We start from the raw sequence: 257113 nt of genomic DNA, 5'->3' as shown, positions 1-257113 counted from the left end.
TTTGCCTCACTTGGAACACCATCTATACCTGTAATCCCGACCAAACTACAAGGACATTTCACTTATGCAGAGGTGACGTTCTCCGCTGCCCCCATGTACGAGGGCATAGTATCGACTCATGGAAGGTTATCAAGTTACAGGACAATAAAGGGCTCATGAAACAATTATATTTGTCCCGGCGATGGGAAGAGAACATTGTATGGACATTGCCTTGTTTTTGGAGTAAATGTACATTTGATTTTGGATGTGATAAGACTGGTGCCATAAAGGTAAAATCAGACCGTGTGGAGGGGGTAGGAAAAGGTTGTAGGGGAGAGAGGAGAAATAGCAAGAGGACGGAACGAGTAAGAAGGGAGGCACGACAAGAATGCAGGTTATCAGGAGGTATACTTACTTCACTTAGGACCCACAACGAGGAAACCTGGGCAGCATGAACCTCTTCTACCAAATCTACCACTGCATGTATGGCCAGGGACGGTCTCCGCTGGCTATTTTCCGTCTCACCGCTTTGGGGAACTCCCCAAAACGATGGTCTACTGTGAGAGTTCCGAGCCACCGCCCGAGCAAGTTACTCTTCCTTACGATCCGGGTTCGGCCCCACCAGCTATTTGCCTTCCCCTTCCTCGGGATAACTCCCATTCACAGTATGATCAGCTACAACGGTGGAGGGCGTATATACCTAGCCACTTCACTCCCAATAGAGATTCCCGGTCGTACGAGAATTGTTTCAACAGTGAGGAGTACGGCTGTTTGCTGGTAGAGATGGAAATGTCTGTTCTCCACTTGTACTGATCGGAAGTGTCATGTAACCCTGACATCAGGTCAATGTGTCTGTTACAACACTACCTGCGTCCCATTGACGGCAAGCCTTCAGCTCCTTTGTGGTTGGGTGAATGCCTCTCATATCACTGTGGGGACTAGGGCTTTCCGCATTGCTAGGAAGCCCGAATGGGCATTCCAAAGCTGGATAAACTGGGCCACTGGGGGATCCCTGCTCAACCGATATACTGATTGTGATGCTAGCCTGTATACGGATCAAGGATACTACTTCCTTTTAATAGCACAGCGACCAATGTTTTGTCACCTCCATTTCCCCGCCAAATCACTATCAGAAATGCCCCTCTGTGTGCGGGCAGTCTCAGCAGAATCCTGCGAGAGGGGAATCCTGAGCACAGCTAGGGATTGGACCAATAGGTTATCATGAAATGATAAAAGGAGGAAATGAGGAATTGAACAAACAAATGTGTGGGGGGCCGTTGTATTGGTTTTCTTTTTGATATTTGGTGGCATATTCTGGCAGAGGTCACCTCACTGGCAAACTGAAGGTGGCTCATGAACGGGATCGAGGTGGGGAGTGAGGCACGGTGATTGGTACTTGTAGGGACAGGTTTTGATGGGCCTGGGAGGTGTGAATGGTGAGGGGATGGGACGACACTGGGAGAAGTTGTTTTGAGAGGACGTGGCTGGGCGGCTTCTGGGAAGGGGTGAAAGGTAGATGACAAGGCTAGGGTTGCATCGGGTGGGGCCGGGAGTAGTGCTTATGACTGACAGGAGGGTCAGGGGAGGTGACAGACCCCTCGTCCATTTGGTAACGTGGAACGTGCGAAGGCTGGGGGGACTGGTGAAGCGAGCGAGAGTTTTCTCACATTTGAAGAGCATGAAAGAGAGGCGCTGCTGCAAGAGACCCATCTGTGGATGAAGGACCAGGTGAGGCTTCGGAAGGGCTGGGTGAGCCAGGATTGTGCAGACAAGTGGCAAATGAAGTTCAACGCAGAGAAGTGTGAGGTTATTCATTTTAGCAGGAAGAATGGGGAGGGACAGTACAAAGTAAAGGGAGAATTCCTAAGGAGGCGTGGAACAAAGGGACTTGGGTGCATAGGTACATGAAGATGGTAGAAAATGTTGAGAGGGCAATTAATCCAGCATATAGTATCTCAGGTTTTATTAATAGACACATTTGAGTACAAAAGTAAGGAGGTGGTGTTGAACTTGTATAATACACGAGTTAAGCCTCATCTGGAGTACTGCATCCAGTTCTGAATGCCACACTTGAGGACGCATGTGAAGGCATTAAAGAGGGTACAAAGGAGATTCACAAGGATTATCCCAGGGATAAATAACTGTAGCAATGAGAATAGATTGAAGATGGTGGGACTGTTTTCTTTGAAGAACCAAGGGTGAGAGCAAATTTGATAAAGGTGTTCAAGATCCTGAAGGGTATGGACAGGGTAAATAGGGAGCAACTGTTCTTTCGCAGTTATACAGCAGGACCTCGAGGGTACGGATTCAAAATAATGGGCAAAAGGAGTAGAAGTGATATGAGTAAATATTTTCATCCAGAGGGTGGTTGGAGTCTGGAACGATCTCCCGGAAAAGGCGATGGAGGCAGATTTTATCAAGGTTTTTGAAAGGGAGTTGGCTTGCTATATTGAAAAAAAGATATGCAAGGGTATAAGGCAGGGGAGTGGGGTTAGGTAAAACTCTCTTTATGAGAGACGATGCAGATTGAATGGGCTGAATGGCTACCCCTGCACTGTAATGATTCTGTGATTCTGTGAAAATGTATTATCAATTATAAGAATCATTCATAATATCATACAATTCCACATCAGGACAGTTAAAGATTTACCATCTAGGTCTGATATTCGTAGATTTAGGTCCCCTCCGAAACAAATTAATTGCCCAGCCCAAAGTATGTTTTCAATGACACAAATCAAACTAACCATAGGAGCAACTGTAAAATACATTCACAGCCAACATCCATAGTTTACAATGACTGGTAGGTTTGTTTGGAGCAACATTGAGCATTAATAGATGTAAGGGCGCCATGGCGGCACAATGGTTAGCACTGCTGCTGCACAGCTCCAGGGACACAGGTTCAATTCTGGCCTCGGGTGACGACCTATGTGGAGTTTGCACTTTCTCCCCGTGTCTGAGTGGGTTTCCTCCGGGTCCACAGACCCACAGTCCAAAGATGTACAGGTTAGGTGGATTGGCCATGCTAAATTGCCCCATGGTGTCCAAAAAGCTTAGGTGGGGCTACTGGGTTATAGAGATAGAGCGGAGGTGTGGGCTTAGTTAGGGTGCTCTTTCCAAGGGCCGGTGCAGACTAATTGGGCCGAATGGCCTGCTTCTGCATTGTAAATTCTATGATCTATAAATGGAAATTAATAGAAAACAAGACATTATATTCTTGTCCTTTGGGTAACCTGTTGGCTGCCTTGATGTCTTAAGTTTTTACACTGATATGATTGCCTGGTGGCACTGTAAACTTATCTTCGTCACCAACCATCAATGTAATATACAACAGTATTGTGGTAAAAATAGCCTAATCAGCCCTGCTTACTTATTTTGTACATGATCCATACGTTAATCTAATATAACCTAATCACTGAAACGTCTGTGTTTTGAGTCTGTCAGAGCTCTTTTTTTTTCTCTTATTTTAAAAATGTGTTCCCCATATTTCTGAATTCCCCTGGGGGGGAAAACATCCTCTCAGCATCCACCCTGTCAACCCCTGTCAGAATATTATGGCTGGGATTCTCCGACTCCAATTCTCCGGACCCCGATAGGCTGAGTGGCCTTCACGTTTTGCCCAGTCCCGCCAGCATGAATTATTCACCTCACACACGGCGGGACCTGGCAGGTAAGTGTGCGGGGGCCACCTTGGTGGGGGGATCCGACCCCGGGGGGAGGGGGGACCACAGTGGCCTGGCCCTCAATCGGGGCCTACTGATCTGCGGGTGGGCTGGTTCCGTTGGGGCCTTCTTTCCTCCGCACCGGGCCCCTGTAGGGCTCTGCCATATTGCCTGAGGGCCGGCAGAGAGAAGGGACCCCCCCCCCCCGCATGTGCGGAAATACACCGGCGGTCTGCGCATGAACGGAAATACACCAGTCGGTCCGCACATGTGCGAGATCATGCCGGCCGTTCCGCACATGCGGAAACTTGCGCTGGCCCTTTGGCGCCGGCTGGAGCTGCGGGAACCACTCCGGCAACAACCTAGCCCCCAAGGAAGTGGAGAATTCCTCAATTTCGGGGGCCGTTGACGCCGGAATGGTTTGCGCCGGTTTGCACGCAAGCGTGGGGACGTAGCCCCATTATTGCAGAATCCCGCCCTATATGTTCCAATCACTCTCGTTCTTCTGAACTCCAGTGAGTATAAGTCCAACCTGCTCAACCTTTCCCCACAAAATAATCCATGGACCCTGGGCGAGCGCGCGGTTAGTTCCAGCCGTCCTCGCTCCGGGGTCACAACCTAAGTGAATTAAACAATAATTCTTCTTAACATATTGAGGTTTTGGCCCTAGACTGCTGCAATGAGATGCAGACACCAGATTTATAAATAAAAACGTTAAAAACTATTTATTAATAACAAGGGGAAAAGATGAATATATGAAGTGATAACAACAATGATCTAACAATCTACCTAATCCCAAAACCCACTCTCCACCCAGACACATACAAGACAGACATGGGAATGTGGGAGAGATTTAAACTGAAAAGGGATTCATAGTTATGAGATTGTACTTTGCTGCCAATGTAGCTCTTTGTAGCCAGTGATCTCCGAATCATGTATTGAATCTGAAACTGTATGTTGTAGAAAGCTCACTAAATCAGCAGCAGAGACAGTGAGAGAGATTTAAAAGCTGCCTCGTGCTTGGATCTCTTCACAGCACACACTCCAATACTATATGGCACTCTTCACAAGACCCGCCTTCCTTCTGGAACTTTGTCTGGCCCCACCAATTACAGGCCCCAGTAGGAACTTGTACATTTCCGATTGGCTGCTTGCCAAGTCTATCAAACCATCATCACCAGCTCTACCACAGAATGTAAAGCGGATATCTTGGCTTGGTCACGATAGGAAAACAGGTCGAGAAGGCAGAATCTGCAAATAGTTGGCCTGCCTGAAGGAGTGGAGGGTATGAGTGCCACGAGGTAAGTTTCAAAGATGCTGGCGGGGCTGGTGGCGGAGGGGGTGCTGGACAAGGTCTCTGAGGTGGAGAGCGCACAGGTCTCTGAGGCAGAAGTCAAGAGCTGGGTGCCGCATGTTCATGGAGAACAAGTTCATGGAGAAAGAGAAAATTCTGCAGTGGGTCAAGGAGAAGCGGAACTGTGAATGGGAGGAGAACAAGGTTTGAATATATCAGGATATTGGAGCTGAACTGGCAAAACGGCGGGCAGGGTTCAACAGGGTCAAAGAGGTGCTGTATCGATGGCAGATCAGGTTTGGAGTGCTCTGCTCGGCAAAACTATGGGTGAGTTCTCAAGGCCGGGAATACTATTTTGCGATCCCAGAAGCAGCCAATGACTTTATCAAGGAGCAAAACTGGAAGGAGAACTGAACAATTTTGGGACTCAGAGATGCTGGCACTCTGGAGTAATGGAGAATACGGGCTGGAGTGTGGGTAGGAGGTAAGGGAGGCTTTTTTTCTTTTCCTGCAACGTGGAGGGTTTTCTTTCTTTTTCTTGTTGGGTTGACAAAGGAGGCTGGATTCTTCCACCCCACCACAAGAATGCCACAGGCAAGATGCCGACAATGGAATAATCCATTGACCTCGGGCGGGATTCTCCAGTCGCCGAACAAACGTGAAATTAAGGGGCGCGGTGCCGAGAGGCGAGGATGGTGGAGGGAAGAGGGGAATGGAGGTGTAAGTCCCCGGTAAGGCTGATAACATAGAATGTGCGAGGGCTCAATGGACACCTCAGGAGTTTAAAGATGAAGGTGGTCTTTGTGCAGGAGACGCACCTCCGCATGAAGGATGAGATTGGGCTGAGAAAGGGTTGGGATGGTCAGGTATTCCACTCGGGGTTTGATTCAAAGTCATGGGGGATGGCCATTCTGATGAATAAGAAAATGGAGTTTGTGAGCGCGAAGGAAGTGAGGGACCCGGGTGGGAGATATGTGATGGTAGGTGGGGTATTAGAGGGGACACCGGTGGTACTGGTGAATGTGTATGAACCAAATTAAGAAGATGTAGGTTTTATGAAGGGGTTGTTGGCAGCAATCCCGGACTTGGCCATGCATCAGATGATTATGGGAGGAGATTTTAACTGTGTCCTAGAGCCGAGGCTAGATCGATCAAGCCCCAGGTCAAAGAGTAGAATACGAATGGCAAAGGAACTGGGAGGGTTTATGGAAAGGATAGGTATGGTGGACCCATGGCGTTTGAAGAACCCAGGGAGAAGGGAATATTCCTTTTTCTCACATGGTTATATAATCAACTTTTTTGTGGTGAGCCGGGAGGTTTTGGTTGGGGTGGAGGGGGCAGAGTACACGGGGATACCAATCTCGGACCATGCGCCTCATTGGTTGGAGATTCGGCTTAGATCGGGACAGGAACAGAGGTCGGGGTGGAGGCTCGATTCGAGGTTGTTGGCAGATAGAGGGTTTTATGATAAAGTGCGGGCTGTGATTAAAGATTATGTGGAATTTTTTTTAATATAAATGTTTTTATTGCAATTTTGTCATACAAAACAAATATAGAACATACAGTGCAGAAGGAGGCTATTCGGCCCATCGACCCACTTTAAGCCCTCACTTCCACCCTATCCCCGTAACCCAATAACCCCTCCTAACCTTTTTGGACACTAAAGGCAATTTAGCACGGCTACTCCACCTAACCTGCACGTCTTTGGAGTGTGGGAATGATACGCTATCAATTGCACATAAAGACTCAAATCGGTACAAGAGAGGCTTTATTACCGTGAGATGTTTATCCTTCGACTGCAGCTGGTAGAATGGCAGCTCAGGAGAACTCATGAATATTTATACTGCTCCCTGTGGGCGGAGCTAGCCGGCAGGGGCTACCGACAAACCTGTAATACAGGTACTGCTGTACATCCCCTAATACAGGCACATATATATTTACACAGTGGTGGATTACCACATTCACCCCCTGTTAAAAATGAGTCCGGCGGGGGTGACGTGGAACTATATACATAATCCGTGAATTATTTACAGAGGGGAGGGGAAAAAAAATTAAGAGTCCATCTTGCAACCCGGTGCCCGTCAGAGGTTGAGTCTGACCGGTGGTCTGACGGTTCGTTGAGAGCGACGCGGCAGTTGTGGTTATGTCTGTACAGGCGGTCGGTGTCAACGGCATCGGTGCTGGTGGTGTTGGTGTTGGCCAGTGGCTGGACGACTCCGGGAGTGTGCCAAAATCTTCCATGTCCTCTAGTGTGGGCAGGGGAACAAGGGATGGACCTGGTGGGGCTGATGCTGGGAGCGCCAAGGGAGGGGAGGGTGGCGCGTGGGTGGGGAGGTGTGTTGGAGTGGGATCGGCACCCGAGGGAGCCAGGTCCCTGAGCGAGACTATGTTCTGGTGGCCGTTGGGGAAATCCACATAGGCATACTGGGGGTTTGCGTGGAGCAGGCGACCCTGTCCACCAGAGGGTCCGCCTTGTGGAGTCTGGCATGCCTACGCAATAGGACCAGCCCTGGAACTGCGAGCCAAGTCGGGAGCGACACCCCGGATGTAGACTTCCTAGAGAAGGTAAAAACACGTTCATGGGGTGTGTTGTTAGTAGCGGTGCACAGCAGTGACCGAATGGAGTGGAGTGATTCCGGGAGGACCTGCTGCCAGCGAGAGGCTGGGAGGTTCCTGGACCGTAGGGCCAGCTGGACGGCCCTCCAAACCGTCCTGTTCTCCCTCTCTACCTGCCCGTTTCCCCGGGGATTATAGCTGGTCATCCTGCCGGAGGCGATACCCCTGCTGAGCAGGAATTGACGTAGCTCATCGCTTATGAATGAGGATCCCCTGTCACTGTGGATGTAGTCGGGGAAATCGAACAGAGCGAATATGGAATCGGGGGCCTTGATGATGGTGGCAGACTTCATATCCGGGCATGGGTTGGCTAAGGGGAACCTAGAGAATTCATCGACCACACTAAGGATGTAGGTGTTGCGGTCAGTGGAGGGGAGGGGCCCTTTGAAATCCACGCTGAGGCGTTCAAAGGGGCGGGACGCTTTCACCAGGCGCGCGCAGTCTGGCCGGTAGAAGTGCGGCTTGCACTCAGCACAGACCTGGCAGTCTCTGGTGACTGTCCGTACTTCCTCGATGGAGTAGGGCAGATTGCGGGCTTTGACTAGGTGGTACAACCGAGTGGCCCCCAGATGGCAAAGGCTATCGTGCAGGGCACGGAGCTGGTTCACATGTGCGCTGGCACATGTACCTCGGGAGAGGGGGTCTGGGGGCTCGTTGAGCTTGCCGGGGCGATACAAGATCTCGTAATTATAGGTGGAGAGCTCGATTCTCCACCGCAAGATTTTATCGTTTTTGATCTTGCCCCGCTGCGTGTTGTTAAACATGAAGGCTACATTGGTCAGTGAGGAGAGTGAACCTCCTGCCGGCCAGGTAATGCCTCCAGTGCCGCACGGCCTCAACGATTGCCTGGGCCTCCTTTTCAACAGACGAATGTCAAATTTCGGAGGCATGGAGGGTGCGGGAAAAGAATGTCACGGGTTTGCCTGCCTGGTTTAGAGTGGCAGCAAGGGTGACATCTGAAGCGTCGCTCTCTACTTGAAAGGGCAGTGTCTCATCTACTGCGTGCATCCCGGCCTTGGCTATGCCTGAGCGAATACGGGCGAAGGCCTGTTGTGCCTCGGCCCTGAGGGGAAATTGCGTGGAATGGATCAGTGGGCGGGCCTTGTCCACGTATTGTGGGCCCCACTGGGCATAGTAAGAAAAGAACCCCAGGCATTGTTTGAGAGCCTTGGGGCAGTGAGGGAGGGGGAGCTCCATGAGGGGGCGCATGCGGTCAGGATCGGGACCCAGGAGTCCGTTTTGGATGTCGTAGCCGAGGATGGCTAAGCGGTCTGTGCTGAATACGCACTTCTCCTTGTTATAAGTGAGGTTGAGGAGAGATGCGGTGTGGAGAAATTTGGCAAGGTTGGCGTCATGGTCCTGCTGGTCGTGGCCGCAGATGGTGACATTGTCTAAGTACGGAAACGTGACCCGCAGTCCGTACCGGTCAACCATTCGGTCCATTTCTCTTTGAAATACCGAGACCCCGTTAGTGACGCTGAAGGGAACCCTAAGGAATTGATAGAGGCGACCGTCCGCCTCGAAGGCAGTGTAGGGACGGTCTGATTTACGGATGGGGAGCTGGTGGTAGGCGGATTTCAGGTCAATTGTTGAGAAGACCCGGTACTGTGCAATCTGATATCAGATATGCGAGGGAGGGGGTACGCGTCGAGCTGCTTGTGCCGGTTGATGGTCTGGCCGACGACCATCCTGTGTTTCTCCCCAGTTTTAACCACCACCACTTGGGCTCTCCAGGGACTGTTGCTGGCCTTGATAATACCCTCCTGAAGCAGCCGCTGGACTTCGGACCTGATGAAGGTCTTGTCCTGGGTGCTGTACCGTCTGCTCCGGGTGGCGACGGGCTTTCAATCTGCAGTCAGATTGGCAAAGAGAGAGGGAGGGTCAACCTTTAGGGTCGTGAGGCCGAATTTGAGGGTGAGGCTCTGGAGGTTACATTGGAAGTCCAGGCCCAGTAAAAGTGTCGCACAGAGATTGGGGAGAACGTACAGGCGGAAACCGCTGAATTCCACGCCTTGTACGGTGAATCTGACCAGACCGAAACCCCAGATCGGTACAGAGTGGGATCCGGAGGCCAGGGAGATCCGCTGGTTGGCGGGATGGACCGCGAGGGAGCAGCACCTTACCGTGTCTGGATGGATGAAGCTTTCAGTGCTCCAGGAGTCAAGTAGGCAGTAAATCGCGTGGCCGTTGATGAACAGCGTCGTTGAAGCGGTAGCCAGGTTGTGAGGACGGGTTTGGTCGAGCATCATGGAGGTGAGTAGCGGGCGATTGTCCGAGGAGTCCGACGAGGAGCGGCAGCGACCCGGGTCCCGTGGTCCAGTCCCAAGGGGAGGACAAAATGGTGGCGTCCGAAGTACCTGTGGGGGAGAAGATGGCGGCGCCCATGCAGCGCACGTTGCGGGGGCGGGGCAAGATGGCGGCGACCATGGAGCGCACATTGTGGGGGCAGGGCAAGATGGCGGTGCCCACTGGCCGCACGTGGACCTGGGGGGGACGGTGGCAGCGCCCATGGTGCGCACATTGCGCGGGCGGCGCAAGATGGCAGCGCCCACTGGTCGCACGTGGCCCCGAGAGCAACTGCGCGGGCGTGACACACCGCTGCAAAGTGGCCTTTCTTGCCACAGGATTTACAGGTGGCGGCGCGGGCCGGGCAGCGCTGGCGGGGGTGCTTCTGTTGGCCGCAGAAGTAGCAGTGGGGACCCCCAGAGTGCGCGGTGTGGCGAGCAGCGCAGGCATATTGCGTGGAAGCGGCCCCAGTCGGGGGGCTCACTTGCGGGGTCCACGAGGGGTAGGATGGGTGGGCCGCGCAGCAGGCGGGGTAGGACTGCACATTACGGGAGGCAACCGTCATGGAGAGTGCTAAAGTCTTTGTCGCCGCTAGATCGAGCGCGGCCCCTTCCAGCAGTCATTGCCGGATGGGGTCCCATGCAATCCCCGTCACAAATGCATCCTGCATGAGGAGATTGGAGTGTTCCGTAGCCGTGACGGCCTGGCAGCCGCAGTCCCGTACTAGAGGGATAAGGGCCCACCAGAAGTCCTCAATCGACTCACCCGGCAGTTGGACGCGAGTGGCGAGTACATGCCTCGCAAACAGAGTGTTCGTCGACTGGACGTAATTTTCTTTGAGGAGTTCCATGGCGCGTGCGTCGTTCCGCGCGTCCTGAATCAGCGGGAACACGCTGGAGCTCAATCTTGAGTAGAGGAGTTGAATTTTCTGAGCATCCGACGGTGCGGGGTCCGCTGAGGTGATGTAGGCTTCGAAGCAAGCCAGCCAGTGATTAAAGTCTTTACTGGCGTTTGGCAATTGCGAATCCAGCTGCAAGCGATCGGGTTTTATTTTGATGTCCATGATGCGGAAAATCTCACGGTATTAAATTGATACGCTATCAATTGCACATAAAGACTCGAATCGGTACAAGAGAGGCTTTATTACCGTGACATGTTTATCCTTCGACTGCAGCTGGTAGAATGGCAGCTCAGGAGAACTCATGAATATTTATACTGCTCCCTGTGGGCGGAGCTAGCCGGCAGGGGCTTGCCGACAAACCTGTAATACAGGTACTGCTGTACATCCCCTAATAAAGGCACATATATATTTACACAGTGGTGGATTACCACAGGGAGGAAACCGGAGCACCCGGAGGAAACCCACTCAGACACGGGGAGAACGTGCAAACTCCGCACAGATAGTGACCCAAGCCGAAATGGAACCTGGGACCCTGGCGCTGTGAAGCAACAGTACTAACCACTGTGTTACCGTGCCGCCCACCTATACTGATCTTTAACATTGAGACTTCAGATTGATGTATTGACTTCTACCCACTGTGCTACTATGCTGCCCCTACTAAATGAAAACACACAGTGGGAGATTAGGGAATATAAGAAGTAAAACTAGAACTATTTACACAAAGATCAGTTTTGACTATTGACAAAGATATATCTCCTTTTTCTTTTACTCCTTCCTTACAGTGTTTGCAGTGGCGATTGTGGTTCCCTGCATTTTGCTTCTCAACGGTTTTCCCTTTACTTTTCTTCCCTTTGGTTCAGATTGTTGTTGCTCCTGCACCCACCCACTCCCCTTGTGCCTCGTGGTTCTTTCAAGTTGGGCTTGGTTGAGTTCCTTGTTCCCCTGACCGCGCATCCCCCCATCTCCTTCCTTACTGTGTTATCGCTAGCCCTTCCTAATTTTTGGCTTCCTAGTCATTGGCTACAAACAGGACTGGGAACAATCGGGTGAATAGCATTTAATATGCTCCATTTGGAGAAATTCCAACAGGTCTGACAGCCAGTCTGCAGCTTTGGGTGGTGCTGCTGAGCCAGCCAAGCAGGATTCTCCAGCGGGCGATCAGGGAGGCAAAGGTAAGGGTGGCGGCCCTCCTCCCCATGAAGAGCTCTGGCTGGTCTGATACCCCAAAGATTGCCACTCTCGGGCGTGGCTCCACCCTCATCCCCACCACTTTGGACATTGCCTCAAAGAAGGCTGTCCAGAACCCAACAAGTCTGGGGCAAGAACAGATATGTGGCCGTGGTTGGCCGGGTCTCCTTGGCATCGTTCACATCTATCCTCCACCTCTGGGAAAAACCTGCTAAATCGGGTACTGGTTAAATGGGCTCTGTGTATAACTTTTAGCTGCAATAGGCCTTGTGCAAGTGGAAGTGGAGTTGACCCTGTACAGTGCTTCGCTCCAGAGTCCCCACCCTATTTCAAACCACAAGTCTTCCTCCCACTTCTCCCTCATCTCGTCCAGTTGGGTGTTGGCACCCCTTAGCAGTCGCCCATGTCACCACAGTTCCCTTTCCCTAAGATGTCCATGTCCATATGGTCCTCTAGCAGTGATTGTTGTGGTGGTCCTGCAGACGTCTTTGTTTCCCTTCGTAGGAAATGTTTGAGTTGTAGGTACCTGAGTTTGTTTCCCCGTCAGCTGGAATCTTTCTGTCAGCTCTTCGAGCGTTGTTAACCTGTCGTTGGTGTAAAGTCCCCAACTGTCAGCATCCCCCCCGTCCTGCCTCCACCTTTTGAAGGAGGCGTCCATAGTCGCCGGGGTGAACCTGTGGTTGTTGCTGATGGGTGCTTTATTGGACATCTCTGTTAGCTCCAAATATTATTGCAGTTGGTTCCACGACTAGAGTGTTGCTACCACCACTAGGCTTGTTGAATATTTATGAGGTGGGAATGGGCGTGTCATGGATAGGGCCCGGAGGGAGGTCCCTCTGCAGGAACCCTCCTCCAGAAGCATCTACTCAGCTTCTGGCTCCTTTATCCACCCTTTACCCTCTCTGCGGTCGCTGCCCAATGGTAATATTGCAGGTTTGGAAGGGCTAGGCATCCCATGGATCTCATTCTCCGCAGTACTCTCTTTGGGATCCTGGCATTCTTCCCCCCCCCCCCCCCCCCCATACAAACACCATAATCAGTTTGTCCAGTGAGTTGAAAAAGGCCTTGGAGATAGAGATCGGGTTGGATCTAAATAGGAAGAGGAACCTGGACAGTACGTTCATTTTAATCGTCTGGAGTGTGTTCCATTTCTGCAGGTCTGATGCACGATCAATAACTCTCGAAGCCAGATTGGAGTATAATTGAAGGCTTTATTGGACTAGATGTTTCTCCCAGCAGCGCAGGTACAGAATGCAGCAGCTAGGGAGACACAGACTCTTATACTCCGCCTTACTGGGCGGAACCAGCAGGCAGGCTTCACCAATGATCTTACTGTCTCAGGTACCTCCCACACCAATGATCTTACAGCATCAACCTAGGTACCGTAATACCTCTAATACCGACTACCACAAAGTCCTTTTTAACTTCCTCCATCAGACTGGTCAGGTTCCACTTGTGGATCCCTCTCCAGTGTTGAGCGGTTTGGATCCCCAGGGAGCGGAATTTGTGCAGGGCCAGTTTGAACAACAGCTCCTCCAGCTGTGCTAGTGTGGGCAGCAGGGTGCCCCTCGCCAGCGAGTCTATGAACATCTCCCGCAGGTGCTGTCGCAAATGTCCGGTCCCAGTGCCTTCCCCGCCTGCATGGAGCTAATACTCTCCCAGTTCTAATGGTGCCTCCAGACCACATTTTCTGTCCTCCCCCATGACTGGCATGTCCAGTCCATGAAGGAATTGCTTCATCCCCGAGTCCCCTGCTGAGGGCTCCGAGGTGTACAGCCCCTGGTAGAAGGTCTCAAAGGCTTTCCTGACCTTGTCTGGTTCCACTACTAATTTTCCTCTGCTATCCCTAATCAGAGCTATTTCTCTCATGGCTGCCTGCTTTCTCAGCTGGTGAGTCAGCAGGCGGCTACCGTGTACATACAGGGTCCCCCGTGCCTGGTGGTGTTGGTGCACTGCCTTCCTCATGGAGAGCAGGTCAAAGTTCCTCTGTAGCTTTTTCCTCTCCACCAGGAGCTGTACAGTCAGGGCCTTGAGGTATCGCAGGTATACTTCCAGTATGGAGTCGGCGAGCTGTTGCCTAGCTGCCCTATCTTCCCTATCCCTTTGTGCTTTAAAAGCGATAATTTCTCCCCTGATCACAACCTTCAGCTCCTCCCAGAATGTGGAGGGTGAGACCTCCCCATTCCAGTTATTAGCAATATACTCGTCTATGGCCCGTGATATTTTCTCGCAAAAAGCCTTGTTGGCGAGGAGGGCCATGCCCAACGCCCCTCATGGAGGTTAACAACCTCACATCCATATAATGTGGAGCATTGTCGGAGATTACGTCGCAGAGTATTCTGCCATAACTAGCCCTGGAAGCATCGATTTTCCCACTACAAAGAAGTCGATCTGTGAATAGACATTATGGACTTGGGAGAAGAAGCAGAATTCCTTCTCCCCTGGGTGAATGAACCGCCATGGGTCATGCGCACCCATCTGCTCCATGAACAGACTGAGTTCCTTCACCATGCTGGAGGTCTTTCCCATTTTGGGATGGTAGGTCTGTCCCACCCAGCCCTTCCTTACCTGCAGTCAGCCCTTCTCCCTCAGATACGTCTCTTGGAGGCAGACTATATCGGCTTTCATGTTTTTCAGGGGTTGAAGACTCCGGATCTTTACACTGGGCCGTTAAGTTCCCTAACGTTCCAGGTGACTATCCTGGGGGAGGGTTTTTGTCCACCCCACTCCTGCGGGATCACTGATCCTTACCTGGTGGACGCGGCCCTGCACTCCAGGGTTTTCCATTGTTAGGGGGTCGTCCAAAATGGCCACGGTCATTGTTCTCCCCTTGATATCGGGCCCCTGTGCTGCGGCGTTTCCCTTTGTGCAGGGGCATCCAACATGGCCATCAACTGTGAGTTTGCCATGTGGATGGACCCCTGCACTCCGGGATTTCCCTTTGTTCAGGGACCCTCCAAAGTGGTTGCTTGCAGCACCATTTTGTTTCATGACGCAACATGTGGCCTGTTGTAGCTAGTCTAATGTCCTTCATCTTTCTTCACCTATTTCTCCTTTACGGTGTCTTCTCTCCCCCGCCCCGTCCTCTTTCCCCCCTGTGGTGAACCACTGTGTGCACCTGTATTATGGGATGTAAGGTAGGACCTGCACTACAGGTTCGTCGGTAGCCCCTGCTGGCTAGCTCCGCCCATAAGGAGCCGTATAAATATGCGTGTCCTCCTCCTGATCAGCCATTTCACCAGCTGCAGTCAGAGGCCACGCATCTGACTGTAATAAAGCCACAGTTGTACCAATCTGAGTCTCTCATGCAATTGATCGTGCATCACACCCCATACCAAACCCCTTATTCCCCCTATTTATTCCCCTGATTAACCCTCCGTGCCCGTTAACTGCTCCACCCCCCCCCCCTCCATGCCGCCAGGAACCTTCCCCCTGGCGGGGGACATGGCGCGGCCTTGCTCTTCTGCATGAATCCCAGTGCTAGCTACCTGGCTAGTGTGGTGACCTCCCTGCTGGGAGTCGTTGCACTTCCTCCCATTGCCCGATTCTGGGCTCCCTGATCACCATTTCCCCCACCTTCCCCTGTGTTTAGCTGTATTGATCGTCCTTCCCTCTCTTATCACTCTCGTCTCCAAAACGAGGCAGTGTTCTCCCGTGTAAAGCGGTCACTGTGGCAATGGTGTACTGTTGGCTGCACAGACTGGAAAAGGGAGAGAACATTTTTGTTAAAACATTTTGTCATAAGAGTCTCATTTTGAGGGCTTGTCATCGCTGCCCCTGCTGCCGCTTCTCCAGTCTGTTCTCTGTGATGAACATGTCAGCATCCACAAGGACCATGAAAAAGTTCTCCCTGCCTTGGTACATGACCCAGAGCTTGGCTGGGTACAGCATTCCGAATCTCAAGCTGTTTCTGTACAGCGCGGCCTTCACTTTGTTAAATTCAGCCCAGTGCTTGGCTAGGTCAGCCCCAATGTCCTGGTATATCCGGCTCTTGTGACCTTCCCAGTTGCAGTTTGTGGACTGCCTGGCCCAATGCAGGATTCTTTTCCCAGTCATGGTACCGGTGCATCTTTGCAATTATTGTCCTCGGCTGCTCCCCGGTTTTGGGCTTTGATCGGAGTGACCGGTGAGCTCTGTCGATCTCTGTGGGTTGGGGAAGCTGTCCCATCCCAGCAGGTTACACTGCATTTGGGCCACATAGTCTGTGGGGTTCCTACTTTCTAACCCCTCTGGTAGGGCCGCGATTCGTAGGTTCTGCAGCCTTGACCGGTTTTCCTGTTCCTCAACCTTTCCTCTCAGGTTGCCTTGTGCCACGACCAGCCTTGCCATCTTCTTCTCCACGTGACGATCGGTCGCTCTGGTCTGTTTCAGCCCTTCCCAGATCTTTAATCGTTGTCTCCTGGGCCTCCAGTCGTTTTTCGGCTTTGTCCAGGGCCACCTGCATGGTCGCCAGAGCTTCGGCCACTGCACCCTTCGCCACAGCTCGTGTGTCCGATTTTGTTTCTCCTCAGTGCTACTTCAACTCTCCATCCATCCCCTTCTGAGGAGGGGGCTACTCGTGTGGCGGGTCGGTTCCTCTCGCTATGGCGAAGTCAGCGTTTCGCCCCCTCGTGCGCTGGTCGGCCTAGCCGATTGTTGTTTGTACCGGCTTTTTCCACTCCTGGTCTCCACTCGTTACTCTGGACTGCACCTTTCCTTCTTCCTTTGTTTTGTTAGTGGTGTTGGGATGATTTGTATCGTTTGCATGCATTTTTCGAACAAAAAGTGCCTATTTTTCAGGTTTGCGGGAGGAGACCCACCTGATGTGTGACTTTTCAGCACACCCCCGTCACTGGAAGTCAAGATTATGTAGAATTTAACCAAAATGGGGAGGTGTCAGCGGCCACGTTTTGGGAAGCACTAAAAGCAGTGGTCCGAGGGGAGATTGTCTTGTTCAAGGCACATGGAAATAGGGAAAGGAGGGAGGAGTATGAGTGATTAATGAACAAAATAGGGCTGAGGGAAGTACTGAACGGTATAAAGGGTATGAAGTCAGGGAAGGCCCTGGGGTCTGTTTTGTTCCCTGTGTGGTAGGTAACATGTGCTATTCAAACCTTGGTTAGTGATGAGGTCTTCTGAATCTCGATGAAGAAGACTCAAACTCGTCCAGTAGTAACAAAAGGTTTATTGAGTAACTTTAACAATAATTGCATGAGTTCTTTATTTTAACTTTGATACTAGTGATAAGGTTAACAAGATCTAACTATGGTAACTATACGTAACTCCACTAGCCATCTGAACTAGTCTGCTATTGCCCTGGTCCCAGTGCACCCAAGAGAGAGAGAGAGAGAGACCCAATGCGGTTGCCTTTTATACCCCTGTTGGTCCGGCTCTCTAGTGATCATGTGGTGCTACTGATTACACATTAACCCCTTGTGTACATGCACATATAGAGATCACGACAGGGTCCAATGGCTACCAGGCAGAATTTCATCAGGTGTTTCCGATGGACCTGACAACATATCTCTTGGAGGCATTTAATGAGGCGCTGGAGAAGGGGGAGCTGCCGGAGACGATGATGTAGGCAATGATCATGTTAATACCAAAGGGGAAGGACCCGTTGGAATGTGGGTGGAACAGACCCATATCGTTGTTAAATATGGATGTGAAAGTGTTGGCCAAGCTGGTGGAGGGGAGGATGGAAGGTTGGGTCCCAGGGGTGGTTGCGGAGAACCAAACATGTTTTGTAAAGGGGAGGCAGCTTTCCAATAATATAAGGAGGTTGTTAAATGCGATCATGACCTTGTCGAGAGCTCAGGTAGCCAAGGTAGTGGTGTACATGGACGTGGGGAAGGCATTTTGCTGGGTGGAGTGGAGGTATCTGTTTGAGGGCCTGGAAAGATTTGTGCCGATGTTTGTGGCATGGGTTCGCCTGTACACTTGTTGGCAAGTGTGCGGACCAACGGGATGGGCTCACAAAACTTTGAACTGCACAGGGAAACAAGGCAGGGGTGTCCATTGTTGCCACTGCTGTTGCAGCAGCTATAGAGCCTCTGGCAAAGGCTCTTAGGGGGTCGACAGAGTGGCAAGGGATTATGAGGGGTCATAGGGAACATCGGTCTATACGTGGATGGCCTACTATCATATGTTTCGGACCCGCTGGAGAGCATGGGCTTATTGGGGAAGTTTGTGCCATTCTCGGGATGTAAGTAAATGTGGGAAAAAGCAAAGTGTTCCCAGGGAATGAGTTGCGTCGGCGAGCCAATTTAGGGGGGTGGGGGATGCCAATTCAGATGGCCAGAGACAGATTTAGATACCTGGGTATTCGGGTAGCGAGGGAATGGGTGATGCTACACAAATGGAATTTAACAAAACTGGTGGAGGAGGTTAGGGAGGATCTGAAGAGGTGGGACATGTTGCAATTGACTTTGGCGGGGAGGGTCCAAGTGGTGAAGGTGAACATTCTGCCGAGGTTCTTGTCCACATTCCAGACACTTCCGATCTTTGTACCGAAGGCCTTCTTTCGAAAACTGTATATGATTATCTCAGACTTTGTATGGGCAGGGAGGGTGCCAAGAACCCTGTTACATAGAGGCAGAAGGGAGGGTTGGCGTTGCCAAACCTGCTACATTATTACTGGGCGGCTAATATGGAGAAGGTGAGGCGGTGGTGGGAAGGAGAGGAGGCAGAATGGGTTAGGATGGAGAAAGAATTCTGTATGGGGCCCAGTTTGAGGGCGATGGTGACAGAATTGCCAATAGCACAAAGGAATTACGCGGAGAGCCCAGTGGTGCAGTCCATTGTAAAGATCTGGAACCAGCTGAGGTGGCTTTTCAGGATAGAAGGGATGTCGGTGATGGCGCTTCTGTGCAAAAACCACGGTATGTATAGGAAGTGGAGAGAAGTGTGGCTGGTTAAGGTGAGGAATTTGTACCGGAAGAGGGGTTTGCCAGTATAGAGGAGCTCAAGGAGAGGGTAGAGCTCTCGAGAGGAAGTGAGTTTAGGTACCTGCAGGTAAGGGATTTTGCGCGAAAGGTTTGGAAAGTGTTCCCCAGGTTACCAAGGTACACCCTGTTGGAGCAATTGCTGCTCCCGGACGTGGAAGGGGAGGGTAGGATTTGGGATATATACGGCTGGCTGGGAGAGCAAGGAGATGAGCAGGTGGTGAAGATTAAGGAGAAGTGGGAGGGGGAGCTGGGAGGGGAGGTAAAGTAGGGAGTATGGACCCAGGCAAGAATGAGCGGCAGACAAGTGTAAGAAGTGTGGGCGGGGACCAGCAAATCACGCGCATATGTTCTAGGGCTGTGAAAAGTTGGAGAGATTCTGGGCTGGAGTGTTTGCGGCGCGAACAATGATTGTGGGGGAGGAGGTTGAGCCAGACCCTCTGGTGGCGATATTTGGGATATCGGAGAAGTTGGAGCTGATGGAGGGGAGAAAGGCTGACGTTGTGGCCTTCGCCTCTCTGATCGCCCAGCTAAGAATGTTACTAGAATGGCAGGAGAAAATTTGTACAAACTATTTGGCTGTGTGTTGGGGGGTCTGCCCCCAAATTGCTTATGTTTTGCATCTTTTTATATAAGTTTGGAATAAAATACATTGAAAAAATAAAACTTTTTTCCAGTGGCAGAAGAGTCAGAATGCAGAGGACACAGATTTCAGGAAATTGGTAAAATAATTAGAAGCAAGATGGGGAAACATTTCTTTGAGACAGTATGGTCTGAATGCAATGTTTCAAAGGGTGATAGGAGCAGATTCAAAAGTAGATTTTAAAAGTACGTTGGACAAATATATCAAATAGAATAACTGCAGGGCTATGGGGAAAGATCACGTGAGTGAGACGTTTGGGATAGCTCTGCCAAGGAGCCGGGAAAGGCAAGCTGAGCAGAAAAGTCTCCTTCTGTGCTGTATCATTCTATGACTCCACTCTAACGTTTGGCCATACGTTTACTCTCCCTCATCCTTGCCCTCCCACCTGGAAGGTTATGAGGTGGGGGAGGGGGGCAGTTAGCAAAGGGGCATGGACAGGATTCCCTATGGATCCCACCTGCCCCAATCTAGACGTGATTTTATGGTGGGCAGACAGGGCCTCACCCATACCCCTACTAAGGCCCTTAAGAGGACACATAAGGACGTTTTCCTGCCCAGCCTCAATTTTTAGGCTGACATGTGCCCGATGACCGAGGGTGGGAAACTGAAAAAGTTCCTACTCCCGATTTTGGATGGAAAGTGGGGGGGGGGGGGGGGGGGGACGCCTCAAACAGGAGACACCTTCAGACTGGGGGAACCCTCTCTTCAGGGGCCTGGGAGCTCTGGCCCTCCCTCCTCCCTTGGCCTACTCCCCAACACTTATATTGCCCCCCTCGCAATCCCTCAGGGCATCCCCTCCCATCCCCGGGACCTCTGGTACTGGTGCGGTCCTGGGACTTAGTCAATGGCACAGCACTGCAGTAACTCTTCAGGCCACTATAGCGCTGTGCCTGGAGGGGTCTGGGGAGCTGCCAGTCAATCTGTTTGGCCGACACCTCTCCAAGGCAGGGCTTCCACCCAAGTGTGGTCCGAAGTCCTGCATGCTGACAAGCAACACTCAATGCAGTGTAAAATGACAAGGGGGGTTTGTCAGAGTCAGCATTCCCCACCGACACTCGAAGGCGGGGAGCGATTGCTATCCTGAAAATCCAGGCCATTCAATTGTTGTAGGTGCAAACATTAGTATATTGCAGTTTCTCAGCATTAACCATTACTACAGTAACGTTTTTAGACTTAAGCGTCCAAGATCACCACAAGATGAGCAAGGTTATCTTTATAGTTTAATCTAATAATTCAATGTAACATTTTAAAATTGCAATTAGTCAATTTCAGTGCAATTTCCCTGTCTCGGTACACGTGACAATAAACAACAAATCCAAATCCAAGCACAAATTTCCCATATCTATCTCAACTGTTCTTGTTTTGCTAATACCTTTCAAAATGTTCATGAATGCCATCATATATTGTGAACACTAGAGGGCAGATTTTCCCATTGTGCTTGCACACAAAGGAATGTCGAGATTCAATGCAATGAGTACAATAATGGAATGGATCATGTTACAATCTGTATGGAGTTTGCACATTCTCCCCGTGTCTGCGTGGGTTTCACCCCCCACAACCCAAAGATGTGCAGGTTAGGTGGATTGAACGCACTAAATTGCCCCTTAATTGGGAAAAAAAATAATTGGGAACTCTAAATTTATTTTTAAAAATGATGGAGCCTACCTCATAGAATACCTAAATGTGCCCACGAATGCAATAAATATCTCCTCCAATTTAAGATGACACAATGTCACGTAAGATTCAGTTTTTTATTTTTGCTGAGCTAGGTTATCAGGAACATAGTAGGCTGGATTCTCTGATTCTCAGGCTATGTCCCCACTCTGGCGTGGGAACGGTGGCCTTTTACCACCGAAAACTTGTGCAAAACGGCTACCAATCCTCCGTTTGGCTGGGGGCAAGCAGGAAGGCAGCGTAGAGCACCCGGCTCTAGCTCCCGATACGGCCTGGAGAATTGCTGGGGCCGTGGCTGCGCATGCGCACGGCAGCAGCCTGCAGCAGCCTGCAGCGGCCTGCAGCAGCAGCTCTGTACAACATGGCTCTGGCCGCGCGTGGACCCGGCCTGCAAAACAGTGCCCCCCCCTCCCCTTTGGCTGGCTCGCGAGCCACGGACCACCCCCGAACAGTGCCCCCAGTCCCAGCCAAAGGCCTCCCTGCCTGCGGATCGGCTCTCCCCTGATGCACGATCAATTGCACAAAGACTTGAGTTGGATACAACTGAGGCTTTATTGCTGTAAGATGTGTGGCCTCCCACAGCAGCTGGCGAAATAGCTGCAGCATGGAGGACACACATATTTATACTCAGGGACTACCAACGTACCTGTAGTACAGGTCCTACCATACATCCTCTAATAGAGGTGCAACAGTGGTTTACCACATTCACCCCCTGTTAAAATTGAGTCCAGCGGGGGTGGTGGAGAACTATATACAACAAATGGTTTTTACATTTGCAATATTCGATAGAGAGAAAAAAGAAGTGTCATTTGACGTCCAGTGGACCGGTTAGAGGTTTAACCGGTCCGGGGCCTTGATGTGCCGCTCGGAGCGATGTAATGGTGGCGGCGATGCCGATGCTGGTCTGATGCCCGGTGACTCCGGGAGCATGCCGGAATCCTCTTCATCCTCGGGCGTGGGCAGGGGGAGGACGGATGGTCCTGGGGGTGGGGGGTTGCTGCTGGGAGCGCCGGGAGTGGGGAGGGTGGCGCTGGGCCGAGGGTGTGTGTGTGTGGAACTTGCTGGTGCCAGGTCCCTGAGGGAGACAGTATCCTGGCGGCCGTCGGGGTACACCACGTAGGCATACTGGGGGTTTGCATGGAGCAATTGCACCCTCTCCACCAACGGGTCCGCCTTGTGGAGTCGGATGTGCCTACGGAGCAGGATGGGTCCTGGAGCTGCGAGCCAAGTTGGGAGTGGCCGGTTGTGGACTTCCTGGGGAAGGCAAACAGACGTTCATGGTGTGTATTGTTAGTGGCGGTGCACAGTAGTGACCGGATGGAGTGTAGTGCATCAGGGAGGACCTCCTGCCAGCAGTAGGCCGGCAGGATCCTGGACCGTAGGGCCAGTTGGACGGCCCTCCATACCGTCCCATTCTCCCTCTCTACCTGTCCATTTCCCTGGGGGTTGTAGCTGGTCGTCCTGCTCGAGGCGATACCCCTGCTGAGCAGGAATTGACGCAGCTCATCACTCATGAAGGAGGATCCCCTGTCGCTGTGGATGTAGGCGGCAAAACCGAACAGAGCGAAGATTGTGTTGAGGGCCTTGATGACGAAGGGGAATCTGGAGTACTCATCGACCACACTGAGAAACTACGTGTTACGGTCAGTGGAGGGGAGGGCCCTTTGGAATCCACGCTGAGGCACTCAAAGGGGCGGGAGGCCTTCACCAGGTGCGCACGGTCCGTCTGGTAGAAGTGCGGCCTGCACTCCGCACAGACCTGGCACTCCCTGGTGATTGTCCATACTTCCTCGATGGAGTAGGGCAGATTGCGGGTCTTTATGAAATTGTACAACCGTGTGACTCCCGGGTGACAAAGGTTGTCGTGCAGGGTCTGGAGTTGGCCTACTTGTGCGCTGGCACATGTAACTCGGGATAGGGCGTGTCGTTGAGCTTACCGGGGCAATACAAAATCTCGTAATTGTAGTTGGAGAACTCGATCCTCCACCTCAAGATCTTAGCATTCTTGATCTTGCCCCGCTGTGTGTTATTGAACATGAAGGCTACCGACCGTTGGTCAGTGAGGAGAGTGAATCTCCTGCCGGCCAGGTAATGTCTCCAATGCCGCACAGCTTCAACGATAGCTTGGGCCTCTTTTTCGACAGATGAGTGCCAAATTTCTGAGACATGAACTGTGTGGGAAAAGAATGCCATGGGTCTACCTGCCTGATTGAGCGTGGCGGCTAGGGCGACGTCTGATGCGTCGTTCTCTACTTGAAAGGGCAGTGTCTCGTCTACTGTGTGCATCTCGGCCTTGGCGATATCGGCTCTATACGGGTGAAGGCCTGTTGTGCCTCGGCCGTCAGGGGAAAGTGGGTGGACTGAATGAGTGGGCGGGCCTTGTCCACATAGTTTGGGACCCACTGAGCGTAGTACGAAAAGAACCCCAGGCAGCATTTGAGGGCCTTGGGGCAGTGGGGCAGGGGGAGCACTATGAGGGGGCGCATGCGGTCGGGATCGGGCCCCAGAACGGAGTTCTGGACCACATAGCCGAGGATGGCTAAGCGGGTCGTGCGAAACACACAATTCTCCTTGTTGTAGGTGAAGCTTAGGAGAGTGGCGGTGTGGAGAAATTTGGCAAGGTTGGTGTCGTGGTCCTGCTGATCATGGCCGCAGATGGTGACGTTGTCTAGATACGGAAAGGTGGCCCGCAAACCGTACCGGTCGACCATTCGGTCCATCTCCCTTTGGAAGACCAAGACCCCGTTGGTGACGCCGAAGGGAACCTTGAGGAAGTGATAGAGGCGGCTATCTGCCTCGAAGGCAGTGTATGAACGGTCCGATTTACGAATGGGGAGCTGGTGGTAGGCGGATTTGAGGTCTACCGTTGAGAAGACCGGGTACTGTGCAATCTGATTGACCATATCAGATATGCGTGGGAGGGGCTACGCGTCGAGCTGCGTGTACCGATTGATGGTCTGGCTGTAGTCCACGACCATTCTGTGTTTCTCGACAGTTTTAACTACTACCACTTGGGCTCTCCAGGGGCTGTTGCTGGCCTCGATGATGCCTTCCCGAAGCAACTGCTGGACCTCGGACCTGATGAAGGTCCTGTCCTGGGTGCTGTACCGTCTGCTCCTGGTGGTGACGGGTTTGCAATCTGAGGTTAGATTTGCGAAGAGGGAAGGCAAATCGACCTTTAGGGTCGCGAGGCCGCACACAGTGAGGGGTGGGAGGGGCCCGCCGAATTTCAGGGTTAAGCTCTGGAGGTTGCACTGGAAGTCCAGGCCAAGTAATAGGGCAGCGCAGAGGTTAGGGAGGACATAGAGGCGGAAGCCGCTGAATTCTACGCCCTGGACCGAGAGTGTGACCGTACAGTAGGCCCGGATCGCCACGGAATGGGATCCGGAGGCCAGGGAGATTTTTTGGTTGGCGGGGTGTACCACGAGGGAGCAGCGCGTTACCGTATCTGGGTGGATGAAGCTTTCGATGCTCCCGGAGTCCAGCAGGCAAGAGGTCACGTGTCCGTTAATTTTAACGCTGGTCGATGCGGTGGCCAGGTTGTGCGGACGAGACTGGTCGATGGTCATTGAGGCGAGTCGTGGTTGGTCGTTGCTGGCGTCGGATGATGCGAAGCCCGGGGGGCACAGGTCCTGGAATGCTGGCGGTGCCCATGTGCTGTGGGGGAGACAAGATGGCTGCGCCTGAAGATCTTGAGGAGGACAAAATGGCGGCTCCCATGGGCTGTACGTGGCGGGGGTTGAACAAGATGGCAGCGCCCATGGGCCGCACATGTTGCTCGGAGGGGAAGATGGCGGCGCCTGCTGGCCGCGCTTGGTTTGAGGGGGAGAAGATGGCGGAGCCCACTGGCCATGCATGGTCTGGGGAGATGAAGATGGCGGCGCCCATTGTCTGTAAACGAGGGGGGTGGGGATGATAACGGTGACTGCGCGGGCCTGGCACACCATTGCAAAGTGCCCCTTTTGTATAAGTCAATATTTTTCCCGCTTCTGGACTGTGGTAGAAATATTCATCAATGCTCATTAAGAAAACATAACAAGACTTTATTTACGAACAGACTGCAGTTTATGGCTGAAACTTGAGGTCAGAGAGCAGTTAATGTCACTGCTGATTCCTTCCCAAGTTCGCGCTTTCACAGAAAATTAGCTCTGTATTTATACATTATCAGAATCAGGATTACGTGATTACAGCTTGGTCAGGAATTCGATCAGAAGTACAAACATAAGCAATATCATAAAACAGGCGTCACCTTGCTGACCTTTCAGGACTCTTTGTCTCATCACTCAGACCATTATCTTGTCCTTTGATGGAATGTTTAAAAGTCGGAGGGGACTTGTTCCTTCCTGACCATATCTTGTCGTGTTTAGACTGCTTTGGGTTATGATGAGTTAGTCTTATCAGAATTTGCGGAGCCCAGGCATTTCAGATCAGCTTGACCTTCTCTGATCTTATTCAGGCTTTAGGTCATGCGAAGTCAGCTTTTCTTACCTTGTACCCAGTAGTTGACCAGTTTTCCCATCATGCCATTATTTATTTCGTACAACATCACATTCCCTCCTTTTGTCATATCATGACAACTGGGCAAATGGGCATATCCATGACTCGATTGAAAATGCATTTACACAAGCAGCCAAGCAATCCTATCCCTAGCAGCATTAGTAGTAGTAGAATGAAGGCCTTAAAAATCCAATCAAATAATCCGTGACCCAACCATCCTAGCCAACCCGGCGGGTTATAGTCATGAAATTCACTGCCAATCTCTTGAAGTTGAGCAGCCTGTCTCTTAATATGGTCGGCCAGGTTAGTGATATTTTCAGAGCCATCTGGAATATAAGTGCAGCACTTCTGTCCTACAATAGCGCACGTTCCTCCCTGCGAGGCTAACAGATAATCCAAAGCCAGTCGATTTTGTAATGCCACAGTCCAGACAGCCACCAGCTCAGCTGAGAGCTCGGCCAGTGCCTGTCCAGTTTCCCTGGCTTCTGTCTACGTTACGTTCGCCAGTTGTTCCAATGCTGAGGCCATGTGGATCAGTTCGTCGGATGCCTTGCCCGTTCCATATAATGGAAAGGCCATCATGAAGAACTGTTCCGTTTTAGCTTTTGGCTCGTGAGAGGGAATGCTTAAGGGTGGGTAGGTGATGCATTTGAGGTACGACATATCCCAAAAAACAGGATCCTGTCCAATTAATAGGGAGCCATGGGTAGGCTTTAGTGCTGCATATGAAATGTGTTCCATTATAGGCCGTAAAATCATCAGCTAGCGTCATCCAGGGGATGGGGGATGTCTGGCCCCATGAGCGGTTAGAGGTTATATTCCATACCTTGGACCAATCACAGTTAAACATGCCCTTGTTGGATATGCCTGGTACTGGTCCTTGCCAGTCAACTGTAAGGTTGCACCTACTTCGCCCCATCCACTTCCCTTTCCCTGATTTGTTAAAACACATGGAACCTTGAACATTATTCGAGTGGACAGTGAGGGAGGGTGGAGTCAGGGCATGATTGTAAGCAGGTTGATATGAAGCCGAAAATTTAGTCATGTCATAGCCAGCAGATCTCCATATTTCCATATCTCCCCTATCTCCCCTATCCCTGTTTGATTTTGTCGTAAAATCCATTCAACTGTCTCTGCGGTATGTAAGGGGAGGGATTGGAGAGGTTTTCCTTCCCTCGAATGGACGGAACGTGGGTACAAACCCAACACTTACTGATATTCAATTTTTCAGCATAAAGATATGACATATAGGGGACGGTAGCATATGACATATGACATATAGGCAGCACGGTAGCATGGTGGTTAGCATAAATGCTTCACAGCTCCAGGGTCCCAGGTTCGATTCCTGGCTGGGTCACTGTCTGTGCAGAGTCTGCACGTCCTCCCCGTGTGTGCGTGGGTTTCCTCCGGGTGCTCCGGTTTCCTCCCACAGTCCAAAGATGTGCGGGTTAGGTGGATTGGCCATGCTAAATTGCCCGTAGTGTCCTAAAAAAAAAGTAAGGTTAAGGGGGAGCGTTGTTGGGTCACGGGTATAGGGTGGATACGTGGGTTTGAGTAGGGTGATCATGGCTCGGCACAACATCGAGGGCCGAAGGGCCTGTTCTGTGCTGTACTGTTCTATGTTCTATATATAAATAGGTATTAGAATGCGGTTCCCGGGTAATTAGTTTTTCTACTACCGAGTGGCCATTAAGGCTAAATAGTCCAGAGTCCAAAAATTATAATGAAGATCTTCATCCTGTGTTCTCGTCTGCATTGGAGACTATCTTCTTGCAATCAGATAGATGTATCCAACTGGAACGTCCTTCAAGCTTGACCGAAGTTGTTGTCGGCAGTAGTACCAGGAAAGGTCCACTCCAGCGTTGTCCTAGTTTCTTTCTGTCCCAATTTTTCACCAATACGTAATCTCCGGGTTTGATTACTGGATATCGAGGGACGGCTGTCCCTGTTGTCCCTGGGAGATGCGACTGTTTCACCTGTGAGTGGAGAAACTTCAGAGAAAGTGTCAATTGCTTTAAATAGTTCTGCATTTGTTCACCCATCACATGGAGGTCTACGCCCTCCAGGGGCTTTTCGTTGGCATCCCAGGGAGTCCTCATTGGCCGACCATAGACTATCTCTGCAGCTGACAGTCTGGTCCGCGAATGTAGAGTCACCCGCATGTGAAACAGTGCCAAGGGTAATACCTTTAGCCAATTTAACCCAGTTTCTTCAGTCAATTTAGATCATTTTTCTCTTAAAGACCCGTTGGCTCTTTCCATGATTCCTGCTGCCTGTGGGTGATACGCGCAGTGCAATTGCTGTTTGATTGCGAGTGCTTCGCACAGTTCAGTATTGATTCGAGCCACAAAATGTGGTCCGTTGTCTGAGCTCACCATTTTGGGTACCCCAAAGCGAGGAATAACTTCTATTAACAACAACTTCACCACTGTATGTGCAGTACAATTTGTGGTGGGAAAGGCTTCAATCCATTTACTAAACACATCGATTAATACTAAACAATATTTGTAGCGCTGTACTTTCGGTAATTCAATAAAATCAAGCTGTATATAAGCAAAAGGGCCATCTGGCAAGGGAGTGGATCCTGGAGGGCATTTAATACCTTTACCCTTATAATGTTTCATGCAAATGAGGCAATGGTCCAGCCGCGTTTGCGCTGCTGTATTTAAATCTGGGTGCCACCAAGTTTTCAGGAGCAGCTGTACCATTCCCTTCTTGCCAAGATGGGTACAAGAATGCAAATAATCAACAAGTACTGGCAATAAAGAATCCAGAATACAAACTTGACCAACTAGAGTAAGCCAGAGGTCTCGTGTCAAGGAGTACGAACACCTCATTGACTTCCATAGTGCTCGCTCAGAATCAGAGGCGTCCCTCTGTAAATTTTGAACTTCAGCTATCTCTGGTATGCCCTTCATCCTTAATGCGGGTACTTTATTCAGAGCCTAATTAGTCCCATTGGGAACAATTAAAGAGGTTGATGAAGCTGCAGCTTTAGCAGCTGAATCAGCACGGGCATTCCCTCACTGAACAGGAGTGTCCCCTTTCGTGTGCGCAACACGTTTAATAATTGCCAATTGACGGGGAAGCTGAGCAGCATCAAAGAGATTTTTAACCCAAATTGCATTTTGAATGGGAGCCCCCGCAGAGATGAGGAAGCCTCGTTGTTGCCAGAGGCGGCCAAAATTGTGGGTCACGCCAAAGGCATACCTGGAATCGGTGTAAATGTTTGCACTTTTGTCAGTGGCCAAAATACATGCTCGAGTAATATAGCTCGGCTTTTTGTGCAGAGACGGGGGTCTGGAAGGCTGCTGCTTCCCGAACGTCAGTGTCCGTAACAACGGCATATCCCGACTGTGGGACTCCAGTGATAGAAATGGAGGAACTGCCATCAACATAAAAAATGAGTTCTGGATGTTCCAGAGGACGATCCGTTAAATCTGGGCGTGGCGCGGTAAGGAAGTGGTTCCTAAGCAAGCAGTCATGCGGTGCGTCATTAAGGTTATCGGGGGGCAGATCGAGGAACACAGCAGGATTTAAGGTTGAACAATAATAAAAAGAAAGGTAGGGGTTCTGCAGCAGTGAAACCTCATAATGGCTCAAGCGGGCTTGAGTCAAATGTTGGGTTTGCTGAGACGTTATGAGAGCCACAATAGAGTGCGACGTGTGCCCCTATACTGGCTGGTGAAGGGTCAGGTGAGAGGCGGCCTGTGCTAACAAATGGACAGCCGTAAGAATCTGAGTGCAGGGAGGTAGACCGCAAGCTACAGGATCTAATTTAGTAGAATAGTAGGCGACCGGGCGATGCCGGTCATCGTGCTCTTGTGTCAGAACACCAGTGGCACATTCATCAAGAACAGTAACGTATAACTGAAAGGGTCTGTCATACGTAGGTCGTCCTAGCGCTGGGGCGGTAGCCAGGGCGTTTTTCAGAGTAACGAAAGATTGCTTTGCTGAATTGGGTAGTTCAAACTTAAGAGGAGCATTTTGAGAGGAGTACGGAGTTAGTTCTTTAGTATGGGCAGTAACATTCAGAATCCATTGTCTGCAAAAGTTAACCAGTACTAAAAAGGCTCTCACCTGCTTGGGAGAGTGATGTGACCATCAATTCACTCGAGACACGATTGGAAGTAAACTGTGGTTTTAATAGACTTACAACTGAGCCTGCCTGCGACCAGAAGAACTGAGGGCAGGCTCACAAGGCTGCAGCATTTTATACTTTCAGTAGTGGGAGGGGCCATGGGCGGAGCCATGGGCAGCGCCGAGGGTGGAGCCCTGTACAAGCTCCTCATCTCCCCCTGTGGGCAGAGCCGCGCAACGGCTCACAGACAGAGCCCACAAGGACTCAATACTATACAGTGTGAACGCAATACTATAGTGTGAATTACATGAAGTACATTCACCACATTCACCCCCTGTAAAAAAAATCAAGTCCGGCGGAGGTGACGGGTCTACAAGTTGAGCCGGTCCGGTGGCCGAGTCGTCCTTTGGGATCGGCGGAGCACCGGGGTTGCAGCCTCCTCGGGTTGCTGGGTGTTGATGGGCAGTGTGGACCGGTGTGGTCCAGTGTGGATTTAGGGGGTGGTGCGGTCCAAGCTTCGTTCCTGACCGGTGTGACGGGCGAAGGGGGGCGCAGGAAACCTATAGACGTGGGAGCGCAGGGCGTTGGGGATCCGGTGGGGTGTAGTGTGAGGGGTACCTCGGCGGTGGTGGTGGTGGATCCTGCAGGCGCCAGGTCCCGGAGGGAAACGGTGTCCTGGCGGCCGTCGGGGTATTCAATAAAGGCGTAGTGTGGGTTCGAGTGTAGCAGTAGTACCCTCTCTACTAGCGGGTCCGTTTTGTGTGCCCGGACGTGCTTCCGGAGGAGAACCGGGCCCGGTGTCCTCAACCAAGATGGGAGCGAAGCCCCCGTGGTAGTGCCCCTAGGGAAAACAAATAATCGCTCGTGAGGGGTCTGGTTAGTGGCAGTGCACAGGAGGGACCTAATTGCATGGAGAACGTCGGGAAGGACCTCCTGCCAGTGGGAGGTCGGGGGATTCCTGGACCGGAGGGTCAGTAGGACGGTCTTCCAGACCGTCGCGTTCTCCCTCTCCACGTGCCCGTTCCCCCTGGGGTTTAAGCTGGTAGTCCTGCTCGAGGCGATGCCCTTGTCGAGCAGGTACTGATGCAGCTCATCGCTCATGAAGGACGAACCCCTGTCGCTGTGTACGTAGCTGGGGAAACCGAACAGGATGAAGACACTGTGCAGGGCTCTGATGACTGTGTGGGAAGTAATATCGGGGCATGGGATGGCAAAGGGGAAGCGGGAGAATTTGTCTATGACGTTGAGGAAGTACACATTTCAATTGGTTGAGGGGAGGGGCCCTTTGAAATCGATGCTCAGGCGTTCAAAGGGCCGGGATGCCTTTACCAGGTGGGCCCTTGTCTGGTCTATAGAAGTACGGTTTGCACTCCACGCAGATCGGGCAATCCCTGGTGATGGCTTTTACCTCCTCGGTGGAGAAAGGCAGAGTTCGGACTTTGACGTAGTGGGCGAGCCGGGTGACCCCCGGGTGGCAGAGGTCGTTGTGGATAGCCTTCAGGCGGTCACCTTGCACGCTGGCGTATGTGCCGCGGGACAGGGCATCTGGGGGCTTGTTGAGCTTCCCCGGTCGATATATGATGTCATAATTATAGGTGGAGAGTTCGATCCTCCACAGCAAGATTTTATCGTTTTTTTATTTTGCCCCTTTGCAAGTTGTCGAACATGAAGGCAACCGATCTTTGGTCGGTGATGAGGGTAAACCTCCTACCTGCGAGGTAGTGCCTCCAATGCCGTCCGGCTTCCACAATGGCTTGAGCATCTTTTTCGACAGGAGTGTCGAAGTTCCGAAGCGGAGAGGGTTCGGGAGAAGAAGGCTACTGGTCTCCCTGCCTGATTCAGAGTGGCGGCGAGAGCGACTTCTGAGGCGTCGCTCTCCACCTGAAAGGGGACGGATTCATCCACCGCCCGCATGGCGGCTTTGGCGATGTCCTCCTTGATGCAGTTGAAGGCCTGGCGGGCCTCTGCTGACAGTGGGAAGAGTGTAGTCTTAAATAGTGGGCGGGCTTTGTCCGCATACTGGGGGACCCACTGGGCGTAATAAGAGAAGAATCCCAGGCACCTCTTGAGGGCCCTGGGACAATGAGGGAGAGGGAGTTGTAAGAGGGGGCGCATACGGTCCGGGTCGGGGCCCAGGACTCCGTTTTCCACGACATAGCCGAGGATGGCTAGTCTGGTAGTGCAGAAAACGCATTTCTCCTTATTGTAGCTGAGATTGAGTTTCTGGGCGGTTTGGAGAAATCGGTGGAGGTTGGCGTCGTGGTCCTGCTGATCATGGCCGCAGATGGTGACATTGTCCAAGTACGGAAAAGTGGCCCGCAGCCCGTACTGCTCCACCATTCGGTCCATTACTCGTTGGAACACCGAGACCCGAATTCGTGACGCCAAAGGGGACCCGGAGGAAATGGAAGAGGCGGCCATCTGCCTCGAACGCCGTGTAGTGGCGGTCCTCCGGGCGGATTGGGAGCTGGTGGTAAGCAGACTTCAGATCCACCGTGGAGAATATGCGGTACTGGGCGATCTGGTTGACCATGTCAGCAATTCTGGGGAGCGGGTACGCATTGAGGTGCAAGAACCGGTTAATGGTTTGGCTATAATCAACCACCATCCGGAACTTTTCCCCGGTCTTGACGACCACCACCTGAGCTCTCCAGGGGCTGTTACTGGCCTCTATGACTCCCTCACATAGGAGCCACTGGACTTCGGCTCCAATGAATACTCTGTCCTGCAGGCTGTACCGCCTGCTGCGGGTGGCTACTGGTTTACTGTTAGCCGTTAGGTTTGCGAAGAGTGGAGGGGGGTCGATTCTTAGAGTCGCTAAGCTGCATATAGTGAGGGGAGGTAGGGGTCCGCTGAAGCTGAGTGTGAGGCTCTTGAGGTTGCATTGAAAGTCGAGCCCAAGTAAGAGTGGGGAGCAGAGGTCGGGGAGTACGTACAGCTGGAAATTAGAGTAGCTGGCGCCCTGAATCGTTAGGGTCGCAACGGTGCGCCCTTGTATTTGGGCCAAGTGCCAACCCGAGGTGAGGGAGATAGTTTGCCGTGCAGGGAAGATAGGGAGCGAACAGCGTCTTACCAGGTCAGGATGTACGAAGCTCTTGGTGCTCCCAGAGTCGAAGAGGCACGGTGTCCTGTCCCCATTGATTTGAACAGATATCATTGAGCTCCTGAGGTGCTTCGGACGCGACTGGTCCAAAATGACTGCGTTGAGTTGCGGGTAGTCGGCGGCTCGATCAGCAGTGCTGGAGTGGCCCCGTGATGACTGTCCGCGGAGGTCGTAGTCGTCGAGGTGAACATCGGGTGATGGCCAAGATGGCGGCCCCCGTTGATCGCGCATGGCGGGCGATGAAGAAGATGGCGTCCAAGATGGCCACCACCGTGGGTCGCACGTGGCGGGCGGCGAGGAAGATGGCGCCCAAGATGGCGGCCCCCTTGACTCGCACATGGCCGGCCGCGTGGGGGAGGATTGCCAAGATAGCGGCCCCCATGAGTCGCACATGTCGGGCAGAGGCGGAGTCGGCAGACACGCTGCAACTTTGCGGGGCCTGCGGGCCTGCGAGTTGGGGGAACAATTGCTCTGGACTGCGGGGGAGTTAGAGGGTTTTGATTTCGCCAGGCATACTTTGGCATAATGTCCTTTTCGACCGCAGCTGCTGCAGGTCGCATTGCGGGCCGGGCAGTGCTGCCGTGGGTGTTGGGGCTGGCCACAAAAATGGCATGCTGGCGCTCCGTAGTTGGTGGGTGGCCGCGCAGCGCAGGCCTGAGGCAGTCGCTGGTCGGGGGTCCACGATGGGGTCGCTTGGTCTGCGGGGAATGAGTTGAGACTTTGAAACGCGACCACCATTGTGGTTGTTAGTGCTACCGTGTCCTCCAAGTTCTGGGCCCTTTTTTCGAGTAGTCGCTGGTGCACATAGTTAGACCAGACCCCCGCAACGTATACATCACGGACAGCGAGTTCCATATGCTGGGAGGCAATTATGGCCTGAAAGTTGCAGTCCCGAGCAAGGGCTTTTAAGTTGCGCAGGAAGTCCTCTAGCGACTCTGCGGGGCACTGGCGGCGGGTAGCAAAAATGTGCCGCGTGTAGACCTCATTTACCGGCCGCACGTATAATCGGTCGAGCATAGCGAGTGCCTCGGTATACAAGTCGGTACAGTTGAGTTGCATAGAGATGCGATGGCTCACCCGTGCGTGCAGTAGGCTGAGTTTCTTCTCCTCTGTAGTCTCGGAGGTGGTCGATGCAGCCAGGTAGGCCTTGAAACACCGAAGCCAGTGTAGAAAGATTTCCTTTGACTCTGCAGCCTGTGGGTCGAGTTCTAGTTGATCAGGTTTGAGGGCTGATTCCATAGTAGTTTTCTTAAGTCTATTAAATTGATGTGACCATCAATTCACTCGAGACACGATTGGAAGTAAACTGTGGTTTTAATAGACTTACAACTGAGCCTGCTTGCGACCAGAAGAACTGAGGGCAGGCTCACAAGGCTGCAGCATTTTATACTTCTGGTAGTGGGAGGGGCCATGGGCGGAGCAATGGGCGGAGCCGAGAGTGGTGCCCTGTACAAGCTCCTCATCTCCCCCTGTGGGCAGAGCCGCGCAACGGCTCACAGACAGAGCCCACAAGGACATAATACTAGACAGTGTGAATTACATGAAGTACATTCACCACAGATAGGTAGGGAACGGGGTCTGTAAAATAGGATTAATACGTTCCTGAGGAAGAGAGCGATCAGTTGCACTTATTCGGACCCCTAGAACTATGACCTGCAGTTGGCCTTGATGAACTTTAGCGGGCGGGATTGTTGCACGTTTTACTTGAGTGTATTACGCGTTTATTGGAGTGTATTAACACGCCTCCGTTTAAAGGCCGTGTGCTTAACACTGCTACAGCTCTGTGTGTGTATTTTCAGCTTGGAGTCGCCAGGTGCCGTATATAGACACCTCACAAGTATTTCAAGGTCAGGTTCAAAGTAATAAAACTATACACCGATTAGTAAGTTCAAACGATCAATATTTATTATACAAATATAATAAATACGCATGCATACGCTAAAGACTAATACCTATTCCTACTATTAAACGACTAAATACTTATCTAAGTAGGAACCAGCAAGGTCAGGGGACAAGGCCTTTGTTCCTTTCTGGGCTGCACCTTCTGTTCGCTAATAGTCGATTAATGTATAGGCAATGCCGGGTTCATGTAGCGAGCGTCGTTTTGGCACTTACTGAACGATGGCTGGTGCTCAACGGCTGGTGATGGAAGACAGGATCTGGAGGCTGGAGTCGGAGTCGAAACAGCAAGCCGGAGCAACAACAGACAGCGAGGCCGGAGCAAAACAGCAACGGAGCCGGAGCACAACAGACAGAACCATGTGCGGGGTCTATCTTTATAGGGCCCCCAATGTCCGTGCCTTTTCGGGGCGGGCCTTTACCTGCCATGTATCGATTGGGTTATTTCCCAATCGATGTCTTACAAATCCCCCAATCTGAGGGTCTCTTCTCGATAGGTGGGGCGGTCTCTAGGGTCTTTTGTGATGGATACTTCTGGTGCCGTTTCGTCTGGGCGTCCACTCAAAGTATCCATTCAAACCCAAATGTTGCTATTGTGTGTGCCCAGATCTGGATTGCCTCATTACTATGCAAAGCGTTTTGCTATTTACACCTTTGGTTGAGATCTTCCACCTGGCCATAAACTAGTTTCGTTACGTGCAGAATGCTAATTAGCCTTTGCAGACTGCTTGTCCTGGCTAAAACTGTTTTCTCCCTACAGTCTTAGCAGTTCTCCATTTTGTTAGCCCAGTGTCCATCTTAGGTGGCTACAGGATTATATATTCACATGAATGGAAACGGATTAGCAGATAAACGGAGTCACGTTGGTTAGCGACGAAGTCAGGACTGGCAAGGAGTAAGTCATCAACATATTGGATAATGGTGGATCCACCAGGGGGTGTTAATGTTGCTAACTGAGAGTGCAGTGTCTGTGATAAAAGCGTTGGAGAATGAATAAAGCCCTGTGGGAGCCTAGTCCAAGTGTACTGGTTGCCCTTAAATGTGAAGGCAAACAAGTTTTGCGATTCAGGGGCGAGGGGTACCGCAAAAAAGGCGTGTTGTAAATCCACAAGGATAAAAACAGTCGCATCAGGTGGAACATTACTAAGGATTGTAGCCGGGTTTGGGACAATAGGATGTAAGTGTTCCACGATCTGATTAATACGTCGTAGGTCTTGGACCAAACGCCATTCTGATGGTCTTCCTATCTTAGGAACTGGAAGAATCTGGTATCAAAATACCCTGCTGAAGGAACGATTGAATCATGACCGAGACTCCCTCTTCAGCCTCGGGGCGTAATGGGTACTGTGAAATAGAGGGCAAGGGCATATCAGGCTTGACTTTAATAACGACAGGAGGTACAGTAGTGAGACAAACTTCATGTTTGGAAGCGGCCCATAAGTCCGCGGGGACTTCCGAAATTGGACTTTGGGCTGATCGATGGTGGTGATACAAAATGGCTGTGAAAAGTATTCTAAAGTGCCGTTGGGGAAGGTTGGGGAAGGTTTGCTTTGCTGGAAAGAAAGGATCAGAATGTCGGCGTGGCACGGCTGCCAGAAATCCCAAGGATTTGGCACTTTAGCCTTCATTAGCAGTAAGGGTCACGTGGGGCGATACGAGTCCAGACTGATGCCACAAGCCGTGGGGTACCTCAACAAGAAAGGCAGAACCTTCCTTTCCCTCAGCCATGCCGACAAAAGAAACGGATTGTAAAGACCCTAGGGCTTCTTGGTAAATGCTCTCCAATTTAGCTGAGCATCCCGTATGATCGTAGCATAGAGTCACATGTGGATGAGGAATATTTAAGGGAGGTGAAAAGTGGGAGGGATCAAAATCAACCGACCACCACTGTGGGGCAGTGAAAAGTGGAAATTTCCGAAGCTGGGCTTGTGGGATAGGTGAAATGGTGATGCCGTTATCCAGGTAAACTGTCTCCACCTGTAATGGACACAGCAAGTTATGCCCGGCGAGGTTAACGCCGAGGACCCGGGCAACCATGAAAGGAATGCAACATTCTCGGCCCTCAAATTGAACTGAGAGTGGCTTCGTAAGTGGGGAAACAGTACCTTCCCCCATAAAACCAGCAAGTTCCACATGGTTATCAGAAAGGGGAAATCTATGTTTCTGAACTAATGTCCAATCCAATGTAGAATAAGTAGCATCCGTGTCAATCAAAAAGGAGATGGGCACGCCTTCTATGTAAATCGTAGCTGTGGGCTCGTCAGAGTGGTCCGCTGAAAGGACGGGAAAGTTCGATCGGGCTAGTCAATAGGGGTTAGAGGCAGTGAATGGTGTCTGCCGACGGGGTTGAAATCTACCTTGTCGTCGGGGTGATGGGCAATCCCTAGCGTAGTGGCCTGGCCGTTGGCAGTTGAAGCAAGTGACATTGTATTTATAAATTGTATGCGTGCTCATCCTCATGAGCACACCAAGCTGTGCAATGTGTCACTATATTCTCTCATCTGGACTCTATCAGGTGTTTTAATAGCTGTGCCCAAGGGTCATTAATCTTTTGTAAGGCTTCCTGCAGTTTAAAAAAAAAATTTTTTTTAACAGTGGTACTGTAAGGGTTAACGTTCAGCTGCCAGCATAGAACACAGACACAGAGCGATCGGGCGCAGGCTCAGAAGTTATTAAATTTTGCAGCTGGTGAGCTCGTATTTGAGACAGTTCTATAAACATTCCATTATCAATGCGATGTACTACCGCTCCTAATTTGCAGAGTGTCTGTCTGCCTAATAGGGTCAGGTGTCGCTAGTTGCGGTACATCCTTCCTGGGGGCTATGAATAGCACACATTTAAGTCAATTTCCAATGATTGATTTTATAGGCATTGGCTATTCTTAGATACGTATATTTTTCTTTGTCAATTCAGAAAAGGTCAACTGTCTGTTGAAATGGTTAATGTTTCCTGCAGAATCTAAGGGGCAGAGAACTTGGCGCTGATGCCATTTACGTCTTTTCACGTAATCTAAAAACGTATTCATATTCAATTACTTTTATTCGTAAAGGCACTGTGGAAGGCACTTTCTTTCTTTCAAACTGATATACAGTGTGAACTAAACAACTTTGAAGAGATAAAGCTTGGGAACATACGCAAGAGGAAATATGAACGTTTTGCCCTTGGTTTAAAAACAATTCGAGTACACATTTTGTTGTCCTTCAGAAGAACAACTTATTATCATAATAAGGCCAGTACAACATACTAAGCAGTATTTAGTTTACATTATCTGACCTACTTAATTTCGCTCAAAAGCAGTGTTAAAATATAGTCAATATTCCCAGCATACTTCTAAATTGGTAACTCATTAATTTCCCTTCCACAATTCCCTCCTTGTGGATCTTTCGATCAACACCTTTTAGTAAATTATCATGTCCTCCGTAGAAAAGGGTGGTTTATAATGTATGGAGAACGGACGTATGACAGTTCCCTGTGTGTTATGAGCCTGGCAGCAAGGAGGCAAGGTGGCTAGGGCTGTTCTCCTATGTCAGTACAACATCACAAGGGGGAGGCTGGACTTGGGGTGGTTGCACTGACGGAGCAGGGAGTGCGGGACATAGGGGAGGTCTAGGGGTCAACTCCTCCTCCTCAGTGTCGCCTGAAAAGGGAAACATCGGCATGCCAGAGCAACTGGGAGGATCCTCCTTTTGTTTAAGCTTATGGGCTAGCCCTACTTTCCTGGTGAGAGGAGGTTTCTTATTGCCGAATTGCTGTTTAGTGTTTTGATGTTTTCTATCCCAAAGCTCACATTCCAATTTTAAAGTTTTCCAATTTTTTTACTTTACCGTCCACACACTCATCAATCCCATTTCTGCAGGCGTTATCCCTCCAACTCGTCAAGAGTGATTGCTCATGGCGTTTAGTGGACTGTTTTTTCCATTCTGAAATTAAAGCTTTCCATTTGAAGGCCGCGTTTTTTTTCCAAATAGCTTTTTCTGCATCAATGCAATTGTCAAAGTTCCAAGTTCCATGTGCCACCTAGTGGCCAGATATCATCACCTAATTTATTGTTTAAAGCAGCTGATAATCTACGAAAATTACGTTCTTGAGAAGGGGTTTCTGAACACATAAAGAACAGAGGAGAATTGCCCCCAGTCTTGTCTAAAGTTTGTCCCGTAACGTCAGTATATGTAAAAAAAATGTAAAAACAGTTCCTGGTACCAAAATCAAATCACAGGGTCCCTAACGCAAACTTAAGCCTGTATAAACCTGATCCGGATTGAAAACGAGATCAAGAGGTCCCTGACCTGAGGCTAACCACAATCGAGTCCCTGACCCTAAACACTCTACTCACAGTCAAATTTAGATTTGAGAACCATCACCTGTTAGTTTCCTCCGTCAGGGACGAGGGGTCGCACCACAGATCCGAGAGAGAGAGAGAGAGACCAAGGTGAATCTTACCTTGTGCCGGCGTCCGTCTCTTCCCTCCGGGTCGTGGCTCGATCACTTCTTCAGTCCCCCACGGAATTCACTCAGGGTATTGGTTTTTGCTTCGCTGAGCCAAATGTAGAAGTCAATATTTTTCCCGCTTCTGGACTGTGGTAGAAATATTCATCAATGCTCGATAAGGAAACATAACAAGACTTTATTTACGAACAGACTGCAGTTTATGGCTGCAACTTGAGGTCATAGAGCAGTTAATGTCACTGCTGATTCCTTCCCAAATTCGTGCTTTCACAGAAAATTAGCTCAGTACTGTATTTATACATTATCAGAATCAGGATTACGTGACGACAGCTTGGTCAGGAATTCGATCAGAAGTACAAACATAAGCAATATCATAAAACAGGCGTCACCTTGCTGACCTTTCAGGACTCTTTGTCTCATCACTCAGACCATTATCTTGTCCTTTGATGGAATGTTTAAAAGTCGGAGGAGATTTGTTCCTTCCTGACCATATCTTGTCATGTTTAGACTGCTTTGGGTTATGACGAGTTAGTCTTATCAGAATTTGCGGAGCCCAGGCATTTCGGATCAGCTTGACCTTCTCTGATCTTATTCAGGCTTTAGGTCATGCAAAGTCAGCTTTTCTTACATTGTACCCGGTAGTTGACCAGTTTTCCCATCATGCCAATTTTTACTTCGTACAACATCACACTTTTTGCCGCAAGCCTTACAAAGGGCAGCGCGGGCCGGGCAGTGTTGGCGGGGGTGTATCTGCTGCCCGCCACAGTAATATCGGGGACTCCTGGGGTTCGCTGGCTGGTGCATGGCGCAGGCGTATTGGCTGAGTTAGGTCCCCGCTGGGGCGGCCGTCTGTGGGGTCCACGATGCGTAGGAGGGGTGGGCTGCGCGGCTGGGGGTGTAGGCCTGAACGTTGCGCGAGGCAACCGTCATAGAGAGCGCTAGTTTCTTTGTCTCTGCTAGGTTGAGCATGGCCCCTTCTAACAGTCGCTGGCGTATGAGGTCCGACCCAATCCCGGTATCAAACGTGTCCCACATGAGGAGGTTTAAATGTTCAGTGGCTGTAACGGCCAGACAGTCACAGTCCCGGACGAACGGGATTAAGGCCCGCCAGAAGTCTTCTATGGCCTCACCAGGGAGTTGAGAGCGAGTGACAAGTACGTGCCTGGCGAAGCGCGTGTTCGTCTTCTGAGCGTAATTCTCTTTGAGAAGCGTCATGGCTTTGGTGTAGCTCGGCGCGTACTGCATTAGCGGAAAGACGCTGGAGCTCAACCTTGAGTACAGGATCTGTATCTTCTGAGCCTCCGAGACAGGGCTGGGCGCCGAGTTGATGTACACCTCGAAACAAGCTAGCCAGTGTTGAAAGGCCTTTTTTGGCGTCACTTGAATGAGGATCCAGCTGCAGGCAATCCAGCTTGATACGGAGGTCCATCCTTTGAAAATCTTAGAGCAATAAATTGATGCACGATCAATTGCACAAAGACTTGAGTTGGATACAACTGAGGCTTTATTGCTCTAAGATGTGTGGCCTCCCACAGCAGCTGGCGAAATGGCTGCAGCATGGAGGACACACATATTTATACTCAGGAACTACCAACGTACCTGTTGTACAGGTCCTACCATACATCCTCTAATAGAGGTGCTTAAGTGGTTTACCACATCCCCCGACTGTGGTGGCGCTGGACTTAGTCACGCCGAATTCCCGATACGTAGTACCATGGGAGACCCATGCCATCGGGAACTCGGCTGGCGGAGCATCGGCGAACGCGATTTCAGTGTCGGCGACCGGAGAATCCCGCCCATTATAATAATCATAATCACTTATTGTCTCAAGTCGGCTTCAATGAAGTTACTGTGAAAAGCCATATTGCGAGATAGGGAATAAATCAAAGATAATGTTAAATTAATCCCTCCAAGTTTGCGAACTCAATTAAAAACAGAAAACATGAGATATACACCGAGAAAGGTTGGTTCATGGTTTTGTACTGAACTGCTATATTTAGCCACCTTTAAGACTGCTGCTTTTCTTTTGAGCTGTAGTGGTGTGTTCAGTCAATAAAAACTTTGCATTTACATTGGATTCGGCATGGTACCGCTTGGTCACTTTGTCAAACCAGTCACAATGTTTCTGGTAGAAAGACCAAGGGCTTCTTTGCAAATGTTTGTTATGGTGGACTTCCGGGTCAACCAGGCACTATGGACACACTGTAGCTCCTGGTGGCAGGGGGTTGATAAGTTTGTGTTGAAGTACTAGCTGAGAAGAGCCACCTAGGTGGGATCTTTGAGGCCTTCTTGTAGCGTTGCTTCTGTTGCCTCCATGTTGATGCGCCAGGCTGATGGAGCAGGAGCTTGGATATGGCAATGAGCAGTCCATGCATCGTCAAGGTATGCGTGATGTGGACATCTCCTGTGGTCCCTTACTCAAATAATGACGTAGTCAAGCAAGTGGGAATGTTTGGATTGTGGGTGTTACCATGAGGCCTTGTGCTTGTCTCATTGGCGAAACAAGGTGATGATTATGATATGGGCATGTTCTAAATCTGGACATTTTTTCAAGAGGAGGACTCTGTGGTGTGCACTTGCTCTACTCCTTCCTTCCTTGTCAAATCCTTCCAGAGATTTGCATCTTTCCGTCTCTGGCATCAAAATCTCTGAAGGGGATAAGTGTGTTGCCGGCTGTAACTTGGAATAGGGATTGTTGAAGGTTGGTCCTTAGTCTTGTCTGTTGCCTCAATTGTAGGAGTGTATGCGCTGATGATATGCAACTGATTCCTTGTTAGGATGAGTCACGAGATAGTCAGGGGCAGAAACTGAAATACCCAACAAGCTTACTTTTGATAGTGGAGCTCACAACGTGGAGGCATTGGGCACCGTTTTCCCAACATGTTGCGCCCAGCGCCAATCCCATTGCGACGGGTGCATTGTGGGAGAGGCCCAAAACAAGCTTCACGCTGGAGGCTGGGTGCAAATCACCCAACTCACTACGCCCAGCATGATCTGGGTCATTGGCCGTGATTTAGATAATCGTATTTAATTAGGCTCATCGAAATATGCAGGGTCGGCTCCCGAGAGTCACCAGCCGCACCGGCAAGGCCTCACTCGGGCGTGGATTAGCACTGGAGACCAGGTGTGATAGCCATGCCCGGGGCTCAGAGGCCACTGAAATCCAGCAGTTATCGGTGCCAGGGCACTGCCCCAGGACTACCATCCTGGCAGCCTGCTAGTGCCAACCTGGCACTCTGGCAGTATCAACCTGGCACCTGGACACCCTGGTGCTGCCAAACGTGCAGCCTGGAAGTACCAACTAGGCACTGGCAAAGTTCCAGTTGACACTACCTGGGTGCCAGGTTGGCAGTGCCAAGGGGCAGGGGATGCCCATGAAAGAGGGCTGAAAGGGGTATGAAGAGTGGAGCTGAAGGGTGTATATGAAGAGATGTGGGGTGAAGGGAGGGGCATTCAGCGACCCCATAGTGGGGTATGCTCACTATGGGAGGGGGGGAAATGCCACAATACCCACATGGATGGATAGGTATGGGACAGGGTCACCTTGATTCCTGGGTGGTGGGAGGAGATTCATGCTCACTTTTAGTGATGCCTTTAGTGATGGTGGGGCGGTGTGTGGGGAAGGTTGCCCCTTGGGGATCAGGTCTGGGGGGGGGGGTCACATTATCCATGGGTGAGGGGTCCCTCAACTTTATGTTGAGTTTGTGACACACTTTTAAAATGACACTTTGATCTCTGAGGAGCCAGTCTTGCCAGTGAGTTTACTTCAAAGTGTCAGGTTTACCGGTGAGAAACTCCCCGAGCTCCAAAAAAATGACGAGGGCGCGATTTAACAGAAAGGTTTCTAAGGGCTCGATTTAAGCAAAAGGTGCAAGTGTGTTCGCAAGTGGGAATTGCCGCGAGCTTCCCAAAAACTAACAAGGGAGAGCAGCACTTCAACTGATGCTGCAGAGCAAACCCCACACAGCTCGCAGGCATGCCACCACAATTTGAGGATGCCACTTCGGCAGATTGGTGGAGGCCCGACGGGTGCCCTGTTCCCCTGAGGTTCTCGGAGGGTCAGCCACAGGGCAGCCAGTGCCACCTGGGAGGATACGGCAGGGGCCGTAAGCTTGGGGAACGTCATCTGTTGGACCAGCCCCCAGTGCTGTAAGATCATCAACGACCTCACTGGGCCGCACAAGTGGATTGACACCGGACCCCACCTCCCGGGAATGCGCCTGGCACCGCCCCCTCCCGGCACTGTTCTGTGCCCTGGCCCACCTATGTCTAGTGGTGCCGCCCACATCACCCGACACAAATACCCCCCATGCTTCCCATTAACCCCCAGGCTCCCCAGCCCTGCTTCTCCCCATCCACCCCAGCCCATCCCGTCTCTCCACCCTCCCACACTCCTCAGCCCTCTCTCCCCCCGCACCCAAACCACCCAGTTCTATATCCCGAAATAAACAACGCCTGTGGGTCACGAAGCCCCCCTGTATTCCCGCAGGAGAAGTTGGCCCACAACAGATGGGAGAGGGCACAGACCGGGTGATGGGGTGCCGGACATCGGAATTGTCACCCCCTACGAGGAACGGGCACTGGAGGTCACGAGGGATGGCCCGAGGACAGATCTGTCACTGACGTAGAGGTCAGTGTATGGCGCAGAGGTCAGGATCCACCAGCACCCACCCCTATACACGAGTTGTTAATGACATGCAGACTGACTCATCCCTCCCACTGACCACATGTCCATTCTCCCGCTGGATACTCATCTGACGGTGCCGGCCCATTCAGCGTGGTGCCCCCCCTTTCTCCCACCCACCTCCAATAAGAACACTTCGGAGGAGAGATCCGAGGTCATTGAAGTGGTGGCTAGTGTAGACTTGAGAGATGAACAGACACATCCGACACTGATGGAGGTTCAACTCAATTTTATTAACTACTTCTAACTAACTAACACACGACTGTGGGTCGAAATGATGCTAACTTAAACTTGAGACCTAATCCCTGTCCGAACCAGTTGATTCTCTCAGCACGTGGTGTGAGTCTGTGCTGGGCTGGATGCGTTCTGAGAGGCAGTTCCCAGAATGAGCGGGAACCGTGGTGCCCTCTGCCTTTACAGTGTGTGTATTCTAACTGGTGATTGGCTGCGGTGTTTGTACATGTTGATTGGTCCCTGTGTGTGTCCATCAGTGTGTGTCTGCACCATGATATACTGGTGTATATTATGACACACACCTCGGTGGGTGACAGTAGTGGACAGGCTTCTGGGGCACATTCTGGTGAGCACCACATAGTTGCTGATGTAGATAAGGTAGAGTCAGGATCACCCAGGCGACACAGCAGTCGGTGGTCTGCTGGATTCTAGGATCCTAGGATCCAGCTGGGTCCCAGTCAGATGCTGAGCTTCTGGACCAGGTTTACCCAGAGCTGATGCAGATGCGAGGGTGCGGCCGTGAGATTCAGAGGGATGTCAGCCACCCTCCAGCAGGTCCAGTGCCGATTGGAGGAGTCACAGAGGCTACGGACACAGGAGATGTCGCCGGCAATGTGTGGCACCGAGGCCAACACTGATAGGGTGGCGACCACAGTGGAGAACCTGGTGTACAATGTCGGCAGCATGAGTGGAGGCGTCCAAGGCAGAGCCACCCTACGGAGTGGTGGTGGCGCCCACCAGCTCCCCCAAGACCAACCCCCTTGACAACGGCACATCTCGGAGTCAACGCCCGGAAGAGGGTGGCACAGCTGCCATCAAGTGGCCCGGGGCCCTCCGGTCCAACAGCCCCAGAGGATGTCCGTCAGGGGTATCGGAGACCACACAGGCGGTAGGCAGTCGGCTGCCTCCATCTTTGATATGCAAATGGGGACACAGCGAGGTGCAGTGGTGGAGCACGGAGCGCTAAGCAGGTTGAGCATTACTGAGAGGGCACTGGGGGGGGGGGGGGAAGGGGGTATGCGTTGGGGGAGGAAGGGGTGGGGGTACTGGTTGGGAGAATGGGGCCATACCATCGGGGTATTGGGCAGTTAGGGATATATATATATTTGGAAATTTTAAAAGTTGACATCAATCAATATGATGCCTCTGGCACTTTCTTCCACAATGGGGGCCGAGCACCAATCCCATGCCCCAGCTCCCCATCTTTCACTACCACGGGGAGTTGTGGCGAGGGGAGCTCCCCAGTGTAAAATACAGGTTATGTGCGGCCTTGGTCAAAGCAAGACGTGTTGAATAGCCATGTGTTTCTCAGCACCGCGGGTGCCGGGAAATACGCCGCTAAACACGCTCACTCCGGGACTTCCCTTTTGGAAGATCGTGCCATTAGTCACTTTTTTGGGTCCTGGGGAGTTTCTCACCGGTTTAGCCCACACTTAGAATGTTTTTCATCACTGGGGAGCTGAACTTGGGCCACCATCTTGAAAGGGTGACCCGACCTCTAAGTGATCCTGTGGGTCCCCCACACCCACCACCCATGGGCAATGTCACCCTCACACACATGGGCATTAACCACCCCCCTCCAGGTGAAGGCACCTGCTATTGGGTCCCTGGGGGGCCCCCTCATCAGGCCCTACACACAACCCCTTACAGGCCTCCCTGCCCGCTTCCAGTGCCCCCTAACCTTCTATATGCCCCTTCTTACCTGCCCAGTGACCCCCCCCCCCCCTCCCCCCACCCCCACAGCGCTCATAACACCCCTCCCTTCTTTCATGGGCCTGGTCCCTTCTGGGCCCTGAGCTTTGGCAGTTCCACCCTGGCACCTGGGAACACTTTCACTGCCACCCTGGCAGTGACCCTGAGGGCTTGGCAGTGTCACCCTGGGACCTTGGCAGTGCCAATGTGCATGCATTCCAAGGTGAGGGCTGGGTGCCACCATGCACTATCGCTGGCTACCCAGGGATCTCCAATGGCCTGGGAGAGCCCACGCACACCGTTCCGCCTGGTCTGTTTGTGTGGACAAATACTGAATGGCAGTCGGCTGCGGCCTCGGAGGCCGGTAGATACTGGGTAAGTAGGCCTTCAGTAGGTTTAATACTAACTTCCGGAGTGCAGCTGGTCCTGTCAATTGTGGGCGGGTTCCTGATCCCGACACCTCTCGTGACTTGGATAGATTAGTTGAGGCGTTGTGGCTGTTGGGAAGCCCACAGGTGGCTTCACCCGGGATCTACTGGTCACACTGGGTTCCCATTGGGGTGCGACGTGGCGGGTAAATCGTGCCGATAGTGTGGTTGAATACTGGTCTGGATGTCACCAAAAAGGCTGGCACATTATACCCCATCAAACACGCCCAAAATGACACTCTGAGGGCACAATTTTCTGACCTCATTACACTTGTGCTCAAGGGAAATGAGGCCGGTGAATAGTGAGAGAGGCCAAAAACGGGAACCGCGCCTGGCACCAAACAGTTTGCGATGCAACCAGCCTGTTCCCGCAGGTGAAATCGGAATCTCGCCATAGTGGCGCAAGAAACCAATTATCACCACATAAGCTCCATTTCTGTACAATTAACGGGAGCCGCCCATTATCCAATGGCATCCCGGCATTCAGCGCCCTCCCCAGCAAGTGCTCATGCTGGCGCCGATTAGTACGCCTTTTAAAAAAAGGTGAACCTGACAGAAGGGTTCCTGTGGGGAGTCGAGTAGTTGAGAGCTATTTTTGCTCACAGGCAAAGAGCCTGGGGGCACTGGGTTTGCTGCCCCTGTGGTCGGTGGGGTTGGTGACCCTCCGCAGGGGTGGACCGCCATGGGAGGGTGGGCGGGGAGACGCTGGGGGGCAACCGCTCACTGCACCACCATGCCAACCCCTGGATGGTGCACCCATTCCGGGGTCAACCCTTATCCTTGCCCGTCTGCCCCCGGTCCACCCATAACCCTCACCAACTGCCGAGGCCTCTGACTGCACGGCTGAAGGCTATAGCCTGTCGGGAATTGGCAATCATGGTTAAGTGAGCACTTCAGACAACCCAAGTGGATTTCCGTTGGCGGGTGGGCCATGTAGCATGTGGGAGTCATTGCCTAGCCTCTCAATCATACCGTGATGCCTGGACACTGTGCCTGAACACTGTGGGAGGCAACACCACACATGCAACAGCCAACATCTGAACACCTAAGGGATGGCTCACAGCTCCAGGGAACATGTCCACGGCCGGAGGGTGGGTGAGTGTCACAGGGAGGGACCAGCGCCCAGTCCGGTTCATGTTGTGAGCGGATGTCAGGTGCAGGGTCTGGGGCCCGGTGAGGGGGGCCCGCTGTAGCCCGGAGTACGTAGGTAGGGCATTCCGGATGGGGGGAGGTGGGGAGAATCAGTGGGGGAATGGAGGGTCCCAGGGTGGGAGCTGCCGCTGTTTGTCAGTATAACACCCTTTCCCAATTCTTTACAGATATTGAAAGCTATGGCAGGGATTTTGGATGCAGAGGTTGCCCTGGTGGTGCTGCCGGCTGGGCGATGCGGCAGAGGCCGGAGAAGGCGGTAGCAGCAGCATATGCAGATGCTCGATGCAGTTGCGGTTGTGGGTTTGGAAGGTCGTGTCTGAGAAACCTTGGTGAGTTCCAGCAGTGCACCTTGATGATGACACTCATTGCTGCCACACTTCGTCAGTGGCTGTTGGAGCTGCACTCATCCAGGGAACCCGAGTGTATTCCATCACACTGCTGGCTTCTGCCTTGTAGATGGTGGACAGGCTTTGGGAAGTCAGGTGGTGAGTTGTTCGCTGCAGATTCCCAGCCTCTCAGATACTCTTTGAGCCACAGCATTTACAGGGCTAGCCCAGTTCAGTGTCCGGTCAATGGTAACCCCCAGTATAATGGTAGTGTTGGATTCATCTGTGCAAATGCCATTGAATGACATGGGGCGATGTGTTGCACGTTTTACTTGAGTGTATTACGCGTTTTATTGGAGTGTATTAACACGCCTCCATTTAAAGGCCGTGTGCTTAACACTACTACAGCTCTGTGTATGTAATTATGCTCGGAGTCGCCAGGTGCCGTATTTAGACACCTCACAAGTATATCAAGGTCAGGTTCAAAGTAATAAATCTGTACACCGATTAGTAAGTTCAAACGATTGATATTTATTATAACAAATATAATAAATACACATGCATACGCTAAAGAGACTAAGTTACTTCTAAACTAAACGACTAAAATACTTATCTAAGCAGGAACAGGCAAGGTCAGGGAGCGAGGCCTTCGTCCCGTTCTTGGTCTGCAACTCTCAAAGTGTTAAAGGTCATCAGGGTCTAGCGAGTCTGGATCACGTAGCGATCGTCGTGGTGAAACTTACAGTTCGATGGCTGGTGGCTCAACGGCTGGTGATGGAACTGGAGTCAGAATGCGATGTATCAGCAAAGCGATGAAGACAGCAGAGAGCCGGAGCCAAGACAACAGACCGGACCATGTGCGGGGTCTACTTTTATCGGTCCCCCCAAAGTCCGTGCCTCTTCGGGGCGGTCTCTACCTGCTGTATATCGATTGGGCCTTCTCCCAATCGATATTTTCCAAACCCCCCAATCTGAGGGTCGCTTCTCGATGGGTGGGGCGGTCACTAAGGTGCTTTGTGATGGATACTTATGGTGCCGTTTCGTCTGGGCGTCTACTCAAAGTATCCATTCAAACCTAAATGTTTCTATTGTGTGGGCCTAGATCTGGATCACCTCATTACTATGTAAATCGTTGTTGCCATTTACACCTTTAGCTGAGATTCTGCACCTGGCCATAAACTGGTTTCTGTACGTGCAGAATGCTAATTAGCCTTCTGCAAACTGCTTGTCCTTGCTAAGACTGTTTTCTCCCTGCAGCCTTAGCAGTTCTCCATTTTTGTAGCCCAGTGTCCATCTTAGGTGGCTACAGATGGTTAGATTCTCTCTTGTTGGATATGGTCATTGTCTGGCACTTGTGTAGCACAATTGTTCCTTGCGGCTCACTACCCCCTTCTCAAAGGCAATAATGGATAAGCAATTAGGGCCAAGCCAGCAATGTCCAAAACCCATGAAAGAATTTTTTAAAATGTTAATCTGAGTTTTAAAGCAGTCATTTTCAAAATTAGGATTGCGTGGCGGGTTGCAGGCAGGTGTCGGGAGGGTCGCGGGGTCATTGGTCGCAGCATTCCCAAACATGGGAAGAAGTGCCCAATGACCAGCTTTCAAAAATGCCCGCAGCGACAGGCTTTCAGAATGCAGGCCGTCCTGTGCATGTGTGCCCCCTCAGCAGTGCGCAGGCCCGGAGCACAGCAAGGCAGATCACCTCCACCTTACATCAGCCTGCTGACTTTGGAGCAGATTCTTTAAAAAAATTGATGGGGTCTTCTCTCCAGAAGCGGCAGCAGAGAGCAGGTCATGCGCCCCTTACACTGATGTCACAGTGCTCTGGGCACGAGAGAGATTCCTCTATTTTGCAGCTGCCAACAATGCTGATGTGTGCTCCAGGATCTCTGGTGAACAACCCATGAAGAACAAGATGAAAACAGGAACAAAGCAATATAAAGATGATTTCTTGAGGTATGGGTTTATTAAGCGTGCCACTACAAATCAGGCGGCAAAGTTCATGTGTGTTATATGCACGGAATACTGGCAAATGAAAGATTAAAACCCTCAAAACTTCAAAGGCATTTCAAGACGAAGCATGGCGGGTTCGAGGGCAAATCTTTATTTTTGTCAACGGATGCAGTGAGATCTTACCTCATCAGCTGAAGTAATTATCAGAAATGTAACATTGAATAGCAAAGCAAGTGGGATCGTGAGGACCAAGCAGGCTCACCTATCACATTAAAGGTAAGTGAAATTGGTGGATCGCGAAGTTCGGGCGGCATGGGTCATGAAGGATGACTGGGTGGTAAAAATGGGTCCTGGGCAAAAATGTTTAAAAATACTTTTTTAAAGTGCTTTGTTAAAAACATATTTTATCTTTTCACCAGTCCATTATGATATTTGGGCCACTCCAACTCATAGACCTTGACCAGGAAGCAGAAGAAACACAAGTTGAGAATCCTGAGGTGACTGATTTTGGAGCCCAGGTCATTCTGCAGCTCCAGGTTGATGGAGTTCAGGTCAGACAGGCCACACTCAGCAGCTGAGGCTGCTGGGTTCAAGGCCAGGGCTGAGCTTTGAGACTCAGACAGGAGCTCAGAAGAAGAAACAAAGAGTTTAGTAGGGCAAGCGCAGAGCTAGATGCTGCCTGGATCTTGCTGTAAGTGTGCAACGGAGTATCCGAAGAGGGAAGCTTGCAACCTTTTGTGCGGGCCACGAAGAATCCAGCACGAGTTTGTAGAATTGTATTTATGCAGGTGAATCTGCCAATGATTTCTTCGTCACCCTCATTGGGGGAAGCTCATACTCACTAAGGATTGTGGGATTGCCATTAGTCCCCAGCCAGTAGTAATCAGACAGGTTATAACCCCATTTGTTTTTTCACAGTTTGGGACAACCACTGCCCAATCTGTATAATAGCCTATTGCATGGCACCTTATCAAATACTTTTGGAAAATCAGAATTGCATCCAATTGGCACGATGTACTACATCCAGAGGCAAGCCAGGGACCTGGGATCAATTCCAGCCTTGGGCGTCTGTCTGTGTGAAATTTGCACTTTCTCCCCATGCCTGTGTGGGTTTCCTCAGGTGCTCCTGTTTCCTCCTACAGTCCAAAGATGTGCAGGTTAGATGAACTGGCCATGTTAAAATTTTCCTTAGTGTCCAGGGTTGTGCAGGTTCGGTGGGGTTATGGGGATAGGATGGAATGGCCTCATTCTGCACTGTAAGGATAACTGCAAGGGGCTGGTTTAACACACGGCTAAATAGCTGGCTTTGAAAGCAGACCAAGGCAGGCCAGCAGCACGGTTCGATTCCCGTAACAGCCTCCCCGAACAGGCCCTGGAATGTGGCGACTAGGGGCTTTTCACAGTAACTTCCTTTGAAGCCTACTTGTGACAATAAGCAATTTTCATTTAATTTAATTTCATTTTCAAGGATTCTATGGCTTCCTCTTACCTACCCCACTACTATTGGCATCAAAAACTCTGGCTGATTTGTCAAACACCATGGCCGGGATTCTCCGGTATCCGGCGGGGCGGGCCGTACTGGCGCCAAAGAGTGGCGTGAACCACTCCGGCATCGGGCCGCCCGGAAGGAGCGGAATCTTCCGTACCTTCGGGGGCTAGGCCGGCACTGGAGTGATTGGCGCCGCGCCAACTGGCGCCGAAGGGCCTCCAATGGCCGGCACGAGTTGGCGCATGCATAGGAGCTCCAGTGTGTTCCCAGAACCGCTGGCGTGATTCCTGCGCATGCGCAGGGGGTTTCTTCTCTGCGCCGGCCATTGCGGGGCTTTACACATGCGGCACGGAGGGAAAGGGTGCACCCATGGCACAGGCCTGTCCGCAGATCGGTGGGTGCCGATCGCGGGCCAGGCCACCGTGGCCCCCCCCCCCCCCCCCCCCCGAGGACTCTGCAGGTCACCCTCAGAGCCAGCGTATAGACCTTGTGTAATCATGCCGGCAGGACTGGCCAAAAACGGGTGGCCGCTCGGCCCATCGGGGACCGGAGAATCGTAGGGGGGGGGGCACTGCCAACGGACCCGACCGGCGCAGCGCGATTCCCGCCCCCGCCTGAAAACTGGCGCCGGAGAATTCGGCAGCCAGCGTCAGAGTGGCGGTGCGGGATTCATGCTGCCCCCCCTCGGGTCAGAGAATCCCGCCCCACTTTTCTTTCATAAAAATGTCAACTCTATTTAATCATAATGAACTTTTTCAAGTGCTCTGTTGTCATGTCTGATGCACGATTAATTGCACAAAAGACTCAGATTGGTACAACTGTGGCTTTATTACAGTCAGATGCGTGGCCTCCTGCTGCAGCTGTCGAAATGGCAGATCAGAGGAGGACACGCATATTTATACGGCTCCTTGTGGGCGGAGCCAGCTAGCAGGGACTACCGGCGAACCTGTAGTGCAGGTCCTACCTTACATCCCCTAATACAGGTGCACAGTGGTTCACCACAATGTCTTTGTAAGAGATTCTGGAATTCTCCCAATTACATCAGGCTAATTATCTTATAGCCATTTGCTTTCACTTTGCTTCTTTTCCTAAATACTGGGGTTATATTTGTTATTTTCAATCTCTGGGGACCTATTGTATCTTGGGAATTCTGGAAGGGCAAATACGATAGATGGGATTCTCCGATCGCCGCATCAGTGCCCTTTTTCAAACTAACATTAATTAATTTAAGTTCCTCATTCTTATTGAACCCTTGGTTCCTCACTTTTTCTAATATGATCTTAGTATCTTCTAGTTTTTTTAAGTTGATGCCATTTCCTTACTTCCCATTACTATTTTTCCTGCACCTGCTCAAAAGGTACCCACATATACTTTCACTAACGCCTTACTGCTAACATACATGCAAAAGCTCTTACAATTGCTTTTGTAAAATGATGTATGGTTACTTTACTCTCTCATTTTATTTTTATTGAGTATTTTTAAAACCCTCCACATAGTACCAGTGCACTGAGACATGCCTTCCACCCAGACTGCCTCTGCACACAGCAGCCTTTGCTCTCATTCTCAGCTCACCCATCATGGCTCCCATTTTCACTCTCCCCAACATGCCACCCCTAACCCCCACATCAAATTTACAACCTTTTGGAATGCTTTCCCCCAGGTTGATTTGCTGTGCCAGGAATTGTCCCAAACCTGCACTTCTGACCCAGGAGCAAACATTCGGGCCAATGATTATTGTTGGTGGAATGGAGCAACTGCCATCAATGATCATTGCCATTTTTTTTTCTTAGCTCTACCAATATTGGCCCTACACCTAATTTTCTGGACTAAGATCCTTTCTCACTGCTATCTTTATCTTACCTGCTATGATTAGGGCTACTGTGGTGAATGAGATTCACACTGTATTATAATCTGTATGTATCAATATTGTAAGTGCAGTTGCACTACCTGACCATCAGGGGGAGTAGCTCTGGGAGTACTCGAGAGTTTGTACTGGGCTCCTCCCTTGGCTCCACCCAGGACTCGTCCCCCTGGAGCTGCTGTATAAAGATCCGTGCCACAGAGTCAGCCAGCCAGTTCACCGAAAGTTCAACGGCTAATAGGCTGGCTCTGTTGTAAGTATATTAAAACCGCTATTCTAATCCTACAAGCACGTGTCCGTAGAATTGTTGGTTCCAACAGCTACTACAACTCCTTTTCTTATTTTTCTAAAGGACAAGTGCCCTGGAATATTTAGTTTCAAACTTTGGTCACCTTGAACAAGTACAAGTGGCACAGATACAAAATATGTGGGACACAACTGGATACTAGATATGTTGGAGCACATCAGTCACGAACAGGTCCTAGTTTCCCCTGCCAAAACTCATCACAATTGCGGGAACATCATAGAATGCAAAGTAAGCTCCCAGCACCTTTTCTCCAGTACCAAATGTTTCCCTAGATTTGCCTGTCCTGCTTTTTTCCATTCTCCAACAAGTTCAAGAAGCTGGTGATCTTCTTTGTTACTAAAATTGAAGATGTCCTTAGTGGTGACTATGGGTGATTCCTGATTCCTCTTTGTCATTTGTTGATGTTGACATGCGGGCTAATGTTTGGAGGTTTGGTGGGAGGATGGGATCGTTGTTATTGATATGGGGATTGACATTACATTCCTTACTGATTATTGTTGGGTGTAAATTTGGGAGAAAATGTGAAAAAGGAGAATAAAAAAATATTTTTTAAGAAATGAAGATATCAGTTCAGTGGCCTCTGTTGTATTCCTCCCATACCTGTGCTCAGCAAGACAAGTTTCATCCCTCCCCTAGCTGTAAACTCACATTCACTCTCTTCAGCCCCTGCCACAAACACTGTTCCTCACAACTGACTGTATCCTCCTTCCAAGCCACTGTCTAAAGCTAAACCAGACATTTTGCAATCAGCGTTGTATTTGACTTTGAGCTGAGTTTCCAATGCCAAAGCCTGTTCACCATAAAGGCCTCAAACATCCATTTTCTAAATATTGCCTATCTTTGCCTCAGCTTCAGCCTATCTGCTACTGAAATGCTGATCAACCTTTTTGTTAACTCTATACTTAGACTATTCCAATACTTTGGCCTCCCAACTTCCACCTTCTATAAACATTTCAGCTTTAAAAACTTTACTGCTCATTATTCTAACCTGCATCCAAGTCTAACTCACCCATTAATCCTGTCCTTGCTAACTTACATTGGGCTCCAGTCCACCGCCACCTCAGTATTATAAATCTCATTCTCACTATTCAAATTTCGAATTAATAGTGACCCCCAAGAATGATAATTGTGGGAAATTGTCAATGGTAATGCCATTGAATGTCAAGGGTAGGTGATTAGCTCTCTCTTTGGAGGTGACCCTTACCCACCACTTGTGTAGCATGAATGTTACTTGTAAAGTGTTGGCTAGTGTAGACTTGAGAGATGAACAGACATTTCCAACACTGATGAAGGTTCAACTCAATTTTATTAATTACTTCTAACTAACTAACACACGATGACTGTGGGTCTAAATGATCCTAACTTAAACTAGAGACCTAAGCCTTGTCCGAACCAGTTGATTCTCTCAGCACGTGTTGTAAGTCTGTGCTGGGCTGGATGAGTTCTTGTTACACTCAGAGGCAGCACCCAGAGTGAGCGGGAACCATGGTGTCCTCTGCCTTTATAGTGTGTGTATTCCAACTGGTGATTGGCTGCGGTGTTTGTACATATTGATTGGTCCCTGTGTGTGTCCATCAGTGTGTGTCTGCACCATGATATACTGGTGTATATTATGACATTCCCCCTTTTATAAAAAAAATGTTGATATAGACATGTGATAATAAATAGTGTGGGTGTGTGGAGAATGTACCTAGCTACGTGTGAGGTGCGAAGACATATGTACAAAGCTATATACAGGGAACAAGACTATTTACAGAGGAAGGTGCCTGGTGCAGATGACTACCATGAACTGGAACAACCAACGAGTCTATTTACAAATCGCTGGATAATGAATGCAACAATAAAGGATATAGGGGAAAAAAAACATTTCAGAGAGTCCACATGTGTACAGAGTTCATAAGTTCAGTCTCTGAGGTGGGCGACGAACTCTGGTTGACCGTAAGGGTGGCACACCACTCATCATCCTGGCTGACGCTGTGGACGTGGACGGGTTCAGTGCCACGCTTGGGGGACATCCTGTTCGTAGTAATGACGCCGATTTGGAACGGGACCTGTGGGTCATTGCAGGCACAGTCGGAATCGAGGTCTAGAGTAGGTTCATTGATGGCAGGCTGGATAGCCCTGACGTCTCTGTGGGGCTGGGTGGACCTCCTAAAAACAGCAGGCATGGAAGATCTGCACATTGCAGCATAGTGGCCTCGTTTGCCACACTGCAGGCAGCATCGGGACATTGCCGCTTTCAGTGGGCGGAGCCGAAGTTGCCGCACGCCGGGGCGTCGGGACGTTCGTCGCGCCACCACGCATGCGCGGGGCGATCCAGCGTAGCGCGCACCTGCACGAAGCGGTCCGTGACGTCAGCACGCTCGCTGCGTGTAAGCGTGGGACTCCGCGAAAAGCGCGCGAAATGGCCCTCATCGTTTGGGGCCTCACGGTAGCATGGTGGTTAGCATCAATGCTTCACAGCTCCAGGGTCCCAGGTTCGATTCCCAGCTGGGTCACTGTCTGTGTGGAGTCTGCACGTCCTCCCTGTGTGTGCGTGGGTTTCCTCCGGGTGCTCCGGTTTCCTCCCACAGTCCAAAGATGTGCGGGTTAGGTGGATTGGCCAGGCTAAATTGCCCGTAGTGTAAGGTTAATGGGGGGATTGTTGGGATACGGGTTACGTGGGTTTAAGTAGGGTGATCATTGCTCGGCACAACATCGAGGGCCGAAGGGCCTGTTCTGTGCTGTACTGTTCTATGTTCTATGTTCAGATCCAGAGCCTGAAAAGATTTAATCATTTGGACCCGTTCTGCCTCGTAAGGAGTTTCTGTGCCGTTTCAGCAGCCTGGATGCAGGAGTGGCGCATGGAGGCATGTTCATAAAGTACACAGGTCTCAATGGCCGTGGAGAGAGTGAGCTGCTTTACTTTTAGTAGCTGCTGGCGCAGGGGCTCAGATTGAACACCAAAAACAATCTGGTCACGGAGCATGGAGTCAGAGGTGGACCCGTAGTTGCAGGGCTGCGCAAGGACGCGGAGGTGGGTAATAAAGGACTGGAAAGGCTTGTCCTTACCCTGAACCCGCTGCTGAAACATGTATTTCTCAAAGCTCTCGTTGACCTCGACTGCGCAGTGTTCAGAATTATGGTCTTGAACTTCGATTTGTCCTCCCCCTCATCGAAGGTGAGCGAGTTGTAAATGTGCAGAGCATGGTCACCAGCTGTGAAGAGGAAGCGAGCAATCTTACGTGCGTCCGAGGCAGCTTCCAGGTCCCTGGCTTCGAGGTACAGCTGGAAACACTGTTTGAAAAGTTTCCAGTTGGAGCCCAGATTCCCTGCAATGCGGAGAGGCGGCGGCGGGCGAACGGAGTCCATTCTGTAGGATAGCCCTGATGTCTCTGTGGGGCTGGGTGGACCTCCTAAAAACAGCAGGCATGGAAGATCTGCACATTGCAGAGTAGTGGCCTCGTTTGCCACACTGCAGGCAGTGTCGGGACATTGCCGCTTTCAGTGGGCGGAGCCGCAGTTGCCGCACGCCGGAGCGTCGGGACGTTCGGCGTGCCACCACGCATGCGCGGCGACCCGCTCACACCGGGGGCCCCCATGCTATTTCTGTGGGCAAGGCCAGCACTCACGCCAGCGTTGCCCGGCCCGCTCCGCTATCTACAACGACTGCGGAAAGAAGGGGCACTTCGCGAAGGTCTGCCTGGCTGGGCCCAAAGGCCAGAAACAAAAGTCTTATCGGGCCCAGAAATCGAACTCCCGGCCCCACAGGCCCCGCAACATGGCCGCGCGCCGGCCGGACACGCCTACTTCTGACGCATCATCGGCCTCGTGCGAGTCATGGGGCGGCCATCTTGGCGGCGGCCATCTTCAAAACCCGACACTTGAGACCGACGGCGGTGGCCATTTGGTGACTCCCGGCTGCCATTTTGTGAGTCCGACTCAACCGAGGACTCTGACTACCCGCAACTAGGAGTGATCACGCTCGATCAATCTCGGCCAAAGCACCTGCGGAACTCAATGATGCAGGTTCAAATCAACGGTCGCGACACCCCCGGCCTATTTGACTCTGGGAGAACGAAGAGCTTTATTCAGCCAGACACGGTAAGACTCAGCTCCTTGCGCACCCATCCTGCCTCCCAAACTATTACCCTCGCTTCGGGGTCCCATTCAGTCCAAATCACACGGTATTGTGTCGTGGACCTCGCTATTCAAGGCGCCGAATACACCTGTTTTAAACTTTACATCCTCCCCACCTCTGCGCTCACCTGCTGCTCGGTCTGGACTTTCAGTGCAGCCACCGAAGCCTGACACTGAGGTTCGGCGGACCCCTGCCCCCGCTCACGGTGTGTAGCCTGGCAACACTCAAATTGCACCACCCCCCTCTTCGCGAATCTCACTCCCGACTGTAAGCCCGTCGCCACCAGGAGTCGCCGGTACAGTACCCAAGACATGACTTTCATCAAGTCAGAGGTTCAACGGCAAGGGGTCATAGAGGCCAGCAACAGCCCTTGGAGGGCACAAGTATTGGTAGTCCGCTCCGGGGAAAAGCAGCGAATGGTGGTGGACTACAGTCAGACCATAAACCGCTTTACGCAACTCGATGCGTACCCACTTCCCCGCATAGCAGAAATGGTGAACCAAATCGGCCAGTATCGGGTATTCTCCACGGTCGATCTAAAATCTGCCAATCAACTCCCTATCCGCCCAGAGGACCGCCCCTACATGGCCTTCGAAGCAGCCGGTCGGCTCTTTCACTTCCTCAGGGTCCCTTTTGGCGTCACAAACGGAGTCTCTGTTTTCCAAAGTGCGATGGATCAAATGGTGGACCAGTACGGCTTACGGGCTACATACCCATACTTGGACAACATCACCATCTGCGGCCATGACCAGCAGGACCACGACGCAAACCTGACAAAGTTTCTCCAGACCGCCCGGGCCCTCAATCTGACATACAACAAAGAGAAATGCGTGTTCCACACAACCCGGCTAGCCATCCTCGGCTACGTCATGGAAAACGGGGTCCAAGGCCCAGACCCCAACTGCATGAGCCCCCTTAAGGAACTTCCCCTCCCAAGTAGCCTCAAGGTACTCAAATGGTGCCTGGGGCTCTTTTCCTATTATGCCCAGTGGGTCCCCAGATATGGGGACAAAGCCCGACCACTCATTAAAACCATGGTTTTCCCCCTGACGGCTGAGGCCCAGTCAGCCTTCAGCCGTATCAAGGCCGATATCATCAAGGCTGCCATGCACGCGGTGGACAAAACCATTCCCTTCCAGGTAGAAAGCGACGCATCAGACGTTGCCCTGGCTGCTACCCTCAACCAGGCGGGCAGACCAGTAGCGTTCTTCTCCCGAACCCTCACCACCTCGGAAATCCGGCACTCTGCAATCGAGAAGGAGGCACAAGCCATAGTGGAGGCACTAACTAGCCGGTAGGAGGTTCACCATTGTTACCGACCAACGGTCGGTCGCCTTTATGTACGATAACGCACAACAGGGCAAAATAAAGAATGATAAAATTCTGAGGTGGAGGATAGAGCTCTCCACCTATACGTACGATATTACATATCGTCCGGGGAAGCTCAACGAGTCCCCAGATGCCCTGTCCCGCGGCACGTGCGCCAACGCGCATAAAGAATGCCTGAGAGCCATCCACGATGACCTCTGCCACCCGGGGTCACCCGGCCCGCCCATTTCATCAAGTCCCGCAACCTGCCTTACTCCACCGAGGAGGTCAAGGCCATGACTAAGGCATGCCAGATCTGCGTGGAGTGCAAACCGCACTTCTACAGACCAGACAGAGCCCGCCTGGTAAAGGCCTCTGGGCCCTTTGAGCGACTAAGCGTGGACTTCAAAGGGCCCCTCTCATCCACCAACCGCAACATTTATTTCCTCACCGTTATCGATGAATTCTCCCGCTTCTCCTTCACTGTCCCCTGCCCCGATATGACCTCGGCCTCCGTAATCAAGTCACTGCACAGCATCTTCACACTGTTTGGTTTCCCCGCTTATATCCACAGCGACTGGGGTACATTGTTCATGAGCGATGAGCTACGTCGATATCTGCTCAACAAGGACATCGCCTCGAGCAGAACGACGAGCTATAACCCGCGGGGAAACGAGCAGTTGGAGAGGGAGAACGTAACAGTTTGGAAGGCTGACCTTCTAGCCCTACGGTCAAGAAGTCTCCCAATCGCCTGCTGGCAGGAGGTCCTACCCGATGCCCTACATTCCATTAGGTCGCTCCTCTGCATGGCCACGAATGAGACCCCTCACAATCGCTTGTTTGCCTTCCCCAGGAAGTCCAACTCTGGGGTCTTGCTTCCACGTTGGCTGACGACTCCGGGACCAGTTCTACTCCGGAGGCAACCAAGGAGCCATAAGACAGATCCGCTAGTCGAGAGGGTCCAACTGCTACATGCAAACTCTCAATACGCCTACGTCGAGCATCCCAACGGCAGGTAGGACACCGTTTCCCTGCGAGACCTGGTACCCACTGCCTCTCCCTTCGACGCCCCGCCCTTCTACTGACGCTCCCCTCCCCGCACCGGCTGTCAACTCCGACAGCGCCCCCCCCCCCCCCATAGCGCCCCTCTCCCCCCAGCCGGCGCCAATCACCTTAGTCACCCCGGATACCCCCCCGCTCCAACGCGGGCAAAAGCTCAGACAACCGTGCTCCCGGATATACCCCCACCGAGGACGACCGTATCCACAGTACCACCACCGGAGCTGAGAAGGTCAATACGGACAATCAGACCACCCAAAAGACTGAACATGTAATTCCACTTCACCCCCGAGACTATGCGTTTTTTTTTAAAACAGGGGGTGAATGTGACGAATGATAACTGTATAACTTTACCTTTAATGCGATGGCCCTTTAAGACCGGTTTGGAACCCTGGGGGACTCCGCCTCCGGCTCCTGCCCCAGAGAACTGTATATAAGATTACGTTCAGTGGGCAGCGTGCTGTGAGCACACGTCTCGGCAGCTGTCTGGTTCTCTGGTAATTAAAGCCTTTGAATTACCATCTTCTCTCCTGAGTCGTAATTGACGGTATCTCATCCTACCAATCCTTTCAAGGACAAATGCATCTCAAACATTGGGTGGAATTCTTAATTTTTTGCCCAAGTGTGGAATGGCATAAACTCATGTAAGATTTCATGCTTGAAGCCTTCTCTCTGAAAGCAAACCATGAAAACAACAATGGTTAAAGGGTTCAGAAAGGGAAGCTGTGAGTGAGAGACCTTTGGGAGATGTGTGGCTGCATATCTTTGAGTACCTGATTTGTATTGTGTTTGATGCAATCTTACCCCTGAAACACGAGCACAAACATAAAGGTGAGCAACATTCCATTCCAGAAATGTGACACCTGAAGCCTTGTTGGGGGCTGGCCATATTGTTAATCCGTATCTGCCTTTCACTGATGGGATGGCAAGTAAGATGCAGCTATGCCCCCTTCAATATTGTCTTCACTCTCCAAGGCTGAATTCTGTCCTTTTACTCTGTCGATGTTGAGACTTTGATGTGAAGCTATTGAGTTCTGACTATCCCTTTAATGGCGCTGATGAAAATGATTGGCTTTCAATTGCTTCCTGGGTAATGAGGTCTCTCTTCTTTGTAACTGACCTGGCTCCTGTCCACTGTAGCGGCAGCAACAAGTGAGTGTATGTCCCAAGAAGAAGGCACTTAGCCCAGTTTAGTGGTGCTCCCACACTGCCTCATACTTCTCCAGACAGAACCAATCTTACTTTAATTTTTGTTAGACACCTTTGTTCTGGGACACCAAGTTGGTGCCGCTACACCTCTACTTCAGGACCAATTTGACCCTCCCTCAGTTTGTGTGGCTCCGATTTACCTAAAATCTCACAATGTGCTAGTAGAACTATCGCCTCTTAATCTCTAGCCTCTCCCATCAATACACGACCCAGTCATTGTTGTGGTAGACATTTAGACCATCATCCCCCTGAGCCCATTACCTGCGAAATACCCACGTTCCACATGGACCTCTACCCACACCATCTGGAGACTGTGTGCACCACTACATACAGAGGTGAATCTCCCCTCCTCCCCGCCCGCACATTCCAGGAAATCTTCACATACATCGCCCCATCATGTATTCTCTATGGGCAGCACAGTGGTGCAGTTGTTAGCACTGCTGCCTCACGGCACTGAGGATCCAGGGTCAGTCCTGGCCCCAGGTCACTTTAGGTATGGAGTCTGCACATTCTCCCCGTGTCTGCATGGGACTCAACCCAAAACACAAAAGGACATGCAGGGTCGGTGAATTGGCCACGCTAAATTGCCCCTTAATTGGAAAAAAATAATTGAGTATTCTAGTGGGTGGCATTGTAGCACAGTGGTTAGCACTGTCGCTTCACAACACCAGGGACTTGGTTATGATTCCCGGCTTGGGTCACTGTCTGTGCGGAGTCTGCACGTTCTCCCCGTGTCTGCGTGGTTTTCCTTCGGGTGCTCCGGTTTCCTCCCTCAAATCCCAAAAGACCTGCTTGTTAGGTGAATTGGACATTCTGAATTCTCCCTCCGTGTACCCGAACAGGCGTCGGAGTGTGGCAACTAGGGGATTTACACTAACTTCATTGCAGTGTTAATGTAAGCCTACTTGTACACTAGTAAAAGATTATTATTTTAAAAAATTAAATGTATTCTCTATCTATAGGCTACAGATGCCCCTCGTAACCATAACCATTCCCTCTGCAGCACAGTACAAAGTCCATCAAGGCCAGGGGTATCAACTGTAAGACAGCCTGCACACCAAGTTGTACTTTATTCCGGTGGAGAACACAGCCCTTGCCCCTCCCTGCAGCTGGGGTACACCATGTTGCCAACCATCGCTCCTGCTGCATGCGCCCTGCTCTTCAGCACTGTCTCTGATTTCTGACATTGAGGTCCACATAACCAAAGGACTTCCTGTCATCTGTGATTCCTTTCCATTTCACAGGCGGAATCTCTGCACTCTATGACTCCTGTCTGCAAGTCCTTGAACTAAAACCAGACATATTTTCTCCTCACAAATAGGACTAAGGACAAAAATGACACTCCCAAACCGCATCACCCCCAAATTCCGAGTGTTGATAAGACACATTCTGAATGTGTCACACTAACGACAGGCTCTCCACCCCCACTCCACAATTCCAGATACTACATTTATCCCCTGCCAGTAAGCAATGTTGTATCATTTGACCACTCCTTGTTTGCCAGTGTTTCATGTACCCTTGTCAGGTACATACCGCTCAGTCTTCCCTCTGCCTTCCATCGTGCATCCTTGCCCTTCCCTCCTGTCCTTGCAGAGCCCTCCCTCCCCATTGCACCAATTATACTTGTCAGCCCCACTCTCACCTCACACCCCACCTGGGTCGAACTTTGGTTGGTCTAAGTAGAGGGTGCATGAGCCCCGTGGCACAATGCTGTCTACACAGACAACGGTGGGAGGCAGAAGACCCTGCAGCCTTTAACCCCGGGTACAGCACTGGTCAGTCAGCCCAAGTGGAGGGTCCACAGTCCCACCGCACAGTGCTGTCCAGAAAAGAGCATGAACTGATCTGCCCCAACAAAGAGACATTCATGGAAACAGGAGTGGCACAATACTATGGCAGCTTTGCTACCTATGCTGCACTCAACTTGAGGTCTCAAGCGAACTGAGACCTGCCTTGTGCATGCATTCATTTTCAACCAGGTTTGAGGCCAACTTAATTTCCCGCTGGCGTGACACAATATTGGAAGGTGTAGGGAGATTCTGGTGAGCAGCTGTTTTAACGAGCATTCATGTTTTCACCACTAGACAGCGGGAAGACTGATTCACTGTTAACCATCCCGTGGGAGAATTGCAACAGGTTTTTACGCCACAGTTTTCAGACTTTTTGGATCCCACAAAGTTCCCCACTCACAACTGCCACCAAACTTGTCACGGAGAAGATAGGAGAATTTGTCCATTTTTACAATATTTGTGACATTTTGACCTTTACTAAGTTTCCAACCTCTGTTAACAGTGACAGCTTCCATCTTTAAAAGTACACTTATTTAACAGCTATTAATAACGCTTATTTTATCTACTACGAAAGATGTGATAGTGCCTCTGCCATGAAAAGCATTAAGTGACACAGTCCCTTTAAGGTAACACAGGAAATATCAGCTGAGACATTAAACCCCGCCTGTCTCCGAGGAGATACAGTCATAGAGGGAGGAGAGGAACGCCTCATTCCAGGTTAGTACACCTGTGACTGCAACTTCTGCAATCTATCTCCTGTCGTCTTGTCAGAGACACCGACAAATGGACAAAATATCCAGCCACCCAACAGTAGAGCTGAAATCGCCATCATGTGAAGGTGAAGGTGAGAGTTACTAAATTTATCCAGTTAATCTGTTGTTTTGCTCACAATAGTTGTAAAATTAAATTGTTTTGGAATGGTTAATCTTGATAGTGACTACTAGTCATGTGATTTTACCTGTAAAATGTAGTAATAAATAGATTACTTATATCTAATTTGAGTGTGTCAGTGTTTGGCCCTGTCCTTTTTGGCTGAGTTTGTCATTGGATTCTTCTCCCTGTCTGTGGTGCTTTGCTTTGGCTCGAATGACTGGAGGAGTTTCAGATTCATAAAATTATTTACAGCATAGTAGGATATGACCTTCAAGTTCCAGGATGTAACTTTTCTTTCTCTTGTTCCTAATTGTGTGGCCAGCACCCCACCTCTCCGCTCTTTCTTATTGGTCCTGTCATCCCAATCTCTCCCCCTCCTTTGCTAAGGGTCAGCCTCCTCTAACCTGTCCTCTCTCTTAATGGTGAGGCTTCTCTTTATCATTGGAAACATCTCCACCTCCACTCTTGACCACCCTGACCCCACTGGTACAGTATTGCCCTATCTACATATTCTATCACCCTCTCCCCATTGATACAGTGTGCCCCTGCCTGCACACTCTACCTACCCCACCCTCGCTGGTACAGTGTGCCCCTGCCAACACACTCTACCATCTCCATCCTGTGGCTGAACAGATGATGTGGGGGAGGGTTTCAGATTCCTGGGACTAGTTCTGGGGGAGGTGGGTCCAGTAAGAACTGGACAGGTAACACCTGGGCAGGATTAGAACTGATTTCCTAGGGGGAGTATCTGCTAGAGTGGCTGGGGAAAATGGCAGGGGAATCGGAACCTATGCAAGGGTTCTGGGGCAGCACGGTAGCATGGTGGTTAGCATAAATGCTTCACAGCTCCAGGGTCCCAGGTTCGATTCCCGGCTGGGTCACTGTCTGTGCGGAGTCTGCACGTCCTCCCCGTGTGTGCGTGGGTTTCCTCCGGGTGCTCCGGTTTCCTCCCACAGTCCAAAGATGTGTGGGTTAGGTGGATTGGCCATGCTAAATTGCCCGTAGTGTCCTAAAAAGTAAGGTTAAGGGGGGGGGGGGGGGTTGTTGGGTTACGGGTATAGGGTGGATACGTGGGTTTGAGTAGGGTGATCATTGCTCGGCACAACATCGACGGCCGAAGGGCCTGTTCTGTGCTGTACTGTTCTATTAAGGAGTCAGAGGAGGAAGAATCAAGGACAAAAACAAAAGACAGAAAGGGAAATATGAAAAGTGATAGGCAGAGAAACCAAAGGCCAGATTCAAACATGGCCGCAGTGAAAAACATTGTGAGTGGGACAAGTAATATTAGACAGACAAGCCTAAAGACTTTGTGCCTTAACACACAGAGCATTCGCAATAAAGCGGACAAACTAATCGCGCAAATAGATGTAATTGGGTGTGATATAATCAGGATTATGGAGACATGGCTGCAGGTTGACCAGTGATAGGAACTGAACAAAGAGGAGTATTCAGCATTTAAGGACAGACAAAAAGGAAAAGGCAGTGAAGTTGCACTGCTGGTTAAAGAGGAAATCAAGACAATAGTGAGGAAGGATATTAGCTCTGACAATGTGAAATCTCTATGTGTCGAACTGAGAAACACCAAGGAGTAAAGAACATTAGTGGGCGTTGTACTTAGACCCCCAAACTGCAGTGGGATGTTGGGAAGGGTATTAAGCAGGAAATTAGAGATGCATGCAATAAAGGCACATCTGTAATTATGGGTGATTTTAATCTGCATATAGATTGGTGTGGTAAACAACTGTGTTGCATTGTATAGTGTTGTACATGCCTGGTCTTGTCCCGGCTGGCTCCGCCTGCGGCTCCTCCCCTCGGGCTCATGTATAAAGGTGGCTAGTCTCGGTCTCTGATCCAGTTCGGGATCAGAGGCCAGGAGGCTGGCTGTCTAGTGTATTAAAGCCTCAGTTACATTTATCACTCGTCGTGTGCTTATTGATGGCATATCAATTTAATACACTAGACAGCGAGCCTCCTGGCCTCTAGTCCCGAACCCTCCATGTCTCCGAAATGCGACACTCCTCTGTCGAAAAGGAAGCCCAAGCCCTCGTAGAAGCTGTGCGACATTGGAGGCATTACCTGGCCAGCAGGCCATTCACTCTCCTCACTGACCAACGGTCAGGTGCCTTCATGTTCAATAACACACAGCGGGGCAAGATCAAGAATGACAAGATACTGAGATGGAGGATTGAGCTCTCCACCTACAACTACAAGATCTTATATCGACCTGGGAAGCTCAATGAGCCCCCAGATGCCCTATCCCGCGGGACATGTGCCAGCGCACAAGTAGACCGACTCCGTGCCCTCCACAATGACCTCTGTCACCTGGGAGTCACCCGTTTTTTTCACTTCATCAAGGCTCGCAACCTGCCTTACTCCATCGAGGTCAGGTCCGTGGCCAGGGACTGCCAGGTCTGCGCGTAGTGCAAGCTGCGCTTCTATCGGCCAGAGCACACCTAGTAAAGGCCTCTCGCCCCTTTGAGCGCCTCAGCATCGACTTCAAAGGGCCCCTCCCCTCCACTGACCGTAACGTGTACTTCCTCAACATTGTTGACAAGTACTCAAGATTCCCCTTCGCCATCCCATGCCCTGACATGACCTCGGCCACCGTCATCAAGGCCCTGCACTGTCTTTTCACCCTGTTCGGGTTCCCCGCCTACATCCACAGTGTTCTGGAATCCTCCTTCATGAGCGATGAGTTGCGTCAGTTCCTGCTCAGCAAAGGCATTGCCTCCTGCAGGATGACCAGCAATAACCCCTGGGGAAACGGACAGGTAAAGAGGGAGAACGCAACGGTCTGGAAGACCGTCCTCCCAGTCCCCCGCTGGCAGGAGGTCCTCTCCAATGCACTCCACTCCATCCGGTCGCTCCTGTATACCGCCACCGAGACTCTTCACGAGCGTATGTTTGCTTTCCCCAGGAAATCCACCTCCGGGGTCTCGCTCCCGTCCTAGCTGGCAGTCCCAGGGCCCGTCCTCTTCAGGAAGCATGTGAGGAGCCATAAGTCAGATCTTCTCGTCAAGAAGGTCCTGCTCCTCCATACCAATCTACAATAGGCCGACATGGCACACCAGGACGGGCAACGGGACACAATCTCCCTTCGGGATTTGGCACCTGCAGGTTCCCCAGTGACCATCACCACCACCTCCGACCATACACCGTCTTTCCCCACCTATGCCCACCTACCTCACGAACTAGCACCCGCAGGCCCACCGGCACCCATTACCACCACCTCCGCCCATACACCGCCCCTCCCCCCTTCACCGACTCAACAACTGGGTGAAGAGGACAACACGTTCCCGGACGCGCAGGTCTCGACACCGGTGCCCACACCACAGCCGGGACGAGGCGATCACGGCGGAAGGTCAAGGCCCCCGATAGACTTGACCTTTAAGACCACTTCACCCTCACCGGACTTTTTTTTTTAAACAGGGGGGTGAATGTGGTAAACCACTGTGTTGCATTGTGTTGTACATGCCTGGGCTTGTCCCGGCTGGCTCCGCCTGCGGCTCCTCCTTTCGGGCTCATGTATAAAGGTGGCTACTCAGTACAGATACTTCCACACACAATTTCCCTCCTGCTACGGCCATGACCGCCCTTTGAACGGTGTTACCTTTGTTTCAGTTCCCACTTTCGCCCGGCGTGTATTTACTGATGTCTGTCTAGTTTTAGTCCCTTTCCCCCTCTCAATCCACACCCTCCAGCCCTCCTCCTTCCCTCTCCCCCCTCGCTCTTTATCCCATTACCCAGTTCGGGACCTGAGGCCAGGAGGCTGGCTGTCTAGTGTATTAAAGCCTCCGTTACATTCATCACTCGTTGTGTGCTTATTGATGACATATCAATTGAGCAAAGCAAATTAGTCACAATACCGTAGAGGAAGAATTCCTGAAGTGTACACAGGATGGTTTTCTGGGCCAACTAGAGTAGAGGCCATTCTAGACTGGAATGAGAATGGAATAATTGGCAATTTAGTTGTGCGAGACTTCCTGGGAATGATCAACCGTAATATGATCACGCAGCACGGTAGCATGGTGCTTAGGGGCAGCACGGTAGCATGGTGGTTAGCATAAATGCTTCACAGCTCCAGGGTCCCAGGTTCGATTCCCGGCTGGGTCACTGTCTGTGCGGAGTCTGCACGTCCTCCCCGTGTGTGCGTGGGTTTCCTCTGGGTGCTCCGGTTTCCTCCCACAGTCCAAAGATGTGCGGGTTAGGTGGATTGGCCATGCTAAATTGCCCGTAGTGTCCTAAAAAGTAAGGTTAAGGGGGGGGGGGGGTTGTTGGGTTACGGGTATAGGGTGGATACGTGGGTTTGAGTAGGGTGATCATGGCTCGGCACAACATCGAGGGACGAAGGGCCTGTTCTGTGCTGTACTGTTCTATGTTCTATGATAGAAATTTTCATCAAGATGGAGAGTGACGTAGTTGATTCTGAGACGAGTGTCTTAATTTTTTTAAAATTATTTTTATTGGGTTTTTACATTTTGTATTTCACAGTCCATATTTTATGTGTTACACTTTGCATGACCGCGCCAACCAGAGGAAAAAGTACAAAAACAACAAAATAAGAATGAGCAAGAAATAAAAGGGGGTAGTCAAGACAAGGTAGTCAAGAAAACATATAGAATGCTTGCCTCCATTGGACGGAGCATTGAGTATAAAAACTGGCAAGTCATGCTACAGTTATATAGAATGTTGGTACAGCTGCCCTTGGAATATTGCGCACAATTGTGGTTGCCACACTACCAGAAGGATGTGGAGGCTTTGGAAAGGATGCAGAGGAGAATTACCAGGATGTTGCCTGGTCTAGAGGGTGTTACGTATACGGAGAACTGTATAGACTCCGACTGTTTTCATTAGAATGACGGAGGTTGAGGGGTTCCTGATAGAGGTCGACAAGCCTATGAGGGCCATGGATAGAATGGATGGGCAGGCACTCTTTCCCAGGATGGAATGGCCAGCCACCAGGGGGCTCAGGTTTAGGGTCCTTAGGACAAAGTTTAGAGGCGATGTGTTGGGCAGGTTTTTTTTATACACAGGTGGTGAGTGCCTGGAACGCGTTGCCGAGGCTGCGGAAGCAGATACATTAACGGTGTTCAAAAGGCATCTCGACAAATACATGGATAAGGTGGGTATAGAGGGATACAGCACGAGGAAATGCTGAGGGTTTTGGCTGGTACAGGCTTGGAGGGCCGAAGGGCCTGTTCCTGGGCTGTATTGTTCTTTGTTCTAAAAAGACAGGCAGAGATCAGTACAGATACTTCCACACACAATTTCCCTCCTGCTACGGCCATGACCCCCCTTTGAACGGTGTTACCTTTGTTTCAGTTCCCACTTTCGCCCGGCGTGTATTTACTGATGTCTGTCTAGTTTTAGTCCCTTGCCCCCTCTCAATCCACCCCCTCCAGCCCTCCTCCTTCCCTCTCCCCCCTCGCTCTTTATCCCATTACTCACTTGTGTCTCCAGCCTCCATCTCCTTACCCTATTGGCTGCTGGTTATGAAAAGATCCTGGAACAAGTTGGTGAATGGCTTCAACATCCTGTGGAAGCCCTCTTCTGACCTTCGGATGGCAAATTTTATTTTCTCCAGTTTGAGAAGTCCGCCAGGTCGGTCAGCCAGTCTGCAGCCTTGGGTGGTGCTGCCGATCGTCAACCGAGCAGGATTCTCTGGCGGGCGATCAGGGAGGAAAGGCTAGGGCGTCGGCCCCCCCTTCCCATGAAGAGTTTTGGCTGGTCTGAGACTCTGAACATCCCCACTTTTGGGCATGGTTCTACGCTCATTCCCATAATTCTAGATATTGCCTCAAAGAAGGTGCCTCAGAAAAGGTTGTCCAGTATCTGGCAAATCTGAGGCAGGCCCCGAACATATGGGTGTGGTAGGCCGGGCTTCCCTGGCACCGTTGACACTTGTCCTCCACCTCTGGAAAGTACGTACTCATTCGGACCCTGGTTAGGTTTGCTCTGTGCTCCACCTTTAGCTGCGTTATTCCTTAATCTTAATAATGGAAACTCCGATAATATGAGGGTGAGTTACCTTTGATCAATTGGGAAATGGTACTTAAAGAGATGACAGAGGGTATGCATTGGTAAACATTCAAGGAGCGCATGAGGAAACTGCAACAATTATTTATTCCTGGCTGGTACAAAACTAAAATGGGAAAGGTGACCAAACCATGGCTTATAAGAGAAATTAGAGATAGTATTAGATCCAAGAAAGAAGCATACATATTGGCTAAGGAAAAGAAAACAGGCCTGAGGATTAGGAACAGTTTACAATTCAGCAAAGGAGGACCAAGGGATTGATTAAGAAGGGGGAAATTGAGTACGAGAGTACTCATAAAAACTGACTGTAAAAGTTTCTATAGGTACGTGAAGAAAAGATTGGTGAAGACAAATGTAGGTCCATTACAGTCAGAAACAGGGGAATTTATAATGGGGAACCAAGAAATGTCTGAGCAACTAAATACATACCTCTGCTCCGTCTTCACAACTGAGGACACAAATGAGTTACCCAACAGAAATATTGGGGAACACAGGGCTTTATGAGAAAAAAAACTGTAGGAGATCAATATTTGTAGAGAAATGGTGTTGGGGAAATTGATGGGATTGAAGGCTGATAAATCCCCAAGGCCTGATAATCTACAGTACCTAGTACTTGAGGAAGTGGCTCTGGAAATAATGGAAGCATTGGTGATCATCATCCAAAAGTCTATATACTCTGGAACAGTTCCTGCAGATTGGAGGGTAGCTAATGTAACTCCACTTGAGGCGAGATTCAGTCTGCTAGGATTATATTCGCTGGAGTTCAGCAAAATGAGGGGGGAGTCTCATACAAACCTATAAAACTCCAACTGGACGAGACAGTGGAGATGCAAGAAGGGAGTTCCTAATGGTGATGTTTCCAGAATCAGGGGTCACAGTGTAAGGATATGGGGTATATCATTTAGGGCAGAGAGTAGGAGAAATTTCTTCACCCAGAGACTAGTGAGCCTGTGGAATTTGTTACCACCGAAAGTACTTGAGGCCAAAACAATTTTCAAGAAAGTTAGATATAGGACTTGGGGCAAAGAGGATCAAAGGATATGGGGGGGGGGGGGGGGGAAGGCAGGATTAGGTTATTGAGTTGGATGATCAGCCACGATCATAATGAGTGGCGGATCAGGCTCAAAGGGCAGAATGGCCTACTTCTGTTCCTCTTTTCTATATTTTATCCCACGTACAGTGTGGCCTACCTCCTCTCTTTAACACCCCTATCCCCAACCACACTGTTAGTGTGGTCCGCCCTCACCCACCACTCCAACTTCACCAGTAAAGTATGTCCTGTCTCCACTCTTTAACAGCATCCCACCCTGGTATAGTACGGCCTAGCCTCCACACTCTGCAACCTCCATCTCACTGATGGTGTGACTGCTGCCTCCACTTTCTACCAGTCCCAATCACTTATCTCACAAACCTCTTGTACTGATCCATGCAGACCCCACCTGCTCCAGCATAGGAAGGTCCCGGTTTCCATTCTTCCTCGCACTGGTGCAGAAACCCTGCCTCCCAGCTCCAGCCACTTCTCCTCACATCAGCTCCTTAGTCCATTGAGTAATTTGCTACCTTCTCACTCAGCATGATTGAACTCTGCGGTTATTTTTAGCTCTTGTCCACAATACCTCCAGCCAACCTCCACTCCCATCTCTACCCATCACTCTTCTACGGCTTGGCCCTGCCTCCATTCTGAGCGGCAGCTCCGCATCTCTGATCCAGAGTGAAGAGCCCGCCCATACCTAGCCCTGCCCCAATTCCGAACGGGAGCCCCGCCTCTCTCTAGCACCGACCTTTACCAACCGGAGACTCAACCCCAATCCGCGTGCTATCATCCCTCCCGACAACCTCACTCCGAATTGGAGCCCCCCTAACCCCGCCCCAATCCCCACCTCCTCTAACAGCGCTCCTCTCCACACTCAGCCCCGCCCCATCCCCACTCAGCTCCGCCCCATCCCCACTCAGCCCGCCTCTTCTAACCCCGCCCCTAACATCAATCAGCCCCGCCTCCTCTAACCCCGCCGCTATCCGCACTCAGCCCCGCCTCTTCTAACCCCGCCCCGATGCACACTCAGCCCCGCCTCCTCTAACCCGCCCCTATCCACACTCAGCCCCGCCTTTTCTAGCCTCCGCCCCATCCCCACTCAGCCCGCCTCTTCTAACCCCGCCCCTAACATCAATCAGCCCCGCCTCCTCTAACCCCGCCGCTATCCGCACTCAGCCCCGCCTCTTCTAACCCCGCCCCGATGCACACTCAGCCCCGCCTCCTCTAACCCGCCCCTATCCACACTCAGCCCCGCCTTTTCTAGCCTCCGCCCCGATCCGCACTCAGCCCCACCTCTTCTAACCCCGCCCCTAACCTCACTCAGCCACACCTCCTCTAACCACGCCGCTATCGGCACTCAGCCCTGCCCCTAACCACATTCAGCCCCGCCTCCTCTAACCCCGCCCCTCTCCACACTCAGCCCTGCCCCTATCCGCACTCAGCCCCGCCTCTATCCGCACTCATCCCCTCCTCCTCTAACTCCGCCCCTATCCGCACTCAGCCCCGTCCCTATCCGAACTCAGCCCCGCCCCTATCCGCACTCAGCCCCGCCTCTAACCCCGCCCCTATGCGCACTCATCCCCTCCTCCTCTAACCCCGCCCCTACCAGCACTCAGCCCCGCCCCTATCCGCACTCAGCCCCGCCTCCTCTAACCCCGTCCCTACCCGCACTCAGTCCCTCCTCCTCTAACCCCGCCCCATCCGCACTCAGCCCCGCCCCTATCCGCACGCAGCCCCGCCTCCTCTAACCCGCCCCTATCCGCACTCAGCCCCTCCTCATCTAACCCCGCCCCTATCCGCACTCAGCCCCGCCCCTATCCGCACTCAGCCCCGCCCCTATCCGCACTCAGCCCCTCCTCATCTAACCCCGCCCCTATCCGCACTCAGCCCCGCCTCCTCTAACCCCGCCCCTATCCGCACTCAGCCCCGCCCGTATCCGCACTCAGTCCCGCCTCCTCTAACCCGTCCCTATCCGCACTCAGCCCCTCCTCATCTAACCCCGCCCCTATCCGCACTCAGCCCCGCCTCCTCTAACCCGTCCCTATCCGCACTCAGCCCCTCCTCATCTAACCCCGCCAATATCCGCACTCAGTCCCTCCTCCTCTAACCCCGCCCCTATCTGCACTCAGCCCCGCCCCTATCCGCACTCAGCCCCGCCCCTATCCGCACTCAGTCCCTCCTCCTAACTCCGTCCCTATCCGCACTCAGCCCCTCCTCCTCTAACCCCGCCCCTATCTGCACTCAGCCCCGCCCCTATCCGCACTCAGCCCCGCCCCTATCCGCACTCAGTCCCTCCTCCTAACTCCGCCCCTATCCGCACTCAGCCCCGCCCCTATCCGCACTCAGCCCCGCCCCTACCGCACTCAGTCCCTCCTCCTCTAACTCCGTCCCTATCCGCACTCAGTCCCTCCTCCTCTAACTCCGTCTCTATCCGCACTCAGCCCCTCCTCCTCTAACTCCGCCCCTATCCGCACTCAGCCCTGCCCCTATCCGCACTCAGCCCCGCCCCTATCCGCACTCAGTCCCTCCTCCTCTAACTCCGTCCCTATCCGCACTCAGCCCCTCCTCCTCTAACCCCGCCCCTATCCGCACTCAGCCCCGCCCCTATCCGCACTCAGTCCCTCCTCCTCTAACTCCGTCCCTATCCGCACTCAGCCCCTCCTCCTCTAACTCCGCCCCTATCCGCACTCAGCCCCGCCCCTATCCGCACTCAGCCCCTCCTCCTCTAACCCCGCCCCTATCCGCACTCAGCCCCGCCCCTATCAGCACTCAGCCCCGCCTCCTCTAACCCGTCCCTATCCGCACTCAGCACCCCCTCCCTAACCCCGCCCCTATCCGCACTCAGCCCCTCCTCCTCTAACCCCGCCCCTATCCGCACTCAGCCCCGCCCCTATCCGCACTCAGTCCCTCCTCCTCTAACTCCGTCCCTATCCGCACTCAGCCCCACCTCCTCTAACCCCGCCCCAATCCGCACTCAGCCCCGCCCCTATCCGCACTCAGCCCCTCCTCCTCTAACTCCGCCCCTATCCGCACTCAGCCCCGCCTCCTCTAACCCCGCCCCTATCCGCACTCAGCACCTCCTCCCCTAACCCCGCCCCTATCCGCACTCAGCCCCGCCCCTATCCGCACAGCCCCGCCTCCTCTAACCCCGCCCCTATCCGCACTCAGCCCCGCCCCTATCCGCACTCAGCCCCGCCTCCTCTAACCCCGCCCCTATCCGCACTCAGCCCCGCCTCCTCTAACCCCGCCCCTATCCGCACTCAGCCCCGCCTCCTCTAACCCTGCCCCTCTCCGCACTCAGTCCCGCCCCTCTCCGCACTAACCCCGCCTCCATATTGCTCTGCTTGCAGGTACTTTGCGCGATCGGTTCTCACTCGGTTGTCATGGGGGAGCCAAGATGGCGGCGCAGGCCTACGCGATGGGCAGACGGGAGATTAATCAACATTTCAACATCAGGAACGCCAAGCTTCTCGCCATCAGCTTTGTGCTCGTCTTAACCGCTGGCCACGGGATCCACAGGAGCTATGGAGGTAAAGCAACGTAGATAATGGGTCGGGCTAAATGATGTCGAGCGCGGTCTCGGTGAGCCGACGGGATGGTGGACAGTAAATGTATTTGGTATGATGTCCGCCGGTTTTGGGCCTGGGGTATGGAGCGGAGTGTGGAGAATAGCGGCGAGCGGCACCAAGCTGGGGTTGATGGAGGTCTGGACTGCAGCGCGCGGTGGTTCATGTTGAGGGAACCGAGCTGCGACCCAACACAAAGAGGAGTTGGCGGTTCTGCAGTGCCCGGTGAACAGAGTCCGTGCACTCAGCACAGAGCCGGGTTTTGGCGTGCAGGCTACAAAATGTCAGCCGTGTTTTGAGTGGCTGCCGCCTTTGTGTTTCAGTCACTGGAAACGAGATGCTGCCTACCGCAGCCTTTGTTTTGTGGAACAGAAAACCCCACACATCGAGAATTACAGCCGCTGAGATAAGACAACGTAAACCGGGACTGCGGAGTCATGTTTCAGCATCTGGCACGGGCCACTGCACTGAAAGGCGAAAGACGCGCCTTTGATTACCTTTGTCAGAAGCAGCTTAATATTAAACAGTCCTCTGAATTTAATCAATCCAAAGTAATTTAAGGTTTCATGTGTAATGCTGTTTCATTTACTGCCAATGTCTTATTTATTTAAATTTGGAGTACCAACTAATTTTTTTCCAATAAAAGGGCAATTTAGCATGACCATTCCACCTAACCTGCACCTCTGTGGGTTGGGTTGGGGGGGGGGGGGGTGTGAGAGCCACGCAGACAGGGAGAGAATGTGCAAACTCCACACCGACAGTGAGTCTGGATTGAACCCAGGCCATCATTGCTGTGAGGCAGCATTGCTAACCACTGCGTCACCATGCTGCCGCCAATGTCTTATGTCATTTAATGAAATCACAAAATAAATGGGTCTGCTGTAAAGGCGAAAGGTCAAGGTCCAAATTTGAAGAATATTATAAAAATGAAGCAAGACAAGAATCATAGAATTTACAGTGCAGATGGAGGCCATTCGGCCCACAGAGTCTGCACTGGCCCTTGGAAAGAGCACCCCACGCAAGCCCACACCTTCACCCTATCCCCGTAACGCAATATCCCCACCTAACCTTTTTGGGCACTAAGAGCAGTTTAGCATAGCCAATCCACCTAACCTGCACATCTTTGGACTGTGTGAGGAAACCGGAGCATCCAGAGGAAATCCACGCTGACACGGGGAGAACTTGCAGACTCCGCACAGACAGTGACCCAAGCCAGGAATCGCACCTGGGATCCTGGTGCTGTGAAGCAACTGTGCTAACCACTGTGCTACCATGCCACCCATAGATTCTATGATTCTCTGCTCCCTCTTGGTCTTCCTCATATACAGGCTGACTCTTTGCAACACTGTTTGCAACACGGGGCAGCACGGTAGCATGGTGGTTAGCATAAATGCTTCACAGCTCCAGGGTCCCAGGTTCGATTCCCGGCTGGGTCACTGTCTGTGTGGAGTCTGCACGTCCTCCCCGTGTGTGCGTGGGTTTACTCCGGGTGCTCCGGTTTCCTCCCACAGTCCAAAGATGTGCGGGTTAGGTGGATTGGCCATGCTAAATTGCCCGTAGTGTCCTAAAAAGTAAGGTTAAGGGGGGGTTGTTGGGTTACGGGTATAGGGTGGATACGTGGGTTTGAGTAGGGTGATCATTGCTCGGCACAACATTGAGGGCTGAAGGGCCTGTTCTGTGCTGTACTGTTCTATGTTCTATCACCTACAAACATGTGGTCAGCTCCAACATGTAAACCAATGATGCTCAGTCCTATCTCCTCCACCTTCAATATTATCGAACCGCTTATGCAACATCTAGCCTTCGGCAGAGCTTAACTTCTGCCGCTAATCAGTGAGGAAGCTTCATCCTCCACCACAAAATCCTCAATATTAACTGTTGTTCACTTGACTATTGGTTTAGGCTGAATCAGACTATCCATCGTGGCATCCTGCTTCATGTTAACATAAGTTATAACCCATTGGCTGATGAGAGCTGCCACAACCATACTTGTAACATAGTACAGTTGACTAATTTCTGCTGTTCTTGCATTTGGTATGTCAGTGTTGTAAAGTTCGGACTATGAGCCAAGATTGATTTCTAAGGATATTTTTTGTGGTAGAGTGTAGCATAATCTCCAGTTTTGGAATTAAGCAAATTATGAAAGCTGTGTAGTGTGATATCATCAAAACTCCTTGATTGGCCCTGCATTTTCTAACTACATATAGGTTGTTCGATGATTTACACTGAAGACTTGTCAATCCATTCTGTCGAACTGAAGATTCATACTCTGGAACTGATTATTGAAGATGAATGAAATTAGCATTTTCTACAGAAAAAACATCAATTATTGCTCTTGCTTACCACGACTGTTCAGACTGAATACTTGTCAGCAAAATTTAGGCCCAACTGGTGCATATACTTTGCAGGTCTTTATATATGTTTAGTGTTCTGCTTCTGAAATGACTAATTTTACGTTCTTTTGAATATTGTGTGTGTGATAGGAATGGTAAATCGTTATGATTGTGAGAATGTTGCACAGTTATATGAAAATAAGTATTTCTGTTGAAGAATTGTGTGGACATCAATCATGTCCCTTTTTGTACTCTTATGGCTTCTACTTTGTGTATTTTGAGCTCTTCATTTCAGGTTTCCACGTTGTCTGCTTTATGCATACAACTATGTGCCAAATGAAAAACTTGACTATTTTCCCAGAAAATAGTCTGCTGTGAAAACCCATTGGAAGCTGAAAATGACTTGCTTTGGTAACCCAGTAGCGATATTTCAATATAAAAGTGCTTTTATTTACAAAATATGTGCCATACATCACTCCAACGAGTGATTGTAATCAAAGGATTTGGGAACAAAGGAACACATGAGCAGTGTGCATCATTCGGCCTTCAAACCTGCTGTGTCACTTTAAATAGACTCTAGCCGATCTTCTACCTCAACGTCATCTTCCTGCACTATCCTTGTATTGCTTGATGTCATTGATATATAGAAATCTATCAACCCAGGCTTCGAACATACTGCCTGAGCCCTGTTGCCCCTGCGGTAGAGAACGCTTGCTACTCTACAGTTCCACGATTCTGTACATCCACCAGGTCACCTCAATTATTTTTTATTTAAAAAAAAAATTAGAGTACCCAATTATTTTTTCCAATTAAGGGGCAATTTAGTGTGGCCAATCCACCTACCCTGCTCATCTTTGGGTTGTGGGGGAAAAACCCATGCAAACACGGGGAGAATATGCAAACTCCACACGGACAGTGACCTAGAGCCAGAATTGAACCTGGGACCTCGACGCCGTGAGGCAGCACTGCTAACGACTGCACCACCGTGATGCCCTGGTCACCTCAATTATACGGCATAACCGTTGAGAGTTCAGCACAGCCATCATTGTTGTCAACTGTCGCTCGATTCAAAGTTTTTTGTTCTAAATTTAGAGTGCCCAATTAAATTTTTTCAATTAAGTGTCAATTTAGTGTGGGCGAGACCCACACAAACACGTGCAAACTCTACACGGACAGTGACCCAGAGCCGGGACCTCGGCGCTGTGAAGCAACAGGGCTAATCCACTGCGCCACCGTGCTCCCCGCGATTCAAAGATGACATCCACTCAGGGTTATAAGTTTCTGCCATTGGTCTTTCTGTGACTGAAGAGGCTGATTCTTGACCCACAGATCTTTTGAGCATATGGGACAGGACAACCCGTGAAGTAGTGGGATCTGGATTGCAGGATTTACTTCCTTTTCTTTGTTTCTCTGCCTTATTAGTTAGACGTTGTGACTTAATGCAGTTGATGGACATGTTGTTGCCATTTCATTCTGAATGATTGGTAACATGATCATCCCAGTCATCAGTGGTGATGTAAACTCACCTTGAAGCATGGCAGCTGAGTGTTTGATGTGTTTTCTTTGTCCTCCCCTGGAAGGTTAACTGCTTGAGAATTGGCAGGGAAGATGCTTCTTGGCCTTCCAGACAGTGTCCAATCTGAAGAAGTTGATTTTGCAGTTTTACCTCCATGCTCGTGGAGACAGCTTTAAGGAGGCTTCAAGTATTTATTTAGTCCTCCCATTGAATCTGGAGGATGCAGCGAGGCATTGCTGAGGCACTGCAGGGGAGGACCTTTTGGACTGCACTTTATCTCATACCACCTGCTGACTTAACTTCCATGGGTGGCTCTATCAGGAGCAAGCAGGTACCTATGGCATCTCTCGAGGCATAGCTGGAGTGCGCCAGTCTCTCCACCACAGCAATATGGTGATCCACAGAGGGATAGTGCTATCACTGAGGTGTCAGCTTAGCGCCTTCACATTCTGGAGTGGGACTTAAAACAACAGTCTTCTCCCTAAGGAGTGACAGTTGTTTGAACTGTGGGGAGTGTTACCACAGTTTAAAAAAAAAGTTATTGAAAAATTTTGAATTTATACAGCAACATCGAACCATAATAAAATATCATCAATAATGATAGCAACCATAAACATTCGCCCCTCCTCAATGAACAACACAACATATTAACAACAACTTAACTTAACACACTGTTAAGTTACATAACCGTAGAGAAAAAAAATAGAAACTATAATAAGGATCACCCCCCCGCCCCTCCCGGGTTGCTGCTGCTATTGACCAAGATACCTATCTTTGAGCCAGGAAGTCCAGAAAAGGCTGCCACCTTATAGAACCCTTGTATTGATCCTCTCAGGGCAAATTTGACCCTCTCCAATTTTATAAATCCCGCCATGTCACTGATCCAGGTCTCCACACTTGGGGGGCCTCGCATCCTTCCACTGCAGCAAGATCCTCCGCCGGGCTACTAGGGGCGCAAAGGCCAAAACACCGGCCTCTTTCGCCTACTGCACTCCCGGCTCCACCGCAACTCCAAAAATCGCGAGTCCCCACCCTGGTTTGACCCTGGATCCAACCACCCTCGACACCGTCCCCGCCACCCCCTTCCAGAATTCTTCCAGTGCCGGGCATGCCCAGAACATAGGGGCATGATTCGCTGGACTTCCCGAACACCTGGTGCACCTGTCCTCACCCCCAAAGAACCGACTCATACTAGTCCCGGCCATATGGGCCCGGTGCAGCGCCTTAAATTGGATGAGACTAAGCCTCGCACATGAAGAGGAAGAGTTGACTCTCTCCAAGGCATCCACCCAAGTCCTGTCCTCTATCTGCTCCCCAAGTTCCCCCTCCCATTTAGCCTTCAGCTCCTCGACTGACGACTCCTCCACCTCCTGCTTTACCGTATAAATGTCAGATACCTTCCCCTCTCCGACCCACACCCCCGAAAGCACTCTGTCCATATCCCCCCGCGAGGGCAGCAAAGGGAACTCCTCTACCTGTCGCCTAGCAAACGCCTTTACCTGCAAGTATCTGAACATGTTCCCTTGGGGGAGCCCAAATTTACCTTCCAATTCCCCCAGGCCCGCAAACCTCCCGCCAATAAACAGGTCCCTCAATTTACTGATGCCCACCCTTTGCCACCCCCTAAATCCCCCATCATTGTTCCCCGGGATGAACCGATGATTTCCACCCAATGGAGCCTCCATTGAGGCCCTTGTTTCCCCCCTATGCCGTCTCCACTGTCCCCAGATTCTTAGGGTCGCCGCCACCACCGGGCTCGTGGTATACCTCTTAGGAGAGAGCGGCAACGATGCCGTTGCCAAGGCACCCAGGCTCGTACCTCTACATGACGCCATCTCCATTCTTTTCCACGCCCCCTCCCCCCCCCCCCCCCCCAATCACCCATTTACGCACCATTGACACATTGGCCGCCCAATAGTACCCCAAAAGTTTGGGCAGCGCCAGCCCGCCTCTATTCCCCCCCCTCGCTCCAGGAAAACCGTCTTCACTCTCGGAGTCCTATGTGCCCACACAAAGCTCAAAATACTGCTAGTCACTCTCCTAAAGAAGGCCCTGGGGACGAGGATGGGCAGGCACCGAAAGAGGAACAAGAACCTCGGAAGCGCCGTCATTTTGACGGACTGCACCCTCCCCGCCAACGACAATGGCAGCATGTCCCACCTCTTGAACTCCTCCTCCATTTGATCCACAAGCCGATGAAATTATGCTTGTGAAGAGTCCCCCAGTCCCTGGCCACCTGCACCCCCAGGTACCTAAAGCTCTCCCCTGCCCGCCTAAGCGGGAGCCTACCAATTCCCTCCTCCTGGTCTCCAGGGTGCACCACAAACACCTCACTCTTGCCTAAATTTAGTTTATAGCCTGAAAAGGTCCCAAACTCAGCTAGCAGCTCCATCACTTCCGGCATCCCTCCCACCGGGTCCGCCACATACAGTAACAGGTCATCGGCATACAACGACACCCTATGTTCCTCTCCACCTCGCACCAAACCTCTCCACCCCCCTCAACGCCATTGCCAACGGCTCGATTGCCAATGCAAACAACAAGGGGGACGGGACAACCCTGCCTGGTCCCTCGGTAAAGCCGGAAGTACTCCGGCCTCCTCCCATTCGTGGCCACACACTCCATCGGGGCTTCATATAGCAGTCTCACCCATCTAATAAACCCTTCACCAAATCCAAACCTCCCCAACACCTCCCATAAGTACCCCCACTCCACTCTATCGAAGGCCTTCTCTGCATCCAGCGCCACCACTATCTCAGCCTCCCCCTCAATCGCCGCACATTAGTGTTCAGCTGCCTTCCCTTCACAAACCCTGTCTGGTCCTCGTGTACAACCCCTGGCACACAGTCCTCTATCCTGGTGGCCAGGATTTTTGCCAGCACCGTGGCATCCACATTGAGGAGAGATATGGGCCTGTATGAACCACACTGCTGGGGGTCCTTGCCCCTCTTTAAGATTAACGAAATCAGCGCCCGCGACATCGTCGGGGGTAAAGCCCCCCCCTTCCCACGCTTCATTAAGTGTCCGCACCAGCAAGGGGCCCACTAAGTCCACAAACGTTTTATAAAATTCCACCGGGAACCCATCTGGCCCCGGCGCCTTCCCTGACTGCATCTGCCCGATCCCCTTAACTAGCTCCTCCAGCTCAATCGGCGCCCCCCAACCCCTCCACCTGCTCCTCCTGCACCTTCGGGAAAGAAAGCCCATCGAGGAACCTCTCCATTACCCTCCTCTCCACCGTTGGCTCAGACCGGTACAGTTCCCTGTAAAAGTCCTTGAAGACCTCATTCACCTCTACCCCCTTCCGCACCACATTCCCACTCTTGTCTCTCACTCCAGCAATTTCCTTAGCCGCATCCCGCTTGCGGAGCTGATGAGCCAGCATCCTACTCGCCTTTTCACCATGTTCGTACACTGCCCCTTGTGCCTTCCTCCACTGTCCCTCCGCCTTTCTAGTGGTCAGCAAATCAAATTTAGCCTGCAGGCTGCGCCTCTCCCCCAACAGTCCCTCCTCTGGTGCCTCTGCGTACCTCCTGTCTACCTCCAGCATCTTTCCCACCAGTCTATCTCTCTCGCTCCTCTCCCTGTGTGCCCGGATGGATATCGGCTCCCCACGAATCACTGCCTTCAGGGCTTCCCAGACCATCCCCAACTGACCTCCCCTGTATCATTCACCTCGAGGTACCCCTCAATACTTGCCCGGACCCTCCTACACACCTCCTCCTCCACCAACAACCCCACATCCAACCGCCACAACGGGCGCTGGTCCCGCACCTCCCCCATCTCCAACTCTATCCAATGCGGAGCGTGGTCGGAGATTGCAATGGCCGAATATTTGGCCTCCTCCACTCTCTGAATCAGTCCCCTACTCACCACGAAGAAGTCTATCCGAGAATAGACCCTACGTACGTGGGAGAAGAAAGAGTACTCTCGTGCCCTCGGCCTCACAAACCTCCATGGATCCACCCCTCCACTCTGGTCCATAAACTCTCTCAGTACCTTGGCCGCCGCCGGCCTCCTACCCATCCTAGAGCTGGACCGATCCAGTGAAGGATCCAACACCGTATTGAAGTCGTGCCCCCCCCCCCCCCCCCCATAATCAGACCTCCCGCCTCTAGATCCGGGACCCGTCCCAGCATACGCCTCATAAAGCCCGCATCGTCCCAATTTGGGGCATACACACTAGCAAGTACCACCTTCTCTCCTTGTAGCCTGCCCCTAACCATAACATACCTACCCCCCCTTATCCGCCACCACGTCAGATGCCTCAAACAACAAATTTTTCCCCACCAGAATCGCCACTCCCTGGTTCTTCACATCCAACCCAGAGTGGAAAACCTGCCCCACCCACCCCTTCCTCAGACGGACCTGGTCCACCACCTTCAGGTGGGTCTCCTGAAGCATTGCCACATCTGCCTTTAGCCCCCTGAGATGAGCAAGTACTCTCGACCGCTTCACCGGCCCATTTAAATCCTCTCGCATTCCAGGTGACCAACCGGATCAGAGGGCGTCCCGCCCCCCCCCCCCCCCCCCCCCCCCCCCGTCGACTAGCCATAGCCCGTCGACTGCCCACCCCAGGCCAGCACCCCCCGCCCGACACAGCGACAACACCTCACCTCTGTCCCCCTGGCCCCCTCCAGCTCCTTCCTGACCCTGCCAGCAGCAACCCGGTATTCCCCTTTCCCACCCCTTCCCTTCCCCCCCAGGCTTGGAACCCTCCTAGCCGTGAACCGTCCTCCATTGTATTTCCGTGGGTCAGCTAACTTCTGCTGACCCCAGAAACCCCCGCCAAAAACCCGACCCCTCCCAAAGTGGGATCATCCCCCATCCTATCCCTCCTCTAGGCACCGCTCCAGCGCGGGGAAGAACCAGTTAAGGCCCCCCCCCCCCCCCCCCCCCCCCATCATCATCTCCACCCCCGGAAACCAGAGGAAAGCCCGTGCTTTCGCACTGCCCCACCACACCCTTCTGACGCAGCTCCCAAATATCAGCCCCACTCCATACCCCCAACCTGATATAGAATACAACAGACCTCCCCAACCCTCCCCGCAAGATACAAAACTCAAACGATGCCCCACAACAAGAAACAGAACAATACCTCAATAAATAACCATATCAATATTACAAAAATACAGAAAAAGAGAACACAGCAACAGCAGAAACCAGCAATAAAGTATTACAACCGACCCCGCAACCCCCAACCCCTAGTCAGAGTCCAGTTTCTCCGTCCGGACGAAGGCCCACGCCTCCTCCGGGAAATCCAAATAATAATGCCGGTCCAAATAAGTTACCCACAAGCGCGCAGGCTGCAACATTCCGAACTTTATCTTCTTCTTGTAGAGCACCTCTTTCGTCCGATTAAACCCGGACCGCCGCTTAGCCACCTCCGCACTCCAATCCTGGTAGATCCGTACTACCCCATTCTCCCAGTTGCTGCTCTTCACCTCCTTGGCCCAGCGCAGCACCCGATCACTGAACCGGTGGAACCTCACCAGCACTGCACGCGGGGGTTCATTCTCCTTGGGCCTCCTGGCCAGTACTTTGTGGGCCCTCTCCAGTTCCAGGGGCATATGGAAAGCTCCGGCCCCCACTAGCGAGTTCAGCATCGTAGCCACGTAGGTTGTCAGATCCGACCCCTCCAGCCCCTCCGCAAGGCCCAAGATCCTCAGATTTTTCCACCTCATGCGGTGATCAAGCTCCTCGAAGCGGTCCTGCCACTTCTTATGGAGTGCCTCGTGCCCCTCCACCTTACTCACAAGGACCACGGCCTCCTCCTCTCGTTCAGTGGCCTGCGTCTGCAACGTCTTGATGGCAGCACCCTGGGTCGTCTGAATCTCCGAGAGCCTTCTGTTTGTTTCCTGCAGAGAGCTCAGTACCTCAGCCTTGAAGTCTGCAAAACAGCGCAGGAGAGCAGCTTGTTGCTCCTGGGCCCAATGCTTCCACTCCTCTGGTGCTCCGCCGGCTGCCATCTTGGATTCCATCCCCCGTTTTTTCTGGGAAGCTGCTGCCGTTTTTTCCCCCTTTCCACTTCGAGTTCGAGTCATGAAATGCGGAGAAAGTCGATCAGCACACCTTCCCCCACCGGGAGACGTCGAAAAAAATTCTGTTTTGGGCTCTAAAAAGAGCCGAAAAGTCCTTTTTGAAACGGGAGCTCCCAAATGTGCGGCTTCCTACGTTATCGCTGCCACTGGAAGTCCACACAGTGCATTTCTGATCTCTCTCGGTACTGTGTGATGTTTGTATTCCGTGGGATGATATTTTAGTGCCACTATACATCGGTAACTAACTTTGTGTACTCCAGCCTAATGCAACTGATTGGACTAAATTACACATTCCAGGCAGAAAATTCTTTCACAATAATTTAAAGTTATTTCGATATCTATCCACTGGAGGACACAGTGGGTTGGATTCTCCGATTCTGGGGCTATGTCCCTACACCAGCGTGGAAATGGTGGCATTTTATGCCAGAAAAACAGGCGCAAAACGACCACCAATTTCCCCCGTCTTGCTGGCGGCTAGCAGGGCGGCAGCGTAGAGCACCTGGCTCTCACTGCCGATACACCGCGGAGAACTTCCGCGGGTGTGCACGGCAGCGGCCACGTTGTGCTACACAGCGGCGGCCGCTTGCGGACCCAACCTGCAAAATAATAATCACTTTCAATGAAGTTACTGTGAAAAGCCCCTCCGCCACATTCCGACGCCTGTTCGGGAGGCTGGTACGGGAATTGAACCCGCGCTGCTGCCTTGTTCTGCATAACAAGCCAGCTATTTAGCCCGAATAGTGCCCCACTTCGGCCGTGTCGCGTGCCCGGACCAGCCCCCCACAATGCCCCCAGTCCCAAATAATGCCCCTGCCCGCAGATCGTCCCTCCCCCCGACTGTGGTGGTGCTGGACTGAGTCCGCAGCCGCCACGCCGAGTTCCCGACTGGTGCGGCCATGAAAGAGCCGGTCGGGCGTGGAGCAGCGGGGGGATGGCCCTCAGCCAATGTCCTGAGGCCGTCGCTACTTTGCGCGGTGTACTCTTCGAGTATGCCGCTTTGGAGGCGGCTGAGCTTCACAAAAGCGCCGCTGTCCCCGATTTCGCCGGAAACTTGCATTCTCCAGCTGGTCGCCGACCGGAGAATCCAGCCCAATGTTTCCATATACACATCCTTGAAAATAATTCTCCCGTGGAAGGACCCTGCTTTGTGTCTGAATAGAATTTGCATTGTATCTAATTCAGTTTTGAATTCTGAAGTAGAATTAAGGCCTTGAGATGCTTTGTGAACATATTTGATGACGCCAGGACAATTTCCCCCAAGTTAGAATTAACTATACTGGTTACCAGTAATGCAGAGTTGTGCAAATGACTGGAAAAATGTGTAATTTAAGCAGAATTATTCAGTGCGAATGTCATTCTTGTGGAGTGGAATGGTACAGAAATGAAGGATGCAGGATAAAACAAATTGCAAATGCTGAAAACACACTACAAAGCAGTTTTAGAAATTAACAACAGGGCTCTCAAAATATGGAAAGAGGCTAGATTGACAGTTTGTGTAGATTATCCTTCAGATTCACTAAATTTTGTATCTAATGTATTTGTTTTTTTTCCTCTAGTGACAGTTCTGATGGCATTTCTTGTGAAGTATGCAAGTTTAATTATTTAGTATCACTTGTATTGTTGGAGTGATTCTGAGTGGAGTTTCCATAGACAACAAGGCTTAAGAACATAAGAACTAGAAGCAGGGTTAGGCCATATGACCCCCTTGAGCCTGCTCTGCCATTCAATAAGATCAAGACTGAACTTTTTGTGGACTCGGCTCCACTTACCCACCCGCTCACCATAACCCTTAATTCCTTTACTGTTCAAAAATCCATCTATTTTTGCCTTAAAAATATTCACCGAGGTAGCCTCGACTGCTTCACTGAGCAGGGAACTCCACAGATTTGGTTGAAGAAGTTCTTCCTCAACACAGTCCTAAATCTGCTCCTCCTTATTTTGAGGCTATGCCCCCTAGTTCTAGTTTCACCCGCCAGTGAAAACCCTGCTTCTATGTTTCTATAAGATCCCCCCCTCTTAATTCCAATGAGTATCGTCCCATCTACTCTGTCTCTCCTCATAAGCCAATCCTCTCGACTCTGGAATAAACCCAGTGAATCTCACCTGCATCCCCTCCAGAGCCAGTACATCCTTTTTCAAGTAAGGAGACCAAAACTGTACACAGTACTCCAGGTGTGACCTCACTAGCACCCTATACAACTACAAAATAAGCTCCCGGTTTTTAAACTCCATCCCTCTAGCAATGAAGGACAAAATTCCATTTACATTCTTAATTACCTGCAAACCAACTTTATGCGATTCATGCACAAGGACACCCAGGTCCCTCTGTACAGCAGCATGCTGCAATTCTTTACCATTTAAATAATAGTCTATTTTGCTGTTACTCCGACCAAAATGGATGACCTCACATTTAACAACATTGTACTCCATCTACCAGATCCTTGGCCACTCATTTAAACTATCTATATCCCTCTGCAGACTTTTCTCTACCATCCATGTTAGTGTCATCTGCGAACTTTGACACATTACACTTGGTCCCAACTCCAAATCATCTGTAAATTGTAAACAGTTGCAGTCCCAACACAGATCCCTGAGGCAAACCACTGGCTTCTAATCACCAACCAAAAAAAACTGTCCCCACTCTTTGCCTTCTGTTAGTTAACCAATCCTCTATCCATGCTGATAAATTTCCTGTAACGCATGCATTATCTTATGCAGCAGCCTTTTGTGCGGCACATTGTCGAGTACCTTCTGGAAATCCAGATACACCTCATGTGTTGTCCACCATGCTGGTAATGTCCTCAAAGAGTTCCAGTAAATTAGTTAAACATGACCTGCCTTTCATGAACCCATGCTGTGTCTGCCCAATGGGACAATTTATTTCTAGATGTCTCGCTATTTCTTCCTTGATGATAGATTCAAGTATTTTTCCCACTACAGAAGTTGAGCTAACCAACATATAGTTACCCACTTTTTGTCTACCTCCGTTTTTAAAACAGGGTGTCACATTTGCTGCTTTCCAATCTGCTGGAACTGCCCCAGAGTCCCGCGAAGTTTGGTAAATTACCACGGACGCATTTGCTATTTCCCCCGCCATCACTTTTAGTACCCTGGGATGCATTCCATCAGGGCCAGGAGACTTGTCTATTAACCCCATTAACTTGCCCAACACTACCTCCTCGGTGATAATGATCGTTTCTAGGTCCTCACCTGCTATAACCTCCTTGCCATCAATTATTGGCATGTAATTTGTGAAGACCGACGCAAAATACCTCTTCAATGCCTCAGCCATTTCCCATTATTAAATCCCCCTTCTCATTCTCTAAAGGATTAATGTTTACCGTAGCCACTCTTTTTTTCGTTTTATATATTTGTAGAACCTTGTTTTTATATTTTGAGCTAGTTTACCCTTATAATCTATCTTACTTTTTCTTTCTAGCTTTTTTCAGGGCTTTCTGTTGACCTAAAGATTTCCCAATCCTCTAGTTTCCCACTAATCTTTGCCACTTTGTATGCATTTTCTTTCAATTTGATACTCTCCTTTATTTCCTCAGATATTCATGGCTGATTATCCCTTTTCTCACAGTCCTTCCTTTTTGCTGGTATATACTTTTGCTGAGCACAATGGAAAAATTGTTTTGAAAGTTGTCCACTGTTCCTCAGTTGTCCCACCATAAATGTTTTACTCCCAATCTACCCTAACCGACTCCTCCCTCATCCCATTGTAGTCTCCTTTGTTTAAGCACAACACACTGGTATTGGATTTTACCATCTCGCCCTCTACGTGTATTTTAAACTTTTTTTAAAAATAAATTCAGATTAGCCAATTATTTTTTCCAATTAGGGGGCAATTTAGCGTGGCCAATCCACCTACTCTACACATTTTTGGGTTGTGGGGGCGAAACCCACGCAGACACGGGGAGAACGTGCAAACTCCACACGGACAGTGACCCAGAGCCGGGATCGAACCTGGGACCTCAGCGCCGTGAGGCGGTTGTGCTAACCACTAGGCCACCATGCTGCCCTCGTGTATTTTAAACTTAACCATTCTATGATCTCTCCTTCCGAGAGGATCCCGAACTATAAAATTATTAATTATTCCTGTCTCATAACACAGGACCAGATCTAGGATAGCTTGCTCCCTTGTAGGGTTCATTACATACTGTTCGGGGAAATTGTCGCGGATACATTCTATGAACTTCTCAAGGCTGCCTTGACCGACTTTGTTTGGCCAATCGACATGTAGATTAAAATCCCCCATGATAATTGCCCGACCATTTTTACATGCATCAATTATTTCTTTGTTTATTGCCCGTCCCACCGTGATGTTATTATTTGGTGGCCTTTGACTACGTCTATCAGTGACCTTTTCTCCTTACTATTTTTAATTTCCACCCAAATGGATGCAACCTTTTTCTCCATACATCATCTCTCACTACTGCCCTGATGTCATCCTTAAATATCAGAGCTACATCACCTCCCTTACCTTCCTGCCTGTCCTTCCGAAGGTCTGGCCCTGGATATTGAACTCCCAGTTGTGACCACCTTGCAACTGTCTGTCAGAGTGCTATTTATGTGCTGTGGCTGCTATAAACTTCAACCTTTGTGTGAAACTCGTAGGTGGACTGGGAAGGTATATTTCTGGAAAATTGAAGAAACAATGCATTCTTATTTAGTAAACATCTTGTTTTCACTTTGAGCAATCAGTACAGTTTCTAAGTTGTGTTGTAGATAGGTTTTTTAGAAAGCAATTTAAGCACATTTTAAAATTTTGAAACCTGCAAGAGAGGTTTTAACTCGCCAGTGGTGTTGCAAAAGTAAGTTAGCCTGTTTGAGCTCTTGAATAGTTGAAATAGATTATCCCATTTGCACCTTTTCAATGATGTCCTGATGTGTTTCACGGGGGCATTATAAAGCAAAATGTGACACCGAGCCGCATGAGATATTAGAACAAATGAGCAAACTCTTTGAGCAAAGGTAGAGGTTTGAACGGAGTGTGTTTAAGAAGAGGGAGGTGAAACTTAAGGAGACAGTTCTAGAGCTTAGTGCATAGGTAGCTGGAAGCAGGGCAAGCAATGGTGAAACATTTAAAATGAGGGATGTGCAAGAGACCAGCGAAGAATTTGAAATCCAGGATGAGAATTTTCCAATCGAGGCCTTGCGAAGCTGGCAGCCAATACAGGTCCGTGAACACTGAGGTGATGTAAATGGAACTTGATGAGAGTTGGGATGTGGGCAGCATAATTCTGGATTAACTCAAGTTTATGGAAGGTGAAAGGCTGCTTGGGAAAACATTAGATTTGTCAAGTCCAGAGCTACCAAAGGTAACAGCGAAGGTTTCAACAGCAGGTGAGCTGTGGTGGCGTGATGGCAGCCAATGTTACAAAGGTAAAATGCAGGAGGTCATTGTGATCCTACAGTAGTGTGGTTTGAGGCTCATCTCGGGGTGAGATATGACAATGTAGTCCAACCTCCAGACAGTCTCCAAGAATGGAGTTTCTGATCTGGACCAGAGCAATGCCTTTGTTCATTTCAGCCTCCCCGAACAGGCCTCGGAATGTGGCGACTAGGGGCTTTTCACAGTAACTTCATTGAAGCCTACTTGCGATTTTCATTTCATTTTCATTTTCATTTCATTCCAATGTTTAATTGGAGCGAATTGTTGCTTCTCCAATTATAGAATTCTGCAACGAACAATCTCTCGCATTTGAGATACTGGAGGAGCTGAGAGAGGTGGAGCTGTTTGCGGTCAGTGTACATGTGAAACTGGAGTGTTTTCAGATGATAGCACCAAGGAACATCATGGGGACAAGAAGTTGCGGGGAGGACGGTCTGGGTGGAGAGTTGCCGATGATTGGAAATACATAATGGTCTGGTTGCAATTCTCTGATCTGGCTCATTAGTCTATTTGGCTACAAAGTGGCATGAATGGTCCCTTTTTCAATGAATCTGGAGTCATATTTTTAGATGTTGCTCACTGCTCCAAATGACGATTAGTATGTAAAGACCTAAAGGTGATCAACTGATTTTCCAATGGGGTTAATTAAAGTGTTGAGATAGAATGGCATATATTAGAAAAATAGAAAGATACTAAGAAAAAAGTTGTGGGGTTTACTTCAATTTATACTCCCAAATTATATAACTGAACAGACTCAAAAAGGCATGGCCATCTAAAAATGCAGTGGTTCTGACAATAGATAAGTCAAAGTGGTGTATAAGGTGGGGCCTGATCTGATCATCTGGTGAAAAAAGCCTCATCTTATACATCAAAAATATAGTACTTCATATTTCCTGTTTGAGGACATGAAAGCAGCATTTTAGATTAATTGCAGGAGAATGTGCCTTTAGATTCATACAACCAGTGATCTGGATGATAGCACACTCCAACTTCAATACTTTACTGACCAGTTAATGCTACCAAGATTCAAAAACCATTCAAGATTCTTTTCTACTTTGCCTTAAACTTGCACATTTCACATCTCCTTGGCCAGCTAATGTTGCTCCACATTCTTTTAAACTTGCTTCCAACAAAAAAGCAACAAGATATAATCAGAAGACAATTTCCATCGGTGACCTTTATGAAGCGTTTTGAATCCTGCAGATTTTCCTGTTGCTGGGGCACTGTGACTGTCCTCAACTTGGCAACTGTCCAGTCGAATGATTGGAGTCAGGATCATGCTTTGTAGGAATTCACTGGCACAGATCCAGGTACAACTGCTCTGTAGTGCAGTCTTCATAGCCCTCAACTAGAAAATGAATAAATCGGTTGCACTACTGTAATTGGTAATTAGAGGGAAAGTTATTGAGGCTTAATTTTCTTAAACTAGGAACATCCCAGTATACTGGAAACATTTAAACTTGAGTGAGATGCTAAATTGTGAACTTGTAGGTTTTGACATACATTAGTCAAATTGACCGAGCAGATTGAATCGTGCAAGAACCTCTCTGATGTAGACATGGTTTTGAAACATTGCATCCCAATCTTGCATTAACTCACAAAAATGCTCCTGCAGATTAATATAATACCTGTACTCCAAATAGTGCAATTGTAAAATAAATTCCAATACAGCAGCCACAAAGCTGCTCCAACTCCAAACCAGCCTGTCCAGTGTAACTATTATGTAATATTACAAATGTAACGCAATTAAACATTTCTTGTCAAAACCTTCAAATCTGGTTTTTACTTCCTTTTGATGCTACAATGATTCAAGTACACAAGGTTACCAAAATAAATCATACATATTTCAGTTTTGGGCTCGGGATGTGGCATCTTTCAGATGAGATACAATACCAAAATACCCTCCTGCCCTCTACGACATTGGACTAAAACATCCCCATACCCTCAGCAATACTAAGTACAGCAAGAATGCCAATAAGCAGCAGTTTGAGAGACCGCAGAGACACCAGAAATGGCGGCAAGGCACCGGAGCAACGAGCAAGCGGGTCAGCAGACCCACAAGGTGAGGGGCTCTGGCTACTAACCCCAGCAAGGTTTTCTCTCTTTTCCCCCCCCCCATTCCAAAATAAAGGCGGCAGTCAAGCTTGTGGAGGCCGCTGGCCACCATGCAGGTGACCCATGACAGTGGGAAAGAGATTGGAGGCCCAAGGGAGCACGATAAAGGAGCTGGAGAAAGCGTAGATGGACCAAAGTGACTGGATTGTTGCCCTGGAGTTTGGAATTAAGAGATTGGTGGCGACCCAGGGGAACCTGAAAGGGAAGGTGGCAGCACGGTAGCATGGTGGTTAGCACAATTGCTTCACAGCTCCAGGGTCCCAGGTTCGATTCCCAGCTTGGGTCACTGTCTGTGCGAAGTCTGCACGTTCTCCCCGTGTGTGCGTGGGTTTCCTCCGGGTGCTCCAGTTTCCTCCCACAGTCCAAAGATGTGCAGGTTAGGTGGAGTGGCCATGCTAAATTGCCCTTGGTGTCCAAAATTGCCCTTAGTTTTGGTTGGGGTTACTGGGCTATGGGGATAGGGTGGCAGTGTGGGCTTGGATAGGGTGATCTTTCAAAGAGCCGGTGCAGACTCGATGGACCGAATGGTCTCCTTCTGCACTGTAAATTCTATGATTCTAATCAGTTGAGACGCCAATATATTGGAACAGAAGGAATCGAGGGCGGGGACCTGACCGACTATGTGGCCCAAATGCTCGGTAATCTAGTGGGAATAGACAGTTTACCCAAGCCTCCAGTGACAACAGGGCCCACAGGTCTCTCCGGCTGAAACCCAAGGCATTGGGGCAAACCAGGCAAAGCGCCGGGGTGAATTTAACGCCACAGAGTTGGCATGTACAGGAACAATATCAAATTTGGGATGTTGTACCCAGCCAGGCTTTGGGTAACGTACCAGTGTAGGGAACATTGTTTCGCTGCCCCTGCAGAGGCAGATGGGTTCATCCAAAAAATGAACTAGACAGACAACAAGGGAGACAGCGATAGGAAGGGCACAGAGGAGGCAGAGAAAAGCTAATGGACAATTTGTGCGGGACTGTTTCACCTCGTCATGAACTGGCAGAAAGTGGGGGAGGGGGGCGAGTACAGCAGAGCGCAGGAGAGGGTGTGGAGGAGACAGAGGAGAATCCAACATGGTGGACGTAGGGGAATCCAACATGGTGGACGGAGGAGGGGGTCAGACCGCCCCAGGAGTGGGGTGGGGGGGGGGGGGGGCACCACACTGGCGGGAAAGCTGGCACCTGTAGGTATGAGCAAGGGGTGGGGATGATGCGGTGCAGTCTCTTGCCAGGGAGAGAATGGCTGGCAATGTGGGTGGGCACAACACCAATGGGGGGGGGGGGGGGCGGCAGCAAGAGGAGGTGTAAAAATCCACAGTGGGTAAAAAAACAACTGGGGTAAGGGCTCCAGACTGGCTTCAGCAGGTCACTCTTGGAAACATGGAACACAATGGCACCACAAGCAGCCACTTTGGAGTGTCTCTGGACAAAGGGAAACCCCAAAGTGCAGGGGCTCACCCACATGACATGCACAGTTGGCTGCCATGTTGGGTAGCCCCTGGACAAATGGATACCCTGGGTGTGCTGGGGCGCATCAACAAGGTAAGCATGGATGATCCCGCAGGAGTGAGAGAGGGGCAGAAACCCTCCTCCTCCTCCTCCTCATCCCCCCCCCCCCCCCCCCATCAGAATAGTCATCTGAAATGTCAGGAGACTTAACAGCCCACTGAAAAGTTCAAGTCTTCAGCCATCTGAAAATATGAAAGCTGACATAGTCTTCCTCCAAGAGATGCACGTGAGAGAGAAGGACCAACTGCAGGTGAGGAAGGGATGGGTGGGACAGGCATACCATTCATGTTACCGGATGAGGGCTAGGCGGGTGGCCATACTTTTATAAGAGGACGGTTACAGATCCAGGGAGATAGTTTGTCATGGTCAACAGTGATCTGGATGGAGCACCAGTGATCCTGGTGAATGTATCCACACCCAACTGGGATGACATTTGTAAAGAAAACAATGGCAGAAATCCCTGACACCCACAGACTAATCATGGGAGGGGACTTGTAACGGTGTACAAAACCCACTGACAGACAAGTCAAACCCTAAAATGGGGAAAACGGCAGGCATGGCTAGAGAACGAAGGACATAAATGGGGCCAGTGGACCTATGGAGGTTGATGCACCCGGGTGAGAAGGAGTTCTCAATTTTACATGGGGTCTATACCCGCACGGCTTCTTTGTAGTGGGGAAATCGGTGCTTCCAGGGATAGTGAGAGCAGCATACTCCATGATCGTAATCTCTGACCACGCTACATGGATGCTAGGTTGGAGACGGGTTGTGCCAACGCCCCACATGGAGGATGGTTACGGCCCTCCTGATCGGCAAGGCCTTCTGCCAGAAAATGTCTCACACCATAGGCGAGTTCATTACTAACAATAGGAATGGGGAGGTTACACCCTCCACGTTCTGGAAGGTGCTGAAGGCTGTGATCAGAGGGGCAATTATTGCCTCAAAGGCACACATGGACAGGGAAGAGAGGACGGCTTGGAAACAACTGATCAACTCCGTCCTGGAGGTCAACAGAAAACACGCTAAGGTCCCGACTGCAGAGCTTCTGGCGGAGAGGAAAAAGGCTACAAATGGGCTTCACCATGTTATCCACCAGAAAAAGAGTGCACCAGCTCCGCCAGATATGGGGTACCTTCTATGAACATGGAGTCAAGGCTAGCCGCCTGCTGGCTCACCAGCTGAGAAAACAGGCAGCCTCGAGGGAAATAGCATGGGTGAAGGATAGTGCAGGCGGAATAGTAGCCGAACTAAAAAACGTCAACAAAAGGTTCAAAGCCTTCTATTGGGGGCTGTACACCTCCGAGCTCCCAGGGAGGAAGGGAAGGAGACAGATGATTCCTCAATGGACTGGACATATCAGTCATTGGGAATGATAGCAGGAGAGGTTTGGAAGAATCGCTAGAACTGGGAAAGGTCATGAAGAATATCAGCTCCATGCAGGCAGGGAACCAACGGGTTCCCGGCGAACTTCTACAAAATGTTTGCGATAACACTGGCCCCGCACTTAAGATATTCACAGACCTGCTAGCGAGGGGCACCTTGCCTCCAACGTTAACACAAGCCACCATATCTCTGATACCCACCCAACCCAAGAAAGACAAAAATCCAATGGAATGCTGGTCATACAGATCCATTTCACTGCTCAATGTGAATGAAAATACTCGTTACATTTTCCCAACTACTGATGTTGAGCTAATGAGTCTATAGTTCCCTATTCATCCTCACTCCTTTTAAAGAGAGATGTTATATTTGCTATCTACTGCAGTTTCTCAATCTACCACAGCTAACGTTCTCCTCATACCTTGGTAGTTTCCTTTGTTTAGGTTTAAGACCCTAGTTTTGGATTGAGCTACATCACTCTTCTCTTTTTTTAACCCCAGGAGCACAGCTTTTTTATTTTTGTTTTTTAAAAAAGGGGTGCATAATCCGAATCTAAAATTCAGAAAAAATCTTTGAACAGCAGGAGCGTTCTTCATGCTGGCGATCCTGCCTCTTCCTCTCATTGACTCGAGAGCTTTATCACTTTCAAACTTAATCATAGAATTTACGATGAGGCAATGCCGGCATTGGACTGGGGTGGAAACAGTAATAAGTCTTACAACACCAGGTTAACGTCCAACAGATTTGTTTGGAGTCACTAGCTTTTGGAGTGCAGCTCCTTCATCAGGTGAGTCACCTGATGAAGAAGCTGCGCACCGAAAGCTAGTGACTCCAAACAGACCTTTTGGACTTTAACCTGGTGTTGTAAGACTTATTACATAGAATTTACAGTGCAGGAGGCCATTCGGCCCATCGAGTCTTCACCTGCCCTGGTAAAGAGCACCCTACTTAAGATCACACCTCCACCCCATCCCTGTAACCCCACCTGATGTTTTTGGACACCTAAGGACAATTTAGCATGGCCAGTCCACCTAACCTGCATATCTTTGGATTATGGGAGAAAACCGGAGCACCCAGCGGAAACTCGCGCAGACAGTGGGAGAATGTACAGACTCTGCAGAGACAATGGCCCAAGCCGGGAATCAAACTGGGACCTTGAAGCTGTGAATCAATGGTTCTAACCATTGTGGAACTGTGCCGCCCTGTTAATGCAAAATTGTTTCATATTTTGGTCTCACACTTCCCTAAAGGTGCCACCACAGCAAGATTATTAATTAACTATCCCTCGTACAATGCTCGATCCAAATAGCCTATTATCTAGTGGGCTCTTCAAAATAGTGTTCTATCAAACCATCTCGTATACGTTCTAGGATTTTTCATCCACAGCATTAAGTGCCAATTAGGTCTATCCAGTTTGTATATGGGCAACAAGGTAGCACAGTGGTTAGCACTGTGGCTTCACAGCTCCAGGTCCCAGGTTTGATTTCTGGTTGGGTCACTGTCTATGCGGAGTCTGCACGTTCTCCCTGTGTCTGCGTGGGTTATCTCCAGGTGCTCCGATTTCCTCCCACAAGTCCCGAATGACGTGATGTAAGGCAAATTGGACATTCTGAATTCTCCCTCTGTGTATCCAAACAGGTGCCGGAATGTGACGACTAAGGGATTTTCACAGAAACTTCATTGCAGTGTTAATGTAAGCCTACTTGTGACAATAATAAATATTATTATTAGATTGAAGTCCCCCATAATTTCTGTATTACCCTTGTTACATTCATCTTGTTGGGTTACGGGTATACGGGTTACGTGGGTTTAAGTAGGGTGATCATTGCTCGGCACAACATCGAGGGCCGAAGGGCCTGTTCTGTACTGTTCTGTACTGTTCTATGTCTATCTCGAGTATTCTGATTCATAGCATCCTTTACATTACCACTACTATTTGAAAAATCTCAAAACAACTCCCACCAATGTTTGCTGTCACACTTTTTTAGCTCGACCTAAATTGAACCTACATGTTCTTCCAACCCAAGATCCTCTCTCATTGATCTCGTCCTTTATTAATGGCACAGTGCCACCTTATTTCCAATCATCCGTCTTAATGATCAAATATCCTTGAATATTCAGTTCCAGCCTTGATCACTCTGCAGCCACATGTCCATAATGGCAGTTGGATCATAAAATCATAGAATTTACAGGGCAGAAGGAAGCCATTCGGCCCATTGAGTCTGAACCAGCCCTTGGAAAGAGCACCCTACCCAAGCCCAAATTTCCATCCTAACCCGTAACGTCACCCAACCTTCTTGGACACTAAGGGCAATTTAGCATGGCCAATCTACCTAACTTGTACATCTTTGGACTGTGGGAGGAAACCAGAGCAAACCCTCGCAGACATGGGGAGAACGTAGAGACTCCACACAGGCAGTGACCCACACCGGGAATCGAACTTGGCACCCAGGAGTTGTGACCCAACTGTGCTAATCACTGTGCTACCGTGCTGCCCATACCTGTTCACTCCTATTTGTTGTGAATGTTGTGTGCATTGAGAAAAAGCGCCTTCATTTTGTCTTTTTAATATTTATCCGTGTTTGATGTTGGCCTTTGTTTAGCTTACTACCTTTCTTACCATTAGCAGATTTGTTTCTCTCCTACCCAAATTCCCTCTTGGGTTCCCATTCCCCTGCCAAGCTAGTTTAAATCCCCCCCCCCCCCCCCCCCCCCCGCCCAACAGCACTCGCCAACATGCCTACCAGGATAAAGGTTCTGGTCATTTTGAGGTGTAACCTGCTGTACTCGAACAGGTTTTGTGCTCCAGTAGCAGTCCCAATCCCTCCATCTAAAATTCTTCCTCCTGTACCATCTCGCCAGCCACGCTTTCATTTGCTCCCTCGTCTATACTCACTAGAACACGGTACTGGGATTGAGATTAATCCTGAGATTACTGCTTTTTTAAATTCTATGTTTTAATCACTTTGCTAGCACTCTCAAATCTGCTTTCAAGACCTCGCCCCTCTTTCTACCCATGTCGTTGGTACCAATATGGATCATGATCTCTGACTGTTCACCCTTCCACATTAGAATATCCTGCAATTGCTCGGTTACATAGAACATACAGTGCTGAAGGAGGCCATTCAGCCCATCAAGTCTGCACCAACCCACATAAGCTCTCACTTCCACCCTAACCCAATAACCCCTCCTAACAGTTTTGGACACTAAGGGCAATTTATCATGACCAATCCACCTAGCCTGCACGTCTTTGGACTGTGGGAGGAAACCGGAGCACCTGGAGGAAACCCACGCAGACACTGGGAGAACATGTGGACTCTGCTCAGACAGTGACCCAGCAGGGAATCGAACCTGGCACTCTGGTGCTGTGAAGCCACAGTGCTAACCACTATGCTATCATGCTGCCCCTAATCATTGACTCTGGCACAAGGGAGCCACCATGCCTTCCTGGAGTCATGTCCATGGCTGCAGAAACAACTGTTCCCCTAACTATTGAATCCCGTACTGGTTCAAGATGGCTCTGTAGCGTGGCAAGGTTTCCCCCATAGACCCTCTTCCTACATCTTATAACTACTAACTTTTTAACATTGTTCTATGTTTTTCATGTATGGAACCATCTGCCTGGACTGTATGCAGAACAATACTTTTCACCATACCTTGGTAGTGACAATAGATGTAAATCTCTTCCACTCTCTCTCATCCCTTTGCAGCTGAGTCCCCCACAGACTTTGCCATGTATACACTCCTCTGAAGAACTATTTCTCTCACTAACATCAAACAAAAAACTGGTTAGGGAGTGAGATCAACTCTTGGGATCCCTATCTGCTTAATCCTCCCATGCTTGCAAGCAGTCACCCATTTCTTCTCTGCATGCAGTCTCTGAGCCTGCAATGTGACCATCTCCCTCAACATGCTGTACACATCGTCCTCAGCCTCGTGGATATGTCATAGTGACTCCAGCCAATGCTCGAGTTCAAAACCTAGACTTCCGGTTTCTGCAAGTGTTGATGCTTCTTGCACATGTGGTTGTCTTGGCCTTGTCTTGTTTGGGGCCTCACGGTAGCATGGTGGTTAGCATCAATGCTTCACAGCTCCAGGGTCCCAGGTTCGATTCCCGGCTGGGTCACTGTCTGTGTGGAGTCTGCACGTCCTCCCTGTGTGTGCGTGGGTTTCCTCCGGGTGCTCCGGTTTCCTCCCACAGTCCAAAGATGTGCGGGTTAGGTGGATTGGCCATGCTAAATTGCCCGTAGTGTAAGGTTAATGGGGAGATTGTTGGGTTACGGGTTACGTGGGTTTAAGTAGGGTGATCATTGCTCGGCACAACATCGAGGGCCGAAGGGCCTGTTCTGTGCTGTACTGTTCTATGTTCTATGTTCAACTTCCCAAATGTTATAAGTTGTGCGTTCCAGGCAGCATTACAGACTTCTCCTGTGCCAACATTTCTTTATTGCTGACATCATATTTTGAACTCTGCCTGTTTTCCATTCCCGCCGGCTGCTTTTTATGCCCCCCTCAGCCCTCTGTCCTTCCTGCCACTCTACAATTAGCTAATTACCTATTGTTTTAAAATTATTTCTCCCATCCTTGTTGGTCCACACTGTTTTTGGAAGGCTAAGTGCAGCAGGCCTCACTCCTCCGGCTTTATTTATCATCTTCCTGGTCTGTGTTGCTCCCTCAGGTCCATCTCTCTCACCAATGGCAATCATAGAATCTTACAATCTCCTTCATACAGAAGGAGGTCATTCAGTCCATTGAGTCTGCACCGACCCTCTGAAAGAGTACTCTATCCAGGTTCCCCTTCCCTATCCCTGTAACCCCACCTAACCCGCACATCCCTGGACTAAAATACACCCAGTGTTGCGGCTAGGGATCTTCAGTAGCGGAGGAGAGAAGATTAAGGCGAAAAGGATTGAAATCGATGATAGGCTCCAAGTATGAGATTTGAAAAGTTTTTTTTTAAAATATAATTTTTATTGGAATTTTTTACAGAAAATATAAAACATAACGACAAACAATGAAATGCAACAAAATAACCCATAATAACCGTACCACCCCCAGGCCGTATCGACGCATGTATCACATTCCCCCCCCCCCAACCCCAATGAACAACAAAAGAACTTCAAAATAAATTTAAATTAAATAAACAAACATAGTCATCGTCCGCCCCCCCCCCCCCCCCCCCCCCCCCCGGGTTGCTGCTGCTACTGTCCCCGTACCCTATCGTTGAGCCAGAAAGTCGAGAAAAGGTTGCCACCGCCTAAAGAACCCTTGTACCGACCCTCTCAGGGCGAATTTGACCTTCTCTAGCTTAATGAAACCCGCCATGTCATTGATCCAGGTCTCCACGCTTGGGGGCCTCACATCCTTCCATTGTAGCAAGATCCTTCGCCGGGCTACTAGGGACGCAAAGGCCAGCACACCGGCCTCTTTCGCCTCCTGCACTCCCGGCTCCACCCCAACCCCAAAAATCGCGAGTCCCCATCCTGGCTTGACCCTGGATCCCACCACCCTCGACACTGTCCTCGCCACCCCCTTCCAGAACTCCTCCAGCGCCGGGCATGCCCAGAACATATGGGCATGGTTCGCTGGACTCCCCGAGCACCTGACACACCTGTCTTCACCCCCAAAGAACCTACTCATCCTTGTCCCAGTCATGTGGGCCTGGTGCAGCACCTTGAATTGGATGAGGCTAAGCCGCGCACACGAGGAGGAAGAATTAACCCTCTCCAGGGCATCAGCCCATGTCCCGTCTTCGATCTGTTCCCCCAGTTCCCCCTCCCACTTAGCTTTCAGCTCCTCTACTGACGCCTCCTGCATAACCTTGTAGATATCAGATATCTTCCCCTCTCCGACCCAGACCCCCGAAAGCACCCTGTCGCTCACCCCCCTCGCGGGAAGCGAAGGGAATCCCTCCACCTGCCGCCTAACAAATGCCTTTACCTGCAGATACCTGAACATGTTCCCCGGGGGGAGCCCAAATTTCTCCTCCAACTCCCCCAGGCTCGCAAACCTCCCATCAATAAACAGGTCCCTCAGCTGTCTGATGCCCGCTCTGTACCAACCCTGAAATCCCCCATCAATGTTCTCGGGGACGAACCTATGGTCCCCCCTTAACGGAGCCTCCATCGAGCCCCCCACTTCTCCCCTATGTCGCCTCCACTGCCCCCCAATCTTGAGGGTAGCCGCCACCACCGGACTCGTGGTATACCTCGTAGGAGGGAGCGGCCACGGCGCCGTTACCAGGGCCCCCAGGCTTGTATCTCCACAGGACGCCCTCTCCATCCGTTTCCATGCTGCCCCCTCCCCCTCCATTACCCACTTGCGCACCATCGACACATTGGCCGCCCAATAATACCCCGAGAGATTGGGTAACGCCAACCCCCCCCATCTCTACTCCGCTCCAAGAAGACCCTCTTCACCCTCGGGGTCCCATGCGCCCAAACAAAGCTCATGATGCTGCTCGTAACCCTTCTAAAAAAGGCCCTAGGGATAAAGATGGGCAAACACTGAAAAAGGAACAAGAACCTCGGGAGAACCGTCATTTTGACGGACTGCACTCTACCCTCCAACGATAGCGGCACCATGTCCCACCTTTTAAATTCCTCTTCCATCTGCTCCACCAGCCTGGTAAAATTAAGCTTATGGGCAGTCCCCCAACTCCTGGCCACCTGCACCCCCAGGTATCTGAAACTCTTCACTGCCCTCTTAAATGGGAGTCTCCCAATTCCCCCCTCCTGATCACCCGGGTGTACTACAAATACCTCACTCTTGCCTAAATTTAACTTATAGCCCGAGAAGCCCCCAAATTCCGCTAACAGCTCCATCACCCCCGGCATTCCCCCTTCTGGATCCGCCACATACAACAGCAGGTCGTCCGCATACAGCGATACACGATGTTCCTCCCCACCCCGCACCAGACCCCTCCATCTCCCTGACTCCCTCAACGCCATAGCCAAAGGTTCAATCGCCAGTGCAAAGAGCAAGGGGGACAGGGGGCACCCCTGCCTGGTCCCACGGTAGAGCCTAAAGTACTCCGATCTCCTTCCATTTGTAACTACACTCGCCATCGGAGCCACGTAGAGCAGCCTCACCCATTTGATGAATCCCTCCCCGAATCCGAACCGCTCCAGCACCTCCCACAGGTACCCCCACTCAACTCTATCAAACGCTTTCTCCGCATCCAGCGCCACCACTATCTCCGCCTCCCCCTCCACTGCCGGCATCATAATAACATTTAGCAGTCTCCGCACATTCGTGTTGAGCTGCCGTCCCTTGACAAATCCTGTCTGATCCTCATGTATCACCCCTGGCACACAGTCCTCTATCCTGGTGGCCAGGATCTTCGCCAGCAACTTAGCGTCAACATTGAGGAGCGAGATAGGCCTGTGTGATCCACACTGCAAGGGGTCCTTATCCCGCTTTAGGATCAGAGAGATCAGTGCCCGCGACATCGTCGGGGGCAAAGCCCCCCCCCCCCCCCTCCCATGCCTCATTGAAAGCTCGCACCAACAGGGGGCCCACCAGATCCGCATACATTTTATAAAATTCCACCGGGAACCCGTCCGGCCCCGGCGCCTTACCTGACTGCATTTGTCCAATCCCCCTGACTAGCTCCTCCAACTCTATCGGCGCCCCCAGCCCCTCTACCAGCTCCTCTTGAACCCTTGAGAACCGTAGCCTGTTCATGAAGCTCTCCATCCCCCCCTCTCCCCATCGGAGGTTCTGACCGGTACAGTTCCTCGTAGAGGCCTAAAGACCCCATTTACTTCTGTCCCCTTCTGCACTACATTCCCACCCCTATCCGTCACTCCACCAATTTCCCAAGCCGCATCTCGCCTGCGGAGCTGATGCGCCAACATCCTGCTCGCCTTCTCCCCATACTCATATACCGTGCCCTGTGACCTCCTCCACTGTGTCTCCGCCTTTCTGGTGGTCAACAAGTCAAATTTGGCCTGCAAACTGCGCCGTTCCCCCAGCAACCCCTCCTCCGGTGCCTCCGCGTATCTCCTGTCCACATCCAGGAGCTCTCCCACCAGTCTCTCCCTCTCCTTCCTCTCCCTCCTTTCCCTATGGGCCCGGATGGAGATCAGCTCTCCCCGGATCACTGCTTTCAGAGCCTCCCAGACCATTCCCACCCGGACCGCCCCCGTATCATTGGTATCGAGATACCCCTCAATACTTCCCCGGACCCTCCTACACACCTCCTCATCAGCCAGCAGCCCCACATCCAGGCGCCAGAGCGGGCGCTGGTCCCGCGCCTCCCCCATCTCCAGATCAACCCAGTGCGGAGCATGGTCTGAGATCGCTATGGCCGAATACTCTGCATCCTGCACCTTCGGGATCAATTCCCTGCTCAGGATGAAAAAATCTATTCGGGAATAGACCCTATGGACATGGGAGAAAAAGGAATACTCCCGCGCTCTCGGCCTCCCAAACCTCCAGGGATCTACCCCTCCCATCTGGTCCATAAACCCCCTCAGCACTCTGGCCGCCGCCGGTCTCCTACCCGTCCTTGAACTGGACCGGTCCAGTGGGGGATCCAGCACTGTGTTAAAGTCTCCCCCCATGATCAGGCCCCCTGCCTCCAGGTCCGGAATGCGGCCCAACAAGCACCTCATGAAGCCGGCATCATCCCAATTCGGGGCATATACATTAACCAGCACCACCTTCTCTCCCTGCAGCCTACCCTTCACCATAATATATCTGCCCTCCTTGTCCGACACCACCTCAGCCGCCTCGAACGCCACCCTCTTCCCCACCAGGATCGCCACCCCCCCGGTTCTTCGCGTCCAATCCTGACTGAAAAACCTGCCCCACCCACCCCTTCCTCAGACGAACCTGGTCCGCCACCTTCAAGTGGGTCTCCTGGAGCATAGCCACGTCCGCCTTCAGCCCCTTCAGATGAGAAAATACCCTGGTTCTCTTAACCGGCCCATTCAGCCCCCTCACGTTCCAGGTAATCAGCCGAATCAGAGAGCAACCTCCCCCTCTCCCCCGCCGGCTAGCCATAGCTTATCGACTGCTCGCCCCAGGCCAGCTCGCCCCGCCTGACCCGTTCCCCATGGCGATAACGCCTCTCCTCTACCCCCCCGGCCCACGCCAGCTCCTTCCTGGCCATTCCAGCAGCAACCCGGTATCTCCCCCCCACCCCCCCAGGCTAGGACCCCACCTAGCCGCGACGCACACTCCATGGTACTTCCGTGAGTCAGCTGACTTCTGCTGACCCGGCAGCTCCTGCCAAAACCCATCTCCTCCCGGCATGGGGTCATCCCCCTCTTGCCACACCTCCTTGGCACCGCTTCAGCGCGGGAAAGAAAACCAGTAGAGGCCACGACTCCAGCTCCGCCCCCCCTGCCCCGCAGCGCGGACAACCAGAGGAAAGCCCGCGCTTTCACACTGCCACACCCCACCCTTCCGACGCAGCTCCTCAAAATCCAGTTTCACCCCAACCCCCGGCCCCGTACAGAAGAGAACATATAAAGCACATACCCCCAACGTTCCCCACATACCCCACACCCATACCCAACAGACAAACCCACCCGGAAACAGAGCAAAAAGAAAAGCAGCATAAAAAAAACACGTGTCAAAATTGAAGAACAGCAACAGCGAAAACAGCAACGGCCATAGTGTGTCCCCAGACCCTAGTTCGAGTCCAGCTTCTCCGCCTGTACAAAGGACTACGCCTCCTCCGGGGACTCGAAGTAATGGTGCCGGTCCTTATATGTCACCCACAGACGCGCAGGCTGCAGCATTCCAAATCTGACCTGCTTGGCATGCAGCACCGCCTTCGTCCGGTTGAACCCGGCCCTCCGCTTTGCCACCTCCGCACTCCAGTCCTGGTAGATTCGTACTACCGAATTCTCCCACTTGCTGCTCCTCTCTTTCTTGGCCCAGCGCAGCACACACTCCCGGTCACTAAATCGATGGAACCGCACCAGCACCGCCCGCGGGGGTTCATTTGCCTTAGGCCTCCTGGCCAGCACTCTGTGAGCTCCCTCAAGCTCCAGGGGCAAATGGAAGGACCCCGCTCCCATCAACGAGCTCAACATCGTGGTCACGTACCACGGGAGATCCGACCCCTCCAGCTCCTCCAAGCGGTCTTGCCACTTTTTGTGCAGTGCCTCGTGCAACTCCACTTTCCCCACGAGGACCACTGCCTCCTCCTCCCTCTCAGCGGCCTGCTGCTGCAACTCCCGGATAGACACCTCCTGGGCCGCCTGAGCTCCAAGCAGCTTGTTGGTAGTCGCATTCAGTGAGTCCAGCAACTCAGCCTTCAGCTCCGCAAAACAGCGCAGAAGAGCAGCTTGCTGCTCCTGCGCCCACCTCCACCAGTCCTCGGGTGTTCCGCCGGCCGCCATTTTGTCCTTCTTCCCCCGCTTTTCTTGTGGAGCTGCTGCAGCCTTTTCCTTTGCCCCACCCCGGGTGAGCACCATAAATTATGGGGAATGCTCCTCTAGACACCTTCCCCCACCGGGATTCGTCGAGACAGCGCCGTTTGGGGCCCTCAAATCGGCCCAAAAGTCCTTGAGTAGCGGAAGCTGCGGTGCGGCTTAGCCGCAACTGCAAAGCCGGTTTTCTGACCGCTCCACTCCTAGTCCAGACCATCCACCGGTGGAGAATCTGAGAAGGAGTGTTCCCACACGGGGAAAATTCCAAATAGCACCACTACGAGCCCTTAAAAGAGCCCCAAAGTCCAAAAATAGTGGGAGCCACTGAACGTGCGGCTTAGCTCCGCATCACCGCTACCGGAAGTCCGTCTCCGCTTCTTCAATGGCCTTGGTGAGCTCTTTTCACAGTTCTTCCCTCTGCTGCTAGAATTCAGCTTTCATAAAGGCCCTCAGGTCAGCTTGAGACCTATAAGCTGGCCCTTCCCCCGCTAGCATGCTTGCAGAGGCTTTTGTTTGTTGCTGTTCAGACAAATCTTGCACTGTTTCTGAGGGTCTGATAACCAAGAAACATCCTATTCCTGGGGGAAAATACTCCTTGAACATTCACCCACGCCTTTTCATCGAAATTCCAACCCGTGCTGCCCAAAAAAGAGCTCTTTTCTGCAACCTTAGGCAGGAGCTGCCTCTGTGTGCTCACTCACTTCATGATGCACACCGGAAGTCCCCGAGATTTGAAAAGTTGATCCGTGTTGTAATTTTCTCAGTTTATATTGCAAGAAATGATGTCTATAACCAATATGTCAGTTAACTTAGCTTTTCACAGTAACTTCATTGAAGCCTTCTTGTGACAAGCAATTATTATTATTATTAACTTGAGTTCATGTCGGTGGGAAATAAGCATTTAAACACCTTCACAAAGAACTAGTTAATCATACTTCTAAGTTTTGTAATGAAGCTATATTACTGTAATTAACCAAGTGACTTCTCAAACTTACCAGAATGACTTTACTGTTTTGGGTTGTGCTGCAGATCTGCTTCACTGCAAAATGTCTGGCATTCTTCTCTTTTGGCAACTTCCAACGTCAGCTGCTTATTAATAAATTAAATGTGCCTATTCATAAAGTGATGTGCTGGGTATCTATCCGCTGTATTGCAAAAATAGTCTTCAGTACAGTACTTGTCAGTTTTATCTTGTATCGTAGAAAATCTTAAACAGATGAAGCAGTGTTATGATTTGATGAATTGTCAATAATTGTATTGTGAATAAAGCAAATGGAAGCCATTCAAACTTGGCTACGTTCTTTCTGTGATTGACTTAAATTTAATGTAAGGTTTGAACTTCATCTAATAGTCAGTTACCTTAATCAATGGTGGTTGACTGTTGGATCAAACTATTTAAGGTATTAAATACTAAAAATCCTAACTTTTTTCTCTTGATTGGGTAACTAGTATTGAAACATTGATGACCATACTTTAGGTGCAATTAGTCTGTATTATGTGGAGTTGATTTCTTTTGGAATAGTTTTCAAAATATATTCCAATGCATCCTTAAATCTGAAAATCTTGTACAAATTGGTGAATTACTTGTGCTTTTTAAGTAAATATAGCAACTAAGCTTTCGTACTGCATAGTTTGTGGTGCCTTCTAGAAACATCTGAAATAACTTCAAAAGGAACACAAACTCAGTGAAATAAAGACTGAAAATGCTGCAAATACTCAGCAGGTCTGTAGCTCTGGGGAGAAACAGTTAACATTTCAGGCTGATTGTCCCAGTTCTGAACAAATGTAATGTTGAAGTTAACACGTTTACCAAGAGAAATGCTGGAGGGTGAGAACACATTTTAAAATTACGATGGAGTGGAAGACATAAGACAAGAGTTGTGCAGGATCGAGGGAAGTGATAATAGGGCAAAATAAAACATGTGTTGTGAAGGTGCGAAAGGCAGAATAATCAACAGCTGCCATCCGATCGCAAAACAAGAGAAAATGAGATACATCCAAAACCAACAAATAAAAGGAAGCCAAATGGGGGTGAGGATTTGTTTAAAAGTGTTAAAACTGAGTTTAGAAGGTTGTAAAGTGCTGAGTTGGAAGAGAGGGTGCTATTTCTCAAGCTTTGGATTTCTTGTCACTTGTACTAGGGTACAGTGAAATGTATTGTTCTGTGCACAATCCAGACAGATTGTTCCATACATGTAAAACATAGAACATACAATAACCACAACGTAAATACATAGACATTGGGTGGAGCATACGGAGTGTAGTGATACTCAGTGGAGGAGATGAGTGGAGAGATCAGTTCAGTCCATAAGAGGGTCATTCAGGAGTCTGGTAACAGCGGGGAGAAAAAGTTTTTGAATTTTTTAGTGCATGTTCTCAGACTTTTGTATCTCTTGCCCGATGGAAAAGGTTGGAAGAGAGACTAACCCGGGAGGGAGGGGTCTTTGATTATGTTGCCCGCTTTCTCAAGGCAGCAGGAGGTTTGGACAGAGTCAATGGATGGGAGGCAGGTTAGTGTGATGTATTGGGCGGCGTTCACAACTCTGTTGTTTCTTATGGTCTTGGGCCGAGTAGTGGACATACTAAGCTGTGAAACAGCCAGATAAGATGCTTGCTATGGTGCATGTGTAAAAATTGATAAGAGTCAATGTGGATATGAGTTGAACTACATTGGGAAATTGAGAAGAGAGCGGTCAACGTGACAATAAGGTATACAATGAAAATGACAGGTGATCAATAGCTCGAGGTCAATTTGAACATCAGTTGTGATGAATGTAGCAATTTCAGATAAATATTGTATTATATGTAGCGAGTGCAGTAATGGTTAAAAAACGTTAGTGTGGTTAGTGGATGTATGACTACTACAGTAATGTTTTTAATGTTGTTTACAAGACAGGTAGAGACAATTAAAGCATTGTAAAAGTAAGATCGCAATTCATGTCTTGTTTACTGACTCTCTCGCGCGCTCTCTCTCTCTCTCTCGCTCTCGCTCTCGCTCTCGCTCTCTCTCGCTCTCTCTCGCTCTCTCTCGCTCGCTCTCGCTCGCTCTCGCTCGCTCTCGCTCGCTCTCGCTCGCTCTCGCTCTCTCTCGCTCTCTCTCGCTCTCGCTCTCTCTCGCTCTCTCTCGCTCTCTCTCGCTCTCTCTCGCTCTCTCTCGCTCTCTCTCGCTCTCTCTCGCTCTCTCTCGCTCTCTCTCGCTCTCTCTCGCTCTCTCTCGCTCTCTCTCGCTCTCTCTCGCTCTCTCTCGCTCTCTCTCGCTCTCTCTCGCTCTCTCTCGCTCTCTCTCGCTCTCTCTCGCTCTCTCTCGCTCTCTCTCTCTCGCAACTCCTTCAAAGTGGATTTTGACCTGAGATGGGTTTCTGTCTGGTATCCTAGCAGCCATTGGGGGTCTGGTCTGGATCGTACAAGGTGTTCCGCATAGTAATCATACATAATAATCTGCGTTTGATCGCCCCAGTGCAGAATAGATTGCATGTGAATAACAAATACAGCATACCAAATTGAAAGAAGTACATGTAAATAGAAATTTCAGCTGGAGGAAATGTTTAGGGCCTTGCAAGATGAGGATGGAGGACATGGAACAGCTGGTATTGCATTTCCATTACATGGAAAGGTGCCATGGGAAGGGATTGAGAAGTGGAGAAGGGTGTTGCAGAGGGAATCGTCCTTTCAGAATGCCGAAAGGGGTGGGGAAGATATCTTTAGTTACAGTGCACTGGAGGTGACAGAAATAGTTGCAAAGGGTCTTGTGACAGTGGAAGGTGAGGACAAGCCGTGGTTCTGGAAGAAGGGGAAGAGGTGAGAGCAGAAGTGTGTAAAATGGAACAGACACCATTGAGGGCTCTTTCAATGATAGTAGGGGGCAGAGTGCTGTGGAGAATCCTTGGTTAAGGGAAAAATATGATGGTCCTTCAGTAGTACATAACTGAGAATTGCAGAGAAAAAGAGACTAAAAATTGCATTAAAAAAAAAGATATATCGCTTTTGTCTTTCAGACATCGGGAGATTTTCAAGAATATCAGTATAAGGGGAAAGCAAAGAAATCAGAAACTCCAGTATGATCAGTTGCGCCATTGGAAAGGCTGTGACTGAGATGGCAAAACTGGGGAATAGAGTAGAGTCTTTATAAGAAGTGTGAAAGAAAGATATGGATTGATGTCAAGCTGACTATCGATAGCAAAGCTGTGTTTTCTCCCCAAATAAAATACCTTAATCACACCAATTTTGCCATATCTTCGCTTTCAATTAAATTTTTTTTAATATAGTACTCAATTCATTTTTTTCCAATTAAGGGGCAATTTAGCGCGGCCAATCCATCTGACCTGCACATCTTTGGGCTTTGGGGGTGAGACCCACGCAGACACTGGGAGAACATGCAAACTCTATATGGACCGTTACCCAGGGCTAGGATCGACCCCCTGTCCTCGGTGCCGTGAGGCAGCAGTGCTAACCACTGTGGGCAACTGTGCCATCCCTAACTCTGGCAATTTTTATGGTCTCTGTAAATTTGCCTTTCTTGTGTAACTATCTGGGACTAGATTTAGATGAGAGACGTGGGTTTTATCCCATCGTTCTTGGCTGGACCCAGGTTGCAGAGATTAATTACTTTAAATGACATGTATTACAATGATTTATATTTAATACCTGTATTCCTCAAATATCTAAATGTTATGAATATTTGCAATTACCATACCTCACATTATGCAATAAAAAATGGAAATAAATATAACAAAATGATGCTGCCTCTAACTACCACAAATTTTGAATTCTAAATGCAATCTGTTTAATAAAACGAAATCTGTAGATTCAAATTGAGAACTTGTGCAGAAATCAAATAAACCTACCTAAAAGGCTGGAAAATTTGTTAAGACCCAAAAATGGGCACAGAGTTCATGATGCACATTCTTATGTTATGCTGTTTCCAAAGCAGGCAATATGCAAACTTGATACTGCACTAAATGATTGTGGCATGCAGCTAGTGACAAGCAAGATGTTATATGGTGTAAACTTGAACAGGAGTTGGAAAACGCTACCATTATTTCAAGCTAACCAACGTTACTTAACGCCAGCCTATAAAAGGGGACGTGCATTTTAGCAGGATTAAATGTTGGAAGTCAGTGTAAAAGTGAGTTTGACCTGTCAAAGCCACCAGCGTGGCGCAACAGCAGGGCAGAGAGTGGGCTCTTAAAATTTGCTGAAACTGCACTGGAGCCTTTGATCAAGGACTTGCAAGGAAGGAAAGATGTTGTTATGATCCCTATGGAGACCAATAACTATTAAAAGAAAGGAATCCCACTATGCCAATGGAAAGAAAACTGGTGGGTAAGATTTCACATTTTTTAACTTTTCTGCAATAAACCAACTAAAATAAATATAATTCAAATGTTAACAGTGAATGATATTTCAAATGAAAAAGGAAGTTTCACTTTAAATAATCAAAGCAACAAAGAAACACCTCAGGCAGTTACAAGCACTCTTATTACTTTCTGCACCACTGGTGCATCACGTGCAATCTCTGCCTTTCCAACTCACCTTGTTATGTAGGATCTCTCCCCATTCAATCATTTTGGCCCTTGAGTTGCATTCACTAGCAGCTGCATTCACAGTTAACACCAACACCAGCATGTCTACGAGCCCCCCTCATTTCGGTCACGACTGTGGGCTCTGACAACACTGAAACAGTAACAGTAGGTCTTTTCCAATTCATAATCCCCTGCTCTGACCTTTCCAAAAGTTTAACATACAGTAGTACAGTCTCTCTCTTATTCTGAGCCCTGCTCCAATATTGTCAACCAGCAAACTAATCCATTCATTGATAGCCTTGCTTGTTTCCACTCAACAAGTGTGTTCAACAGAATCACATGATGTGGGTGTGGAAATAGCAGCTTTACCACGGGCCCTGGCGCTACTCCTACTTCTTTAATGCTGTTTACATGGAAGATGCTTGCCTAATCCAGGAGTTAATACTCCATAGTATGTCCCTAGAAGGCATTTGGCTGAGCGTTGGAGAAAAAATGCCTCAGACTCCCAAGAAAGTTGTTGATTAAAAGGGAGCAGTCGGATGCAACAGGGTGGAGCTGACTTCTCAATATGATCCTCAAGCAGGCTGTTGGCCCGGCACACTCTATTTAAAAAAAAAAAAATAATTTTTATTGAAATTTTTACAAAATATAAACATCTTAACTCTATTAACAAACAACCGCGATAACACCCCAAGAACAATACCCCCCCCCCCCCCCCCCCCCAACTTCAAGAGCAACCCCAAACAAAAGGAAAAAGAAAAAAAAACAAATAAGATCACCCAAACAACAAAAGGGAAAGAGACAGCACCCGCCACATCCCACAGACCCATGCACACAGCTCTCCCTCCCCCCAATCCAAACCCCCCCCCCCCCCCCCCCGGGTTGCTGCTGCTGTCGGCCTATTTCCCTACCGTTCCGCCAGGAAGTCCAGGAAAGGCTGCCACCGCCTGAAAAACCCTTGTACTGATCCTCTCAGGGCAAATTTCACCCTCTCCAATTTAATGAACCCCGCCATATCATTGATCCAGGCCTCCACGCTTGGGGGCCTCGCATCCTTCCATTGGAGCAAAATCCTCCGCCGGGCTACTAGGGACGCAAAGGCCAGAACACCGGCCTCTTTCGCCTCCTGCACTCCCAGCTCCACTGCCACCCCAAAAATTGCGAGTCCCCAGCCTGGCTCGAACCTGGATCCCACCACCCTCGACACCGTCCTTGCTACCCCCTTCCAAAACTCCCCCAATGCTGGGCACACCCAAAACATATGGGCGTGGTTCGCTGGGCTCCCCGAGCACCTAACACACCTGTCCTCGCCCCTGAAAAACCTACTCATCCTCGACCCAGTCATGTGGGCCCTATGCAGCACCTTGAACTGTATGAGGCTAAGCCTCGCACAGGAAGAGGAGGAATTCACTCTCTCCAGGGCATCCGCCCACGTCCCCTCCTCAATCTCCTCACCCAGCTCCTCTTCCCATTTACCCTTCAGTTCCTCCACCGAGGCCTCGTCTACCTCCTGCATTACCCGGTATATGTCCGAAATCCTCCCTCCTCCAACCCACACCCCCGAGAGCACCCTGTCCCGTACCCCACGTGGGGGCAACAAGGGGAACCCCTCCATCTGCCGCCTGGCAAACGCCCTAACCTGCATGTACTGAAACATGTTCCCCGGGGGGAGCCCAAACTTCCCCTCTAACTCCCCCAAGCTCGCGAACCTCCCCTCCACAAACCGGTCCCTCAACCTCCTAACCCCTGCCCTGTGCCAGCCCAGAAATCCGCCATCAATGCTCCCTGGGACAAACCGATGGTTCCCCCGTATCGGGGCCTCCATCGAGCCCCCCATTTCTCCCCTGTGCCGTCTCCATTGCCCCAAAATTTTGAGGGTAGCCGCCACCACCGGGCTCGTGGTATACCTCGTTGGAGGGAGCGGCAACGGCGCCGTTACTAGCACCTCCAAGCTCGTGTCCACACAAGACGCCGCCTCCATCCTCTTCTATGCTGCCCCCTCCTCGTCCATTACCCACTTTCGCAACATTGCTGCGTTGGCAGCCCAATAGTACCCACAGAGGTTGGGCAACGCCAGCCCCCCCCCCTATCCCTGCCACGTTCCAGGAACACTCTTCTAACCCTCGGGGTCCCATGTGCCCACAAATATCCCATGATATTCCTGTTGACCCTCCTAAAAAAAGGCCTTCGGGATAAGGATGGGAAGCACTGGAACAGGAACAAAAACCTCGGGAGCACCGTCATCTTAACGGACTGCACCCTCCCCGCCAGTGACAGCGGTAACATATCCCACCTCTTAAACTCCTCCTCCATCTGCTCCACCAACCTTGTGAGGTTGAGCTTGTGCAGGGCCCCCCAGCTCCCCGCCACCTGGACCCCTAGGTACCTGAAGTTCTTCCCTGCCTGCTTCAATGGGAGCCTACCAATCCCCTCCTCTTGATCCCCCAGATGTACCACAAACACCTCACTCTTGCCCAAATTCAACTTATACCCCGAGAAACCCCCAAATTCACTAAGAATCCTCATCACCTCCGGCATCCCCCCCCCACCGGGTCCGCCACATACAGCAACAGGTCGTCCGCATAAAGCGACACACGATGCTCCTCCCCACCCCGCACCAGGCCCCTCCAGTTCCCTGACTCCCTCAATGCCACGGCCAGGGGCTCAATTGCCAACGCGAAGAGCAAGGGGGACAGGGGGCACCCCTGTCTCTTCCCCCGATACAGCCGAAAGTACTCCGACCTCCTCCTATTTATGGCTACCCTCGCCATCGGGGCCTCGTAGAGCACCCTCACCCACCGGATAAACCCCTCCCTAAACCTCTCCAACACCTCCCACAAATACTCCTACTCAACCCTATCAAAGGCCTTCTCCGCATCTAATGCCACCACTATCTCCACCTCCCCTTCCACAGCCGGCATCATAATAACGTTGAGGAGCCTTTGTACGTTTGTATTCAGCTGCCTTCCCTTCGCAAACCCCATCTGGTCCTCATGGATGACCCCGGGCACGCAATCCTCTATTCTAGTGGCCAGGATCTTTGCCAGCAGCTTAGCATCGGCGTTCAGCAGCGAAATCGGCCTATATGATCCGCACTGCAGAGGGTCCTTGTCCCGCTTCAGGATCAAGGAAATCAGCGCCCGTGACATAGTTGGGGGCAAAGGCCCCCCTCCCTTGCCTCGTTAAAGGGCCGGACCAACAGGGGGCCCAACAGGTCCAAATACCTTTTATAAAATTCCGCCGGAAACCCGTCCGGCCCCGGCGCCTTCCCCGACTGCATGCTCCCTATCCCTTTGACCACCTCCTCCAGCTCGATCGGCGCCCCTAGTCCCTCCACCTGCTCCTCCTCCACCCTCGGGAATCGCAGCTTGTCCAAGAAGTGCCCCATTCCACCCCCCTCCCCCGGGGGCTCCGACCGGTACAGTTCCCCATAGAAGTCTCTGAAGACCCCTTTAACATCTACTCCCCTCCGCACCACCTTCCCAGCCTTTCCGTCACTCCCCCAATCTCCCTGGCCGTGTCCCGCTTTCGGAGCTGGTGTGAGGTCGACTACTGCCCTCTTTCCCCCGTTGGGGTTTGCCGCTACAGCTCCGTTGGGGGCCCTGAAAAGAGCCCCAAAGTCCGTTCTCCGCGGGAGCCGCCGAATTTGCGGCTTAACTGCTCATCGCCGCCACCGGAAGTCCGGCCCGGCACACTCTAGGCCACTGCAGATGATAACTGCGAACATCATTAGCTTTAGAGATGACAAACCTGGCTTGCTGCCAAACAATATTAGTGCTCATGAGACCGAGCTGCAGAATGCTAATAAAAGGCTTTATGAAACAAAGGAAAGAATCTTGAATGTTTAACATGTTGCTTCCTCAGCTGAGGCCTGCGTTCAATCCTTGGGAAAACCAGCTAAGTAGTACGTCAGAAATCCTAAAGGATCTGGAGAACCAAGGCCAGAGGAAAAATGTCTGGGTCATTGGTTTGCCAGAAGGTGTAGAGGATAAGATCCCTATTAAGTTTTTTTTTTAGAGCAAACTACCATGCTTCCTTGAGTTGGATACGAAAGCTTGCAGTATTAAGTTGGAAAGGGTACATTGTATCCTGTCCTTGAGGCCTCGGGACAATCAGCGTCCCTGGCCTGTTATTATTCGCTTTCACAACTTCATGGATCAGCAAAAAGCTTTGGAGGCGACGAGGCATGGTGGGACCTGGCGACATGAGAGGGCGAGGGTCTCATTCTTCCAAGATTTCTCAGTGATGGTGCAACAGAAGCATAGAAGCTTTGATTAAGTCAGAAAACAACTCCAGGCAGCACAAGTGAATTATACCATGCTTTATCCTGCAACAATTGAGGGTAATATCTGACAACTCTGTATAGATATTTGATAATCTGACTAGTGCCTTGGTTTTTGTGAAGCCCACAGAAGTCAGGAATTTGGAGTAACAATCTGCATGCAGCTCGTTGAATGGGATGGATGGGTGGCTTTCGTTTTCTTGTTTTTTTTCCCCTGGGGACCAGAGCAGCGTGGGTTGTACTGCCTGATACTGTTGTTAAATGTGGGTGCCAAGCTATTGGCGAAGATGCTGGCGGTGCAAAGAGAGAATTGTGTGCCACGGTGATGGAGGAGGACCAGGCGGAGTTCATGAAAGGGCGGCAGCTAACGGCCAATGTTTTCAGGTTATTGAATGTGATAATGATGCCCTCAGCAGGCCAGGAGATGGATGTAGTTGTGTCTATGAGCACTGGAAGGTGTTAGTGTGTGGACCAATAGTGTCAATTAGTATTTTGGGTTGTATCGGGGGTACAAGGCGGGGTGCCTGCTCTCCCCTTTGCTCTTTGCCCTTGCAATTGAATCTTTGGCAATGGCACTTGGGGCTTCGTGGGGATGGCGGGGCATCAAGGCATCAGAGTGTGGCGACTAGGGGATTTTCGCAGTAACTACTTTGCAGTGTTAATGTAAGCCTACTTGTGCCATTAAATATTATTATTGTTATTGAGGGGTGGAGCATCGAGTCTCTTTTTATGCGGATGACCTCTTATATGTTGCAAATCCGGTTAAAAGTTTTGACAGGATTATGGGGACCTTGGGAAAGTTCAGCCTTTGTTGGGGATATAAGCTCAAAATGGGGAAAAGTGAGATATTCCCGATCAACACCCCGGGGGTGTATTTTAAGGAGGTTGCTGTTTTGGGTGGTAGGGGCAAACTTTTGGGATCTTGGGATACAGAGTTGGGCCCAGTTGCACAAGCTGAATCTGGCAAAACTAATGCTGACGGGAGGAAATTAAGGAGGACTTTAGGAGGTGGGATGTGATGCCTTTGTCGTTAGCTGGAAGGGTGCAGACGGTAAAGTTGACGGTGCTCCCAAAGATTTTGTCCGGGTTTCAGAGTGTCTCAATTTTCGTGCTGAAGTCTTTTTTAAGTAGTGTGAAAAAGATGGGGTTTGTGTGGACGGACAAGGTTCCCTGGACGAGGAGGGAGTTTCTAGAAAAGAATATGCAGGCAGTGGGGTGCTGGCGCTGTCGAATCTGCAGGATTATTATTGTGCGGCAAATGTAGCTATGTTATGGAAGTGGGCGATGGAGGAGACGTCAGTATTGGGACGGATGGAGGAGGCTTTGTGTAAAGGAACCAGTTTGAGGGTGCTATGTTGGCTCTTCTCTGTTCTCGCTGGCCAGGTACTCCACATGCCCTGTAGTATTATCAGTGTTTGAGGGTGTGAAATCAATATTGGCAGCACTGCAGGATGGAAGGCATATCCTTGTGGGTACTCATTTGTGACAACAGGTTTGATCTGGCGGGGCTGGACGTGAGGTTTTCGGGATGGGGGCGGTTGGGGATAGAGTACTTTCAGGGCCTGTTTATTGGGGGGGAGGGAAGTTTGCGGAATTGGAGGAGCTTGAGGAGGTGTACTTGCTGTCGAAGAGGAATGGGTTCAGGCACTTGAAGGTGATTGACTTCTTGAGGAAGGAGTTGGGTCTGTTCGCGCAACTGCTGCTTCCAGCACTACAGGACAAGCTTCTATCTGAAGATGAGATGGGTGAGGGAAGGGGCGGCGCAGTGGTTAGCACTAATCCCTCACAGCGCCGATCGAACCGGCTTTGATCCCGGCCCTGGGTCATTGTTCATGTGGAGTTTGCACATTCTCCCCATGTCTGCATGGGTCTCACCCCCACAACCCAAAAATATGCAGGGTCGGTGGATCAGCCACGCTAAATGCCCCTTAATTCGGGAAAAAAAGAGATAAGTGAGGGCAAGGTGGCAGATATTGGGGAGCCAATGGGGAGGGAGGATGTTCTGGTGGAGGAGATCTGGAGCAAGCGGAAGGAGCTGCTGGGGTATGGAGTGAGGGGGATAAACTCGTCCTCATCATGTGCAAGACTGAGTCTCATACAGTTTTAAGGTGATGTATAGGGCTCATATGGCGGTGTCTAGGATGAGTCCTTTTTTCCTCTGGGGTGTAAGATGGGTGTAACCGGTGTGCATACAGTCTGGCGAACCATGTCCATATGTTTTCAACATGTGCAAAGTTGGTGGGGTTCTGGAAGGAGTTTGCAAAAGTAATATCAAAGATTGTGGGAGTGGAGTGGCGCCGAGCTGGTGGGTGCCGATATTTGGAGTGTCGGAGGATCCAGGATTGCAGGTGGGGAGAGAGCCTGACATAGTAGGAAGCAGATCTTGAAAGCAGGGACATGGGTGAGCGATTTGGCAGAATTCTCCAGTTAGAAAAAAGTAATGTTCGCCATAAGAGGGGCGGAGGAGGGTTTCTCCCCAAGGTGAAGGCTGTTCATTGATTTCTTTAAGGGACGTTAACACGTCAGTATGAAAATACCTCCAATAAAATATTTTTAAAAATAAAAGTGTGCATCTTGTTACATCAATTTATCATGTTTGGGCGACATGATGGCGCAGCGATTAGCACTGCTGCTTCATGACGCCCAAGACCCGGGTTCGATCCCAGCTCCGGGTCACTATCCTTTGTGGTTTGCACATTCTCCCCATGTAGGCGTCGGTCCCACCCCCACAACCCAAAAAGATGTGCAGGGTAGGTGGATTGGCTATGCTAAACTGCCCTTAATTGGGGAAAAAATACTTGTTTACTTTATTCAATCCTCTTTTCACCCCCCCCCCCCCCCCCCCCCCCCCAAATTTTCTGAGGTAAAAACCTTAAAATGTATAAAAAATAACAAGTCTGTGTTATGAGCTGCCAGCCCACCAGAGGCTGGAATGCCACAAATTAGTTTTCTATTTATCCTTTTGTTTCTTAGAATTTGTTCCCATGGTTGCATGGACATTTCTTGGAACTGAAACTGATGATCTGTCTTTCACTTTAGTCTTAAAGGGGACATCACACAAAAAGATAATCGTTTCCTCATGTACATGGGCATCAGGATAATATATTTGCAGGGGAGCACTGGCCCTCTATACTAATCCGCATAATGTGGAGATGCCGGCGTTGAGCTGGGGTGAGCAAAATAAAAGGTCTTACAACACTAGGTTAAAGTCCCAACAGGTTTGTTTCGCATCATTAGCTTTCGGAGCACTGCTCCTTCCTCAGGTGAATGAAGAGGTAGATTCGAGAAATCTATTTATAGACAAAGTCAAAGATGCAAGATGATACTTTGAATGCAAGTCTTTGCTGGTAATTAAGTCCTTACGGGTCTTACAGGCGTCAACAGCAAACGCTGAAAACCAAGATAGAGTCCATATCCTCAACTTGTGCTCAGGACGCAGCAGACCAGCTGCGGAACACTGCCAAACAGATGAGACAACAATACTACACCACCAATACGTGGACCAAAAACAGGAAACTTGAGAAATTCTGCATCACCACCAGCAGCAACCAAACCTCCCCGGTACCACAGTTGAAAACAATACAGGAAATCTATTGTCAACTTGTCGGAATACACCCTTCAACCAGACAAAATTGAAGTCCTCAGCAGACGGCTCAATTTCTGCACCACCACCAAAAGTAACCCCATCAGTCTCGCGGCAGACACGGAGGAATTCATCAGGTGAATGAGGCTCCAGGATTTTTCCACAGACCCCAAGAGGCCGACAGCGAACCCAATGAGTCAACCAATGAACCAGAACAGCAGACCGAGATCTGCGGTGTGGCAACCGAAGAGGAAAGAGTAGAATTGGACCCTTCCGGAAGGCCACTACCCTAGACTAGACATGTATGCTCAATCCCTCAGGAGTCGTGTCAATGCCAGTTCGTTAGTCGCATTCACAAGACAGCTCCGAACGTCACCCAAGCACAACGCAATGCCATCTGCGCCCTTGACGAACCGCAAAATCGGCATCAAACCAGCAAAGGAGGGGCCGCCGTCATACTGAACCGAACAGACTACTGCAAAGAAGTGTACCAACAACTCAACAACCAGGAACACTACAGACAGTTACCCTCCGACCTGACCAAGGAACACACCCTCCAACCCAACAGACTGATCAAGAACTTGGATCCAGACCTTCAGAGCACCCTACGCCCTCTCATCACATGTACTCCCACGTTGGAGATCTCTACTGCCTCCCGAAAATACACAAGGCCAGCACAGCAGACCGTTCTAGCGTATCGGGCAGTGGGACCCTGTGTGAGTACCTCTCTAGCTACATCGAGGGCATCTTGAAACCCATCGTGCAAGGAGCGCCCAGCTTCTGTCGCGACATGACGGACTTCCTGCAGAAACTGAGCACCCATGGACAGTTGAACCAGAAACATTCCTCGTCACAATGGACATCTCGGCACTCTACACCAGCATCACTTATGACGATGGCATTGCTGCAACAGCCTCTGTACTCAACACCGACAACTGCCAATCTCCAGACACAATTCTGCAACTCATCCGCTTCATTCTGGATCACAATGTCTCCACCTTCGACAGCAAGTTCTTCATCCAGACACACAGAACAGGCATCGGGACTAAATTCGCACTTCAATATGCCAACATCTTCATGCACAGGTTTGAACAAGACCTTCTCGCCGCACAGGACCTTCAACCGACGTTATACACCAGATACATCGATGACATTTTTTCCTTTGGATCCACGGCGAAAAATCACTGAAACAATTACACGATGACATCAATAAGTTCCATCCCACCATCAGACTCACCATGTACTGCTCTCCAGAATCTGTTGCATTCTTGGACACACTCATCTCCATCAAGGACGGTCACCTCAGCACTTCTCTTTACCGTGAGCCCACGGATAACCTCACGATGCTCCACTTCTCCAGCTTCCACCCTAAACACAAAGAAGCCATCCTCTATGGATAAGCCCTCCGTATACACAGGATCTGCTCAGACAAGGAGGAGCGTAACAGACATCTACAGACGCTGAAATATACCCTCGTACGAACGGGATGTGGCGCTCGACTCATAGATCGACAGTTTCAACGCGCCACAGCAAAAACCACCGACCACCTCAGAAGACAAACACGGGACACAACCGAGTACCCTTCGTTAAGAATATGGACTATATCTTGGTTTGCAGGTTGCGGCATCTGCTGTAGACACCTGTAAGGACTTACTTTCAATGCAAGTCTTTGCAGGTAGCTATCATCTTGCATCTTTGACTTTGTCTATAAATATGTTTCTGGAACCGACCACTTCATTCACCTGAGGAAGGAGCAGTGCTCCGAAAGCTAGTGATTCGAAACAAAACTGTTGGACTTCAACCTGGTGTTGTAAGACTTCTTACTAACTCGCATAAGGCAGTGAATGGGGCCAGATGGCCATGTGAGTAAATGCCTGGAGTCCAACCCCAAGGACCGTGATGCAGAGCCACAAAAATTTCAATGATCAAGATCAGCGAATGCATCTTCAAATGTCACAAACTCAATCTGGAATGCTAGCCTCATGCACTGCTCAATGCATACATCCAATAATCTTTTATCAATCATGATTCATACTTGATGCAATTGCTAGAGAAACTCAGCAAGTCTGGCAGCATCTGCGGAGAGAAACAAAGTTATCATTTTGAATCCATTTAACTCGCCACAGAACTTGTACTTGATGTTCATAGCTTCATCTCCCCATCAGATACTTAGCTCTTTGTTCTTTGCAAGATTCACATACGTCTATCAGCTTACGCAGACTGCTAGCTATTCAACCACGACAGTAGCACTACAATCACTGATGTACGCCTTTCTTGAAAGACAAAGTGGTTCATTACTGGAAGCACTACCATCTGACCAGCAGGGTCCAGGTGCATATGCATGTCATCCTGCAAGGCCATCTGCAGTCTCTAGCCATTGAAAGTCATCCTGTTGCAAAAGCATGTGTAAGACAGATGTTAAGGGAATGCACAAAGGTGATTTGATGAATATTGGATTGTTTGATAAAGTTGGGATGAAATATTTAATTAGTAATTGTGTTTATTTCAGCATTGTGGACAAGAGGACACTGATACTAACAAAAGGAAGTTAAAGTGTATGATGATTGGTAAATGGAGAACTGAGACTGAATTTGCGGATACCACGGTTGAATGAGTTGATAATGGGCAAAAAGGTGGTCATGTGTTGATTTCCACTTCCTCTTGTGCTGCTTGCTAATTGGCTGATGGCAATATCTGTGCCCTGAAGATGGTGCAGCTGTGCAAGATGCAACAAACCACCATGAATTGCAACACACACTCTAGTGTTGCAGGTCTCCTCCAGTACGCTCCAATCAACAAAAGCTCAGTGACCAGTCCATCACATTTCTATTTTGCGGAATGGCTTTTGCTGTATGCATGCTGCCTACGTGTGCACCAGATAAATGAGCCATATGATTAGTGTTGTCGAGCAGCCACCTTCTGGATTCTCATGGTCACTCAAGTACAGATGGTGCAGTGGACTCCCACAGAATGAAGGCATCATGACTGCTGCCAAGATATTGGTTGACCTACATGTGCACAGAGTATGGTCACGTGGCAGTGTCCATTGAGTCAGTGGAATCCTGAACTTCCGGTGATGGCCATGGTGTGAATGGTCACTCACAGGGCAGCTCCTGCTCGAAGGTGTAGAAAAGAGCTCTTTTTACCCGAAATTGGGTGCAACTTCGACAGAAAAGTGTAGCTGAAGGTCGGAGGAGAAGGTCTCTCTCTCTCATTCCCCTCCCAGTAGTGGTATATCTGCTCATTATCAAACCCGGCAGAAGAAGGTGAAAGACCTGGCCAAGGAATTGGAAGAAACCTATGATGCAGCAGCCAGTGGAAGGATGGCGGAGGGGGAAGGGCCAGGGAGGATGGCGGAGGGAGAAGCTGGAAAGCCCCAGGTGGAACAGTTGAAGACTTTCATCAAGGAAGAGTTCTATCTGCAGAGGAAGCAGATGCAGGAGGATCACACGAAGGTCATTGAAGGGGCAGTGGCACCCCTGAAGGGCTAAGAGATGCAGAGTTAGCATTTCAGAAGTTGTGAAAGGCATTATTTAAATGGAAATCTTTTGAATTCACAGAAAAAAGTATTAAACAAGAAGGCTGATGTCTTGTTCGGACATCACTCTGGTCTTGCTTGTTGGGTATCTTGGGAAATGTTTCTAAATCTCATTTCTTGACCTGAATATGCTGTGAACTTACAATTTTATTTTGGCCTAAGAGTTTACAAGGCTTGCCTTAAATTAGGTGGGAGTGTGATGAATGTATAAAGTTGTCATATTTTATATTTTGGGGTTTTGTTTTTTTTTTTGCAGTAATGTTATTAAAACCTAGGTTAAAATGTATACATTCAGTATATGAAAAAATGAAAATCGCTTATTGTCACAAGTAGGCTTCACATGAAGTTACTGTGAAAAGCCCTTAGTCGCCACATTCCAGCGCCTGTTCGGGGAGGCTGGAGCTGTGATTAAAAGTGAGATAATCAGTGATTTTTTTTTCAGGGGCAGTGTTTTGCTAATATTAAAAGCCGTTTTACCTGTTTGTAGATAGATAATGTAGTGTAACTGTTTGAGCCTGGTTAAACAAATCAAGTCACAGCTTGGGACAGGAGACACAAGAATGCTGTGTGCTTTGAGTAGCTAATAGGAGGGGCCAGGTCTGTCTGAGAAAGGTAATCTGAGCAGAAGGTTTGCAGCTTAGTCCTAAAGAAAATAGGTTTCTCGCTCTAAGGACTCTGCACCAAGATAAGCAAGTAAAACCTGGTTGTTAACTTTATACTAAAGTGGTATTTGAAATATATGGGTTTGCTTAATTGGAATGTCGAGGCAGGTTTCAAGAAGCATGTTAAGATGTTTTACCTGTGAACTGTAAAGCTACCTCTTTTTTGCTGATGTGCTTAATTCTGTGTTCAACTTAAGTTTGTTTTAACGTAAAAGCTGGTTTACTGGTCAGTGTTATCACTCATGTAGTGCAATAACATTTCCTCAGTTTTACCAAATGCAAATAAATGGGTTCTAGTCCAGGATCTTAACCAAAATTGGGGATCTGGTCTGACCCCATAACAGGGAGTTGAAGCAATTTAGAGAGACACAGAATGGGAACCGCTTAGTAGTAAAGAATAAAGAAAGTTGATCAAATGTGTTGTCAAATAGAGGCTCCAGGAAGGTCTTTAAAGGGGCAGCAAGTGCTAATGTTGTTGGGGAGAACATTCTAGAATCCAGAACTACTTTGATCTTCCTCTATTGGTGGAAGGGAGAGAGGTACGTACAGAGCTAAATTCTGATTTTTAAAATATTATTATTCATTCAGTGGATGTGGCAGTTGCTGACCGGGTCAGCATTTATTGTCCATCCCTAATTACCCTTGAGAAGGTGGCTGCGACATGCCTTCTTGAACCACCGCAGTCCCTGTGGAGTAGGTACACCTACAATGTTGTTAAGGAACAATTATGCATTTCCCATTCGGGGTGATGAGCTGCTTGGAAGGAAACTTCTAGGTGGTGGTGTTCCCATGAATCTGCTGCCCTTGGCCTTCTAGATGGTAACAGTAGTGGCTTTGGAAGGTGCTGTCTTAGGAACCTGGGTGAGTTCTGTGTATCTTGTAAATGGTACACATTACTGCTATGCATTTGTGGCGGACTTCCGGTGGTGCCCATGGTGTGAGGGGTCCTGCTTGAAGGAGTAAAAAAAGAGTTCTTCTTACCCGAAATCGGGTGCAACTTCGATGGAAAAGTGTGACTGAAGGTCGGAGGGAAGGTCCCTCCCCAGGAGTGGTATATCTGCTGGTTACCAAACTCGGCAGATGAAGGTGAAAGATTTGGCCAAAGAGTTGGAAGAGACCTGTGCCGCAGCAGCCAGTGGAAGGATGGTGGAGAGGGAAGGGCTTGTGCATGTCGAAAAGCCCCAGGTGGAACAGTTGAAGGCCTTCATCAAGAAGAGTTCCGCCAGCAGAGGAAGGAGATGCAGGAGAATCACTCGAAGGCCATCAAAGGGGCTGTGGCACCCCTGAAAGAGTCGATGGAAAGGTGGAGAATTACTTGGAGGCACAGGGGTCACAGATCCAAGAGATTGAGCTGTCCGACCACAGCGATCGGTGGTGGCATTGGAGGTGGGGCTCTTGGGAGACCTTTGTAAGATGTGAGAGAAAAGGTGGAAAATAGGTCAAGAAAGCAGAATCCTAGGATAGAGGGCCTGCCTGAAGGAGTGAAAGGTGCGAGTGCCACGAGATATGTTTCGAGGATGCTGGCAGGGCTGGTGGCAGAGGGAGTGCTGGACAAGCCCCCTGAGGGGGTTTGAACGAAAAGGTCTCTGAGGCAGAGGTCTAGAGCAGGGGAGACGCCACGGGCAGTAATCATCAGGCTCCACAAATTTGTGGAGGAGAAGATTCTGCGGTGGGCCAGGGAGAAACACAACTGAATGGGAGGGGAATATACCAGGACATTGGAGCTGAGCTGGCAAAATGGCGTGCAGGATTCAACAGGGCCACGGCGGTACTGTATCGACAGCGGAGCAGGTTTGGGGTGCTCTAACCGCTGAAACTATGGGTGACCTATGAAGGCTAGGAATACTATTTTGAGACCCCAAAAATGAGTTTATCAAGGAGCATAAACTCGGGGAGAACTGAACTGAACAATTTTGGGAGACAGAGATGCTGGCACTTTGAAGTAATTGAGAAGGTGGGTAGAGTGGGGGCCGGAGGGAGTTATTTTATACTTGTCCTCCGATGTGTAGGTTTTTTACTACTTTTTACTGTCAGGTCGACAAAGGGTAGTAGGGGTGAAAAGTTTGTAAGGGGATGATTGTCCCCACCTCTCTCCTGCTGGCGGTGGCTGTGTTTTTTTTTGTTTGTCTTTCGGGAAGGTGACCTGTGGTTCGAGATGAGTGTTTGTTTGGGTGGGGAGGGAAGGTCAGCCTTCACAGAACAGAGAGGTGAGGGGGTGGGGAGGGTTGGGGGGATCAGCAGGAGTAGCCTTTGGGTAGGAGTTACCAATCTGGCAGGTAATGCTGGTGAATGGAAGTGGGGTGTGGGAGAAGGCTGAGAGAGGTGGCCGTGAAGTGAGAGGGGGTGGGGAAGGGAGGGTGATGCGACGAGGCGAGGTTGGAGAAGAAGTCGGGTCAGTGGCAGAGAAAGGGGCCATCTTGGATGTGCCAGGTACAGGGTGAAATTAACTGGGATTGAGCTGGTTGGTGAGGATGGCAGACAGTAGAGGGGAATGGAGACGTAAGCACCCAGTAACATGAAATGTGCAAGGGCTCAATGGATAAGTGAAGAGATCTCGGGTCTTTGCGCTCCCAAGTAGTTTAAAAGCAGAGGCGGTCTTTCTGAAGGAGGCGCACCTCCACGTGAAGGATCCCGTTAGGCTAAGGAAGAGAGTATGGGTCAAATTTTCCACTGTGCATAAAGTCGCAGGGGGTGGCAATTTTTATGAGGTAAGAAAACGGTTTGTGAGCTCGAAGGAAGTGAGGGACCCGGTGGGAGGTATATGAGCATGAGTGGGGTATTAGAAGGTGGTGATGTTGGCAAATGTGTATGCACCGAATTGAGAATATGTATGTTTTGAGGGGGTTGCTGGCAGCAATCCTGACTTGGCCACGCATCAGATGATTATGGGAGGAGATTTTAATTGTCTACTCGAGCCAAGGATAGATAAGTCGAGTCCAGGTTAATGGGTAGAATATGAATGGCAAAGGAGCTGGGTGGGTTTATGGAAAAGATGGGTATGGTAGATCAGTGGCGCTTTAAGAACCCAGGGGGAAGTATTCCTTTTTCTCACATGTGTATCGGGAGTATTTAAAAATCAACTTTTTTGTGGTAAACCGGAAGATTTTGGTTGGGGTGGAGGGGGCAGAATATGCGGGGATAGTAATCTCAAACCATGTGCTCCATTGGTTGGAGATTCAGCTTAGATCGGGACGGGAGCAGAGGCCGGGGTAGAAGCTCGATTCCGGGCTGTTTGCAGATAGAGGGTTGTGACAAAGTGCGGCCTATGATTAAAGATTATGTAAAATTGAACCAAAACGGGGAGGTGTTGGGGGCCACATTTTGGGAAGCGCTGGTTGTAAATATAATGAAAATGTGAAAAAGGAGGAGAATAAAAATATTTATTTTTTTAAAAGCAGTGGTCCGAGGGGAGATTATTTCATTCAAGGCTGATGCGGATAGGGAAAGGAGAGAGGAATACAAACGGGATTGTGAAGGTAGATATGGAGTACTTGAGGGAACCCACCACGGAGGGATTGGTGAGGAGGAAAAAAACTACAGGGGCTATTTGATAGATCACCGACGGGGAAAACAGAAAGACAGCTGCGTAGGGCAAAGGAGGTGCAGAACAAATAAAGGGAGAAGGTGAGTCGAATGTTAGCACATCAACTACAGAAGCAGGCCGTGTCCAGGGCAAAATTGAAGATATCGACTGGGGCTGGGGATGTGGTGTCGTAGCCAGGGAAGATAACAAGGTGTTTAAGGATTACTATAAGGAGCTGTACAGGGCGAACCCATGAAGGGTGGGAGTGAAGAGGGGGACATGGGACGGTTCTTAGACGAACTGGAGTTCCACAGTTGAAGGAAAAGAGGCAGGTGCTAGAGGAGCCCTTGGGGCTGAGGGAGGTAATAGATAGTATAAAGGATATGAATTTGGGGAAGGCCCAGGTTGCAACAATGTAAATGCCATTAAATGTCAAGGGACAATGGTTAGATTCTCCTTTGTTGGAGGTGGGCTATTGCCTTCCACTTGTGGCGCGAATGTTACTTGCCACTTGTCAGCCCGAGTCTGGATATTGTCCAGGTCTTGCTGCATTTGGAAAGGGACTGCTTGGGTACTGGAGGAGTCGGAAATGGTGCTTAACATTGTGCAATCATCAATGAATATCCCCACTTATGATCATCTGATGGAAGGACGTCATTGATAAAGCACCTGAAGGTGGGTGGGCCAAGAACACTAGCTCCTGCAATGATGCCCTAGAGCTGAGATGACTAACCTCCAATAACCAAAGCCGTCTTTCTATGTGCCAGGTATATGCGGGACTTCCTACATAAACAGGTGTCAACCTTCTGGCTCCTACCGCTAAGGGGAATTCAGGACAGAGTAGTTTACAGAGGGTGGTAAGGAGAAGGGAGCATGTCGGACATTTACAAGGAACTTATGGGGTCAGAGGAGACGCAGACCGAGCAGCTGAAGTGCAAGTAGGAGGAGGAGCTGGAGGAGAGATAGAGGACGGTCTATGGGCGGACGCGTTGCGTGGAGTCAACGTGTCCGCAACCTGTGCCAGGCTCAGCCTGAAGCAATTTAAGGTCGTTCCCTGGGCTCACATGACAGTGGCCTGGATGAGTAGATTCTTTGGGGTGGAAGACAGGTGTGCAAAATGTGCGGGAGGACCAGCGAACCATGTCCACATGTTCTGGGCATGTCCGAAGTTTAGAGGATTTTGGCAGGGGTTTGCAGATGTCATGTCGACGGTGTTAAAAACAAGGGTGGCACTGAGTCCAGAGGTGGCGAATCCAGGAGGAGAAAGAGGCAGACGTTCTGGCCTTTGCTTCCCTGGTAGCCCGGAGACGGATATTATTAGCTTGGAGGGACTCAAAGCCCCGAAATCGGAGACGTGGCTACCGGCCATGGCTAGCTTTCTCTGTTTGGAGAAAATCAAGTTTGCCTTGAATAGGAGTGGGCAGGAAATGCTGGCCTAGCCAATGACACACTCCTCCCATTAACAAATTTAAAATAAAATGTTGATGCTATTACGATCCCAGACCAGACCCCAACAGTGATTAGGATAGTGGATCAAAACCTTAATATTTTCGTCTATTTTGTATGAATGTGTGGAAAGAATACTTTGCTTCAGGACTGATTGCACAAAGGTATAGGAATTTGGTATTTTTAAACAAAATTTTAACACAGTATGAAACTCTTTAAAATCACACCCAAAAATAGCGTACAATTACCTCTACTACCAAATACAATACCCTTAAATACTACCTCTATTTCCAATTAAACGACAAGAAAGGAAAAACATACAGCTCTCAATCCATCCTACATCCCACTGGCACAGTAATATTTGCTTTCCAGAAGAGATTTGGCTCCTGTTAGAACCCCTGCAGACTCGGGCTGGATGTCTTCAAAAAGCTGTTTCAACTGGTTTGTTTCAACTTTCTCTTTGTCCTCCGACAAGTCTGCATGGCTTTAAATACTATTATTCATCTTTGTTGACTATCCTACAGTGAGATTAAAATACTTTACTTGTGGTCTAAAGGGTAGCCAGATCAAAACTCAACTCAAAATCTTTCTCAAAATGTCTGAATACCATAACTCCACCCAGCAATGACATAATCTCCCCAAGCTGAAAACAAATTAACTCCCCAGGCTGAAAACACATTAACTCCCAGAGGCTCCCCCTAGTCAAACAACAGTGCATTAGCCCAGTTTTTACTCTGGTCAATTTCACCTCTGGTTCCTAAAAGCTTTCTGGTCTTGGGAAACAAAATAATTTAAAAACCATGTCTACTGCAGTCAAATACACTCTAACCCCAGGCTTTTAACCCTTAAATTGCCAAATGTTTATAATCCAATATATCTTAAATCCTGCATTCGTCACCATGTTGTTTGCATGTTTTGGTCTTTTGCAATTTCGTAACTTAATATAACCTATATCTACTATCTGTTTTTATGGCTACACTTGTTTCTATAAAATGCTACCCATTGAAGTAGATGGGCAACATTCTAATGGCATCAGTTAAGAGTTGCACAAATGATTCTCATTCTCTCCATGGATTCAATTGTTTTGCCACTTTCAATCATGATCTAGATTTCCTTTTTTCACTTCTTGCATCTTTCTTTCCAGTTGTGGTTAGTGAATGTCTGCTTAACAGATTTCTTATTATTCTATGATCATCTCTAGGTGGTGATACCTGTGAATGGCTCCTATCTAGTGGCCGGTTCCTTGGTGAAAATGTGTGGCAACCAAATGGCTGCATGATGCATAAATACAAAATCAGGCAAGTATTTTGAAATATTTCCCAAGAGTCACTATGGCACATAAATGTATGTATTTGTGTTTCGATCGTAGCATTACTGCAAGTAAAGATGTTGTAGTATTTTGTTCAACACGTTAATAGGGTGTGAAAATGATGTTACTGAGATTCTCCATATTGCCCATCCAATTCTTTCATTCCATTTCTCTTTTTTTTTAATTTCCAATTAAGGGGCAATTAACGTGGCCAGTCCACCTATCCTGCACATCTTTGGGTTGTGGGGGTGAGATCCAAACAGACACTGGGAGAATCTGCAAACTCCACATAGTGACCTAGGGCCGTGACCAAACTTGTGGCCATGAGGCAACAGTGCTAACCGCGGAGTGGCCAACTTGCTGACCTTCATTCCATTTTTCTAATTGCAGAATATTATAATCATTTAGAATCATTGCAGGAGCAGATATCTTGGACAAAGAGTTAAAGTTCTTTCTGCATAGAAATGCTAATTTTAACAACCCCTTTATCTGATCAGATTGAAAGTTTACCTATTCCTCCACAAGTCTTGCTCTTTCCCTTCTGTGGATTTGTATTTAAATAATTGTTCTGCTTTTGATAGTGGTTAGTTTTAAAAGTTGGGGATATTATAGGCGTGAACATTATTTCTTCACTGCAAACATTACTTCTTTACTACAAAACCATGGCCTTCACTTCCAAGCTCCGCAGCATCAGATTTGGGTACCCCAAAGATGCACTAGGGAATCCCCTCTGAGGTTCATGTGAGGTTTGTACAGCAATTGCCCAGAAATGCAAACTTCCCCTGGGCAATTGCCCTCACCAGGAACCATCCAACACCGCATGGACGTGCGGCACTGCCTGGATCTTGCCAGGCTTGAATGAGATGGTTGGGCAAGATAGGATCAAAGAGAAATTGTAATAAGTAATTGGACGCAGAGTGGCAATCTAACACCGATTGTCACTCCGAGGAAGTTCAAATCGCATGTGTTTTTGTTCTTTTATCATTTGTAAAATATGCTTTAAAATAATTGATACGAATGCAGTGAAGTGTAGCCAGTACTATTTAATTTAGTGGTGTTTTAATGATTTTACTGGTTCATTTATGTTGCTTGTAAAATTTGATTCTGCTCCAAACAAATCAAACTGAGTGGTTTTAAGTTGACCTACCTCCATGTGCCCCTTCAGTATACTTGTTTTAAGTATAGTGGCTATTAAGTAAATGCAAACCTTCCCAGTGCAGTAAATTGCTCAATGGAAGATTTCTAGTTCCCATTTTACAAATTTAAAAGCAAGTCTCCCAAATGTTACAAAGTGCGATAGACTTCAATGTGATTCCCATCTGTGCTGGATGCCCAGTAAGACTCTATTGGACTCACGGTGAGAGCAATATTTGTACATTCAGGTGTTCTCTGAAAGGCTGATTGGCTAGCAAATAATCAACTTTCCAGGCTTGTGAAGAACAGTCACTTAGGTGAATTATTAAAGGGTGATTGATGCTGGCAGGGCTATAAACCAGGTAATAGTTAGCTTCAGAAAAGGAATGAGATAAGTTGGAAGAAAAAATCTATTGACATAAAATAAACAGCGTCACCTAGTTGGGTCCAAATTTTTCAAGTTATTCATGTAAACCTATGTCACGGCAACAAACCCATGTATCAGCAGAAATTTCAATCAGATCATTGATTTGTGACCTACCCTTCACAGATTCAGGCGAACAGTCTTTTTTTAAGGAAGAAATAAGAGTTAGAGAGGCAGAGATATTGAAGGAAGAAATTCCATAATTTAAAACCTCGACAGCTCAAGGCCCGGCCACAACTGGTAGAGTATTACTGAGATCTCATGACCGGTTAGAAGAGAGGCAGTAGTGTAGTGTATTATTGCTCTAATAATAATCCACACACCAGAAGCATACTTTGTGGACCAGGATTCGAATCCCACGATGGTAGAAGGTGAAATTTGAATTTAATTTAAAAAAACTTGAATTAAAAGGTGATCATGAAATAGGTTTTTTAAAAAAAACTGATGTGTTTACATTGGCACAGTGGTTAGCATTGTTGTTTCACAGCTCCAGGGCCCCAGGTTCGATTTCCAGCTTGGGTCACTGTCTGTGCAGAATCTACACGTTCTACCCGTCTGCGTGGGTTTCCTCCGGGTGCTCCGGTTTCCTCCCACAGTCCAAAGATGTGCATTTTAGGTGAATTTGCCATGATAAATTGCCCTTAGTGTCCAAAAAGGTTGGGTGGGGTTACTAGGATAGGGTGGAGATGTGGGCTTAAGTGGGGTAATATTTCCGAGGGCTGGTGTAGACTCGATGGGCTAAATTGCCTCCTTCTGCACTATAAATTCTATGACACTATCTATGGTTTCATGGCTGGAGGAAAACAGAGACTCGAGGTCAGTGTATGTCTGATCACAGGTGATGTGTGAAATGGAATTTGATGCGAGTTCAGAAGCAGGTAGCCGAGTTTTGAATGACCCTAAGTTTATGGAGGTAGAACATGCAAACCTGGTCAGATGTGTGTGGGAATAGTTAAGTCTAGACATAAAGGCACGGATGTAAATTTCAGCTGGAGGTAAGGTGTGGTCGTGGTGGAGTAGGGCTATTTTCTGGAAATGGAATAAGACCTTGCCAGCAATAGTGTAGATATGTGCTCAGATGCTCAATTCCTTTACATAATGAAGTGAAATTTGAACTTTTCCAATCTAAAAGTATAATTCTGAATATGGGGAGCTTCAGAAAATTACGACGAACATGTCCAAAATTTGCTCACCTGCTTTCATACCACTGAAATCAATCAGGTCTTCGTTTGTCCATCTTAAATCTCATTATTTTCTCCAATATTAAAGCTGCTTAGTTTTTCAGTTTCAATTAGATTTGGGTTAGTTTTGCAGCTGACATTTCATCCTGTTTCTGTGAAAACAAATACTAAGTTTTCATTTAGCTTGTCTGCCCATTTCCTTATTGTCCACCTACATCTGTTTTTTTCTTGGTCCATATTTCTCAGTAGTGTTATGACACCCTGGTCGACTGCACAGTCCATTCCAGCCCCACCAATCTCGGAGTCCCACATAAGTGAATTAACCAATAATTTATATATTTTCCTGAGATCTTTGACCCATGGCTGCTCCAATGACTTACAGATACCAGATTTGTAAGTAAAACATCAGATTTGTAAGTAAAACATTTTATTTATAACGAGAAGCGATAAACATGTAATGGTAATAATAAAACAACGGTCTGCTAATCTAATTACTCACCAACCACCATCCCACCCTCCACCCACACACAGAAGACAGATGCACAGTGGGGTAGGGAGGGATCAAAATAACTGGGATTAAAAGGGCATAAGAGATGAGTATCTTTGCTGCTGAGGATGTGGTCTTTGTAGGTGGCGAGGTGTTGAAAACCACTGGTTGATTTGGATCTTTTGGTATCTGCCTTCAATTAGACCTCATGGGCTGCAGGAATTCCTCTGGAGAGTCACCTTAACACGTACAGGCCTCCACCGGATTGACACTCAGTCTCACTGAAATAATATTTGATTTCTCGACCTGAGACTTTACAGCAGGCTCTCCATCCACTCTGCCTTTCAAATGCTTGTCTGGTCATTGTGCAGGGTTTCCGGCTGTGGTATGAAGAGAGAGAGAGAGAGGAGCCTGGTTTTCAAGACATTTTAGAGTGCTCAGGAGATAGATATCAGACTGGGCTTTTCCCAGCCTTTCAAACAGAGGATTAAACTTTCACAGGCCTGGCTGGAGAGACTGCTTGCAGCATTTCAATCAGAAGTTACTTTCAGAGGCTTGGGTGGAGAATGTTTCAATCACCAACCTTAACTAACAGTGTTTTAAACCTGCTGCAGTCCAGGTCTGAGCATAACTGAATTAAAATGGGGTCTGCACTTATTTTTCTCAGAAACCTCTGAAATGCTCTACCCATCAAAATCGAGAACTGAACCAGTTTCAAAAGCGTTGACTGGCTGCTAGCCAAGTGAATCAAAATTGCACCACTGGACTATTTAAAATGGCCCACTGGACTGAGGGAGGTGCTTGGATCAGTTCAAATAGCATCAGGAGTATTTTAGTTCAAAACCAAAGTCTGCAGAATTGAAGCAGCTAGCAGAACAGAAATTAAAACGGGAAACAAGGGTTTAAAAGAGGTTCCTTACAGTAGCACTTATGCTAATTTTGATATCCCTTGCAAGTTTTATTTTTCAAACATTCATGACCCCTCTCATTATTTATTTAATCCATTCTCTTTATAACTGCCCCAGCTTTATGCTGTCTGTTACCTAATTTGTTGACCATGACTTTTTAACTATACAAATGGAGCCTTTTATCTTTAGGGCAGCACTGAATTTTTATCATACCAAACACCACATGGAATTGCTCCTGCTTTACCCAACAGTTAAAACCAGTTTAGTGTGTTCAGTTAATTTCTCATTCCTTTCAGTATTGCCTTAAATTTGAAACCTGGTTTGAGACATCCCTATTTGACAAATGTTTCTTTACCATCAGTTTGTTAAATAATCCCATCCTTAAATCTAGAAGGCTGACTCACTGTCAGTTTCAAAAGATATGGGCCCAGTTTTTGCTATAGTGGAGCATCTCAGTGCGCCACGTTAGTTTTTCCCTCGGCCAGTTTCTAGAAGTAATAAAGTAAGAAATTGCAAGAGCAACAGGCAATCTAATAAATCTTGAACAATGGAAACAAGATTTAAGAATTTGAAAGCAATTAAGGAATTATTGAGAAGGAAATTAGGTTAATTAGTCAAATCTGATAAAAGAAAGAGAATGAGGGAAAGAAAGATTAAATTGAGAGCAAGAGAAAGCGACAAAGAAACGTTAAGAAAAACATTGGGGGGAAAAAAGCTATTTTGAGGTATGAGATGCCACTATTTCAGTTGTTCCTGTTTTGAGCTTGAGAAATGATATTCAATTAAAATTGCTTATTGTCACAAGTAGGCTTCAGATGAATTTACTGTGAAAAGCCCCTCGTCGCCACATTCCGACGCCTGTTCAGGGAAGCTGGTACGAGAATTGAACCCGCACTGCTGGCCTTGTTCTGCTTTACAAGCCAGCTGGTTAGCCCACTGTGCTAAACCAGCCCCTGGTGAAGTGACTTGTGCTGAGCACAAGCCGAACTTTCTGTGCATGCTCGTTTGACAATTAATGTATAAATGCTGTGATTTCTTGAAACTCGTAAGAAAATTGAGGCGAGTTGCTGTTCTCATGAGGCTAACAGACAAGTGGTACTAATAAGATCAATCTATTGGTGACAATTCATGGGGCATCTCTTCCTCATCACACATTGCTGAATGGTTTGCACATTAACAGGACACCAAGCTCATGAAACTTCCCCTTATTCTGGCAGCAAGTCTAGGCCATTGTGAGAGAAAAGCATTCAGACCGGGATTCGCTGGCCCGCCGATTCTCGGGCGCCCGCGGGTTCGCCGCCGCGCCAGTTGGGGGCCTTTGAAAGCACACCCCCCCCCCCCCCCCCCCCCCCGGCGATTCTCTGGGCGTCGTCAGGCCGAGTGCCCACCGAGTTTGGCCGAGTCCCAGCCGGCGTATGGTCCCACCTGGCGGGACCTTGCAGTTCTGGCTGTGGGGGCCGTCCTGGTGGGTGATGGGGGGTGGGGGGGGGTGGGATCTTCTGTGGTGGCCTGGCCCATGATTGGGGCCTCCTGTTAAGGGAGCGGACTAGTTCCATGGGGGGCCTATGTTCCTTCTCACCGGCCCCTGTAGGGCTCCGCCATATTGCCCGGCGGCCAGCGCGGAGATGTGAACCCACTTGCATGCGCAGACTCACGCCGGCCATGGCGCACATACGCAGACTTGTGCCGGCCATGGCGCGTTGGCTTTTGGGCGCTGGAGCAGCGGACACCACTCCAGCGCCGTACTAGCCCCCTAGGAAGGGGTGAAACCTGCCACATTAGGCCTGCTGATGCCGGAGTGGCTCGCGCCGCTTTTCACGCTGGCATCAGAATTTGGCCGTGGGATTGGAGAATCCCGGCCTCAGAATTTTTCCAGAAATGATTTGTCTTTATTGCTTACGTTATTCTTCTCCCAGTCACCCAGTAAAAATGTTGTTGAAAAGGTATAACCTGTGGAGGTGCTGGCCATATCTTACAGACCTTCTGGAAGATTATAAGAATGATACATTTTCCAAAAAAGAGAAGATACATCTGCCAATTACAATCCAATTAGCCTGACATCAATAATGCTAGGGAAACTTTTGAGGCATTAATCTGGGACTGAATAATTGGCAGTTGGGATAAATATGGATTGATCAGTGAAAACAAGAGTGGTGAATTTTGTTTGGTTAATTTGATTGATCCACCTTCTCTATCACTTCTTAGAACTCAATACTGTAATATGGTGTGTTTGTGAATTTTAATAATAATAAACTTTCATTGTCACAAGTTTGAAGTTATTGTGAAAAGCCCCTAGTTGCCACATTTTGGCCCCTGTTCGGGTAAGCTGGAACCCGTGCTGCTGGCCTTGTTCTGTATCACAAACCAGCTATCTCGCCCACTGAGCTAAACCAGCCATAAGGTTTTAATGAAATATCACATAAAAGACTTGCTGGCAAAATTGAAGCTCATGGGATTAAAGTAGCAGTGGTTTAGTAGATACTAAATTGGCTAAGGGACAGAAATCAAAAGATACAATTCCTGAATTGAGAGCGTTTTGGAAGATTATGGTTAAAGGACATGTTGTTTTCTCACCTTTTAAAACATGGCTGTAAACGCTCAGGCCTTTTGGGCGGGTATTTCTTTTCTAATACTGTTGTCTTCAGTGAGCTCAAGTTCTTGACTTATACCTAACTTTCCACGAAAATTAGAAATATTATCATCCTTTATTGTGAAGACTGACACACCGGCCCAGATTAACAGTGAGGCTATCAGTATTGAAGAAGTGTAAATAATTCAATAACTTCTGGTGACCATTGGAAAGTTGATTCCCGAGTTCTCCTGTTGCTCCAGATGTGCTTTATTGGCATTTTGCCGAGAAGCTCATCATTGAGAAGTTTGGAAAAGTGTGAAGTTAGGGTGCTTATGTGGTACCCACTAAACATGCAGAAATAGTTAGAGGCTTGTTCATTTCTGTGTAAATTGTTATAAGATTTAATTACAGCTAAACAATGTCTCTGGCACTGAAAATTAACTTGTATCTCATTCATTCAGATTTTAATTATTGTTTGAGAACTTAAAATTAAATAAAAGCCTTTGTGTTTTTACTTTTTAACTCATCTGTCTCTTAATCCTATCTTTCTTTTCTCTATATTTAATTCTGTAAATAATTTACCATTGAATTAACTATTCTAACTTGCGCATCCTGACTTTGCACGTCTCAGTAATGATTCTTCAATCTATTTTGTCATGGAGATGTCATTTGCTTTGTTTATACAGAACTGAAACCCTGTAGAGGGTGGTGTGCTATTTTGGAATACTGATCACTGCAGGTTGCAATGCAAAAGTCCATTGGAAGTCTGGGCAAATGAAATGTAATAATCAGTTAGTACCCTTCATTCACTGCTGATTCCAAATTCCAAGCCAAATAAATAACTCAAAAGTTTCCTTGTTTTCATTTGCAACAATGCCCCATTCGCTTTTAAGGGAATACTATCCTTTTGTGTAATTGGAAAAGCTTGTATCTCTCCAAGTCCCCTAAAGATCCCTCTTGTTTTTTTTGCACTATTACATGCACTAACTATTTAAGTTTACATTGGTCAACCATAGTAGCCTTATTTGCTTAGTAGAACTCTTTCCTGTTATGGGTATATACTGGCCCTGAATTGAGCCAAATTGATTTTTCTGTCATCAGTCTCTGCCTCATTTCTTTAAAGTTAGCCATACCAAAATCTCAGATCTTCGTAACTCTGTTGAGTTTCTCCTTTCCAAATATAACCTTGAATGTGATCTTTGATTTCTGACTTTCTGGTAACTGCTGTTCACTATTATACAGATACACTGGCAGCACTCTGGTCACCAGGTTTCAGGCTCGAGGCCTGCTTCAGGAATTAATTGCAAAAATCAAAACTGACAAGAGTGTTGAATTCTCCCTAATGCCTCGGCAAATATTCAACGCCACAAAAACAGATTATCTGAAAATCATAATGCTGTTTGTGGCAGTGTGCTGTGTTCAAATTTGCTGCCACTTTCTTTACATTCACTCAGTGACTAAACTTCAAAGGCTTGTGCTTCACTGGTAAATTATTTTTGGACATCCATATATAGTAATTTTCCTTATTCTAGCTTCTATTTCTGTTTAGAATTGTGAGGTTAGTCAGACTTTCAGAATCTGTACTGAGTAGTCCTGATTAATTGTTCATCAAAGTGTCTAGCAATTTCATACACTTTTTTAAAAAACCAGTAATTGAAGATTTACAGGTCTATAATTCCTTGTTTTATCCCATTTGTTTGAAGAGGGAAAATTTTAATTTGAGCTTCAAAGAGTTCTTCCTTCTGGATCATCAGATGTAAACCTTCAAGTCAGGGTGTCTTGTCTGTCTTCATTTAGAATAATTTATTGTATATTAATTATTTTCTAATAATAATAATTCTGACTGTTCTTCGGTTCTGATCCACAACCTCTGTGGAATCAAGGGAAAATACGATACTTTGTACTGCATTCTATCAATCTCAAACCAAGTTTATCTTCATCTCTTGGCATCTTTATCCTTGCCTTGATTACCTTGCCATTAATGTACTTATTTGGCCTTTCCATCTAGTACAGTTTCTCTTCATTTGTGGCTGGAATGTTGTCTGTTCCAAATACTGTTTGCTTGGCCATTTAAAACAGAAATGTTACAAAGTTTTAATTAGAACTGTAAATGAACAGGAGATATAGGTGTGTGTTTTTAATTCAACTGAGCTAATTTTTCTTATTTCCCAGTTAAACTTGTAACATTGTTTCTTTCCTTCAGTGAAGTCAAGAGCTGTCTTATGAACAAATACGTAACTTTTGTAGGAGATTCCAGAATTCGGCAGTTGTTCTACTCCTTCGTTAAAATTTTAAATTCTGGCACTAAAGAAGAAGGTAACAAGGTAAAATCTGTTTTTTACTTTGATTTCGACGGTATGAATATTAGAAGGCAGGTTTGTACGAGTTTACCAAGATGATTCAACTCAGTGCAGCTCCAGCATTAAGTAAATACACCAAAATATTTTACTTTTAGAAACCGGCATCAAGATTTTGGACAGTAGGTTAAAGTTGAAATGAGTTCTTATATTCTCTGTGAACTATAACGTTTAATTGTATTACGTACAACAGCCAATAAAAAGTCACTTTTTATTTATATAGTGCTTTTAATATGGTAAAATATCCCAAGGCACTTTGGAATGTTACTAAACAAAATGTGACACTGAACAACAGTGATATTAGAACAGGTGGCTAAAAATGTGGCCAATGAGCTTTTGGAGGAAAAAGAGGTTGAGAGACGGAGGTATAAAGAGGGAATTACACAGTTTAAGGCATGGCTGAATGAACAGTTTCCAGTGGTGGAGTGGTTAAAATCTGTGATGCTGAAGAGGCATTAATTAAAATAGCACAAAGATCTTGGAAAGTTGTAGGGCTGAAGGCCCTTACAGAGAATAGAAGGGGTAGGCCATGGAGGGATTTGTAACTAAGAATGAGAATTCTCAAATCAAAGTGTTGCTTAACCAGGAGCTAATATAGATCAATGAGTATGGGGTGATTGGTATATGGTGTGGGTTAAGACATGAGTAGCAGAATTTTGGGTGCCCTCCAGTTTATGGAGGGGAGGATGTGGATACCAGTAGAAATTCATTAGAGTAGTGAAGTCTGCAGCTAACGAGGCATAAGCAGCAGCAGATAAACTTGAGGCCCAGGTGGAGTTGGGCAAAATTATGGAGATGGAAACTACATATGATTTGCAGAAAGCAAAGAAGTGAGAGAAGTGGGCAGCAATGGAAGACCCTGTGATGTAACAATAGTATTATTAAGTATGAACATTTTATTAAGGAAATGTGTTGGCTGTTCTCTACTACCCTTGACTGACAAAATCACTTAATTTCATGTTTCTAGAGTTTGAAGTTTACAAGTGCTGTGGTTGGTTAACATTCCGACACTGGGCTGGGTTTAATACACCCCGTGTATTTGAAGGCACGGGGAATGTTAAATCCAACAGGTGACCTGCCTGCCACCTACCTGCTCACCCCTGCTCCCACTGCAATTTTCTCAGCGGTGGGATGGTGTCAGGTGGTCTGTCTGCCAATGGACCATTGAAGCCCTCGAGTTAAGTGAGTAATAAATTCCCACTTAAAGCCAGCGGTGGTGGGAGGGACCCATTGGCAGTTTTCCTTATACAGGCTCCCTCCTTTAACAGCCACCGCCATCAATCCTTGTTGGGCCTACACTCCCTTGCCAACCCTCTAACACATGCAAAATTCTCATCTGTTGCAACTTGCTGTCCTCTGACCAGCAGCTCTAAGGTGGGACTCCTGCCTCCAGCTAATGAATGGCCAGTTAGTTGGCCATTAAATATCTATGGCGCAGCTATTATTTCTGTGGCAGGCTCCATCAGGGGGAGGGAGAAAGGATGTAGCCCTGTTGGATGGATGGATGGATTTGTTTATTGTCATGTGTACCGAAGTACAGTGAAAAGTATTTTTCTGCAAACAGCTTAACAGATCATTCAGTACATGGGAAGAAAAGGGAATTAAACAAAATTCAAGAAAATCCATAATCGGGCAACACAAGATATACAATGTAACTACATAAGCATTGGCATCGGATGAAGCATACAGGGTGTAGTGTTAATGAGGTCAGTCAATAAGAGGGTCATTTACGAGTCTGGTGACAGTGGGGAAGAAGCTGTTTTTTAGTCTGTTCGTGCGTGTTCTCAGACTTCTGTATCTCCTGCCCGATGGAAGAAGTTGGAAAAGTGAGTAAGCCGGGCGGGAGGGATCCTTGATTATGCTGCCCGCTTTCCCCAGGCAGCGGAAGGTGTAGATGGAGTCCATGGATGGGAGGCAGGTTTGTGTGATGGACTGGGCGGTATTCATGACTCTCTGAAGTTCCTTGCGGTCCTGGGCCGAGCAGTTGCCATACCAGGCTGTGATGCAGCCCGATAGGATGCTTTCTATAGTGCATCTGTAAAAGTTGGTAAGGGTTAATGTGGACATGCCGAATTTCCTTAGTTTCCTGAGGAAGTATAGGCGCTGTTGCGCTTTCTTGGTGATAGCGTCGACGTGAGTGGACCAGGACAGATTTTTGGTGATGTGCACCCCGAGGAATTTGAAACTGCTAATCATCTCCACCTCAGCCCCGTTGATGCTGACAGGGGTGTGTACAGTACTTTGCTTCCTGAAGTCGATGACCAGCTCTTTAGTTTTGCTGGCATTGAGGGAGAGATTGTTGTCGTTACACCACTCCACTAGGTTCTCTATCTCCCTCCTGTATTCTGACTCGTCGTTATTTGAGATCCGGCCCAGTATGGTCGTATCGTCAGCAAACTTGTAGATGGAGTTGGAACCAAGTTTGGCCCCACAGTCGTGTGTGTACAGGGAGTAGAGTAGGGGGCTAAATACGCAGCCTTGCGGGGCACCGGTATTGAGGACTATTGTGGAGGAGGTGTTGGTGTTCATTCTTACTGATTGTGGTCTGTTGGTCAGAAAATCGAGGATCCAGTTGCAGAGTGGAGAGCCAAGTCCTAGGTTTTGGAGCTTTGATATGAGCTTGGCTGGGATTATGGTGTTGAAGGCGGAGCTGTAGTCAATAAATAGGAGTCTGATGTAGGAGTCCTTGTTTTCGAGATGCTCTAGGGATGAGTGTAGGGCCAGTGAAATGGTGTCTGATGTGGACCGGTTGCGACGGTATGCGAATTGAAGTGGGTCAAGGCGTTCCGGGAGTATGGAGGTGATGCACTTCATGATCAGCCTCTTGAAGCACTTCATTCCAACTGACGTCAGGGCCACTGGGCGGTAGTCATTGAGGCACGTTGCCTGGTTCTTCTTTGGTACCGGTATGATGGTGGTCTTCTTGGAAATGGTTCCAGAACAGTTCAATTTTGAAGTGTTATTCAACAGCAATTTTATCAAATTAGTTTCTGCAGGAAAAAATTTGTTACCTCTCCCTTAATCAAAAAGCTGTTAACTTTGTTTTCTTTCAAGATTAAAAGCAAAATATTGCAGATGCTGGAAATATGAAATAAAAACAGGAAATGCTGGACAATTTCAGCAAGTCTGGTAGCATCTGGGGAGAAAGTGCGTTCACAATGAGCTGACGTTTCTTCGATTAACACATTTGTTAGCTTATATTTATGCTATTATCAGCACTCCTTTGTCGGGAAAAGGAGAGATTTGACAAAGATGTCACGGGCACAAGACAAAAGGAGTATCAGTGGTAGTGTTAAAGACTAAATAAGGTACTGATAATGGCATAAATTTAAAATGCCAGAATGTGTTAATAAGCAGAACAAGGTCAGCTCTCCATTCAGCGCACTCTTCACGGATGATGCCAGACCTGCTGAGTTTTTCCAGCAATTTTTGTTTTTATTTCTTTAAGGATTATTGGGGAAACGGAGAGGTCACAACAAGCTGCAGTGAAATTGTAGGTCTTGTGTGACTTAGTTTGAGCTGTTCATCCTAGTTTTATAATATCTGGACTATTTATTATCTTGATAATTACATGTCTATCTATGGTCCTCTCAAATGTTGTAATGGGTGCTTATGACTGAAAGCAAAGCATCCTTGGTTGACTCTCTTGGTTGCAAAAGATCTTATGTGGTGCACTTTTTACGATTAAACTTCTAAAATCTGTTTACAAAGCAATTATTGTTTTCACATTCTTAGCTCAGGTATTTAGTATCTATCCTCCCCAGCATTGCTTGTTTTGTTAAGTGGACCAGGGGTTTCTTGACAGTCTCTCCCAACCCCATGACCTCTGCTCCTGAGGAGTCCAAAGGCAGCAGGCACACAAGAACTACACCTCCAAGTTCTCCTTCAAGTTGCACACCATCCTGACTGGGAAATATATTACTGTTTCGCTGTTGCATGCCAGAATCCTGGAACTTCCTTGCTAACACTACCTTTGTCACAAGGACTGCAGCAGTTCAAGGTGGGAGCTCACCACCGCCACCTTGAGGGCAAGTAGGAATGGGCAGTAATTGCTGACCTTGCCAGTGATGTCCACACCCAGTAACTAAATTACATTAAAAATAAAGTTTCACGGGGCGGCAGTGGTTAACACTGCTGCCTCACAGGGCCAGGGATCTGGGTTCAATTTTAGCCTTGGGTGACTGGGTGGAGTTTGCACATTCTCTTTGTGTCTGCATGGGTTCCTCCTGGTGCTCCGGTCTCATGCCACAATCCAAAGGTGTGCAGGTTAGTTGGAAGCCATGCTAAAGTGCTCCTTACTGTCCAGGAACGTATAAACTAGGTTACGGGCATAGGACGGGGGAGTGGACGTGGGTAGGGTGTTCTTTCGGAGGGTGGGTGCAGACCCGATGGGCCAAATGGCCTCCTGCATTGTGGGTCTCCATAATGCTGCAAATTCCAAAGACATTATAACTCCTTTTCCAGATCATTAAGATATGACTTTTTAAATTGTGTTTTGTGTTCTCAAGAGATTCCAAGTGTTTTATAGCCAATGAATTAAATGAAATGTAGTCACTATTGTTATGTTAAAAGAAACTCACTTGCCAATTTTCTGACAAACAACAAGAGAATGATGATCATTAATCTGTCTATAGTAGAGTTGGTTGAGGGATAAATGTTGGGCCGGAGAACCCTCCCTTCTCCAGATAATGCCACAGGTTACTTTGTGTGCACCTGAAAGGGGCAGATGAGTCTCTGCTTATTGTCTCACCTGAAAGATGGCACCTCTGACAGTGTAGACCTCCTTCAGTAACACACTGAAGTATGAATCTAGATTATGCTCATCTTCTGAAGTGGGACATGACATCAGATTCCTAGGTAAGTGTGGTACCAATGAGGATAAGTGACAATAGTCCATTATCAAAATAAGTAAGGCAGACCAACACAGTTTAAAAAAACCTTGCATTTATGTAGCATCAAAGTGCTTTACAAAATTAACTCATTTTAGATTCCAATGAATGTTATCTATAAAATATATATGGAACCCACCAATAGTGAAGAAAGGCGATTTTGCAGTAACAATTTCAGTTGAAAAGAGCTGTAACTGTCTCTGAGCAAGCTGAAGTATATTTTTATGTGTACTATCAGATTGCACGAATAAAGAAGCCTCACACAGTTGTAGAAAATTAAATTTTATCTGCTGCAATCAAAATGGTTAAAATAATATTCAGGGAGACAGAGACAAATAGACTTACAATTGTGCCCTCTCTCGCTGAAGTGAAGACATGAGGCAATTGCAGCTGATCAGGAAACCATGCTGGTGGAGCACCTGAAACCCACCTGCGCTTTTGCTCTTCAACCTGATGTGAGCATTGAAGGACATGATGCACACACTGGCCTCTGTGGGCGAATAGTATTCTTGATGATATTCTGTTCTGTCTCTCACTTCTAACCATGACATGGCACAGGAATAGTCAGTTTTACAGGGGTACATGGACAGCGAAAATAATCCCTTGGACAACACACGTATTCTCTGGAATTGCACAGTTGGATTTTGTATAGTTGGTGTTCCAGCGATGGCAAACCACACGTCAGGTGTGCGTGCGTTGTGGTGAAGAGAGTTGCTCCATCTGCTGTTTAGATTCTCTGCAGTATTGGGGGGGAAACAACTAAATAGCTGAGCACAGAGCAGGTCATAACCATTGTGAACTACACCCACTTCATGAGCAACTGTTTGCAAACCTGTATGAAAACTTTGACCTGCCTGATCATGATGCATTGTTTCACATTGAGGTGTACTGGTTGTTGAGAAAAAGGATATGGAAAAGGATGTTTGACCTGAGGCATCAGCTGCTTCAATTTGCAAGGGCTTCCAAAAAATAAGTTGGTTGATTTTCTGTGACGAAAACATGATGTGTCCATGCATATGTCATTATTTAGGAAACTAAATATACTGAATGCAAAAATGCAATGTAAGCATACAAAACAAATTTCTCAATTGAATGATTGACTTTCAGCATTCATTGAAAAAAATTGTGTTTTAGAAAAGTAATATGCTGAAGTTGAGCTATGACTCTTGCCCCCAACTTTTCCAAATTTCTGTCTTGACAATAAAATCAAACAGTGTCTCACTCGTGATGATTAACCTTTCAGCCACCTGGGAGAGCACTTTGTGATAGGGTGGGGGAGTGCCTAGGTAGGATGCTCTTTCAGAGGGTCAGTGCAGACCTGATGGGCCAAATTCTCCTTCGGCACTAGGGTTCTATAAAATAATGGAAAAGAGATGCAAAGTTTGATTGGGTCCTTTTCGGTGTCAGCTTGAAGACCTGGATTTGCCCAGAACTGAAATAACTTTATTGAAATTTCATGCAGTCAATTTTTTTTTACAGGAAACAATATCCAGAGTTTATCTGGCAGAATTCTAGTTCAGTGTGAAGACTGACTATTCTGATATCGCATTGCATGCATTGAAAGTGATGATTCCTTTTTGCCAGTGTGTGTTTGCGCAAAACTAGATTTAGCACAAATGTCGGCATAAAATCTCAATATTTTTTTTTTTTTTTAAATAATTTTTATTGAATTTTTCAAAATACAAACATTTTAACCCCCCCTACATTTACATTTAAATTATAACAAAACAAAGTCAAACCCCCCTACTTAACAAGAAAAAGAAAAAAAAAAATCCCCCCCCCCCCCTACCCGCGCGTCCCCCCCCCCCCCCCCCCCCCCACCCGCCGGCGAACCGACAGTCAGACCAACTTATCATTTCTAGCAGCGTCCTCGGGCAGGCCTTGCCCGTGCCACCGCCGCTACCGTACTTCCTTCGTCGTTGTCCCCCCCCCCCCCCCCCCCGCCCTCCCTTCCCCTCCCGGGTTGCTGCTGTCATGGCCTCAGTTTCTATCTCTGATCCAAGAGGTCTAGGAAGGGTTGCCATCGCCTGGAAAACCCCTGCACCGACCCTCTCAGGGCGAATTTGATCCTTTCCAATTGGATGAAGTTTGCCATGTCGTTTAACCAGGTGTTAACACTCGGAGGCCTTTCGTCCCTCCACTGAATCAGGATCCTCCTCCGAGCCACCAAGGACGCAAAGGCTAATATTCCAGCCTCCCTCGCCTCCTGTACCCCCGGTTCCACCCCAACCCCGAAGATCGCAAGTCCCCATCCTGGCTTGACCCTGGACCCCACCACTCTCGACACCGTCCCTGCCACCCCCTTCCAGAACTCCTCCAGTGCCGGACATGCCCAAAACATATGTGCATGATTCGCAGGGCTTCCCGAACATCTAATACACCTGTCTTCACCCCCGAAAAACCGACTCATCCTTGTCCCCGTCATGTGGGCTCTATGCAGTACCTTAAATTGAATGAGACTTAGTCTCGCACATGACGACGACGAGTTGACCCTCTCCAGGGCGTCTGCCCATGTCCCGTCCTCTATCTGTTCCCCCAGCTCTAACTCCCACTTATCTTTCAGCTCCTCTACTGGTACCTCCTCCACCTCCTGCATAATCTTATAGATGTCCGAGATCTTCCCCTCCCCGACCCAGACCCCTGATAGCACCCTATCACTCACCCCCCTGTCGGGGAGCGCGGGGAACCCCGCTACCTGTCGTCTGGCAAATGCCTTCACTTGGAGGTACCTGAACGTGTTCCCCGGGGGGAGCCCAAATTTCTCCTCCAGCTCTCCCAGGCTCGCAAACCTCCCCTCTATAAACAAGTCCCTCAGTTGTCTAATACCCGCCCTCTGCCAGCTCTGGAATCCCCCTCCTGTGTTTCCCGGCGCAAATCTGTGGTTCCCTCTTAGTGGTGCCCCTATCAGACCTCCCACTTCCCCCCTGTGTCGCCTCCACTGCCCCCAGATCTTGAGGGTGGCCGCCACCACCGGGCTCGTGGTATACCTCGTGGGAGGGAGCGGCCATGGTGCCGTTACCAGTGCCCCTAAGCTTATGTTGCCGCAGGACGCCCTCTCCATGCGCTTCCAGGCTGCCCCCTCCCCTTCCATCATCCACTTTCGTACCATCGATGTATTTGCCGCCCAGTAATATCCTGAAAGGTTGGGTAACGCCAGCCCTCCACTATCCCTACTCCGCTCCAAAAAGACCCTTCTAACTCTCGGGGTGCCATGTGCCCACACATACCCCATGATACTACTCGTTACCTTCTTGAAAAAGGCCCTGGGGAGGAAGATGGGCAGACACTGGAACAAAAACAAGAACCTCGGGAGGACCGTCATTTTAACTGACTGCACCCTCCCTGCCAGCGACAGCGGCACCATGTCCCACCTCTTAAACTCCTCCTCCATCTGCTCCACCAGTCTGGAAAAGTTCAACTTGTGTAGGGTCCCCCAGTTCTTTGCCACCTGCACCCCCAAATACCTAAAACTTTTAACTGCTCTTTTGAAGGGGAGCCTCCCAATTCCCTCCCCTTGGTCTCCCGGGTGTATTACAAAGACCTCACTTTTCCCCAGATTTAATTTATATCCCGAAAAGTCCCCGAACTCCGCTAGTATCCCCATTACCTCCGGCATTCCCCCCTCCGGGTCTGCCACATACAACAACAAATCATCCGCATAGAGCGAGACCCGATGTTCCTCCCCTCCCCTTGTCAGTCCTCTCCACCCCCCTGAACCCCTCAGTGCCATCGCCAACGGCTCAATCGCTAATGCAAAGAGTAAGGGAGATAGGGGACATCCCTGCCTAGTACCTCGATGGAGCCCAAAATATTCTGACCTCCTCCCGTTTGTTACCACACTTGCCATCGGAGCTGAATAGAGCAGTTTTACCCACTTGATAAATCCCTCCCCAAACCCAAACCTTTCCAACGTCTCCCACAAGTATTCCCACTCCACCCTGTCAAATGCCTTCTCCGCGTCCAGCGCTACCACTATCTCCGCCTCCCCTTCCACTGCTGGCATCATAATCACATTTAACAATCTCCGGACATTTGTGTTAAGTTGGCGTCCCTTCACGAACCCCGTCTGGTCTTCATGGACTACCCCTGGCACACAGTCCTCTATCCTGGTTGCCAGGACCTTTGCTAACAGCTTGGCATCTACATTTAAGAGGGAGATAGGCCTGTAGGACCCGCACTGGACCGGGTCCTTGACCCGCTTCAAAATCAAGGAGATCAGGGCCTGCGACATTGTTGGAGGCAGAACCCCCCCCTCGCGCGCCTCATTGAAGGCTCGCACCAGCACTGGACCCACCAAGTCCACAAATTTCCTGTAAAACTCCACCGGGAACCCATCCGGCCCCGGCGCCTTCCCCGCCTGCATCTGGCCTATCCCTTTAATTAGCTCCTGCAGCTCTATCGGCGCCCCCAACCCTTCCACCAGCTCCTCCTGTACCTTTGGGAACCCCAATTTGTCGAGAAAGTTCTTCATTCCCCCTCTCCTCTTCGGCGGTTCAGACCTATACAATTCCCTATAGAAGTCCCTAAAGACCCTATTCACCTCTTGCCCCTTCTGCACTACATCCCCACCCCTCTCTCTCACTCCCCCAATCTCTCTGGCTGCATCTCGCTTACGAAGCTGGTGTGCCAGCATCCTGCTCGCCTTTTCCCCGTACTCATACGCCGCACCCTGCGCCCTTCTCCACTGCATTTCCGCCTTCCTAGTGGTCAGTAGGTCGAACCTGGCCTGCAAGCTACGTCGCTCCCTTAATAGCCCCTCCTCTGGCGCCGCCGCATATTTCCTATCTACTTCTAGGAGCTCCCCCACCAGCCTCTCCCTTTCCTGCCTCTCCTTCCTCTCTCTGTGTGCCCTTATGGAGATCAGCTCTCCTCTAATCACTGCTTTCAAGGCCTCCCAGACCGTCCCCACCTGCACCTCACCTGTGTCATTCGTACCCAGATAGTTCTCAATGCCCGTTCTCACCCTTCTGCACACCTCTTCGTCCGCCAACAGCCCTACATCCAGGCGCCACAACGGGCGTTGGTCCCGCGCCTCCCCCATGTCCACGTCCACCCAATGTGGTGCATGGTCCGATATCGCAATGGCCGAGTACTCCGTGTCCTGCACTCTCGGTATCAGCCCCCTGTTCAATACGAAAAAATCGATCCTAGAGTACACTCTGTGGACGTGGGAGAAAAAAGAATACTCCCTCGCCCTAGGCCTACCAAATCTCCATGGGTCTACCCCTCCCATCTGCTCCATGAACCCCCTTAACACCTCTGCCGCTGCCGGCCTCCTATTCGTCCTGGAACTCGATCTATCCAGCCCAGGGTCTAACACCGTATTAAAGTCCCCTCCCATGATCAGGCCCCCTGCCTCCAGTCCCGGGATGAGGCCCAGCAGGCGCCTCATAAAACCCGCGTCGTCCCAGTTCGGGGCATACACATTTACCAGTACCACACTCTCTCCCTGCAGCCTACCCCTCACCATCACGTACCTGCCCTCCTTGTCTGCCACCACCTCTGCCGCCACAAACGACACTCTCTTTCCCACCAAAATCGCCACCCCCCGGTTCTTGATATCCAAGCCTGAGTGGAACACCTGTCCCACCCACCCCCTTCTCAGGCGGACCTGATCTGCTACCCTCAAATGAGTCTCCTGCAGCATTGCTACATCAGCCTTCAGTCCCTTCAGGTGTGAGAAGACCCTTGATCTTTTGACCGGCCCATTCAGCCCCCTTACGTTCCACGTGATCAATCGGGTCGCAGAGCGACCCGTCCCTACTCCCTGTCGATTAGCCATGTCTTGTCCCTTGCTCGCCCCGGGTCATCCCTTCTTTTCTGACCCGCTTCCCATAGCGATGGCCCCCCCCCCCCCCCACCCCCCCCGGCTCTCCCCTTCTCGTCCCTGGTCTTTCTAGCAGCAACCCGGTGTCCCCCCCCAGTCCCCCCCCCCTTCCCCCCCCCCCCCCCCCCCCCCCCCTGGCTAGGACCCCTCCTAGCCGCGATGTACCCCACATCGTACTCCCGAGAGTCAGCTGGTCTCCGCTGACCCGGCTGCTCCTGCCACATTCCGACTCCTCCCGGTTCACCCCATCTGCGCCCGTGAAAGATCCCCTTAAAACCCCCGAGAAAGACCCGCATAATCAACCCGCTCCCCCCCGTCCCGTCTCCCCAACTTAACGATATAAATACAAATACCCAATGGCAACTAAATACATAAATACTTAACTACATACTTAAATAACAAAATAATTAACTAACTATCAACTAACAGTGTGCCCAACCATCACCCTCCATCAAACAGTATAAATAACCGCAGATAACCATAACCCGAAAAGAAAAAAAAGAACAAAAAACCCCCCCCCAAGCACCCAAAGAAAAAGGGTAAGAGGGGTAAATAACTAAGGGAAATTGGAAACGGGAAAAAACACCCCATAAGAAGCCAACGACCCACAATAGAGATTTCAACAGTACAAATATACAGAAACACCCAACAACTCGAAACCTTCAAAATATTCAGAAAAGTCAACCGTTCGAGAAAAAACACCCCAAACAATCCACGAAACTGTTACCCAGTTCCGACCTGGCCTGAAAAAGAAAAGGGCCACTTGCACAATCAAGAGTCCCCCGGCGGCTACGACCGCCGGTGCTCCCAGGTTTTAGTTCGTGTCCAACTTTTCCTCTTGTACAAAGGTCCAGGCCTCCTCTGGGGACTCGAAATAATGATGTTGGTCCTTGTAGGTGACCCACAAGCGCGCCGGTTGCAACATTCCCAATTTGATCTTTTTCGCGTGTAGCACCGCCTTTGTCCGGTTGTACCGGGCCCGCCGCTTTGCCACCTCCGCACTCCAGTCCTGGTACACCCTTACCGTCGAGTTCTGCCACTTGCTGCTTTTCTCCCTTTTAGCCCACCTCAGGACTTTCTCTCGATCACTTAGCCGCTGGAACCGCACCAGCACCGCCCTCGGGGGCTCGTTTGCCCTAGGCCTCCTGGCCATGACCCGGTATGCCTCTTCCAATTCCAGGGGCGCCGGACCGGCCCCTTCCCCCATCAGGGAGCTCAACATCTCCGCCACATATCCCGGGAGATCCGACCCCTCCAGGCCTTCTTCCAGGCCCAGGATCCTCAAATTTTTCCTCCTCATCCGAGTGTCCAGCTCCTCGAAGCGGCTCTGCCACTTCATGTGGAGTGCCTCGTGCACCTCCACCTTTGCCCCGATGACTGTGGCCTCCTCCTCCCTCGCGGCCATCTCCTGCTGCAGATCTTTAATCGACGCCTCTTGGATCGCCTGGGCTCCCACCAACCTGGTGGCCGTCGCGTTCATGGACTCTAAGAGTTCCACTTTCATCTCCGTGAAAAAACGGAGGAGAGCGGCCTGCTGCTCCTCCGCCCATTTCTTCCACTCCTCCGGTGCACCGCCGGCCGCCATTTTGATTTTCTTCCCCCGCTTTTTTTGGGGAGCTGCTGCCGTTTTTCTTGCCGCTCCACTCCGGGTACCGACCATAAAATCGGTCTAGTTCTCCTCAGGGGACCTTCCCCCACCGGGATTCGTTTTTTCAGCGCCGTTGGGGCCCTCCAATTGGCCCAAAAACACCTTTGTTGCAGGAGCTTCCAAATGTGCGGCTTAGCTAGTCATAGCCGCAACCGGAAGTCATAAAATCTCAATATTGATCGACCTTCGATGTCACCGTGGAAATTTGATGTGCAGTGTCAATCATACTACCAGATTCTATTTATTTTTGTTGAGGTATTTGAAAATGTTGACAACAGTAATATAAACAATGACATCAACATGGTAAAATAAACATCCCCCCCCCCCCCCCCAGCCCAATCTTCTCAAACCTCAACCATACAACAACAATCGCCCCCCACCCCCCCGAACACCACATTTGCTGACACCGGAGTTTCCTCCGCCTCCGGAAGCTCCTGGTAAATATCCAATACCTTCCCTTCTCACCCTGGCACTGGAAACTACTCTATTCTGTATCTCCGTGGCGGCAGCAGCGGAAAGGCCGGCACCTGTTTTCTCAGGAAGTCTCGCACCTGCAAATACCTAAAACCATTCCCTGCTGGCAATTTAAATTTATCCTCCAAAGCTTTCAAGCTGGGAAAGCTCCCGTCTATAAATAGATCCCCCATCCTTATAATTCCTGCTCTCTGCCAAATCCGGAACCCACCATCTAGCCTACCCAGAACAAACCTCTGGTTATTATAAATCGGGCACCAAATTTGGGCAGTGCGGTAGCACAAGTGGATAGTACTGTGGCTTCACAGCGCCAGGGTCCCAGGTTTGATTCCCCGCTGGGTCACTGTCTGTACGGAGTCTGCACGTTCTCCCCGTGTCTGCGTGGGTTTCCTCCGCGTGCTCCGGTTTCCTCCGACAGTCCAAAGACGTGCAGGTTAGGTGGATTGGCCATGATAAATTGCCCTTAGTAATCAAAAAGATTAGGAGGGGTTATTGGGTTACTGGGATAGGGTGGAGGTGAGGGCTTGGGTGGGTCGGTGCGGACCCGATGGGCCGAATAGCCGCCTCCTGCACTGTGTGCTCTATGTATGTTCTAAATCGATGCTCCCTCCCCTCTCTTGTATCTCCTCCATTGCCCCCAGATTCTCAGAGCCGCCACTACCACCGGACTTGTGGAGTATCAGGCCGGCAAGAACGGCAGAGGTGCCATTACCAGTGCTCCCAAACTGGTGTCTTTACATGACGTCGCCTCCATCCGCTCCCACGCCAACCCCCTCCCCCCACTACCCACTTCCTAATCATGGCTATATTAGCCGCCCAGTAGTAATTGCAGAAGTTCGGCAGTGCCAACCCACCCTCCCCCCGACTGCGCTCCAGCAACACTTTCTTCATTCGCAGCGTTTTACTCGCCCACACAAAAGCCCAAAATAATCTTATTCACCCGCTTTAAAAAGGCCTTAGGGATGAAGAGGCACTGAAAGACGAACAGAAATCTGGGGAGGACTGTCATTTTCACGGTCTGTACCCTCCCCGCCAGTAATAGCGGGAGCATGTCCCATCTCTTAAAATCCCCTTCCATTTGTTCTACCAACCGGGATAAGTTTAACTTGTGCAGTGCCTCCCATTCCCGGGCCACCTGGATTCCCAGATATTGAAAGCTCTTCCCTACCATTCTAAGCGTCAGCTCTCCCAGTCGCTTGCCTGGATCGCAAACATCTCTCTTTTCCCCATGTTCAATTTATACCCCGCAAAATTGCCAAATTCCCCCAAGATTCGCATTACTTCCCCCATCGCCTCCAACGATCTGAAATGTACGAGAGCAGGTCATCTGCATAGAGCGAGCCAAACTGTTCCAGTAGAGCTACAACACTGGCAGATACTCAGCAGTGTGGAAAACTGCCCAGGTATGGCCTGTCCACAAAAAGCAGGACAAATCTGACCAGGACAATTGCAGCTGCAATGGTCTACTCTTGATCATCAGCAGTGCTATTAAGTTGAAATCATTCAGCAATAACCCTTGCTGGTGCTCAGCTTGAGTTCCGCCAGGATATTATTCCTGACCTCATTACAGCCTTAGTCCAAACATGAACAAGGGAGCTGAACTTGAGAAGTGAGGTGAGAGGGACTGCCCTTGATATCAAGGCAGTATTTGACCAAGAGTGGCATCAAGGAGCCCTAGCAAAACTGAAGCCAATGGGAATTGGGAAAACTCTCTAATGGTTGGAGTCATACCTACACAAAGGAAGATAGATGGTTTTGGGTGTTAAAGGTCAATCATCTCAGTCTACGAATGTCACTGCAAGAGTACCTCATTGTACTACTTTAGGCCCAGCCATCTTCAGCTGCTTCATTAATGACGTTCCTTCTGTCACAAGGTCAGAAGTGGGGATGTTTGCTCATGATTCCATTATGTTTAGCATCGTTTGTGATCCTTGTATATTGAAGCAGTCCGTGCCCATATACAGCAATATCTGGGCAACATTCCAGCTTGGGCTGGTAAGTAGCAAGTACATTAGTGCTACCCTATGCCTGGTAATAGTCATCTCCAACAGGAGGTAACCAACCACGTCCCCTTGACATTCAATGGCATTACCATTGCTGAATACCCCACTATTAACATCCAGGGAATTACCATTGACCAGAAACTGAACTGGACCAGTTATATAAATACTGTGGCTCATAAGAGCTTGGCAGAGGCTGGGAATTATGTGAAGAATAACTCAACTCCTGACTCCCCATAGCTGTCCACCATCTACAACACACAGGTCAGGAGTATGATGTAATACTCTCCAGTTGCCTGGATGAATGTAGCTTCAAAAACACTCGAGAGCTCAACTCCAGCCAGGACAAAACAGCGCACTTGATTGACACCCCAATCATCATCTTTAACATTCACATTTTCCACCACCTATGTACAGAGCAGTAGTGTGTACCATCTACAAGCTGCACTGCAGCAACTTGCCATGGCTTTTCAACAGATCTTTTCAAACTCATGAGTTCTACCCGTTAGAAGAGCAAGGGCAGTAGATGCATGGGAACAGAGTTATCTGCAAGTTACCCTCCAAGCCGCACACCATCCTGATTGGAACTACGTCGCCTTTCCTTCACTGTTGCTGGGTCAAAATCCTGGAACTTCCTCCCGAACAGCACTATGGTGTAGTTACTCCGCAAGGGGTGCAGCAGTTGAAAGTGATGGCTTACCACTCAAGGGCAATTAGGATGGGTAATAAATGCTGACCTAGCCAGCGATGCCCACGTTCCATAAAGGATCAAAAAAAAGAACCACCTCTGTCCCCACAGCCCTCCGATATATCTGCGCTCCTAAATCAGGCCCTTTTGTGCATCCACAATTTTAATTGCTCCACCTTTGGTGACCCCGTTGTTTTATAAGGGCTTGAATTCTCTACCTACTGTCTCTTTCGTTCCTCCTCGAACACCCTCCTTCCTTGACTCAAGTCTTTGGTCATCTAATCCAATGTCTCCTTTTGTGGCTCAGTGTCATATTGTGCTTTATAACACCCTTCAGAAGCACCTTTGGATATTTTATAGTAAATATAAGTTGTTACTGATCAGCATTACTTAAGACTGTAGCTGTTTTAGAAGACCAACAACCCCCTCAGGACAACTAGAAATGAGGATTAAATGTGACCTTGCTAGCATAACCAATATCCCAAGAACAAAAATTAAATAAAGCTCATGAGTTAGCTGACGAGATATACTTGGAGGAAAGGAAAGAATTCTAAGATTAAATACATGAAGAGTTTGCAATAAAATATTATTCCGAGCTATATTCATAAATTGTGACTGTATGTCGTTCTCATCTATGTTCTGCTGCAATCATTCTGCTCAAAGATTAAGTGAATGTTTCTATGTTCTAAATGAGTGGATGTTATATGCTGACCTTGTATTACAAATGTCTACACTTAAAATGTAGTTTATTCATTTCAAAGCACTTTGAATGCCTTGAGGTCATTATACGAATCCAGCTTCTTCATTGTACAGGAAACCCAAAGTTATAAGAACAGCATTAAAACTGGTAATATGCATAAACACAGCTCTGATTTTAAAATTCAAATATTACTAGCTATGTCAATTGAAGCTGCCAAGCAAGCTCCAATCATCTAACTAAATTCTCGACACTACAAGTTGGAATTTATAGTTGAGATTGCTACTTATGTAATTTTTAAAAATAAAGGGCTGAGAAACTCTTGGTTGTGCTGTAGCTGCTGACCTATTGTATTGAACAGGAACTGAACACAATTGCCCCTTTTTATATTTGGCCAAACCTAAGCAAGTCCTTAGCATGAATAGGATTACCATCAACACCTATAGTGCATGATTGTTAAGAATGAGTAAGTCACAGCACTAAGAGTGCAATTGGAAAAATTAAAATATTGCAGTGATTTATGCAGCCACAAGACTGGAGAGTGTTGGAAGGTGTTAAAATGTGTGTGAATACCAAAAGTTGATAGTCATGCTTTACTGCCTGTTATTATTTAAACTAATTTTAATTTGATTGAATAATGTATTTAATTGGCAGCATGAGAACATTTCCTTTGAAGACCGAAGCACTTCGTTGAAAATTGTAAGTTCCACTGATTAAATATTTTAATGTAGTAAATTTTTCTGAAGCATTTATTATAACGTTAAGGTGATATTTTCATGTTTACATGAATTTAACTGGGGCAGTTTGATAGCACGAGCAGTTTGGAGAATATTCAATTAGAAACCAAATTCAGCGTGAATCATTGTACTCGAGAAAGGAAATGCAAAGAGCTAATTGGGATGCTGGAAATAATAGTCAAATTGTGCAGCATGTTAAAAGACATTTGTTTTAATTATGAGCTACAATTCTCTGTGATTTTTGTTTTACAGCATATGGAAAGTTCTAACTGATAGCAATATCTTGTTTTTATTAAATACAGGGAGATTTTGTGGCTCTGCATAATGAAGGATGTAATAGTGAAGGATGTATTTATTGGAGCTGCATGTGTGCTCTGTAGATGTAATTTAAGGTTTGGCCAACTCCCCAAGGTGCTAGGCTGCACATGGGAGCTGTAATTGATTTTATTGTTCCTGAACTGGGAGCAGAAAGAAAATGCTTCTTATGTTCAGCGGCAGCATCGTAAAAAATGTGTGGATGAGAGATAAACACAGGATTAAGCTTGGCTGTGATAATCCTCAGTTTACCAGTTTTTGTCTTTATTGGTGATTTATTAATCTCGATGTGCTGCATCTTTGCTTCTATACAGGATTACGGGGATAGGGTAGAGACGTGGGCTTGAGTAGGGTGCACTTTGTAAGGGCCGGTGCAGACTCGATGGGCCAAATGGCCTCCTTCTGCACTGTAAATTCTATGATAATTCTATGATAACCTCATCAACTGTCCAAACAAGTTAAGAGATTAGAAACCTCTGCTTTTGCTCAGAATTTTCACTTTGTTTCCAACGACAGGATTTTTTGTGGTACCCAGAAGTTAACAACTCCATGAGGAATTGTTTTAAAGCCTGGACTGAGGTTTGTACAAACATCTTTTTTTCCAATATTGGGAAAACTCCTGGGATAATTGACAAATTTAAAAATGATTAAAATGGTCAATTATTATGGGAAATAGGCAGGTAAATTTAAGAAGATTGCTGAAAAGGCACACATGTCACCAAAGCTTTGATTTTCATTCATCAGGACAAATGCAAAAATGCCAAAGTTCAAACAATCACAGTTTTAATCACAAGAGAAAGGACGCTGATTGGTTGGCAAGGATTTTACTGGATTTTGGGTCCTGGGTGGTTGATGAGGGGTGGAAATAGTATAATAATTAATTAAAACTTAAAAGCTGGACTGATTTCTCTACTGACCCAGACTCAGCTTGGGTGGGGAAGGAAAGGGATGAGGGGCGGACCAGATTGGCTTCCACGTCGTTAATCCCAACGGGAAATAAATAAGACGGAACCCAATGAGCAGAGATCAGCGCCTTGTGGCGCAAATATGTAGCATACCAGAAGTCCCTTTTCACTGCCAACACATCACACAAATAAATCTTTTAAATTTAAAAATAAAGGGCGGCATGGTGGCGCATTGGTTAGCACTGCTGCCTCACGGCACTGAGGACCTGGGTTCGATCGCGTTCCTGAGTCACTGTCTGTGTGGAGTTTGCACATCTTCCCTGTGTCTGCGTGGGTTTCACCCCCACAACCCAAAGATGTGCAGGGTAGGTGGATTCGCCGTGCTTAATTGCCTTTGAATTGGAAAATAATTGGGTAATCTAAATTGATGAAAAAAAATGTAATTAAATTTAAAAATAAACAGTAAAAGAACGAAAATAATCTCGCTTGGGGACATAGATGGAATCCTATAAGTCGACCCTTTGTCAATAAAAGATAGTGGACAAGAAGAAAGAAAGAAAAAGAAAATCACTTATTGTCACAAGAAGGCTTCAAATGAAGTTACTGTGAAAAGCCCCTAGTCACCACATTCCAGCACCTGTTCAGGGCGGCTGGTACGGGAATTGAACCGTGCTGCTGGCCTGCCTTGGTCTGCTTTCAAAGCCAGCGATTTAGCCCTGTGCTAAACCAGCCCCTAATGGAATACCTGATGGAGATTGTACAGTAGCCTCAAAAGGGGAGTGTTGACAGTTGCAAATGTAGCCAGTTTTTGGTTCCTTCTGGATTTGCCATAAAGAGGTCCAGTATCTGAAATTTTTTTTTTTTAAAGCACAAGGTGTAAACATATTCCATCTGTTTGCAAAGCACTGGTCCCTGCAAATGAATATATTTTTGTAGGTTTCCACAAGAAACATGTTTTTGATGGAATGAGCCCTATCCTGTGCATATTTATGTTCCATGGATGATATGTTTGTAATCTGAACTGGCAGCCTTGTGTAAAGATTTCCTAATGTTCTCCATTCCATGCTTCAATTTGTTTCTGAGGTGGAGTAGCCTCCCTTTCCTCGATGTGCTTGTGGAGAAATCCACTAATGGCTTTTCCATTATTGTCTACCGTGAGCCTACTTTCACTGGTCAACATGCACATTGCGATTCATATAGCTCCACAGATTTTTGAGATTGATCTTAACAGCAATCTTGTAAATCAGGCCCTAGCCATTTCCTTATCTTGCATGTACTGCTGAAATCCAGCAGGGTAATGACTATCCTGAGCAGATCATTGTTTGCTGTGCATCATGCAAATTCGCCAGTGGAACAAAGTTAGTATTCGCAGACCTGAAAATTGCCCAGTCTTTTGTGGAAGTATTTCAAAACTTTGAACAACACTTTAAGTAAGTTGTTTCATGCTACTTGTATGGTATTTTCCAAGAATAGGATGCTGCCATCAGTCCAAAAAGATATTTTACCTACCACACAAATGACCAACTTTGTGTATAAATTTCAATGTCCATGTGATGCCAGGTGCGTAGGTCACACATTCCAGTGATTGGCTAATGGAATCAAGTGATATGTTCCTCTGGCGGTTGATAATAGACGGGGTGTAGACTGTATTCCACTTGCCCAAGCTTGCAAAACCCAAAATAAAATGGCTACTGTTGAATGTGACTGCAATTGAGCAGTGCTTGTTGAACAATCCTGAATATGTCGATAGCTACAGTAATAACCAAATTAAGATATCAGTAGAGTTTATACCCTGGCTCATTTATGCATACTAGAAGTGATATACATTTGTACACAAGGACTCCTCCCTGCAAACAAAAAGAACAGAGTGAAGCCTTGTACCTTTTCTGAATTACCCGGGAGTTTGGGGAGCCTACAGTTCCCGCTGCTTTCTCCATGGCACTCCTCGGCCAATCAGAGTTGATTTGTCAAGCAATCAGCACCACTTTTCTCCTATGGTTGTTGTGATTGTTTGAAATTTGTTTGTCCTGATGAGTTAAAGATGAAAAACTTCAGCAATACATCTTTTTATTTCAGCAATATTTTAATTCTGTACTACCAAGTATCAGATTACAGATTGACTAGCTAATTAGTGTGCTGAATTTAATTTTCTAAAGACAATTTTTAATTTATTTCATTGCTGCAGTATATGACCTTTGTTGTAAAGTGAAAGCTGCACATTTACTATGCTAGCATCACAAATGAAATGTATTCACTTATAACTTATTGTTTAGCATTTACTTCTCTCTTGATCACAACATTTTCCTGTACCCCTTTACAGTTTACTTCCGTAGCCTCGCATAGCTGTTTCACAATAACATCATCTGAAATGGTTTCTCCTCCCATAGGTGCTCAGTCACCTCGGGTTGTGTTACTCCACATCCAATTCTCTCCTGTTCACTAAACCCATGTTATCTGCCAGTTTTATATCTGCAAACATTGAACCGTTTTCCACTTTGTCTGCTGACTATGCCTGATTCCGTCAAGTTTAACTCCAAAGCTGTTGCTATGTTATTAGATGTCGTCAAATCCAAAATATTTGCAAGTTCAAAGCAATTTTCAATTGTCCTGGCCTGCAGCTAAATACTTATGGTTCCGATTCATTGATTGTCCAGATACCTGCTTAAGTGCAACTCAGTGATTTGCTACCTCGGTATTTTAGTTTGACGTGAAACTGAACTTTCAATCATTTTATCTGATCTTGTAGCAGGGCTGTTGCAATATCTCAAGGTGGGAACCCCACCCTGTACGCTCTACTGCTCAGACGTTAATCCATTCCTTCATTTTAGGGTTTTTTTAAATGTCCTAATCAACTTTTCTGTGTCCAGTTTGATATTAAATTGGGTTAAGTCTTGTGCATAAATCACACATTTCCACTTTACTGTCCAAATTTCCTGTGTCCCAGCAAATAGATTTCAAGATGTTTGTCCACCTTTTCAAATTCCTCCAGCTTTTCAAATTCCTCCAGAACATTGACTCTCATCATATTTGGGAAACTTTGTCCAGCCCAATGTCTCATCCTATGCTTCACTGGAAATTACTTTACTGGAATCTCCACTCCAAACTCCTTCACTTCCTATTGTGTATCTGCCCTTCTCTCTCCTGTAAAACTCTGAAATGTTTTTTGTGAGAAATTTGGACCATTGAATCCACAGGTGAAATTTTACAGTCCTCCGCCCACTCGTTTGAAGGAGGAGAGGCTCATAAAATGCAGCGCATGGTCAGCACACTGCTTATTTCTCTGCCCACCCTACCTGAATCCTTTGACAAAGAGTCATGCAGACTCTAAACATTAGCTTTCTTCTCTCTCCAGAGATGCTATCAGACCTGCTGAGATTGTCCAGTATTTTATGTTTTTGTTTCCGATTTATCCGCAGTAAATTGCTGTCACCAACCTGAATCCCATATTACGACTGAGAAAATGGAGATGTCTGGCAGTCCATCCACCTTTTGGGCCTATTGCGACCCTTAATTAATTTCCCCCCCCCCATCCCGCCTCTATGTTACCCGTGGCAGGGATGCCTAATGCCAGGTAGGTATCCTGGCAGTTTTTACTGCGCAGGCTGGTCTTGGGCGATGGGACTAAGGGGAGAACTCCTATGGCGATCCCTTGTGCCCTTCAGAAGCAACTCCCAACAAGGCCATATCCCCACTATCGATAGTCCTCCACTCGGCCCCTCAACCCTTCCCTGTAGTCCCATTGACAGGACTGTTAAGAACAAAAGGACACTGATATTAAGTGAAAGGCAAAAGAACAAATTGTGACATGATGAAATACTTTTTTTATAATGCAGTAAGTGGTTAGGAACTGGAGTGCCACACAAACCTAATTCTGTTGGGACTACAATTGGCTGACAGCTCGTGAAGGCAGAAGTCACAACTGTCGGCAGTTAACTCTCAGTAAAGCAGTCCCTGTCAACTGTTCTGAAAGATCCTGCCCATAGAATGCTTACAGCCCTGAAGGAGGCCATTTAACCCATTGTATCCATGCTAGCAGTCTGCTGGAGTAAATCCCATTCCTACTCTTTCCCCATAATTCTGCAGGCGCATTCTCTTCAGGTGCATGACTAACCCCCATCAAGACTGTGACTTGAAATCATAGTCTGTACATTCCAGTTCCTAACCACTCAAACATTATTAAAAAAGTATGACACCACGTGGAAGTATTTGCAGACAGGAACAAACAACTGGCAATTTGATATTTGTGTGGATGGACATGCCTTTGCCTGTGCATGCTGCTCTTCTACAGATATCTGTCATGTATGAGCTTTATTCAGAACCTTCCATTACTCGAACTTGGAAAGCCGTAAATTACCTAGCAGCAAAGAAAGCAGCTGGAAACGACAGAACATAAACAGTATATAAATAAAATTTTTTAAAATAAAATAAAAATAAAATAAATAAAAATAAAAGTGCAAGTAATCCAGTGTGGAAAACCCCACCTACTTCCATAACTCCATGAAAACCACCACCTCTGCTGGAGAGAAGGCTCTGTTGCAGAGGATATGCATGACACAACCATCACATTATACAAGAACAAAAGGGATTGCAGCAACTACTAGGGCATCTCACTCCTCAGTGTCACTTGAAAGCTTTTTAAAGAGACTCTTTCGACTAACCAACAGAATATACCCAGAAGCACAATCTGGTTTCAGAGCAGGTTGATGCATAATCGACATTATTATCTTTACCTTCAGCTTCAGGCGAATTGCAGAGAACAACAAATGCCACTCTACCTTGCTTTTGTTGCTTTCACATTTGACACCATGAATAAGATGGGCCTCTATCAGACACTAGGGGATGTATGCTGCCCTCTCAAGCTTTGGAGTCTCATATGTTCCTTCCATAATACGCACGGCACCATTCTGTTTTATCTCTGCCTCTCACAGTTTGGGGATTAATAACTGGGTGAAACAGGCTGCGTTTTAGCCCTTTCTCTGTTTTATGTGTTTTTCTCTGCCCTCCTCGGCGTACTTTCCCCTGCTGACATGAAAAGAGTGTACTTCCACACACTGTTCAAGACTGAAAGCTGAGGTATATCCTGATCAGAGAGCTTCTGTCTGTTTATGTGCTGCACTGTAGCTCAAACAGAAGACCAGCTCCAAAGACTCATATTCTTCCTCATTTACAACGTTAAGAAAACTGTGGTTATGGGACAGAGTATTGTGCATGCCTGGGATCAGATGCAACAACACCCCACAGTAATCAGTCAGCAAATCCTGCTACCTTGGTGGCAGAAAACCTGTCTGTTGTTGAAGAGCTCAGCACACGTATTGGAAAGACAGCCAACGACTTTGGCTGACTACAAAATGAGCCACAAGATCAAAATGCTTATCTACAAGGCCTGTATCCTGAACACATAGCTGTGTGGCAGTGAAGCCTGGGCAACTTGCATCCACCAAGAAAAAGGCTCAATAATGTCTCCGGTTTCTATGATGCATTCCCAACATCACTTGGGAAGACAAAGTTACCAGTGAAGCATGCCTGTCTGGGGAAACCATGGTGAGCATGCTGGTGCTAATCAAGCAAAGTAAGGCTTTGCTTCTTGAGGCATGTGTTCAGGATGGGAGATGGTCACATCCCCATTGTTATATACGTGGAAGTAGCCCATGCCAAGACACCAGTTGGGTTCAACAAAGCCCTGATTCGTGAATGCTATCAAGAGACATGAAAGCCCTTAACATGATCACGCCAGGCAGAAAGCTCGAGCTGATGATTGAAGCAAGAGATAACACCAGCTATGGGCTGTAATTCGCCACCATGATCACATGTGGTTTCAGAAGCTCCAGAGTATCTGCCAGCCCTAGCTGTAAGCAGAGATAATCCAGCACTTTCAATAAAGGAAAACAAAGGAGAGACTTTCCAGAATTGGTTTGTTCAGCCATCAAAAAATTGTAGCAGATGATCTCATCTGTCTGCCAAAATTCTGAGGCTACATTCCCATCATCTCTCGCAGATGGAAGCGACCAATTGATTTCTTCAAGAATTATCACTGAATTTCTAACCTACCAGAGTGACTGTTATGGAGTCCAAATGTAACTTCAATATTCACAAGTAAACCTCTTCCTAGTATTGAAATCACCATTCCTGGTCATGCAACATTAATATCAGTGGAATATTTGGGGAGATTATTATTTTGCCTTTAGTTAGATAACTTGATAATGTGCTGTTTGCGTGCCTGATAATTTTAAAGGAATCTAAAACTGAACCACTTCAACTGTATGTACACATTTATCAAAATATGTACATAACTGTGGATGTAATTTTCAGTTTAGAGTCCTCATCAGTGTTCTAAATATATGTACATGTAGCAATGGGCAAGCAAGCCATATGTGTGATCAAGAAACGTCGTAAATTGAGGTGCAGTAGTATATAATTCTTTAAGGACAAAATGGATTGAAATAGGAACTGATGCATCTTGGGAGCATTTAATACATCATACCAACCACAACAAATAGTCATAATGTCATTTTGTGAATCTGCTTATTTCCAGCCCACCTCCATGAATTAAAATTTTCAATGTGCCCTTCCAGCCTTTTTTTAATAAACTTTTCTTCCTGATTTTAAACAAACCACCAAGTACACATTTTCCCCCACATATTATTTTCTGTGGCGTTGTATGTTACTTCATGGAAATCTTCGAGTTTCGGGCTTAATATTTCCATTCTTGCACTACTTCGAGTTTATTGATTAAAATTTTATTCTAGTAGACTAAATAAATGAAGCTCCTCAGTTTGACCGGTCTGTCTTTTACAGTATTTATTTATGATGAATTTTATTACTAGAGTAGCCACACATTCAGGCATTTAATAATCTGTTTTATGACAAAATATATATTTTCTGAATCATAGAATTTACAGTGCAGGAGGGGGCATTTCGGCCCATCGAGTCTGCACTGGCCTTGGAAAGACCACTCAACTTAAGCCCACACTTCCATCCTATCTCCTTAACCCCATCTAACATTTTCTGACACTAATGGCAATTTAGCATGGCCAATCCGCCTAACCTGCACATCTTTGGACTGTGCATCAATAACTATATTTGTCGCTCATGGTACAAAAGTGTCCAAGTTAAGAATATTCCAACGGTCCGCATTATAAGTTCTTCAAGAGTTGGCTTTCAGAGTGGACTTATTAGAAACTTGGGTGATTTGATCAAATGGAAAATAAAAAGTAAGAATAATAGTCAATATGTAAACCTAACCTCCAAATGTATTTTTTCATACGGGCTCATATACACGTGCGCACTAGAAAATGTGCCATTTGGAAGATTTTTCTTTCTTTCTATTTCTTTAAATGCTATTCCTAAATGAAGTTGATTTTAATTTTTATGTATATAGTTTTGTGTGTGTGTTTGTCTGTGTATAGATATGTTTATATGAAGCACTGGTTATGGTAAAGGGTGTTCACACATCTTGGAATTGAGAATGGTCTTCTGTTGTGGATAATCTTGAACCTGTATTTAGTTGGTGTGGTTGGGATAGTATAAATGTCTCTAATCTATTTTACATGGGAGGCCTAGCCTGGATAACGTTGTAAACATGCCAACTTTCCCACTGCTGATAGATAATACTGCATCTGGCAGCTCCAGTCTTCCCGCACTGCTCAGTTAAGGGGGGATCTTGGATGTGGTATTGATCAGCTCTTATAGTATGAAGTACTTCTGGCAATTAATTGGGCTGCTAAATTCATCTTTAATTAGTTTGAAAAGATTTCCAATCATAGGGATTGACAACACAATCTTCAGGAAAGTATTACATCCTCAAAAGGATTTCCAATCACCGGGATTGACTGCATAATCTTTGGGAAAGCATGGCATCCTCAGGTTGCATAGGTTGTTCCAATTGTAGCAAACTCTGGCATCCAAAATAACAGAAGCTGATTTCCCTCCCAACTTTGTTCCATACTCCAGTAAGTGTCCCTGAACTGTGTAGCAGTCTGATCTATCTCTAGAGTTAGATCTGAAGCCACTCTACTCTGAAAGAGTGGTGAGGGAGCATTTAAATGTACCACTGACAAACGAGTCTGGTGAATCGGGCAGCAAGACAGCCAGTGATGGTGAGAAGCTCATGAGTGCTCATTTTTGGCACTAAGTGCTTTAGAATACGGACCGCAATCTTGCTTACATGGTCGTTGAGGAACACCCCACCACTCATGCCCAAAATGACACTTGGCAATGTTTCCATTCAATCGCACCCTGTATCTCTTTGTTATGTATTGATTTCCTCTTTTCTAAGATTTATTCATTAATCCTTCTGCCTGTGTAGGATATGCAAAACATCGTATACTTCCACAGCTCAAATGCATTCAGCTTATCACTGGACTTTTTACTTGTACTCAAACATTTGCTCATGTATTGGTTGTTGAAAACAACAGATTACTTTTCCTATGTGCCCAGAAACCAACAAATGTATTTCTACCTAGCTGTTCTCAGTTATGTTAATATACAGAAAGGTGAAAAGGATATTAGTCCCTTATTTTCTTCTTTAGTTACCTTCTCCAAGTTAATTTAGCATATTTAAGAAGATTAGATCATGTTTCTTAGTGTTTCCTTTATTGTCATGCTGTTTCCTTGTATAGCTATGTACTAAGAACCATCTTTATGACTTAATATCACAGTAATTTTCCTATCTTGTACTGACATATGAATGTCTGCTTACATGACTACAGAAATGTAACTATTGTTTTTCTTTACAGGCTGCCCAACTAAAACCCCATCTTATTGTGGTGGGAGCTGCTACGGTAATTTAACTTTCTTTAAGTTGGGTTGTAGAATATTTCGCAGATTTCTTACATTTGTTTGCAATGCAAAACTGATACGTTTGTTTGCTTACAGTGGTCAATTAAGATACATAATGGGAGTATGGAAGCCCTCACACAGTATAAAATCAATCTTACATCAATTACGCCTCTTCTGGAGAAGTTAGCAGAAACTAATGACATTTATTGGGTTCTTCAAGGTAAATCCTCAATTTCCATATTTTATTATACTATAAACTTTGGATGTTCTCTAGGTTACCTTAAATTTTAATTTGACTTGTAAAAGTAACTTTTTATTTTTCTTAGATCCAGTATATGAGGATTTGTTGAGTGAGAACAGAAAGATGATCACTAATCAGAGGATTGGTTTATACAACGATGTGACTTTGAGCATTTTGAACAGCAGTGCCAGAAATATGGCAGCCAAGGTCAAGATCCTCAGGGCTTCCAAATTAATTGCAGAAGAAACCATTGCAGGATCCTTAGATGGCTTGCATTTACCTGAAACCACGAGAGACATTGTAGGTATCTTATAACAATAAGTATGAAAACATTCAAGTTTCTTTACTACTTGCAATCATGTAAACATGCTATATGCATCTAGTGTTGGTTCCTCCTTCACGCACCTGTAGGTGGAAAATCTAATGAGCAAATGCTGAGTAAAATTACATTTTGAAAAAATAGGTGTCATTTTTTTGTATATGACAACACAAAATCTGTTGGCCAGTTTGTCTCAATTTTGTAACTTTAATGTAACTTCAATAAGCACAGGTATAGGCAAAGCAGAATAATAGGTATAACAGTTGATATTTCTTATGCTGGAACAGATATTTAATTGTTATAAATAAAAAGGAAATTACCCAAAATATTCTCTTGGAAAAACAAAGGTAGCCAATGACCCAAATGGAAAAGAGACGGGTGAGTGAAGGTGTTCTGTATTCCATCTGGTATTACTTACTAGGTCTGGTGAATGATCAAATCTGAAACATTACCTGTTTCACTCTCCCTAGATGCTGCCAAACCTGCTGGCGTTTCCAACATGTTCTGTTTTTAGTTCAGAATAGGAGCCTGCCAGTGGAATGGCCTGTGCTCGAAGGAACTGAAGAGGTAGGGAAGGAAAGATCATGGAGCTGAGGAAGATGGAGAGATTGCATGTCAGGCTGAAGTTTGGGGGATTGAGTAGGACTGCAGATTGGACTGGAAAGCGAGGGAAGAGGTTGTGGCCATTCATGGCAAATTATTCTTGGAACAGAAGAAGCACTCCTGTTTCTCCTGGTCCACAAGCAGCACTGGAAATGCACTTGCCTGAAGGATCCAGAAGTTTTCACCACCCTTCATCTACTGGGATTTCAGTGCCCTGGGAAATGTGGCCTTCAATGATTAAAACTACCTGAAAGACTGACTTGCTTTTTGAGGCAGGATGAGGGGTTGAAGTTATAATCTGATCAGTGGTGATCTTACTGAATTGCATATAATTGTAGAGGGGGTTTTCTGCATTTAAGAGTTAAATTGGGGTTCTTTGAGTACAAGATGTCAATTGAACAGTGTTTAGACAATGTTGCTTATATTTTGTTTTTAAACAGTAAGTCTTAAAACTTGAAATCTTGTTATCTTTCCAGTCAACCACTGGTAATTCAAATATCGTTTTACAAGCTATTGGTCTCTATGCGGATTGTGACATCTATTATGGAGCACTTTATTGAAAGCCTTGAGTAAATCCAGATAAATTACAATTTGTTTTTCTGGGGTCTACTCTCTGTTACCTTATCAAAAAATTCAAAGATGTGCAGGTTAGGTGGATTGGCCATGCTAAATTGCCCGTAGTGTCCCAAAAAAAAGTAAGGTTAAGGGGGGGTTGTTGGGTTACGGGTATAGGGTGGATACGTGGGTTTGAGTAGGGTGATCATTGCTCGGCACAACATCGAGGGCCGAAGGGCCTGTTCTGTGCTGTACTGTTCTATGTTCTATGTTCTATTTGGTCAAACAAGATTTTTTTTCCTTTTTGAATCCATACCTATTATTCTAAATGTTCTGCTATTCTCTCCTTTAGTAGAAATTCCATTATTAATTTTACCTTTGATGTTTACTTCTATTTCCTTGGTCATGCTTTGTCTCCCTCCTTAAATATAGGAATTTAATTAGTTATCCGCCAGCGCTTTCACACTATACCATATTCTAACAAATTAATTTTTTTAAATTAATTTTTATTTTTTCCAATTAAGAGGCTATTTAGTGTGGCCAATCCAGCTACCCTGCACATCTTTTGGTTGTGGGGGTGAAATCCACGCAAACACAGGGAGAATATGCAAACTCCACAAGGATAGTGACCCAGAGCCGGGATCGAACCTGAAACCTTGGTGCCGTGAGACAGCAATGCTAACCACTGCGCCAACGTGCTGCCTACAAATTATTAAACACGTGTATCTCTTTGCCGGATTCTTTAAAATAAGTGGATGCAATCCTTCTGGACTGGAGCTTTATCATCTTTGAGTTTATTTACTTTATTTAGTGCATCCCTTTTTTTATTTTAAGTGCACTTATCTCACTGTCCATTTCCACCATTCAGTGTCCTGTCAACCTGTTATCGCTCTGGTAATTACTAAAGCAAAATAGTTTTTGAAAACATTTCTGCCATCTCTGACATTATCTATGTTACTTTTCTGTTCCTTAAAATGGTCCTATTCCCATTACACCCTTGCATTTTTATTGATGTGCCTGTAAAATATTTTACTATTTTGATTTACATACCTTGATAACTTATTTTCATAATTCATCTTCCCCTTCTTGATTATCTTTTGATAATCTAATTTCTTTGTATTCTCTCTTATGCACTCCTCTGCTGTCTGGGTATATGTATGCCTCTTTCTTAATCCTCAACTATTCTCATGTCTTCATTCATCCTTGGAATCCCACTAATGTCCAGCTTCTTTTAGCAAAATATATTTCCACTGCATTCTGTTCGCGAACAGCTCCTCAGACATGGTCACAAACACTCCCCACATTTTCTCAAACCCCTCTGCAGAGCCCCTTAACTCATATTTTATCTTCTCCAACCGCAGGAAGTCATGCAGGTCACCCAACCAAACTGTAACCCCTGGTGGCAATGCCGACTGCCACTCCAGTAACATTTGCCACTGTGCAATCAGAGAGGCCAAGGTCACGACATCGGCCTTCCTCCCCTCCATGAGTTCCGGCTTCTCTGAAACCCCAAATATCGCAACCAACCTCCTCCTCCGCTATCCTGGCTAAGACCGCGAACATTCCTGCCCAGAATCTTCCCAATTTTTCGTAACCCCAAAACACGTGTGCGGGATTCGCTGGCCCCCGCTCACACCTCTCTCACTCCTCTGCTACCCCCTGAAAGAACCCACTCATTCTCGCCCGAGTCATACGCACCCTGTGTACCACCTTAAACTGTATCAGACTCATCCTTGCACAGGAGGAAGTCCCGTTTACCCTATGCAGTGCCTCACTCCATACTCCCCAATTGATCTCCCCTCCCAACTTCCCTTCCCATTTCTCCTTAATCTTCACCACCCGCTCGCCTCCCTGCTCCCCCAGCCACTTGTATGTATCCCCAATTCTTCCCTCCCTTTCCACATCTGGAAGCAGCAGTTGCTCCAGCAGGATTTATCCCGGCAACCTAGGGAACCCCCTCCAGAACTTTCACGCAAAGTTCCTAATCTGCCGATACCTGAACTCACTCCCCCTTGGCAGCTCTACCCTCTCCTTTAACTCCTCAAGACTGGTGAATGCTTCCTCCAAATACAGTTCCCTCACGTTGGCCAGCCCCACTTCCCTCCACCTCCTGTATACAATATCCATCTCTTCTCTCTTTCCCCCCCCCCCCCACCCCCCGGCTCACTAACATTTAACGTCCCAGGATCTATTCTCAGCCCCTCAAAGTCAGCTTTCCTCCTGTCTGTTAACTTGATTTCCATCATTGTTATGTTCTTCTCTTTCATGATCTTAAAGCGTATTATTATTGGGTCACTATACCCAATTTTGTTATCTTCTCTGGTTCATTCTCCATTATTAGATCCAATGGTGAATCTCCCCTTGTTGGACTGCTTACTTGTTTGGTCAGAAAGGAGTCTTGTACACATTGAAGGAACTCTGTTGCTTTATCCGCTTTCCCCATCTATCCTGTCCGATTAATGTTGGTGTTGTTGAATCCCCAATACCCCACGTTTATTCTGTGGTGAGAATTCCCCAGGAGTTGGTTAAGGCTAATACTTTTGCAAATCCAATCACAAGTCAGTACTCCTACTTCCGGCTTACAAACAGCAACTCAAGCTAGTCAAGGAAACAGTGCAGTACTGGTCCAAGGCATCAGAGGATATCCTGTGGACTGGTCCATATTCAAGCTGCGGCAGCTAACCTGGACAGGTATGTAACCACTGTCACAGACTTCATCAATAAGTATGTCGAGGACTACCAAAGAAGACAATACACGTGTTTCCCAATCGGAAACCCTGACTTAACCAAAGGGTTCACTCCCTGCTGAAGTCCCAGACGCAGGGGTTCACGTCTGATGACCCTGACCTATATACGAAATCCAAGTACGACGTACGAATAGCCATCGGGGACGCCAAAAGACAATACCAGACCAAATTAGAGTCCCAGGCCAATGACACAAATCCACGACCTCTATGGCAGAGCTTACACGAGATAACGGGCTACAAAGCAAGGCCAGGCAGAATCTCTGATGCTGGAGCATCCCTCACCCTCACCGATTAACTGAACGGGTTCAATGCACGCTTTGAATAGTCAGCCAATACGTCAGTGCCAACAGCCCTGGACACAGCCATACCCAATATTACAGCCTCAGAAGGAAGAGCTGCCTTCTTGAAAGTGAACCCGCGGAAAGCAACAGGCCCCGACAGAGTCCTGGGCGAGCACTCCGATCCTGAGCAGACTAACTGGCGAGTGTATTCGCCGACATCTTCAACACCTCACTTCTCCGCTCTGAGTTTCCTACCTCCTTCAAGAAGGCCACCATAATACCAGTACCAAAGAAGAACAAGGTAATGAGCCTCAATATCTACCGACCGGTGGCCCTGACATCTGTTATCATGAAATGCTTCAAGCGGCTAGTCATGAGACAGATCAACGCCAGCCTCCCAGACGGTCTTGATCCATTGCAGTTCGTCTACTGCCACAACCGGTCCACAGCAAATGCTATCTCCCTGGCCCTACATTCGAACACCTTGACAACAAGAAGACTACGTCAAGCTGCTGTTCATCGACTACAGCCCTGTCTTCAATACCATTATCCCGCACAACTAATAACCAAACTCTGAAATCTTGGACCTGAACCTTCCCTGTGCAGCTGGATCCTTGACTTCCTCACCAACAGGCTGCAATCTATCAGGATAGGTAACAACACCTCCTCCACAATAGTCCTCAACACCGGGGCCACGGAAGGATGTGTGCTCAGTCCTCTCCTGTACTCCCTATACACACACGATTGTATGGCAAGATTTAACTCCAATTCTATCTATAGCTTTGCGGACGATACGACTGTGGTGGGTCATATCTCAAACAACGAGTCAAACTTCGGAAGGGGGATAGATCACTTGGTTGCATGGTGTACCGAAAAGAACCTCCCTTTAAACGTCAGCAGAACCAAGGAACTGATCATCGACTTCAGGAAGCATAGTATGACACACGCCCCTGTCTCCATCAATGACTCCGAAGTGGAGATGGTCAATAGCTTTAAGTTCCTGGGGGGTCACCATTACCAACAGTCTGTCCTGGTCCACTCATGTTGATACAACAGTTAAGAAAGCCCAACAATGTCTCTACTTCCTATGGAAGCTAAAGAAATTCGGCATGTCTGTACCAAACTTCTTCTGATGTGCCATAGAGAGCTTCCTATCCAACTGCATCACAGCTTGGTATGGCAATTGCTCGGCCCAAGATTGCAAGAAACTGCAGAGTGTGATGAACTCAGCCCAACGCATCACACAAGCTTGCCACCCTCCCATTGATTCTGTCTACACCTCTCATTGCCTCAGGAAAGCCGACAGCATTTTTGGAGACCCCTTGCATCCAGGCTTTCCCCTCTTCCAGACCCCTTCCATCAGGTAGAAGATAGAGAAGCCTGAAGACCGTACATCCAGACTTGGGAACAGTTTCTTCCCCACAGCCACTAGACTTCTCAATGACTCTCCCTCGGACTGTTCTGTTCCCTGTAAGACACTACTCAATGCCCTATGCCGCTCCTGCTCATGTCGTATTTGCTTTGTTTTTGGCCCCTGTTCCGTACTGTAACCAATTACTTATTTGTCGATGTACTGTGTACTTTTTCCACATTCGCTGTAACTATCTTTTATTCTTTTTTGTCTATTGTGTATGTTTCCTTGGCTGCAGAAAAATACTTTTCACTACACTTTGGTACAGGTGACAATAAATCAAATCAATCAATGGGCAGGAAAATCAGCATTGATGCTGTTGATGGCATCGGGGGCGGCTTTTTCGACCGTATACTCCAGTTCTTAGAAAAAAAACTTCAAGGACCAAGTCTCACAACATATCGCTTGTGGGGCAGCCTCTGATTCACCCACCCCACCAGCAACTTAGAAACGCAAGGATTGGGGCCATTTTAAAGGCCCCCCCCCTCCCCCTGCTGTATCCCTTCATAGACCAATCGGGCTTCTTGTCACGTTGTCATGGATAAATTCTTTGACAAGGTGAATGATTCTGCGGTAGGGGCCTGATAATTACACCGTAATATATTCAAATGAGTTCTCGACATTGAACATCAGGAAATCTGCGCTGTTACTGACTGGGGAGGGTACAGTCGTGTCATGCGTTTATGCCAACGTAAAAATCAACTTTGCACGTTTCTTGATATTTTCCACTCCTGACGCCAAACCCACCTGACATGAACGGGCATAGAAAATCCTGGCCTATGCTTATATTCAATTCTCAAATCTATTTGTACATTTCTTCTTCCACCTTCCTTCTATTATTAAGTGTTCTATAGATTACACCTATTAGTGTGAATAATTTTTGAAATTATTTCTTATCTCAATCCATATAGATTCTGTTTTTGACCTGTTTTAAAGCTGCGTCCTTTTTTTCTGCTGTCATTGTTATCCTTAATATGAAGTACCCTACAATATTTAATTCTTCATCCTTATTTTTCTGTAGCCTTGGGCTGGGTTTCTAGGGCCTCATCCTGCCTCCGCCCAAGCAGGGGGAGGCCTATGCCATGCAAGAAGCTCAGCAGCTTTAGTTATATGTGTTGGTTTCGGGCTAAAGGGGTGGTCTCCTTTGCGGGCTCCCTGAGCCTATCAGAGGTCCCGAAAGGCCATTCCCAAACTCCCTCTCCATTATGACTTGTTAGAGTCCTCAGCATGTTGGGACTGCTGGTAGACCCAGCAGTTGCCAGCACTCCTACTACAGTTTGCCCACAGCAATCTAAAATGGGACTTCCTTCCGAAATAGGGATGGATGCCTCGCTTTAAAGCAATCAGTGCTGCTCCCATTAATGTGCTACAGGGCAGCTATCAGGATTATGGTGAGATCTTCCTCCCTGCACCCTGACTTTGTAGCCGAGGGCAAGGACCACAGTACTCTGTAAAATCCAGCCCCATCCCTCACTAATCCCGGTCTGGTTCGTTCCAACAAATGATTGCCTCCTCCTCTGCTTTATTAAGGATGCTATGCGCATTGCTGCACCGACATTAACTCGTTTTTAATAGGATTTCCCGTTTTATGTTTACCCATATTTTCAGTCCCTTGTTTTATAACTATTTATTTCCTTGCCATCAATGCCCTCCCATTTTTAATTCTTTCCTATGGTCTCCACCATGTTTTTTTACATTTAAGTAACTTGCATTTCTTGTAGATCCCTCTCTCACCTTTCCTGTTGCAAGCCTTTTCCACCTCCCTCTTTGTGATGGGACATGAGTCCCATCCCAGTTTAGGTGAAGCTCATACCATTGGTGCATCTCCATCCTGCCCGAGAACTGGTACTGTGTCTCAAGAAAAGGAACCCCTGTTTCCTACGTTAGCCCTTTGCCACATGTTAATTATAGTGATCTGTCTGATCCTATGCCAATCTGCACGTGGCTCAGGAAATATTCCAGAGACTCTGGAGGTCCTGCTTTTTAATTTCATGGACCATGGTAACTTCATTAACCCCCTCTTCCTTTCGAAATTCCTCTCCTGCCACTGGGTAGGCAACACACCCTTGAGATTCTTGTTCGTGGCTTTTTGGCTGCAGAGGATGCTCACTATCACTCTAATTTGGAGGCCCATATTACTATCCCATTTCTATTCTGCTCTTCCCCACCCCACCAGATAACCATCTAAGGCCACAACACGGTGGTCTGCACTGAGGCTGTCCTCCCTGCAGTCTTTCTGCTTGTCCTGACAGTTAGCAAGAACATCATACCTGTTGGACAGCACCAGTGTCTGCAGGAAATCCTCAACCTCTCCTAAATTCCCTGCTACTTCGTTCCCTATCAGAAATATCTTCCATTTCCTTAACCTGTTTTTTCTCTGAAGTGTGACTGTATCCTGGGTAAAACTGTCCAGAAACTTCTTATGTTAGATCTTCTCCAATCTGCACTCCAGTTTAATGTCTCTGAGCTGCAGAGATTAGAGACATCTCCTGCAGACATGTTTGCTTAGGACAGTCTAGCCATCCACAAACTCCCACATTCTGCTCTCCTCCCAACCTGCGCTGCTGTATCTTGAACTAGCCTTCTTTATTTAATTGGTTAGTCATTATTTGATGATTATTTGTACTTCTATCAAGTAGTTCAACTATTAAGCTATTAATTTAATATATTATTTGTGCTTTCCTGATCCAAGTTTAAACTACTGCCCTAGTTTACGGGGAAAAAAATAAACTTTAAAACTGACCTACCTACTTACCAAATTTAATGCTCTTTGGACTTCAGTTCTTAACTCTCTCAGACTTCCACTTGTTCTCTTGGGCCATCTTTGTTTTATAAAACACCAGGACCAGCACCTGTTCCCTCACACAAGTTTCCCCAAGTTTGAGTTACTCTGTCAAGCTGGACTTGGTGCTGCTTACTTAGTGTGTAAGCTAAAACTTGCAGTATTTAGACTAGCAAAAAATCCAAACACCCAAGTCTCTTCCAGCTGACCAGGTAATCAACTCCAACTCGTCACCTGATTAACTGTGCAGCTGCTTAATTACCATTGACAATCACTGTGACTTGGGCAGAAAGACTTGGGTGACGCGGTAGCTCAGGGGCGACATGGTAGCACAGTGATTAGCACAGATGCTTCACAGTGCCAGGGTCCCGGGTTAGATTCCTGGCTTGGGTCACTGTCTGTGCGGAGTCTGCATGTTCGCCCTGTGTCTGCGTGGGCTTCCTCTGGGTGCTTCGGTTTCCTCCCACAAGTCCCAAAAGACGTGCTGTTGGGTAATTTGGACATTCTGAATTCTCCCTCTGTGTACCCAAACAGGTGCCAGAATGTGGCGACTAGGGTTTTTTTACAGTAACTTCATTGCAGTGTTAATGTAAGCCTACTTGTGACAATAAAGATTATTATTATTAAGAGCTTGCTGTAGCTTTCCATTCTTCTGTGCTCATGAAGGTACAACTAAAAATGTTTCTCTATAGATTTTTTTCACCGATGCCTATCCAGTTTCAGTATATTAGGATAGTTGGCTTTATATTCAGACTTTTGAGGAGACGTGCAATCAACGTTTAGAATCACATTGAATTTGTGTACTGATATTCACTTTTTAATACTGTTAATGAATCCAATTTGCAATATGTCCAAGTGACATATATGATGTTACCTATGCTGATCTTAACTGAGAATGCTCTGAGAAGGGGCTGTTTAGCTCACAGGGCTAATCGCTGGCTTTGAAGGCAGGCCAGCAGCACGGTTCGATTCCCGTAACAGCCTCCCCGAACAGGCGCCGGAATGTGGCGACTAGGGGCTTTTCACAGTAACTTCATTGAAGCCTACTCGTGACAATAAGCGATTTTCATTTCATGACAATTCGGTGTGCTCATTACAGTCGCATGGATTTCTGTTGGTCACTTGTAAAATATAATATCACAATATTATTTATAGCAATCAAGGAATCACTTGCAAGAATGACTTTAGATGTTGGGCATGAGAACACTCTGAAATGTTAAAAGTGTAAAGCTGTTATGAAAACATAAATATGTGAACGAGTTGTTGCATTAGGCATTTTAACACATTGCTGTATCACTGCATTATGTTTAATTCATAAACTAACATTTGATATATCCTAAGTAGCAGTATTCCGAACATGCTGTATGGTGCAGAGAGATTTTGAATTCCAAAGGAATTAAGAGATATGTGGATGGGAGGTGTTGAGGTAGAAGATCCAACTTGAACTTAATGACAAAGCAGGTTTTAAGGGCTGAATGGTCTACTTGTTCTCCTATTCCTCCTTATATTTTTTGTGAAATTAGTACTTATTGTGAGTTTTTTAAAAATCTCAATGTATTGAACATTGAAGAATCTCCTGTAAAATATTGAAAAATGAAACATTCTTTTTCTTCCACAGAATGCTATGATTCTCATGAATTCTTATTGCAACAAGATTGTGAAGCCCATTGATGGTTCATGCTGCCTGCCCCGGTCTCCTCTTTCTTTAATTCAGAAATTGACTGGCTGCTTTTTCATTATTTGTATACTGAGCTGCATAGTCGTCACTTACTTTTGTCATAGTTGGCGGAAGAGTAAATCTGGTACTGATGTCGAGAGTGGAGAAGAGAAAAAGCCTGCTACTGCTTCACTTTCCAATTCTGAAAAGCTACTATTATCCCTCTCTAAATTAGGCCTGATCATGGGCTATTTCTATCTCTGTGACAGAGCTGATTTGTTCATGAAAGAACAGAAATATTACACACATTCAACATTCTTCATACCACTGGTATATATTATTGTGCTGGGAGTTTTCTACAATGAAAACACAAAAGAGGTATATTTTTCTAATCACTGTCATATTGCACTATACTTACTGAGAGCAATAAGATTTGGTATCTAAACCAAAAATATAACATATTTTTGAAATTAGTTACTTCACTTGCACCTAATGCTACGTTTGAACCTTGCAGAAGGTATATTGTATAAAATATCAAAATATATTCTCTGTCCTGAGTGGTTACTGTTTGGTTTTATAAATGTGATAACAGGTTTAGTTTTGGAATCCATTTCTTTTTGTAAAATAATTGCTTGAATCTGTAATTTTTTTTGGAAATGCTTTTTATTGAGTTTTCACATTTTATTTCCAACAAATTATACATTATCAGGAAAAAAAACGAGCAAAAAGCAACACATATATTTATAAGTGAGCATCTTCATAACACCAATTGGCATCTTTAACTGGGATACATATTTTATATTTCCCAATATGGTCGAGAAAGTGTTGCCTTATTTGGTACTACCACTGGGCTCCTCAAGTATTTGGCCAGGGGGGGGCGGGGGCGATGAGAGTGCTGTTATGACTAGAGTTCGGAGGGATGGCCCTGTGCAGGAACTCTCTTCCATCCTCACCCACTCTGGTCCCGGATCCTTGACCCATCCCCATACTCTTTCCGCAGTGGCCACGCAGTGGTAGAACTGTAGGTTAAGAAGAGCCAGGCCTCCCACAATTCTCCCCCTTTACAGGACCTTTTGGATCCTCGCGCACTCTCTTCTCTCTCTCTTCCCTCCCCTCCCCACATACAAACGCCATGATTAGCTTGTTGATTGTGTGGAAAAGGGCCTTTGGGATCTAGATCGGGAGGGGTCTGAACAGTAAGAGGAACATGGGCAGCACGCTCGTTCCGATTGTCTGTATCCTCCCCGAGAGGGAGAGTGGAAGTGAGGCCCACCTCTGGAGGTCCTTCTTAACATCCTCCACCAGACTTGTCACATTCCGTTTACAGATCCATGACTACTCGTGGGCTATTTGGATCCCCCAGGTAGTGGAATTTGGTCTCGGCCATTTTAAACGGCAGTCCCTCCAGCTGTGCCCCTCCCCACTGTGGGTTCACAGGCAAGGCCTCACTCTTACTCAAGTTAAGCTTGTCGCCTGAGAAGGCTCCGAACTCCTTTAGGAGTTTTATTATCCCTTCCATGCTGGTCCGGGGGTTCGAGATGCAGAGCAGGTCATCTGCGTAGAGTGAGATTCTATGGATACCCCTTTGGATACCTCTCCACCCCTTGGCCGCTCTGAGGGCGATCGCCAGTGCTCGATTACCAGAGCAAATAAATAGCGGGGACAGTAGCCATCCCAGCCTCATGCCTATGCCAAAAGTATCTAGAGCTGGTGGTGTGTGTGTGTGTGTGTGTGCTTGCCATGGGAGCAATGTACAGTCCTTTCACCCAGGAGGTGATCCTGGCCCAAACCCAACCAGTCCCAGTACCTGAGGGACTTCCATTCGACCCTGTATAAGGCCTTGTCTGTGTCCAGGGCGAATGATCACTTACGCTGTTCTGTCCCTGGATGGGGTCATTATCATGTTCAGCAGGTGCCTGATGTTCGATGTCCTGTCCTTGACCAAGCCTGTCTGGCCCTCTGTGACTCCTCTAGCACACAGCTCTCCAGCTGCCTCGCCAGGGCCTTCGTCAGTATCTTTGCTTTCGGGTTAAGAAGTGAGATGGTTCTGTAGGACCCGCACTCTATCGGGTCTTTGTCCTTTTTGGGTATCAGTGATATTGAAGCATGTGCCAGTGTTAGTGGCAGGGTGCCCCTTGCTAGCGTGTCTGCGAACATCACCCCTAGGCGCGGGGCAGGTGCTGATGCGCATATTTTATTTCAGGAATCCATTTGGTCCCGGTGCCTTCCCCAACTGCATGCAGTTGATTTACTCCATGACTTTTCCCGTTCTGGTGGTGCTTCCAGACCCCGTCTTCCCCCACGACCGGCATGTCCAGTCCGTCGAAGAACTGCTCCATCTCCGAGTCCCCATTCGGGTGTAAGGAGGTGTACAGCCTTTGGTTGAAGGTTGCGACGGCATCGTTGATCCCCTCTGGTGCAGATAACATTCCTCCCCATGATGTGGGGAATTTCTGCAATGGTTTTCTTTATGAATTCAGTGTCATCCCACTTGGGAGTGTATACATTCACGAGGACCACTGGTGCTCCTTCCAGAGCAGCACTACCCATGACATACTGTTCTCCTCGCTTCTCTTTCCGCACCACCCCCCCCCCCCCCCCCCCCCATCCTTAACCATCTTTATTGCCGTGAATGCTGTCCTCTTGTTCAGTAGTATGGCCGCGAACCCGCCCCCCCCCCCCCCTCCCTTAGCATTCGTCCCTTAGCACAATTTGTACCTCTGACCCACCTAGCTCTTCCTTACCCCGCAGTTGGTCCTGCTCCTTCAGGTGTGTCTCCTGGAGGAAGATAACATCGGCCCTCAGACTTTTCAGATGGGCAAAGACTCTGGATATTTTCACTGGGTTGTTGTCCCTTGATGTTCCAGGTGACTATCCTGATTTGGGTGGGGTTCCACGCCTGCCGCTGCCCCCCTCCCCTCCCCCCCCCCCCCCCCCCCCCCCCCCCCTTTGCTTGTGGGCCATCCTTACCAGTCACTCCATGTGACTGGGCCCCTGCACTCTCAGGGTTTCCCTTTGTTTTGGGGTCCACCAGGATGGTCGTCTTGGTGTCGCTGTTTCTGCTGCCACCATGTGGTTGTGGGTCTCATCAGTGGTACCTGTTGTAGCCAGAACTTTATTCCCCAGTTCCCCTTCTCGGGTCTGTCCTTCCCTCTTGTCCCTCCCTCCCCTGTGCCCCCGCCCCCTTCTGTTTTCTAGCGCTGTCTCCATCCCTGTCTTTCCCCACTTGTGTCCTTTCCATCTCTGCCCCTCCACCTGTTTCTGCACCTCTCTGCTCTCATCCCCTCCTACCTGGTAAGTAAAGCTAGGTTGAAAGCAAGGCGAGTTCATCGTCACTCTTGCCATTGTTGATGCTGCCTTCCCAGCTTATGTCTGCGCACAAACTTATCCGCCTCGGCCGGTGTGGTGAAGTAGAAATCCTTCCCTTGGAAGGTTACCCACAGCATCCCAAATCGCAGCCGACTCTTGTACAAGAATGCCTTGGCTGTACTAAATTCAGCGCAGTGGGTGCCAAGGTTTGCCCCAATGTCTTGGTAAACTCCGATTGAATGGCCTTCCCACTGGCAGGACCAAGTGTGCCTTGTTCAGTTCAGGATCTTCTCCCGATCCTGGTATCGGTGCAGCTTTGCAATGAGGGCTCTTGGCTGCTCCCCACTTTAGGTTTCGGCCAAAGTGACCCGTGGACGCTGTCTATCTTCAGGTTTCGGAAAACTCTCCCTTCCGACCAGGTTATCCAGCATCTGGGCCACGTATTCTGTGGGGCTTCTCCCCTCAGCGCCCTCCAGTAATAATAATAATAAGCGCTTATTGTCACAAGTAGGCTTCAATGAAGTTACTGTGAAAAGCCCCCAGTCGCCACATTCCAGTGCCTGTTTGGGGAGGCCTGTACAGGAATTGAACCCGCGCTGCTGGCCTTGTTCTGCATTACAAGCCAGCTGTTTAGCCCACTGTGCTAAACCAGCCCCTCACCCACGATATGGAGATCCTGGCGGTGCAACCAGTTCTCCTGGTCCTTGACCTTCCCCTCAGTGCATCGTGCGTCTCCACCAACCTTGCCACTTCTGTTTGCAGGGAGGAGATTTGGTCACTCTGGTCGCTCGTCACTTTTTCTAGGTCCCTGATTGTTGCCTCCTGTGCTTCCAATCAGCGCTCTGTTTTCTCCATATTAAAGGGGGCCAGGGCATCTGAAATCATTGCCTTCGCTGTCATCATAATTTCCACCTTGAGGGCATCTGTGTTTCTGGAGCCCCTGAGTCAGGAAGTTCATCTACTTGCTTATCCGGTGTAGAGTGTGGTGTGGGTCCCGGCTGGCCAGCTCTCTCCGGTGTGGCCAGCTCCGACTCGCTCCCCGTGCTCTCCATCATCCCGATCCTCTTCTCCAGGCTTTGGCTGACTGTGCCAACCTTTCGGATCCTGTAGTTATTGCTGATCATTTCTTAGTGGTTGCGGCTATCTTGTGAAGGGGGGGGGGGGGGGTTCAACGGGTTGGTGGGCTATTTTACACGTTAAAAATTGCTATTTTTCTGAGTTCCCAGAGGAAAGCCACCTTCCCTGTGTCTGCTGAGCACATCCTCCTCACTGGAAGTCCAGCTCTGCTGTTTCTAAACAACAAACGATTATCTAACAGCCTCTCTCTTTTTGGTTAGAGGACGAGGGAAGGGTGGAAACATTACAGCAATGTAATGTTTGCGGCTTTACTGTTCTTTGACACTGGTGCAGACTCGATGGGTCGAATGGTCTCCTGCAGTGAAAGGATTCTATGATGATTAATGACAGATGGGAATTAATTAAAAACACATGTATCACAATGAACAGTTTATTCTTGTTCTTATTAGACCACGGTGCTGAACAGAGAGCAGACAGATGAATGGAAGGGCTGGATGCAGCTAATAATACTGATATATCATATATCAGGAGCAAGTACCGTAAGTGTAAATTCTTATGCATTCTAGTTATAGATAGAGAAATACAGCACAGAACAGGCCCTTCGGCCCACGATGTTGCGCCGAACTTTTGTCCTAGGTTAATCATAGAATTTTGGACAATTTTTCATGGCCAATCCACCCAACCTGCACATCTTTGGACTGTGGGAGGAAACCGGAGTACCCGGAGGAAACCCACGCAGTCACGGGGAGGATGTGCAGACTCCACACAGACAGTGACCCAAGTCGAAATCGAACTTGGGACCCTGGAGCTGTGAAGCAATTGTGCTATCCACAATGCTACCGTGCTGCCCTTAAGAAGTTAACCTACACTCCATTATTCTACCCTAATCCAAGTACCTATCCAATAGCCGCTTGAAGGTCCCTAACTTTTCCGACTCAACTACTACCACAGGCAGTGCATTCCATGCCCCCACTACTCTCTGGGTAAAGAACCTACCTCTGACATCTCCTCTATATCTTCCACCATTTATCTTAAATTTATGTCCCCTTGTAATGGTGTGTTCCACCCGGGGAAAAAGTCTCTGACTGTCTACTCTATCTATTCCCCTGATCATCTTATAAACCTCTATCAAGTCAAGTTATGTACTTGAAGAGAGTGTGAAGTCTTTTTAGAATTAAAGTTTATTCAATTTGTGGTCATTATTAACAGATGTTCCTTATCTTTGCTGTTAAATATCCGTTTGATATTTGGATTCTATCTAGCTTGGATACAAAAATTATAATCTCGTCAAATTTTCTCTTTTTAGTTTTTACCTGTCTACATGCATGTTCGTGTTCTCGTGGCAGCATACCTGTTCCAAACAGGTTATGGACATTTTTCTTACTTTTGGAAAAGTGGGGAATATGGAATCTCTCGAATTTGTCAGGTATGCAATCATGGTGTATAATTTTTTAAATATATATAAATTGGGTTTTAAACTTTTAAAATTATTTTTCTTGGCATTTTGAATGTAATAATATTTGTAATTTTTACTTGATTGTAAAGCTCAAATGCCCGTTTAACGCTGCTTGGAAACCTTTAAAGTTGGAGGGGGAAGTGCATTTCACTTTTGGAGATCTAATCTATATTACAATATTCCCAACCTCCTCTGCTTTCAAAAGGGATTTTTTAATATTTAAGTTGTCTCCAAATGATGATTAATGGCTGCAGCGTGTCAACTTTGACATTGTGTTGGAAACTAATGTCTGATTTACTGATCATGTTTTACAGATATTGTTTCGTCTGAATTTCCTGGTGGTGGTGCTGTGCCTTGTGATGGATCGTCCATATCAATTCTATTATTTTGTTCCATTAGTGACTTTCTGGTTCATGGTTATCTATGTGACTCTCGGCATTTGGCCTCAAACTGGCAAGAAAGATGAAAATGGTATAAAAATAGTTTATGTTGAAATAAATAAATTGCAATGTTTTTTCCCCGACACATTGTATGAAAAAAATATTGAACCTATTAAGTAGGAAGGGCATACGAGTAACTATAAGCATAGCAGATACATAACATTGCCTTTTTTCTCACAGGGAGATTGTGTTATGGAAGCAATAGTCCCAAAATAGTGTAATGTCAACTAACATAAACACTTCCTGGTTCACTGGAGGTGAAACAATGATCCAAAGACCAGTTATGGTAACTGGCAGATTTGAATAACTAGGAATCAATAAATTAGAATGCTCTGCCCCTGGGGGATACATAATGTCACTCACAGGTAATAGCTACAAATTGAAAATGAATATTTTTGAATTCTGAAACAGGCTTGCTGCAATAAAAATTGGCTCCGGAGATTGTGCAGGTGGCGGTGGAGGAAGGGGAGGGGGAACTATTCAATGACACTTATTCTCTCACAAAATGTCTTTGTTATATGCAAGGTAAATGCTCAGATTTAATTTCAAGTTAGCCAATTGTACCAATTAAGCACCACATATTAGTGTCTGCATGGAATTATTTTAGCATTCAGTGTCTGCTTTCACAGTCTTTTATAGTTCTACAATAATCTAAATGTATTAGTTCACTGATCTAAGACACAATTTCTCTTTATTTCAGGTTCTTGTTCCCCCTACTGGGAGGTGGTGTTCAAACTGCTTGGTTTATTTTTATGTATATGCCTACTTGCAACTTCTCAGGTTAGTGCTTATAGTCTTTAGGGTAAAAAAAATAGGAAAATGAAGAGTTCATTGTTTTTCTTTCCTGGTAGAATAGAAGGAATTAAATATATTAGTTTCATAATCAGTGGTGTGTTCTTTCTTGATCTATTGCCTCTCTGCGTGTACTGTTTTTCACATTCTAGTTTTGAAAAACATTGTTGTCTGTCAGGCTTCACAAAGTGATTCATTCGAAAATGATCAAATTATTTTTTTTTAAAAACAGGCAAGCAATCTAACTTTGAGAACATATATGTGTTTGAGATTACCATTAAGATTTCAATAATGTTCAGGTTGGAACAATAGCAATTCCATTGAGAACTAGGCTTGTCAAGTGTAATACAAATGTAATATTTAATTGATTTTAATTGCAGTTGATTCCAGTTTTGTGAATTTTTTTTTAAATGGCAAATTTGATTTGATTTTTCTAGCTGTAATTACAAATCATGGCAATCTTTCCGTACAAAGTATCATCTTATTTGGCCACGTTTGCAGATTATTTTAGATTCTGTATTGACAGTGAAGATCCTGGTGATTAAATTGGATAATTCCTGAAAATGGCCTTGGGAGGTGATATACAATTGACCCACATCCATTTATTGAGTTGCAATCCACGTGTTAAATTCTTGCTGGCTAATGTTTTATATTATTGCTAAAGGCAGCACTGCAACCTGCATGATTCATTAGCTTTACATACCAGAAGGGAATTCTATCATGAGTGGCTATAAGATGTGCTGAGAGTTACTTAAAAACTTGTAATCCTTTGAGGAATGGCTAACCATGTGAGAGAGTATGCAGCAATGTTTTCTGACGATGCAATGGGGAGTCTTCATGTGAGATGTGAAGAGAAAGAGCGACATCCTGTATATGTGGTGGGGCGATGGGGAGATTAGTTTTCATACATACGCTCAAGAGGAACTGGCAGCATAAATAATGCCAAGACTGTAACTCCAAGATCATGAATGCAGTGCAGGAAGAAGTTTAATGATTTGACATGAGTTATCATGGTGAGTAAGTTTACTCCGTTTTAATTGCTAAATGGAGAAAGGAGATTAACATATTTTTTGTTTATTATGTCTATGTATTTACATTGTGTATTTATCGCATGTCCTATGTTTTGTTCATGCATGGAACGATCTGCCTGGATTGTACGCAGAACAATATTTTTCACTGTACCTCAGTACACGTGACAATAAATCTAAATCTATTGAAGCTGGGCACATTATGCGCTAACTAGTGGGCTGAGTAACTTATGCCACATGGATAGTAATGGCCAACCAGAGTTGAAAGTGGTGTGTTTTGATATCACCATTAAAATAATGCATAATTTGTCTGCTGCTCTCAACTTAAAACAAAGATATGAAAATGTAATTCACACTGGTATGTTGTTGTCATGGTCTGTACAAATTGTTGCTACAATGCCAGAAACATTATTCAAGAATAAAGAAATAACTGAGGCTGGAAAATTGATGAAGGTTTTAAAAGTCCTTCGGAATGTAATTATTGGAGGCAAAAATGAATGACAATGACAGCGAAATTACTGGACCCACAATAGCTGACTTGTAAGAAAACTAGAACTAGGCGTCATTGTTTAAAAATAAGGGGTCACTCATTTAAGACAGATGAGAACTTTTTTCTCTGAAGGTCATGAGTCTTTGAAACACTCTCAAAGGTGATGGAAGCAGAGTCTGCGAATGGTTTTTGAAGGCAGCGCTAGATAGATTTTTGATAATCATTTTATTACTCAAGGGTAGGCCGGGATATGGGGTTGAGGTTACAGTCAGAACAGCCATGATCTTATTGAATGACGGAGCAAGCTCGAAGAGCAGAGTGGCCTCCTCCTAATTCATATGTTTGTATGTACCAGGCAAAGTGTATTGTTCGGTTTACTCCCAAAGATCTAGGGGTTTGAAGGCTCTGAAGCAGCACGCGCATTTGAAGAAGAACCAAAATTACACTATTTGAGCACCAACTGCCAGGTACCAGCAGTAAAGATGATGCTGCAACTTGAGGTTTGCACCTGCTTCTCAAGATTCATACACCTAGTGTCAGAAAAGCTGAGCCACCCCCCAATCCACGTACATTTCAAGACCAAGTTGGCAATGCTGAAACAACAGTTTTAGCTCTCACTGCAGAACACTCTATGCCATTTATGATGGCCCCTCAGATAATACCTATTGCACAACACTTCACAAAGGATCTTTAGACTTATTAAAGATGGACAGAACGTGTGCTTCATACTAAATGGAAGTATAGCTTTAGCAAAACACTAACAGAAGAGTTGGTGAGTAAATTGAAACATAATCGTCTAAATAGTGATGAGACTACATGTACAGATTTGCAGAAGGTTCTCAGTATCTTAATGAGTTTCTTTACCGAGCCAAAATTTGTGATGCAGCACCTGGCCTTGATCAGTGTAGATAGAGTGAATGCTAAAATCGTGTACCAAGTATTAGTTGAAATATTCTCAAAGCATGAACTGCCATGGACAAACCTTGAGTGCATTGATGGATTCTTGCACTGTCAAGCAAATGTCAAAGATTAGTTTGGAAACTTGTTTGAGAACAGTTGCTTCGTACTTAATGGATTTTGATGGGGACTGCTGTCCTAATGTGCATAATGCATCCAAGGCCTTTTGCAAACCCTTCAAGGGTTTCTGGAGACCCTGCCAAATGATTGCTACACTGATGTCAACTGGTCTTCAGATCTTGGAGAAGAAATGTATGTTTCTGCACTTATGAAATTAAAGTTCAGTATGCCAGAGCGTTATGTACCCCTTTGCTGGCTTAATGTCGAGAACATTACAGTAGATACTTTGCAGAAATGGATGTTTTTACTTTTTTATTTGCTTTTATGGATGAAAATAGGAAGTGCAAGAACCTTTTAGAACAAAGGTACCACAAAATAGGAGTTAGTGAGGTTGTTCAGTTGGTTATTGGGCAAAACAAAAAGAAGTTGTTCAAGAATCAGAAAACATTGAAATCCGAAGGAAAGAACTAAAATAGCATATTGTGCACAAGATTTCCTGCCAGAGAAGCCAAACAAGAATGATCATAAACTTGTGTTGTGGAGTCTATCCTCTTTTGAAGAAGTATATACTTGCCTTTGAAAGAAAGTAAGGAACCAAAAGTGCGCAAGTTGCATGAGGAGCAAAAGCAGTTGCTAATAGATTTGCTCGTTTGCTGTTTCAGGTCTGAAGGGCTGGGGGAGGTGACACATAAAGCAGAGAAATCGTTCTCATTGGATGTTTCATCAAACGTGCTTCCCCATAGATGGATGTTCCTTGGGCCGAATGCAACAAGTGTTGCACAAAACCTTGAATGTCAGGTTACCAAAAGATTCTTGGAGCAAGTACAGGAAGCCTATCTAGCTGTAGCCAGATCATTACAGAAAAAGATGACAGTTGGAAACAGGTCTGTGAAGATGCTATTGTTAATAGATACACCAGCATGAGACCACTTCCTAACTTGAAATGCCTCAGGACTTTGCCAGCAATTACACAAAATGTAATCACAGATTAGGAAGATGGACTTCCAGTGCACCATAGAGTGAGTGGTTGCATATTTGGTAGCCCCCATTCAAGGTGGTATTTTTCAGTCCTTTGCCCGTTTGAGGGGCAAGGTTTTGGATGAAAAAGGTGTATGGGTACCTGGAGAAGGTGTAACTCCTCTGGTGTGGTTGGTGGATGGTTCCACGAACTAAAGTGGGGTCAAGAAGAAAGGAGCTGTTGGAGCAGGAGAGTCTTCGCAGTGCACCACAGGTTAAGATGGCGGAGGGCAAAGGGCTTGTTCTGCCTGCCCAGTGGTCAACGGAGCAGTTGGTGGAATTTCTGAATGCTATGTTGAGTCAGCAGAGGAAGGAAGCCTTGGAGGACCTGGCCAAAGTGGTGGAGCCAGTTAAAGCAGGTATTGAGAGAGTGGAGCAGAGGCTGGTGTCCCAGTGTCCGGGCGATCCAGAAAGGGGGAGCACGAGGAGCAGTTGGCCTCATTGGTTGCTGAGGTGGGGGTGATGCAGGAGACCCAGAAGAGGCTGAAGGTGGAGGATCTGGAGGACCTCTCCGAGGGCAAAATTTGAGGATCATGGGGATGACCAGAGGTATCGCAGGTGTGGAAGCTGGCACCTATGTGGCCAAAATGTTGGAGCAGTTGATGGGGGTGCGGGGGGGCCTATAACTGACCCCTGGAGGTCGACCGAGCGCACAGGGCGCTGATGTGGAGTCCGTAAGCCGGCAAGCCACCAAGGGCGATGGTAGTACGGTTGCACCGTTTTCCAGATAAAGAGAAGATTCTTCAGTGGGCGAGGCAGATGAGGAGGTGCACCTGGGAAGGAAACAAGCTTCGGATGTGCCAAGATCCGGGTGCAGAACTGGCGAAGAGGAGGGCCGGGTTTAATCTGGTCAAGGCTGACCTCTTCAAGAAGGGGGTGATGTTCGGAGTGCTGTACCCGACTTGCCTCTGGGTGAAGTTCCAGAAGCGTGAGGATACGGGGTAGACCATTTACGACTGAGTTGAGGAGAAATTTCTTCACCCAGAGATTGGTGAGCCTCTGGAATTCTCTACCACAGAAAGCAGTTGAGGCCAAAACATTGTATGTTTTCAAGAAGTTAGACATAGCTCTTGGGGCTAAAGGGATCAAAGGGGGAAACAGATTACTGAGTCGGTTGATGAGGCATAAGACCATAAGATGTAGGAGCAGAATTACATCATTCGGCCAATCGAATCTGCTTCGCCATTCAATCATGGCTGTGAAATGTTTCTTATCCCCATTCTCCTGCCTTCTCCCCTTACCGTGATCCCCTTATTCATCAAGATACTATCTTTCTCTGCCTTAAAGGCACTCTGTGACTTGGCTTCCACAATCTTCTGTGACAAGTTCCACAGATTAACTACCCTCTGGCTGAAGACATTCCTCCTCATTTCAATTTGAAAGGATTGTCCCTTCAGTTTGAGGCTGTGCCTTCAGGTTCTAGTTTCAACTACGAATGGAAACACCTCCACTTCCACTCTATCCAGGCCTCGCAGTATCCTGTAAATTTCAATTAAATTCCTTCTCATCCTTCTAATCTCCATCGAGGACAGACCCAGAGTCCTCAGCTGCTCCTCATGATACGCCCTTCATTCCAGGGATCATTCTTGTGAACCTCCTCTTGTCCCTTTCCAAGGCTAGCATATCCTTCCTTAGATACGTGGCCCAACAATTCCAAATGTGGTCTGACCAGAGTCTTACACAGCCTCAGCAATACATCCCTGCTCTTGTATTGTAGCCCTCTTGAAATGGAAATTAACATTGCATTTGCCTCCCCCCCCCCGTGCCTCAAGTTGGAAGACCTGCGAAAACAGTTCCTCAAATAAAGTTATGAACGGCCTCCACCGCACCTCAAAACCCTCTTCTGATCCCCTCAACTTGAACTTAATCTTCTCCAGCCGGAGAAAGCCATACAAGTCCCCCAGCCAGGTCTCCATACCTGGCAGTGTCTCCGACCACCAATTCAACAGGATCCTATGCCGGGCAATTCGAGAGGCGAAGGCCACAACATCACCCCCTTCCGCTCCAGCTGCTCTGAAACTCCAAAGATCACCACCATAAGATCCGGCCTGACCTCGGCTCCCATTACCCTGGATAATGTCCCAGACATCGCCTCCCAAAAACCCTCCAGCTTCTCGCAACTCCAGAATATGTGAGCATGTCTTGCCAGCCCCCGCCCACTCTTTTCGCCCCCATTAGTCACACCCTGGAAGCACGCACTCATCCTCGCCCGAGTCGTGTGTGCCCTGTGCACCACCCTGAACTGAATTAAGCTCATCCTTGCGCAGGAGGTGGTTGATTTCACTCGACACATCGCCTCACACCCGAGTCTCCATCCTATTTCCCTCCCTCACTGCCCTTCCTCCCACTTGAGCTTTATCCTCACCTTGCCCTCCTCCCCCAACCACTGGCATATGTCCCCATTCTTACCCCCCTCAAATCGTCAGGGTGTAGCAGTTGCTTCAACAGTGTATGCTTCAGTAACCAAGGGAATGTCCGCCACAAATCCCGGACCTGTATGTCCCTAAACTCACTGGCCCTCGGCAGCTTAAACCTCTCCCGCAGCTCGTCCAACCCCACAAATTGCCCCTCCGAGAACATAACCCTAACCCGCTCCAGCCCCACCTTCCTCCACTTCCCATACATCCCCCCACCCACCCCCGGCTTAAACCAGAGATTCCCACACAGTGGCGTCAGCACCGATATTTTTTTCCAACTTAAAATGCCACCTCACCCGGTTTCCATATCCTGATAGTCGACTGCACCACCAGACTTCCTGTATACTTTCCCAGGGCTAACGGCCACAGGCTGCCACCAGGGCCCTCAGACTAGAGCACCCAGCACCCCTGCAGGACTCGTCCTCCAACCTAATTCTCTCTTCCTCTCTCTCTCTCTCTCTCCCCCCCCCCCCCCAACCACCACCAATGCCGCACTTTCCCCACATTCGCAACCCAGTAATAATCCATCGGGTTCAGGAGTGCCAACCACCCTTTCTGTCTCTGTAACAGTGCCCTCTTCACCCTTGGTACTTTCCTCGCCCATATAAACTCCAAAATCAGTGCCTCCACCCTCCAGAAGAAAGCCTTCGGGAGAAAGATTGACCAGGTCTAAAAGGCAAACATGGCAGCACATTCACTTTTACCACCTGCACCCTCCCTGCCAACGTCAAGTGCAAAGCATCCCACCTCTTGAGATCTCCCTTAACCCCCTCCACTAACGGCGTCACATTCCACCTGTGCATTGTGGCCTACCGGGCCTCGCCTGAATCCCCAAATCTCTAAACTGCTCTTTTGCCACCTTAAACAGTAGTACCCCCAAAAAGGCTTTCTCTGCTTCCATAGACACAATAACCTCCAGTGCCTGCCCCCTTTACGGAGTCATAACTACATTCAACAGCCTCCTAATGTTGGTGGACACTGCCTACCCTTCACAAAAGCCGTTTGGTCCTTGGAGATCACCTCTGGCACACACCCCTGCAACCTACAAGTCAACACCTTCGTTGGTGCTGTCACATCTGTGTTCAACAAAGAGATGGGCCTGTAGGACCCACACTCCAGAGGCTCCTTCCCCTTCTTCAGGTCAGCGAAATCGCCACCTCAGACAACGTTGCTGGCAGCTCGCCCATCTCCACTGCCTCACTAAACATCCCCAACAGGTGGGGGGCCAACTCTGTTGCAAACTGTTTATAAAACTCCGTCGAAAATCCGTCCAACATTGGGGCCTTCCCTGACCGCATTCTCCAAATACATCCTCAACTCCCTCAGCCCTAACGGTTCCTCCAACGCCTGCTTCTTCCTCTCCTCCAGCTCTGGGAATCCCAACCCATCCAGAAACCACCCCATATCCTCCATCTCTCTCCCGGCTCGGCCTTTTACAACTTCTCATAGTACCCCCTGAATATATTTATCTTTTCTGGCCCGACACCAACTCCCCTTCTCCACCCTTGCATGCAAAATATCCCTAGACGCTGCCTGACACAGTAATTGGTGGGCCAACATATGACTCTCCTTCTCTCACTGCACCCCTATCGCCCTCTGCAGCTGCCCCACTGCCTTGCCCATTGTCAGCCTGTCAAACTGCCCCTGCAACCTATTCCTCTCTGCCAACAACTCTTCTTCTTGAGGCCATTGACTATCTCCTATCCACTTTGACTATCTCATCTAACAGCTACTCGTGCTCCTCCCTCCAATTCCTATCCCTAACTGCCTTAAATAAAATAATCTCACCTTGGACCACTACCGTAATAATTTCCCAGAATGTGGCCGCCGACAACTCCCCATTCTGTTTAAGTTTCACATAGTTCCTAATCGCCACTCTCACCTTTTCACAAAATGCCTTGTCCACCAGAAGTCCCGAATCCAACCTCCACCATGGCTTCTGCACCTGCCCCGTACAAAGCCTTACATCCAGTCAATGTGGCGCGAGGTCCGAAATCACAGTTCCTGCATATTCCATCCCTATCGGCACCGCCCTACTCGCCACAAAGCAATCGATTCCAGAGTACACCTTGTACACATGCAAGAAGAAGGAATATTCCCTCCCTCTGTGATTCCTGAATCTTCACAGATCCACCATCCCCTTTCTGTTCATAAACCCTCCCAGCTGTCTCGCCATCCTCTACCTTCCCATCAACTTGGGGCTCAAACTGTCCACCCTCAGCTTCATCGTAAAATTAAAATCCCCTCCCATGATCAGCTGGTGCAAATCCAAGTCTGGAATCGCCCCTAGTACCCTCTTTACAAACCCCGCATCGTCCCACCAAGGAGCATGAATATTGACCAATACCACCAGCATCCCCTCTAACACCCCACTCACTATCACCCCACCTCCCTCCCCAGATCTCACACCTCCTTGGCTCCCACAAACCTGGTTTCTTGCTCTGCAAAATGGCCATGCCCCTCTACTTCAAACCCCGAGTGAAATACTTGTCCCACTTGTATCTTCCTCAGCCTAACCTGATCCTTCACCCGGAGATGCAACTCCTGCACAAAAATCACTTCCGCACTCAAACTCTTTAGATGTGCAAAAACCCACGGACATTCTAAGTCACCATTCTTAGTGGAGACTTGCGCCTCTTCCTCTAGCATGGTGACTCCTGCCCGAAGGCTCAACACCTCAAACCAAATCTGTCGTCAATACAACATTGCCGTGGCCTTGTTGAACCCCACACGCCTCCACGCCAATGTGCTGGTAAATCTGGACTCTATTACCCTCCCACTCACATACACACTTTGCCTTGGTCCACCTCAGGATCATCTCCTTGTCCACAAATGTGTGCATCCACACAATCACCGCCTGCTGCACCTCGCCTGCTCCGCTTCTGCCTCAAGGATCTATGGGCCAGGCCCATCTCTGGGGCCTTGTCCAACAACATCTCCTCCACCAACCTGGCCAACATCCTTGGCACATCCTTGTGGCGCTCGTTCCCTCCACGCCTTGGCAGCCCCACAATCCGCAAGTTCTGTCGTCTGGACCTGTTCTCCTGCTTCTCCACCTTCAAACGCAGTGACTTGCATCGACCCCTAGGATCCTCGCCTCCACCTCCAAAGACGCGATATGATCACTCTGGTCGGACACAACCTTTTCCACTTCATGTATTGTCGCCCCTTCATGTATCGTCACCTCCAAAAACTCCTGCAGTTGTTGTTCCACTGTCTTCCCTGCTGGGCTCCCCTTCCAATCAACTCTGGCCAGCTGCTCCCTCATGTCTTTGCAATTACATGATTAAGTAATAGAAGTTTGGAGGGAAGCAGAAGAACAACCTCGTACAGAGTACTGAGCTGTATTTGGATCTGTAAATAAACAAGAATGGTTTTTACAAATTACAGACTAAAGCACCTTTCTTCGGAAAATAGGCAAACCCTAACGAAATACCATCCAGACCCTGAACCCAAGGTGAAACAGCACATTGTAGTTTCCCCTGGTTGGGGAGTTTAGAACTAGGGGACATCAAAACAAGGGGAAGCCATTTTCAACAAGCTGAGGAGAAATTTCTTTTGCTCAGGGGGTTGTGAATCTTTGGCATTCTGCACCTCGGAGAGCTGTGGAAGCTCAGTCATTGGAAAGGATGTTCCAGCCTCTCTCTGGCGGGACCCACCGCAAGTAATGTGGCAAGTTAGCTAAAGGCCCATTGACTTGCGGCTGAAGGGTGATCCCGGAGGCTGCAGGGCTGGGAAATCCCAGCCATTGAATATGTTTAAAGCAAGCGATATTTCAAAGACATAAATGGATGTTGGATAATGTGGGAAAAAGTCATATTGATATGGATGAACAATCATGAACATATTGAATGGCAGAGCAGGCTCAGCAGGCCGAATGGCCCACTCCTCTTGCGTTCCATCATTCAAATGTGCAACCGGACTCGCATAAATTTTGAATAACTAGTATGACCCAAATACCCACTATGATTTCATTATCACTTCCTGCTGTAAAACAGTGCTACGTCTGACACTGTCCCTTAAAGGGTTAATGTAAAGACTGGTCGCTTCTGTTCTGGAAAAGTCAGCATTTTATAAGAAAAGATCATTTGTTTTAAAGAAGTTGGAATCCTCTTCATCCAGGCAGACTGTTTGGAAAAGAATCGCATGGTTGTTTATGGCTTTGCAATAACCAGGCATCAAAGTGTGTTGTAAAACTGGTGGACTGTTTTTGCTTTGGGGGGTGAAACAAGAAGGTTCAACTGCTTGGTGAAGAAGAACCTGGACATTGAGTGGTTATTCTGAGATTAATAGGTAAAGAACATTTTTGGCTGTGTAGCTAACTGGAGAAATCGTTTATGTATGTTGTGACCCATGGAGTGTGGAACTATGGATAGACAGTCCACTTCTAAGAGTTTTAAGTATTGTATACCAACAGTAAATTGGACACAAACTATTGTGTAGAAATTTGGTCCGCTTGAAAGAGTTGCCATTAAATATGTTTTGACTTTGTTATTACCACACTTTCCCAACGAGTGGTAATAATATACATATTGCATGCTTAAATCTGTTTCAATGCAAGGAGTGTCAGGAATAAGGGAGATGAACTTAGAGCATGGATCAGTACTTGGAACTATGATGTTGTGGCCATTACGGAGACATGGATTTCACAGGGGCAGGAATGGTTGTTAGATGTTCCGGGGTTTAGATGTTTTAAGAGGAATAGGGAGGGACGTAAAAGAGGAGGGGGAATAGCACTGTTAATTAGGGAGTGCATCACAGCTGCAGAAAAGGAGGTAGTCGAGGGTTTGTCTACTGAGTCAGTATGGGTGGAAGTCAAAAAGCAAGAAAGGAGCAGTCACTTTATTGGGAGTTTTCTATAGACACCCCAATAGCAACAGGGAGATGGAGGAACAGATTGGGCGGCAGATCTTGGAAAGGTGCAGAAGTAACAGAGTTGTTGTCATGGGTGATTTCAACTTCCCTAATATTGACTGGAACCTCCTTAGTGCAAATGGTTTGGATGGAGCAAATTTTGTCAGGTGTGTACAGGAAGGATTCCTGACTCAATATATAGATAGGCTGACTAGGGGGGGGCATATTGGATTTGGTGCTTGACAACGAACCAGGCCAGGTGTCAGATGTTTCAGTGGGAGAGCATTTTGGTGACAGCTTTTCTCACTGGAGCGAAGAAGGGTGACTTCATAGTGGTGTACATGGTGATGAGAGGCATGGATAGAGTGAATATCCAGAGACTTTTCCCCAGCATGAAATGGCTGTCACGAAGGTACATAATTTTAACAAAGAACAAAGAAAATTACAGCACAGGAACAGGCACTTCGGCCCTCCCAGCCTGTGCCGATCCAGATCCTTTATCTAAACTTGTCGCCTATTTTCCAAGGACCTACTTCCCTCTGTTCCCCGCCCGTTCATATCTGTCTAGATGCATCTTAAAAGATGCTATCGTGCTACCACCTCCGCTGGCAAAGCGTTCCAGGCACCCACCACCCTCTGCGTAAAAAAACTTTTCACGCACATCTCCCTTAAACTTTCCCCCTCTCACCTTCAAATCGTGACCCCTTGTAATTGACACCCCCCACTCTGGGGGAAAAAGCTTGTTGCTATCCACCCTGTCCATACCTCTCATAATTTTGTAGATCTCAATCAGGTCCCCCCTCAACCTCAGTCTTTCCAACGAAAACAATCCTAATCTACTCAACCTTTCTTCATAGCTAGCACCCTCCATACCAGGCAACATCCTGGTGAACCTCCTCTGCACCTTCTCTAAAGCATTCACATCCTTCTGGTAATGTGGCGACCAGAACTGCATGCAGTATTCCAAATGTGGCCTAACGAAAGTCCTATACAACTGTAACATGACCTGCCGACTCTTGTACTCAATACCCTGCCCGATGAAGGCAAGCATGCTGTATGCCTTCTTGACCACTCTATCGACCTGCATTGCCACCTTCAGGGTACAATGGACCTGAACTCCCAGATCTCTCTGTACATCAATTTTCCCCAGGACTCTTCCATTGACCGTATAGTCTGCTCTTGAATTGGATCTTCCAAAATGCATCACCTCGCATTTGCCTGGATTGAACTCCAGCTGCCATTTCTCTGCCCAACTCTCCAATCTATCTATATTTTGCTGTATTCGCTGACAGCCCCCCTCGCTATCTGCAACTCCACCAATCTTAGTATCATCTGCAAACTTGCTAATCAGACCACCTATACCTTCGTCCAGATCATTTATGTATATCACAAACAACAGTGGCCTGAGCACAGATCCCTGTGAAACACCACTAGTCACCTTTCTCCATTTTAAGACACTCCCTTCCACCACTACTCTCTGTCTCCTGTTGCTCAGCCAGTTCTTTATCCATCTATCTAGTACACCCTGAACCCCATGCGACTTCATTTTTTCCATCAACCTGCCATGGGAAACTTTATCAAATGCCTTACTGAAGTCCATGTATATGACATCTACAGCCCTTCCCTCATCAATTAAATTTGTCACTTCCTCAAAGAATTCTATTAGGTTTGTAAGACATGACCTTCCCTGTACAAAACCATGCTGCCTATCACTAATAAGTCTATTTTCTTCCAAATGTGAATAGATCCTATCCCTCAGTATCTTCTCCAACAGTTTGCCTACCACTGACGTCAAGCTCACAGGTCTATAATTCCCTGGATTATACCTGCTACCCTTCTTAAACAAAGGGACAACATTAGCAATTCTCCAGTCCTCCGGGACCTCACCCGTGCTCAAGGATGCTGTAAAGATATCTGTTAAGGCCCCAGCTATTTCATCCCTCGCTTCCCTCAGTAACCTGGGATAGATCCCATCCGGACCTGGGGACTTGTCCACCTTAATGTCTTTTAGAATACCCAAAAATTCCCCCTTCCTTATGCCCGACTTGACCTAGAGTATTTAAACATCCATCCCTAACCTCAACATCCGTCATGTCCCTCTCCTTGGTGAATATCGATGCAAAGTACTCATTAAGAATCTCACCCATTTCCTCTGACTCCACACATAAATTCCCTCTTTTGTCTTTGAGTGGGCCAATCCTATCTCTAGTTACCCTCTTGCTATATATGAATAAAAGCTTTGGGATTTTCCGTAACCCTGTTAGCCAAAGATATTTCATGATACCTTTTAGCCCTCTTTATTGCGCGTTTGAGATTTGTCCTACTTTCCCGATATTCATGGGATAAAAATGGTGGGAAAGAGGGAAGGAGCGAGTGGGGGGGGGGAAGGGAAGGAAGAGGGGGAAGGGGGAGGCAAAGTCACGCAAGGAGATAGAAAGTGACAAGGGACTAAACCTATAGATAGACATCTGTAAATCGGCGCTCGGGCCAAACTAGGAACTGCAGCAAAGGTACAGCATTCAAAGGAGGACACGGCCACAGCAGGAGGGGAAGCAACTGTATCTAAATATCTGTACTGACATCAACCTGACTTTTTTACCTTCTTTTATTTATTGCTCATTTTTATTATGTTTTGGGGGTTTTTTTTGTCTGGTCGGCATGGTGATGTAATGTGTAAAATACAACATATAAGTTGTGAAACAAAGTGTGAAAATCCAACAAAAATACTTTTTAAGGTTTGCATAAGGTAGACAAATAAAGGTTGTTCCAATTTGCTGGTGGTGCAAGGATTAAGAGATACAGATTGGATTGGATTCGTTTATTGTCATGTGTACCGAGGTACAGTGAAATGTATTTTTCTGCAATCATTAAGTACATGGGGGAAAAAAAGGCAATAAAAGAAAATACATATTAGGGCAACACAATATAACTACATAAGCACCGGCATCGGATGAAGCATACAGGGTGTAGTGTTAATGAGGTCAGTCCATAAGAGGGTCATTTAGGAGTGGGGAAGAAGCTGTTTTTGAGCCTGGGGTTTGTGAGTGTTCTCAGACTTCTGTATCTCCTGCCCGATGGAAGAAGTTGGAAGAGTGAGTGAGCCGGGTGGGAGGGATCTTTGATTATGCTGCCCGCTTTCCCCAGGCAGCGGGAGGTGTAGATAGAGTCAATGGATGGGAGGCAGGTTTGTGTGATGGACTGGGCTGTGTTCGCAACTCTCTGAAGTTTCTTGTGATCCTGGGCCGAGCAGTTGCCATACCAGGCTGTGATGCAGCCAGATAGGATGCTTTCTATGGTGCATCTGTAAAAGTTGGTACAGGTTAATGTGGACATGCCGAATTTTCTTAGTTTCCTGCCGAAGGAAAGGCGCTGTTGTGCTTTCTTGGTGGTAGCGTCGACATGGGTGGACCAGGACAGATTTTTGGAAACGTGCACCCCTAGGAATTTGAAACTGCTAACCATCTCCACCTCGGCCCCGTTGATGCTGACAGGGGTGTGTACAGTACTTTGCTTCCTGAAGTCAATGACCAGTTCTTTAGTTTTGCTGACATTGAGGGATAGATTGTTGTCGCTACACAACTCCACTAGGTTCTCTATCTCCCTCCTCTATTCTGACTCGTCATTATTCGAGATCCGGCCCACTGTGGTCGTATCGTCCTCAAACTTGTAGATGGAGTTGGAATCAAGTTTTGCCACACAGTCGTGTGTGTACAGGGAGTAGAGTAGGGGGCTAAGTACGCATCCTTGCGGGGCCCCGGTATTGAGGACTATTGTGGAGGAGGTGTTGTTCATTCTTATTGATTGTGGTCTGTTGGTCAGAAAATCGAGGATCCAGTTGGAGGTAACAAGGAGGTTAGACAAACGAGAACCAGTGGACATGATTTATTTAGATTTCCAGAAGGCCTTTGACAAGGTGCCGCATAGGAGACTTAACCATGATGTTAAGGATAACATCCTGGCGTGGATAGAGGATTGGCTGACTGGCAGAAGGCAGAGAGTGGGGATAAAGGGGTCTTTTTCAGGATGGCAGCCGGTAACTAGTGGTGTGCCTCAGGGGACTGTGCTGGGACCACAACTTTTCACAATGTACATTAATGATCTGGAAGAAGGTACTGAAGGCACTGTTGCTAAGTTTGCAGATGATACAAAGATCTGTAGAGGACAGGTAGTATTGAGGAAGCAAGGGGGTCGCAGAAGGACTTGGACAAGCTTGGAGAGTGGGCAATGAAGTGGCAAATGAAATACAATGTGGAAAAGTGAGAGGTTATGCACTTTGGAAGAAGGATTTTAGGCATAGACTATTTTCGAAATGGGGAAATGCTTAGGAAATTAGAAGCACAAGAGGACTTCGGAGCCCTTGTTCACAATTCTCTTAAGGTTAATGTGCAGGTCCAGTCGACAGTTAAGAAGGCAAATGCAATGTTGGCATTCATGTCAAGAGGGGGATGTACCTCTGAGGCTGTCTATGGTTCTAGTCAGACCCCATTTGGACTATTGTGCGCAGTTTTGGGCCCTGTATCTAAGGAAGGATGTGCTGGCCTTGGAAAGGGTCCAGAGGACGTTTACAAGAATGATCACTGGAATGAAGAACTTGTTGTATGAGGAACGTTTGAGGACTCTGGGTCTGTACTCGTTGGAGTTTAGAAGGATGAGGGGGGATCTTATTGAAACTTGCAAGATACTGCAAGGCCTGGATAGAGTGGACGTGGACAGGATGTTTCCACTTGTAGGAAAAACTAGAACCAGAGGACACCATTGCAGACTAAAGGGGCGATCCTTCAAAACAGGGATGAGGAGGAATTTCTTCAGCCAGAGGGTGGTGAATCTGTGGAACTCTTTTTACTGTAGAAGGCTGCGGAGGCCAAATCATAGAGTGTCTTTAGGACAGAGATAGGTAGGTTCCTAATTAATAAGGGGATCAGGGGTTATGGGGAGAAGGCAGGAGAATGGGATGAGAAAATATCAGCCATGATTGAATGGCAGAGGAGATTCGATAGGCCGAGTGGCCTAATTCTGCTCCTATGTCTTATGGTCTTCTGGAAAAGCAGTGACTTGGAACCCGCTGCCTACCAGGGTGGTAGGAGCAGGGACGATTACTCATTTCAAAAAGAGATTGAATGGGTACTTAAGGAAATTAAACTTTCAGCGCTCTGAGGATAGAGCAGTGGCATGGGACTGACTGGATTTCTCTACAGAGAGCCAGCATGAACTCAGTGGGCCAAATGGCTTCCTGTGCTGTAACGACTCTTTATCGTTAAGTTAATTTTGCTTAAATTTCAGCCAAACTTTGAGACACAGGATTTGTTTACCCAGCATATAGGGAGGTTTATATTCATTCCACATGTGATTTCTCAGCTTAAGCGCATAATACTGTGCTCAGTCTTTAATTTATTTTTGTTTTTGTTTATTTTCAGAGTTCTTTTGAAAATGCATTTTCAGTATGGCCAATTTCAAAGCTATTTGAATGGCAGGGATCCCTTCATGAATGGTGGTTTCGATGGAAGTTAGATCGCTTTGTATGTAACCTTATATCAGTTGTCATATAATAAAACTCTTGTTAATTACTGCTGTGTTGAATGATATGAAAGTTAAAGGTTTATTTCTTTCAGCAACAAATTATTTGCATTAGATGCTTTTGTTTTCTCAACCAAGGGTTATTACTCATTAGATTGAGTTGCTAAGATTAATGTGCACTTTGTCCTCTTCTGAAAAGATCAAGTGCACCTTAGGGGGAGTTGTCATTTAAATAGATTTGATGATGACTAAGCATCAGAAGATTTTATATAAAGAGTTGCTGAATGTCAGATCACTCACTACAAGAGTTAACAGCTAGATACAAAGATCAATTTCCATCCAAAATGTGTCTTTATCTTCCAGAGCATTCTAAAATATTTTTTTCTATGCTCTGTATTTTGATTAAAATAGTTAGTGATATTGTGAAATTGGGCGGCATGGTAGCACAGTGGTTAGCACTGTGGGTCCCAGGTTCGACTCCCGGCTTGGGTCACTGTCTGTGTGGAGTCTGCACATTCTCCTTGTGTCTGCGTGGGTTTCCTCCGGGAGCTCCAGTTTCCTCCCACAATCCATAGATGTGCAGGTTAGGTGGATTGGCCATGTTAAATTGCCCTTGGTGTCCAAAAGGGCTGGGTGGGGTGACTGGGTTTCGGGTATTGGGTGGGGTGTGGGCTTAAGTGGGGTGCTCTTTCCAAGGGCCGGTGCAACCTCAATGGGCCAAATGGCCTCCTGCACTGTAAATTCTATGTCTATAACTTTTTTATGTTCTTCTGTTTCCACACAGGCAGTTCTCCATGGTATGGTTTTTGCTTTGCTTTATGGCGCACTAAAGAAGGGTCATCTGCTTTCTGAAGGCAAAGGAGAGACATTATTTGCACCTAGGTTGTCATCTTTCTTACTTTTTACATCAGTGGTTGCATTTTTGGTGAGTCTGATAAATTACAATTAATAATAATTAATTAATCTTTATTAGTGTCATGCGTAGGCTTACATTAACACTGCAATTAAGTAACTGAAAATCCTTTAGTCGCAACACTCGGGCGCCTTTCGGGTACACTGAGGGAGAATTCAGAATGTCCAAATCACCTAACAGCACGTCTTTCGGGACTTGTGGGAGCAAACTGGAGCACCCAGAGGAAATCTACGCAGACACGGGGAGAACTTGCAGACTCCGCACAGACAGTGACACAGACCAGGAATCAAACCTGGGTCCCTTGCGTTGTGAAGCAACAGTGCTAACCAGTGTGCTACCGTGCTGCCTCTAATTTGGATAATGAGATTAATTTGGAATGTTTTGTAGATAAAAAATAGACTGCTTTAACTGTGCTGGTTACCACTTTGTGCAGAAAAAGCAAAGTCTTAATGACCATTTTAACTAGAATAAATATAACTTGCATTTAAAGAGTGCCTTTAGATTCAGGATTTGTATTCCCTGTGAAGCAGCAGAACAAATTATATCAAAACTTCTCTCTTTATGGAATTTTAAAGATAGCCTCTTAACTTTTCCATATATCGTGAATCATAAGCAACACTCAAGTTTTCGGTCCAGGGGCTACCAATGAGACTGTGACTGTTTGCATCTTCTCTGAGCACCTCCACTCCTCTGCAACCCTCCCCCCACACTCTTCTATTTTGATTTACTCTTTCATGTGATGGCAAAGCCATCATTTTCTGCCCATCCTTAATTACCCCTGAACTGAATGGCTTGACTCGGCAATTTCAGAAGGTAGTCAAGAGTCAGCCACACAACTTAATCTGGAGTCACATGTAGGCCAGGCTAGGAAGGATGGCAGATTTCCATCCCTAAAGGACATTAATGCACCAGATGGATTTTTGCAATAATCCATGACAGTTATCGTGGTCATCATTACCGAGACAGGTTTTGAATTTAAATTCCACCAGCTGTTGTGGTGGGGTTTGAATACATGGCTCCAGATCATTAGCCTACGCCCCTGGATTACTAGTCCAATGACTTTCCCACTATTTTGTAAAGCTGCTCACGATAATTCCAATATTGGTACACACCAGGCAATTGCGTTCCTTTCTTGACTTTTGAACTGGGGGTTTGAACGTCATCTGCAAGCAAAATGGGTAATTGTTCTTTGCCATTTGTCACCCATAACTATTAACTAACTGTACTCATCATAAACCTTCCGACTTGCCCAGTACTCCCAGATTTGAAAAATGATATTGACTTTGATGCATCACGGCAGATACTCTGCTGAATTTGCACTCCTCCTTACTACAAGATGTGCCTATCACTCCAACTGGATGCCTCCCAAAAATGGAAATTTCAACCTGTTCATTGCAATAACAGACCCAGATGTATTACCATCAACCTTGCTCCCTCCAGGAGGAAGAAGCCAGGCTTTGGCGGTGTAGGGTAGCGGGTAACCCACTGAAACTAAAATTTCCTCCTAACACACACAATACTTGTTCACCATAGGAGCAGGGATGAAAGCTGTTGGCCTATGAACAGCTCATCTGCCTACTGTTTTGGTCAGTGAACGTGGGCTGCTGAGGGAACATAGAGTGGTGAAAGAAAACTTATTTGGAGTTAATATTTGAACCAAATAAATAAGTGACTTTTTTCTCATTTTGCTGGTGTTGCACTTGTTCCAATAAGTAGCAACTTGTGAACTTATTTTCTGAATGTTTATTGCCTTAGAGTAGCAAATTAATAGCCAAATACAGACCGAGATGTACTTCAACTCCGTAGGTTATTAAAATATGTACATAACAATTTGTCCCTTTTTCAGTGTGTGTGTATTGGCAACAAATAACCACCTAATCTTGTTTACACAGACCTATTCAATATGGTGTGCCAGCTGTAAAAACAAAACTGAGTGCAATGAGCTTCATCCTTACTTCTCTGTGTTACAGGTATTTTCCTTTATCTCTCATTCGTGATTAAATTATGCTACAAATGTATATTTGCTATACATGGTACTTCCTACCAAATTCTTTAAACATTTTTTTTCCCCCAGATCTTGTCTTTCATTCTTATTAGGAACATTCCTGGTTATGTTCGTTCTGTGTACAGCTCCTTTTTCGCCTGGTTTGGCAAGATTTCCTTGGAAGTAAGTGGCCCTTGCAATGTGTAAATTCACATAAATTCACTTTGAAGGAGTTGAATTCTCAGAATTCAGCTTCTGTGGAATCCTTCATTCAATAACGAGTGGAGTTAGGGTAAAAAAAAAACTTGTATTTATATAGTTGCTTTTTGCAAACACCAGACATCTCAAAGCACTTTAAAGTCAATTAAATATTTTTGAATGCGTCGTTATAATGGCAGCCAAGTTGTACACGGCTAGCTCCCCCAAATAGCAATATTATCATGACCACATAATCTGTTTTTAATTACGTTTATTGAAGGATAATATCCATGGTCTTCAAAATAGTGCCATGGGATCTTTCACATCCACCTGATAAGGCAGAAGCACCTCCAACAGTGTAGCGCTCACTCAGTACTGCACTGGGGTTCAGCCTTGATTTTTGTACTTTTGGAGGGCAACTTAAACCATACCTTGTGATTCAGAGGCAGGAGTACTACCAACTGTGTCACTACTGATGTAGTTATAGTCGGCAAGGTTACCAAACTAGTTAATGGGGCAGTGAGAGATGAGTAGGGACACTGGAGACATACAGAGCAGAGAGCAGACCCAATGAATAGAAGAGCAGGGGATGTATTAAAGCACATGCGGTAGGAACTAGATGGGATTGCAGAAGGAGAAGGGAGATGATCTGAGAAAGGAGTGGAGGAATGGAGAGGTAAGGCATGCATCGCTGGGAGGGTAAAGACATGGAATAGAGAGAGTGATGAATGGTAGTGGAAGAGATGGGTTGAGATACAAATGAATGTACCTGAGTGGGTTGGATACCAAGGAGCTAACTATCCTTAAGCAAGTTAGAATAGAATCTCTACAGTGCCGAAACAGGCCATTCAGCCCATCGCGGCTACACTGACCCTGTGAAAGAGCAGCCTATCTAGGCAACCCCACACTATCCCCATAACCCTACCTAGAGCCAATTTAGCATAGCCAGTCCACCTGACCTGCACATCTTTGGACTGTGGGAGGAAACTGGAGCACCCGGCAGAAACCCAACGCAGACATGAGGAGAAAGTGCAAACTCCACACACAGTCACCCGAGGTCAGAATCGAACCTCGGTTCCTGCCACCGTGAGGCAGCAGTGCTAACCACCGTGCCGCCCTCTAGGCTTTTTCCTTCAGGTGGTCCTGTCATTTGACATTACATTACTTGACAAGCTCACAGCACCATCTATTTTTGCAATATTTTTGGAATGCTGGGGCTACTCAGCATTTTTATTACAGATTGTTGGTTAAATTGCAGTTATGATTCTAGACATCAAATTCTTTAAGCTCACTCCTTAAGCTTTGAAACAGAGATTTTCTGTGTAGATACTTGTGGGTGGGAAGGGGTGGGAATTGGGTTGCCATGTTGTAATTTAGATTGAGAGTGTGGAATGCTCTGAATTTGAGAAACAAGCAGACATCACCAAATGAGGCAAGACTGGAGATCAGTCTTTTTATTTTATCTATTGAGAACTGATTGGCCCTTGCTAACCATGGTCTAGCGTAATGTCTTTAGCAATCAGAAAGCCAGAAGAATACCTCCTTCCCTTCTCTTTCCTCCTTCCTTCCTTTGTAGAAATGCAAAACATCTGATTAACAGCACAAATCTTTCATGTCATTAACAGAAACCCAATACTATTTCTGATCCAAATATTATTTGCAGCTCATCAAGCTGGTGTAATTTTTCATATGTAGATAACCATTCAAAGCTCACTAGTAAGAAAACAAATTGAACAAAAATGTGTTTCTACTTTCCTGAATAATCTCGGCATTTATCACAGAAACAGTCTGTACAACCTTAATGAAAATTTTGGGAACACTGCTTTAAAGCCAGAACAGAATACATTATTAACTTTAATCACTGGGTTTCATAGTCACAAATTAAACTTAGTTTAATTGCAATGTTACAAAATACATGAGGGCTATTCTGGTAAACTGATTTTTAAACAATTGGAAGCACTATTACACAATTGATTATTTTGGCCACCAAGTAGTGTTGCACGTTTTACTATGGGCGTAAAACGCGTTTATTGGAGTGTATTAACACGCCTCCGAGTTCGACGTGTGCTTAACACTGCTAGGCTCTGTTCTATGTAATTATTTAAGCTCTGGAGTCGCCAGCTGCCGTATAGGCAACGTCACAAGTATTCCAAGGTCAAATTCAAAGTAATAAAGACGATACACCGATTAGTCAAGTTCAAACGATCAATATTTATTATACAGTTAATAATAAATACTCATGCACACACACACTAAGAGACTAAGCTACAACTAAACATAAGCAAACAGAATACTTATCTAACAGGAACAGGCAAGGTCAGAGAACGAGGCCTTCGTCCTGGTTTTGTCTGCAGCCTTCAGCAAGCGTTCTGGCACTTGGGAGTCTAGCGGGCTTGGATCGCGTAGCGAGCGTTGAACTTACGGTTTCGGCGGCTGGTGCTCAACGGCTGGAGTCAGGATACCAGGTGTCAGTCGGGGCCGGAGCACAGGTTTAACAGACCGGACAACACGAGGTCCCTATCTTTTATAGGGGTTCCGTTGTCCTTCCCTCTTCTCGGGCGGGCTCTACCTATTGGATCAATTTCTTATCGATACTGGATTAATTCCCCAATGCGAGGGGGTCTCCGTGATGGAGGGGGCGTTTCTTATGTCCTTTTGTTCGGAGGTTTCTGGTGCCTCGATGTCTGGGTCTTGATTGGAATGTGTCCATTCAGAACCAAATGTATCTATTGTGTGGGTGTTCAAGTCTGATGGCCTCATTAGCATGCAAAGCGTTTTGCCATTTGCACCTAGCTAAGGTCTCTTCACCTGAGCCCAAACTGGTTTCTGCTGCTGCAGAATGCAAACTGCTCTTTGCAGACTGCTGTTCTGGCTGAACTGTCTGTTTCTCAGCAGCCTTCCATTTTAGTTTGGCTCAGTGTCCATTTTGCGTGGCCAGCATGGCTACATTCCCTCCTTGTGATCCTCACAATCATACTATTGTGAAGGATCACCTATGTACTTTGCCTCCTTGTGTTCTGACCTCTTGCCAGTTCCTGTTCTACTCTGTTCTAAACTATGGGAAGAAGAGAAAAAAAAATTTAACTAACATTTCTACTTGGCCCTATGTCAAAGGGACATGCATTACTACAATTGGGAACCTCTACCTATCACTCTAAACCTTAACCATTCACACCACAACATCACACTTCCCAACTCGGCAGTCGAGTATGGAACAATATAATACATGGCTGAATTTTATTTACAGAGTGTTGTAATCAGTGAGGGGTTGAGGGGTTTGGTGGAATCCGAAGATGGGGGATTGCACTCTATAGATGGGTGAGGTGCTGGAACGAGAGGCTCTCCTCTTCCATTTCCTCAACCTGAGGGTCTGCACTAGGATGGTGAGGATCGCAATCACCAACAGTGATTCGATTATGTAGGACATGGAGTACCACGTCATGAATTTAGTACACCAGGTCTGAACCTCGCTGATCAGAGCTGAGCACTGGGGGTTTGCTGTACTAACATTTACGGTGGGGGTTGTGGGGGAAACGTGTCTTGTTTCCACACATATACATATGACATTAAATAGTAATAAGTGGGCTTCCATCATTTTGCTGTTCTTCTTCTTTCTCTTCCTTCTTCCTCCGGTATTGACAATCCTGGCTTCGACCTCTGTCTCGTCCTTTGAAACCTTTGGGATCAAGCACAGTATCTGTCAATACACAGTTTAAGACCTTTACTTGTTAGTGCATCTGTCTTTCAAATCCCAATTGACCCTTTAAAATGACTGGCTAAGTCACACCCTGTGACTCCCCTCATTTTTTTTCAAAAAGCGAATTTAAAGACCAGCATACACCTAACAATCCTTCCTTCTGCGAGCCGTCTCGCAGGCTTTGCTGATTTACCATCCGAATGTTCCCGGATGTAAATAGCATGTGGGATGGTGGCCGAAGGGCTACCTAACGTAAAATGAAAACAAAATTTGGAAAGAAACGTCCGAATGAGTTGCGTATGGGCCGCTACGGGTATGAGTTGGATGGAATCCCCGGGTAGGGCGTGCTGTGCCATACCCGAGCTTGGCTGACCAAGGGTTGGTTCTCAGACAGGGCGGGTCCTCAGTGCCGTTTGTCCACTGCCTGAGTAACCTGGAAAAACGGGTACGAATGTGTTTACCATGACTTGCAGCCTCTATTTCGCCGAATAGAGGGGCACCTAAAAACAATGGAGCCAAGATGCTCCGTTCTGAAAACAGGGAACAAGTCGTGAACCGTGTCGGTTCACCAGAGGATACAACTGAAGTTCTCAGAAATATCTGCGGACAAGCTAACGTGTATGTGAGGTGGTCACAATCTTTTCAGCTGAAAAGAAGATGTCCATCCTCCAACTGAAACCTTTACATTCCTGAAACAAACAAACATAAAACGAAGACAAACATACGTGCAGGTTCCATCAGAAAGGACATCGTTTCCCTCAAACGATTCCTATCTTACATCATCTGGACACCTCACTTTGATTCTGCCTCTGTGAACAGGGTCACAAAGGGGTTGCCGTGTCGGGAGTCAGACACCGTGTCGTCCTGCTCTCCCGGATCCCACACCCTTGTGTGGATCAGGCATGCAATTTTGGAGTTGTGTGACCGGGGGTCACTTTCGTCATTGCGGACAAGTCTGTAGGAATTGTCCCTGTGCCATTGTGTGGCGTCGAGTGTGTTGTCGGGGTAGTCGGGGTCGGGTGGTGGTTCGGGGTTTTTGAGGTAAGTGACTTCCATGGGGTCACTGGAGTCGGGGTCGTAGTTGGTGCAGTGTGGGCTGTATGGCTGTGTGGTGTCGCTGTCTTCAGAGTCAGTGTCTGTCCTACTGTCTCTGCTGTGGCAGCTTGTGGGCGTGTCGGGGCGTGGTCTGTAGTGGTCTGTGGGCGGAGTCGTGGGCGAGTCCGTGGATGAACTGGTCTGTGAGGGGGATGGTGGAAAAGTGTCTCTGGTGGGCGGGGTGATGTGTTCTGCTGCATCCAGCAGGACATGGTGAGCATGGTTGGCCTGTGTTCCATATGCCTTTAACTGGTTTATATGGAACCACGCGGTCTTCCCATTAGGATATTTGATCCTGTATACGGAGGGGCTAATTTTGTCCGAAATTGAGTAGGGACCGGAATATTTTGGAGCCAAAAAACTGCTGGGGTTATAAACAGATAACATTACCTGTTGCCCAACCTGGAATTCTGTGGTGTGTACGGTCTTATTGAAACAGGCAGTACGTTGCTGTCGGCGTTTCCCTAGCTGGACTGCGGCTGCGAGCTGTGCAGACCTCACAGTCTCAACTAGATCTTTAACTGCCTTTTCATGTGTGAGGGCCGTCACTTCGGGGTTTGTCATGTCCAGTCCTAAAAGGAATTCTGTACCTTTCATAGGGCGTCCGGTCATGAGTGTGTGTGGTGTGTATCCTGTCGATGTGGAGACAGTGTTCCTTATGAACATAAGTGCAAAGGGGAGCACTGAATCCCATGTGGAATTATTCTGTTGAACCATTTTCCTAAGGGTAGTTTTTAGGGTCCGATTCATGCGCTCCACAATCCCGCTGGACTGTGGATGATACGCAATGTGGAAGTTCTGTTTGATTCCGAATATTGTCAGGACGTTCCTCATGATCCGTCCTGTAAAGTGAGATCCCTGGTCCGAATCGATACTTCGGGGTAAACCCCATCTCGTGAAGATGTGGTGGGTCAGGATCTTTGCAGCTGTCTTAGCTGTGTTTGTTCGTGAGGGAAATGCCTCTACCCATTTGGTAAAGGTATCTATCACCACCAGAACGTATTTATAGCCATTCCGACAAGGGGGCAATGGACCTATAAAGTCGATCTGGAGGTTTGTCCAAGGGCCGGTAACTGGGCGAGTATGCCGAAGTTGTGCCTTCTTAGAATACCTCTCCGGGTTATTCTGAGCACAAATCAGGCAATTCTCAATGTAGTGCGTTACATCATTCCTGAGATTAGGCCACCAACAGAGTTGCCTGAGGTGCCTCGTTGTTGCATCAATTCCCTGATGCCCGTGTCCGTCATGGAACAAGGCAATCATCTGATTCCTGTCCTGCTGTGGGACCACATAAAGTCGGTCCTTAATGATCACACCCTCATGTGTGGTCAGTGCGTGTTTAAAGTGCTCGTAAGCAGGCACAAAGTTTCCCTTGAAAACCTCCCTGAGGTCTCCGTCCTGTTTTTGTGCTGCCACGAGATCTTTAATATCAGTCTGTGAGACTTGGACTGCGCTCACAGGGGCGCTAGCTGGTGCGCTAGCTGGGGGGGTCCATAAGTGTCCTCTCCTGGAACCTGCCTTAGCCAACGCGTCGGCCTTTACATTCCCAGGGGGTGATGACCTATGGTGACTTCTTACTTTTATTATGCCGAAGGTCCTGTCCTTCGCTTTCGCTAAAATATGCTGGAGTAGAGGGGCTGATGGAAGGGGTTTTCCGTCTGCGGAGACAAAACCTCGTGTCCTCCACAGGGGCAGAAAATCGGTTAAACTGTTACAGACATATAAGCTGTCTGAATATATGTCTGCTGGGCTGGGGAAAGAATCGGGGTGGTCCACTATGTACGCTATGGCTGCTAGCTCTGCTGCCTGCGCGCCTAAGTGACCTGGTAACTTAAGAGCGATTTCTTCGAGAGCGCGCCCCTGCGCGTCCTCTACATAGATGCCGCATCCTGTGATACGCTCACCATTTAAAACTGTGGAGGAACCGTCTACATAAATCCTCAAGGGTCCACACGTGTCTGTGGGCTGGGGGCTTTGTTTCGGGTTCCCTATCTTCCTGGGGGGTGTTTTTGCTAAAAAGGGTCCTGTGTTATGCAGGGGAGCTACAATTTCACAGTCATGGGGCTGTCCGGGGTATTGGAGGTTGTCTGCTAAGTATGTGTGTGTGCGTGTCCGTTTCACTGTAATGTCCCGTCCTTGTAAAAGTAGGGTCCACCTAGCTGCCCTAATCTGGCTAACTGAACCGTCCTTCAGTCGACCGTCTAGTAGTAGCTGTGTGGGTGTGTGTTCGGTTAGAATGGTGATGGGGTTGAGTCCGGTGATGTATGAGAAATACTGCACTGCCCAGAAGACAGCAAGGAGGTGCCTCTCACAGGCTGAAAATCCTTGCTCTACCGGGTCTAACAGTCGGGAGGCATAAGCCACTGGTCTTAGCTGCTCGTGCCGTTCTTGAAGCAACACGGCCGAGAGGGTCAGATCGGTGCTCGCTACCTCTATTGCGTACGGTGAAAGTTGGTCGGGGACTAGCAGCGCGGGTGCTGCACTAAGGGCTCGTTTCAACTCTTCCACAGCGCCTGTATGCTGCGGAAGCCATTCCCAGGGGGCTCCTTTCTTAAGGAGGTCTGAAAGTGGGGCGGCTTTTGTCGCGAATCCGTCTATGTGGTTCCGACAATAGCCAACCAGTCCTAAAAACGACCGGAGGGCTGATACATTTTGGGGAAGGGGCAATTTGACGATCGAATCAATTCTTTTGAATTCGATCTCGCGTTTGCCGTGCGTGATGACTGATCCCAAATACATCACTTTACTTTCCAATATTTGGGCCTTTTTCGGGTTAACTTTACAGCCAATTTCAGTTAAGAGTTCCAGGAGTTCGGCCAGAAGCGAAATGTGCTCTGCCTTTGTGTCTGTCTGCAGTAGTAGGTCGTCTACATACTGTACCAGACAATCGGGTCGGGAAAATTTCTCTAATCCACTTGCCAGCTGTCGGTGGAAAATGGAGGGTGAATTGTGGAATCCTTGTGGGAGGCATGTCCACGTGTACTGCTGTGTTTTAAAAGTGAATGCGAATTTGTATTGGCACGCTTTTGCCAATGGTATTGACCAGAATCCATTACTGATGTCCAATACCGTGAAGTACTTGGCGTTGAGACCCTGCTTGAGCATGGTCTCGGGACTAGTAGCTACCGTTGGGGCTACTGCGGGGGTTACTTTGTTGAGTTCCCGATAATCGATGGTCAGACGCCATGATCCATCGGGCTTCCTCACTGGCCAAATAGGGGCATTGTTGGTGGAGGCTACCGTTCTCAGTACACCTTGGTCCAACAAGCTGCCTATAACCTTTTCTATTTCCACCTCTGCCTCGAGGGGAAATCTATACTGCTTTTGCGGTCGGGGGTCCTGTCCGGTAACATGAACTTGTCCAGTCATTCTGCCACAGTCATGACGGTGACTTGCAAATGCTGTCCTGTGTTTGTTTAGTAGGGCCTTAATTTGTCGGTCGGTGTGGAGTGTAGTCAGGTCGAATGAGTACTCTCCCACTGCGCTAATCCGATTAGCGTAGTCTCCTACTGTGAGGGTGGCTGGTGCTCTGTCTGATCTCGCCATTCGCCAGACACACTGGTTCACTGGGTCGAACGACAAGCTGTGTGTGTTCATAAAGTCTATCCCCAGGATGTGTTCTGCTGTCCGGGGAAGATTTACTAAAACTACGGGGTGCCTTGTGCTAATGTTCCCTAGCTGGATCGCTACGGGTGCTGTGATATGTCCCTGCTGCGAGTGTCCGGTGAACCCGCTAAGTGTGATGGTGGAGGTGGTCGGCCACGTGTCTGCGTGTGCCGTGGTTGTGGAGTTAATGGTGGTGCGGGATCCTCCTGTGTCCCACAATAACTCTATGGGCTTCCCTTTTACTTTCGCCGTGACTACGGGCCTCCCTGATGAGTCCCATAGTGTGTCACAGACCCAAGTGGGGGAGCCCGAACACCGTCAGTTCGTCTCGTCCACATTGGTGGGTCCTGACTGTACTGTTACATTGTGGATGGGTTTTGCCTTGTTGCGGTTCAGAGTGTCTGTCTGCTGGCCTCTCTGAGATCGCTGGGGTGCTTGGCATTCTTTTGCCCAATGCCCTAACTGTCCACAGTTATAGCATTCCTGTCCTTTCTGTTGAGGGCTGCTCTTGCCTTCATTTACCCATGCGGGCTTCTGGTGCTCTCTGACTGTTTGGATATCTGCAGCAGCCTGAGCCTCTTCTGGGGATCTAACCTTTGCTTTTGCCTGAAGCGATTGCTCCCAAGCGCGGGACAATCTTTTGAGGACCCATTTTTCGTTATGGGCCTCCTCTGAGGGGTCGTAATTATTGCAAGCGCTCTGTCCTGCTTCTGTTGCGTGTGAGATAATTGTGCGCGTCCACTTAACCATGTTTTCGCGGGTTAAATGCGCTCTATCTAGCTGTCCGAAAACTGCGCTGAAGTGAATCCACAGCCTTCCGGCGAATGCTGTGGGGTGTTCAGATCTCTTCTGCCTGCACTTATTCAAGCCTTCTACGGGGTCACCTCTATTGTACCCGATGGCATCTAAAATAGCAGTGTGCATCTCCTCTAGGCTGCCTCCTGCCACGTTCTGTGGGTCGGGGAGGGCTGCCACTACACTCTGGTCTAAGCTCAACACGGTGAGCTTAACCTGCTCTCTCTCATCCAGGCCGTACATGGTAGCCTGCTGTTTTACTTTCGCGAAGAACTGGTGGGGGTCTGCGGTGGGGAGGAACGGAGTGATCTTTTCACAAGCGTCCCTTAGCTGGGTTACTGTTAAAGGGTGGTGTAAGTTATGTCTGGGGCGCCTTCTGATTCGGCTTTCCTCTGTGTGGTTACGGGATTCATGGGTGCGGTTATGATCTGAGCTGTGGGGGGTTGGGGTGCCTGTCGTTTCTGCTGAGCTGCGGGCGCACATGTTCCCTGAACATAACGCTGCGCTGTCTCGCTTAATTCCTGCCAATCTGGGGCATTTTCCCCATCTAACTGAGCTCCAAAGGTGCTTTGGAAGCCATTCTGCACCGAAAGCAGAGATTGCAGTTCCGCAATCTGTTTTCTGCATTTCGCGTGGTCAACTGTGCTTTGTCTTTGTTCGGTCGTTGCAGCGTGGAGTGCTCTCAAAGCTGCTTTGAGATCGGAGCATTGCCTCTGCAATGCCTCCACCTGCTTCTCCGATTCCTGTCTTATCAGAACGGCACGTTGCACGTCCTGATAGGCTTTCTCATACTGGGTCTGGGAACTGTTCAGATGAGCTAGACAAGACTGGTGAGCCCTCTTGGCATCATCCACCTCTCTATCCTTCTCTGCCAACTTCCCTTTTAATTCCAGGTTTTCTTCCTCGATGTCCCTGACATCGACCTTACTCATTCGGTTCCTTTCCTCTAAATCTGCCCGGAGCGTCCTGATGACCTCCTCTGCGCCTCGCAACTGTGCCAAGCAGGACACAATCGCCATCGGCTTGCGTGCTTTTCCTAAACTCTTTTTGTGTATCTGAGAGAGGTTCTCCCACCAAGTATGACCTATACTTCCGGGACCTGTCTCCTCATTTGCACAAAACTCTTTCCAAAGGGGCCATCCCTTTCCCTGCAGATATTTGCGGAGTTCCAGCTCCCACGTGGGACACTGGCCTACTCTGCTACTGCCGCTGGTCGCTGCGACCACAAACCTTTCTGGGTCCATCAGACGTTCCATTGCCTGCATGGCCATTTCCTCTGACTCTCTTTTTATAATTTGGAACAGGGGGTTGCTGGGGTGGTGTTTCGTAAAAAGGGTACGGCTTACGCTATTTTCCGATCACAAAACTACCGAAAGTTTGTCGCAACAAAAAGCTTTCAGTTTTACCTTACAGCCCTGTTAGTACGCATGCACTAAAACACACTTCCGAATTTCGCTTATTATTTTGAACACCTTGAATACTTGTGATCTCTTTCTTTCTCTGCAATTTGGAGTTCTAATTCAAATTTCAGGGTCCTGGACACTGTGGTGTTTCCACTTACAACAGGGTCCCGGCGGAGTCGCCACTAAATGTTGCACGTTTTACTATGGGCGTAAAACGCGTTTATTGGAGTGTATTAACACGCCTCCGAGTTCGACGTGTGCTTAACACTGCTAGGCTCTGTTCTATGTAATTATTTAAGCTCTGGAGTCGCCAGCTGCCGTATAGGCAACGTCACAAGTATTCCAAGGTCAAATTCAAAGTAATAAAGACGATACACCGATTAGTCAAGTTCAAACGATCAATATTTATTATACAGTTAATAATAAATACTCATGCACACACACACTAAGAGACTAAGCTACAACTAAACATAAGCAAACAGAATACTTATCTAACAGGAACAGGCAAGGTCAGAGAACGAGGCCTTCGTCCTGGTTTTGTCTGCAGCCTTCAGCAAGCGTTCTGGCACTTGGGAGTCTAGCGGGCTTGGATCGCGTAGCGAGCGTTGAACTTACGGTTTCGGCGGCTGGTGCTCAACGGCTGGAGTCAGGATACCAGGTGTCAGTCGGGGCCGGAGCACAGGTTTAACAGACCGGACAACACGAGGTCCCTATCTTTTATAGGGGTTCCGTTGTCCTTCCCTCTTCTCGGGCGGGCTCTACCTATTGGATCAATTTCTTATCGATACTGGATTAATTCCCCAATGCGAGGGGGTCTCCGTGATGGAGGGGGCGTTTCTTATGTCCTTTTGTTCGGAGGTTTCTGGTGCCTCGATGTCTGGGTCTTGATTGGAATGTGTCCATTCAGAACCAAATGTATCTATTGTGTGGGTGTTCAAGTCTGATGGCCTCATTAGCATGCAAAGCGTTTTGCCATTTGCACCTAGCTAAGGTCTCTTCACCTGAGCCCAAACTGGTTTCTGCTGCTGCAGAATGCAAACTGCTCTTTGCAGACTGCTGTTCTGGCTGAACTGTCTGTTTCTCAGCAGCCTTCCATTTTAGTTTGGCTCAGTGTCCATTTTGCGTGGCCAGCATGGCTACAGTAGCAAGGGCAATAATACCACCAGAATAGAATGAAAAATGTGATCTTTAACACCATTTTTTTGAGCTGCTAGGAGTGCCTTAAGGTACACGCATTCTGGTTTGGATTGTTCCAAATGCCATATTTGTGAGGATATTGGCAAATACACTGGGTTCCTGCCAAAGAATGCAAAGGAGGCAGATGTAACATTTAATGCTGATTTAACTTAAACAAGTTGCTAAAGTCTACAGGGAATGATGTGGCAGGCACTGAGTGATGTTGTCCTGGCTTCCACATTTCTGTGCGAAGCAGTTGTTGCTTCCAGACATTGGTGTAACATGACTTAGAGAATTGGCAAGGAACATACTGAGCCTGAGGTTTACTTCAGCCAACTGAACTGGACTAGCCATGTAAATATCGTGGCAAGAAGAGCGGGTCTAGGACAACTCATCGCGGCCGACTCATTGCCAGCCCAACTCATCGCCAGCCCAACTCATCGCCAGCCAACTCATCGCCAGCCCAACTCATCGCCAGCCCAACTAAAAATTGAAATTCATGGTAATTCATGGTAAAAGCTGTCGGCGGCGGGTAACTTTTGAACGGCCCGCACCAAGCATTTGATAGGTAGACCGGCCGGCGAACCAAGTTATATCACAGTCTTTTAACCTCCATTAATTTTTATTGAATTTGAAATACCACCGGTCTGAACTGTGATATAACTTGGTTCGCCGGCCGGTCTATCTATCAAATGCTTGGTGCAGGCCGTTCAAAAGTTACCCGCCGCCGACAGCTTTTACCATGAATTAAATTTGAAATACCACCGGTCTGAACTGTGATATAACTTGGTTCGCCGGCCGGTCTATTTATCAAATGCTTGGTGCGGGCCGTTCAAAAGTTACCCGCCGCCGACAGCTTTTACCCTGAATTACCATGAATTACAATTTTTAGTTGGGCTGGCGATGAGTCGGCGGCGATGAGTTGTCCCATTCCCAGAAGAGCAGGTCAGAGGCTGAGGATTTTGCAACAAGTAATTCGCCTCCTGTCACCTCAAAAACTGTTCACTATCTGTAAGGCACAGGTCAGCATGGTGATGGAATGCTCTCCAATTACCTGTGGTACAGACAGGAGACAGGGAAACTACCTGTTTCCTCTTACCACCTGCCCATAAACTGAATGTCTTTTGAATTATGTTTAAAGTATGCAGTGGCCTGATTTCTTAATCTATTGGTTTGCGTGATCCAATTTACAATGATCCACAGCAACCTCATATGATTAACTTGGAAGGTTAGTTTATTTCACATTCAAAAACCCAAGGGACGATTGTCTGCATCTTCCCTCTCCAAACACACACAGGCACATGCGTGTGTCAAAGTCAGGGGGTGTTTCCTTTGCGGTGTGGTTCAGTTCATAGGAATTAGGAGCAGAAGTAGGCAATTCAGCCCTTCGAGCCTGCTGCGCCATTCAGTAAGAGCATGGCTGATATCTTCCTCGTCTCAAATCCACCTTCCTACCTGTTCACCATATCCCTTTGACCCATTTTTTAAATCAAAAACATGTATCCTTCTTGAAACCATTTAATGATTCAGACTCCACTGCACTATAGGGCAGTGAGTTCCACAAATTCACCACCCTCTGCGAGAAGTAGTTCTCATCTCAGTTTTAAACCTACCGCCACTCAACCTATATCTGTGACCTCTCGTTCTAGATTGCCACACAAGAGGGAACATTTGGTCATGTTTATTTTATCAATCCCTTTTAATATTTTATGTACCTCGATCAGATCCACTCTCATTCTTCTAAACTCCAGCGAGTATTACCCAAACTGTTTAATCTCCTCATATGTCAACCCTTTCATCCCCGGAATCAATTTGGTGAACTGCCTCCAATGCCACCACATCCTTCCTCAAATAAGTGTTATGTTCCTTGTATTGTTCTCCAAGATAGCCAAAGATATAGTGTTGACAAAGAACATAAAGCTATATGTTTAAATCAAACTTATTTTACACTACATAACTTGGTTTGCACACTCTACTGACTAACAAAATAATAGTATTGAATCTGTGATACAGTAATTAATAATCTCTCTAATATATAAACTACACAAACTCAACTTCGCACTATCCTTCTACATTAAGTTCTCCAGCAGCTTCTTCTCGGCTTTCTCCCAGGATGCCTAGAGATACAGCCTTTTATAAGACTACTCAGTGATGCCATCTAGTGTTGATATACATGAACATCATCTTGTTAACCTTTTACTCTCATTAGATTACACATATCATTACAATAAGACGACCAAAACTGGACACACTACTCCAGATGTGGTCTCAACGGCACCCTATACAGTTATACAGTTGCAACAACACTTATCTACTTTTATACTCCAGTCCTTTTGCAATAAACACTAACATTCCATTTGCCTTTCTTATTACATGCTGTTCCTGCAAATTGACTTTCTGCAATTCATGAACAAAGGCACCCAGATCCTTCTGCCCAGGTGCATCTTGAATTTGCTTCCATTTTGATAATTTGTCTTTCAATTTTTTTCGTCCAAAATGGATAACCACACACTTACCCACATTAAACTCTATCTGCCAAATTTTGGGTCATTCTCCTAGCCCGTCTGTAAACTATTTTAGTATCATACACAACTTTTACAATGTTACATTCTGTCCTTGCTTATGTATAGATTGTACACAGTTGAGATCCGAGGACTGACCCCTGCAGCACCCCGCTAGTTACAGTTCGCCAGCCTGAAACGCACCCATTTATCCAGACTCTCTGCTTTCTGATAGTCAGCCAATCCTCAGTCCAATCTAGTACTCTACCCCCAAACTTCTTTTATTTCACCTTCTGGATCAGTCTTTTATGCAGCACCTTGTCAAATGTATTCTAGAAGTCTAGATATACCACATCCACAGGTTCCCCATTATCTACCTTGCTGGTTACATCCTGAAAGAACTCGAGCAAGTTTGTCAAGCATGACTTACCCTTCGTAAAACCATGCTGGCAATGGTGGATTGAGCTTTGACTTTCCAAATGTTCAGTCATCTCCTCTTTAATGATTGACCACAGCGGTCAAGCTAACTGATCTATAGTTTCCAACTTTGTGCCTCTCTCCCTTTTTGAATCGGGTGTCACATTAGCGTGTTTCCAATCCACTATAACCCTTCCAAAATGCAGGGAATTTTGAAATATTGTAACTAATGCATCCACTCACTCTGCTGCCACCTTACATAGAAGAACATAGAACGATACAGCGCAGTACAGGCCCTTCGGCCCTCGATGTTGCACCGACATGGAAAAAAACTAAAGGCCATCTAACCTACACTATGCCCTTATCATCCATATGCTTATCCAATAAACTTTTAAATGCCCTCAATGTTGGCGAGTTCACTACTGTTGCAGTTAGGGCATTCCACGGCCTCACCACTCTTTGCGTAAAAAACCCACCTCTGACCTCTGTCCTATATCTATTACCCCTCAATTTAAGGCTATGTCCCCTCGTGCTAGCCACCCCCATCCGCGGGAGAAGGCTCTCGCTGTCCACCCTATTTAACCCTCTGATCATTTTGTATGCCTCTATTAGGTCACCTCTTAACCTTCTTCTCTCTAACGAAAACAACCTCAAGTCCATCAGCCTTTCCTCATAAGATTTTCCCTCCATACCAGGCAACATCCTGGTAAATCTCCTCTGCACCCGTTCCAAAGCTTCCACGTCCTTCCTATAATGAGGCGACCAGAACTGTACGCAATACTCCAAATGCGGCCGTACTAGAGTTTTGTACAACTGCAACATGACCTCATGGCTCCGGAACTCAATCCCTCTACCAATAAAGGCCAACACACCATAGGCCTTCTTCACAACCCTATCAACCTGGGTGGCAACTTTCAGGGATCTATGTACATGGACACCGTGATCCCTCTGCTCATCCACACTATCAAGAATTTTACCATTAGCCAAATATTCCGCATTCCTGTTATTCTTTCCAAAGTGAATCACCTCACACTTCTCCACATTAAACTCCATTTGCCACCTCTCAGCCCAGCTCTGCAGCTTATCTATGTCCCTCTGTAACCTGCAACATCCTTCCGCACTGTCTACAACTCCACCGACTTTAGTGTCGTCTGCAAATTTACTCACCCATCCTTCTGCGCCCTCCTCTAGGTCATTTATAAAAATGACAAACAGCAACGGCCCCAGAACAGATTCTTGTGGTACGCCACTCGTAACTGAACTCCATTCTGAACATTTCCCATCAACTACCACTCTCTGTCTTCTTTCAACTAGCCAATTTCTGATCCACATCTCTAAATCACCCTCAATCCCCAGCCGCCGTATTTTCTGCAATAGCCGACCGTGGGGAACCTTATCAAACGCTTTACTGAAATCCATATACACCACATCAACTGCTCTACCCTCGTCTACCTGTTCAGTCACCTTCTCAAAGAACTCGATAAGGTTTGTGAGGCATGACCTACCCTTCACAAAACCATGCTGACTATCCCTAATCATATTATTCCTATCTAGATGATTATAAATCGTATCTTTTATAATCCTCTCCAAGACCTTACCCACCACAGACGTTAGGCTCACCAGCCTATAGTTACCGGGGTTATCTCTACTCCCCTTCTTGAACAAAGGGACCACATTTTCTATCCTCCAGTCCTCTGGTACTATTCCTGTAGCCAATGATGACCTAAAAATCAAAGCCAAAGGCTCAGCAATCTTTTCCCTGGCTTCCCAGAGAATCATAGGATAAATCCCATCCGGCCCCGGGGAATTATCTATTTTCACCTTGTCCAGAATTGCCAACACTTCTTCCCTACGCACCTCAATGCCATCTATTCTAATAGCCTGGGTCTCAGCATTCTCTAATACCCTAGGGTGTAGACCATCAGGTCACGGAGACTCATCTGGCTTTAATCCTATTAATTTATTATTAAATATTAATTTATTTAATACCTCCTCCCAAGTGATAGTTATTGCACAAAGTTCCTCTGTATTAACTGCAGTTTTGGGATAATTTTTATTATCCTCTACTGTGAAGACAGAGGCAAGTTATTGATCTGCCATCTCTGTGTTGCCCATTATTACCTCACCAGTATGGCCCTCTAAAGGACCATCATTTACTATACCTATTCCCTTTCTCTTTATATACTTAGAAGCTTTTGGGAGCAGTGTTAATGTTTTCTGCTACTTTCCTTTCATAGTTCTTCTTGCCTCTTGATTTTATTTTTTGTAGCCTTTTGCTGAATCTTAAAATTCTCCCAATCCTCCAGCTTACCACTAGCTTTTGCAGAATGGAATGCCCTAGTTTTTTGCCCTTGTGTCCTCTTTGACTTCCTGGTTTAGCCTTCCTCTCAGGAATATACTTTAATTGAGAGGTATTTAATATCTCCCTGAACATCCGCCATTGTTCCTCAACTGTTCTGCCTTCAATTATTTCTGCCTACAGTTCCTAAGGTTCGGTTCCTGACTATTCCTTTACTCTCAGCCCTGTTGCTTGTTTTTGGAACTGTATTGAATTCCTCTGAGGCCTTCCCTTCCCTCCCCTTTTGCTAGTTTAAAGTCCTTGTGACCACTCTATCTATCCTTTCCGCCAGAACACTGGTCCCAGATCGGTTCAGGTGGATTGGATTGGGTTTGTTTATTGTCACGTGTGCCGAGGTACAGTGAAAAGTATTTTTCTGCAAGCAGCTCAACAGATCATTAAGTACATGGGAAGAAAAGGGAATAAAAGAAAATACATAATAGGGCAACACAAGGTATACAATGTAACTACATAAGCACCGGCATCGGATGAAGCATACAGGAGTGTAGTGTTAATGAGGTCAGTCCATAAAAGGATCATTTACGAGTCTGGTAACAGCGGGGAAGAAGCTGTTTTTGAGTCTTTTCGTGCATGTTCTAGACTTCTGTATCTCCTGTCTGATGGAAGAAGTTGGAAGAGTAGGTAAGCCAGGTGGGAGGGGTCTTTGATTTTGCTGCCCACTTTCCCAAGGCAGCGGGAGGTGTAGACAGAGTCAATGGGTGGGAGGCAGGTTCTTGTGATGGACTGGGCTCTGTTCGCGACTCTCTGACATTTCTTGCGGTCCTGGGCCGAGCAGTTGCCATACCAGGCTGTGGTGCAGCCAGCTAGGTTGCTTTCTATGGTGCATCTGTAAAAGTTGGTAAGAGTTAATGTGGACATGCCAAATGTTCTTAGTTTCCTGAGGAAGTACAGGCGCTGTTGTGCTTTCTTGGTGATAGCGTCGACGTGGGCGGACCAGGACAGATTTCTGGAGAGGTGCACCCCTAGAAACTGCTAACCATCTCCACCTCGGCCCCGTTGATGCTGACAGGATGTGTACAGTACTTTGCTTCCTGAAGTCAATGACCAGTTCTTTAGTTTTGCTGGCATTGAGGGAGTGATTATTGTCGCTGCACCACTCCACTAGGTTCTCTATCTCCCTCCTGTATTCTGACTCGTTATTGGTGGAGACCGTCCCAACAGTACAGATCCCTCCTGTCCAAGTACTGATGCCAGTGCCCCATGAAATTTAACCCATCTTTCCCGCACCACTCCTTCAGCCACGTGTTTACTTCCCTAATTTTTCCATACCTATACCTCTTTGCTCGTGACTCAGGCAGTAATTATAGCCCTTGAGGACCCGTTCTTTAATTTTTTTCCTAGTTCCTGATAATCCCCAAACACGTCCTCTTTCCCTGTCTTGCTTATGTTGCTTATCCCAATGGGCACAATAACAACTGGACCCTCCCTCTCTCAGTCCAATATCCTTTCGAGGCAGTTAGAGATGTCCCTCATACTGGCACTGGGCAGGCAACATACCATGCAGGATTCTCTGTCCTGCTTACAAAGGATGCTACCAGTTCCCCTAATCATAGGATCCCCTATAAACTACCACGTGTCTTTTTGCTCCCTTCGCTTAAATGGCCTCCTGCACCACGGTGCAGTGGTCAACTGGCTCATCCACACAGGGAACAAGTACCTCATACCTGTTGGACAAGATCAAGAGCCGAGACTCCTCCATTTCTGAATTCAGGATCCATTTACCTGCCTCACCTGCAATCACATCCTGCTGTCTCTGACCACAGGCCGAATTGGAGGTACTTAATCTACACGGTGTGACTGCCTCCTGAAACAAAGCATCCAGGTAACTCTCTCCCTCCCCGAAGTGCCACAGTGTCTGAAACCCGGACTCCAACTCATAAATTCTGAGCCGAAATTCCTGGAGCAACAGACACTTGTTGCAGATGTGGTCACTGCAACTCACAATGGGATCTGCCAGCTCCCATATCGTGTAGCTGGAGCACATCGCCTGCCCAGCCATCTCTACTTAGTTAATTAATTCATTCATTTTGCATTTTTCTTTTTCAAATTTAGATCCATTGAGTTTCAGGTTGGAAATAACAATACATACCTCCTTGAAATTAATAATGCTGCAACACAATGGACCTTTTTACTTAGACCTCTTGCAGGCATTGATCAGTGACTTTTAAAATCAAGCCGGCTTTGTGAAGTTAAGAGGTGGTAATCGACTGGTTACCAGCCAGGTTGCTGGGGTCCTGCAGCTTTTCTGTTGAAACAGCAGCTCTCATAGGCATATAAGGATCTCAAAATGGTCAGGAGTCACGTGACTGCCTTTGTCCACAACAACTTAAAAGGGAATGTTTGGAATTGGCTTTGATTGCAGGACTGATGTCCCAGGCATTAGTTGTTGAGTTATATCCATATTTGGGGTCTGGTGTTGGAAAGCCATTGTGTAGGCTGACCCACTGACTCCACCAGTAAGGTGAGCATATCCGATACAAATGATGCCCCTTTGGTTCCCCTTTGAAATTGGTTTGGACAGACCCAGGTGTGATACAAGTCTGCTAGCAGCTGTGTAGGCTTGATGAGTTCTGGTGTGTGTCTCCTTGTCTTTCACAATTACAGGAGTCTGCGCAATTACAGGGGTCTGCACAATTGAGTGTGAGATTCCAGAGACTGAGAAAATAATTCCTTTGTTCCTGCAACATTTAAGTTCAAGACAAAAAGTCAACCATGTAATCAGGTGACTTGTAACAGCCATCATTTTGGGTTCAGCAGAGTCATTTTTTTAAAAGTGGCTGAAGAAGAAAGTTCTGGATTTCTTTTCCTATCGAATAGAACCCAAAGGCCCTTTCGCCTTCTGAGAAAAAATATAATTCAATTTCATTTTATTAAAATTTTCTTTCAGTGGTCTTGCAAATTATGGAAAGTTGGTCTTGTTAAAATTTTGAGCTGACTGTATTATATCAGCTTGTATTACCTGTCACCATTGAAATCTTTATTTTTTTTCAGCTCTTCATATGCCAATACCACATCTGGCTTGCAGCAGATACCAAAGGAATCCTCGTACTCCTTCCTGGAAACCCAGTGCTCAACATTATTGTCAGCACTTTTATTTTTGTGCTGGTTGCTCATGAAATCTCGCAGATCACAAATGATCTCGTACAAATAGCCATTCCCAAAGATAACTACATTGCACTGAAAAGACTGCTGTGTGTAGCTATTTTTTTATTGGGAATTCTTGCATTGTCAACAGTTGAACAATTGAACAAGTAACTGAAACAATGACTGAGCAGGATCAAGTACCTATTTTTTTGACCTTCATATTTAATAAAAAAAGATAACCTCAAGGAATTGTGTACTGGGAAAAGAACGAAGGATACATCTGTGTGACATACTGCAATTCATCACTATATCAAATCTGAAAAAAAGGTACCTCTTAAGTAAATAGAAGTGATAAAAATGTTTGGTCATCGAATTGATTTGAAAGCCACTGGAATGATTCATGGAATGACAACATGGCATCTTTTGAAATGCTATTTCATGTGATTTTCCTTTTTGATGCACAACATTTGGATGGATATAGTGATATTACTTCCACCTCAAGTTTTCAATTTCTTCTCTGCCCTTTTTTTAAACTGGTAATTATTCCAGTTTAATGAAGAAAACATTTTAGGGTTATCTGCTGAAGTTAAGTTTGTCCTAAGTATGTGCAGATACATATTCCTTCTGATTCAGTATAGCCCTATTGAATATTGTAACTTTCTGATGCTGAGGACTTCAAAGTGTTTCTTTTCCTTTCTTGCATAGATGTTGGGTGGTTGTGGTGGGGGAAAAATGGCTCTTTCATTTCCTCATACTTCATGTATAGGTGCAGTCTAAAGTATGGAGCGCTGGCAAAATGAAAGGCTTAGCATTTGTTCACTGATATATTCCTCACTTGAAAAAGCTTGTTGGTTGTTACTTTTGACTGTGGTGTTGTATTAATGGCAAAATAGGGCTGCCAAAAAATTTCAGCCACTGCAAGTACTAGTGTCATGTTGCTCTTTTTTTAAAAAAATAACTTGTGGAATAAATGGTTAATTGTTGCAAAAGTAAGTTAATCTGTTTAAAACCCCTGATATGAAATATTGTCACTTAACTGAAACACTGGTCTAATTAAGGACCCTGGCTTTGTGTACAAGTGAATTGGCTAATTATTTGCAAATTAAGCGAGCATGATTGACTCACCAGCTCCACTGTTAGTTTGAAACCATTTCAACTTGTATGATCGGTTCTGTTTTCGGATCATAGAGTTATAATGGAACTTATTAACAATGTGCTAAAATTTGTTTATTAGCAAAATTAAAAAAAATTAGATGAATACATTTGCTGCTACTATTTAGTTTTTTTTAAAGTTTGATAACCGGGGTTGGGGGGGGGGGGGCTAAGAATTTGTATTAAATGTTTATGGATTCACCATAGTTTCTAAATTCGACTTGAACTGCATTTCACAAGTCACCTCTTACCGGAATCTGGGTTCCTTTTTATAAAAAAGACCATTTTGAATATATATATCTTGTTCATGCATTTTTAAACATTGATATGTTTGTCTCACTAACTTCATCAGATTTTAGCCATTCTCAACAAATGATTTGTATTGTTTTTAAATAACATAGTGGAAACCATCAGGTGATTTGTCAATGTCAAATTCTTCATTCACCTGTTTTATTTTTTCACTAGCTTTATAAATCAAAATAACTAAAGTGCTTGAAGTAGTCATTATACAAGATGCCATAAATCATTGTTAACTGATATCTTGCAAATCATGGTGACATCTTTAAATATATATCTGTCTTGATTTAAGTCACAGTGTACAGACCCTGCAGTACTTTATTTTTCTCTCAATTCTTCTGCATCCAATAGCCTTCGAAGTTCAGCATATCTGCATTTTTCACAGCAAATATTCTGAGTTATTACAACATGTACTTTTCGAACTAGACATGCTGAAAACTGAATGGGCACTTGCTATGTGACTGAAAAAAGTTGTTTCTCAAGGAATTCAGTGTTTAGGAGTCACTTTTGGCCCCAGTTTGAAAGACAAATTAGATACATGTGAAATGAGAATCAGTAGCATGCAAGGTAGTATCCCAGATTCAAATTTATCAGGATTAAAAATTAGATTTAGTCCTGTATTTAATGAGATTTAATATAATGTTCCCTCCCTTCTCTCCAACGGACAAGTGGGTAGAGGTGCTGTAGCATTGAGACAGCCGCCAGGTCAGAAGATCACAGGATTGATTTTGTATATACTTTATTAGCTGGTCTTATTGGGGACACTACAGTTGGCCTTAGCAACGTTGGGCTAAATGCTATTGGATGCTTTCTGTTAGAAATTGTGCATATGATTGTGCTCTGCCTCAGAACACTCCACAATTGAAGACTGTACCAGTGGTCAGTTCAAAATCACATGAACCATGGCCTTATGAGCAAGGTACTGTGCCCAACATCCTTCGGGGGGAAGGAAATTGTTTATTCACAGGGATGTAATTTTTCTATGTGTGTCAAAGTGAATGAAGCCAGATATCAACTTGGGAGGAGGGAAAGAAAATTCTCACAATACAAAACAATTTCTAAAACAGTAGTTAAATTCATATTATTGTTTCTGTTTGCCACAATTGCTTGAGTCTGATATATTTTATTATATTTTTAATTCTTCTGAAAATCTAAAATGTCAATGCTCTGAGTAAACCTTTTGCACTAAAAACTTTAGTTTATAATTAATACTTGCATGTCCTTTTGTTTCTAACATACTTTGCTTGTAAATAATACACACAACCTTCTGTATCCATAGTCACCAGTGATTTCTGTGATGTAGCTCTTTTTCTCTTTTTTAAAACCTAGCTTTGAAATGGTTTGGCCGGAGAACTTGCTGAACTTAATCAGATTTTGCCACAAGTAAATCCTGCAGTTACAGAAATTAATATATAAGTACAGTATAATGTAATACCAAATGTTAATATCTTTTATTGACCGTCTTTATTGCACTTGGGGGGAATTCAGTGTTTAGGGGTCACTTGTCAGTATCACCACTTATATTTTGGAGCTTTTGCAGTATTGCGCAGTATTGCAGGTCAAGCATATTTTGTATACAAGTTAATTTTTGAGATTTTGCACTTATGGAGCTATGTGGCTGTGGTAAGTTTATAAATGTTCCAAAATTTCCTTGAAACAGCTTGGTGCTTTTTTAAAAAATTTAAATGTTTGAGTTTTCATTTATATCTTGGTTTCGTCATGATGGATTTCCAGGGTAGTACGAGATGTGAAAATTAAAGTTTCTGCATTAAAGACAAAACTATATTTACTTGCACACATTTTAATCATGTGAATTCTTTAAGGTTGTTTTGCAGCTTTCTGAAATTGTTTATGATTTTTCAGTTTTTTGCTGTTTTGAAATTGAGAATTTGTGTTGTAGAGTGTAATTCAGTGGTGTTTACACTTGAATTGTATGGAAGAATTTCTCCTGGATTAATGGTTAAAGTCAGTTTCTTTTTACACGTTTTATTTGGCCTTGGGCCATATGTAAAATAACTGACAAGTTATGCGAATCGTAAATAAATGTATTTCTGACTAAAGCAGATTGAGGAATGCATGATTTTTAAACCTTTTCCAAAATGGTTATAGTTTTCATATTTCAATATTTCTTTTAAATTTGTCTCATTTATTGGATTTAGTGGCTTGCTAGGCCACCACAGTTGATTTAATTGGTATTGGTGAATCAGCAAGTTACCACCAGCTGTATGGAAACCTGCAGGACAATGAAGGCATGGAACTAATATAAGGTAGTTTATAAGCAGATGCAGCTTTCTCAACACAATAATGTGTCTGTCCCTCTAATAAACTTATCAGTCCTTAGTTTATCATTATAAGTTGTCTTTCTGTCTGGGTAGTTTGTTTAGTTACAGTCTTGATATATTTGTTTTGAAGAGTTTTATGGGCCCATGTTAAGTATGTACAAAAGTTAGATTCTTAATTTATGCAGCATATGACCAACAGAGAATGAAGCTGGGAAATTAGCATTGACCAGTTTAACGAAGCAGAAAATTCCTAATTTTTTGGGCTTCCGGCGTGGCTCCTATTTTAGGGTGAAATTTAATGTTGGCTGTCTAGCAAAGACATGTTTCCTGTTATTTGCTTGTATTGCAGTGAGATCAGGGCAAATCTTTGGTTCATTAGGTGATCCAGAAGTAAGATTCTTCTTCAGTCCCATTTAGAATTGTTCCAAGTGCAATCCTAAACACAATTTGTTAAATGTCTCCATAACCATACAATGTTCACTATTGCCAGAATGTTGTACGTTACCTTTTGGTTATATTTCTTACAGATGAGGCAGATAATGTTGGCGTTCAGTACCATAAGTGCATTTGTTGTATACTCTGTCGCACAAAATGCCAATAAAACAGCATTCCATTCTGGCTGTGCATTTGTAATTCTATGAATATGTAAACCTTTGAAGAACAGATTAAAACTTGTCCACAAAGAATAAGCCACGGTTTAACTGAATTAGTGTAGTGAAGTGCATAGATGATTGTGCAGTAAAGCCAAATTAAGTTAAGCAATAGAAAGACCCCCTTATAGTGGGTTGGGGCTGGGGAGGCTTTGGGAGTTGCGTTGGGCTCAAGAGATTGAGACGCCATATAAAAATGGTATACTGATCTCTCCCTGCTCTGAGAAGCTCTAGCGAGCCAAGCTCCTACGTGCAGAGAACAGGGCTAAGTGCAGATTTGGCCGCGTGTTCCCCGCTGAGGCCCCTGATCTACCCGGATGAGCATTAGATAGGGGGGTGTTTCTCGCCACTCCCAAGCGCCGGGAGGCACCCGGCTAATTGCGTGCTTACAGGACTCTCCCTATTTGGGTAGACCCAATGTTTAAAGTTTTAAAAAAATATTTTGGATGAATCACAGTCATTTATGTATTTAAACATTTCAGTCAGATTAGCTGGCCTCATCTTTCTCGCTACGAATTCCACCAATTACAGCAAGTGATGGGCATTTTAATAAACTTTTTAATATTTGAAGTTTCAATCTGGAAATTGGCAAGGCCAAAAGTAACTTGTAATTTAGATCCTCTATTGTATGTTTGAAGTTTCATTTTCAGCAACATAAAATGACAGTTCCACAAGAGGGGACAAATAGTTCGGAATGTATAACAGTCCAGCCTTCTGATGTTTCTTAACTACATGCACAGACCTTAAAAACAAAACCAGAGAGTCTTGTAGTTTGCAAATAAGTTAAAGTACATTAATTTCACCAAATCCTTTGCTGCTTAGAACCTATTTTGATTGTACATCATTCCATTCCACACAGTTAGGCTAAAAATAATGTAGAAATTGTAATATAATAGATTCTCAAGTAAACACAGCAATCACTTAATTTAAGGAAACGTCTGTCACTTAGGGGCACTTCGAAATGTAGTGTAATTACAAAGTAAATTTGAGGGGTTTTGATCTTGAAGCTAGTTCAATTCTTTTTGTCCTGAAAATCAGGATCAGTGATCAAAAATATTGAACGGGAATTTATTTTGTTCCTTTGCAGAAAACTGTTAGTGCTGCAGTGTCTTAATATGGTATCTGGTTGCAGCATATTGGGTGTCATTGAAATTTCTGATCTATCAGCTTTAAAGTGGTGGCTTTGTGAGAACAATGTCGCATTTCGAAACAACAGGGAAAGATTACAATTTGCATAACTGAATAACGTTCATCTCGTGAACATTTTAACAACCCCTCTCATGGTTGCTACCTTGTTCAACCAAATTTTTCCCGAGCCAGGATATTTATTTTAGAAAAACAGAATTATGATCAATGCTAGATAGAGCAGGAGACTCCAACGTAGAATCTCCATTGTGCTGACAAAAGCCCTGATTTGATGTGTGTGGTAAGTGACTATTGCAATAAAATTCTGCGTTACTGAATTTGGGCATGAGATTGCTGTGTTGGCTGCACTGTAAAGGCTTTGTCTTCATGACTGTGTCTCTTTGTTCCTCTGACAATGTGGTAACACTTTACTCTGCACTACTGACCTTTTGTGCTGAAGTTGAAGAATTGTAGAAATAAATTGTTTTATGTTGAATCTACTTATTGAATCTCTAGATGTTTACTGTCAAATGGTAATACAGTGAACAATCATGGACAAATGATTGCATCCACATAGTACACTCTAATGTATATTTCAACTATAGGTATGCCACTGAAAATTTGAGTTTTATAGATGTGCATACATTTATTAGATTTGTGTATATTGTTTCTTGTCATGTGCTGTTTACTCTACCTGAAATGTAAGATTATTTTTGCTTTATTTTTCAACTGGATGAAAAAATATTCAAATCTAGCCTGTCTCAATTACGGGTGATCAATGAAGTTAAATTACGATGTGAGATTTGACCTGATTCCTCCACTATTTGAATCTGACTTTGCATGGAAAAGTAAAATGTATGCCTAAATATATTGTGTACCCAAAATATTTCGTTGCAGTTTTCCCCGTTTTGCACTTCATGTTCTAATTTAGGCAAATGCAGTGTAAAATACTTTTTCATTTTTAGTATGTTGTAAAAATTGAAGTATAAAACTCCTATGTAATTAGCAATTTTAGGATTTGGTTTTTAAAATAAAATTGAATACTTTTACAACATTTGATGTTTATACTTTTATTAATACTCGTATTTAAATATTTTAGTACATTTCTGCCCAGTGTGTTTTTTTAATACAGAGAGCACTTCCTTGTCCTAGATATGTTTATCTTTTTGTCTCTTTTCTGGTTCTGCTGCAATGTGATTTCACACATGCCAGCTATCATCTAGTGCCTTGCCCATTCTTAATGAGAGTCCAGTTCTGATTTAGAATTACAGATAATATGACCAGACTGGGAGACTTTCTTCATAGTTCAATAAACCTAATTGCACTACCTTCCCTATTCCTCCTCCAGTTCTACCAAACACCAGGTTTTTCCTCAAGTGCTGCTAGATCCCCAACCTCAAAACCATGCCTCAATACTATGAAAACCAGGATTCTATTCCATTGCTAAATATCTATTCCCCTGTCCCGAGCAGTGCTGGCAACCTCCAGACCATGATACACTACTGCAGAGTCCCACAATTATCTCACTCTGCGATGCTAGCAAATCCAAGGCCCTCTACCCGTGATGAATGTAGAATTTTAGATATATTGGATGATAAGTATTTGGTGAAGTAAGGGTTAAAAGTATGTGTTAGTGGTTTGACTGCTGAAGCCATATTTTTAAAAGAATCTTGGTTTGAAAGACGACAAAGGTTTTAGGAGTCAGATGCAAATAACAATCGTAAAAAGCTTGGGTTAAGCAAACAGAACATACAGTGCAGATGCAGTGTTGTTTTGATTCAGGGATTTCCTGAGGCGTTAATTAGTTTTCAGCTCGGTGAAATGTCATTGCTGGGCAGAGCTACGGCATTTTGAGAAAGCATTTTCAGTTGAGTTTTGATTCTGGCTAAATTTGAGACAAAGTAAGGCAGTTGCTCTTGCTGTAGGCTAGTTAAAAGACATTAACTATTTAAAGCAGTACAGAGTTGTCTGAGGTCAATGGAGAGCTGAAAAAAAACAGTTTAAAAAAGCTGTTGAGGTATTCAGCCGGAGATTCTGCTGAACTCTTTGAGTTTGGACAGGAGTCAGATCTGTTCTGTAAAGCAGTGTCAAGACATCTTAAAGAATAAAGCAAGTGTTCTTCTGTGCCATTGGTATTTTAAGATGGATTGAGCGCTGAGATAGTTATTTTCTTATTGTTTAAATGGGAATATAGATACAAGTAAGGGTATTGTATTCACTGTGTTGAGCAGTATTTAAGAGGTAATTGTAAACTATTTTTGGGAGTGATGTTAAAGATTTTAATGATGTGTCAGTAATAAAGTTTGTTTTAGTATACCATATCTATATTTCTCCCTGAAATTGCTCCTGGAGCGAAGTATCCTTTCCACACAGTCTTACAAAATTAAAATAAAATATTCGGATTTCAGTGCTGTATCCGAGCCGCTGTCGGAATATCGTAATAAAATTGGGGACACTTTACCGGGATCTTTTAAAAAAAATATTTTTACTCAAATTTTAACATTTTTACATTTAACACTCACATCACAAAACAAAATAAACCGAAAACCAACCCCCCCCCCCCCCCCCGGCGCGCCCTTACACTTTTTTTTAAAAATAAATGTTTTTATTGGGTTTTTGAACAAGGTATAATTACCGTTATTTACACAGAATAAGAAACATATATATATATATATATATATATATATACACATATTTAGAAGAGAAGGGAACACAATAAAATATGAAATAGACTAACTGGTGGGGCACTGTGCACCAGCTCGACAGCGGCAGCTCTGTGCATCTGGCCGAATTATTTACACCACGTAAGTTCGCGACTGTTTGTGGGGGGGGGGCAAATATACATTTGGGTGCCGGGAAGATAACCACAGTGTGCGACACCTGGCCGGGTCGCGTGCAGCACCACCCAGAGCTGCAGACTGGCTGTCCGACCTCTCGGAATCTCTCCAAATGGAGAAAATCAAATTCTCCATCTGAGGGTCGGACGACGGCTTCCACAGAACGTGGGAGCCATTCACGCGATTGTTCCAGGACCTGTTTGTGGCCAACGGACAAGAGGAAGAATAGCCAGGTAGCCAAGTATCAGGAGAACTTAGTCAAGAATCAGGGGAGGGTAGCCAAGGCATGAAGTCGGAAGCCGTCGTCCGACCCTCGGATGGAGAATTTGATTTTCTCCATTTGGAGAGATTACGAGAGGTCGGACAGCCAGTCTGCAGCTCTGGGTGGTGCTGCACAGGTCAGGCCAGCTGTCGCCCGCGTCTCCCGGACGGCTCTCGCCGCCGTCCCCCGCTCGCCTCCGCTGCTCCTTCCGTCCTCCATCCCCAACCTCCTCATTCCCCACTCCTGGAGATGTCATGCACGTTTTGGCACCCCGTGCCCTCCTTCCGGCTCCCGTTTCCCTGCCCCCCGCCCCATCCCGCTGGTTCTCCTCTCCTGTCCCCCCTCCCTCCACGGTTCGCCCCTCCCTCCTCAAGTTCAGCTGTCTTCCCCCCACCCCCCCCTTGTGGTTCGCCTTTCTTTCTTCAGGCTTAGCCCCCCCCCCCCCGCCCCCCCAGTCCCTCTCTCCCTTTCATGCCTTGGCTACCCTCCCCTGATTCTTGATTAAGTTCTCCTGATTCTTGGCCACCCGGCTATTCTTCCTCCTGTCCGTTGGCCACAAACAGGTCCCGGAACAATCGCGTGAATGGCTCCCACGTTCTGTGGAAGCCGTCGTCCGACCCTCGGATGGAGAATTTGATTTTCTCCATTTGGAGAGATTCCGAGAGGTTGGACAGCCAGTCTGCAGCTCTGGGTGGTGCTGCTGACCGCCAGCCAAACAGGATTCTACGGCGGGCGATCAGGGAGGCAAAGGCAAGGGCGTCCGCCCTCCTCCCCAGGAATAGATCTGGCTGGTCCGAGACCCCGAAGACCGCCACTTTCGGGCATGGCTCCACCCTCACTCCCACCACTTTGGACATAGCCTCGAAGAAGGCTGTCCAGTACTCCAACAGTCTGGGGCAAGACCAGAACATGTGGGCGTGGTTGGCTGGGCCTACTTGGCACCGTTCACATCTATCCTCCACCTCTGGGAAGAACCTACTCATACAGGTTCTTGTTAGGTGGACTCTATGTACCACTTTTAGCTGCGTCAGGCTGAGCCTTGCGCACGTGGAGGTGGAGTTGACCCTATGCAGTGCTTCGCTCCAGAGTCCCCATCCTATCTCAATCCCCAGGTCCTCCTCCCATTTCTTTCTTGTTGCATCCAGTACGGTGTCGGCCCTTTCTGTCAGTCGGTCGTACATGTCACTACAGTTTTTACCGGGACCTTTACACATTGTTGCTTGTTTGGCTTGGGATTATTGACAGTGAGCGTGTTTGGAACATAGAGCATACAGTGCACTGGCCCACTTAAGCCCTCACTTCCACCCTATCCCCGTAACCCACTTTTTGGTCATCTAACCTTTTTGGGTCACTAAAGGCAATTTATCATGGCCAATCCACCTAACCTGCACGTCTTTGGACTGTGGGAGGAAACCGGAGCACCCGGTGGAAACCCACGCAGACACGGGGAGAACATGCAGACTCAGCTCAGACAGTGACCCAGCAGGGAATCGAACCTGGGACCCTGGTGCTGTGAAGCCACAGTGCTATCCACTTGTGCTACCGTGCTGCCCATCAATGGTTGCTTTATTTCAGGTTTTGAAGTTTAAACGGGGAATGACTGAAGATGGCTCTTTCAGGTACAAAACTTTTCCTGGGGGTGGATGAGATTACTCGGGCTAGTTTATAAAGGGCGACTAAAACACAACTTTTGGGTTTGGCAGAAAAGCTCCAGTTAACCATGTTTAAAATGGTGAGGACAGTAGAGATAAAACAAGCAATAGCTCAGCATTTTCCAGACACAGTGTGAATCATTGGAATTAGCTAGACTTAAATTACAAATGAAACGATTAGAAATGCATGAAAATGATAAACGGAGGAATAGAACTGAAGAAATTGGAAATGAAAGAAAAGGAGAGATTGGCAATGGCAGAAGAAAAGGAGAATTTGAACTTCAGAAACCGCAACTGCAAAGAGGATATCAACATAAAATGTTGGAGTTAAAGGCAGAGGAAGGACAAACAATTCCTAGTCAAAAGCTTAGAGGGATATGTTTAAATATATTCAGGCACTGCCAAGGTTTGGTGAGAATGATGTGGAAACCTTGGGCTGGATTCTCCAAAAATGGGGCTATGTCCCCACTGTAAAAATGCTGGCATTTCACTCCAGACTTTCCTGGAAAAAAAAGCAATTCACTTACCTACAGGGGGCTGGCAGGGACCCGGAGCAATTCACGGAGCTTTGGCTTTGGATACGGGCCCCCGCATGCCCGGTTCTGAGTTCACGCACGGTCTCCAGCGGCCGCGTCGAGCGTGATGGCGGACTCGGTTCGAAACAAGGTTCCACCGATCTGTCACGCGCTACTTCATCCAACCTGCCCGATCGCTGCCCCGGCCGCCCATAAGGTCCCCCACCCCCTCTCCCACAAGGGCGACCACGGACTGAGTCCCGACCGGCCTGACATGGTTAGAACTACGCCGAGGGTAACTCGGCCGGTTGGCATCGGAGTAATGCTGGGAGGGCCTCTGGCAATGGCCCCCCAGACACGCGGCGAAATTCGCGGGTGAGCCAGGCCTGATTGGGCATAAAAGTGATTCTCCGCTCCTGTGCCAAACGCGATTTCGGCGCAGGGCTGCGGAGAATCCAGCCTCTTATCTCATTTGAAAAAGTGACTAAGCAATTGAATTGGCCAAAGATCATGAGGGTAGTGTTGGTTCAAACAAAGTTGGTAGGTAGAGCTAGTGAAGTGTTTGCATCACTACTAGAGGGGGTATCCAGGGATTATGATGAGGGGAGGAAAACTGTATTAAGTGCATATGAACTAATGCCAGAAGCCTACAGACAAAAAAGTTTTGAAATCTAAGGAAAGAACTGAGTCAGATATGTACAGAATTCTAAAGAATTAAGCAAAATGATTTTGATAGATGGATAAGAGCATTGAAAGTAGAACAAACATATGATGCTCTTTGAGAAACTATTATTTTTGAGGAATTTAAAGGTTCACTTCCCGCAGTAATGAGAACACACATAGAAAATAGAAGCAGAAGTTGGACATTTGGCCCTTCAAGCCTGCTCTGTTATTCATTATGGTTATGGCTAGTCATCAAATTCAATACCCCATTCTCTTTCCCCTGCCCTCCAAATATCCCTTTAGCCCCAAAAACTATAAGCTATATCTAATTCACAACATTTTGGCCCCAACTACTTTCTGGAGTAGTGAATTCCACAGATTCACCACTCTCTGGGTGAAGATATTTCGCCTCACCTCAGTCCTAAAAGGTTTATCCCTTATTCTCAAATTATAACCCCTAGTTCTGAGCTCTCCCACCGTCAGGAACATCCTTCCTGAACCTACCCTGTCTAATCCTGTTAGAATTTGTAAGTTTTTATGTGATCCTCTTTCACTCTCTACTCCAATGATTATAATCCAGGGGCTGGTTTAGCACAGTAGGCTAAACAGCTGGCTTGTAATGCAGAACAATGCCAGCAGCGCGGGTTCAATTCCTGTACCGGCCTCCCTGAATAGGCACCGTAATGTGGCGACTAGGCGCTTTTCACAGTAACTTCATTGAAGCCTACTTGTGACAATAAGCTATTATTATTATTATTATTATTATCCTAACCAACTTAATCTTTCCTCGTATGACAGTCCTGCCATTCCGGGAATCAGCCTTGTAAACCTTTGTTGCATTCCCTCATTAATAAGAACATCCTTCCTCAGATAAGGACACCAAAACTGCATGCAATACTCCAGATGTGGCCTCACCAATGCCCTATACAATTAAAGTTAAACATCCCTACTCAAATCCTCTCGCTATGAAGGCCAACCTACCCTTTGCCTTCTTTACTGCCTGCTGTACCTGCGTGCTTACTTTCAGCGACTGATGCTCAAAGACACCAAAGTCTCGCTGAGTATCCGTCTCTCTCAATTTACACCCATTCAAACAATCTGCCTTCCTATTTTTGCTACCAAAGTGGATAACCTCACATTTATCCATATTATACTGCATCTGCCATATATGTGCCCAGTCATTCAGCCTGTCGAAATCCCGCTGAAGCATCTCTGCATCCTCACCGTTCACCCTCCCACCCAACTTTATATCATCTGCAAATTTGCAGTTAGTACATTTGGTTTCCCCCATCCAAATCATTAATACATAATGTGAACAGTTGGGGTCCTAGCACAGATCCCTGCAGTACCCCACTAATTACTGCCTGCCAATCTGAAAAAGATCCATTTATTCCAACTTTTTGCTTCTTGTCTGCTAAGCAGCTTTCTATCCATCGCAGGACACTACCTGTAATCCCATGCGCTTCAACTTTATACATTAATCTGCTGTGTGAGACCTTGTCAAAAGCCTTGTGAAAGTCTAAACTACATCCACCGGTTCTCCCTGGGCAACTCTACTGGTCTGTCTGAAAGTATATGCAAATATTTTACCAGCTTCTTGCCATTAGCAGTTAATAAACTCACTCTACTTTTAACTCCAAAAAGCCTGATTAAATGGTCCCCTTTGATGTACCATCAATTGTACGCGAGGCGAGTGATTTACCAAAGTCCGGCTTTAATAGACTAGAACACAGCTCTGCGATCGTCTACAATGGAAAGGACGATCGTCAGGCGTCTGACCATTTATACCTCGTTAATAGAGGCGTGGTTAACTCAGCCTCTTGGCCAATCGGTCGAGAGGCACATGACCAGGGCCAATGATAAGCCGATGTTCTGGCCCAATGGCAGACAGGTATGCAGATCATATCACCACATTCACCCCTTGCGGAGAAGGAAGGCGGGGGGGGGGGGGGTGAACGAGACCCAGGGTGGGGGGGGGGAAGAACTGGTGATATGAGTAGCCGTCGGGAGAATAAATTTTCTCTCCTTACCCTTATCGAATTTGGGGGCTTCCCACTGGCCCAGACATAACGATATTTACAAAAAAAGTCCATGGGGCTGTAGAACTCTAGAAGGATTCGATCAGTCTTTTGGTGGTCCTTGACGTCCTAGCCGAGCGCCGCAGTGGAGGAGTTGACGTCGGATCGGCCGATGGTCCTGCTGATGTCCTGGAGTCCGGGAGCGATGGACTTCGAGTACTCTCCGTCACCTGAGCTGGCCGCGGAGACGCCATAGATGAGGGATGGGGAAGCTGAGTGGGGTGCTGGGGTAAAAAAGGGGAGGGGGGGGTCTGTGGTGGGGGGGGGGGGGGGGGCGCCGGCGGCGGGTGCCAGGTCCCAGAGGGAAACCGTGTCCTGCCGACCGTCGGGGTACTCCACATTCGCGTACTGCGGGTTAGCGTGGAGTAACTGGACATGCTCCACCAACGGGTCGGACTTGTGCACCCGCACATGCTTCCGGAGCAAGATGGGCCCAGGGGCGGCCAGCCAAGTCGGGAGAGGGGATCCGGAGGATGACTTCCTGGGGAAAACAAGAAGACGTTCATGAGGTGTCTGATTAGTTGCGGTACAGAGGAGTGAGCGGATAGAGTGTAGGGCATCGGGGATCACCTCTTGCCACCGGGAAATAGGGAGATTTCTGGACCGGAGGCCCAGTAGTATGGTCTTCCAGATGGTACCATTCTCCCGCTCGACCTGTCCGTTACCCCGAGGGTTATAGCTGGTCGTCCTGCTAGAGGCGATGCCCCTGTCGAGCAGGAATTGACGCAGCTCGTCGCTCATAAATGAGGACCCCCGATCACTGTGTATGTACGCGGGGTAGCCGAACAGTAAGAAGATGGAGAGTAGGGCCTTAATGACGGTTGATGTGGTCATGTCGGGACAGGGAATGGCGAAGGGGAAGCGAGCGTATTCGTCGATAACCGCCAGGAAGTAAATGTTGCGGTTGTTAGAGGGAAGGGGCCCCTTGAAGTCAATGCTAAGACGTTTGAAGGGGCGGGATGCTTTGATCAGGTGTGCGTGCTCGGGGCGGTAGAAGTGCGGTTTGCACTCTGCGCAGATGTGGCAGTCATGGGTTACTGACCTGACTTCCTCGATGGAGTAGGGCAGGTTGCGGGCCTTAATGAAATGGTGTAGGCGTGTCACCCCTGGATGGCAGAGGTCTGCGTGGAGGGAGCGGAGGCGGTCTGTCTGCGCGCTGGCGCAGGTACTGCGGGACAGGGCATCAGGAGGATCATTGAGCTTCCCAGGACGATACAAGATATCATAGTTGTACGTGGACAACTCGATCTGCCACCGTAAAATCTTGTCATTTTTGATCTTGCCCCTTTGTGCATTATCAAACATGAAGGCTACTGACCGTTGGTCTGTGAGGAGGGTAAACCTCCTGCCGGCCAAATAGTGCCTCCAATGTCGCACGGCTTCGACTATGGCCTGGGCTTCCTTTTCCACAGAGGGGTGGCGGAGTTCGGAAGCCTGGAGAGTTCTGGAGAAGAAGGCCACGGGTCTGCCCGCTTGGTTCAGGGTGGCCGCCAGAGCTACTTCTGATGCGTCGCTCTCGACCTGGAAGGGGAGGGACTCGTCGATGGCGCACATCGTAGCCTTTGCGATGTCCGCTTTGATGTGGCTAAAGGCCTGGCAGGCCTCCGTCGACGGCGGGAAGGTCGTGGTTTGCATGAGGGGACGGGCCTTGTCCGCGTAGTTGGGAACCCATTGGGCATAGTATGCGAAAAACCCCAGGCAGCGTTTGGGGGATTTGGGGGTATTGGGGAGCGGGAGTTCCATCAGGGGGTGCATGCGTTCGGGGTCGGGGCCTATCACTCCGTTACACACTACGTAGCCGAGGATGGCTAGGCGGTCGGTGCTAAACATGCACTTATCCTTATTGTATGTGAGGTTAAGGAGTTTTGCGGTTTGGAGGAATTTCTGGAGGTTGGCGTCATGGTCCTGCTGGTCGTGGCCGCAGATGGTGACATTATCAAGATACGGGAAGGTAGCCCGTAATCCGTACTTGTCGACCATTCGGTCCATCTCCCGTTGGAAGACTGAGACCCCATTTGTGACGCCAAACGGAACCCTAAGGAAGTGGTAGAGGCGCCCATCAGCCTCGAACGCGGTGTACAGGCGGTCACTCGCGTGGATGGGGACCTGGTGGTAAGCGTATTTAAGGTCCACAGTGGAGAAGACCTTGTATGTCACGATCTCGTTTACCATGGTGGAAATACGGGGGAGAGGATACGCGTCCAGTTGCGTAAACCGATTGATGGTTTGGCTATACTTGATGACCATCCGGTTTTTCTCCCCAGTCCGGACCACCAGCACTTGGGCTCGCCAGGGGCTGTTGCTGGCCACGATGACCCCTTCCGTCAGCAACATCTGGACCTCGGACCTGATGAGGGACCGGTCCTAGGCGCTGTACCGTCTGCTCCGTGTCGCGACGGGTTTGCAATCGGGGGTGAGATTGGCAAACAGGGAGGGGGGGTCCACTTTGAGGGACACGAGGCTGCAGACAGTGAGGGGGGGTATAGGGCCGCCGAATTGAAAGGTCAAGCTATGCAGGTTGCACTGGAAGTCCAGTCCTAGGAGTGCCGGTGCGCAAAGGTCAGGGAGGACAAGGAGTTTATAATTTTTAAAAACCTTCCCTTGGACCGTGAGGTTCGCGATGCAGCACCCGGTGATGTGGACGGAGTGGGAACCTGAGGCTAACCCGATTTTGTGTGTTACGGGATGGACAGGGAGCGCGCAGCGTCTTACCGTGTCAGGGTGAACAAAGCTTTCCGTGCTCCCGGAGTCCAGCAGGCAGTCTGTCTCGTGGCCGTTGAGGTGGATCAGCGTTGTCGTTTTGGCGAGCGTGCGTGGACGTGACTGGTCGAGTTGAACGGCCGCAAGCCGTGGAGAAAATCCGTCGTCGCCGTCCGAGTCGATGCTGGAGGGACCTTGCGTGGCAGTCCCGGAAGTCGGTGGCCAGGATCCATATGTGAAGTCTGTGCCCCACGATGGCAGCGCCCAGGACCCGCACGTGGGCTTGGCGTCCCAAGATGGCGGCGGCCAGGACCCGCACGTGGGGTTGGCACCCCAAGATGGCGGCGTCCAGGAAGCCCTCGGGCCGCTGGGGGCGGAGCTAGCATTGCCGGCGAGCCGGGTGGAGCAGCTGCGGGAGGAGGTGAGGCGCGCAGGCTGGGTGCAGGAGGCCGGGGGCGGGGGGAGCAGATTCGCGCGGCGGGCAGGCAGGGACCGGGAGGGCCCGGAGAGGCGAGCCGGTCGGGCGCCGGGGCCCGGGGGCGGGGGGGAAGAGGTACTCGCGGCGGGCAGGCAGGGACCGGGAGGGCCCGGAGAGGCGAGCCGGTCGGGCGCCGGGGCCCGGGGACGGGGGGGAAAAACGTGCGCGGCGGGCTGGCAGAGACCTGGAGGTGCGCTTGTCGGCCGGTGGGGCGCGAGTCGGGAGCGGCTGGGGCGGCCCTGGGGGAGAGAGAGAGGCACACGGGCCGTCCGCAGAGGCCTGGAGGCGGGGGGGGAGTGCTGTGCAGCTTCCAGAAGCGCCGCAGACAGTGTTTTGGCCTGGCAGACCGTGGAGTAGTGGCCCTTCTTCCCGCAGCTCTTACAGAGGGCGGAGCGGGCTGGGCAGCGCGAGCGAGGGTGTTTAGCGTACGCGCAAAAGTATCAGCGGGGCCCCGCGGATTTATCGGGGCGTCCTGCGGCACAAGCCTGAGGGAGGTCGGGAGCGGCGGGTGGCGGGTAGGAAGCGTGCCAGGAGGCCTGGCCAGGGTCATAGGTGCGAGCGCTTTGATCTGCGACCTCCAGAGAGGCGGAGAGAGTCAGCGTCTCAGTTAAACTGAGTTTGTCTCTTTCCAGCATCCGCTGGCGGATCACGGGGGACTGCATCCCAGCCACGTAAGCGTCTCTGATGAGTAGCTCCATGTGCTATGTAGTGGACACCGCTACACAGGAGCAACTTCTCCCCAGGGCATAGAGGGCCCGGGCGTATTGGCTTAGAGACTCACCGGGGACCTGCTTTCTGGTGGCCAGCAGATGTCGAGCGAATACCCTGTTGACCGGTTTGATGAATTGTCCTTTTAGCTTTTGTATAGCGTCATCATAATCCGTTTCCTCTTTGATTATTGCGTAGGCGTCGATACCCATGCTGGAGTGGAGGACGTGCAGCTTCTGTGCTCCGGTGGGGGGGGGGGTGGTTGTAGATGCTAGGAACCCTTCGAGGCAAGTCAGCCAGAGTTGGAAAAGTTCTGCAGAGTTCGGAGTTTGCGGGCTGATGCGGAGGCATTCGGGCTTGATGCGGAACTCCATCTTCAAAGTCGTAGTCTATTAAATTGATGTACCATCAATTATACGCGAGGCGAGTGATTTACCAAAGTCCGGCTTTAATAGACTAGAACACAGCTCTGCGATCGTCTACAATGGAAAGGACGATCGACAGGCATCTGACCATTTATACCTCGTTAATAGAGGCGTGGTTAACTCAGCCTCTCGGCCAATCGGTCGAGAGGCACATGACCGACCAGGGCCAATGGTAAGCCGACGTTCTGGCCCAATGGCAGACAGGTATGCAGATCATATCACCACACCCTTTAAAACCATAAATATCGGGACTGAGAAATAGAAAATGGAAGCAGAAGGAGGCCATTTGGCCCTTTGAGCCTGCTTTGCCATTCATTATGATCATGGCTGATCATCCAACTCGGTAACCTGTTCCCACTTTCTTCCCCCATAGAGCTGTCTTTTAGCTTTAACAAAGGGTCACCTGGACTCTAAACGTTAGCTCTTTTCTCTCCCGACAGATGCTGCCAGACCTGCTGAGATTTTCCAACGTTTTCTCTTTGGTTTCTGTTTGATCGTTTAATCCCCAAGTTTGATGAAGCAAAGGTGAATCTTTTGTCGAGCATCTATCACAGCAATTACAGTGGCCAGTCCAAAATTGGTCCTTTTTACTGCTGAGTTGTCTTCGTTAGCAATCACTTTCTTTTTTTTAACATAATTTTTATTGGAATTTTTTACAGAAAATATAAAACATAACGACAAACAATGAAATGCAACAAAATAACCCATAATAACTGTGACACCCCCAGACCGTATCGGCGCATGTATCACATCCCCCCACCCCCCCACCCCTAATGAACAACAAAAGAACTTTAAAGATATTAAAATTAAATAAACAAACATAGTCATTGTCGGCCCCCCCCTTTTCCCTCCCCTTTTCCCTCCCTGTGTTGCTGCTGCTGCTGTCCCCGTACCCTATCGTTGAGCCAGAAAGTCGAGAAAAGGCTGCCACCGCCTAAAGAACCCTTGTACCGACCCTCTCAGGACGAATTTGACCTTCTCTAGCTTAATGAAACCCGCCATGTCATTGATCCAGGTCTCCACGCTTGGGGGCCTCGCATCCTTCCATTGTAGCAAGATCCTTCGCCGGGCTACTAGGGACGCAAAGGCCAGCACACCGGCCTCTTTCGCCTCCTGCACTCCCGGCTCCACCCCAACCCCAAAAATCGCGAGTCCCCATCCTGGCTTGACCCTGGATCCCACCACCCTCGACACCGTCCTCGCCACCCCCTTCCAGAACTCCTTCAGTGCCGGGCATGCCCAGAACATATGGGCATGGTTCGCTGGACTCCCCGAGCACCTGACACACCTGTCCTCACCCCCAAAGAACCTACTCATCCTCGTCCCAGTCATGTGGGCCCGGTGCAGCACCTTGAATTGGATGAGGCTAAGCCGCGCACACGAGGAAGAAGAATTAACCCTCTCCAGGGCATCAACCCATGTCCCGTCTTCGATCTGTTCCCCCAGTTCCCCCTCCCACTTCGTTTTCAGCTCCTCTACTGACGCCTCCTCCGCCTCCTGCATAACCTTGTAGATATCAGATATCTTCCCCTCTCCGACCCAGACCCCCGAAAGCACCCTGTCGCTCACCCCCCTCGCGGGAAGCGAAGGGAATCCCTCCACCTACCGCCTAGCAAATGCCTTTACCTGCAGATACCTGAACATGTTCCCCGGGGGGAGCCCAAATTTCTCCTCCAACTCCCCCAGGCTCTCAAACCTCCCATCAATAAACAGGTCCCTCAGCTGTCTGATGCCCGCTCTGTGCCAACCCTGAAATCCCCCATCAATGTTCCCCGGGACGAACCTATGGTTCCCCCTTAACGGAGCCTCCATCGAGCCCTCCACTTCTCCCCTATGTCGCCTCCACTGCCCCCAAATCTTGAGGGTAGCCGCCACCACCGGACTCGTGGTATACCTCGTAGGAGGGAACGGCCACGGCGCCGTTACCAGGGCCCCCAGGCTTGTATCGCCACAGAACGCCCTCTCCATCCGTTTCCATGCTGCCCCCTCCCCCTCCATTACCCACTTGCGCACCATCGACACATTGGCCGCCCAATAATACCCCGAGAGATTGGGTAACGCCAGCCCCCCCCACCCATCTCTACCCCGCTCCAAGAAGTCCCTCTTCACCCTCGGGGTCCCATGCGCCCAAACAAAGCTCATGATGCTGCTCGTAACCCTTCTAAAAAAGGCCCTAGGGATAAAGATGGGCAAACACTGAAAAAGGAACAAGAACCTCGGGAGAACTGTCATTTTGACGGACTGCACTCTACCCACCAACGATAGCGGCACCATGTCCCACCTTTTAAATTCCTCTTCCATCTGCTCCACCAGCCTGGTAAAATTAAGCTTATGGAGAGTCCCCCAACTCCTGGCCACCTGCACCCCCAGGTATCTGAAACTCTTCACTGCCCTCTTAAATGGGAGTCTCCCGATTCCCTCCTCCTGATCACCCGGGTGTACTACTAATACCTCACTCTTGCCTAAATTTAACTTATAGCCCGAGAAGCCCCCAAATTCCGCTAACAGCTCCATCACCCCCGGCATTCCCCCTTCTGGATCCGCCACATACAACAGCAGGTCGTCCGCATACAGCGATACACAATGTTCCTCCCCACCCCGCACCAGACCCCTCCATCTCCCTGACTCCCTCAACGCCATAGCCAAAGGTTCAATCGCCAGTGCAAAGAGCAAGGGGGACAGGGGGCACCCCTGCCTGGTCCCACGGTAGAGCCTAAAGTACTCCGATCTCCTTCCATTGGTAACTACACTCACCATCGGAGCCGCGTAGAGCAGCCTCACCCATTTGATGAATCCCTCCCCGAATCCGAACCGCTCCAGCACCTCCCACCCACAGGTACCCCCACTCAACTCTATCAAATGCTTTCTCCGCATCCAGCGCCACCACTATCTCAGCCTCCCCCTCCACTGCCGGCATCATAATAACATTTAGTAGTCTCCGCACATTCGTGTTGAGCTGCCGTCCCTTGACAAATCCTGTCTGATCCTCATGTATCACCCCTGGCACACAGTCCTCTATCCTGGTGGCCAGGATGTTCGCCAGCAACTTAGCGTCAACATTGAGGAGCGAGATAGGCCTGTATGATCCACACTGCAAGGGGTCCTTATCCCGCTTCAGGATCAGAGAGATCGGTGCCCGTGACATCGTCGGGGGCAAAGCCCCCCCCTCCCATGCCTCATTGAAGGCTCGCACCAACAGGGGGCCCACCAGATCCGCATACTTTTTATAAAATTCCACCGGGAACCCGTCCGGCCCCGGCGCCTTACCTGACTGCATTTGCCCGATCCCCCTGACTAGCTCCTCCAACTCTATCGGCGCCCCCAGCCCCTCTACCAGCTCCTCTTGAACCCTTGGGAAGCATAGCCTGTTCATGAAGCTCTCCATCCCCCCTCTCCCCATCGGAGGTTCTGACCGGTACAGTTCCTCGTAGAAGTCCCTAAAGACCCCATTTACTTCTGTCCCCTTCTGCATTACATTCCCACCCCTATCCGTCACTCCACCAATTTCCCTAGCCGCATCCCGCCTGCGGAGCTGATGCGCCAACATCTTGCTCGCCTTCTCCCCATACTCATATACCGCGCCCTGCGACCTCCTCCGCTGTGTCTCTGCCTTTCTGGTGGTCAACAAGTCAAATTTGGCCTGCAAACTACGCCGTTCCCCCAGCAACCCCTCCTCCGATGAGCAATCACTTTCTAACGAGTATGATTGTCCACCCAAGAAACTCCGTGTTACAGATCATAGGTTTTGAGAGGCTTGCATTGCTGATGAGTCCGATCCTGGAGCAGCATCTTCAACAGGTGGTGATTCTGTGAGGTGGGATTGGTCCTTTGATTAGATCGCTGGTATTGCTTTCTCAGGCTCCTTTTCTGGGCCTTCTCTCGCCTTTAGGTGTCCTCATAAAATTAAGGAGGCAGTGGTGTAGTGGTATTGTTGCTAGACTAGTAACCCAAGACCCAGAATCATGCTCTGGGGATCCGGGTTTGAATCCCGCCATGGCAAATGGTGAAATCTGAATTCAGTAAAAATCTGGAATTAAAAGCGTAAAGGTGAAGCCATTGTCGTTTGTCATAAAAACCCATCTGGTTCACTAATGCCCTTAAGGGAAGGGAAATCAGTCATCCTTACCTGGTCTGGCCTACACGTGACTCCAGAGCCACAGCAATGTGGTTGACTCTGAAATACCCTCGGGGATGGACAATAACTGCTGGTGCAGCCAGCAACGCCCACATCCCATGAACAAATTTTTAAAAATTGTGTCACTTTAATCAGGAGGTTCTTCATGTAGCCCTCTTCTGAGCAAGGCATTGACATTTATCTTGTGTTTCAACGGGTAAGTCTTTGTCCTCTTGTTCGGGAGCCTTTGTTGAGCTGGACAAAGAAGATTTGCTTTGCCAGTTGGGATTCTTGACATACTAACTCATGGCCGGTCCAGTGGAGCTGCTTTCAGATTATCTTGGCCTCGATGCAGATACTCTTGGATCCTTGGATGGTAGTACGCCTACCCTCCCAGCTGATGCAGAGTATCCGTTTCAGAGTATCCGTCTCAGACAGCATTGACGGTACCATTGGAATCCAATTTGGAAAAGTGTGAGGTTATGCACTTTGGAAGGAGGAATGGAGACATAGACTATTTACTAGTTGGGGAAATGCTTAGGAATTCAGAAGCAGAAAGGACTTGGGAGTCCTTGTTCACGATTCTCTTAAAGATATTCAGTGATTTGGCCTCCACAGCCTTCTGCGGCAAAGAGTTCCACAGATTCACCACCCTCTGGCTGAAGAAATTCCTCCTCATCTCAGTTTTAAAAGATCATAGAATATACAGTACAGAAGGAGGCCATTTGGCCCATTGAGTCTGCACCGACCCATTTAAGCCCTCACTTCCACCCTATCCCTGTAACCCAATAACCCTTCCTCACCTTTTTGGACACTAACGGCAATTTAGCATGGCCAATCCACCTAGCCTGTACGTCTTTGGACTGTGGGAGGAAACCGGAGCACCCGGAGGAAACCCACGCAGACACGGGGAGAGTGTGCAGACTCCACACAGTGACCAGCGGGGAATCAAACCTGGGACGCTGGCGCTGTGAAGCCACAGTGCTAGCCACTGTGCTACCGTGCTGCCCTAAAGATAATCCCTTTAGTCTGAGATTGTGTCCTCTCCTAATTTTTCCTACAAGTGGAAACATCCTCTCCACAACCACTTTATCCAGGCCACGCAGTATCCTGTAAGTTTCAATAACTTCCCCCCTCATTCTTCTAAACTACGAGTACAGACCCAGAGTCCTCAACCATTCCTCATATGACAAGCTGTTCATTCCAGGGATTATTCTTGTGAACTTCCTCTGGATCCTTTCCAAGGCCAGCACATCCTTCCTCAGATACGGGGCCCAAAACTGCTCACAATACTCCAAATGGGGTCTGACAGACCCTTATACAGCCTCAGGCATACATCCCTGGTCTTGTATTCTAGCCCTCTCAACATGAATGCTAACATTGCATTTGCCTTCCTAACTGTCGACTGAACCTGCACGTTAACCTTAAGAAAATCGTAAACAAGGACTCCCAAGTCCCTCTGTGCTTCTGATTTCCTAAGCATCTTCCCATTCAGAAAATTGTCTATGCCTAAATTCCTCCTTCTCACATCTTTCCATATTGTGTTCCACCTGCCACTTCTTTGCCCACTCTCCTAGCCTGTCCAAGTCCTTCTGCAGCCCGCCTGCTTCCTCAATGCTACCTGCCTCTCTACAGATCTTTGTATCATCTGCAAACTTAGCAACAGTGCCTCAGTTCCTTCCTCAAGATCATTAATGTATATTGTGAAAAGTTGTGGTCGTACCAACTCCTGAGGCACACCACCAGTCACTGGCTGCCATCCTGAAAAAGACCTCTTTATCCTCACTCTTTGCCTTCTGCCAATCAGCCAATCTTTGTCCCTTTGTTCAAGAAGGGGAGTAGAGTTAACCCCGGTAACTATAGGCCGGTGAGCCTCACGTCTGTGGTGGGTAAAGTCTTGGAGAGGATTATAAGAGATACGATTTATAATCATCTAGATAGGAATAATATGATTAGGGATAGTCAGCATGGTTTTGTGAAGGGTAGGTCATGCCTCACAAACCTTATCGAGTTCTTTGAGAAGGTGACTGAACAGGTAGACGAGGGTAGAGAAGTTGATGTGGTGTATATGGATTTCAGTAAAGCGTTTGATAAGGTTCCCCACGGTCGGCTATTGCAGAAAATATGGAGGCTGGGGATTGAGGGTGATTTAGAGATGTGGATCAGAAATTGGCTAGTTGAAAGAAGACAGAGAGTGGTGGTTGATGGCAAATGTTCAGAATGGAGTTCAGTTACGAGTGGCGTACCACAAGGATCTGTTCTGGGGCCGTTGCTGTTTGTCATTTTTATAAATGACCTAGAGGAGGGCACAGAAGGTTGGGTGAGTAAATTTGCAGACGACACTAAAGTCGGTGGAGTTGTAGACAGTGTGGAAGGATGTTGCAGGTTACAGAGAGACCTAGATAAGCTGCAGAGCTGGGCTGAGAGGTGGCAAATGGAGTTTAATGCAGAGAAGTGTGAGGTGATTCACTTTGGAAAGAATAACAGGAATGCGGAATATTTGGCTAATGGTAAAATTCTTGGTAGTGTGGATGAGCAGAGGGATCTCGGTGTCCATGTACATAGATCCCTGAAAGTTGCCACCCAGGTTGATAGGGTTGTGAAGAAGGCCTATGGTGTGTTGGCCTTTATTGGTAGAGGGATTGAGTTCCGGGGCCATGAGGTCATGTTGCAGCTGTACAAAACTCTGGTACGGCCGCATTTGGAGTATTGCATACAGTTCTGGTCGCCTCATTATAGGAAGGACGTGGAAGCTTTGGAACGGGTGCAGAGGAGATTTACCAGGATGTTGCCTGGTATGGAGGGAAAATCTTGAGGAAAGGCTGATGGAGTTGAGGTTGTTTTCGTTAGAGAGAAGAAGGTTAAGAGGTGACTTAATAGAGGCATACAAAATGACCAGAGGGTTAGATAGGGTGGACAGTGAGAGCCTTCTCCCGCGGATGGAGGTGGCTAGCACGAGGGGACATAGCCTTAAATTGAGGGGTAATAGATATAGGACAGAGGTCAGAGGTAGTTTTTTTACGCAAAGAGTGGTGAGGCCGTGGAATGCCCTACCTGCAACAGTAGTGAACTCTCCAACATTGAGGGCATTTAAAAGTTTATTGGATAAGCATATGGATGATAATGGCATAGTGTAGGTTAGATGGCCTTTAGTTTTTGACTTCCCATGTCGGTGCAACATCGTGGGCCGAAGGGCCTGTACTGCGCTGTATCGTTCTATGTTCTATCCATGATGGGATCTTACCCTGGGGCTGGTTTAGCACAGTGGGCTAAACAGCTGACTTGCAATGCAGAACAATGCCAGCAGCACGGTTCAATTCCCGTACCAGCCTCCCTGAACAGGCGCCGGAATGTGGCGACTGGGGGATTTTCACAGTAACTTCATTGAAGCCTACTTTTGACAATAAATGATTATTATTATTTAACACCATGGGCTCTTAACTTATTTAACAGTCTCCTGTGTGGCACCTTGTCAAAGGCCTTCTGGAAATCAAAATAAATCACGTCCACAGGTTCTCCTTTGTCTTACTTCCTCAAAGAACTCTAACAGATTTGTCAGACTTGACCTCCCCTTGACGAAGCCGTGCTGGCTCAGTCCTATTTTATCATGCACTTCCAAGTTGCTCCGCAATCTCATCTTTAATAATGGACTCTAAAATCTTACCAATGACCGAAGTCAGGCTACCTGGCCTATAATTTCCTATAATCTGTAAAGACTTAATGACCTGCAAATGCTCGCATTGAAAGCATTGTATTGCATCTTTGACTTTGTCCATATATATGTTTCTCGAACACACCTCTTCATTCACCTGAGGAAGGAGCAGTGCTCCGAAAGCTAGTGATTTGAAACAAACCTATCGGACTTTAACCTGGTGTTGTAAGACTTCTTACTGTGCTCACCCCAGTCCAACGCTGGCATCTCCACATCATGGCTACCAACGACACCGCTAATTGCCGGCTCAAAGTGGAGAGGATCTCCAAGAAGATCGCGCATATAGACACTGACATTGAGTTTCTACAAAGAAAACAGACAAGGTCCCGAAAGGGATCACAAACTCACTCAAGTCAACCTACAACACAGACTACACTGAGAGACTCTGCCGTCGCACCTCTCTCACACTCCTCAACCACCTCGTACGCCAGCTCTACAGCAGACGACGCAACCTGAAATGAAATGAAAATCGCTTATTGTCACGAGTAGGCTTCAATGAAGTTACTGTGAAAAGTCCCTAGTCGCCACATTCCGGCGCCTGTCCGGGGAGGCTGGTACGGGAAACCAAGATGGAGGCCATATTCTCACCTTGCGCTCAGGACGCAGCAGACCAGCTGCGGAACACCGCCAAAAAGATGAGACAACGATACTACACCACCTATATGCATATCAAGAACAGGAAGCTTGAGAAACTCAGCATCACCACCAGCAGCAACAAAGCCTCCTCCAGTACCACAGTAGAAACCAATACAGGGAAACGTATTGTCAACTTGTCGGACTACCACCCTTCAACCAGACAAAATCAAAGTCCTCAGCAGAGGGCTCAATTTCTGCACCATCACCAAAATGGACCACATCAGTCTCTCAGTAGGCACGGAAGAATTCATCAGGCGAATGAGGCTTCGGGAGTTCTTCCACAGACCACAAGAGGCCGACAGGGAACCCAATGAGTCAACCAATGAACCGGAACAGCAGACCGAGATCTGCGGTGTGGCAACCAAAGAGGAAAGAGTAGAATTGGACCCCTCCGGGAGGCCGCTGCCCCAGGCTCAACGTGTATGCTCAAGCCGTCGGGAGTCATGTCAATGCCAGTTCATCGGTCACATTCACAAGACAGCACCGAACGCCACCGAAGCACAAGGCAATGCCATCTGCGCGCTCAAGACCAACCACAACATCGTCATTAAACCAGCAGACAAAGGAAGGGCCACCGTCATACTGAACAGAATGGACTACTGCAAAGAAGTGTACTGATAACTCAACAACCAGGAACACTACAGACAGTTACCCGCAGATCCGACCAAGGAACACACCCGCCAACTCAACAGGCTGATCGAGACCTTGGATCCAAACTTTCAGAGCACCCTACGTGGCCTCATCCCACGTACTCCCCGCGTTAGAAATCTCTACTGCCTCCCGAAAATACAAGGCCAACAAACCAGGCCGTCCTATCGTATCAGGCAATGGGACCCTGTGTGAGAATCTCTCTGGCTACATCGAGGGCATCGAAACCCATCGTACAAGGAACGCCCAGCTTCTGTCGCGATACGACGGACTTGCCACAGAAACTCAGCACCCTTGGAACAGTTGAACCAGGAATATTCCTCGTCACAATGGATGTCTCGGCACTCTACACCAGCATCACCCATGACGACGGCATTGCTGCAACAGCCTCCGTACTCAACACCAACAACTGCCAATCTCCACACGCAATTCTGCAACTCCTCTGATTCATTCTGGATCACAACGTCTTCATCTTCGACAACAAGTTCTTCATCCAGACGCAAGGAACAGCCATGGGGACCAAATTTGCACCTCAGTATGCCAACATCTTCATGCACAAGTTTGAACAAGACGACCTCACTGCACAGGACCTTCAACTGACGTTATACACCAGGTACATCAATTACATTTTTTTCCTTTGGACCCACGGTGAAGAATCACTAAAACGACTACATGATGACTTAATAAGTTCCATCCCACCATCAGACTCCCCATGGACTACTCTCTAAAATCGTTTGCATTCTTGGACACACTCATCTCCACCAAGGACAGTCACCTCAGCACTTTGTTTTACTGCAAGCCCACGGATAGCTTCACAATGCTCCACTTCTCCTGCTTCCACCCTGAACACATTAAAGAAGCCATCCCCTATGGACAAGCACTCCGTATATACAGGATCTGCTCAGATGAGGAGGAGCTTAACAGACATCTACAGACGCTGAAAGATGCTCTCGTACGAACGGGATATGGCGCTCGACTCATCGATCGACAGTTCCAATGCACCACAGCAAAAACCGCTCCAACCTCCTCAGAAGACAAACACGGGACACCACTGACAGAGTACCCTTCGTCATCCAGTACTTCCCTGGAGCGGAGAAACTACGACACCTTCTTTGCAGCCTTCAACATGTCATCGATGAAGATGAACATCTTGCCAAGGTCAACCCCACCCCCCCACTGCTTGCCTTCAAACAACTGCACAACCTCAAGCAAACCATTGTTTCCAGCAAACTACTCAGCCTTCAGAACAGCGACCTCAACACCACACAACCCTGCCATGGCAATCTCTGCAAGATGTGCCTGATCATCGACATGGGCACCATTATTACACGTGAGAACACCACCCACCAGGTACGCGGTACATACTCGTGCGACTCGACCAACATTGTCTACCTCATACGCTGCAGAAAAGGATGTCCCGAAGCGTGGTACATTGGCGAGACCATGCAGACGCTGTGACAACAGATGAACGGACATCGCGCGACAATTGCCAGGCAGGAATGTTCCCTTCCAGTCGGGGAACACTTCAGCAGTCAAGGGCATTCAGCCTCTGATCTCCGGTTAAGCATTCTCCAAGGCGGCCTTCAGGATGCGTGACAAAGCAAAATCGCCGGGCAGAAACATATAGCCAAGTTCCACACACGAGTACAGCCTCAACCAGGACCTTGGATTAAACAGTGGTGTTACATTAGCCATTTTCCAGTCCTCTGGAACCCTTCCTGCCTCCAGTGATTCCTGAACGATCATCACCAATGCCTCCGCAATCTCCTGAGCTATCTCTTTTCGAACCCTGGGGTGTAGTCCATCCGATCCAGGTGATTTATCCACTTTTAGACCTTTCAGTTTCCCCAGAACCTTCTCCTTAGTAATGGTCATTGCACTCACCTCTGTCCCCTGATTCTCCTTGAGCTCTGGTATCCCACTGGTGTCTTCCATCATAAAGACTGATGCAAAGTAACTATTCAGTTCGTCTGCCAATTCCTTGTTTCCTATTATTACTTCTCCAGCCACATTTTCCAGTGGTCCAAAGTCTATTTTTTGCCTCTCTTACCTTTTATATATTGAAAAAAACCTCTTTGTATCTTCCTTTATATTTACTAGCTAGCTTGCACTCATACTTCATCTTCTCCCCACTTCTTGCTTGTCTAGTTGTCTTCTGCTCGCTTTTAAAGGCTTCCCAATCCTCTGGCTTCCCACTAATCCTCACCACTTTGTATGCTTTTTCTTTAGCTTTTATGCTGTCCATGACTCCCCTCATCATCCATGGGTGCCTTGTCCTCCCCTTAGCATGTTTCCTCCTCCTTGGGATGAATTTCTGTTGTGCCTCCCTAATAGCCTCCCAATATTCCTACCATTGTTGTTCCACTGTCTTCCCTGCTAGGCTCCTTTTCCAATTAACTCTGGCTAGTTTCTCCCTCATGTCTTTGTAGTTACCCTCATTAAATTGTAATACCGTTACACCTGATTGCAGCTTCTCCCTCTCAAACTGCAGCGTAAATTCTTTCATATTGTGGTCACTACTCCTTAGGATTCCTTCACCTTAAGTTCCCTAATGAAGACTGCCTCATTACACATCACCAAATCCAGAATTGCCTGTTCTCTAGTAGGCTCTATCACAAGCTGCTCCAAAAAAACATCTCTTAGACGTTCCACAAAATCCTTTTCTTGGGATCCACTAGCAACCTGATTTTCCCAGTCCACCTGCATATTGAAGTCCTCCATGATTATCGTAATATTGCCTTTTTTACATGCCTTTTCTATCTCCTGATTTATTTTCTGTCCCACCTCATGACTACTGCTAGGGGGCCTGTACATAACTCCCATCAGGGTCTTTTTCCTTTCCGATTCCTCAAGTCTACCCACAGAGATTCTATGCCTTCTGATCCTGTATCGCTCCTTGCTATTGTTTTAACTTCATTCCTTACTACCAATGCAACCCCACCCCCTTCGCCCATCTGCCTGTCCTTTCGATAGGACATATATCCTTGTATATTTAGATCCCAGCCCTGATCCTCTTGCAGCCATGTCTCTGTGATGCCCACAACATCGTTCCGGCCAATTTCAATGTGAGCAACAAGCTCGTTTATTTACCTTGTTCCATATACTGCACGTGTTTAGGTACAACAACCTCAGTCCTGCATTGACCACCTCCCTTTTCACACTTGTCACCTTTTTTGCTCTACCCGAGGGTGATGTTCTTTTATTTTGGTTCTCTATTTCCCCTTCAGTTATTACACCTTCTAAACTCACATTCTGGTTCCCACTCCTCTCTCCATCTCGTCCACCTCGGCCTGGTCTCTTGGGTCGAGGAAATCGCAGCCTCAATCGCCGTCTCATGATCAGCCGAAACATTTCAGCTTCTGTAACTCAGCAGCCAAAATCTCTGTGGTTTGAGGGGGAGGGGGGGGGGGGGGGGGGGGGGGTGGTGGAGGAGGAGGAGGAGGAGGAGGAGGAGAAGGAGGAGGGGGGGGGGGGGAGGACCCTGGGACTGTGATAGCCTCCACCACCATTTAATTTTCTTTTATGCACCAGAGGTGTCCGATTTCAAAATTATTTCCTCCTCCTTTTGGTGTCTAGTTTGACACGTATTCCGCATCCCCTTGGTGTGGGGGCTTAAATTACCGATTTGGGAAGTTTTGGCAGCAAATTCTTAGAAAAGCTCCTCCACGTGAAGCTGCTTCATTACATGCCGCACGAGAAGTCGGAGGCAAACTTTCCTTAACATCACTAACTAAACCTCCTTGGACTTGACCACCTGTGAATTTCTCAGCTCTCCAATCTCTGTCAGCTTTGCAAACGAGCGGTCAGAGAGAAGCCACAGAGTGATCTTTAAACTTGTGGATTTGAATCAGAGTGGTGATTGAATTTCTGAGAGTGAGAATTGAGTCCAAAATAAGTAAATATAACTGTGGTAGTCAGTATTAGGGGTATTATGGTACCCAGGTTGATGCTGTAAGATCATTGGTGTGGGAGGTACCTGAGACAGTAATATCATTGGTGAAGCCTGCCTGCTGGTTCCGCCCAGTAAGGCGGAGTATAAGAGTCTGTGTCTCCCCAGCTGCTGCATTCTGTACCTGCGCTGCTGTGGGGAAACATCTAGTCCAATAAAGCCTTCAATTGTTATCCAATCTCGCTTCTGGAGTCATTGATCGAGCATCAATTTATTGGACTAGTTTTTAAAGAATGGAGCTCCGAATCAAGCTGGAGTGTCTGCAACTCAGCCCCCGCACGGCAAAGAGTCATCGGATGCGAAACTTTAGTTCTTTTCTCTCCCTACAGATACTGCCAGACTTGTTGAGATTTTCCAGCATTTTCCCTTTCATTTCACATTCCAGCATCCGCAGTAATTTGCTTTTATTTAGCATAGGATGGTTATCAATTATAGTCAGACCATCAACAGGTATACGCAGCTCGACGCGTACCCTCTCCCCCGCATATCTGATCTGGTCAATCAGATTGCACAATACAAGGTCTTTTCCACGGTGGACCTAAAATCCGCCTACCATCAGTTCCCCATCTGCCCTAGCAACCGCAAATACACTGCATTCGAAGCAGATGGGCAGCACTACCACTTCCTAAGGGTTCCCTTCGGTGCCACAAATGGAGTCTCGGTCTTCCAACGGGAGATGGACCGAATGGTTGACTGGTACGGTTTGCGGGCCACGTTTCCGTACCTCGATAACGTCACCATCTGCGGCCACGACACCAACCTTCGTAATTTCCTCCATACCGCAAAAATCCTTAACCTAATTTACAACAAGGACAAATGCGTGTTCAGCACCAACCGTCTCGCCATCCTCGGCTGCGTAGTGCATGATGGAGTTATAGGCCCAGATCCCGAACGGATGCGCTACCTCATGGAGTTTCCCCTCCCACAAGGCTCCAAGGCCCTGAAACGCTGCCTAGGATTTTTTTCATATTATGCCCAGTGGGCCCCCAACTATGCAGACAAGGCCCACCCACTAATTCAGTCCACGGTTTTTCCCCTGTCGGCAGAGGCCCGCCAGGCCTTCAGCCGCATCAAAGTGGACATTGCAAAGGCCACGATGTGCGCAATCGATGAATCCCTTCCCTTCCAAGTCGAGAGCGACGCGTCTGACATAGCTCTGGCGGCCACCCTCAACCAAGCAGACAGACCCGTTGCCTTCTTCTCACGCACCCTCCACGCTTCAAAAATCCACCATTCCTCAGTTGAAAAGGAGGCCCATAGTAGAAGCTGTGTGGCACTGGAGGCATTGTCTGGCCAGCAGGAGATTCACTCTCCTCACTGACCAACGGTTGGTTGCTTTCATGTTCGATAATGCGCAGCGGGGCAAGATAAAGAACGATAAGCTCTTACGGTGGAGGATCAAGCTCTCCACCTACAACTATGAGATCTTGTATCGTCCCGGGAAGCTAAACGAGCCTCCTGATGCCCTATCCTGCGGCACATGTGCCAACGCACAAATAGATAGACCCTCCACCAGGACCTCTGCCACTCGGGGGTCACTCGATTCTTCCATTTCATCAAGACCCGCAACCTGCCCTACTCCATCGAGGAGGTCAGGACCGCCACCAGGAACTGCCAAATCTGCGCACCTACCTCGGACATCCCTCCTATATCTCCCACCCTGAACTTTATAGTTATGCCCCCTTGTAACAGCTACATCCACCCGAGGAAATAGTCTCTGAACGTCCACTCTAGGTATCCCCCTCATCATCTTATAAACCTCTATTAAGTCACCTCTCATCCTCCTCCGCTCCAAAGAGAAAAGCCCTATCTCCCTCAACCTTTCCTCATAAGACCTATCCTGCAAACCAGGCAGCATCCTGGTAAATCTCCTTTGCACCCTTTCCAATGCTTCCACATCTTTCCTATAGTGAGGTGACCAGAACTGCACACAATACTCCAAATGTGATCTTACCAGGGTCATGAACAGTTGCAGCATAACCCCATGGCTCTTAAACTCAAGCCCCCTGTTAATAAACGCGAGTGGTTAGGGTGTGGAATGGACTGCCTGCTGTGATAGTGGAGTCGGACACTTTAGGAACTTTCAAGCGGTTATTGGATAGGCACGTGGAGCACACCAGAATGACAGGAAGTGGGATAGCTTGATCTTGGTTTCAGACAATGCTCGGCACAACATCGAGGGCCGAAGGGCCTGTTCTGTGCTGTTCTATGTCTATGTCTATGCACGGAGTACAAGTCGCACTTCTACAGGCCAGAGAAAGCGCACCTGATAAAGAATTCCCGTCCCTTTGAACGTCTCAGTATGGATTTCAAAGGGCCCCTCCCCTCCACCGACCGCAACACTTACTTCCTGAAAGTGATTGACGAGTACTCCCAGTTCCCATTCGCCATCCCCTGCCCCAACATGACCGCAGCCACGGTCATAAAAGCCCTCCACAGTATCTTTACACTGTTCAGTTTCCTCGCCTACATACACAGCGATAAGTGGTCCTCCTTTATGAGCGACGAACTGTGTCAATTCCTGCTCAGCAAGGGCAGTGCCTCGAGCAGGATGACCAGTTCCAACCCCCGGGGAAACGGACAGGTAGAGAGGGAGAACGGAACGGTCTGGAAGACCGTCCTACTGGTCCTACGGTCCAGGAATCTCCCAGTCTTCCGCTGGCAGGAGGTCCTTCCTGATGCTCTCCACTCCATCCAATCACTGCTGTGTACCACGACCAACCAAACACCTCACTAACATCTCCTTGTCTTCCCTAGGAAGTCCTCCTCCGGGACCTCGCTCCAAACCTGGCTGGCAGCTCCTGGACCCATCCTGCTCCGCAAACACATGCGGGCGCTTAAGTCGGACCCATTGGTCGAGAGGGTCCACGTCCTTCACGCTAACCCTCAATACGCCTACGCGGCGTACCCCGACCGCCGACAGGATACGGTCTCCCTATGGGACCTGGCGCTCGCTAGATCCCCACCCACACCCCCACCACCACACCCTTCCTCCCTCCCACCAGCGCACCCCACAGCCGCCCCCTTCCCAGGTGGATCTGTCCTCCCACTGGTCCCATCCAGGGGTGATGAAGCTGCTGAAGAAGCCAAAGCCATGGTCCCGGAGCCACGGATGCCCCAGCCGGCGCCTGCATCACCGACGAAACTGCGACGATCGCAGAGGACGACCAGGGCCCCCGATCGATTAATTGCTTCATTTTGAATGTAAATAAATACTGTAAATAGTTGCGACATGTAACGAGGCAAAACACTACTAATGTATACCGGGTACCACCATAACCTCAATCTCTACCATTGTATAATGTGAGACCACCACCCCCGCCGGGCTTTTTTTTAAACGGGGTGAATGTGGTAGTCGGTATTAGGGGTATTACAGTGCCCAGGTTGATGCTGTAAGACCATTGGTGTGGGAGGTACCTGAGACAGCAAGATCATTGGTGAAGCCTGCCTGCTGGTTCTGCCCAGTAAGGCGGAGTATAAGAGTTTGTGTCTCCCTAGCAGCTGCATTCTGTACCTGCGCTGCTGTGGGAAACATCTAGTCCAATAAAGCCTTCAATTGTCATCCAATCTCGCTTTTGGAGTCATTGATCGAGCATCAGTAACATACAAGGGGCTGCTTTAGCACAGGGCTAAATCGCTGACTTTGAAAGCAGACCAAGGCAGGCCAGCAGCACGGTTCAATTCCCGTACCAGCCTCCCCAAACAGGCACCGGAATGTGGTGACTAGGGGCTTTTCACAGTAACTTCATTTGAAGCCTACTTGTGAAAATAAGCAATTTTCATTTCACAATGGTCCTCGACACACAGATCATCATTCACTGTATGTCAGTGTGTTTGGGCGATGTGCCTACTGTAGCTGAAATGAAGGTTTGTGGAGGTGTGTATGGTTGTGTGATTGGAAAGTGTGGGTGAGGTATAGTATAAGAATGCTCGGGCAAGTCCTGACTCTCCAGGTGCGGTGAGGTGTGTAGAGCGATGGGCATGATGTGATGTGTAGATGCTTTCGTCTTCTTACATTTCTGTGATCTTTGTACTACTTACATTTTCTTTGAATCAAGACATATAGATACAATTTCACTCCTTGTTCTTGCTCTCTTCTGTCTTTTGGTTTAGTTCTGATGAGA

General features: G+C 47.8%; 1 protein-coding gene across 1 annotated transcript; it reads left to right on the top strand.

Annotated features, from left to right (window-relative positions):
- The first annotated feature begins 74040 nt into the window (after positions 1-74040).
- Positions 74041-228666, top strand: casd1 (CAS1 domain containing 1). The gene is made up of 18 exons (XM_038797559.1): positions 74041-74273; positions 128743-128839; positions 137760-137880; positions 154791-154835; positions 155705-155767; positions 164829-164873; positions 164968-165091; positions 165198-165412; positions 175429-175845; positions 180303-180392; positions 181160-181279; positions 181624-181780; positions 182450-182529; positions 198779-198880; positions 199663-199803; positions 201684-201761; positions 201866-201958; positions 222014-228666. Exons 1-18 carry the CDS (start codon positions 74141-74143, stop codon positions 222275-222277), a joined length of 2385 nt encoding a protein of 794 aa, XP_038653487.1. The 5' UTR covers positions 74041-74140; the 3' UTR covers positions 222278-228666.
- The last annotated feature ends 28447 nt before the right edge of the window (positions 228667-257113 follow it).

Source organism: Scyliorhinus canicula, chromosome 5 (genome assembly GCF_902713615.1).
Source record: "Scyliorhinus canicula chromosome 5, sScyCan1.1, whole genome shotgun sequence".
NCBI classification, from domain to species: Eukaryota; Metazoa; Chordata; class Chondrichthyes; order Carcharhiniformes; family Scyliorhinidae; genus Scyliorhinus; species Scyliorhinus canicula.
This window is presented reverse-complemented; position numbering and strand designations above follow the sequence as displayed.

Excerpts from the sequence above, each read along its gene's own strand:
- casd1 (XM_038797559.1), top strand. The coding sequence starts at position 74,141 with ATGGCGGCGCAGGCCTACGCGATGGGCAGACGGGAGATTAATCAACAT. Across the intron at positions 155,768-164,828 it reads GTTTTAAAGCCTGGACTGAG|GCTGCCCAACTAAAACCCCA; the intron begins GTTTGTACAAAC and ends TTTTCTTTACAG. Across the intron at positions 199,804-201,683 it reads CATCAGTGGTTGCATTTTTG|ACCTATTCAATATGGTGTGC; the intron begins GTGAGTCTGATA and ends TTGTTTACACAG.